The 218,393-nt window shown below is 50.1% G+C and overlaps 66 protein-coding genes and 2 non-coding genes across 68 annotated transcripts; 33 read left to right on the top strand and 35 right to left on the bottom strand.

Annotated features, from left to right (window-relative positions):
* Positions 1-20,100: 20,100 nt before the first annotated feature.
* On the bottom strand, positions 20,101-22,310 carry VC83_04513 (uncharacterized protein). The gene is made up of 2 exons (XM_024468144.1): positions 20,501-22,310; positions 20,101-20,434 (listed from the first exon to the last, which is right to left on the bottom strand). Exon 1 carries the CDS (start codon positions 22,284-22,286, stop codon positions 20,727-20,729), a length of 1,560 nt encoding a protein of 519 aa, XP_024322813.1. The 5' UTR covers positions 22,287-22,310; the 3' UTR covers positions 20,101-20,434; positions 20,501-20,726.
* A 262-nt stretch (positions 22,311-22,572) lies between these two features.
* Positions 22,573-23,133, top strand: VC83_04514 (uncharacterized protein; the record flags this gene model as incomplete). Its single annotated transcript, XM_024468145.1, has 1 exon — positions 22,573-23,133. The coding sequence occupies one exon, from the start codon at positions 22,573-22,575 to the stop codon at positions 23,131-23,133; it is 561 nt and encodes a 186-aa protein (XP_024322812.1).
* Positions 23,134-23,418: 285 nt separating this feature from the next.
* VC83_04515 (uncharacterized protein) lies at positions 23,419-26,065 on the top strand (the record flags this gene model as incomplete). The annotated part of the gene is made up of 2 exons (XM_024468146.1): positions 23,419-24,108; positions 24,222-26,065. The coding sequence occupies exons 1-2, from the start codon at positions 23,925-23,927 to the stop codon at positions 26,063-26,065; spliced, it is 2,028 nt and encodes a 675-aa protein (XP_024322811.1). The 5' UTR covers positions 23,419-23,924.
* Positions 26,066-27,687: 1,622 nt separating this feature from the next.
* Positions 27,688-29,611, bottom strand: VC83_04516 (uncharacterized protein; the record flags this gene model as incomplete). The annotated part of the gene is made up of 3 exons (XM_024468147.1): positions 27,688-27,777; positions 28,802-28,947; positions 29,392-29,611. 3 exons carry the CDS (start codon positions 29,609-29,611, stop codon positions 27,688-27,690), a joined length of 456 nt encoding a protein of 151 aa, XP_024322810.1.
* Positions 29,612-30,280: 669 nt separating this feature from the next.
* VC83_04517 (uncharacterized protein) lies at positions 30,281-32,144 on the bottom strand (the record flags this gene model as incomplete). The annotated part of the gene is made up of 2 exons (XM_024468148.1): positions 31,750-32,144; positions 30,281-31,701 (listed from the first exon to the last, which is right to left on the bottom strand). The coding sequence occupies exons 1-2, from the start codon at positions 31,886-31,888 to the stop codon at positions 30,281-30,283; spliced, it is 1,560 nt and encodes a 519-aa protein (XP_024322809.1). The 5' UTR covers positions 31,889-32,144.
* VC83_04518 (uncharacterized protein) lies at positions 32,145-34,287 on the top strand. The gene is made up of 3 exons (XM_024468149.1): positions 32,145-32,480; positions 32,559-32,642; positions 32,704-34,287. The coding sequence occupies exons 1-3, from the start codon at positions 32,460-32,462 to the stop codon at positions 34,195-34,197; spliced, it is 1,599 nt and encodes a 532-aa protein (XP_024322824.1). The 5' UTR covers positions 32,145-32,459; the 3' UTR covers positions 34,198-34,287.
* VPS74 (PtdIns4P sensor) lies at positions 34,277-36,197 on the bottom strand. The gene is made up of 4 exons (XM_024468150.1): positions 35,676-36,197; positions 35,369-35,615; positions 34,847-35,304; positions 34,277-34,782 (listed from the first exon to the last, which is right to left on the bottom strand). Exons 1-4 carry the CDS (start codon positions 35,940-35,942, stop codon positions 34,693-34,695), a joined length of 1,062 nt encoding a protein of 353 aa, XP_024322823.1. The 5' UTR covers positions 35,943-36,197; the 3' UTR covers positions 34,277-34,692.
* Positions 36,198-36,365: 168 nt separating this feature from the next.
* VC83_04520 (uncharacterized protein) lies at positions 36,366-37,449 on the bottom strand. The gene is made up of 6 exons (XM_024468151.1): positions 36,991-37,449; positions 36,912-36,929; positions 36,773-36,853; positions 36,672-36,720; positions 36,579-36,617; positions 36,366-36,525 (listed from the first exon to the last, which is right to left on the bottom strand). Exons 1-6 carry the CDS (start codon positions 37,201-37,203, stop codon positions 36,518-36,520), a joined length of 408 nt encoding a protein of 135 aa, XP_024322621.1. The 5' UTR covers positions 37,204-37,449; the 3' UTR covers positions 36,366-36,517.
* Positions 37,450-37,678: 229 nt separating this feature from the next.
* Positions 37,679-38,717, top strand: VC83_04521 (uncharacterized protein; the record flags this gene model as incomplete). Its single annotated transcript, XM_024468152.1, has 3 exons — positions 37,679-37,971; positions 38,059-38,179; positions 38,237-38,717. 3 exons carry the CDS (start codon positions 37,679-37,681, stop codon positions 38,510-38,512), a joined length of 690 nt encoding a protein of 229 aa, XP_024322622.1. The 3' UTR covers positions 38,513-38,717.
* A 196-nt stretch (positions 38,718-38,913) lies between these two features.
* On the bottom strand, positions 38,914-41,882 carry REB1 (RNA polymerase I enhancer binding protein). Its single transcript, XM_024468153.1, has one exon. The coding sequence runs from the start codon at positions 41,798-41,800 to the stop codon at positions 39,194-39,196; it is 2,607 nt and encodes an 868-aa protein (XP_024322619.1). The 5' UTR covers positions 41,801-41,882; the 3' UTR covers positions 38,914-39,193.
* An 8,963-nt stretch (positions 41,883-50,845) lies between these two features.
* Positions 50,846-53,711, top strand: VC83_04523 (uncharacterized protein). Its single transcript, XM_024468154.1, has one exon. It carries the CDS (start codon positions 51,851-51,853, stop codon positions 53,363-53,365), a length of 1,515 nt encoding a protein of 504 aa, XP_024322620.1. The 5' UTR covers positions 50,846-51,850; the 3' UTR covers positions 53,366-53,711.
* A 1,666-nt stretch (positions 53,712-55,377) lies between these two features.
* VC83_04524 (uncharacterized protein) lies at positions 55,378-56,047 on the bottom strand. The gene is made up of 2 exons (XM_024468155.1): positions 55,859-56,047; positions 55,378-55,777 (listed from the first exon to the last, which is right to left on the bottom strand). Exons 1-2 carry the CDS (start codon positions 55,976-55,978, stop codon positions 55,559-55,561), a joined length of 339 nt encoding a protein of 112 aa, XP_024322617.1. The 5' UTR covers positions 55,979-56,047; the 3' UTR covers positions 55,378-55,558.
* Positions 56,048-57,889: 1,842 nt separating this feature from the next.
* On the bottom strand, positions 57,890-59,920 carry VC83_04525 (uncharacterized protein). The gene is made up of 2 exons (XM_024468156.1): positions 58,930-59,920; positions 57,890-58,873 (listed from the first exon to the last, which is right to left on the bottom strand). The coding sequence occupies exons 1-2, from the start codon at positions 59,563-59,565 to the stop codon at positions 58,226-58,228; spliced, it is 1,284 nt and encodes a 427-aa protein (XP_024322618.1). The 5' UTR covers positions 59,566-59,920; the 3' UTR covers positions 57,890-58,225.
* Positions 59,921-60,312: 392 nt separating this feature from the next.
* Positions 60,313-62,172, bottom strand: RPN3 (26S proteasome non-ATPase regulatory subunit; the record flags this gene model as incomplete). The annotated part of the gene is made up of 3 exons (XM_024468157.1): positions 60,313-60,462; positions 60,513-61,831; positions 61,893-62,172. 3 exons carry the CDS (start codon positions 62,170-62,172, stop codon positions 60,313-60,315), a joined length of 1,749 nt encoding a protein of 582 aa, XP_024322615.1.
* Positions 62,173-62,972: 800 nt separating this feature from the next.
* On the top strand, positions 62,973-64,598 carry VC83_04527 (uncharacterized protein; the record flags this gene model as incomplete). The annotated part of the gene is made up of 1 exon (XM_024468158.1): positions 62,973-64,598. One exon carries the CDS (start codon positions 62,973-62,975, stop codon positions 64,596-64,598), a length of 1,626 nt encoding a protein of 541 aa, XP_024322616.1.
* A 530-nt stretch (positions 64,599-65,128) lies between these two features.
* On the bottom strand, positions 65,129-65,404 carry VC83_04528 (uncharacterized protein; the record flags this gene model as incomplete). The annotated part of the gene is made up of 1 exon (XM_024468159.1): positions 65,129-65,404. One exon carries the CDS (start codon positions 65,402-65,404, stop codon positions 65,129-65,131), a length of 276 nt encoding a protein of 91 aa, XP_024322613.1.
* Positions 65,405-65,547: 143 nt separating this feature from the next.
* On the bottom strand, positions 65,548-65,961 carry VC83_04529 (uncharacterized protein; the record flags this gene model as incomplete). Its single annotated transcript, XM_024468160.1, has 1 exon — positions 65,548-65,961. One exon carries the CDS (start codon positions 65,959-65,961, stop codon positions 65,548-65,550), a length of 414 nt encoding a protein of 137 aa, XP_024322614.1.
* A 1,854-nt stretch (positions 65,962-67,815) lies between these two features.
* VC83_04530 (uncharacterized protein) lies at positions 67,816-68,757 on the bottom strand (the record flags this gene model as incomplete). Its single annotated transcript, XM_024468161.1, has 1 exon — positions 67,816-68,757. The coding sequence occupies one exon, from the start codon at positions 68,755-68,757 to the stop codon at positions 67,816-67,818; it is 942 nt and encodes a 313-aa protein (XP_024322820.1).
* Positions 68,758-69,331: 574 nt separating this feature from the next.
* On the top strand, positions 69,332-71,958 carry RAD54 (DNA-dependent ATPase rad54; the record flags this gene model as incomplete). The annotated part of the gene is made up of 2 exons (XM_024468162.1): positions 69,332-69,339; positions 69,528-71,958. 2 exons carry the CDS (start codon positions 69,332-69,334, stop codon positions 71,956-71,958), a joined length of 2,439 nt encoding a protein of 812 aa, XP_024322819.1.
* A 204-nt stretch (positions 71,959-72,162) lies between these two features.
* Positions 72,163-75,924, top strand: VC83_04533 (uncharacterized protein). Its single transcript, XM_024468164.1, has 2 exons — positions 72,163-74,744; positions 74,798-75,924. Exons 1-2 carry the CDS (start codon positions 74,180-74,182, stop codon positions 75,820-75,822), a joined length of 1,590 nt encoding a protein of 529 aa, XP_024322821.1. The 5' UTR covers positions 72,163-74,179; the 3' UTR covers positions 75,823-75,924.
* VC83_04532 (uncharacterized protein) lies at positions 72,313-73,854 on the bottom strand (the record flags this gene model as incomplete). The annotated part of the gene is made up of 1 exon (XM_024468163.1): positions 72,313-73,854. One exon carries the CDS (start codon positions 73,852-73,854, stop codon positions 72,313-72,315), a length of 1,542 nt encoding a protein of 513 aa, XP_024322822.1.
* Positions 75,925-81,438, top strand: ATG26 (Sterol 3-beta-glucosyltransferase). The gene is made up of 5 exons (XM_024468165.1): positions 75,925-77,189; positions 77,240-77,337; positions 77,391-77,822; positions 77,876-80,635; positions 80,693-81,438. The coding sequence occupies exons 1-5, from the start codon at positions 76,472-76,474 to the stop codon at positions 81,002-81,004; spliced, it is 4,320 nt and encodes a 1,439-aa protein (XP_024322817.1). The 5' UTR covers positions 75,925-76,471; the 3' UTR covers positions 81,005-81,438.
* Positions 81,439-84,723, top strand: FCP1 (Carboxy-terminal domain (CTD) phosphatase). Its single transcript, XM_024468166.1, has 6 exons — positions 81,439-81,699; positions 81,825-83,517; positions 83,574-83,642; positions 83,739-83,789; positions 83,844-84,003; positions 84,093-84,723. The coding sequence occupies exons 2-6, from the start codon at positions 81,896-81,898 to the stop codon at positions 84,390-84,392; spliced, it is 2,202 nt and encodes a 733-aa protein (XP_024322816.1). The 5' UTR covers positions 81,439-81,699; positions 81,825-81,895; the 3' UTR covers positions 84,393-84,723.
* Positions 84,724-85,246: 523 nt separating this feature from the next.
* On the top strand, positions 85,247-85,319 carry VC83_04536 (the record flags this gene model as incomplete). The annotated part of the gene is made up of 1 exon: positions 85,247-85,319. It is a non-coding gene; the product is annotated as a tRNA-Ala (tRNA).
* A 191-nt stretch (positions 85,320-85,510) lies between these two features.
* On the top strand, positions 85,511-88,792 carry MSH2 (MutS-like protein). The gene is made up of 2 exons (XM_024468167.1): positions 85,511-85,675; positions 85,739-88,792. Exons 1-2 carry the CDS (start codon positions 85,652-85,654, stop codon positions 88,478-88,480), a joined length of 2,766 nt encoding a protein of 921 aa, XP_024322818.1. The 5' UTR covers positions 85,511-85,651; the 3' UTR covers positions 88,481-88,792.
* Positions 88,793-88,816: 24 nt separating this feature from the next.
* On the top strand, positions 88,817-91,133 carry VC83_04538 (uncharacterized protein). The gene has a single exon (XM_024468168.1). The coding sequence runs from the start codon at positions 88,875-88,877 to the stop codon at positions 91,125-91,127; it is 2,253 nt and encodes a 750-aa protein (XP_024322815.1). The 5' UTR covers positions 88,817-88,874; the 3' UTR covers positions 91,128-91,133.
* Positions 91,134-92,242, bottom strand: VC83_04539 (uncharacterized protein; the record flags this gene model as incomplete). Its single annotated transcript, XM_024468169.1, has 2 exons — positions 91,134-91,904; positions 91,986-92,242. 2 exons carry the CDS (start codon positions 92,240-92,242, stop codon positions 91,508-91,510), a joined length of 654 nt encoding a protein of 217 aa, XP_024322814.1. The 3' UTR covers positions 91,134-91,507.
* A 129-nt stretch (positions 92,243-92,371) lies between these two features.
* VC83_04540 (uncharacterized protein) lies at positions 92,372-93,306 on the top strand. The gene is made up of 2 exons (XM_024468170.1): positions 92,372-92,955; positions 93,058-93,306. Exons 1-2 carry the CDS (start codon positions 92,722-92,724, stop codon positions 93,199-93,201), a joined length of 378 nt encoding a protein of 125 aa, XP_024322609.1. The 5' UTR covers positions 92,372-92,721; the 3' UTR covers positions 93,202-93,306.
* VC83_04541 (uncharacterized protein) lies at positions 93,307-95,727 on the bottom strand. Its single transcript, XM_024468171.1, has 2 exons — positions 95,310-95,727; positions 93,307-95,263 (listed from the first exon to the last, which is right to left on the bottom strand). The coding sequence occupies exon 2, from the start codon at positions 95,085-95,087 to the stop codon at positions 93,612-93,614; it is 1,476 nt and encodes a 491-aa protein (XP_024322610.1). The 5' UTR covers positions 95,088-95,263; positions 95,310-95,727; the 3' UTR covers positions 93,307-93,611.
* A 59-nt stretch (positions 95,728-95,786) lies between these two features.
* EMG1 (18S rRNA pseudouridine methyltransferase) lies at positions 95,787-97,578 on the bottom strand. The gene is made up of 3 exons (XM_024468172.1): positions 97,357-97,578; positions 96,887-97,158; positions 95,787-96,838 (listed from the first exon to the last, which is right to left on the bottom strand). The coding sequence occupies exons 1-3, from the start codon at positions 97,391-97,393 to the stop codon at positions 96,362-96,364; spliced, it is 786 nt and encodes a 261-aa protein (XP_024322611.1). The 5' UTR covers positions 97,394-97,578; the 3' UTR covers positions 95,787-96,361.
* Positions 97,579-105,480: 7,902 nt separating this feature from the next.
* On the top strand, positions 105,481-105,795 carry VC83_04543 (uncharacterized protein; the record flags this gene model as incomplete). The annotated part of the gene is made up of 1 exon (XM_024468173.1): positions 105,481-105,795. One exon carries the CDS (start codon positions 105,481-105,483, stop codon positions 105,793-105,795), a length of 315 nt encoding a protein of 104 aa, XP_024322612.1.
* Positions 105,796-106,318: 523 nt separating this feature from the next.
* Positions 106,319-107,472, top strand: VC83_04544 (uncharacterized protein; the record flags this gene model as incomplete). Its single annotated transcript, XM_024468174.1, has 2 exons — positions 106,319-106,850; positions 106,901-107,472. The coding sequence occupies 2 exons, from the start codon at positions 106,319-106,321 to the stop codon at positions 107,470-107,472; spliced, it is 1,104 nt and encodes a 367-aa protein (XP_024322605.1).
* Positions 107,473-108,024: 552 nt separating this feature from the next.
* Positions 108,025-109,903, bottom strand: VC83_04545 (uncharacterized protein; the record flags this gene model as incomplete). Its single annotated transcript, XM_024468175.1, has 6 exons — positions 108,025-108,163; positions 108,227-108,628; positions 108,681-109,286; positions 109,341-109,566; positions 109,618-109,792; positions 109,847-109,903. 6 exons carry the CDS (start codon positions 109,901-109,903, stop codon positions 108,025-108,027), a joined length of 1,605 nt encoding a protein of 534 aa, XP_024322606.1.
* Positions 109,904-120,747: 10,844 nt separating this feature from the next.
* On the bottom strand, positions 120,748-122,238 carry VC83_04546 (uncharacterized protein; the record flags this gene model as incomplete). The annotated part of the gene is made up of 6 exons (XM_024468176.1): positions 120,748-120,850; positions 121,062-121,201; positions 121,253-121,350; positions 121,443-121,573; positions 121,623-121,671; positions 122,070-122,238. 6 exons carry the CDS (start codon positions 122,236-122,238, stop codon positions 120,748-120,750), a joined length of 690 nt encoding a protein of 229 aa, XP_024322607.1.
* A 2,749-nt stretch (positions 122,239-124,987) lies between these two features.
* VC83_04547 (uncharacterized protein) lies at positions 124,988-125,710 on the bottom strand (the record flags this gene model as incomplete). The annotated part of the gene is made up of 1 exon (XM_024468177.1): positions 124,988-125,710. One exon carries the CDS (start codon positions 125,708-125,710, stop codon positions 124,988-124,990), a length of 723 nt encoding a protein of 240 aa, XP_024322608.1.
* A 2,694-nt stretch (positions 125,711-128,404) lies between these two features.
* Positions 128,405-131,066, top strand: VC83_04548 (uncharacterized protein). Its single transcript, XM_024468178.1, has 3 exons — positions 128,405-128,718; positions 128,763-130,418; positions 130,465-131,066. Exons 1-3 carry the CDS (start codon positions 128,574-128,576, stop codon positions 131,037-131,039), a joined length of 2,376 nt encoding a protein of 791 aa, XP_024322603.1. The 5' UTR covers positions 128,405-128,573; the 3' UTR covers positions 131,040-131,066.
* A 485-nt stretch (positions 131,067-131,551) lies between these two features.
* Positions 131,552-131,943, bottom strand: VC83_04549 (uncharacterized protein; the record flags this gene model as incomplete). The annotated part of the gene is made up of 2 exons (XM_024468179.1): positions 131,552-131,644; positions 131,701-131,943. 2 exons carry the CDS (start codon positions 131,941-131,943, stop codon positions 131,552-131,554), a joined length of 336 nt encoding a protein of 111 aa, XP_024322604.1.
* A 1,886-nt stretch (positions 131,944-133,829) lies between these two features.
* On the top strand, positions 133,830-134,578 carry VC83_04550 (uncharacterized protein; the record flags this gene model as incomplete). The annotated part of the gene is made up of 2 exons (XM_024468180.1): positions 133,830-133,965; positions 134,016-134,578. The coding sequence occupies 2 exons, from the start codon at positions 133,830-133,832 to the stop codon at positions 134,576-134,578; spliced, it is 699 nt and encodes a 232-aa protein (XP_024322804.1).
* Positions 134,579-134,634: 56 nt separating this feature from the next.
* VC83_04551 (uncharacterized protein) lies at positions 134,635-137,107 on the top strand (the record flags this gene model as incomplete). The annotated part of the gene is made up of 7 exons (XM_024468181.1): positions 134,635-136,141; positions 136,195-136,253; positions 136,306-136,347; positions 136,397-136,400; positions 136,452-136,552; positions 136,599-136,896; positions 136,953-137,107. 7 exons carry the CDS (start codon positions 134,635-134,637, stop codon positions 137,105-137,107), a joined length of 2,166 nt encoding a protein of 721 aa, XP_024322803.1.
* Positions 137,108-137,133: 26 nt separating this feature from the next.
* VC83_04552 (uncharacterized protein) lies at positions 137,134-137,454 on the top strand (the record flags this gene model as incomplete). Its single annotated transcript, XM_024468182.1, has 1 exon — positions 137,134-137,454. The coding sequence occupies one exon, from the start codon at positions 137,134-137,136 to the stop codon at positions 137,452-137,454; it is 321 nt and encodes a 106-aa protein (XP_024322802.1).
* A 563-nt stretch (positions 137,455-138,017) lies between these two features.
* VC83_04553 (uncharacterized protein) lies at positions 138,018-139,198 on the bottom strand. The gene is made up of 6 exons (XM_024468183.1): positions 139,178-139,198; positions 138,987-139,129; positions 138,765-138,932; positions 138,453-138,702; positions 138,371-138,398; positions 138,018-138,317 (listed from the first exon to the last, which is right to left on the bottom strand). The coding sequence occupies exons 1-6, from the start codon at positions 139,193-139,195 to the stop codon at positions 138,151-138,153; spliced, it is 774 nt and encodes a 257-aa protein (XP_024322801.1). The 5' UTR covers positions 139,196-139,198; the 3' UTR covers positions 138,018-138,150.
* A 47-nt stretch (positions 139,199-139,245) lies between these two features.
* On the bottom strand, positions 139,246-139,642 carry VC83_04554 (uncharacterized protein; the record flags this gene model as incomplete). Its single annotated transcript, XM_024468184.1, has 2 exons — positions 139,246-139,390; positions 139,443-139,642. 2 exons carry the CDS (start codon positions 139,640-139,642, stop codon positions 139,246-139,248), a joined length of 345 nt encoding a protein of 114 aa, XP_024322808.1.
* A 34-nt stretch (positions 139,643-139,676) lies between these two features.
* Positions 139,677-140,061, bottom strand: VC83_04555 (uncharacterized protein; the record flags this gene model as incomplete). Its single annotated transcript, XM_024468185.1, has 2 exons — positions 139,677-139,679; positions 139,738-140,061. 2 exons carry the CDS (start codon positions 140,059-140,061, stop codon positions 139,677-139,679), a joined length of 327 nt encoding a protein of 108 aa, XP_024322807.1.
* A 2,912-nt stretch (positions 140,062-142,973) lies between these two features.
* VC83_04556 (uncharacterized protein) lies at positions 142,974-144,835 on the bottom strand (the record flags this gene model as incomplete). Its single annotated transcript, XM_024468186.1, has 5 exons — positions 142,974-143,225; positions 143,281-143,774; positions 143,823-144,558; positions 144,616-144,700; positions 144,756-144,835. 5 exons carry the CDS (start codon positions 144,833-144,835, stop codon positions 142,974-142,976), a joined length of 1,647 nt encoding a protein of 548 aa, XP_024322806.1.
* A 721-nt stretch (positions 144,836-145,556) lies between these two features.
* Positions 145,557-146,567, bottom strand: VC83_04557 (uncharacterized protein; the record flags this gene model as incomplete). The annotated part of the gene is made up of 3 exons (XM_024468187.1): positions 145,557-145,764; positions 145,837-146,221; positions 146,318-146,567. The coding sequence occupies 3 exons, from the start codon at positions 146,565-146,567 to the stop codon at positions 145,557-145,559; spliced, it is 843 nt and encodes a 280-aa protein (XP_024322805.1).
* A 256-nt stretch (positions 146,568-146,823) lies between these two features.
* On the bottom strand, positions 146,824-148,415 carry VC83_04558 (uncharacterized protein). Its single transcript, XM_024468188.1, has 2 exons — positions 148,363-148,415; positions 146,824-148,314 (listed from the first exon to the last, which is right to left on the bottom strand). The coding sequence occupies exons 1-2, from the start codon at positions 148,402-148,404 to the stop codon at positions 146,989-146,991; spliced, it is 1,368 nt and encodes a 455-aa protein (XP_024322800.1). The 5' UTR covers positions 148,405-148,415; the 3' UTR covers positions 146,824-146,988.
* Positions 148,416-149,164: 749 nt separating this feature from the next.
* On the bottom strand, positions 149,165-150,915 carry VC83_04559 (uncharacterized protein). The gene is made up of 2 exons (XM_024468189.1): positions 149,628-150,915; positions 149,165-149,573 (listed from the first exon to the last, which is right to left on the bottom strand). Exon 1 carries the CDS (start codon positions 150,377-150,379, stop codon positions 149,864-149,866), a length of 516 nt encoding a protein of 171 aa, XP_024322799.1. The 5' UTR covers positions 150,380-150,915; the 3' UTR covers positions 149,165-149,573; positions 149,628-149,863.
* Positions 150,916-152,637, top strand: VC83_04560 (uncharacterized protein). The gene is made up of 4 exons (XM_024468190.1): positions 150,916-151,328; positions 151,405-151,425; positions 151,607-151,886; positions 151,936-152,637. Exons 1-4 carry the CDS (start codon positions 151,232-151,234, stop codon positions 152,435-152,437), a joined length of 900 nt encoding a protein of 299 aa, XP_024322588.1. The 5' UTR covers positions 150,916-151,231; the 3' UTR covers positions 152,438-152,637.
* A 43-nt stretch (positions 152,638-152,680) lies between these two features.
* VC83_04561 lies at positions 152,681-152,820 on the top strand (the record flags this gene model as incomplete). Its single annotated transcript has 1 exon — positions 152,681-152,820. It is a non-coding gene; the product is annotated as a tRNA-Glu (tRNA).
* A 245-nt stretch (positions 152,821-153,065) lies between these two features.
* Positions 153,066-155,787, bottom strand: VC83_04562 (uncharacterized protein). The gene is made up of 3 exons (XM_024468191.1): positions 155,529-155,787; positions 155,422-155,478; positions 153,066-155,335 (listed from the first exon to the last, which is right to left on the bottom strand). Exons 1-3 carry the CDS (start codon positions 155,631-155,633, stop codon positions 153,314-153,316), a joined length of 2,184 nt encoding a protein of 727 aa, XP_024322586.1. The 5' UTR covers positions 155,634-155,787; the 3' UTR covers positions 153,066-153,313.
* Positions 155,788-155,876: 89 nt separating this feature from the next.
* Positions 155,877-159,495, top strand: ATG9 (autophagy protein atg9). The gene is made up of 3 exons (XM_024468192.1): positions 155,877-156,858; positions 156,912-157,632; positions 157,680-159,495. The coding sequence occupies exons 1-3, from the start codon at positions 156,143-156,145 to the stop codon at positions 159,039-159,041; spliced, it is 2,799 nt and encodes a 932-aa protein (XP_024322587.1). The 5' UTR covers positions 155,877-156,142; the 3' UTR covers positions 159,042-159,495.
* Positions 159,496-159,704: 209 nt separating this feature from the next.
* MRS3/4 (mitochondrial) lies at positions 159,705-162,113 on the top strand. Its single transcript, XM_024468193.1, has 8 exons — positions 159,705-160,058; positions 160,133-160,151; positions 160,206-160,256; positions 160,326-160,361; positions 160,439-160,544; positions 160,605-160,754; positions 160,826-161,297; positions 161,370-162,113. The coding sequence occupies exons 1-8, from the start codon at positions 160,018-160,020 to the stop codon at positions 161,404-161,406; spliced, it is 912 nt and encodes a 303-aa protein (XP_024322591.1). The 5' UTR covers positions 159,705-160,017; the 3' UTR covers positions 161,407-162,113.
* A 50-nt stretch (positions 162,114-162,163) lies between these two features.
* On the bottom strand, positions 162,164-167,020 carry VC83_04565 (uncharacterized protein; the record flags this gene model as incomplete). Its single annotated transcript, XM_024468194.1, has 4 exons — positions 166,674-167,020; positions 166,283-166,621; positions 165,404-166,229; positions 162,164-165,352 (listed from the first exon to the last, which is right to left on the bottom strand). The coding sequence occupies exons 1-4, from the start codon at positions 166,817-166,819 to the stop codon at positions 162,164-162,166; spliced, it is 4,500 nt and encodes a 1,499-aa protein (XP_024322592.1). The 5' UTR covers positions 166,820-167,020.
* Positions 167,021-167,173: 153 nt separating this feature from the next.
* Positions 167,174-172,080, top strand: VC83_04566 (uncharacterized protein). Its single transcript, XM_024468195.1, has 6 exons — positions 167,174-167,375; positions 167,452-167,501; positions 167,549-167,868; positions 167,919-169,814; positions 169,862-170,985; positions 171,059-172,080. Exons 1-6 carry the CDS (start codon positions 167,346-167,348, stop codon positions 171,299-171,301), a joined length of 3,663 nt encoding a protein of 1,220 aa, XP_024322589.1. The 5' UTR covers positions 167,174-167,345; the 3' UTR covers positions 171,302-172,080.
* Positions 172,081-173,371, top strand: VC83_04567 (uncharacterized protein). Its single transcript, XM_024468196.1, has 2 exons — positions 172,081-172,547; positions 172,640-173,371. Exons 1-2 carry the CDS (start codon positions 172,369-172,371, stop codon positions 173,010-173,012), a joined length of 552 nt encoding a protein of 183 aa, XP_024322590.1. The 5' UTR covers positions 172,081-172,368; the 3' UTR covers positions 173,013-173,371.
* Positions 173,372-173,654: 283 nt separating this feature from the next.
* VC83_04568 (uncharacterized protein) lies at positions 173,655-174,200 on the bottom strand (the record flags this gene model as incomplete). The annotated part of the gene is made up of 4 exons (XM_024468197.1): positions 173,655-173,657; positions 173,807-173,878; positions 173,929-173,979; positions 174,048-174,200. 4 exons carry the CDS (start codon positions 174,198-174,200, stop codon positions 173,655-173,657), a joined length of 279 nt encoding a protein of 92 aa, XP_024322593.1.
* A 69-nt stretch (positions 174,201-174,269) lies between these two features.
* Positions 174,270-175,101, bottom strand: VC83_04569 (uncharacterized protein). Its single transcript, XM_024468198.1, has 2 exons — positions 174,731-175,101; positions 174,270-174,655 (listed from the first exon to the last, which is right to left on the bottom strand). The coding sequence occupies exons 1-2, from the start codon at positions 174,861-174,863 to the stop codon at positions 174,525-174,527; spliced, it is 264 nt and encodes an 87-aa protein (XP_024322594.1). The 5' UTR covers positions 174,864-175,101; the 3' UTR covers positions 174,270-174,524.
* Positions 175,102-177,693: 2,592 nt separating this feature from the next.
* On the top strand, positions 177,694-177,999 carry VC83_04570 (uncharacterized protein; the record flags this gene model as incomplete). Its single annotated transcript, XM_024468199.1, has 1 exon — positions 177,694-177,999. The coding sequence occupies one exon, from the start codon at positions 177,694-177,696 to the stop codon at positions 177,997-177,999; it is 306 nt and encodes a 101-aa protein (XP_024322780.1).
* A 618-nt stretch (positions 178,000-178,617) lies between these two features.
* On the top strand, positions 178,618-179,912 carry VC83_04571 (uncharacterized protein). The gene is made up of 2 exons (XM_024468200.1): positions 178,618-179,297; positions 179,349-179,912. Exons 1-2 carry the CDS (start codon positions 178,765-178,767, stop codon positions 179,848-179,850), a joined length of 1,035 nt encoding a protein of 344 aa, XP_024322779.1. The 5' UTR covers positions 178,618-178,764; the 3' UTR covers positions 179,851-179,912.
* Positions 179,913-180,788, bottom strand: VC83_04572 (uncharacterized protein). The gene is made up of 2 exons (XM_024468201.1): positions 180,428-180,788; positions 179,913-180,372 (listed from the first exon to the last, which is right to left on the bottom strand). Exons 1-2 carry the CDS (start codon positions 180,744-180,746, stop codon positions 180,122-180,124), a joined length of 570 nt encoding a protein of 189 aa, XP_024322782.1. The 5' UTR covers positions 180,747-180,788; the 3' UTR covers positions 179,913-180,121.
* Positions 180,789-180,916: 128 nt separating this feature from the next.
* On the top strand, positions 180,917-187,876 carry POL2 (DNA polymerase epsilon catalytic subunit; the record flags this gene model as incomplete). Its single annotated transcript, XM_024468202.1, has 2 exons — positions 180,917-181,745; positions 181,804-187,876. Exons 1-2 carry the CDS (start codon positions 181,144-181,146, stop codon positions 187,874-187,876), a joined length of 6,675 nt encoding a protein of 2,224 aa, XP_024322781.1. The 5' UTR covers positions 180,917-181,143.
* A 361-nt stretch (positions 187,877-188,237) lies between these two features.
* On the top strand, positions 188,238-191,112 carry NMT1_2 (glycylpeptide N-tetradecanoyltransferase). The gene is made up of 5 exons (XM_024468203.1): positions 188,238-188,445; positions 188,672-188,722; positions 188,777-188,880; positions 188,930-188,997; positions 189,048-191,112. Exons 2-5 carry the CDS (start codon positions 188,688-188,690, stop codon positions 189,867-189,869), a joined length of 1,029 nt encoding a protein of 342 aa, XP_024322784.1. The 5' UTR covers positions 188,238-188,445; positions 188,672-188,687; the 3' UTR covers positions 189,870-191,112.
* VC83_04575 (uncharacterized protein) lies at positions 190,124-191,234 on the bottom strand (the record flags this gene model as incomplete). The annotated part of the gene is made up of 2 exons (XM_024468204.1): positions 190,124-191,047; positions 191,100-191,234. The coding sequence occupies 2 exons, from the start codon at positions 191,232-191,234 to the stop codon at positions 190,124-190,126; spliced, it is 1,059 nt and encodes a 352-aa protein (XP_024322783.1).
* Positions 191,235-192,168: 934 nt separating this feature from the next.
* VC83_04576 (uncharacterized protein) lies at positions 192,169-192,960 on the top strand (the record flags this gene model as incomplete). The annotated part of the gene is made up of 2 exons (XM_024468205.1): positions 192,169-192,275; positions 192,402-192,960. The coding sequence occupies 2 exons, from the start codon at positions 192,169-192,171 to the stop codon at positions 192,958-192,960; spliced, it is 666 nt and encodes a 221-aa protein (XP_024322786.1).
* A 141-nt stretch (positions 192,961-193,101) lies between these two features.
* VC83_04577 (uncharacterized protein) lies at positions 193,102-193,955 on the bottom strand. Its single transcript, XM_024468206.1, has 2 exons — positions 193,342-193,955; positions 193,102-193,275 (listed from the first exon to the last, which is right to left on the bottom strand). The coding sequence occupies exons 1-2, from the start codon at positions 193,520-193,522 to the stop codon at positions 193,109-193,111; spliced, it is 348 nt and encodes a 115-aa protein (XP_024322785.1). The 5' UTR covers positions 193,523-193,955; the 3' UTR covers positions 193,102-193,108.
* Positions 193,956-194,440: 485 nt separating this feature from the next.
* ORF1 lies at positions 194,441-199,387 on the bottom strand (the record flags this gene model as incomplete). The annotated part of the gene is made up of 1 exon (XM_024468207.1): positions 194,441-199,387. Exon 1 carries the CDS (start codon positions 199,007-199,009, stop codon positions 194,441-194,443), a length of 4,569 nt encoding a protein of 1,522 aa, XP_024322788.1. The 5' UTR covers positions 199,010-199,387.
* Positions 199,388-213,444: 14,057 nt separating this feature from the next.
* Positions 213,445-213,801, top strand: VC83_04579 (uncharacterized protein; the record flags this gene model as incomplete). The annotated part of the gene is made up of 1 exon (XM_024468208.1): positions 213,445-213,801. One exon carries the CDS (start codon positions 213,445-213,447, stop codon positions 213,799-213,801), a length of 357 nt encoding a protein of 118 aa, XP_024322787.1.
* Positions 213,802-214,761: 960 nt separating this feature from the next.
* On the top strand, positions 214,762-218,084 carry VC83_04580 (uncharacterized protein). The gene is made up of 4 exons (XM_024468209.1): positions 214,762-215,152; positions 215,214-215,451; positions 215,513-215,627; positions 215,675-218,084. Exons 1-4 carry the CDS (start codon positions 214,974-214,976, stop codon positions 217,765-217,767), a joined length of 2,625 nt encoding a protein of 874 aa, XP_024322576.1. The 5' UTR covers positions 214,762-214,973; the 3' UTR covers positions 217,768-218,084.
* Positions 218,085-218,393: the final 309 nt, after the last annotated feature.

Consider the following 218,393-nt stretch of genomic DNA (forward strand, 5'->3'; position numbering starts at 1 on the left):
GGAAACTGTTTCAAATGCGGGAAGCCCGGTCATTTCCAGGACAGGTGCCCGCTCAACCCCACAGTCAAAGAGATTGACCGCGAAGCCCCTGAACCCGAAGAGCAGTGGGAGGAGGCAGTCGAACTCCAATCGGATGCGTCCCTGGAGGAAAAACGACGAGGCCTAGGGAAAGGCTCCTTCCTAGTCTACGCAAATGTGATCTGCGAGATCTCGACCTACAAGAACTCTTGGGCGGAACCCAGTTCTTAGTCGACACGACGCTGAGTCTGAACGGACTCGGTGTGCAAACGAAGGCCTCTCGCAGACACAGGAGCAAACGGATACCTCGTCATCAACAAGCCCTTCGCGCTACGACTGGTCGAAGGCGCTTCAGAGCCCCATACGGAAACTGCCCTACTCTGTACCCATACGTGGTTTTCAGCGAAAAATCCAAAGTCACGTATCGGAGTATATTCGGTTGCACTTAACAGTCGAAGGACGCTTGAATATATAACTGCCCCTTTGTGCTCCTGGACCTCGGAGCGCAAGATGTGATAATTGGGAGGAAGCTTTTCAGCCGCTTCCGAATACTACTCGACCTGCAAAGAGCCGGCTAGTATGGCCAAAGGAGTACCCGCCTACTCCTAGCTGGGGCAAGGAGATCACCTTGCCCTACCACTCGCGCGAAACGTCCATTCGACATCCTTCTCACCAGTCGGATGCGAATCGTAGGGATGCCGCAATCCACCACGAAGACAGACGCCGCGCAGGCGGACGCTCGATGGAAATGAAATGATAATTTCGGACTCCGGAATGACCACCGACACTGCCCCGAGTACACCTCAGATCCCAGGGGTACCTTCTTTGCCACCGGCGAAGCCTGTACCAAGCTTCACGCCGGTGCACATCTGCGAGATCGGTGCAAACGCCTTCCACCACGAGATGATGCGAAGCGATGCGAGTTCTTCCAGACCAGCCTTTACGAGATCGATCAGATCATTCGGGGAAAAAAGAATCCGAAGAGGATGACGAGACGATATCACTCATCCAGGAGAAACTCCCGCCTGTGCACCGAAAGTACACCGACGTCTTCTCAAAATCGGAATCTGATAAATTACCACCACACCGGGTATACGATCATAAGATACAGCTAGAGGCGCCGTTACCAAACGCTTTCTCCCCGCTCTACCGGCAAGGCACCAAAGAGCTTAAGGCTACCAAGCAATACCTGCTGGAGAACCTGGAGAAAGGCTTCATCGTCAATAGCAATACCCCTTTGCGTCCCCTATACTCTTCGTTAAGAAAGCGGACGGCAAACTGAGGTTCTGCATTGATTACCGCAAGCTGAACGGACTCACCCGCAACGATCCGTAACCCTATACCGCGCATCGACGAACTACTTGGACGGGTGTCGAAGCCAAGATTTTCACGAAACTAGATATCCGACAAGCCTTCCATCGCATACGAATGCACCCTGACTCCGAAGAGTATACTACCTTTCGGACTCGATATGGATCTTATAAGTGCAAGGTGCTGCCGTTCGGACTGACCAACGGCCCCGCAACGTACCAGCGCTACATGAACGACGTCCTCATGCAATACTTGGACGACTTCTGTACGGCTTACCTCGACGACATTCTCATATACTCCGAGGACCCTACGGAACATATAGAGCACGTACACAAAGTCCTACAGCGCCTTCGTGAGGCAGGGCTACAAGCCGACCTCAAGAAGTGCGAGTTCAATGTTACCCGAACTAAGTACTGGGTTACATACTGACCACTTCCGGTGTCGAGGCGGACCCCGACAAGATCGAACCCCTTCGAAACTGGATTCGACCGACCACCGTTACCGGTGTGAAATCCTATCTAGGCTTCTGTGGGTTCTACCGCCAGTTCATACGCAATTTCGGGAAGATCGCGAAGCCCCTGACTACCATCACGAGCCCCTCGGAGCCGTTCCTATGGACTGAGGAATGTGAGAACGCCTTTGAAGAATTACGGCGGCAGCTACTAGCGGTGCAGGCACTACACCACTTCAACCCCGAATTGCCTACGAAGCTAGAGACCGACTCTTCAGACGGAGTCGTCGCCGGCGTGCTATCACAAGAGCACCCGGACCAGCTCTGGTACCCAGTGAGCTTCTACAGCCACGTCCTTACCGGCCATGAGATCAACTGGGAAATCCATGACAAGGAACTCTTCGCCATCGTGAAAGCGTTCGCGAAATGGAGACCTGAGTTGGCCTCTGTTACGCAGCGAGTCGAGGTGTATACGGACCACCGCTCGCTCGAATACTTCATGACGACGAAGGTTCTCACCGCGAAGCAGGTGCGATGGATGGAACTACTATCCGACTTCAACTTCCACATTACGTATACGGCAGGTAAGAATAACCTGAAGGCTGATATTCTGAGCCGAAGAGACCAAGACCTCGTAATGCAACAGAAAGTCAAGTTGGATAGTCGTGCGAGGGTGTTGCTTGGCCCTGCCCGCCTACACCCCCGTATCAGTGCCGAGTTGGCCGACAGTTATGTAGCATCGATCAATGCCATCGACCCCCCAAAGGCGCAGATGCCCTTCGATCTGATCGAGGCACTATGCGTAGACAACCGGAAGTCGTTCGCCGAGACACGCGCGAAACAACCCTTACCGGATGGGTACGCCCTAGCCGACCAACTCCTCCTGTACAAAGACCGCCTATGTGTGAACCGCCACACCGAGCTGTGTACGAAACTCATCCGAGAGGCGCATGACCAGGTGTCGACGGCGCACCCCAGCGGCCGGAAGACCTACCAGTTGCTTGCCCAGAAGTATCGCTGGGTCGGTATGGAAGCGGACTGCATACGGTATGTGCGTAACTGCGCGACATGCCGCCTTTCGCACACCAATGTCACAAAGCAACAGGGCTTTCTACACCCCCTACCGGTACCCGACTACCCTATGCAACACCTTACGATGGACTTCAAGGAGTTCCCAAGGGACAAGCACGGGTACGACAGCATCCTAGTGTTTATGGACCGCCTCGGGAAGAGTTCGGTGACCATACCGTGTTATAAGACTACAGATGCACGACAAATGGCGCAGCTGTTCATCGAATGGATATATCGATTCGGGCACACCCCGGTATCGATCGTCAGTGACCGCGGACCCCAATTCGTGTCATCCTTCTGGCACGAGTTCTGCCGGATCATCGGCGTCAAGATCAAGCTGTCGACAGCCTATCACAAGCAGACCGACGGGCAGACGGAAATCATGAATCGGTATATCGATCAGAGACTGAGGCCCTTCGTATCACATTACCAGGATAACTGGAGCGAGCTCATTCCCATCATGGATCGGGTGCAAATGACCCTTCCCCATGCCTCGATCGGAATGATCCCCTACCGACTCAAGTACGGAACTGATCTGCGCACCAGTTGGGACTGGGAAACCCCAAAAGCCACGACCCCTAGGGAAGTCATGAACCAGAAGGAAGCCAAAGCAGTAGCAAACCGCATGCACTCCGCATGGATTTACGCAAAGGAGAACATGGCCAAAGCACAAGAGGATATGTCTAAATACGCGAATCGACGCCGACGAGCCATTGACTGGGACGTAGGAGACAAGGTTTACCTATCGACCAAGAATCTGAAAAATCACCGCCCTAGCCGTAAGCTGGGGCAACAATGGGTCGGACCCTATACGGTACTGGAACAAATCGGACACGCCTTCCGACTAGACCTACCGAAGGGTTCCCAAATACACGATGTCTTCTCTCCAGACGTACTCATCAAGGCTCCGAATAACCCGCTGCCCGGTCAAGCAGCGCCTGAGCCAAGCAGCGAAGTCGTAGACGGCCTAGAGGAGTGGGAGGTCGAAAAGATCCTCGCCGTAAGGATCCGGCGAAAACAACTTCAATACCAGGTATCCTGGGTCGGATACGATCCGGACCCGGAATGGTACCCCGCCTCAAACTTTAAGAACTCCCCCTACAAAATCCGGGAGTTCCACGCGGAGTACCCAAACCTGCCAGGACCACCGCAGGACCTACCCGGCTGGATCACGGAATGGGAGACAGGCAAACCAAGCTACGATCACGAGAGGCACGGCAAAGCAGAGGAAAACAGCGTCGTTGCTACCTACGACACTAAACTAAACACCCTCTAAGCCAGGGCACCCTCAGAGCCGTAGCCCTTGCGGAAGCCACCCTTCCCAAACGTCTCACCGGCGTCGCAACAAGCGGCTACCACCATGAGAGACGAAGGGTCGAAGTGACCCCACGCGAAAGACCACGCCCGAGTTCCCTCCAGCACAGGGCCCGTTCACCCAATCGGGTTCTCCCCATTCCCCTCCTCCTCCTCCCCCCTCTTCCTCTTCCCGCCATTGCGGGGAGCCACCGCAACAGCCCCGGCCAACTTCCCCACCGCCTTCTCCACCTTCGCGACCGCAGTCGCCACGAAGCTCACCTCCTTCCCCACCTTGTCGGTGGTTTTATCCACCGTCCCCAGCAAGGAGACGGCGCGGGCCTGCCCCGCGAGGAGCTTCCCCGTATCCTCCTTCAACCCCTCCACCGCGGCGGCGAGGTCCTACCTAGGAGTCAGACCCAGAACAAGAACAACAGAAAGGGGAAAACTTACCTTGATGGCAGCGAGGGTGGCCAGCCCCTGAATGTACTGCGCCCCCTCAAAGGGGGAGCGCAGGGCCGGCATGGCGGCGCTGGAGAGGTCGGCCACGCGCGCGACCTCCTTGTAGGTCTTGAGGGTGGTGGCCGGGACGGGAGGGGTGGCCGCTTCGGCGGCGACGATGGCGGCATATTCCTCCTCGAGGAACCAGAGAATCTATCCCCCAGAAAGTCAGCACAGGAAACCAACCACCAGACCGAACAGCACCCGAGAACTCACCGGCACACATGGTGCCTTCTGCTTCACGCAGTAGGCGCACTTGGAGCTTTTCTCGCTCCAAACGCACTCGTGCTCCATGGGAGCATCGTCGGGTGTCCCAATACGGCGCACGCATCTCATACAGAGGACGCGGTACGCAGCCGGGAGGGCCCCGGGGGGCAGCAGGACGGGCATCTTCGCGAAAAGGTTTCCTACAAAACCGTCAGCCCCAAGCCCAGAAGTTATCACCTACGCGTCGGCGCGCAATCATCACCTACTCGGTCGTCTGGTTTGTTTTGTTTCCTATGAAACAATCAGATTAGTATACAGTATACGAACAAGAGGGGCTACTTACTGGATTCGGGAGGTGGGTTCGTAGGCGGTGTTGTTGTAAAAAGAAGCCTTCGAATCCTGGGTGGAATCGGTTGCTCCATAACAACCGCTTAGAACAATGAATTTCTGAGGAGTAGTAGCGCGCGCACAGTAACTAAGAAACTCGCGACGCGCAACACCACAACTGGATACTATACGGTGCCAACTCGGACCTCAACAATCCGCTTTTATTAGGAACAAAGCACGCTCCGCGATCCATCCCACGGACGCATTCAGCACCACGATCTTCGAACAAAGACTACCTAGACCATACCGACACTCGGCTACCATTCGGTCGGCACACGGAGCCACGCGCTTTGAGGACAAAGCACTCTCTCAAGGGGGGGGGTAATGTAAGGATGCCTCCTTACACGGGGTACCCTCGGACCCGTAAGACAACGCGGAATAGGCGACATAGTAGTATAGCAGCATAGATGTTCTAGGGTCAGGGTCGATTCGGGCGGCAGACGGGAGTGGATCTACCGGTACGCTAAGGCCTAGCCGAGTCGGACCCCATTTAGGTACATAAGGGGTAGGAAGCTATAAGCTCCCCTTTCATCTTTTTTGTATCCTTCGTAGTAGACCTATAGGATAGAATACAGCATCACCTCCGACTCGCACTCCCATATGCACCTACGGAGAGCCGTATTCCCTGTGTCCTTACAGGGGGGGGGGTAGTGTTACGATTACAGCTCACAGCTTGTTACAGTTATTACGGTTGTTATAGGTATATAGGGGATTATAGGTGCAGCCTTAGCCACCAAGGCTACAACCGCTAAGCAGACAACTGTATATTACAAGGAATAGTCTCACCTTCCTTCCTTCTTCTTCTTCCTCACTCTTTAGATTCAATCTAACTTACTTTACCCAGACTGGCACCATGACCTCCATGACCATCGTAACACATGGTAAATAATGTATCAATTAGCACTGATAAAAGCAGAGAACCAACACCTACGACAGGCAAATGAAGTGCTAAGCAAGTGTAGGAGAGCTAGAAAAACATGACTTTCCCATTCAAGTTCATCTTCTATAACGATTGGCAGGGTGGTTCATGGTGCTTGTAGTGGTGGGTGCTGTCATACTGACATTCGTTGCACTCAGTTTGCTATCAAACTCAAGAGCAAACTTAGAAATCTGATCCTCAAACCTACAAGTCACCATACATATCTTGGCTTATCACACCAACAACAAGAGCAATACTACTCAACGATTACTAAAAACTCTTCTACTACATCTGTTTATGCTACATACATCACGGCATATCATTTGGACACTCACTGAACAAGTTATTAAGAAAATCTCCTCCTTAAGGGGGTGGGCCAATACTACCACATGGCATATCTCTACCAAATAGAGGCCTAGGAACATGAACGATAGCTCCCAAAGCTTCTACAACCCTCTATGATTCATTGCACGTTATCGCTCCTTAGTTACCCACAAGATTGGTTAAGTTATGACATAATTTGTCTATAGGTACTCTGACCTTGGACCTCCTTTTCACTTCCTATAGGCTAGGAACCCAAGAGATGGTTCTATGGGATTCTCTTACATTCACTACATGATTAGCAAGCTAGTTGTGGGTCGCACTTGATTTCTAATACATTTACCAAGCCTGGTTAGTCATGGAAAGTCATCGAAAATGAGAGAACTACACTCCTTTGGCATAAATAGGATTGCCCTTTCCTTAAGAAAGGGCAAGCAGACAATACAGTAAATTGACTATCACATACTTCCACGTCTTTTCCAAGCTTCCAAGCATTGATCTTGTTATTCTTTGTTTCTGAAAAGTGAGTGAGGTGCTAACCTCTGACTTATCCCTGAGTTCTCAGACTCAACATTTGTTACAACTTATCTAAACCACTCCACTACATGATACACCTGATTGCTGCGTTGTGGAATAGTCTAAGCTACGACCCTTTGGCTCTGTTTCCTAAGACAGTGTGTTGTCTTAGTAAAATCATCCCTTCCCCTGGGTGGCTAGATTCTCACATCTGGTGCACCCACCATTACAATTTGAGGGCCACAATCAGGGCCCTCGTCGAGATATCTGTGTTCAGTGCCATCGTTTGAACTTAAAAGGCACTGTCGATTGTTAGTCAGTTCGTCGGTCCCAAGTGAGGGGAAGTTATGCATACCTTGGCATTCTTGGCAGGACAAAACTTTTAAATGCTACCTCCATATAAAATTGCGCACTTCCCAGACATACCTGCACCACCTTAATTCTGTGCCAGGAATCACGATGAGGAATCTGAATCATGTTTTCAGCCACACCCATGACTAAGCCCTAACCCTCTTTCATACTGAACCAACACATGATGCCCCACGCTCCCGTAGATTGCAGTTGAGCCTCAAGATCAAAATCTGAAGGTGAATTGAAGCTGTAGCCTGTACACTTTAATGCTTTATGCACATATACCGAAGGAATCATGCTGTGTCAGCTGAAGCTATTATGGAAGTACTGGCTCCTATTAAGCAATCAATAGACTTGGTGTTTGTTAAGGTACGGTAAATTTGATGACAGGTTTCCTACGTTCCTATTGTAGTTTTCACTTCTTACCAAAGTCCTATTGAAGGTCTTAAATTTTACTTGGTACTACATGTACGTTTACTCTCTTTATTCGGTGCTGTCAAATTACCATTCCATATATACAAACTCCGATTTTCAAACTCCTTCTTTCCTCTTCATCCTCTTTACAACTGTAAGTCGCCCCTCCTTAGGTGTAAGGACACAGGGCACCCAGCTCACAGTAATAGCATATGAGAGTGCGAGTCGGAGGCTAAACGGATGCTATCCTATAGGTCTACTACGAAGGATACAAAAAAGATGAAGGAGGAACCCTGTGAGTCGATTCCCTCAAGTACCCGAAAACCATCCGACTCGGTTAGCCCACCCAAATGATCACACGTGACCAGGGGGAACCCTGTGAGTCAATTCCTCAAGTACCCGAAGCCTGTCCGACTCGGTTAGCCCACCCAAATGATCACACGTGACCCCGCGGCTACCCAGAGTCTACTCCTTCGAATGAGAGACGAGAAGGCATCCTTACATTAGGCGCAACTCCTCCCCCTTACTTCGGTTGCCCCAAAGCTCTCCTTTCATTCGGAAGCATCAAAGCTTCTCTCCCCTTCAGTTGCACTGAAGCTCCTTCCTTCGTTCACGTTCTTCTCGTACCGAATCTTTTACTGATATTCACTTATAGCGAACACCCCTCCCAACCTTCTGTAATGCTGACTTCTAAACGATAGAAGACACAGAGGTTTCTTGCATAAGGTTGACTTGACAGAGGAGTCAGGGGATTAAACACAAAGGCTTTCCAAGTAACATGTTACAGTATTGTAAAGAATACTATATTGAGTTGAGCATGAAGCTCCTATCTAAAGAAAATACTATCTACTTATATAGTGGCATCGTGCCAAAGGGAACTGTAAGGAACTAGTTCCTACAGTCTTCACAGTTCCACCCTAAGTTCCGCCCTAGGGAACTGTAGGAACTGTAGGAACTGTAGGAACTGTAGAAGTTCCAACAGTTCTCACAGTTCCATCCTGCAGGGTGACGTGTGGTCCTGTAGCGTGACCTACTCGGCTAATAGCTCTGCCGATAGCTGTAACACCTTCATTCACACCGCAGCAATGTGGACGTTCACCTTCTTCAACAAGGTCAAAATGACTGGCTGGGATGCTAGGGCTGTCGTAAGTTTATATGAATCTTTTGGTGTTCAACTTCTTGTCGCAGCCAGTGGGAGTGCACATTGATGTGCTTCAGCTTTGTGACGAGCTTGGGCGATTCCTTGAGTAGGAGCCATACAGTTTGCAGGTAGTCGCATTGTAGGGTATATTCTTCGTGCAGTTCCAATTTTATCATGGAGAAGAATCGCTGCCACCAGTACAGTTATTTTGCGCAGTGAGAGAGTGCAAGGAGCTCAGCTTCTGTTGTTGAAGTTGACACAGTTTTCTGCTTTGTGCATCGCCAGTCAATGGCGCCGCTGAAGAGTGTAAACAGATAGCCTTCTGTGCTTCGTCTTGTTTCCTCACAATCTGCATATGAGACGTCACTTGAACATTGGAAGTGTAGTTCGTCAATGTTTGGTCCATATTGAAGTGCATAATTCTTCGTGCCTTGCAAATAGAGCAAGAGTCGGTCGGCTGCAGCATGGTGGTCTGGTCCGGGGTTGATGAGAAACTCTGCTACTTTTTGCATTGCGCAGGCTATGTCAGGTCTAGTCACGACTGCAGCATAGTTCACTAATCCAATCTTCCGTTGATAGAGATGAATCTATTGTTTTGTTGGTTGCCCATTATACAGGGTAAGTTAGACTGTGATCATTGGTCTCTGCGGCATCCTTGTTTGCATGACCTTGTAAGATGCAATAATCTTTTCAATATATGAATCTTGACACATCCACAGTTTGCGCTGAGTGCCGTCTCGCACAATTCTAATTCTGAGGAACCATTTTATTTCCCCTATTTCCCAGAACTCGTATGCCTCCATGAGTTTTGTGTGGAAGTCTATTGCTTCACGCTTATGTCTTGGGTGGCTGAGGATACAGATGTCGTCGATATAAAAGAAGACTATTATGGTTATCGGACATGAACAGACACTGTGCTTCAGGAACTTGTGTAAGACCTAGAGATGTTAACGTCTCTGAGAAGTCACGAAACCAAAGTAGTGGTGACTGTCGTAATCCGTAAAGGGCACGGTTGAGATTCCAGAACATCCCTTGTTCTTGATATCTGTCTGCACAGCGCACATACACTTCTTCGTCAATGCGACTATTTCTGAATGCATTGATCGCATCCATTTGATCAGTGTCGAGGTCGAAGTAGGCTGTGATTGCCATAAGTGCACGGAAAGTCTGCAATGCTAGTGTCACTGCATACGTTTCATCATGGATAGAGTATCGCTGCAGATCTCCTCTCACAACAAGTCGAGCCTTGTATTTTACAAGGTAGCCACTATCGTCAAACTTGTATGTAAATACCCACATAAGAGGTATTACAAATGAATATATTTGTTCATCTTGAACAGATGTGAAGGTACCCTGTTTTCGAAGGTCATTTATTTCCTTCTCAGCTGCTGTTTTGAAGCCGATCTGATGTGGGTGGCTTTCGAGCTGGTCCCAGTATTTTGGGGCTGTAGGCAATGCTGTGCGATGGACCCTTTGCTTGTTAAAGGTCGTACCAACTATTACACTTGTAAGGACACAGGGAATACGGCTCTCCGTAGGTGCATATGGGAGTGCGAGTCGGAGGTGATGCTGTATTCTATCCTATAGGTCTACTACGAAGGATACAAAAAAGATGAAAGGGGAGCTTATAGCTTCCTACCCCTTATGTACCTAAATGGGGTCCGACTCGGCTAGGCCTTAGCGTACCGGTAGATCCACTCCCGTCTGCCGCCCGAATCGACCCTGACCCTAGAACATCTATGCTGCTATACTACTATGTCGCCTATTCCGCGTTGTCTTACGGGTCCGAGGGTACCCCGTGTAAGGAGGCATCCTTACATTACCCCCCCCCTTGAGAGAGTGCTTTGTCCTCAAAGCGCGTGGCTCCGTGTGCCGACCGAATGGTAGCCGAGTGTCGGTATGGTCTAGGTAGTCTTTGTTCGAAGATCGTGGTGCTGAATGCGTCCGTGGGATGGATCGCGGAGCGTGCTTTGTTCCTAATAAAAGCGGATTGTTGAGGTCCGAGTTGGCACCGTATAGTATCCAGTTGTGGTGTTGCGCGTCGCGAGTTTCTTAGTTACTGTGCGCGCGCTACTACTCCTCAGAAATTCATTGTTCTAAGCGGTTGTTATGGAGCAACCGATTCCACCCAGGATTCGAAGGCTTCTTTTTACAACAACACCGCCTACGAACCCACCTCCCGAATCCAGTAAGTAGCCCCTCTTGTTCGTATACTGTATACTAATCTGATTGTTTCATAGGAAACAAAACAAACCAGACGACCGAGTAGGTGATGATTGCGCGCCGACGCGTAGGTGATAACTTCTGGGCTTGGGGCTGACGGTTTTGTAGGAAACCTTTTCGCGAAGATGCCCGTCCTGCTGCCCCCCGGGGCCCTCCCGGCTGCGTACCGCGTCCTCTGTATGAGATGCGTGCGCCGTATTGGGACACCCGACGATGCTCCCATGGAGCACGAGTGCGTTTGGAGCGAGAAAAGCTCCAAGTGCGCCTACTGCGTGAAGCAGAAGGCACCATGTGTGCCGGTGAGTTCTCGGGTGCTGTTCGGTCTGGTGGTTGGTTTCCTGTGCTGACTTTCTGGGGGATAGATTCTCTGGTTCCTCGAGGAGGAATATGCCGCCATCGTCGCCGCCGAAGCGGCCACCCCTCCCGTCCCGGCCACCACCCTCAAGACCTACAAGGAGGTCGCGCGCGTGGCCGACCTCTCCAGCGCCGCCATGCCGGCCCTGCGCTCCCCCTTTGAGGGGGCGCAGTACATTCAGGGGCTGGCCACCCTCGCTGCCATCAAGGTAAGTTTTCCCCTTTCTGTTGTTCTTGTTCTGGGTCTGACTCCTAGGTAGGACCTCGCCGCCGCGGTGGAGGGGTTGAAGGAGGATACGGGGAAGCTCCTCGCGGGGCAGGCCCGCGCCGTCTCCTTGCTGGGGACGGTGGATAAAACCACCGACAAGGTGGGGAAGGAGGTGAGCTTCGTGGCGACTGCGGTCGCGAAGGTGGAGAAGGCGGTGGGGAAGTTGGCCGGGGCTGTTGCGGTGGCTCCCCGCAATGGCGGGAAGAGGAAGAGGGGGGAGGAGGAGGAGGGGAATGGGGAGAACCCGATTGGGTGAACGGGCCCTGTGCTGGAGGGAACTCGGGCGTGGTCTTTCGCGTGGGGTCACTTCGACCCTTCGTCTCTCATGGTGGTAGCCGCTTGTTGCGACGCCGGTGAGACGTTTGGGAAGGGTGGCTTCCGCAAGGGCTACGGCTCTGAGGGTGCCCTGGCTTAGAGGGTGTTTAGTTTAGTGTCGTAGGTAGCAACGACGCTGTTTTCCTCTGCTTTGCCGTGCCTCTCGTGATCGTAGCTTGGTTTGCCTGTCTCCCATTCCGTGATCCAGCCGGGTAGGTCCTGCGGTGGTCCTGGCAGGTTTGGGTACTCCGCGTGGAACTCCCGGATTTTGTAGGGGGAGTTCTTAAAGTTTGAGGCGGGGTACCATTCCGGGTCCGGATCGTATCCGACCCAGGATACCTGGTATTGAAGTTGTTTTCGCCGGATCCTTACGGCGAGGATCTTTTCGACCTCCCACTCCTCTAGGCCGTCTACGACTTCGCTGCTTGGCTCAGGCGCTGCTTGACCGGGCAGCGGGTTATTCGGAGCCTTGATGAGTACGTCTGGAGAGAAGACATCGTGTATTTGGGAACCCTTCGGTAGGTCTAGTCGGAAGGCGTGTCCGATTTGTTCCAGTACCGTATAGGGTCCGACCCATTGTTGCCCCAGCTTACGGCTAGGGCGGTGATTTTTCAGATTCTTGGTCGATAGGTAAACCTTGTCTCCTACGTCCCAGTCAATGGCTCGTCGGCGTCGATTCGCGTATTTAGACATATCCTCTTGTGCTTTGGCCATGTTCTCCTTTGCGTAAATCCATGCGGAGTGCATGCGGTTTGCTACTGCTTTGGCTTCCTTCTGGTTCATGACTTCCCTAGGGGTCGTGGCTTTTGGGGTTTCCCAGTCCCAACTGGTGCGCAGATCAGTTCCGTACTTGAGTCGGTAGGGGGTCATTCCGATCGAGGCATGGGGAAGGGTCATTTGCACCCGATCCATGATGGGAATGAGCTCGCTCCAGTTATCCTGGTAATGTGATACGAAGGGCCTCAGTCTCTGATCGATATACCGATTCATGATTTCCGTCTGCCCGTCGGTCTGCTTGTGATAGGCTGTCGACAGCTTGATCTTGACGCCGATGATCCGGCAGAACTCGTGCCAGAAGGATGACACGAATTGGGGTCCGCGGTCACTGACGATCGATACCGGGGTGTGCCCGAATCGATATATCCATTCGATGAACAGCTGCGCCATTTGTCGTGCATCTGTAGTCTTATAACACGGTATGGTCACCGAACTCTTCCCGAGGCGGTCCATAAACACTAGGATGCTGTCGTACCCGTGCTTGTCCCTTGGGAACTCCTTGAAGTCCATCGTAAGGTGTTGCATAGGGTAGTCGGGTACCGGTAGGGGGTGTAGAAAGCCCTGTTGCTTTGTGACATTGGTGTGCGAAAGGCGGCATGTCGCGCAGTTACGCACATACCGTATGCAGTCCGCTTCCATACCGACCCAGCGATACTTCTGGGCAAGCAACTGGTAGGTCTTCCGGCCGCTGGGGTGCGCCGTCGACACCTGGTCATGCGCCTCTCGGATGAGTTTCGTACACAGCTCGGTGTGGCGGTTCACACATAGGCGGTCTTTGTACAGGAGGAGTTGGTCGGCTAGGGCGTACCCATCCGGTAAGGGTTGTTTCGCGCGTGTCTCGGCGAACGACTTCCGGTTGTCTACGCATAGTGCCTCGATCAGATCGAAGGGCATCTGCGCCTTTGGGGGGTCGATGGCATTGATCGATGCTACATAACTGTCGGCCAACTCGGCACTGATACGGGGGTGTAGGCGGGCAGGGCCAAGCAACACCCTCGCACGACTATCCAACTTGACTTTCTGTTGCATTACGAGGTCTTGGTCTCTTCGGCTCAGAATATCAGCCTTCAGGTTATTCTTACCTGCCGTATACGTAATGTGGAAGTTGAAGTCGGATAGTAGTTCCATCCATCGCACCTGCTTCGCGGTGAGAACCTTCGTCGTCATGAAGTATTCGAGCGAGCGGTGGTCCGTATACACCTCGACTCGCTGCGTAACAGAGGCTAACTCAGGTCTCCATTTCGCGAACACTTTCACGATGGCGAAGAGTTCCTTGTCATGGATTTCCCAGTTGATCTCATGGCCGGTAAGGACGTGGCTGTAGAAGCTCACTGGGTACCAGAGCTGGTCCGGGTGCTCTTGTGATAGCACGCCGGCGACGACTCCGTCTGAAGAGTCGGTCTCTAGCTTCGTAGGCAATTCGGGGTTGAAGTGGTGTAGTGCCTGCACCGCTAGTAGCTGCCGCCGTAATTCTTCAAAGGCGTTCTCACATTCCTCAGTCCATAGGAACGGCTCCGAGGGGCTCGTGATGGTAGTCAGGGGCTTCGCGATCTTCCCGAAATTGCGTATGAACTGGCGGTAGAACCCACAGAAGCCTAGATAGGATTTCACACCGGTAACGGTGGTCGGTCGAATCCAGTTTCGAAGGGGTTCGATCTTGTCGGGGTCCGCCTCGACACCGGAAGTGGTCAGTATGTAACCCAGGTACTTAGTTCGGGTAACATTGAACTCGCACTTCTTGAGGTCGGCTTGTAGCCCTGCCTCACGAAGGCGCTGTAGGACTTTGTGTACGTGCTCTATATGTTCCGTAGGGTCCTCGGAGTATATGAGAATGTCGTCGAGGTAAGCCGTACAGAAGTCGTCCAAGTATTGCATGAGGACGTCGTTCATGTAGCGCTGGTACGTTGCGGGGCCGTTGGTCAGTCCGAACGGCAGCACCTTGCACTTATAAGATCCATATCGAGTCCGAAAGGTAGTATACTCTTCGGAGTCAGGGTGCATTCGTATGCGATGGAAGGCTTGTCGGATATCTAGTTTCGTGAAAATCTTGGCTTTCGACACCCGTCCAAGTAGTTCGTCGATGCGCGGTATAGGGTACGGATCGTTGCGGGTGAGTCCGTTCAGCTTGCGGTAATCAATGCAGAACCTCAGTTTGCCGTCCGCTTTCTTAACGAAGAGTATAGGGGACGCAAAGGGGCTATTGCTATTGACGATGAAGCCTTTCTCCAGGTTCTCCAGCAGGTATTGCTTGGTAGCCTTAAGCTCTTTGGTGCCTTGCCGGTAGAGCGGGGAGAAAGCGTTTGGTAACGGCGCCTCTAGCTGTATCTTATGATCGTATACCCGGTGTGGTGGTAATTTATCAGATTCCGATTTTGAGAAGACGTCGGTGTACTTTCGGTGCACAGGCGGGAGTTTCTCCTGGATGAGTGATATCGTCTCGTCATCCTCTTCGGATTCTTTTTCCCGAATGATCTGATCGATCTCGTAAAGGCTGGTCTGGAAGAACTCGGCATCGCTTCGCATCATCTCGTGGTGGAAGGCGTTTGCACCGATCTCGCAGATGTGCACCGGCGTGAAGCTTGGTACAGGCTTCGCCGGTGGCAAGAAAGGTACCCCTGGGATCTGAGGTGTACTCGGGGCAGTGTCGGTGGTCATTCCGGAGTCCGAAATTATCACTTTCATTTCCATCGAGCGTCCGCCTGCGCGGCGTCTGTCTTCGTGGTGGATTGCGGCATCCCTACGATTCGCATCCGACTGGTGAGAAGGATGTCGAATGGACGTTTCGCGCGAGTGGTAGGGCAAGGTGATCTCCTTGCTCCAGCTAGGAGTAGGCGGGTACTCCTTTGGCCATACTAGCCGGCTCTTTGCAGAGTCGAGTAGTATTCGGAAGCGGCTGAAAAGCTTCCTCCCAATTATCACATCTTGCGCTCCGAGGTCCAGGAGCACAAAGGGGCAGTTATATATTCAGCGTCCTTCGACTGTTAAGTGCAACCGAATATACTCCGATACGTGACTTTGGATTTTTCGCTGAAAACCACGTATGGGTACAGAGTAGGGCAGTTTCCGTATGGGGCTCTGAAGCGCCTTCGACAGTCGTAGCGCGAAGGGCTTGTTGATGACGAGGTATCCGTTTGCTCCTGTGTCTGCGAGAGCCTTCGTTTGCACACCGAGTCCGTTCAGACTCAGCGTCGTGTCGACTAAGAACTGGGTTCCGCCCAAGAGTTCTTGTAGGTCGAGATCTCGCAGATCACATTTGCGTAGACCTAGGAAGGAGCCTTTCCCTAGGCCTCGTCGTTTTCCTCCAGGGACGCATCCGATTGGAGTTCGACTGCCTCCTCCCACTGCTCTTCGGGTTCAGGGGCTTCGCGGTCAATCTCTTTGACTGTGGGGTTGAGCGGGCACCTGTCCTGGAAATGACCGGGCTTCCCGCATTTGAAACAGTTTCCAGACGCAGCCGGCACGGCGGTCCGCACGCGACCTGTTATGTCCGGCTTGGGGGCGGTGGGTATGAAAGGAGTCCTCTGGAAGGAACCCAACGGACTTCTTGTCGTCTTCGGTGGTTGGGTCTTGGCGGCCTCCACAGGCGGGAACCTGGATGAGCCGAGGCGGGCCCGTCCTGGGAAGCTCGACTCGCCGCTCTTGGACTGGGAGCTCAACTCGCCGTTCCTGCGTCGCTCTTGGTCAAAGGCGGTTAAGGCTCGGACCATGGTGAGGTAATCGCCTTTCCATTGGTCCTTCACGACCGCCACGCGGCTGCGGAATTGCGGTGTGAGCTTGTTCCACATATACCGAAACCACTCCGATTGTGATACTTGTCCCGTAATCGCCGCACTTTGGAAGCGGGCTTTGAACTCGGGGAAGGTTTCGTGTAAGTGACCCTTTTCGCCCATCTGCATATCGTCGAATTCGTTCCGGGCCTGTTCGGTCTCATTACCCGTAAGGTAATATGATCCTAATAGGTCCATCATTTCGTCTGCGCTCTGGAAGCCATGCGTATCCGATAGGTATTGGGGTTCCAGATATTTCTTTGCCAGGCCGGTCGTAGTTCCCCATATCAACGCTCTTCTCGAGACGTCGGTAGGGTAGTGGTCCTCATTGACTACAAGTCGGTCCCGAATGGACGCGCTCCATTGCATAAAGGTATGTTCTATCCCATCGCTGAGCGGCGTAATCTTCTCAGAGATGGTGGATTTCTTGTAACGGTTCGGAGGGTCCACGGTGTACTGTCGGGGTAGACCCGGGATTGAAGGAGAGCGCGCATTGTCGACAGGTGGCAGTCGAACGGTGCCGGGCGTGTTTCGCATTGTCGGTGCAGGCTGTTCGTCTTCGTCGGCCTCAATGGTGCGCACTGGGGCGTCGGCAGCCGGTGGTGGCGTAGACGGTATTCGGGTCTGGCTAGCTACGAGGCTGGCTACCATCGCCTTGAGCTCCCGCATCTCGTTCTCGAGGTTCGCTATGCGATCCGGGGGGCTTTCGGATGGCCCTGCGGTCGTGCCCGCTGTGGCGGTTTGCCTAGTTGTCATTCGTAGCGGTTGACCGTCATTGTCGGGTGGTGGGTTTTGTGTCGTCTTGCGCGACATCTTGATTCGGGGGTGTATCGAGTCGCAGTCGATACGGAAGAGTTTGACTTCCGGTAGCTCGTAGCTATCAACACTCTTGTTCACAATTGCCTCTGTGCTTGAGGGGGTTCTTTAGGATCTCGTATCCTATTCGGCGCCAACGCGTCGGCGACTTTACCAGCTTGCTCTGCAGGATCAAACCCTGATCCACTGGCTGTCCGTGAGTTCTCTGGGGTCACGGCTATTTGGAGTCATCAGGTCTCTACTTCGAAATGTCACCGAGTCGCGGTCGGTGGTGTTTCGACAGTTCTCCTGAGTCGTTCCGGTTGTGGGATATTATTTAGGTACGGCCGTCCCCGGCAAGCGTGATCTTTTTTGTATAATGTAAGGACACAGGGAATACGGCTCTCCGTAGGTGCATATGGGAGTGCGAGTCGGAGGTGATGCTGTATTCTATCCTATAGGTCTACTACGAAGGATACAAAAAAGATGAAAGGGGAGCTTATAGCTTCCTACCCCTTATGTACCTAAATGGGGTCCGACTCGGCTAGGCCTTAGCGTACCGGTAGATCCACTCCCGTCTGCCGCCCGAATCGACCCCGACCCTAGAACATCTATGCTGCTATACTACTATGTCGCCTATTCCGCGTTGTCTTACGGGTCCGAGGGTACCCCGTGTAAGGAGGCATCCTTACAACACTTTCACCTGAGTTTGGATGTTGGATGGTGGTGGAATAGACATCGTGTCTTCGCACACTATGATCAGTTCGTTCTGGTCATTTCCGGAGTCCGTAAGTGAGTATTATCACCCCCTGAGAAATTATCTTGATGAGATTTTTCTCCACTATGTTTTGGCTCACCCTGCAGTGGCTCCACATCTTGGTTTGTAGTGACATCTGCAGGTTGATATGGCTGTTGCTCATCTTCATGATCATCGATGTACTGATTGTCCGACTCAGGCAGTTCGATGACTTCTACCGCTTGCTGGATTTCAGCTGGTGTTGCGACAGAAGTGTACAGTGGATCAAACATCTTATTTTCATTGAAAGTAACATCTCTTGTTACTATTACCTTTTTGAGTGTCGGTACCCAGATGCGAAAAATGTTTGTAGAGTTGTATCCTACCAAATAACCAATTTGTGCACTCTTCTTGAGTCTGTCCAATTTTGGGCGGTTTTGGATAGGGGCATATGCTCGACACCCGTAAATGTGAACATGCGACAACAGAGGCTTAACGTTCTCTGTTTGAATATTAGGGAGCTTTAATAATCGTCCATAAGGGGTTTCGTAGTTGAGCACTGCTGTGGTTAATCGATTGATGAGGTACCCAGCAGTTTTCAAACCTACAAGTCACTATACATATTTTGGCTTATCACACCAACAACAAGAGCAATACTACTCAATGATTGCGAACGTGATGTCTTTCCTTATAAGCTCTGTAAGTGGTTGAGCGACTTTGGAATTTCCCTTAATAAACCTTTAGTAGAAGTTTGTGAAACCTAAGAAGGCTTGTGCTTCTTTAGCCGTGGTTGGTGTTAGCCATTCCAGCACTGCTGTGACCTTTGCTTGGTCCATTTTGATGCCATGCTGTTACGGCTATCGGCAGAGCTATTAGCCGAGTAGGTCACGCTACAGGACCCCACTGTCATACTGACATTTGTTGCACTCAGTTTGCTATCAAACTCAAGAGCAATCTCCTCCTCAAACTTACAAGTCACTATACATATTTTGGCTTATCACACCAACAACAAGAGCAATACTACTCAACAATTGCTACAACCCTCTATGATTCATTACACGTCATTGCTCCTTAGTTACTGGGCCGATATTACCACATAGCATATCACTATAACCCTCTATGATTACATGACATCACATCTTAGTTACTGGGCTAATACTACACAGGACATATCTCTATCAACTAGAGGCCTAGGAACATGAACGATAGCTCCAAAAGCTTCTACAACCCTCTATGATTCATTACACGTCATTGCTCCTTAGTTACCCACAAGATTGGTTAAGTTATGACATAATTTGTCTATAGGGGTACTCTGACCTTGGACCTCCTTTCACTTCCTATAGGCTAGGAACCTAGGAGATGGTTCTATGGGATTCTCTTAAGTCGACTACAGTTACCAAGCCTGGTAAGTCATGGAAAGTCTTGGAAAATGAGAGAACTACACTCCTTTAGCATAAATAGGATTGCCCTTTCCTTAAGAAAGGGCAAGCAGACAATACAGCACATACTTCCACGTCTTTTCCAAGCTTCCAAGCATTGATCTTGTTACTCCTTGTTTCTGAAAAGCCAGCGAGGTGCTAACCTCTGACTTATCCCTGAGTTCTCAGACTCAACATTTGTTACAACTTGTCTAAACCACCCCACTACATCATACACTTGATTGCTGCGTTGTGGAATAGTCTAAGCTACAACCCTTTGGCTCTGTTTCCTAAGACAGTGTGTTGTCTTAGTAAAATCATCCCTTCCTTGGGTGGCTAGATTCTCACATCTGGTACATTAGCCATTCTATGGCAAGTTTGTCGTTGATATATCCAGTCCCTAAAAGTAGAATTCTCTCTGTCCTATGAAGATTCTCATGATACCAATTCTCCATATAAGTCTTTCCTTGAATAATAAGAACAGGTGGGATTGCATCTCCACTTGTAGAAACAGCTTTAACAACTGTAATTGAGATTCGGTTTTTAGGACTTGGTGTGTATAGCTCATGAACTCCAATTAGAACTAAAACTTGCTCTCTACCTAGAATCCCAATTCGAAATCCAGTCTTGGCTATATGACCAACACACACGAAGAACTACCACATCAGACAAAATGAAGGTGATCGATGCACACCCAGAGAATGGGTGCGCCACGCCATAGAGGACAACTGATTCACCCACCCACGCGCTCAGCCAGAAGCTAGTCCGGTTTATGAAGGACGGAGTTCTCACCTTCATATTTCCCACCATTGCAAAGGGGCCGCTCAGATTGCACAGTACTTGTGATGATTTGGAGCCTCTGACTTGGAGTGCTTTGGATCTACTAACAGCAATCTACTATTAGTGGGAGATTGGATTGATCGGAGGATCTAGCGGGACTACACACAGAATCAAGTGAGAGCACACCCCATAACGCGAGGGTGGGTGGAGACGGAGCGTAATGATACTGTGCAGCTGAACCATGGTACGTACGCAGATGCTCAGCCGGAAGGGTGGGGGAGTATCCCCACCTCTCGCCTCGCCATGCCACTGTCATCGGACGGTGTTTGTCGATGGGGTTGGGTTTAAATGTAGTAGATTCATCATATCTCATGGATGTGAGGGCGGATGGGTTAGATGGCGCCCATTACCTTTCCGCCGCCTAGGCGCCAGAGCCAGACGGCTTCGGTGGCGTAGGCTTTCACACTCCTATGCTTCTCTCCTCCCCCTCCCTCTCCCTCCCCAGCCATCCCCACCAACCCCCCCACCACCCCCCCTTCCTCCACACACCTCCACAACCCCATCGTAACCTCGCTTCCCGCGCCCCACTCCCCTTTCCCAAGCCTATACAGTATCCGTCCCATCACCATCGCCGCTAGCCCCCGCTGCTGGGGTACGGAACTGCGGAGTAAGCCGGAGAGTTCGGAGATCGTATACCCACCAGCCTCTGGAGCGTCTGCGTGGTGGTGTAACCCCCTATCTCCTGGCATCGCGCGGGATATCCTGGGTGGTAGCAACTGTCCCCTGAAATCAAACCGTAAACTTGAAGCAGGGATGGAAGTCTGGGAGGGGTGGTAGGTGGACTCCAAATCGGCCGGGGAGCCGGGGGTGGGTAAAGGGGCGAGCCATGCTAGAGATGCTGAGGAGGAGGGAAGGGAGGGGAAGTAGGCGGTGTGGAGGTCTTGGAGGAAGTTTGGGGATGAGGGGTCGAGATCGGGGAGGGTTGGGGGGCGGGGGAAGTGGAGGGTGTTTTCGATGGGTTCTGTTGAGTCGGTGGTTGTGCCTGTGGTATCTGCGGTGGTGTCGGTGGGTTGGTCGGAGGTGGTGGTGGTAGTGGAAGGGTGCCTATGTCCTCGTGGTTTACACTCCGACCCGGGCTGCAACCCGGGCATCTCCTTGGGTTCCGCCTCGTCGTTTTCGAGCCAGTGAACTGCTCTTGTGGGTTCCACCCTCCTCCCCTTCGGTTTGGCAATCCTCGTGGCTGTCGCTCTCTCCTTCCTTTCCTCCTCCGCCCCCGCTGCCGCAGGGGACGCATCATCTTCCGTAACTTCGACCACAGGCGGCTCGGGCGTCTCAACCCATGTATCCCCCCTCCCATCATCCATATTGGCCCTCTTCAGATAATCCTCCAACCCCACCTCCTTCTTCGCATCAACCCTGCTCCCACCCTTCGCACCCCCCCCCGTCAAATCGCCTTTCATGTTGTGAACCAGCGCCGCATCCGATACGGGTGCCGCCTTCTTCTTCTCGGCGCGGGACATGAGCATACGGACTAGGTTCGGGTCGAGCGCGGACAGCAACTCGTTGCGCTCCTGTTCAATGTCCTCGGGCGACATGGCAGCGATCCTTTTCTGGTTTTCCAAATCGATGTGCGTCCTCTCGTCCACGTCCTTGTCAAACACGCCCTCTCCAACCCTCCCCGTCCCCATTGCACCTCCATTCCGTGGCGGCGCTTGTGGTGTCAGCGCGGCCGCACGCCCTCTCGCAGTGTTCAGCCTACTCGCCCTCTTCCTATGCTCCGGGAAGCCCGTCGGCGTCTGCTTCAACACGGGCGCCGTGGGTGGTCTCGGGGCCGAGGGCGTGCGCTCGATGATATCTCGTATGAAGGGATCTGGAGTGGCGGAGGGTTGTGTGGTGGGGGGGTCTTCGTCGTCGGAGAGGTCGAGGATGAAGCGGTCGGTGCGGCGGGACATTGTTGTGGGGAGTGTATTGGGACGTTGTAGATGTGAAGAAGGCAGAGCGGTGGGAGGAAAGGGAAACGACGTAGTCAGCCACACACGCGACACGCCACACGCGACACGCCACACGCCACAGCACGGGATTTTTAAAGTTGTAAGACGTGCGTGGTGGCCAGGCTCCCGTTTCGACTAACGGAGATGGGTTAGAGGCGGAGGGAGGATCCGAGGGCTTGGGATGGACATTCGCATTAATCCATTCGATTAGTGGATATATCACGTGCGACGAGCACTCATCATCAGCATGATCATCATCATCAGCATCATCACCATCATCATCATCATCATCATCATCAGCATCATCAGCATCATCACCATCACCATCACCATCACCATCATCATCACCATCACCATCACCATCACCATCACCATCATCATCACCATCACCATCACCATCACCATCACCAGCCAGCCATATCACCAACTGTACTTCTTTTCTCCTCCTACTCCTCCTACTCCTCCCCCTCCTCTTCCCTCTCCCTCCCCTCCTCCCCCCTCCTCTTCCCTCTCCCTCTCCCTCCCCTCCCTCCTCCTCCTCCTCCCTCCTCCTCCTCCTCCCATCCAACCTAAACCCTTCTTGGTCATTTGTCCATTCTTCTTCGTCTACCACTCTACCCTCTCTACCCATCTCCACCTCTCTACCCATCTCCACTCCACCTCTCTACCCATCTCCACTCCCACCTCTCTTACCATTCCACCTCTCTACCACTCCACCTCTCTACCACTCCACGTCTCTACCATCCCCTTCTTCCCCCATCCTTCTCCCCATCCTTCTCCCCATCCTTCTCCCCTCTCCCACCTCTAATTAATCCCCTTCTCCCCCCTCGTCTCCCTCTTGTCTGTTTCAATCAATTCCTTTACCCATTCCCGCCTTCCCTCCCCCCAATTCCCTCCCCCCAATTCCCTCCCCCCAATTCCCTCCCCCCAATTCCCTCCCCCCAATTCATTCCCACTCCCGCCTTCCCTCCCCCCAATTCATTCCCACTCCCGCCTTCCCTCCCCCCAATTCATTCCCCCAATTCATTCATCCACTTCCCATCCACTTCCCATCCACTTCCCATCCACTTCCCATCCACTTCCCATCCACTTCCCATCCACTTCCCATCCACTTCCCTCCATAATCCATAAACCCTCCCCCCCCAACAACCGCATCAACTCCCTCCCTTCTTCCAACCCTCACCACAACTCTCCACCTTCATCCTCTTTTCCACCCCCAACCCCTCCCATCACCACCGCCTCATTCCATCAAAAAGTCCTTCATAATCCATCCAACACCCCCTTAAACCACCGTCCTTCAATCCCTTCAAGACGCCTCCATCCACTCATCCATCTAGACGACCCGATTACCCACCCACGCCCACCATATCTCGGCTTCGTCGCCGTTTCCCCAAAGCCTCGTCGCGGAGTTGAAGCTATTCATACATTTCGCCACACCCCAACAAACACATTGAACACATCGAACACATCTAACACAACAAACACATTCATTTCTTTCCCCTTTCCGCCTGCGCCCGTCTTTACAATTCAACGTCTTTCGTTTCTTCAAGTTCGTTATTTTGTCCCCACGGTATCCCATCTCCCCCAGACCGACCCAAAATGTCTGGTGTTGATGGTCCCGCCAACAACGGACCATCTCGTTACAGCTCGTCCCCCGAACTGTCGAGTCCGCCGTGCTCGCCCTCCGACCCCGGCTCACCTGCCGCTCGCCAACTACTGAGGGATCAACGCGATGCTCAGGATTCCACCATCGTCGGTTCTGCTGGTGTTGTCGACGAACGCCGTAAGTCACTTTTTCGCTTTTGTCGCATTACAATGCAAAACAATTTCAATTTACAATACGCTACAATGGTACAAGGTACAAAGAAAATAGCTAATTAATCTCCCACCCTACAGCATCACTACCTTCCGCTCCACCTGCCAGGAAGAAGCCAGGTCGCAAGCCAAAGCTTCCCGTCGTCGCCGATGGGGCCTCGGCAACTAGCACCGACACCAAACCCAAGCGCACGCGCAAGCCGCGAGAGGCCAAAGACCCCAACGCTGCACCCGTCCCGCGCAAGAAGAGAGTAACTGCCGGGACGACGACGACGACGACGACGACGACGACGACGACACATGATGCCGATGAGGATAATAACACCACCACCACCGCAGCCAAACCAGCACACGCTGCGACACGACAGTCCAGGCTGACCGACATGAACATGCGACCGGCCAACGAGCCGGGGTACAGCATCCTAAACGAGCCGTTCCAGCCGCAGCCGCACCAACAGCAGCAGTACAACGCCGCCGCCGCCGCCGCCTCCGCCGCCGCACCAGGACCCCAAAACGGCAAGTTTGAGGATATTCAAAAGGCCACGCCCGTCTCGTTCTTCAACGCCGCGCCACCACCACAACCTCAGCCGACGCAACCACCACAACACTCGCAGCCCGTTCGGTCAAGCGGTCAGAACTACGACCCGATCCGCTCAAACTACGACCCGGTGCGCGAGAACGTGCCAAGCCACCCATACCACGCCCAGGTGTCGCCCAAGCCCGCGCCGTCGAACCGCGCCAGCGCATCGCCATCGATTGCGAGTCTCGTGGACCCACCACACCAGTCCTCGACCTCGCCCTCCATGGCTGCGCAATCTTTCTTCCAGCATCAGATGAAGATGCACACCTCCGTCCCTCCGTCGCCGACGTCCATCCGCGTCGTCCCTTCACCAACCTTGAACGCTTCTACGGGCCCTTCGCCATCGTCTGGTGTGCAATCCGCCACCCGCTCCCGTCAGGAGGAGGCGAAACCATACGTCCGCGCCCCTGCGCCACCGCTATCATTCGCCGCAAACCCGGCGCAGATCACATCAATCTCCAAACCCCCTGCGTCGACCTCCACCGCCGCCGCCGCCGCTGCGCACCCCAAAGCTTCCAAACCCATCGACGCCACCCCTCCCCCCCTCCCGGGACAAGGCAACGGCTTCTTCAACGCCCCCAAAGACGGGACGGAGTCAAGGGCTCCGACGATCGTGCTGCACATCCCGCTGAATGGGGGGTCGAATAGGTATATCAATTTCACGCGTCTCGCGGAGGAGCGGTACGGGTGGGACGCCATGCACCCCCGCTTAGCGGCGCAGCGCGAGCGTCTTGCTCGTGTCGCGGCCGCGGGCGCGGCGCTGGAGAAGAGTGGGCATAAGGAGAGTGGTGATGAGATGTCCCTCGATATTTCCGATGCCGAAGGCGACAACTCTAACGTTGAGATGGGGGGGGTGAGCGATGGGCGCACCGGCACCGACGCTGGGAAGAAGGTTGTCAAGAAACGCAGGATGAAGGAGGATGATTATGATAAGGAGGATGATTTCGTGGATGATTCGGATTTGTTGTGGGAGGAGCAGGCGGCGGCGAGTGTGGATGGGTTTTTTGTGTACTCTGGCCCTCTTGTCCCCGAAGGCGAAAAGCCCGCCCTCGAGCGTGGCGAAGGCGGTAAACGCGCTCGCGGCTCGCGTGGACGTGGTGGCGCGAGGGTGGCTTCTGGGACACGTGGTGGACATGCTGCTGCGGCTGCGGGGGCGAGGGAAGGAGGGAAGGAGGGGAAGGAGACGAGGGGGGGGGGGGCGACGAGGAAACCGAGGGTTACGAAGGCGGATCGGGCGAGGAGGGATGCGGAGAAGGTTGAAAGGGAGAGGATGGGGGTGTTGGCTGCGAGGGGGGGTATGCCGGTGGGGGGGGGCATCATTTGGGGGGACTCCTATGATTTTTGAGACGGGGGCTGCGTAAGGGGTGTGGGGATGTGTGTTTTAGAGGGTGTTTTCTTTTGTTGCTGAAGGGGGCTTGGGGAACGGTGAGGTGGGATATGGGGTGCGAGGTGTCGGAGTATTTGCCCTTCCTCTTTATTTCTTCGTTGTTTGTTTTTTTTCTCGATGGGCGATGGGCGATGCGGGGTGCTGTGGGCTCGCTTTTTAAACTTCAACTTCACTAGAAGAGGGGAGGATACGATAGATATGGGGATTGGGGTGGGGATGGAGAGAAAGATGGCCAGCTGGGGAGATTAACCCGCTGGCTGTAGCTGTGTATATTAGCTAGCTGGATGGGGGGTAAAACTGTACATACATACATGCCATACGATAATAGACACGATGACTGTCCAACTCACCCCCTCTCACACCTGCTCCCTCTGCTTCCTCCTTGCTAACCCATCCCCATCACTCAAGAAACCACAAACCCGAAAACAGCGAGAGTGGCATCTAACCACCCAATCCCACCCCCCGGGGGGAAGGGGGGAGTTATACAGGGCCGGGGGGGCTCACGGTCAAGGGATTCTATGGTATGGTACAGTCCAAGAGTTAGGGTTGCAAATAGGGAGGTGGTATGTCTGCGTCGAGTCTCGTGAGAGGGGAGGGGGGTATCAGTCCTCACCTCACACTCCGTAAACATAACCTCTTATATTTTCCGTTGGCGACATAAAATAACAATGTCGTCATGCGCGATGACCCCACCGCATACATACCATCAAACAGATGGGGCTATTTCCAAGCTTCTTCTCATTAGGCGGGGAGTGTGTGCGTATCTGCACCGCACGCCATGCACCCCCATGCCTTTGAACACATGAAGCGAACAAGGGAGTACATTTTGAGAGCCCCAACGAACAGCACGAAGCACCTGCATGGCATATGAGTACCAAGAGGAGGCTTCTTTTTGGGGGGGGAGAAACACGGGTTCTTTCGGACTTTCTCAATTCGTGGACTCGTGGCGGGTAGAGGGGGGTGGTGAGAGGATGATATAGCGACGAAAAGCGCGGTGGTGGCGAGACCAGCAGCAGCAGCAGCAGCACGCACTAGCAGTCCAGAATGGAATCCAAAACCCAACCCTATCCAAAACCAAGGACACACCGCCGCCCCAAGAAAAGAAACTCCCCGCGATATAGTCCGGATTGAGGTGATGGTACGGGAGGGGGTGTGGATGACTTGGGGTCAACCGCGTTTTTATACAGGGTGGGGGAGAAGGGGTTGTGGGTTTGCGGGCGAAGGGGAGCAGGGGGTAGGTGGTATACACTAACACCCGCTTCTGCTGCGTAGATCCCGAGGAGCCACGGGGATGTTACATACATCTCCTGGCCTCCCTCGCTGCAAACGGGTATATCAACACCCCCTCCGCCGCCCCTCCCCCCATCTTCTCGGAAAAGCAAAACACACTCCATAGCGGCAAAGGCGCCCGTGGCGCTGTCGGGGAGCGGGGAGGCGAGCGGCTGCGTGGGAGGGTTGGGGGATGGATGTCGGCGTAGGTGGTGGTGGTGGCGGTGGTGGAGAAGCTACTGGGAGGATGGGTGAGGTGACAACAGCGCAGCGCGGTGACGAGGTGTGCGAGATGCGAACGGAAGATAATGTTACATCAACTTCCGCTCCCGCTCCAAAATTAAAACGGCAGCTCTAGCGAGACTTGGGGTTTTGTATTTCGAGTTCTTCTTGTCTGTGGCCTGAGATCCGGTTAACCTTTGTCAACCACTCTTGGTTAGGATTGGATGGGGGGGTATGGGGTAGCCGTCTGGGAGAGGGTGGGGAGGAAAATGGGGGGTGGGATTTGGAGATGGGGAGTACAGTATGTCCCCGGAGTCTAGTGGGGATATGATCTCCTCGCCTCCTTACCCTAACTAAAGTATATTGCGAGTAGTATCTGCGCGAGGGGGTTGTGGGTGAATGGCTGGGGATGGGTTGTAGATACCAGCAGTGAGAAAGAGAAGCGGTGGTGGGAGGGTGCGATGACAGTAGCACAGCGCGGTTCAAGATGAGGTCGAAGTGAGGGAGTGGCTGGGGCGATGGGGTTATTTGATATGCTTTGTTGAGACTTCTTCGATGACCGCATTTTTTTTTCGGTGGTCAATGAGTTGTTAATGGCTGTTTGATCTTCATCAACGGGAAGTTTATATATAGAGTTAGAGGGGATTGTGGATTACCAGTTAGGGCGGGGATGGTTTAATATTCAGTCAGATCTAATGCAACGAAGTTAATTCTCAGGAGTCTCCTCACCTCTTTTACATCTAATAGCGTATGATATAAACCCTACCCCGCCCCCCCCCCCATCTGCCAACTTCTGAGTTGCCGCTAACACACACTTAAACACGATCCATGAGGCGCTGTCTAGTGGGGAGGGGTGAACGGTAATTGCGTGGGAGGGGTTGTAACTTCTTTACTGTTCGTTTCGGAGTTGTCGATGGCGGGTTGATCTTCGAGTCAACTGCGGTTTTATATATAGAGTGAGGGGGGATTACGGGTTACCAGTTGAGGTGGGGATGGTATATAACCCCCACCCCCTTCACTCCCCCCTGTCTCAGCAAATGCAAGGAGACATATACAACTCCACATATTGCCGCGGTGTCTGTGGGGGGAGTTGTGGACTGGATGGGTTTGGATGGGGCGGATGGGGGACGGTGGTAGGAGTAGGCGGCGGCGGTGATGGGAGCAAGATGCTGACGAGATTTCAGAGACGGTGAGAGGACGGACGGTGGTGACAGCGGCAGCATCCCATTGCTTTGGTGCATCGAGATCTGCCAACGCCTTCGCATTCTCATCCCGCAGCGCCCCCGTCACCGCATCAAGATCCGCTGCCGTCTTCTCTTTCTCGCCCCGCAACTCCTCAATCACCCCCTCTGACTCGGGTTAACCTGCTATGACAACTCATCTCTCCCTTATGCCACGGACTTCAGCCATTAACCTGCCTCTAGAGACCATCGCGCTCGTCCTTTTTAGCATTAATATCGACGTTGAATCACTTCTTTTCAAGGTCATGTCAAGAAATATAGCCTCCAAACTCCATTATGCACGGCGACATATCGATATTATGAGCCTCTGTCTGTTCTTTGCAACTATTTGCCGACGCGTTCAAATTCTACAATTTCAAGCAGTATCAACTCATTAAAATGACGAACTCCGTACAGAAATACACCCCCCCCCGGCGCCCCTCGCTCGCTCACCTACCCACTATATAACCCACCCTTCCCTCCAAGCATAAGTGTCCTGCTCCTCGAACCCCTTGGCGTGGCTGCCCTTTCGCTCGAAGAACTCACATTGTATGTGTCCGGGCGACCTGTCACTATGATCCGGGCTTCCCTCCGCATTGAGCGCGGGGGTTGTGTGTGGGGTAGGTGGATGAGCGGTGGTGGGGTTAGGCGGTGGTGACGGGGTGATGGTGACAAGGTGACGGTGATAGCAGCGTGGCAGCAACAGCGGCGCTCGCAGCGGGGGGGTTGGAGATCCAGGATTATAGGTGGGTGGTATGGCACTGGAGGCTAGGACATGATTCGGCGTTAGCATGTCGGTATTCTGATACGAACTTGGTCCTATAGTTCACAAATTAGGGTGTGTTTTACATTCACATCTTCGAGTCAGATCCTTGGAGTGGGTGATAGAGAAGCTATCTTGAAAGTAGAAGGGGACGGATGAGAATGCCTCCGTATAAATTTACACACATAGTCACTGACAATTATTCCGATCACCTCCTTTCCACCCTCCGATTCTCTGATAAGTCAAACGTGCATCTTCACAGTTCAAACAGTTGGCAGGGTATTTTAATGGGAAGGGCATCAAAAAGATGCTGGTCTGCAAAGAGGACGTAGACCTAACTCTGCGACTTCTCCTTAATTATGCATTTGAGCCCGGGCGGTGACAGCAGCGCGGTGGCGGCAAAGATGAGACGACGACAGGGGCCAGTGGTAGCGGGGGGTATAACGGTAGTGAGAAGTCTACAGTACCGCTCTACACCACCAGCACAAACCATCCAGTCCAGTTGGTGATGTCTATTTGGCGAAATCCACGCCTGGGAGGTTTCCGTCCTACTTTGGCGCAATCCATGGAGGGAAATGACGGCTCAAACATCACTATAACGTGGTATGGAAGGAAGGAAATGCCTCTGTATTTCTCGCTGATATACATACAAATATCCACTATCCACCCCTCTCCCCCCAACCTCAATTCCCCTCCCCCTCACCACTCCCCCTCACCACTCCCCTTGTACCCCCATCCCTCATACCAAACCCCCATATTCCCCGCCACCACAAGATCCAACATCTTAATCCCCTCTCCAAACACAATCAGCTTCCCCAACTTCGCCCTACCCCCCGCCCTCCCACCGCCCGCCTTCTCCCTCCCCAGAGACAGATCTGCTCCACTGTCCCTATCTCCCCCATCCTCGTCTCCCATCCACGAACTCTCGTGAGCCAGACAATTCGACGGCGCGTGTAGTGGTGATGACGGTGCGGATTTCGGTCGAGTGCGTGACGCTGGTCGTGGTAGCGCCCCAGGTAGCGTTCCGGGGATCCTCCTTCCCATTTCCCCATGCCTGTCACCATGTCTATGTTTTGGCCTCGCAAGCCCAAATAGCGAGGTGGCAGGCGTGTTATACCGCAATTCACTAACCACCACACCCTCCACCGTCGGCTCGCCCTCCGCGTCTACGGCGGGGAGTTCGTGTGTGCACCTCAGCGCGCGACCTGATGGCGCGGTGGCGAAGATGCAGGTTGTTGACCAGGGGGAAGGGAAGGTGTAGGCTTGTGGTTCTTTGGGGTGTGGTAACGGGGTCTGGTCGGAGGAGTGGGTGGAGAAGGCGGAATGGCCTCGCCGGTGCCCACGACGTCGTACAGCCGTCACGGGTTTATCTGTGTTGATCTCCCGTCTGAATTCCCCGGGGGGGTTGCTGAAGGTGGTGTACCCCGGTGTAATGAGGGTGACTACCACCGAAGGGGTTGAGCGGGGAGATATCAGGAGGGAGCCGATGGTCCACTGTGCGCCGGTGGGGGGGTCGCGCCGGATGAGGCTTATGGTGTACGGCTCCGTTGCCTTGGGGTGCGTGGGTGAGTGGTTGATGGGTGAAGGTGGGTTGGTGGGGAAGAGGGTGTCTGCCCGGCCGCGAGCTTGGAATGTAGCTGCTGCTGTTGGCGTGGTTGCTTCTTGGTACGGCCGCGGCGGGAGGAGAGGCGCATTCTCCTCCCCCTCCGTGGCTGGGACGGTGGCTGGAGTGGCTAGCGCGAGAGGTCGTGGACCGAGAGGGCGGCGGGGCGGTGCCAATGGTGGGGGTTTGAGTGGGAGGGCGGATATCGGGTCGTTGAGTGGGCGGCGAGCTGGTTTGGGAGGGGGCGAGGAGGGCCGTGGCGGCTCGAGGGGGGTGACAGTTGGGATGGCAGCATGGGGTGGAGGTCGCGCTGCAAGATCGGTGGTGATGGGTGCGGAAGACGTGGGAAGGGGTTTCCGCGCGATATGCGGCGTAGGGGGGTGCACAGGGTGAGTGGAGAGGTCGACGACCAGGGCCGCGTCAGAGGGGACGTTGCGGTGGAGGTAGTACAGGCAGGAAGCGACGTCGAGCTCCTTGAGGTTCTTGAGGTCCGGTTTGAGGGGCGTGAGAATGACATCTAAGAGGGTGTTAGTAGGGGTTTATTGAAGAAGGGTAAGGGGGGTACCTTGACTGCCAGGGACACGTGTTATGTATAAGACCAGAGGGTCACGTTTTGGCTCTGAGGGGTTTCGGGGGTAGCGGGGTGGGTTGGAGGCGATTTGGAGGAGAGAGGAGAGAGACTGTGCCTCTACGGGCGAGTGCATCACGGAGGTTTGCTATATGAGCGTTTCTGTAGGTGTTTGGGTGAAAACAGCTCCAGTCGTCGTGCCAGTCGTCGCCGATTTTCGGTGCCGTTTTGTGATAAATAAATAAATAAACAAAACCGCTCTTAAAAAACGCCGTAATTTGTGATTGTAAAATCGAAAGCTTGTCGCTGGGTTAAAAGTGATATGCAAATGCAACAAAGGGAATAAAGAGAAGAAATATATTTTTTACAAAGTATGCCAAATCTAAAGTTGGACAATGTCGACACACAGCTTGAGGCGGATCCGACGATTACTAAACCAACCAACAGCAGGTTTTGGGGGGCCTGTTGTGTTATATGTGCCTTAAATATAAGGCCACAATATAGCGGAGTGAAATATTTTGGCGGGCGCACTAACGAAATTCGAGATCAGTTTAGTTTATTGGTGAAGAACGCTGCAGAGCGGACGGAAAACGGCATCACCCAACTGCAACCTTACTCGAAACTTTTGTTAATCGAGGAAGATCTTGCTGGGACCGACAATCCTTTCGATATTTGCCATTTCCAACAGCGATTTCACAGTTTTTGACATGGCAGATAGCTCATTGCAGGTGTGTACTCGCTTTTCCCCGCCTTTTTTTTCCAAACCAAAAAGTTTCGGGTTCTGATGAGATTGTGTCGCAATACAGGATCGCCTGCGTGACCACGCTAAAGCATTCGACGGGTTGCTCTCTCTGATTCCTGCAAAGTACTACTACGGGGAAGATAATAGCGTATGTGAAATTCTCCGCAAACTTTCTCGCAATCCGGACCTCGTCTAAGACCAAACCACAGGACCAATGGAAGAAGAAGAAGCAGACTAAGGAAGAAGCCGCCGCTGCCAGGCGCGCAAAGTTAGATCCGGATTCTGCAAAGAGCGCAAAGGACGTTATGGACGAGCGGGCCAAGAAGCGGAAGCTCGAACAACTCGAGGAGGAAGGCTCTGATATCGAAGGTGTCGAGAAAGAGTTGCCAAGGCAGGGTCTTAAACAGGGCGATGCCAAGAACAAGAAACAAAAAGTGCAGGACAAGGAAGATAAAAAGCCGAATGGCACAGCAAAGGCACCAGCAGACGATGCCGAGGCAGCGAAGCAGGCCAGGATAGAGGCGAAGAAGCTGAAGGTGCAGCTGAAGAAAGAGAAGGCCACCAAGAAGGCTGAGAAGCAAAAGGCGAAGAAAGCAAAGGTAGCTGAACAAAAAGTCGACCTCAGAGACGGTGATGCTGAGATAGACGTCGAAGGGATTGTAGCTGAGGACGAGGTCGCCGACGAGACTGTGGAGGGAGACGAGACTACCACAGGAGGAGATGAAATGCAAGATATCGAGATGGACGGAATCGCCGATGAAGTAGACGCAGAGAATGAGACCTCGCCACAACCCACCGTTTCGTCAACCTCCACCCCTCAATCACCAACCTTCGACACCACCGACAAGCCATCCACCAACTCCACCTCCACATCCACCTCCTCCGTCGTCCCCCCCACCAAAGCCCCCAAACACATCAAACTCCCCACCGACCCTGACCTCCTCAAAGCCCGCCTCGCCGCACGCATCGAAGCCCTCCGCGCGGCCCGCAAAGCCGACGGCCCCAACGGCGCCCCCGCCCGCAACAGACAAGAACTCATGGAGTCCCGCCGCAAGAAGGAAGAGCAACGGCGCGCACACAAGAAGGAGCTGCGCAACCAAGCCCGCGCTGGGGAAGATGCTCGCCGCGAGGAGGCTCTTGCCTCTGTGCGCGACTCCCCCGCTAGTGGCATCATGAGCCCAGCCATCCACACCGCCGAGGCGAACAACTTCTCGTTCGGCCGTGTGGCTTTCGCGGACGGCCAGCAGCTGACTGACGACCTGTCGTCGCTCCTCAGCGCACCGAAGAAGCGCGGACCTCAGGACCCGGCGACGGCACTGCAGGCGGCAGAGAACAAACGCCTCCGCCTCGCAGGGCTCGACGAGGGCAAGCGCGCCGACATCGAGGAGAAGGATATGTGGCTCGCGGCGAAGAGGCATGCACACGGCGAGAAAGTGCGCGATGACGGGAGTCTGCTCAAGAAGACGCTGAAGCGTAAGGAGAAGGCGAAGAAGAAGAGCGAGAAGGAGTGGGGCGAGAGGAAGGAGGGTGTTGCTAAGAGTCAGGCGATTAGGCAGAAGAAGAGGGAGGAGAATCTGCAGAAGAGGAAGGATTCAAAGGGTGTGAAGGGGAAGAAGGGTGGGAAGCCGGGGGCGAAGAAGGGTGGTGCGAAGCCGAAGTCGAGACCGGGGTTTGAGGGGAGCTTTAGCTCGAAGAAGAGGTGATATAGGTTTGTAAGTAGGTGATGGGATACCGGTAGGGATATTATGGAGTTTATGGGCATAGTGATGAATCAAGAAGTGTGAATCGTTAAATTATTTTTTATGATTGAGTGAATATGTGCAACAACGTGCAATAGTTAAAGGCTCTGACCTGGTCACTACAATGAACTGGTAAACCACATAAGGTCATCATAAAGTTGTCTAACGCCAGGTCGCAGAAAGCAACACTCAAGCTGGCTACCTAGGTATACACATCAAAAAAGGAAAATAGTACTCTTCTCCCTCCCAGTTGCGGGCAGGAGAAGCGGCACGCCCCTTCGCCCCATCCCCCGCTGCCTAATGCGTACCGAAACCTATAGTGTTTTTCTCCAAACTATTTCCGACACAACAAAAATCGCTGCGAGAGACAAGAAACTTTCCATTAGTCGTAGGACCGAGCTGAGGAGTGAGCGTGGGGGAGATATGTCTGGTACAAAAAAGGACAAATCGATCCGTCCTCTAGAGGAGCGAATCGAGCCTGGTGAAGACGCTGAGACACGCGGCGACGACCTCGAGCTGGAGCTCCTTATCTTTCCCTTCGTTGATTTCCTGCCAGGGGTTGTTAGAGGGACCCTTGAGAAGTTCAACATATCTCTGAGACAAAAAGACTTACATCCTGTACAACTTGGTTCAAGTTGGCTCCCACGCCTCCGTTTGTAGCTCCCGCGCGCTTTCCGAAGGGCCACTGGCTGTATTCCGCCAAGAGCTCGTCCACTTGCGCAAAGGCCCGTTCCCTGGCCTCGTGGCCAAGAGACGCCAAGGCGTTCTCGAGGACGTTGGCTGCGTAGGCGGCGCAGACCATGGAGATGGTGCGGATATTTCTGAACTCGAGGTTCTCTGGGAGCCATTGGCTCGCCGGTAGTACCACGGTTCGCTGTGTGAGGACGTTTCGGACGCGTCGCCTTATCTCTTCTTTCGGTCCGCCGTCGGCGACGGGGTGTGTGGCCATATCGAAGAGGAGGAAGTTCTTCTTCTCGGTTCGTAGGATTCCCTTGTCGACAAGTCCCTTTAGCAACCTCTCGCGGACTTGCTTCAGCTGGTAGCCGATCTTCATCAGATTCCAGGTTTCGCCTGCAGAAGCCTTTGTCTTAGCAAAAAATAGTTGTTGAGTGTTGGTGTTGCTGGTAGAACATACCGCTCATCAGGTCAATCCACGAGCTGACGCTCATCTTTTCGCTCGATTTCATCATCTTCAGCGCCTCGTCCAGCAAGACTTCTCCAGTAAGTGTATCGTCTATAACTTCGATAATCCGGTCTGCCAGAGGAAATCTTCTCCTCGAGGAGTCCTTCTGCATGCTCACACGACCTCTGAAAGCCAGCTCGATGACGATACACCCTCGAAGCGCATATGATATGTTATCGTTCCAGAAGGACAAATAGCCCTGTAACCCATCTTGTCAGTAGCAATTCGTCAGCCTGGTGCGCTCCCGGTATCGCATTACCTGCTTATCCTTGAGACCCAACAGGAGAACCTCTTCCATCATAGTCAGCTTCGGCTGCTTACTCCTCTCCGCGCTCTCATTCATGTCCCGCGGGTCAAACGCAATCTTGTGTCCATTCTCGCCGCTCTCGTACGACGTTTCTGGCTGATCCCTTGAGGATCCTGCTTTGGGCACCGGCGATGCAACGCGGCTCGAGCTGTTCTCATCGTTATCACCGCTTGCCGTGCCTCCGCCGCCGCCCCTCCGTCGCGTCAAACCGGATGACATTGTTGTGTGTGTTGGAGTGAAAATTATCGAGGAGTTGCGGTCGAGGAGGGCAGGGGCAGGAGGTGAGCTGCTGTCATATGCGGAAGTTGCCCGACTCTAGGTCCCGTACACGACGATGGTGGTGTTAAACCAGTCCAGATGGCAGTACTCGAGTATGTACGACTTGAATGACCAATGCTTGGGGTTGTAGAGATGGATTGAGCTCCAATGGCGAGGGCGGTGGGGGGGCGATAATATTCGGTGACCTTACAATGCAGGACCCTCCCTAGGTAACACTTCAAGAAAGGTTCATTGATACAGCCCATGTTCGCTTAACCACTCTCGGCGCCATTGACGGGCCAAAAAATATTCCCTGGTGATATTATTGTTTACAATCACGGAAGGAATCACATTATTGATAGCAGAGAGTACGGGTAGCAGTTTGAGCAGGATTTCTTCTAAAGAACAGTTTTACAAAGTATCATTCAACATGCTATTATGGGATGTCAAAAAATATACAGCGACGCGCCGTTAAGGCGCATCGGACACCCCTCCCCGTTTCCCAACATATATCCTCCACCAGTGCGATTCACCGATCAGTGAGCTGTAGTTCGAGTTAGTTGATGTATGAGTAGAGCATCGTGAAGTTTGACTAACCATCTGGCTGTGCAAGGATGTACTCAACGGCCTTGTCCACTATTCTGTTGTCAGTCCTGCATCGTAAATCGCGCTCTCTCTTCGTTCACATACCGCTGTGGATGGCATCCGCATCCTTGTCTGGGATCTCGATGCTGAACTCCTAGTTTCCGTTAATATCGGGCCAGCCTCGGGTTGAGTCAAAATTTGCCTACCTCCTCAATTGCCATCACAACCTCAACCGTGTCCAAGCTGTCCAAACCAAGATCGTTGTTGAAGTGGGAGGTAGCGGTGAGCTATATATATTGTGAGTTGATGCGCAGAAAAAAAAACGCGCTTGGATATCGAATGTACCATAGAAGGGTCGGTGACCTTTAAGAACTGGTTAGCAACGAACAACAACTCTACAGGGATAACCCCAAGGAGCACTCACTTTATCGAAGTTCTTTAACAGATCAACAATTCTTCCCTCAACCTCTGGCTTGGCGAGCCCGGCGGCAGCGGAGTAGCATCTCGCGGCGTTGACTACCGACGGGGCGTACTGGAAAGTTGGGATAGCCGACGCAGGACGGGTAATTGGGCCGGCTCTATGGACAGCTTGGCTGGCAGCACTGCGTGCGGATTTGAGGAGAACTGTGCGAAACATTTTGGAGGATGTAGATGCCGGAGATGGAGATCTTAAGTTGGTCAATGGTGTCGGCTCGGAATGTTCGACGAGCTTCAATGGGCTTTGTCACTACCATGCGCTAGCGGGAGATCACGTGTTAGTTTGATTCTCTCCTTTTAAGATTGAGGGTGAGGAAGCCTTCGTTAATTGTCTCTATAATAACTGTAGTTTTCATTAAATAAACACGAATTATTGCAGTTATAGTATATATGATCTATACCATTGAATATGAAATACGTCGAAATATCTTAATGTCTCGTTGATTTAAGGGTTAAGGGTAGACAGCCATAACATAAAACCACGTGACCCTTAACCCACCAACCAATTCAACCAATCAAACCACACCCGTTCTGGGATTAGACATCACCAGCATCCAACTTCGCGAATTTGACGAACCTCGAAGCACAGCTACACGTCCACGCCCCCATCCCTCCCCCCTCCCCCCGCAAGCACAATGGCATCCACAAAGCCGCTCACAATGCTTTGCCGGCCATCCGCGCAGCTCCTCCTCCGCACCTCGCGCACCTCTGCTGCCTCGCCCTGGATCCAAGCCGCCGCGGCCTTCTCAACCGCCCCAGCCCGCTACGCTACCCCCACCGGCCCTCCGCCGTCAAAATTCAGACTCGCGCGCCCAGAGCGATGGAATGAGAGCAAGACCTCAGCCCTTGACCAGGCGGGTCAGTTCTTCCTGCTCACTGAGATGGCGCGAGGCATGTATGTGGTGCTGGAGCAGTTTTTCAGACCGCCGTAAGTTCAACTCCCGAGGTTGCCATTGGGGACGCAGATGGGCATGAGGTGGATTGAGAGTGCGAATACTGATGGTTTTGGGTGCAGATATACGATTTACTACCCTTTCGAGAAGGGACCGATCTCGCCGAGGTTCCGTGGAGAACACGCCCTGAGACGTTACCCTAGTGGTGAGGAGAGATGTATTGCATGCAAGCTGTGCGAAGCTGTATGTACATCCATCCCATTTATAGCTATCTGAACTATACTGATTGACTTCCCCCAGATCTGCCCCGCCCAAGCCATCACCATCGAAGCCGAGGAGCGTGAGGATGGCTCCCGCCGGACGACCCGCTACGACATCGACATGACGAAGTGCATCTACTGCGGCTTCTGCCAGGAGTCGTGCCCCGTCGACGCCATTGTCGAGTCGCCGAACGCCGAGTATGCCACCGAGACGAGGGAGGAGCTGCTGTACAACAAGGAGAAGCTGTTGGCGAATGGAGATAAGTGGGAGACCGAGATGGCGGCTGCGGCACGGGCGGATGCACCTTACAGATAAACGGAAAAGAAAAAGAAGAAATTTGGAGCGAATTGGGTGCGGAGGAGGGAGATTGCTTGTATATAAATGGTGGCTGTTGAGGAAGGAATTACATATTGAATGTAGTAGAGTTTCATTTTGTTACTTGGTGAATGGCTTCGAATACTTTTATCTTACTTGGCGGCATTGAACGTGAAGACTGCCCAGTGTAGATGCTGCAGGCCCGTAACTGCTTAATTATTGGCTTTGTGAAATTAGCAGAGGTCATCATCCATGGTAGTCCATTCTGGATATCTTCGTTCGAAAGCGAGGTAGTAGGTTCAAAGTTAGCAAGCAATAGTCAAGCTACCACATCCACGTCTCATAGTCCGGTGATTTATCTTAAAGATCTTAGTTATCTTTACTGAATAATCTATCTCTGCCACTAACCCCCAACACCTGAACCCGAGTTTGGTTCTCTCCTTCCCCATACCGAATGAATCAACAAGAAGTGTTATAACCCCAGAGACGCCCACAAACGTACCATAGCACTCGATCGAAAAGTAAAACAAGACATGAAATCATACAGTCCACTCCAATACTCGTTTCTCACACCCAAAACCTCTGCCGTCGTACAATAATGGAAGACGAGACAGCCATGCGGGTATTTGGATTTATAGAGTGAGAGGCGGACAACGCAGTTGATACCGACTGCAATCCTGATCAGAGCAAAATCGAAACCCGTCTCGCAGGTATCTCCCCATCCAAATCCGAGTTATCAGAATCAGAATCCGAGTTCGAGTTCGAGTTCGAGTTCGCCTTCGCAGATTTCTGAGCCCCATTCGTCTTCGGCGCAGCCGGTTCCTCATAATCGCTCTCTGGCACCTCCGGCCCACCTGATGGAACAGCATTGCCAACCGAGTCCACGCTCTCAGACCTACGCGCCATGCGATCGCTGAGCTTTTTCGGCGAGCGGGTTGTGTTCGTCAGTTTCGGCAACTCCTGCCTTATCTGGTTTCCGGCGTCGTCGTCGGATTCTTCGTCGTCTTCTGGATTGATAGTTTCTGCGCTGGTAGGCTTACTCCTCGTCTTTCTAATCCCTGTAGTGTCCTTGAAAGATTTCTCGGTGGGGTCCTGGCCGTTTGCATTACCCAGCTTCTCCAAGAGTATCTCGACGATTTCTTGCAGGACATGGGAATTGGCATCAGGAACCGTGTCCTTGAGCTTCATATACGCCATCTTGGTGGCGCTAACAGCAAAGCGCTCTTGGAATTTCTCGTCGCCAACCTTCTTCCAATTGATCTTCCCCTCCCTTCCCACCCGCGACTCTTTAATACTGCGCAGAATGACCAACTTATCATCCAAGCCCATCTGCTGCGTCTCCTTGCGCGCGAGCTTCTCGCGCCACGGCGCACCCACTTTGAGCGGCGTGGTGTCAAACTTGTCCGGGTCCTCGCGCTCATGCATGCGCCTCCATTTCTGGCGACACTGCAGCCGACTCCTCGTGCGGCCCATCTTCTCGCTGACCTGCTGCCAATCCACGAGCTCGGTGTCATCCACTTCATCGTCGTCGGGATTAGACTCTATCACGCCTAGCTGCCTCATCTCCTGGAGGTGTGACACACAAGCTGCGACTGCGTCACGCAGTTTCTGCTCCTCGTAATCGTCCCAGTATACAGTAATCATGTTATCGCCGCAAATGAGGTAGTTCCTCCAGCGATCACGACAGTCCTCCGGGTGCCTATTGAGTCTTTGCCCAATCTGCGTCCAGCGATTCGGCATCTGCCTATGCGCCTCTCTAAGATACTCATCGTCCTCTGCTGACCACTTCCCGCGCGCCGTGAAATTGTGGAATTTTCGGCGACAGAACTTGATTAAAGACCAACGATCCCGGTTCGGGAATTCCTCGCAGACCATGTTGAACAGGTCGCGGCTCTCGTTCGCTTTGCCATGGATCAAGCGGTTCTGCTCTAGTTCGGCGATGTCGTTCATCTCACGGTACTTGAGTAGTTGGTTCTTGATCACAGCGAGATCGTCATCGGTCATCCTGGGGGCTGGTTTGCCATCAGCTGCAGCAGCTCGTGTCGGGGTTCGAGGTGCTGCCGCAGAGCTCGCAGGTGATTTTGCTGCAGCTTTTGTCTTCTGGCTCTTCGTCACCGGAGATTTGGCTTTGAGTGCCTTCTTAGATTTCTTAGAAGGCGTTTCCATAGGATCGTCGTCGACAGGGAGACGGCGTTTGCGTCTGCGAGTCGTGCTGGTTGGCTCTTCGCCTGCGGCATAAACGCCAATTTGCGGCACGTCTTTGTTGGCAACCTCCAGTATTTCTCGACTGTCTCCGGAATCGTTGGCAGGGCCTGCCGTCGCATTCTGAGGTTCTGTCGCATTCTCAGGTTCGGCTACGGCCAGGTCCATTGCATCTTCAACGGGGTTTGCAGGCGTATTCTGAGATTGAGTTGGATCAAGATCCATTTCCTCGATGGGGTGGATTTGCGAGCTCTTAGGCTTTGCAGAATTGACATCCGTTTGTTTCTCGAGATATTTTGATTCGGTTTCACCCGCAGTTGCCTCCTCCGCCTGTTTGCTTTGCCCATTTGCTATGTTGACATCATCGTTGGACTTTCCAGCTTTAGTGGCACTGGACGGCACATTAACTGCTGCCCAAGAGCTCGTAGGAGCTGGTTCAGGAAGATTGTCCTTCGCAAGGGACTCAGCATCAGCCGCTTTAGGGCCAGTGCCGCTACCACCACCGTCACCCCCAGCTGCAGCGGCGACCGCCTGCATACTGTTACGCTTGGCCTTTGACTTGTTTTTCTTCTTTTTCGCTGACGTAGAGCTTGATGGCGCAACCGCTGTCGGTTGTGAAGATTCGGGCACTCTCTCCACAGTATCTGAACGTGGCAGTAGAACCGACGCGGCTGAGCGCAATGGCGCAGACTGCGAAGTAGGTACCCCAAGACATTGTCGCGCAACTCCCTCGCTCATTCGATTCTTCTTCTTCCTCTGTTTCACGGACGATGTGAGATCGGTATCTTTCCCTTCGCTATTCCCCCCATTCCCGGCCTTGTTTTTCTTCTTCATCATTTTTTTGAGTTTCTTGTGGGCGCGTCGCGCGCTATCACTTCGATCCCCAGCGCCGTCCTCTGATATGCCATTGCTCATCTTCCGCTTTCGTTGCGCTGAACTATTGATCGTCTCCTCACGCGCCTCGCGACTCGGTGGAAGGGCGGGAAGAGGATAGTCGCCCCCAACCCCGCTGCGGGTGCTCGAATTGCCGTCCATGCTTGAAGAGTCCTCTTCTATTCTTTGGACCTGACTTGACTCCTGCCCCATATATGTTTGTGCTGTTGGCAGCGTGTGTGCAGACGCTGAGGTGAAGCTTGAGGCGCAAGTGGTGGTGGTGGTTGGAAAGCTCAGCTACTAAAACTGAAAGTTCGCGATAACAGGGTTTCAACATGGGGTGGGACCACTCATCCTGCTACTCGTGCGGCCCAAAAGTTTCCACAGGGTCTGTGTGTAATAAGTGGGGCGTGTAAGTACTTGGAGAAAATGCATGTACATACTCTACGTACTTGTACTGATCTACCCACGAAAGTTGTTCCCCCCATTGACTGCAATACACCGCTCCAACTTGTCCTTAAACGAAGCACATAATTGTGTAGATTTCCCATCCATTTTTTTCCCCCATTCTTCCTCAAGAAATACCCGTGCATGAGCTCTCTCAAACTTCCCTCCGTTTAATGGTGTATAGCCGTCAACCTGATCCTTGAGATAATCAAAGGCATTTTCAATAGGGTGCAAATCGGGAGAGTTTGGAGGCCAAAATTTCACTCTATAGATTCCCTCCTTCTTCATATAATCTTCCAATGATCGGTGAGCCTTCAAATGAAGACTTACATTATCATCCACAAACCATACTCGTTTTGTAGGATGTAAAGCCTTTACTTTTCGAAAGTAGGGGAAGAGAAGAGGAATAAGAACCATCTCTCGATATAGAAACCAATCAATCCCGCTGTAATGGTGGGTGCACCAGATGTGAGAATCTAGCCACCCAAGGAAGGGATGATTTTACTAAGACAACACACTGTCTTAGGAAACAGAGCCAAAGGGTCGTAGCTTAGACTATTCCACAACGCAGCAATCAGGTGTGTGATGTAGTGAAGTGGTTCAGACAAGTTGCAACAAATGTTGAGTCTGGGAACTCAGGGGTAAGTCAGAGGTTAACACCTCACTGACTTTTCAGAAACAAGGAGTAACAAGATGAATGCTTGGAAGCTTGGAAAAGACGTGGAAGTATGTGATAGTCGATTTACTGTATTGTCTGCTTGCCCTTTCTTAAGGAAAGGGCAATCCTATTTCTGCTAAAGGAATGTAGTTCTCTCATTTTCCAAGACTTTCCATGACTTACCAGGCTTGGTAACTGTAGTCGATGTAAGAGAATCCCATAGAACCATCTCTTAGGTTCGTAGCCTATAGGAAGTAAAAGGAGGTCCAAGGTCAGAGTACCCCTATAGACAAATTGTGTCATAGACAAATTATGTCATAGACAAATTATGTCATAGACAAATTATGTCATAACTTAACCAATCTTGTGGGTAACTAAAGAGCGATGACATGTAATGAATCATAGAGGTTCGTAGGAGCTTTTAGAGCTATCGTTCATGCTCCTAGGCCTCTAGTTGGTAGAGATATGTCATGTGGTAGTATGAGTGATGTCATGTAATGAATCATAGAGGGTTGTAGAGATATGCTATGTGGTAATATCGTCCCAGTAACTAAGGAGCGATGACGTGTAATGAATCATAGATGGTTGTAGCAATCGTTGAGTAGTATTGCTCTTGTTGTTGGTGTGATAAGCCAAAATATGTATAGTGACTTGTAGGTTTGAGGAGGAGATTTCCAAGTTTGCTCTTGAGTTTGATAGCAAACTGAGTGCAACGAATGTCAGTATGACATGATACCCCTCTTAAGGACGTTTGTTAGCTGTGTGCTTGCCCTTTAGCCAGGTGGCTTTCTTAGAAAGAAATTCTAGAATCAGCTTGGATGCATTTTTTAGATTTCTCTTAGGTTCCCAAGTGTTGTCACTTGTAGGATAGCCTTTCCACTTAACGAGGAAGTAGTCCTGACCTCTAAGTGTCTTTTTGTCAAGGATAGACTCTACTTCATATTCTGGTTGATCCAAAATCAGAACAGGAGGTGGAGGAGACTGAAGTGGTCTTAAGGAACTTTCTTGTGCCTTAGACAAGAGAGATGCATGGAAGACATTATGGATAGTCCAAGTAGGTGGTAATGCAAGCTCGAAAGCATTCTTGCCAATAGTCCTTGTGATCTTAAAGGGTCCAAGTCTTTTAGTATCAAGTTTGTCTGATGGTCTAGTAGTTGTGATATGTCTTCTAGACAAAAAGTCTTGATCACCAACTTTGAATTGTGGTGCAACCACCCCCCTGTTAAAGGCCTGAGCCTGCTCGTCTTGTGCATGCTGTATTTGGACCTTGAGATAGTCCTGGAGGCCCTTAAGGTAGATGGTTCTTTCAGTAGCAGAAGGGTTTTTGAGATTTTCAGGACAATTAAGTTCTGCCACTTCAAACCTAGGGTGATAACCATAGTTTGCATATAAAGGTGTCTCTTTTGTGGTGTTAGAGACCGTGTTGTTGTAAGCAAATTCTGCAAGATGGAGAAGATCTGCCCAGTTGTCTTGAGCATAGTTTGTATAAATTCTTAGATATTGTTCAAGTACAGAGTTGACTCTCTCTGTCTGGCCATCTGTTTGAGGGTGATAAGCTGTAGAAAAGCGTTGTTCCATGTTTAAGAGTTTAGAGAACTCCTTAAAAAGTTTGAAGTGAAAACTGCTCCCCTATCTGAGATCCAGTTTCCAGGAATTCCATGATATTTAAAGACCACCTTGAGGAATAGCCACGCAAGTTCAGAAGCTGTGATAGTCTCATTGCAAGGCTCAAAGTGTGCCATTTTTGTGAGCCTTTCTACCACCACAAGGATAGAGTCATAAGGGGTAGCACCCCCTTTTGGGATAGAAGGAGGCAACTTGACTATAAAGTCAATGGATATGGAGTCCCATGGGCGTTCTGGTATAGGTAGAGGCTGCAAGAGGCCATAGGGCTTTTGCCGTGTAGGTTTGTTCAAGTTGCAAGTAGTGCAAGAAGATATATAGTCTTGAAGAGTAGTCCTTAGACTAGGCCAGTAGAACTTTCTTGTTAGAAGTTCATAAGTTTTTGCAAAGCCAAAGTGCCCTGCAGCTGGAGCATCATGGAACTGCTGTAGGAGGTGTAGCTGTAATCGTTTATCCCTTGGGACATAGATATAGCTCTTGAATAAGAGAAGTCCTTGCTGATTTTTTGAGAAATTTTGTAGTCCAACTTTCTCAAGAGAGGAGCCTTTCTTCTGGAGGTATTCCAAAGTTCTTTTGGCAAAGGGATCGTGGTTGTAAGCATCTTTGAATGCTTTAAGAAGTGTTGCTGAGGGTGTATAGTCTTTAAAGGTCTCTGGTTTCTGAGAAGAGGTAATGGGGGCAACTTGGTTTTGAGGGGATAAGTTTCCCTCTAAGTCCTCTGTAGTGCGAGGGTTGCTTAAAGATGCTGCTATAAGCTTTGTAGAGTCTAGCAGGGCCTTTGTATTGCTTGTTTTAGCAGAATCTTGGTAGTCATGTCTTCTTGAGAGGAGATCTGCTCTTTGATTCTTGGCCCCTGAGACATGTTTTATAACAAAGTCAAAACCTCCTAGTTGTTCAGACCACCTTGCTTGTTTTCGATTGAGCTGTTTAGTGGTTGTAAAGGTCAAGAGATTTGAATGGTCACTGTAAATAGTGATAGGATAGTTTGTCCCTTCAAGGTAGCATCTCCAATGCTTTAGAGAACATACTATGGCAAGCAGTTCCTTGTCTGTAATGGGATAGTTTTGTTCGGCTGCTGATAGCTTTCTTGAGTAAAATGCCACAGGCTGTAGCTCTTCTTGTTTGTCTTTTGGAGCTTGGTATAAGATTCCAGAAATGGCAAAATCTGAGGCATCTGTCTCAAGAGTGGCAGGTTTCAAGGGGTTAAAGTGTAGTAACATTTTCCCTTCTTTGAATTCTCCTTTAAGAGCATCGAAAGCATCTTGCTGTGTCTTATCCCAGTGATACAAAGTGTCCTTGTGAAGTAATTGAGTAAGGGGTAAAGCCAAGGATGTATATCTTGGTATAAACCTCCTGTAATAGTTGGCAAACCCAAGGAAAGACTGAACCTCTTTAATGCTGGAAGGAATAGGCCACGTTTGTACTGCTTTTGTCTTTTCAGGATCCATCTGAATGCCTTCTGTTGAAATTCTATGTCCCAAGAAATCAACTTGAGACATATGGAAAAGACATTTCTCAAGTTTGCAAAAGAGTTGTGCTTGAGATAGCTTCTCTAAGACTTGTCTAACATGTAGAACATGCTCTTGAGTGTCTAAATAGTATATAAGAATGTCGTCTAAGTAGACAACAACAAAGATATCCAAGTAAGGTCTTAGAATATCATTCATGAGAGCTTGGAAAGAAGCAGGTGCATTGGCAAGCCCAAAAGGCATTACCTGGTATTCAAAATGACCATAGCGTGTTCTGAATGCTGTCTTCCACTCATCATCTTCCTTGATGCGTATCAGGTTATAAGCTCCCCTGAGATCTAACTTGGTAAAGATCTTTGCTGAAGATAGCCTATCCATGAGCTCAGGGATAAGGGGTAAAGCATATCTGTTTTTAACAGTGACTGCATTAAGGCCCCTATAATCAACACAGAGACGCAAGGAGCCATCTTTCTTCTTGACAAAGAGAATAGGAGCTCCTGCTGGTGAGGAAGAAGGTCTGATAAAGCCAGAACTAAGGTTCTCATCTAGGTATTCTCTGAGAGTTTTCAGCTCTAATTCAGATAGAGAGTAGATAGGGCCGTAGGGAGGCATTGAGCCTTCTGCGAGTGGTATCTCATGGTCATAAGGCTGGTGCTTTGGCAGAATTGATGCCTTTGCCTTGTCAAAAAGATGTTGGTAGTCTTGGTATGCTAAAGGCAAAATGACCTCCTGAGATGATTTCTCCAAATCTGAAGTAGCTGCTATCTCCAGGACAGGTTGGAAAGGTTTAACCCATATCAGAGATGATATATCGTCCATAGTTTGGTCAAAATCCTTGATCTGGGACAAGTCTGAGTCTTGGACCTGAATAGGGGTAACTGAGGCTTGAAGGGTTTTTTCAGTATTGAGCTCCGGATTTGAGCTAAACCCAAGCGATAAATGCTTCCAATTGATAGTTGGATCATGCCTTTGAAGCCATGGAAGACCTAGGATGACTGAGTACTTCATTGGTATAACATCTAAAGAGATGGTGTCTGAAAATGTTGATTTTCCTAGGGGAATCTCAAGTTTGAGTACTGGGGTGTTGCAGGTAATGGAACCTGAACTGATAGGAGTTCCATCAATGACTCGGAGCAACTCTGGAGTGCGTTTGGGAATTGTAGGTAACTGGTGTGTCAAGATGAGGTCTTGAGATATAAAGTTGCCTGTTGCCCCTGAGTCTATCATAGCCCTTGTAGATAACACCTGTTGTTTGAAATGGAGTTGAATAGGGATTAACAGGTGTGTGAAACTCTGAGAAAGCACCATCGACACATCTTTGTTGTCTAGGGGAGAAGTTGTAGTCTCAGTTGAAGTTGTGCCTGGTGGGGATTTTTCAAGTTTTTTAGGAATAGCAGCTGTGACTGTGTCTGAGGCTGCTATATGTTTTGAATCAGCACTCCCCCGTGCTGAATAGCACTCCTGAATTCTGTGCCCCCCTTTGCCACAGTATAAACAAAGGTTGTTGTCCATTCTGTGTTTTCTTTCTTGAGGAGTAAGTTTACCCCTTTTCAGTTTTTGAGGGCTTCTTGTAGGCTGAGGTGCTGGATTTGCTGTAGATCTCTTTATAGAGGCGTCTAAGTCCATAGGTTCAGGTGCTGAGTCCTTAGCAGTTGGTGTAGAGGTGTAATTGTTGAAATTTCTTGTTGGATGCCAGTCTTGGTTCTTCTCCTTTCTTCTTTCAAAAAGCCTATCATCAAGTCTGACAGCTTTCTCTATAAGCGTTTGAAGTGTTGTAGGGCGTTCTTCTTTGCTGAGTTCATTCTTAATAGAGCTCTTGAGCCCTTGGTAGTAAGTGAAGACTAAGGCTTCTTCATTCCAAGTCAAGTGAGAAGTGATTCTCCTAAATTCTGTTGTATACTGAGCAGCAGAGGTCTTTTGACATAGCTTCTGTAGCTCTCTTTCTGCTGTAGCAGTTTCGTTGATGTCTCCAAAGGTCCTGGTAAGTTCCTCTTGAAACTGGTCATAAGAGGTAATCAAAGGTGTAGTGGTATTTTGGTTGTTGCCACTAAGTCTTCTAAGATATGGCTCAAAGAAGTTGAATGCAGATCCACGGAGGTAGCTGGCAGCGAAATATATCTTCTGAATGTCTGAGGTGAACTGATGAGGCCTGAGGGTAAAGTAGATGTCCAGTTGCATAAGAAATCCCTTCAACTTCCTCCTGTCTCCATGGTATAAATCTGGTGTTTGCACTTTAGGAAGTGCACCTGGGGTACCCGACATAGCCAGAGGAGCTGTGGGAAGCTCTGTATGATGTGTCTGAGTTGAGGATTGTGTTGCTGAAGTGTTGGCTTGAAAGGTGTTTTCCAAATTCTCAAGTTTGTTTGCTATATTTTGTATAAAGGCAAACAGTTGTTGCATCTGCTGTTCAGCAGTAGTTGTAGGAGCTTGGTCGTCCTCCATTGTAGTATCGAAGTGCTGCTATAGAAATAGTTGAAGCTTGAAGCAGACAAGGTGTAATGGTGGGTGCACCAGATGTGAGAATCTAGCCACCCAGGGGAGGGATGAATTTACGAAGACAACACACTGTCTTAGAAAACAGAGCCAAAGGGTCGTAGCTTAGACTATTCCACAACGCAGCAATCAGGTGTGTGATGTAGTGAAGTGGTTCAGACAAGTTGCAACAAATGTTGAGTCTGGGAACTCAGGGGTAAGTCAGAGGTTAACACCTCACTGACTTTTCAGAAACAAGAAGTAACAAGATGAATGCTTGGAAGCTTGTAAAAGACGTGGAAGTATGTGATAGTCGATTTACTGTATTGTCTGCTTGCCCTTTCTTAAGGAAAGGGCAATCCTATTTATGCCAAAGGAGTGTAGTTCTCTCATTTTCGATGACTTTCCATGACTAACCAGGCTTGGTAAATGTATTAGAAATCAAGTGCGACCCACAACTAGCTTGCTAATCATGTAGTGAACGTAAGAGAATCCCATAGAACCATCTCTTGGGTTCCTAGCCTATAGGAAGTGAAAAGGAGGTCCAAGGTCAGAGTACCTATAGATAAATTATGTCATAACTTAACCAATCTTGTGGGTAACTAAGGAGCGATGACGTGTAATGAATCATAGAGGGTTGTAGAAGCTTCTAGAGCTATCGTTCATGTTCCTAGGCCTCTAGTTGGTAGAGATATGCCATGTGGTAGTATTGGCCCACCCCCTTAAGGAGGAGATTTTCTTAATAACTTGTTCAATGAGTGTCCAAATGATATGCCGTGATGTATGTAGCATAAACAGATGTAGTAGAAGAGTTTGCAGCAATCGTTGAGTAGTCTTGCTTCTGTTGTTGGTGTGATAAGCCAAGATATGTATGGTGACTTGTAGGTTTGAGGAGGAGATTTCTAAGTTTGCTCTTGAGTTTGATAGCAAACTGAGTGCAACGAATGTCAGTATGACAACTCTGACCTTGGACCTCCTTTTACTTCCTATAGGCTACGAACCTAAGAGATGGTTCTATGGGATTCTCTTACGTCGACTACAGTTACCAAGCCTGGTAAGTCATGGAAAGTCTTGGAAAATGAGAGAACTACATTCCTTTAGCATAAATAGGATTGCCCTTTCCTTAAGAAAGGGCAAGCAGACAATACAGTAAATCGACTATCACATACTTCCACGTCTTTTCCAAGCTTCCAAGCATTCATCTTGTTACTCCTTGTTTCTGAAAAGTCAGTGAGGTGTTAACCTCTGACTTACCCCTGAGTTCCCAGACTCAACATTTGTTGCAACTTGTCTGAACCACTTCACTACATCACACACCTGATTGCTGCGTTGTGGAATAGTCTAAGCTACGACCCTTTGGCTCTGTTTCCTAAGACAGTGTGTTGTCTTAGTAAAATCATCCCTTCCTTGGGTGGCTAGATTCTCACATCTGGTGCACCCATCATTACACCTTGCAGTATTTGTCAAATTCAGCGTTGATGTGACTCTCATGGCCATCTAGCACTAGCATCTGCCAAGCACCCTTTTGACGGGCCCTCGTATACTGATCAAAGTGCTTAAGCCATTCGAGGCTTGTATCATGGTCAGTCCAACCATTTTGGGTCATTTTGATGACCCAATTGGCTGGAATGTGGCTGCCGGAGTACCAGGCAGCGAGGTGGAATCGGCCTGCAACGCAGAGGAAAGGCGGCACTACATGGCCATCCGCGGCCATCCGCCGCAACGCTGCAAATGGCCGTAGCCCATTCTCGATTGCCAGGCTGAATAGCCTTAGGCCTACCAATTCGTTCCAAACGTGTAACGACCATTTGCGCGCGTATCATACCCATCATAAAGCCGGTCTCATCGAAGTTATAGAAATCGCAGTCTTGGATGCCGTACTTTGAGCGCATATTAGCGACTAGACAGAACCACGCGTTTAACACGTCAGGATCTTCTTGTAAGCCCCTCTGGTAGTCGTAGGCGCGAGAGAAACAAGTACGGAGCTCTGGTCGTCATGTAATGAAGCGGTCGGTCCAGTTCTTCCCAACGCGTAGCTTTGCGCGCTTACCTAGTAGAAGATCGGCCATATCTTGCACGTCGGCCCTCCGGGGTGAAAACCTTCTCAAATCCAGCTGTAGTACATATTGAACAATCGCCTCCTCTTCGCTTGAGGTCAGGGTTGGCTTGCCACTAGTCTTGTCAGCTTTGGGAGCTTTTCCAGCCATCCTGTCACTAAGCGTGCTTCTAGGGACGTCGAACTGCTTTGCAGCGCATCGGATGGTCAATCGCGGTGTTGTTTGAATCGCTTCAATCGCGAGGATAATTCGGGACTCAAGGGCAAGGACCTGCATTGTTGTTGCAGGAGAAAACGCGCTTTGAAGTTGGGGGGTGGTGGCTGGGAAAAGTGTCCGACATAGATCGGTTGGTAGGGACCCCGTCGGAGTGTCTTACGGTTGACATTGAATTTATTTGCAACCTAAGCAATTGTATATGTACTTGGTTGTTTTAAGAAGAACTGTTGGGCCTCATTAAGGCGAGCAGTCCTGCTAGGATCGTTATTTTGAGGCATTCTAGATACTACGTTATGAAGAATAAATACTATTATTTTCTCTATATACCAAAGTAGCGGTGTACTGTTGTCGCCACCTACGAGCGAAGCGAGTGGGTGGAACACCGAGTATGTACTCTTTTTTACGCGTCAAAGTGTCATAGCGTAACAAATAAATCCGACAAAATAAAGCTTAAAAACGATTGAAGGATTGGAGGATCGTACTTTCACATAAATCTACTCCGTTAATATAATTCTTGACTTCAAAGATCAACAGACTGCCTTGAATTTCTCAGAGACACTTGTCTCCGTGAAAGCACGTGGGGTTGTTAATTACGAGTAGATGGAGTACATTGGTGGGATCCAGCGCTGTTCCAATGTGTTGGCAGTGCCAAGTTCTCCAAACCGCGGGTGAACATTTAGCACCATAACGACTCCACAAAAGCTCATATTGCTCAGCCACAATACCCTTTTTCCATTACCCCTTACTAGAACCTCATTCTGGCATTGAATCGGTGTTTACGTGAACATGAAGAGCTTCTCCTAAGGTATTAGTATTACTCGCATCGGCAGGCGCAACCGCAATACCCGCGACCCAAGAGACGATGAACCCGGCTCCGTGGTGTTGGCGATCTATCAATCGCCAGACACCTTGCCTCTTACGGACCGGACGCCTAGGAGTACAGCGCCGTCTACCACAACTTGTTCTTGCTCCTGTATATACTCAGAGGAGATGGGAAACATCGAGTGGCCTCGGCGATAGCAATTCGGCTACAGAAGGTAGGATCCGCTTTCATTCATTCACTGCCGAGATGGCCAAGCTTCCTGGGGTAAACATAAGAGCCCGTGTATTGCATGTGTACTTAAATCACGAGAATTGGATATGAAAACCTTTGCTATACTGAATGCAGTGGCTCAATTGATGGTTTCGAGGCCTCAATTATCTAGAATGCTAACTTAATTAAGGAACCAAGCAACTTCATGACGCTCGTAGAGGCCCATCCAAACATGGACGGCGCCCACGACATGAGGACGATGAAGGCCCCCAATCGCTACTCTCTAAAATGATAGAAGCTGCCGCAACTGCGTTTGCAAGTATAGTCGTTCTTGGAGCCGGCTTTGCATTTGGAGGCTTCTGCTATCACAAGTTCTACAAATGGCACGTGCTGCGCAAGATGCGCAAGGCCTTCGAGCCGGGAGACCCAGCCCTGGTCCTGGCCGCTATGGGGAAGCAGATCCCCGAAGCGGAACCCCCAACCACGCAAGAGGAGCAGGAAAAGAGCGACAATGAGAATCATTGGATTCGTAGAGATGAGCAGGATAAGATCGATGCGATAATAAACGGAACCGAGAAAGGCCATTATCACCTCCTCATCGGCGAGAAGGGCACTGGGAAGACATCAATGCTACTTGATGCCATGCAAAAGATTGATGGGGAGGGTATTGCCATGCTCGACGCACATGGTGATCTCGAAATCTTCCGGATACGGCTTGGTAAGGCGCTTAACTTTGAATTCCACGAAGACTACATCGGATCCTACTTCTCGGAAAGGGGACCGCGAGAAAGTACAGCATTGCTAGATATTGAGCGCGCCTTTAACAAGCTGGATAAAGTTGCTCTGGACCGACGGATGAAAGTTGGCCGGCCAATCGTTCTTATCATCAACTCTATGCACCTTCTCAAGCATGACGCTGATGGGATGAACCTGCTTGAACTCCTACAACAGAGGGCAGAGCAATGGGCAGCTAGTAATCTTATCACCGTTATCTTCAACAGCGATGACTACTGGGTGTACGAGCGTCTCAAGCAGCTAGCCACACGCATGGAAGTGTCGACAGTCGGCGACCTCCCCAAGGACAAAGCCCTCAATGCCATCCGAATGTACCGCTCCAAGTACTTCTACGAAGACCCGGACGAGTCCATCCTCTCGCAAGTCTACGAAAAAATCGGCGGGCGCCTAACCTTCCTCAACAAAGTCGCCAAATCCGCCAACATGCTCAAGACCTGCGACGAAATCTCCGCCGTCGAAAAACAATGGTTCCTCAACCAATGCGGCCTCCTCGGCATGGAAATGGACGACGACGTCATGGACCAACAAAAATACGCCTCCGCAGCCATGGTCCTAGCCCAGGCCCTCGTCGACCAAGAATCCGACTCCGAGGGCCCTATCTACGACCCCGAGCACGGCCACAACCTGCCCGCGCTCCCGCTCCACAAGGCGCGCCAGGTCATGACGCGCGCGGATTTCATTAGGGAGTATGACCATATCAACGTCTTCACCATAACGTCGAGCGCGATGGTGCGCGCGGACTCGGTGCCCATGCAGCGCGCGTTTAGGGAAATTTGCGCCGAGCCGGGGTTCAGGGACTACCTCGATGCGACGCTCCAGCGGATTAATGATATTGAGAGTCTGGGTCGTACTAGGGAGCTGGTGGCGAAGGATTTGGTGTTGGGGGGGAAGTATGTTATTAGCCAGGAGAAGGGGGGGTTTGGGAAGGTGATTCAGTTGGTGATGCCGCCGGAGGAGGATGATGAGGAAGATAAGGAGGAGGGAAATGGGGGGAAGAATGATAGTTGATGAGCTTTGTATGAAGACCCTGAATGGGGTCTTTTGGGCCCTGGGTTGGGATAGTGTGGCACGACTCTATTTACTTAGATTTCCTTTTGTATTTTATAGCTTTGAGGCTTTGAGGCTTCAGCTAGTGTAGCATTTGTATATTTACTCTTCCTGTATTGTCTGAATTCATTATTCCTAATCTTTAAAAAATAGTCAAGCTAGGGAGGCAAAGCCTGCCGGAACAAGCAGAGCAAACCAGACCAGTTGCTCTGAACGCAATAGCTCCATAGCCAAGGATCTTTAGTCCTAGCCCGACATCCTTAATCATGCCCATGAGAAATGAGGAAAGCAAGGGCCCCCATCCAAGAACGAGAAAGACGAGAACCATAATATGCGCCTTCGGCCTGATGTTTCTTCTAAACATCTGGTTTCGATCCAGCTGTGCTACCAGCCTATTCCACCATAGATAGGATCTTAGTGCAATGAGAATTACTGCAACAATTGTCCCAAGCAATACAAGAACACCGAAAAAGTCATAAAGCAGATAATGGAGATCCGAGAATATTGTTTGCATGCTGAGCACCCCACAGCAAGAGATGGAGGTCAAAATATGCCTGCTAAAATGCTTAGCAAGCGGACACTCACTCTGAGCCTCGTGCATGCCTCGAGAGAGTTCGAACAGCCTCAGGTGATCTTCTAGCCTTGTTGACAGCGTAGTTATCGTCCTTTTTATGTCTGTACATGTCGATTGGAGCTCTACGGCGAGGCATTGGAAATCGCGATAGTTAGCGGCATCGATAAGTAGTATTTTCAGCAATTCGACCAAGGTATCAACCGCTCCGGCCAATTCGGTGGCTCCTTCCTTCACCTCCTCGTAGAAGCAGATATCTCTTGTGATCTCAGCCAACATGGGAATCGTTAGCGTTGCTCTGCGTGGGTCTGAAAGAGCTTCCTTTTTCCTTGCATAGTTGGCTTGGAGACTGTACAACTAAGTCGTTATATTCTTCGAGTAGGGCGTGACTATAACGGAGGAGGAGCAATTGCTTTAATCCTGAAACCGATGTTTTTTGAGGTGCCGTTGATCGAATAGTAAGTCTAATTCCTGTATCATCGACGTGATATCAATGTAGGCTAATCATTAGTGACCGTGGATGTTATATCAGAGGAATATACTCACAAATAATCCGTCCATCTTCTGTTGAAACGAATACATCTTAGCGTTCGTCAAATGGTTCCGGCGGCAATCGATATAGAATCAATATAAGGATGTTTAGGTTCGCCTATAGTTTCTTCTTTTAAGGTCGGCTCAAGTGAAAGTCTATAAGAGTGTGTTTCGCATTTGAGTTGTTTGGAGGATAAGCCCCACTGAGATATCATTGCAGGGGAGCCAGCGAAAGGAGTCGTTTCAATAAACGGGTTTCTTTTATGACCATCAAAAGTTTCCATAAAGTGTACACAGATAGTATGCATTTCTTGTGATCTTTACTGGCTTCGGTAGCTTTTATAAGAATTTTCGTAGACTCTCCAGGGGACAATGGAATGTCCAGAACCTCAAAGAAGCTTTGTCTCGGCATCAGAGTGGTTTCCAAGAATTGGTAGTATCATAAAGCTTAGATGGCTCGCTCGATAGAGAAATCGTTTCAAGGGCAGTAGTTATCACACTTATCATCGACGAGGCGACGGATGAGGCATCCATGGTAGGAAGGAAGACCTAGGTTTTGGGTGGCTTCTCATATACTTTGGCGGGAAGTCAAAATCACATTAGCGATGGAGAGTAGACGCGAAAATCCACGCAAAAGTAGAATATAGTATAGTCGCTTGCACGGCTGAAGTATAGATGACCGTGGAAGTCATTCCTGCGGAAGTATGGGACTATGAGCAGAGAAAGATGAGCCTCCAGTCGTGGCACAGTTATACAGTACAACATAGGGTGATTGGTCTCGCTAGGCGCCACGAAAGGAGGCATGTGGCGTTAAATATTTCAAGACGAAAGCCGCACCCATCTAAATGAGCTTGAGCTATAGAAAATACATCGTCCGGTATTGATTCTCCATAAATAGATGTCAGTAATAAAAACCAGAAACTATTAAATTCCAAATACAAAGGGCTGATACACCACCAAAGCTAAAATACACCACCAAATCTAAAATACACATCCCCCCCCAACCTCACTGAACATCAGCTCGCTCAACCACAGACACCGAGACGTCCACCTCATATCAGCCTAAACATGTTCTCTTTCACCCCCCTCTTCATCGCCACCGCCTTCCCATTCTCATACTCCAACCCCGCCGCCCCGCCCTCCCCACTGATCTCCTCCAGCTTAAGCTTCAGCTCCTCATCGAGCTCCGCGATTGTCTTGGCCCTGACATTGACCTTGACTGGCTCTGCTGGTGTTTCTGGAGTCGAGCTCTTAGCCGGCTGGGTTGGTTCCTGTGGGGAAATTAATACCATGCTTGGAAGAATATGGGGAACGCGGGGCTGGGGGGGAGGGGATGTGATGGATGTCGTTACCGTTGATTCCTTGGCAGGTTGTGCAGGTGATGTGGTGCTAGAAAAGAAATAGTAGCGCACGGCGTTGGTGGAGGAGGGTAGTCTCAGAGAAGAAGGTGCGTGCGTTAAAGCTCTCTTCATTGCAAGACTGGATATATGTGTATTGATTGGAGTTGTTGAGTTGCGGTAGATGGGAGTTTGAAGAGGTTGGGAGGCAGATACTCGTAGCGTTATTGATAGATGGTTGATAACAAAATGATAGTCCCGCCTAAAGTGGACCTCAATTGCGGCCCGAGTGCTTCATACAAAATCCAAAGCTCGACTCTCCTATGAGCTGCTCCTATTCAAACTCATCTCATGCATGTATCATCTATCCCACTACTGTCTCAGTTCCCAATACTTTCTCAGTTCCCACTACTGTCTCAGTTCCCACTACTGTCTCAGTTCCACTACTGTCTCAGTGTATAAACTCAATAGTATACAAAGAATAAAACGGCAAGCATTACGAACTTAATGAGCCTTGGCCCATCCCGCCACCGGCGCGGGCTCGATCGAGATGGGGTAGTAGAAGAGCTCCGTTAGATCAACCCCCGCTTTGGTCTCTTAGAGTCGTAGCAGGTTAACTTCCCAGTAAGCCTTCTGCGCCGTGGTGCGGTCCATCCGAGCATCCGCATAGTTGATATACATGCCCCAGTCAGACGGCGCATATCAGTAGTGGTATTCGACAGCCACCCGTCCAGAAACTCAAATCCAAGATCATCCCGCGAGGCGCATGTTCAACTCGGCCGGCATAGGGCTTTCAGCCCAACTACCGTGGAATAAGAGCACCGCACAGGCAGGCCTAGAAGCCTTGGAGTCCTATGCAAAAAATGAAAACCAGGTAACGTTCGCCGGAGCTTCAAACGTCCTGAATTGGTACGACGCAGCGATGCCGAAGTTTGAACCTGCCCCTAGCATGGCCCAGAAAATATCTGGGTGCTGGCTTTCAGAGCACTCGACGACAGTGGTATTTGCGAGATCCCCGTTATACCTATCACCCAGTCCAAAGCTAGCCCATGGGTGTTGGATGCCATCCCGAAGCCACCGTGCAGGACGTGGCCTGACACTCCCATTCTTTGAAAGATTAGCATAAGTTATTGCTCGCAGTTAGACGTCACTCACCCAGGACATGTTCCATGTGAGATAGCCCGATTCTGCAAAAAAGCTCCGTGGCTAAATGACCCAGCCTCGCCCCTGGCTCAACGATAGCGATGTTTGTCTCTGTGTCGAGAGTGATATTACACATTTGGTCAAGCTGGGTCACGAGATGCCCGTCTTCTCCCCCTAGGCCCAGCGAGGCATATGAATGACCGCCTGCCTTCGGGGTCACTTTGACACCGTTCTCTGCGCCGCAAGAGATGGCTGATTGGATGTGCTCTGTTGTTGTCGGCACCGCTATGGCAGCTGGTGTATACTCCAATCGCTCATTGAAAGGTGAGGCATAGACTTCCCAATCCTCCGCGTCAGACTCTTAGAACGGAACCTTTGCTGTTTCGAGGCAGTCCTTAATGCTGTCGTGTTTCTTTCTGTGCCCCCCTGTGCAACCCCAATTGCAAAACCAAGACACACCAGGGCTAATGAACGAATAGTATTAAAAGCCTAGCAATTATTGTATACGTTTAAGCTAGACTGACATCGCCTTGTCAGCCTTCGGAGCCGTAGCCACGTCTTCACTTTGCATAGAAGGCCCTGTAACGGCTGGAAGGGCTGGAAGGGTGTTAGGGCAGCTAAGAGATGAGAACGAAAGTTGAAGTAAGCATGCCTACTTATGACCAAAGGCAACGGATACCATGCCGTTTAGGGATGCCCTGCCATAAGCGGATACTCGCATACGGCGGTCCGTTATAGATAGATCTTGATGCGATTAATGCGGTCACATAGATCTGTGTGGGGGATTACTTGGCGGCACTTGTGTACGGCACTGAAGCATATGGATATCGCTGTTGCGGCTAGGAGGGGGAGAGGAGATGTGCAGACGCGGCGGACACGGGGTTGACGCGGGGAGTTGGATGTACAACAGGCTGTGGTATATTCAATTCTTTGGTATCTCTCTATTTACAAATAGCTGTTATCCAATGCTATGTGTGTGGGTTTTATGTGCCTCACATAAGGGTTGAGTAGTCCGATACTGCCCAGCACTTCCAAGACTGCTCCTAAGACTGCGGGAGTCTACACTTATATTCCAGCCTCGGAATACCTGAAGCCTCGATTTGTTTAGAGGTCCCTCCCGCAACCAGTCTCGAACCGAGTTCCTCCATCGTCTGGCGTCTGGCTATGATGAGCCAACTCGTAGGCAAGACGGCCAGTGCCATGATCACTGTCATATCGTATCCATAATCGTCCTCTCTTTCAATCCCCCATATCCTCATCCGTACTTCTTTCCCTACACCCATACCCCGCCACAAACCCATCCGGGTCAATTATCGGCCCCAAACCCGTCTTACTAGCCGCCATCCACCCCCTGAGCTGCTGCTTGTCGATCTTGACTCTCTGCACGTCTCCCTTCCCCTTCCCAGCCGCAACGGCGATGTTCATATGCTTCAGCGCCGTCAGGCAATCCTCCACACAAATCCACGTGCCCGTGCTAATCTCATCCAGGCTCACCACCTTGGTTTTCTTCTTCTCCATGTCCCCGACGTCCAGAAGGTAGCGCGCCACTTCGCCGCTCCAGTATTTAATGTAACTCATCTTCCCCAGGTCAGAGATGGGTTTCTCTGGGCCGCCAATGATCTTCTCGCGTCGCGAGATCTCGTATGATACAGCGATCAGGAGGGACCCCAGACCTTTGTGCTGCCAGGGCGGGAACACGAGGATGCAGGCGAGATTGTTGTTATCCCACGACATATTTTCCTTGCTGAAGAAGCCAATAACTTGCTCTTCGTCTGTCGTCGGGTTCGTGTGGACGAGGAGTAGGTAGATGAAGCCGGCGACATCGAAGAAGACGGACTTGTTATCGAGGAATAGCTTCGCAAATAGGCACAGGTTTTGGCAATACAGCTATAGTTCAAAGTCAGCTCAATTATCTCCAAAACAGCCGTATCAGGAGCACTCACGGAATCAACTTCCCCATCCACCTCCCAGACGCTCCACCCACTATTGCCATGACTGTATATCTTCCTCCCCGGTACCATTGGCGCCGCACCCCCTCTTCTCCTCTCGCACGCCTTCCCATGTCCAACCCAACCCATCAACTCCTTGCTATACTTGAAGCAATGCTTACACACATAAAGCCGCTCCAGCATCTCCTTCTCCTCCACCACCTCCCTCCCCACTATCTCCTTAACATGCCGGCTTGGATACCACGCCCTGAACAGTATATCGCCCAACACCACATTATCCACATTCCTCTCCAACGTCGGCGCAGCCGCAGCCGAGGGCTTCGACGTCGACGAGCTCAGCGACGGCGTGATCGACACCGCGCGCCTAGCTGTCGCAGTCGGCATAGCCCTAGACTTTCTGCTTCTCCTCGCTGGCTTCGGCTTTATCGGTGACGGGGCCGAGGCAGACGATGACGCATAGGTAAGCTGCTCTTTACGCTTCTCTCTCACGGGTTTCGCAGGTTTCGCAGGCTCCGTTGTCGCATTTTGCGCCCCCGCCGTTCCCGTGGTTGCATTCGCTGCCGTCGCACTGTAGGTGGTTCTTGGTGCGCGCGGCGCAGTGGTGCCGCGTTTACGTTTTATCGGCGCCATATTTGTGGGCCAGGGTGGTAAGGAATCGTGCTACATAAGATGAGATTTGGGGTTCTTGTGAGCGACGATGTCGCGGTAGTGGAGCGGTGGGTTATGGGGGGAGTCATTTATTTGGGAGGGCAGTTAGGTATTCTTTCTTGCTCTGGGGAAGTCGCTGCGCGATTGAGGGACTGTTTGGACCCTGAAAGGTAATGGGCAGTCGCGTACATGTTGGTGTTTGGTGAGGTAAGTTACACTTTGTTTCCGGCGGGCAAGGCCGTCATGTGAGGGTTCAGCCATGTTTGTTTTGAACGAAAGCAGTTCACATGTCATTGATATCAGTTAGCACAGAATAATTCAGAATGAGATACTTTGATGTCAGATTATGAATCTTCAAACTGAAGCTTCGTGCCTATCGACTTTACTCAATACTACTTTTAAACACTTTCTCACAGGGCTGCGTGTAAGGCTATGTAGATCTGTGATGAAGCAAAATACAATGATTATCGAAGGGAATGCTCTAAATCCATTACTACACTCCTTCGCGCCAAACACGACGCGTATGCATGAAACTAAAAGTGCCGGTTGGGAGTGACGTCTCTATAACTATCCTCGATCACCCCTCCTATCCGGCCGGATTGAAAAGCAAGACAATACAGGTTGATGAAGTGTAATTATCCTCGTCCTCGCCGTGCGCGTTGTTCCCGAAAACCGTTCGACCCATCGTACATCCATCGCCTTTCCCTTCCCCGCCGAAAATAAACCATCTTACATGCCCTCAAACTCACCACCCAGATCGTCCTCGTCCAAATCCCCGTCTTGGATCTCCTTCACCATCTCGCGCTCGCGCTCGCGCTCGCGTGCTTCTTGTGCGTTCTTCAGCTCGAGCCTGTGCTGGTTCATTGGGAAGCGCATTGCCTATGATTGTCAGTAAATAGTCCTCAATATTAATGGGAAAATAACCGTACCTTGATGCTCTCATCATGAAGGGCAAGACACGCACGAATACGGTCATGGAAAGCCTCCCCAGGTTCCCTTGTTGCGTAGACATCGCTAATCTCCTTGCTCTTCATGAAACCTCTCTCACGATCCAGTGTAGCTTCTATAACACCATCCCTAATGGCCTTGGCAACGATGTACTCGGCCGACTCCTCGCTTCCCAAATGAAGGCGAATGCAGATGTCGCGGAGAGAAATGCGGGAGTATGACAGAGACATCATGCGAATTCCTGTCTTGATAACATTCTGTCTGAGTCTAAGAATCAATGTATATGTGCCGTCACGTCGGAAAGTATCGCTATGTTGCTTGATCGAAGTCTCGAAATCAACGAGGTTGCCAACACGGACGGCTTGTACGAGTAATAAGTATGGAGCAAGGGCCCTCTCGAGGCTTGCCATGCTGAAAGTAGCTCTCTCTGGGATATCTCCCATGAGTAATTCCACGACAAGAAGGAGCTTTGTCGCGGTTTGGGTGAAGCCAGCTGCGCTTGGACTCGAGGGGGCCTTGCGAGTTGCAGCAGTCAGGTGCTCGTGTGCCTCAGTATAACGGAGCTGAATTGCGCGAATTCGTCCCAGATAGTATAGATATCTCGCAACCTGGTTATTCGACGCGTTTTCGGGGAATTTCGTGTGGGATACCAAGAGATCGGCTTGAGTGATGTGCGACGTTGAAAGGTAGTTGCGGAGCAGAAGAACGATGACCGTAGCTTGTGTATCGATATCCTTTCTGAGAACAGCAGTTCGAAGAGCTGCAAGAAGCGCTGGGCGGAGAGATACAACTGGCGAGTTCGGTGACGGTGGTAGCGGCTGCAGCTGTTCAGCAAACAGCGAGAAGTAGAAGTAAGCCCGAGCAGCTAACGAGTCCAGTGTGCGACGGTTGAGAGTGTGTATTTGCTTGGCCAGTTGAGAAGAGAATTTCGCTCCCTTCTCGTTCTCCTTCTGGTCTGCAAACAGGACTTGGACCAGAATACCCAGGAACACATCGATCTCTGGGATGATCTCCTTGGCCTCTTTCTTCGATCCATTCTTCGCAGTCGCCTTGACGTCACCATCAACATCCATATCGGATGCTGTCTGCCTACTAAACGTAGCATTCCCCTTGTTCAAAGCAGCCAGCAAGTTCTTTGCTACAGAGCTTGATGCAGGGTATGTCTCCGTTATGACTTGTGCCAGGACATCGGCGCTCAGGTGTTTGCGGATTGTAGAAATTGATCGCAGAGCTCTCAGGGTGAAACGAGCATCGAATAATGCCACAGCCTTCTCTAATAACACAAAGTCGTTCTTGATATCTGTTGATGAGGCTCATGGTTAGCTTCAAGGCTGGGTCCATCGTACAAACGCTTCACTTACTCGAAATGGTCAGAGCTATCGGATCCACCCCGGCCTCCACTTCACTTGCTGCTGTCTCTTCATCCATTGCCACGTCTCCCTCATCATCTGGTGGTGGTGGCGCCGATAGCTTTGAAGCTTTCGATGGAGGCACAACGACCGTCATCTCGTCGTCGCCTTGGGTCACTTTCTTGCCCTTGCCACCCTTCTTCGATGCTGGAGCATCGTCTTTCATCTCGATATCCTGTGTTCCATTCTCGACTGGATCATTGCCGTTTGTGTGAGGGGTTTTGCTGGGCATGTCGTCGTTGTCGTCAGGGGTGTGTCGAGCACGTTGACGTTGGATTTCGGTCGCGTCTCGCGAGAGAGCTCGTCGTTTGTGTGTTGTTAAGAGAACTCCAGATGTGAATTAGATTACAAACCGGAAGGCTTGTCCTTTGCCGTGTTTGTTTATGTTCTGTGGTCGTTGGTTGGTCGGGTTCAGATGGGATTCAGCAAGACAGTCTTCCGTTGATGCTTGAGGTAATCGCAGGCAAGGTAGCTTCGTAGCCTTTGAGTTAGGCGGCTCCGACCAGAAGCGAGAGAGATGGACGACCAGGCTGCTGACGTGACGACAAGTCACAAGGTTCCCCAACAACCAAATGTCGAGAGAGTTCTCGACTACCAGAAAGCGCAACACAACTCAATTATCACGAGAAATTGTATTACAAAGTAAACAATAAAATGTCGTTGTTAGATAATCTGCAATGTATCAATCTGGCTAGATTGATAATCACGGGATTCACTTATGAAAGTGAGTGAGTGGCAAAAGAACTTCGGAGTCACCATCCGCCAAATCGGCGGAGTCAGCGGCAGTGGAGCCTCATAACCCCCGCCTGTCGACAACCGCAGCTCTCCAGCGTTAACCAACATTACATTCTTCACATTTCAACACATACATTTCCTGAAATCTACTTGTAAAATGTCAGAAACCGACAGTCGGTCACTACAACAAAGGTATGCTTGCCGGAACCTTCTATCGCCCGCCACCAAATACTTACTGGATGCAAGTCCCCCTCTCGCAAACCAACACTCCTCGCCATAGAACAAACAAGATCTCTTATGTCTCCTCATCCTGGAGTGCCCATAGCTTCTTGGGACTTCGGTCCCTGTATCGAACTGCTAGTGCAGGGCGTGAAGTCCGACAACACTAAATCACCACGGCTGAACAATGCCTCCTCGACAAACATACCTGCCAGAAACCAAGATGTCGCCACCACCAGAAGTACTCCAAGTCTAGGGAATTTCGATGCCATTTTCAAGCACTTAGGCACCGAGCCTATCGACATACCCATCAAAGCAAACTATCCATCATCTTCAGACGAAACATCTGAAGATGTAGGCTCATACTCCACTACGGCCTCCACACCGCCGGACGAAGAACCTGAATATTTTGACTTGTGCATGACACCTAGGGCGGTCAGGGCGAATGAAGATATTCAAAATTACAAAACAAAACTGGAGTTGAATAATACTCCACAAAATAAACCGAAGAAAGTCACCTTGCCCAACGGAGCCAAGCAACTGCCAAACAATCCCCTGTCAACGACCGAACTTTATCGTCAGCTCAAGGTCACCCGAACATTGGACTCGACCGTTCCACTCCCAAGTTTCGGATGGGTGCCGGATGACCTGCCTACTACGCCGGTACGGAGAAGCGAGCGCATATTTAACAAAGCCAAGAAGTCCTCAGCTGTAGTTGATGTCCATGCGACATTAACGCATTTTTCAACAGCACGAGCTGCTGGAATCAGCACGCATAAGTCAGTCGGCCGTCGCCAGAGTTTACCTGCAGATACTCCGCGTATTCTGCTGGATCCTAAAGTGATAAGACCTCTGCTATATGCGTCTCATGATACGAAGAAGCTTAGAATTGCTGAAAAGCTCATGCTAAGATTCGGAAAAATATCGAGTACGATTGAGGGCGACCTTATCCGTGCTATAGACCATGTTGGTGGCAATGAACGTCCAGATGGCATCCATGTGTTCGTTGATAGCTCTAACATTGCCATCGGATTTGCAGAGGCGCTCAAAAGGGCACGGGGAATGGACAAAAATGAATTTACGAAATTACCACCACTGGCATACCATTCGCTGGCCTTGATCATGGAACGTGGTCGAGGTGTCGCGAAACGGGTTCTGGTGGGATCCAGTCGAGATAACGTGCGATTGGATTACATGTACGAAGCAGCCCAGTGCGGCTATGAAGTTTCAGCGCTCGAGCGCGTGGAAAAGTTTAAGGGGGCGAAAGAGTCGGATATTGAAAAATATAAGCGGCTCGGAGGAGCCAATGGCAACAACACGTCTTCCGGTAGTGGCGGCGAGGCACCTCTCAACGCCTTTAAAACGGTTACTGAGCAAGGCGTGGACGAGATTCTTCATATGAAAATGCTGGAAAGCATGGTTGATACGGAGTACCCCTCCACAATGGTCGTCGCCACCGGAGACGCCGCTGTCGCGGAGTACTCCTCTGGCTTTCTCAGGAACGTCGAAAGGGCTCTTGAGCGGGGATGGAAGGTTGAGCTCGTCGCTTGGAAGCTTAGTATGAGCTACGCCTACCGCGATAAAGCATTTGCGAAGAAATGGGCCAAGCAGTTCACGATAGTGGAACTGGACGACTTCCAAGAGGAGTTGTTGGGCATCTATACGAAAGGCCCCCGCACTTTTGACGCGTCGAATTTTGTGTAGCTCGGGGCTCCTGTGTCATATTTTTTACAACACACAGCGAGCGATCTGCTGCAGTTTTTTGACCCACTCATCAACTGCTGTAATATGCGCGGATGGGTTGTTGGATTATACTGTATGATATAGCGGATTATGACATTGGCTGGGACCTGGCATTAGAGCATTGATGATTGTTTTTTGGGGGGGGGTTACCTTCACAGCGTCTGATTGTTTTTGGAAGGATTTATCTTCACAGCGTCTGATACATGTTGGATGTATCATATGATTGGCAAACGGAAAGATTGGGTGGTGCAATAATAGTACTATATAAAAATCTATGACACTTTGCCCCAAAAAGCGCTCCAATATTTTGTGACTGATACATTTTTTAATGATTGTGATTTCAAGACGGAAAGCCTGATATATTTTTGGACGCTATTGCAGGCAGAGGCTAATTAAGAGCAGCTAGATCGTATAAAACACTAACTTATAATATTGAGCCTAAACTCTCTAACATTTATTTTCAAACATCTCTATTATTCTCTTTACTCCTTTTACTCTTCTAAGGCGTTGGGGCCGAAAGAAGGTGTTGTCACAGAGAAGGCGGTATGCACGCCGGCTAAAGCTGCCTTGAGGGAAGCCTGGTCATTAACGTCGCCTTGGACGACTTCGACTTTCTCCTTGAGCTTGGTGGCTTTCTCTGAGTTGACATCGCGGGTGATTGCACGGATCTTGTATTTTTGGGAGAACTCTGGGTCGTTCAAGACGAAGTCGACAACAGAACCGCCTTGCTGGCCAGTAGCACCGAGGATTGCAAGAATATTAGACATGTTGTATGGTGTTTGAGAGTAGAAATATCGGGTGTTGGATTTATAACTTGAGTTGTTTGCTGGAATCACTGGAATCGAGCTGGCGGAAGACTTGAGCGTAGGTTTTTACGTTCTGAGTGTCTTCGCCTCCGTAGACACACTGCTCAAGTCTTGCAATAAGGGAGAACAGTGTGTTTCCCCCCTGTGGCTTTATCAGCGAGGGTGTCCCATGTCTCTTTTGCGTTGGTGATGCCTTCTACAAGTGTCGTTGGCGCATAGTTTAGTGTCGATTTGATGCCGCCGCATGCCATTTGGTTTCTTGCCCTCCATGATCGGTATGCTATATCATATTCTTTTGTAGCTTTTGCGGGGGCTGTTAGGGATTGATTTGGATCCGGCTTCTCTAGCTCAGTCTCATACCCGTCAACGAGGTCCCAGAGTCTTTCGATTTGGAGGGCATTGATCATTCTCTTCGACCAGTCCTTGTAGTTGTCGTCACCATCCAGCATGCAGTCCTTTTGGATAGGCACAAAGCTGGCGCTATTCTCTGTAGCAGGGTGTGTGTGATAGCTTGACATCGTCGATGTCGGTGGTGTTGCAATTGGTTCAAGTTCTAGACTGATAGTATGGTCTGATTCTTGGGATTTTGCGTCGGTTTTCTGTGTTATGGGGTCTCTTACACCGATTAACCTAGAAGTGATAATTGCGTTCGGCTTCCTTGACGTCTGGCTTCTTGTGTTGGCTCCGGCTGGTAATAGGCGGTTCTCACTTTCTTCCTCCGAGGATGAGGATGAAGATTCTGTGATACCACCACCGGCTTCTTGACTCTTTGCCTTTTGTGTCTGTAGTTTTGCTCAAACGATTCACTGATAGCTCCCACTGTAGCTTCTCGTATACTGCGGGACTCGATCATCTTTGACTTTGCGAGCCATAGGATTAAGCGCTTGCGACTAGACAAAGATATTATCTGCCATAAATGATGTCACTTTCAATGCGTCGAAACTAACAAACATCACTTAGAGGGTTGCTATGCATCATTCCGTGAAAGAGGCTCGTATGCAACCTGGCCCTAGGGGCAAATTTGTGAACGAGAAGAGGGCAGTAGAGGTAGAAGCACCGGAGCCAGCTAACCATGTCCCGTTTCGATGAAGCCGCAGTCATGATCTAAGACACAGCATGCAGCCTTTTGGAAGGCCCGAGGCAGATTTCAGAAATCAACCAACCATCTCCCGTTTCCATGAAGCTGCTGTTATAAATCGGAGCCACAGGATACGGCCTTTGGAGAGGCCACAGGCAGATTTCGGAATCGACCATTTCACGTACTCTTTGGCCGCTTCACTGGCCGCCACAAATGGAGAAGTGTGGGCCTTGAGGGGAGTGCAGGTAAAAGCAGCGATGGCCTAAGAGAGGGAACAGGGAAGCGGAAGCCTGGCAACGAGGGACGGTTTTGGTGGTGGTCTTGGCGCGAAAGCGATGGCAGCTCAAGGAGAACTGGGCATCCCGTCCGCTCTGCCATACATATCATAGTATCTGCTCTAATTCTAATAGAAATGTCCTTCAAGGTCTAATTTAACAAGCTATATAAACTGATATTGCAGCCATCAACCTATTCTGTGATGACACCAGGCTCTCGACGCTGACATCACCAAGTCCCGTCCTCCCACACATTGCCTCATACACTCAGCGTCGCCACCAACGCCAGCCCAGCAACCAACACACCCCCCACCGACAAGCTCCTCGCCGGCGCCACACTGAAAACGCAGACAAACTATCACTTGAAGAGGATCGAATACCACCCGAACCACCTCAACCCCTCCTGTCTACGCCAAGTCTGCAACAGGCACCTCGCGAGGTACCATCAGAAGCAGAGGCAGAATCGGATGAAATTCAAATTGACTGGCCAGTTCGCGTTGAAAACTTCTTGCGAGATTGTCTTATACCATCGCTCTACCTATTATTTCTATCTGAGTCGCTTCTGGAATTATATACGTGTTTGGGATCGGGACTCGGCCATTTAAGGAGTGTTCTTAACTGCCTATGACCCCATATATCTGAGTTATGGGTGCCATGGGCGTCATACGATAATTAATGCAAGTACTCAACCTTTTTCTTTTTTCTTTTATATATTCGCATGAAAACTAATAATCTTTGGTGTTTGAAGCAGCTGCAAATTTCATTTCGAAACTACTGAACCTTCCGAGAAGCGTTAATTCTTTTAACTTTTATTTTAGGCGCGGAAAAAATATCAGGAGAACAATTTGTTTAGTTATTTTGGTCAACGACGAATCTTGGGCGGCGAAGGTGGCTGCAAATGGAAACTGGCGTTCCGCACTGTGTGGAAGTTGAGGACAAACAATAAATAAGATATCTCAAAATTCACGTCCGTATTCTAAACTTGAAATTGAACACGTTTCATATCTCATCTATATATTCTATATGGTATATACACCTTCCTGCGAGCCATTAAATGTTTGAGTAGGAGATAGCTCCTTCATAATCTGTTCATAGACCGCCCACTGTGCGGCATTAACGATAAAAGCTCGCACACTGCAGACGCCCAACCCACGGAAGAACACAGCTGCGCCCTCCTCTCTATAAATCCGTCTAGCCATCTCTATAGCGCCTATCCGACCTTGCTTCACCACGGCCACTCTCGCTGCACCAAGCAGCGGCGACCTCTCAGTGGCAGAAAGCGTTTGCGTCTGCACCCTCGTCTTGATAACATCTAGAGGAAAAACACTAGCCCAGGTCACGACGCCTGCAATTCCTCCACATAGGAGCGATTTTGCCGCCTCAGCTCGAGGCGAGCTATCCTCTCCCATTTGTACTGCTAATATCCTCTTACCAAGCTCATACGACCAAAAATAGAACCCATATCCAATGCTGTCCCGTAGCGCCGTCACTGTCCCGCCATAATACAAACCCTTAATGCCTTCGGACCTGATGACCGAGCGAGCCAGCGCGAAAGAGGATATGGGAGTATTCGATACCTGTGCGCGGCACTTGATAAGCTCCGTGGGCGAGCTAACCACCCAAGATGCCAGTCCGCCTACTGCGCCGGCGATAAATGTGGTATATAGATTTGTAGCCGGGCCCGGGGATTCGGGGTTGTAGCCGGGACTTAGAAAGGCGGTGGTACGGTTGTATGTCATGAACAACAGCGCATTGAGAGCTCCATATCCGAGAATTGGAGCGGTGGCACCGCGGATCAAGGAGGAGGTGCTGTTGAATTGTGACGCGTATGTCGAGGGATGCGCGGCTGTGATGGCGGCTTGAGGGGAGGATTGAAGGCGGACTTTGATGAGATCTAGTGGGTTGCCAATAAGGATCCCGACGGCGCCGGAGATGTACCCGGCCCAGAAGTCGGCGGACATCGCGTGCTTTAGTTAAAGCCCTTTATATTGATCGAGCTAATCGCCGACGGGACTCCGTTTATGCTTGGCCCATATAATCCTTTGGCCTCCATGTGTGGTTCCTGGCGACCGAATTCGGCGTGAGACGGGCTTGTCGGTGGACTCGGTTTGGTTGCTTCGCAGTGGGCACACAAGCCTGCCAGGTGCCTCTGAATTAGCAATATTTGGACCCAAACACTGACGCCTTTGTCGCCTCTATCTTGGCATGTTATTGCGCTCACCGTGCGATCGTCATGATGTGGCGGGGTATTTCTCTCGGCATATCCGCCGTCGCCCCTCATGGGCAGCGGACTGCTGATTGGATAAGATGGACATATTAGTGGAGCTGTTTTTTAGGGTTCTGATAAAGAGGTGCAATTTACAAAAAAATCAAATTTGAGGGTTTTAAGAATCGAAACAAATGCCAGAGGTGGTATTCCAAAGACAAGTGCTTTAAATGACGCTACCCCCCTGCATGTGTCTGTTGTCAGTGTGATGTTTTCACGGATGCACAGACTCAAAAGGTAGTCAGGAACTGTCATCACGTGATGTCGCGATGACATTGTGATAAGCAAGTCGCGTAACTATGGTCAGTCTGATTTGTAATAACAGCAATCAACGACGCGTCGAGTACCGCAACTACGATTGAACTCGACAACCATCTTCAAGGCACATACAGCTTTGAAGCATTCTGAAGAGCAATGTAAGTGACATTATTCGGTCAGCTAGCCACGTCATCTAATAAGTCACAGGACGATTCAGTCTACAGCCACGAGCGATGACAAAGAAAACGCGTCAACACCAAAAAGTGCAGCTCCTAAGCGGCTCTATGGTGGAACACCACAGTCTGTAGATAGGCTTATTCGCCCATTTAAATGCCCCGGCTCGGCCGTTGCAACTCGAGTTTGCGAGAAACCAACGCGAAAGCGACGAAAGGTTGACTATGGAGGAGCAGATGGCGAGAAGGAGGATGGAGAGAAGCCGTGGACAAACGAGGACCGCCTTGCGCTGGCAAATAGGGACGTCAACAAATTCCCAGTCTTCCAGGTCAAAGATAAGAAGACGATGTTTAGGCAGCGTTTCGCGGTCCCATTGATCAATAAAGATGTTGGCGGCTATAATCCTAATCGACCGCCTCCGACGCTGGGACTAAGGCAAGGAGCTGTCTTTGTTGCAAAGCCGCTCCACGACCCGGCCGGAGAGTTTGCGATTGTGCTATACGACCCTACTATTGACGATGTACCGAAAACGATAGAAGACGCCAAGAAAATCGAGAGCAGCCAAGAAGTGGTAAAAGTGGACGAGCCCATCATTCACAAGAGTCTGGCAGATATTCTGGGTATCAAGAAGAAAGTCGAAGGAGAAAGACCGAAAGTGCCAGTGGTCATAGATCCAAGGCTCGCCAAGGTTCTTCGACCCCATCAAATCGAGGGTGTCAAGTTTATGTACAAGTGCGTCACAGGCATGATCGACGATAGGGCAAATGGCTGCATTATGGCCGACGAAATGGGACTTGGGAAAACACTACAGTGTATCACGTTGATGTGGACGTTACTGAAACAGTCAACAGATGCTGGAAAGCCGACGATACAAAAAGTCATCATTGCTTGCCCCTCGAGTTTGGTTCAAAATTGGGCCAACGAGTTGGTGAAATGGCTTGGAAAAGGCGCGATTGTGCCGTTCGCTATTGATGGCAAGGCGAGCAAGGAAGAGCTCACTCAACAGTTAAGACAGTGGGCTATTGCCAGCGGTCGGGCGGTGACAAGGCCTGTCATCATTGTTTCCTACGAGACACTCCGTCTTAATGTCGACGAGCTCAAGAACACACAGATAGGTCTTATGCTGTGCGACGAAGGTCACCGACTGAAGAACGGAGACAGCCAGACATTCACTGCGCTCAACAACCTAAACGTTTCAAGGCGAGTAATTCTGTCCGGGACACCTATTCAGAACGACTTGTCAGAATACTTCTCGCTGGTCAGCTTCGCGAACCCAGACTTGCTCGGCACCCGCCTCGAGTTTAGGAAGAAATACGAGCTTCCTATCTTGAAGGGACGAGATGCCGCAGGTACTGACAAAGACCGCGAGAGGGGTGACGATTGCCTTCGCGAACTGCTGGGTGTTGTCAACAAATTCATCATTCGCCGGACGAACGATATTTTGTCGAAGTACCTGCCAGTTAAGTATGAGCATGTTGTCTTCTGTGGCCTTGCGCCATTCCAACTAGACCTCTACAACTATTTCATCACGAGTCCCGAAATCAAGGCTCTTCTCAGGGGCAAAGGAAGCCAGCCTTTGAAGGCTATTGGCATGCTCAAAAAGCTTTGCAACCACCCTGACCTTCTCAACCTCTCCGACGACCTTCCGGGATGTGAACAATACTTCCCTGAAGACTATGTTCCAAAGGACGCCAGGGGCCGTGACCGAGATGTTAAGCCCTGGTACTCAGGGAAAATGCAAGTCCTCGACCGTATGCTGGCGCGCATCCGACAAGATACGAACGACAAGATCGTCCTCATCAGTAACTACACCCAAACCCTCGACATATTCGACAAGCTATGCCGTTCCCGCGGCTACGGCTCCCTCCGTCTCGACGGCACAATGAACGTATCCAAGCGCCAAAAGCTAGTCGACAAATTCAACGACCCCGACGGCCCCGAGTTCGTCTTCCTCCTTAGCTCCAAAGCCGGTGGCTGCGGCCTCAACCTCATCGGCGCTAACCGCCTCGTCCTCTTCGACCCCGACTGGAACCCCGCTGCCGATCAGCAGGCACTAGCAAGAGTCTGGCGTGACGGACAGAAGAAGGACTGTTTCGTGTACCGCTTTATCGCCACAGGCACCATCGAGGAGAAGATCTTCCAGCGCCAGAGCCACAAGCAGTCGTTATCATCGTGTGTTGTCGACTCGGCGGAGGATGTAGAGAGGCATTTCACGCTTGATAGTCTGAGGGAGTTGTTCCAGTACCATGGCAAGACGACGAGTGATACGCATGACACGTTTAAGTGTAAGCGGTGTAAGCCGGATGGGAAGCAGTTTTTGAAGGCCCCGGCGATGCTGTATGGTGATACGAGTACGTGGAATCATTTTGTGAATGCGGGGATTGAGAAGATTCAGGATTTGCTGCTGAGGCAGGAGTTTGGGGAGAAGGATGTTAGTGCGGTGTTTCAGTATATCTCGCATTAGAATGTGTGTGTACTTGGTTTTTTGGGATGTTGTTGGAAGAGCAGGAATTGTCATTAGCGGGGGTTTGGGAGGCGTTTGAAAGGGGCGGCGTATACTTTAGATAAGAGGGGGTCTGATTGACTTAATGCAAATGATAATAATGAAATATAACACCACATGGATATATCAAGCAAACGAAGCAATAAGCCGTAGAGTAAAATGTGTCTCCATTATAACTTCCGTAGAACGTGTTATCAATTATATAGGGTATCCTAAAGCTTCTACGGATGGTGTTACAGTATGTTACAATAATATGTTCTTACAGGGCCCAACAGGGCATCATAGCTGCCACAGCAATTCAAACCGACCAGGCCTCTATTCCTCTCTCTCAAGCGTATCCCTAATCCTAATCTGCCACGACTTGAACCGCCCCGGCGCAAACTCATTCATCGTCCACAGCAAATGAATCGGTGTCCTCTGCGCCTTCTGTTCCCTCGAAAACAAATACCTAGCCTGCATCTGCTGGATATCAGTGACAACATCCAGCGTCTCCTCATCAAGCTCTAACCCGGACTCCTCCATCTCCTCAAGCAGTCTGATGACACCGCTAAAGTCGTCGTACTGGAACCAATAGATCCGTAGCAGCTCATTGTATAATGCCGTCGTTCCACCGAGAACGTGGGAGACGAGACCTAGAGATTTGATTCGGGGTAGCACGTTACATGCTAGAGGCGAATGTTTCGCGAACGAGTGGTGCAGGAGACGTAATCCGTAGAGAAGGTATGAGGCGTACAACGGGAAATAGAGATTTATATCCAGTGGCTCGGGCGCTGGCGTCACACCCGTCAATTTCCCTGCCGCTGTCTCTACCGCCTTCTTGGAAGATTTGCCACCCTTCTTCTTAGGACGCGGCGCTGCTGGGGCCTTCCTTTCCTCGAGCCCGAGCCGTGGAATGAGACTGAAGACCTCCTTTTCCATGATCGCCCAAAGAGCTATATCCGTTGGCGCAGCGCGCATTGCGGCTTCTACTCTTTCTTGCTCCTGTTGTCGGAACTCCTTGTACTTGTCGACCGGTTTTTCTTGAGGGCGTTCGCTTGTCCGAGACGGCTTTCCTTCCAAGCCAAGCGCTCGTGCGGCAACGGCTCGGAGGGCTATGGGGTACTGCTTCAATGTATCGAGGTTCTTCTCGCGGGGCTGGCTTGTGAAGAGGGTGTTTTGTGGAAGGCGTACAGCTTCTTCCATGATCGAGTGGAGTTTCTCTCTTGCATTCTCTTTGTTGACCTCAGACAGGTCGACCAGCGATTGTTCCTGAGGTCTGGTACTCTGCGAACGAGCGTAGATGTCGGAAAAGATGCGCTGGAAGGTGTCTCGTTCTTCTAGTGTTATCGTAGACTCTCCCGGCCTCCTTGATGACGGGATAGTGAAGTCGGGTTCGCCCTCGTATTCCGAGAACATGTCTTCTTCTTCTGCGAATGGGTCGTAGAACGTGGCCATGTCGAACTGGATATCATCGGCCTCAGACACTGGATCGGTTGTCACTTTATCCGTTGATCGACCAAACGATGGCGAGTCCCATGGAAGATCCTCCTCTTCCTCTACTTTGTTGGACTTGCGGTCTACAATGTATCTCCTAATCAGAGGTCTGTCTTCTGATATGGGAGCCTGCGTGTTCGAAGGCGTGGCCGTGTCAGGGTCCTCTTTATCGCTCCAGAGGGTCCTGCTGACCCTTATACAAGAGCTAGCGTAGCTATGGAATAACTGGGATCGACTTGGGCGACAAAGCATCAGCCTTAGTGCTGGTTGTCGCATTGGCTTCCTGCTGCTGCACAGTGTCCTGGTCTGGTACAGAAACGGCATTGAAGAAGTCGCCGCTGAATGAATAGCCCTTGCGCCTTGGGAGGATATGTTGGAGGCCATCGATCGTTTTGATCGGCCCAGCAGCGAGGATGCTGCTCGAGGACACCGCTAGTTATTTCATCAACGTCTGAGGTGTACTTTGAGAATTCGAGTGGCCGCGTCTGGACTGATGAATTTGGGACAACTTTTTTTGGAGCCTCTTGTACGGAGGTCCGACGTCACTTAATTTACCAATAGCGCAGTCACGTTCCTACGCGACGCGGCGCGCCGCGCCAAAGTCATCTACATTGCGCCTGAACCCGCGCCATATCCATCGATGCGCGCGCCGCTTCGTGAGACGACATAATTTGTACAAATATTCGAATTAGAGACCATTGTTGCCATCATGGTTAAAAGGGAATCCGAAGATTTTACCGCCACCACGGCCAAAATGGAACCCAAATATTCCAAAATGAGCGCCTTTGAGCGCAAGAGACTCGAGAATATCGCGGCGAATCAAGCCATAATGAAGGATTTGAGCATAACAGCGAAGAAGATCATACCAAAGACAGCAGCCCCCAAGCCACCTCGATCGAAAACACCAAGGAAACGAGAACCGCCTGTGAAAAGAGAGGCTACAAGGCCAACGAGAACCAGTTCGCGGATTGCTGGGTTGGAGGCCGACGGCGAGGGAGCGAAGAGGAAATTCGAAGAGGAATTCCAATCCGCACAGGATGACGCCAAAGCGAAGAAGATGAGGGTAGCGGGAGACCTCAATTTAAGTGATATTGCGGTGGAGGGCAAGAAATGGACTAATGACGACAATTTCCTGACTTCAATCATGAGAGGGGCACAGCCATATGAGAGGACGTTTGACGATAGTGATATCAAAACTACTACGGATCAGGAGCTAAAATCTCTAAGAGAGAAAATGAGTGGGCTTGAGTTATACAAGACCTGGGAGCCAAATGGTGAGAACGGCTCGCTTTACCTTCATACCCCGCAAGTGCTGACAGTAATTCAGATATTAAAATCACACCGGAGCGCATATACTCCATGGGTTTTCATCCCACCCATGACAAGCCGCTTATATTTGCGGGAGATAAGATTGGAAACCTTGGACTATTCGATGCATCCCAGAAAGGAGAGGTGGATGATGATGGCGATCAAGTTGAAGGGCCGGTGATAACAGCATTCAAGCTTCATGCGCGAACGATAACATCACTCCTATTTCCTCCGAATCACACGGAGCTATATTCCGGTTCCTACGACTCCTCCATTCGGAAACTTGATCTTCAGAAGCAAGTTGCCGTCGAGGTTTATGCGCCACCATCGATGGACGATGACGAAGCAATTTCTGCTATCGACATGAATTCTAACGACCCTAACTTGATTTACTTCTCGAGACTGGACGGAGCGTTTGGAAGACATGATATGAGAACCCAGAAAGATACCGAAATATGGTACGTATCCGAGAAGAAGGTTGGCGGGTTCTCGTTACATCCGCTTCACCCCCATCTCGTGGCAACTGCCTCCCTGGATAGGACGCTAAAGATCTGGGATCTACGGAAATCTACTGGGAAAGGCGAAACTAGACAGCCCGGGCTCCTGGGCGAACATACCTCACGCCTGTCGGTATCCCATGCAGCATGGTCGTCCTCTGGCCATGTGGCAACAAGCTCATACGACGATACAATCAAAATCCACTCCTGTACAAAAGCAAAAACGTGGGGAGTCGGGCACACAATCTCGGAGGAAGATATGGAACCATCGGCCGTGATTAGACACAACAACCAGACTGGGCGATGGGTCACGATTCTGAAAGCGCAGTGGCAACAAAGGCCTGATGATGGGATCGCAAAGTTTGTCATTGGCAACATGAATCGGTTTGTCGACATATACACGAGTGAGGGAGAGCAGCTGGCGCAACTCGGTGGTGATGGGATTTCTGCTGTCCCTGCTGCAGCCGAGTTCCATCCGACTAGGAACTGGGTCGCGGGAGGAACTGCAAGTGGTAAACTATGCTTGTGGATTTGTGAACTGCCGTGATTGGGTTAAGTTAGGGTTAAGTTAGGGTTATGATAGCGTTATGGGGCACTAGATGTGGCTGGCTTTTGTCGTCTCTGTTCAAAGGACGCATAAATAGGGTCTTGTTGTCATCATTGAATATTAATCTCGGAATCATTCTGCTTTTGTATCCCGTACAGCTTGTTCGTACAGCTTGTTCGATTTCGTCAAATCGGAGTTTATCGCTGGGGACGGCTGGGATGGGATGTGCCTGGCCCGTTCCAACCCCTAAAATGAATGAGTGACGTCTTAGGCGTGGGGCGTGGGAAACTCCGTTAGTGGCGCTGTCCAATATACCGAGTAGTAACCCGTTTTCATCTCCGTACTTACTCTATTCTCTTGACTGGATCTTGAGAACCTCGGACCTTTTAACTGCCTTTAAACCATTGTGTTATTCGATCGCCGTTGACTTTAAGCTTCAGTTGGTCTAGGCTCATTGTTCAGAGAGTCATACTTGGCAAGCATATGTGATCTTCGTTTCCCTCGTTAGATAGACGACAACCTGAGGGGCTTATCGCAATCGGAACCAGTTCGCTGACCCAAATATTCACAACCACCCGCGCGGCCCCGTCGCCACAGACAAAACCCACGCCATCTTTGTCTGGGAGTACCAGATAAGCGTGCAAGAATCATGATACGATCCCGCGAAGATGTCAAGAAGCGGGTAGGCCGGAAGTTGACCAAGAAGAGGAGGGAAGACCGCCGGGTCACTATGGAGATCCCCAAGCGCTTTGAGGATGGCGATGACGCAGAAGAGGACTGCACGGCTCCCAAGGGACAGAACGGATTGATTAATCAGTCTGTATTTGGGATGATCGCAGCTGCACGTTCCCAAGCCGACTTCCATGCAAGATTCGACGGCCAGGATAGCGATGATGAGGAGGACGAGACGACGGAACCGGAAGACGCCTCAAGACCGTCGGAGGCTTCTTCCGGCCCTGCCACGACCAAAGCTCCTACAGATGAGCGTATATCACGACATAGATTTCATAGACGCAAGCTTTCCGATAATAAGCTTCTACGATCCTTATCGCAACTCGGCATCAAGAACAGAAACAAACATGCACAGCTATCGACAGCTTCAAGCGATCCGGTCACGCCGGAAAAGACCAAGGACACTGAAAGACATCATATAACACGGTCGCCTTTTAAAGGCCCTCCTATAATGAGCCAGATGCTCGAAGCAAAGGCAGAGGCGGTGCAGCGGGCAAGCTTCGATTCGAGGCGATCAGACTATATATCAGGGCAGTCGGACGATGGTGCAGATGGCGCAGAAGGTTCACCGAGCGACCTGGCGATACGGTTGATGGAGATTTTCGAGTTCGAGAGCCCCGAACTGGTTATTGATGGTAACTATCACGCCTTACTTTTTTAGATATATGCAGCTAATACGTCGTAGAATATCCTTGCTGGCTTATGAAGAGCGTACTGCTCCAAGGGTACATGTATCTTACCGAAAAGCACATCTGCTTCTACGCATATCTCCCTAAGAAATCGGTATGAAAAGCTCCCTACTAGTACTCTGATACGGTTCACTAAAAGCATGATAGAACGAGATAGTTAAATCAGGATATCTAAGCAAACGTGGACTCAAGAACCCAAAGTATAACCGCTACTGGTTCAACCTGCAAGGCGATGTGCTGTCATACTATACGGATCCTTCTGACAAGTACTTCCCATCCGGCAATATCGATCTCAGATATGGTATATCTGCAAGCGTTGTAGACAAAGAGAAACCCTTTTTCGAAGTTATAACCAACCACCGGAGGTATCAATTCCACGCCGACAGTATACCGAGCGCGAAGGAATGGGTGAAGGCACTTCAGAAGATTATGTTCCGTTCTCATAATGATGGAGATAGCGTCAAAATTTCATTGCCGATTGAGAATGTGATCGACGTGGAAGACAGCCCGGTGATTGACTTCGCGGAAACCTGCAAGATTCGAGTAATCGACAATGATGAAACATACGCTATTGATGAGGTACGTTCACGCCCCCTAGGCTATAAGAAGACCATATACTGACTTTGGGCTAGTACTTCTTCTCGTTTTTCAGCTTTGGAAAGCAAGCATTGATCATTCTTCGCACTCTTGTGTCGGATTCGGCAGCAAAGCAAATACCAGAAGGCCTGTTGGTACAGCCACGAGGAAACTCCGGCAGTAACAGCCCTAAGGCAGGTTCATCTAGGCCTAGCCTTGCGATTTCGACAAGAGAGACCAAACCGTTTCTAAACCATGGCAAGGCAACTTCTTCAGGGCTCGAAGAGAGCGTTAAGGCAACACTAACAGCTCTTATCTCGTCCCCTCTTCACGTACATAGTCCGAGAGCTAGCGGCGACTTTTCTAGAGCAAGCTTTGACATCAACCAGAGAAGTACTAGCCAGACTAGAGCTTCGAGACGCAGTATGGATGTTAGCAGATTTAACTTGGACGGGCAAGGTAGAAATGGGAGTCCCAGCAACGACAGACGAAGCTTCAGTAGGGATCGGTTACCCGAGAAGAAGAATTCTGAGAAGCAAGATTCGTCCGACTCATATGTTCATTCGATGGAAGAGTCCTCGGCCGCTGCTCAATCAGCTAGCGAGGATGTCGAAGGGTCTGCTAGTCAGATACTGAGGGGCAGCGAAGGATTCTTCCAACCTACTATCCATCGCTCTGCATCTACACCAAGGCGCCGAGATGATACTCAATTGCCTGGGGGTCCGCTGCTACCACAGACACCTATGCTACTACCACACGCAGCAACGATTGACGCATATGAACTGCCAAAGCTAACTCAGGCTGATAATGCGTCTTCACCTTCTTTACAGACCTTAGCTAAAGCTGGTGCATACCCGCTGCAGAGGGCAGCTGGCTTTGCTAACTACCTCAACCGCCATTCAAAACGCATGAGCACCCTTCTTGCAACGGAGTCTATGGGATATGTTGAGAAGGTCTCGGGGATGTGGAAAGGTGGGAAGAAGCATTACGACGAGCCACTAGGCCACGGGCTAGAGGATGACACAGACGATGAAGGTGGCCAATCTGATGGAGCTGAACATCGCTTCCAAGCCCATTTTGCCCTTCCAGCTGGCGAAAAGTTGCAGGCGGCATATTTTGGCTACTTTCACAGAGTACTACCTCTCTATGGCAAGATCTACATTAGCAATCGCTCGTTTTGCTTTAGAAGCCTTTTACCTGGCTCTCGCACAAAGCTGATTCTGCCACTCAAAGACATTGAAAATGTAGACAAAGAGAAGGGCTTCCGCTTTGGCTATTCTGGGCTAGTTGTCGTTGTTAAGGGGCACGAGGAACTCTTCTTTGAGTTCGGACAACCCGACGCAAGAGATGATTGCTGTGTCACTTTACTTCAGAACCTCGAAACGATTCGCTACCTTAAGGAATCGGGCTTGCTGACGCAAGAGGAAGAGGAAAGTGCAGCATGGGCGGTTGCGGAGAATAAGGCTTTGCAAGAAGCTCGTCAAGAATCACGGCAGCATAGCCATGACCTCGAATTGCCAACTACTGTGGAAGGCGCCTCAACTGAGACGGCCCCTATAATGTTCGACGACCCCAGAGCGTCGATATTAAACTTTAAGCCCACGGAGTCGCTTCGCATTACTTGTTTAACAATTGGCTCGCGCGGAGATGTTCAGCCATACATAGCGCTATGCAAGGGATTTATAGCGGAAGGACATAGGCCAAAGATCGCGACACATGTTGAATTCAAGGATTGGATCGAGGGCCATGGCATCGAGTTCGCTCCCGTCGGAGGCGACCCGGCTGAGCTTATGCGCATTTGCGTTGAGAATGGCATGTTCACATACTCATTCTTGAAAGAAGCGTCAACGAATTTCCGCGGTTGGATCGATGACCTACTTTCTTCGTCTTGGGCGGCTTGCCAGAATTCAGATGTCCTCATCGAGAGCCCCAGCGCCATGGCTGGCATACATATCGCCGAAGCGTTAGGAATTCCATACTTCCGCGCCTTTACGATGCCCTGGACAAGAACGCGCGCCTATCCCCATGCCTTTGCCGTGCCAGAGCACAAGATGGGCGGAGCGTATAACTACATCACCTACGTCATGTTCGATAATGTCTTCTGGAAAGCCATTGCGGGCCAGATTAATAGGTGGCGTAAGAAGGAGCTTAGTCTCCCTCGCACCACCCTGGAGAAGATGCAGCCCAATAAGGTGCCATTCCTGTACAACTTCAGTCCCTCGGTCGTCGTGCCACCGCTCGATTACAGTGACTGGATCAGGGTGACGGGGTACTGGTTCCTCGACGAAGGCGCCGGTTATAAGCCACCTAAGGAGATCTCCGATTTCATCGCTAAGGCTAGGGCTGATGGGAAGAAGCTCGTCTATATTGGGTTCGGTTCTATCGTTGTATCAGACTCGGCTGCTCTCACGAAAACGGTAGTCAATTCAGTGCTAAAGGCCGATGTTCGCTGCATCCTATCCAAAGGATGGTCCGACAGACTCGACAAGATCGGCGCAACCGAGCCTGAAGTCCTCCCAGAGGAAATCCTGCAAATCAAGTCTGCACCCCACGACTGGCTGTTCACGCAGGTTGATGCTGTAACCCATCACGGTGGTTCTGGAACCACTGGAGCGAGTCTTAGAGCTGGCAAGCCTACGATTATTAAGCCCTTCTTTGGAGACCAGTTTTTCTATGGCGGGCGAGTGGAGGACCTTGGTGTTGGGATTTACCTTCGGAAGCTCAATGTGAGCGTCTTCGCGCGCGCGCTGTGGGAAGCTACGCATAGTGAAAGGATAATTGCCAAGGCGAATCTGCTGGGAGAGCAGATCAGAAGCGTGAGTTTCCTTTCCATCTTTAATCACTTGAATATGTAGACACTAATAAACTTATAGGAGGATGGCGTGGATACGGCGATACAATGCATATACCGCGACATGGAATACGCCACTGGTCTCATTAAGCGGAAGTCCGGCAGCCACGAAGGGTTAGCTGAAGATATCGAGGAGAGCTGGACGTTCATAGGCGACGACAACGACCCGGAACTCATGAGCCGCATTCACGCATGGGATCCGCGTGTGGTACTTGCACACTCGAGGGACTTCACGGAATCACAGCCAAAGGATGCGGCCAAGCCAAAGTCTCTGGTTCCGACGCCAACGTGTGAGACTCCGCTGCCTGCTGAACAGGAGGCGGGAAGCAAGTGATTTGGTGCAGGGGTAGGATTGGACGTATATTACTAATATTGTGACGAGGCGCTGTTGGTGATGGGGGAGCGTTTTTACGATTGGTATGGACGGTGTTATCGAGTGCTGGCCTTGATGATAGATTGGCATGGTGGAGTGTAGGTGGTTAGTAAATCCGTAGCCCTATGAGCATATACAAGACACTCCTTATATATAGGTTTCTATTCCTTTGTATAGCCTCATATGGCCTCAAATAAGCTCCAAGAACGATGGTCGCGGCTGTGCAAGGAGCAAGGGATCGGTTGTTGCCTTAGGACGTCTATGCATCCCACCCCAACAATCCAACCAATCACTCCACCCGACTCCTTCGCCCGCAACGGAGGCAAATGGCATAAAAGGTTGCTAAGGCCCCCCGACCTTCGAAAAGCACCTTTCAGAAGTACGGAAGCGGCCGCACGAGCATGGTATCTGCCTGAGCAACCACTACCACCATTTTAATTCACAGACGACCCACAGAGTGACGTGCATCTGTCTCTTCTATGAATTCCTAGCTTTGCACAACAAAGAAATGCAAAGGGACAAGGACAAGGACAAGACTGCCATTGTTATTGATTGGTTACTTTGAGGCTATTGGGCATGGTTGGACTAATGGCCATTTGTTGAAGTTGCGCTTCATATACGATCGAGAGACCCTATCTCACGGCAAGACATTACAAGTGAGTTATCGCCCTCCATTGTCGCGAAGCTTTCTAGAACTTCTGGAAGACGAAGACTTCGATGCATACCTGCGCGAATCGCCACTGAGGCCGAAGTGTGCACTGCTAACCACGCGCCCTCTCAGATTAGGCCCCCCCATCGAAACATATCCCACATGCTTTCGCCGACAGCTCCAAGCCAACGGAGGAAACAAATATGGGAAAACCGCTCAACCTAGGGAAGAAACTGAAGTACCCCATCACTGTCAACAAGCTTCTCAAATCCCCCGGCGACTCGTTCGCCAAGGGCGACGCCATCTTCGAGTACAGCTTCAAATGGAAGAAGGAAGTCGGAGACGCGTTTGGTGACAAATGGGAGGAGGAGATTACGACGATTGTCAGCTTCGCCAGCACGGCGGATGGGAAGCTGTTGCGATGGCAGATCAGACCGGGTATGGTCATCAATAATGACCAGTCCTGCGCTGAGATCGATGAGACCTGCTCGCATGCCGTTCAATACGCGGGTCTCTGCGCGCTGTGCGGGAAGGATATGAACGAGACCTCGTGGGCTACGGACACTGTCGACGCGCAGCGGGCGCAGATCAACATGATACACGACCAGACGCTGCTGTCGGTGAGCCAGGACGAAGCATCGCGGGCGGAAGAGCAGTTACAGCGGCGACTGTTGAAGAACCGGAAGCTGTCGCTCGTGGTTGATTTGGACCAGACGATTATCCACGCCTGTATCGAGCCGACGATTGGCGAATGGCAGCGCGACCCGACATCCCCGAACTACGAAGCTGTTAAGGATGTCAAGTCGTTCCAGCTCCATGATGACGGCCCCCGTGGTCTGGCGTCGGGATGCTGGTATTATATCAAGATGCGCCCGGGTCTAGCGCACTTCCTGACCACCATTGCCGAGAAATACGAGTTACACGTTTATACGATGGGAACGCGGGCATATGCGCAGGAAATCGCAAAGATTGTTGACCCTGAGCATAAGCTCTTCGGTGATCGAATCATCAGCAGAGACGAGAATGGGAGCTTGACGGCAAAGACTCTTTCAAGACTGTTCCCGGTGGACACGAAGATGGTGGTGATTATAGATGACCGAGCGGACGTATGGCCGCGGAATCGATCGAATCTTATCAAGGTTGTCCCATACGACTTCTTTATCGGCATCGGAGACATCAACTCGAGCTTCCTGCCTAAAAGGGAGGAAACCCCAAAGGTCGCCCCGGCGCCGCCACCGGTCGCACCAATGCCCGACACGGAGGAACCTACAGAAGGTACAATTGCTGAAGAAGGCACTGCTGAGGGCGAGGTCCAGGTTAAGCGCGACGTGCTGAAATCGAAAGCGACATCCACCGACACCACCGAAAGCATGAGCGCTCTGGAAGAACTTGTCGCTATGGGAGGCGGGGATGACCCGACCGTCCGTGAGATCCAAGCCCAGGAGCAGGCACAGTTTCTGGAGAAGCAACTCAAGGAACGGCCACTACTTCACATGCAGCAGCAGCTCGACAAAGAAGATAACGCTGAGGTCGAAGTGGCTGCGAATGGAACTGCCGAGGAATCGGAACATACTGATGATTCGGCGTATAATCACCATCGACACCATCTACTAAAGGACGATGATAACGAGCTTGCGTATCTCAAAAACCATCTTCTTGGCCTGCATAGGATGTTCTATGAGCAGTACGATAAAGCGCTGATTAACGCCAAAGGAGACCGCGTGGCTCATCTTCGGCCTGGAGCGACAAAGAAGGTCCAGATGAAAGACGAAGCCGCTGACCTCCAAATCGTCCCTGACATCGGGGAAGTAATGCCGCAAATCAAGTAAGTTATATCTTGCCAACGCTACCTTTATGAAACTTATACTTACAATTCCAAAGGTCGGACAGTCTGCGCGGCACAAGCATAGTGCTGTCTGGCCTAGTGCCGTTGGGTGTTGATGTATTGAGGTATTTACACAAATTTATTAAAAGATTTAAGGAGGATTTGGCGTTGGCGTTTGATATTATTAAGTACAAGTACATGGCTAAACAGTTGAAACGCAGGTCCGAAATAGCGATACAGTCGATGAGCTTTGGAGCACAGATCCACACAAAGTAAGTATATGAAAACCTTGGATTTGAAGATACGGTTTGCTAATGATCATGTAGGATATCGCGTAAAGTTACACACCTTGTTGTTGCTGCGAATCGCACTCGGACGCAGAAAGTTCGCCAGGCTACAAGCTATCCTCACATCAAGATTGTGAATCAGCAATGGCTAGTCGACTCGATGAGTAGGTGGGAGAGGGTCGACGAGACACCGTACTTGGTATGTAGACTCTGCCCAGTCCAGAATGAACCCTTTGTTTCCAAAACGCCACATTTGTTACGCCTCAAAGATAAGACTAATAAACACAGATAAACATCCATTGCGAAGATAAATCTACCCAGCCAGAACTCTTCTCCAACGGCCGAAGCCTCGACGACAGCGACGACTCCGGTGCAGAAGGCCATTCTAGCCACGACGCCGACATGCCCGATGATTTCGAAGGCGGCCAATCCCCCATAGAAGGCCTCAAAGACGTCGACTGGAGCGGCGTCGACGCTGAACTCGAAGAATTCATGGCAAGCGGCAGCGAGAGTGACAGCGAAAGCGTCGCGAGCAGTACGTTCCTCCCCCCCTTCTCCCCCCAACCCACCGTCAAAGCCACTCCCTAACTTTACCCCTGCAGATACAAGCGACCGCAGCCAACAAAGCACCATCAGCATCCGCCGCAAACGCAAGCTCGCCGCCAGCAGAGACGGCGAAGAAACAGACGAAGAGAGCAACATATCCAAAAAGCAGCGTCTAGCACGAAACCGCACAACCGGGCTCAAGACCGTCAAAACGCCCAACTCGGCGTCGGGGTCGAGCCTGCCGACGCCGGAGAAGACGGCTGCGGAGGATGGGGATGAAGCGCATCAGACGGACACGCAGGATGAGGAGTTTGATAATGATCTTGAGGCGGAGATGATGGCGGAGTTTGAGAAGGGGGGTTGGGATAGTGGGGAGGAGGGGGATGATGGGGATGATGGGGATGATGGGGATGGCGGGGGTGGTGGGGGAGGTGGGGGTGGGGGCGGGGGCGGCTAGATGGGAGGGATTCATGATATGGTCTGTCTTTCTTGTTTTAGCGTGGCTTGAGCATGTACTGGGTGGGCGGTGGTGCATTTGGAGGCGTTATTGGGAGGGGTTGCGAGTCTGGCGCACTGTGTAGGGTATATCTGTCTGGGAGGTGGGGTTTGAGTATGCACGATCGGTGGTTGGTGAGAGGGAGTTCTAGATACCTTGGCCACTCAATATGCAATGAAATGATCACTCTGGACGGAAATGCTAAGCTCTTCTTATTACTCGTGCTGCCTAAAACTCTGACTATACATGACACCAATGACCACAGTAACTATGATTGAAATAAATACTCGATTATTGACGTCTATTATTGTCATAGTTACTCAAGAAACGACTAAAAAAAGAGAAATCCCATCAGCCTCGATTGTTAATGCCAATCCCCAGCGCAGAGATAAACACACAAAGGGGATATGGTTTAGTGGTATAACGCTTCTTTAGCATAGAAGAGGTCCGGCGTTCGATTCGCCGTTTCTCCAGTGTTTGATTGCTTAGGCATTTATTTTTTATTCTTTGATTCTAGCTGTGGATACGCGATCTAATATGGATAGGGGGAATATTTCCCTTTTTCCTCGCAGCGCCCCCTCTTTGGAGCTTCACGTGACATTTTTGCTTAATTGAAGGCGGTGGCAGAATCGCGTAGATTCGCGCATCGCGTCCACCGCATTTGGGGCGTCGTTAGACTGGTAATTGTTGGCCAAGTGCTCCTGACCTGACCCGCACTTGATTTTGAACGAAACAACGAAGGCTTGTCGTATGAGCCATTTTAAAACTCGGAAAGAATTAATTCATTTTTGCCGTTGCAGCAATTATGTCGAATCGCCCTGAGTTAAAGGTTAGCTCACTCACTTCTTAACCCAGTTAAACCAGCCCATTGCTAACATCCCCCCTCCCCCAGGTTGACGACGAGCAAGGCTTCATCAAGTTCTTCAAATCCCTCCCCACCGAAGACAGCGAGACGATCCGCATCTTCAACCGCGGCGACTACTACACCGCCCACGGCGAAGATGCCTCCTTCATCGCCCGCACCGTCTACAAGACGACCTCCGTCCTCCGCCAGCTCGGCCGCAACGACCACACCGGCCTCCCCTCCGTCACCATGACCGTCACCGTCTTCCGAAACTTCCTGCGCGAGGCGCTGTTTCGCCTCGGGAAGAGGATAGAGGTCTGGGAGAGCACGGGTCGCATGCAGTGGAAGGTCGGCAAGCAGGCGTCGCCGGGGAACCTCCAGGATATTGAGGATGAGCTGGGGGGGCAGATCGATGCTGCGCCTATCATGCTGGCTGTTAAGGTGTCGGCCAAGGCTTCTGAGACGCGGAATGTGGGTGTTTGCTTTGCTGATGCCAGTGTGCGGGAGTTGGGTGTCAGCGAGTTTCTCGATAACGACCTGTACTCGAATCTTGAGTCGCTCCTCATCCAGCTGGGTGTCAAGGAGTGTTTGATTCAAGTCGATAAGTCGAATAAGGATATTGAGATTTCGAAACTAAAGGCAATTATTGATAGCTGTGGGATTGCTGTCTCGGAACGCCCAATTACGGATTTCGGAACGAAAGATATCGAGCAAGACCTGGCACGCATTCTGAGGGACGAGGCCGCATCGGGGGCCTTACCACAAACGGATCTGAAGCTCGCTATGGGCTCTGCTGCGGCGTTAATCAAATACCTTGGTATCTTACACGACCCGTCAAATTTTGGCCAGTATCAGCTCTATCAACACGACCTAGCACAATTCATGAAGCTGGACTCCCCAGCCCTGAAAGCACTGAATCTTATGCCTGGCCCGAGAGATGGCTCGAAGACAATGAGTCTATTTGGGCTACTGAACCACTGCAAAACTGCAGTTGGCACTAGGCTTCTGGCGCAGTGGCTAAAACAGCCGCTTATGAGCAAGGATGAGATCGAGAAGAGACAAATGCTGGTGGAAAGTTTTGTCGAGGATACGGAACTACGACAGACGATGCAGGAAGAACATCTCCGTTCGATACCCGACTTGTATAGGCTAGCGAAGCGGTTCCAGAAGAAAATGGCGAACCTGGAGGACGTTGTAAGAGCATACCAAGTTGTTATTAGGCTACCCGGCTTCATCGGGACTTTGGAGGGAGTTATGGACGACAAGTACAAGGATATCCTTGACGACGCATATACTGTTAAGATCAGAGAGTATTCGGAGAGCCTCTCCAGGTTACAGGAGATGGTCGAAACGACGGTGGACTTAGATGCCATGGATCGCCATGAGTTCATCATCAAGCCAGAATTCGACGACAGCCTTCGCATCATTCGAAAGAATCTTGATAAGCTGAAGTATGATATGGAAAAAGAGTCTCAAAGTGTATCAGATGATCTCGATCAGGAACTCGACAAGAAGCTATTTTTGGAAAACCACAGGACACACGGCTGGTGCCTGCGGTTGACAAGGACAGAGGCAGCTTGTATCCGCAACAAAAAGCGGTACTTGGAATGCTCGACGCAGAAGAACGGCGTCTACTTCACAACGAACGCGCTGCAGAGTATGCGCCGGGAGCATGATCAGCTTTCAGAGAATTATAACCGCACTCAAAGTAGCTTGGTCAATGAGGTTGTTAGCGTTGCTACATCATACTGTCCTGTTATTGAGCTGTTGGCTGGCGTTCTCGCCCACTTAGATGTGATTGTCAGCTTCGCTCACGTTTCCGTACATGCTCCTACGGCCTACACCAAGCCCAAGATGCACGAACGGGGAACCGGCGATACCATACTTAAAGAGGCTCGCCATCCATGTATGGAGATGCAAGATGACATCCAGTTCATAACAAACGATGTCTCCCTGATCCGCAAGAAATCCGAATTTTTGATCATCACCGGTCCCAATATGGGCGGTAAGTCGACCTATATTCGCCAGGTCGGCGTTATCGCACTGATGGCCCAAATCGGCTGCTTTGTTCCCTGCACAACAGCAGAATTGACCATTTTCGACTGCATTCTTGCCCGTGTCGGTGCTAGCGATTCTCAGCTCAAGGGCGTGTCAACCTTCATGGCCGAGATGTTGGAGACTGCCAATATCCTAAAGTCTGCAACATCCGAATCACTCATAATAATAGACGAGCTCGGCCGCGGAACAAGCACATATGATGGATTTGGCCTCGCTTGGGCTATTTCAGAGCACATCGTCAAGGAAATAGCCGCCTTCAGCATGTTTGCGACTCACTTCCACGAGTTAACGGCACTTGCAGACGAGTTTCCACAGGTCTCTAACCTTCACGTCGTTGCTCATATTGGTGACGGCCCGCAATCGGATGGCAAAGGTGACAAGAGAGAAGTAACCCTTCTTTACAAGGTAGAAGACGGAGTCTGCGACCAAAGTTTTGGTATCCATGTCGCGAAGCTCGTTCGATTCCCGGAGAAGGTCGTGAATATGGCGAAGCGGAAGGCGGACGAATTAGAAGACTTTACTGGCAAGCATGAAAATGACGCGGTGAAGGTTAAGAGGGAGGACGTGGAAGATGGAAGTGTTATGCTGAAAGGGCTTCTGAAGACTTGGAAGAGCCAGTGCGAGAGTGAAGGCCTGCAGGGAGATGATATGGTGGCGAGGATGAAGGAATTGGTTATGGCGGATAAGAAGCTGCTCGACAGCCCATTCTTCCAGAGTGTGAAGGCTCTATGAGTATGAGGGACAAGGTGTTTGGAGTTGTGAAATATAGCTGAGTGGGGGGATATATCATATGATCATGCTGGTTTAAGGACAGCCAGACAACTTAATCCAGTAACTTGACTCATGCGAATAGACAAATAATGAAATTTGTTTTGGGACCGATTGATCCGAGAGGAGGGAACGATTGAGAACATTATCGGTGAACAATACCGGTTGCTCCTTCTAGTTGAGTATGAAGACTTGCAAGTCGTGAGAACCAAACCAGGAAAAAGGCTAGTAATATTTTGATTTGTTTTTCGAATCGATCTCCATTCTACCTTCAACTAAATATTCGTTATCATTTACCCTATAACTTCCATGGGAGCTTCTCTCTTCACCTTGGTGGTTAGTCATTGGATATTGCAGAATGAGTCGACATCGTGAGAATGAAAGCAGAATATTCGTCGCAAACAGCCCGAAAGGAGCAGATAGCCCAGGCACCCCAAGGCTACCGCCATTGTCTAATCCTGGCGACGACACGATAGCAAGGAGTAGAAAGCAGGAATCACCACGAAGCACACAAACCTCAGACCAGGACTCTCCAATCTACATCTCCCCAAAGAAAGCGCGGCGACGACAACGCCAGTCATTATCTGCAATCAGTAATACGTCTATAATAGCCAATGACGACGCTGAGATATCGTCCAGAGTTGCAAATAGGCTCAATCGAGAGAAGCTCGCATGGGAAACCATAAATTCTGAGATTTTAGAATGGCAAACTGTCTGCCGAACTGGTCGGCCAAGCTGGTGGTCTCCGGCATCAAGATGGACACGCCAACGAAGGGCTCGATCGGGAACGAGTAGAGATGTGGCTGACATGGGGACAGCTGATTTTGGTGATAACTGGTCTACCCCAACCCAACTCTTTGAACAGCAAAAACACATAAAAAGCACTTCAAACACCCAAGAACAGGCGTTTATTACAGCGGTCCAGCTTTTGAGCGTCAGCTTTACGTTACCAGTAGAGCAATTCGAGAATTATAATAACTCAACAAACTTGTACTTCGCCACAGCTTCCGATGGCGTGCCAGACGCTCGGCTTATCAGCTCCCTCCGGATGCACACAGACTATCGATGGTCCCCAGCCTTCGGTCATGAAGCAAGAAGCACCTCGCCTGAATATCTCCACAAAGCAACACACGGTGGAGAACAGTCTCTGGCAGGCCTTGGAGATGCGCCAGTATCTCTTAATCTAAGCTACTCAAGAAGAAGCCGAAGATCGAAGAGAAAGAGAAAACGACACCAGATACGATATGTCACGCCTGCTGATAGGTCAGGGCAAGAGCACGTCGAGAAGCTCGATAGTCACAGGTCCACCCAGGCTCTGGAACGCTCTGCTTTAGATTCAGTGGAAGGGATATTCAGCGACTCTACACGGCAGACGAAGTCTCGCCTCCTGCCAGGGCGCAAAGCTCGTAGCTGCCCTGTGAGCCCTACGCTGAATACTGAGTCAGTAGGTTCTCGAGCAACTCGACTACATCACCTTCCTACCCAAATCGAGAGACATGAACCCCCTATGGGGACTCCACAAGCCCGTTGGCAGCTGGAGTCTAGTCGTTATACCTTGGAGCCTGCAATTCGATCAGAACCGCACCCTGTATTCATTCAGCCTATCAAAGAACTGGTTGTGAAGAGCTGGCAAACTTTCCGCAAGAAGCTTGATAATACTCTTAGCCGTGGTCGTCCCAATCCAGGAGGCACTTCTGCACCATTCAAGAATGAACAAATGTCCTTGTCATGGCCAGCTTTGGTTGGCCCATCAGCAAGTTCCTGGGCAGTCCAACGGCGACGAAATGCTAGAGAGAGGCATGATATATACAGCAGCAGCGTGGAAAGCAGCCCAAGGTATAATTCACTGACATCTGGAACAACAAGCGACGCTTCAAGCCCAGTACGTACGGACTCGGCGGCCACGATTCCCCTATCCAGGGGGTCTTCCTCCCTGGCAGAAGTGGTTAATACTACCAAGGCGAAAGACCCTCCCGCGAGCTCAAACCACTCGCTGCCGTCTTTCATCTCGAATAGCACCTCCGATGCTGACTCTGAAAGCTCTAACCCTCGACCCATCCCTCGAAGCCCTGCTGGATTCTTTATAGGCAAGTCAGGAGGGAGCGGTCCAAACCATACTATGCCTTCGTTTGTTCCCCTTCGTGGAAGTAAGCGTCGAGGTAGGCGGCCAAGCATGTTGTCTGAAGTAGCTACGCCTTATGGGGATATAGCCCTGACTGAAGCGGAACAGCTTATGATGGAGGGCGGTGGAAACGAGGTGATATTAGGCGTTGGAGACCTGAAATCCGGCTCAAGTGGAGAGTTTCCGGCTGAGAGGATGTACGAGGTTGGCCCTGAGTCTCATAGACTTGAAAAGTGCCGTTCATTAGACGCGTTGACGAGGAGGGATTTGTTCTCCACTGATGATTCTCAGAATATGCCTGGCCGTGCAGAAGGGCATGAAGTGGATATGGGCAAGAGCAGGTTACAGAGGATTAGTTCGGCTGGGACAACTGTTATTACCCCAAGTGACGACAGTGTAGAAGTTGGGAGATCGCCGGCTGGACCACCCTTCAGAATATGGGATGAAGGGGACCGGAAAGGAAAAAGGAGGGCCAGGAGCTTTCTCTGACAAGGGGTAGCCTGGATTTCTAACTAGCCCCAAGAGACATCAAACTATTGAGGTGCCAACATGAAGAGTAACGTGAATGCTTTGCAAAAATATCAGTTCGGTCAACGGGAGAATTTACACCAGTGAAATATATGCAACTATGGCATTTGGAAAATATGTGTTGTACAGATATTGCATCGCAAAAATCCGAGCAATTCGTTTAATTAGAATCATGAGGGTATCCGTATGGCCTAGCCAATATCCCAGTCCCGACCACCCCAGGCTTGTCCGCCTTGTAGTCCCCCAAACGCCATGAAACCGTCCCATGTCTAGTTCGCCCATACTCCGTACAGTACAGTAGATAATAACAACAACACCAGCAGAACCCCCGCTAGAAGTCCTCACGCCTCCTGTCTCTCAGTCTTTATCGGAACCATCTCATATCCCCCCGCCTCATCACGGCCTCTTCCCCTCCTCCCACCCCCAGAGAACCCAGATTCCTCATCCCCTATCGATTCCGACGGGCCAGCGCCCGCGCCAGCGCTCGCGGATCCGTTGTCGGTGGGCGACGCAGCGGAGCCACCGAAGATTATAGGGCGTAGCTCGCGGCGCTGACACGCCCAGGTGCTGAGGACGACCATGAATACTGCGCTGCAGATTTGGAGGGCCCACCAGAGCCAGTTTCGCGGGAGGCCGTGTGAGTAGAGGGAGACGAGGATGAGGTGAACGATGTGGAGGGTGATGACGAAGTCGAGGACGAGTTTGGAGCGCTGGATTATGAAGAGGATCGCGATAACACTGTTTTCGTTAGCGTATACCCTTACACCCTCTGCTCATCGCGCCCTGCAAATAGAAAGTTGGCGCTGTGTCGCTACTCACATAAAAAATGCATTCACCATCCACACCATCCCCAGCAGCCACCCCTGCGTCGTATCCCCCCTCAGCGCCGTCCACCCTAATATATCATCCAACAACCTAAACGGCGTCCCCATCACGAGCGTCGTAAAAAGAATCATCACCACCGCGCTGACATAGTACAGCGCCTGCAGCGCCAGGATCTGCGTCAAGATGCGCAGCGGCGGGAGCTCCGTCAGGGCGCCGGGGCGCGGAGGGCGCCGTCGCCGTGGGAGAGGCATGCGTGCGTGTGCAGATGTGCGACGCTTTGTGGAGGTAAGGGCTACCTTGGTAGCATTTGCGGAGTGTGTGGTTCAGTAGCTGGACGAGTGTGGCGGTTTGGTGGTGTTTGTAGGGGCTGGTGATGAGGGTTTCATGAGGTGGCATAGGCTTCTTTCTCTAAAGTTTAGGGTAGGGGACGTGGATGACAAGGGTAGGTCGACTAGCGGCGGAAGCACGTGAGTGGTGTCGATGATGATGTTGGAGAGACTAAATTGTTGATTGGGAAGTTGGATTTGGAAGACGATTGCTCTGGAACGGATCACTCTACAGACAAGTCATTGAGCAGCGAAAGTCATACACATAATCATTCGACCGGATCACCCCGCTATACCGTCAAGTTGCACCAAAATCACCTGCAGACAGGGAACCGAAAAGTCCGGCCTCAGCGACACAGCTAGCTACCCTAACGACCAGCTCCTCCTCTCCAAACACATACACCATGGGTTTATTCTCCAGCTCCGCAGACAAGCTGCCCGCCCCCAAAATCTCGACCGACGGCACACCAATCGCGCCCGACCGGTCCGCGCGCGCGAAGTGCTGGGAGGCGAGGGACGCATACTTCCAGTGCCTGGATAAAAACACCATTATCGACAGCTTGACGAATAAGGATGCCGCGGAGAAGGCGTGTGGTGCGGAGAATAAGGGGTTTGAGAAGAATTGCGCGAGTAGCTGGGTGAGTTCTAGCCCTGGGCTTTACGTTTGGGGGAGGAGCAAGCTGGGAGGGAAAGTGGAGACGGATGCGGTGTGATAACTTTATGGCTAATATATGCGATAGGTTACATATTTCAAGAAGCGAAGAGTGATGGAATACCAGCGTGACCAGCAAATGAAGAAGCTCCGGGCAGAAGGCGCGCAGGAAATCCCAGCAGGAGCCGTCCCACCAGGAATCGGCTCGATACCAACTGCGGGACCCAGGTGAATAACCCTACAGCGAAAGGAGAAGTCGTGAGAATTTAAGATAAAATGTATGATATGTAAAAATACGGTCAACAGCAAGGCAGAAGGGGGCACATTGCACGAATATAACGAGTTAGAAATATTAGTCTTTTAGACAAATCTACTCCTATAACAAACACAACCACCAAAGCTCAAAAGCCACACCGCACCACCTCTCGTCAAACAAAAGAAAAAAATGCCAATGGAGAATCGGAAATGTTGAAGTAGATTCGAATTCGCATCCCTTGTTATTATCACGCAAACGCCCATCCCATCCCACCCCACTCCCGTCGTGAGATCGTGAGTCCCGTCCGTCCCCTCCTGATATGTGCTGTTCTGTCGTCCAAAAGTCCTGTCAAAAAAATCTGCTGTCCCTGCCTATATCCCCGAGGATCAATACACGTTCCGCCTACTGTAGTGGCTCCTCATCCCAATATTACTAATACTATCACTTGGCGCCACGCTCCCCGCCACGCTCTCTGGCAGCGGCACTCTGCGCGCCTGCTCACTCGGCGCCATATTCCCCACCGCGCTCTCCGGGAGCGGGACTCGTCGCGCCCGCTCGCTGACCGTCGTGCTCTTGCGGTCACTCTTCATGCTCACCACCGTCTGGCCTCCGTGGCGCTCCGTTCTGGCTTTCGAGCTCGTGCGCGCAGGCTTGATAGTCGAATCGCTCTTCCTGCTCGCGTGACTGCGTCCGGATTCAGAGTGCCTCCCAGCCTCAGAATGCCCGGACGCACTAACAACCGCAACAGGCTTCCCATGCCCAACGCCCCTCTCGCTATAACGCGACTGTTTCGCCGTCGATGCATGGCTAGGCGCGGGCGCTTGACTCCTTCCGCCATCGTACGCGGAGTAACTCATACTCCTTCTCTCATCCACCGGCTGGAGCACGCCCTCTCTCCCACCCCCACGCCCGGTGCCAGCAGCGCTCGCAACATTATAGCGAAGCACATACCGCTGTCCCCCCAGGCTCCTCTCACTCCCCACCCTCGACCCACCCACCGACGGCCCCTTGGAGCGCGCTACCTCCATAACGGGCGCCTGCTGCGGAACCTGCGGAGCGGGGGCCGAGAAGTACGTCACGAGCTGTGGGCGCGGTTGCTCTGGCTCCTCGCTGCGAACCATTGCGTAGGCCACCGCGGCGCCAGCTGCAGCGCCGAGGATGGTGCCGATGATAGCCTGTGCGGAGAGGCCTTCTCCAATACGCTCGGGGAGGGCGGCGGAGACTTCATTGTACATTGCTGTCATCGTTGCGCTTCTGAGGAGAGCAGGGCGGGAGTCTGGCTCTGGTGAGGGGGCCACCTGGGATGGGGCAGGCTCCTGCTGCGCGGGCTGTGCTAGGACCATGGCGCGCTGGGGGCTTCCGACGCGGCTTTGAGTGGGGGGGTGGGAGGAGATGGAGCGGGCGACGTCGCGCTGCCAGTCTAGGACTCTGCGGGCCTCCTTGGCGGTGGATGCGGTGGTGATAGTAGTCGGTGCCGCGTGAACGGAGCCGCGGCGGAGCGGGCTGCGAGCGTAGCAGACTTCGAGCATGTTGCCGTCGTGGTCCGTTGTTTTTGCGACGGCGGTGTCGGCGGAGTGCTGGATGAGATTTGTGGAGTGGAGGGTGTTTGATTCGAGGGCGAGGGCGTGGAAGTTGGCGACCTGGGTGAAGTTGGATGCGGTGAGGGTGAGGGTTGAGGGGCGGGGGGAGTGGGATTCGGTGAGGGTGAAGAGGATTTCGGAGGGTTGGGCGGGGATGCCGAAGTGGAGGGAGTGAGGGGAGGAGGGGGAGGCGCAGAGGAAGTGGATGCCGAGGGGTTGAGTGACGGCGGCGTAGAAGGAGGAGGAGGAGGGGAGGTGGGAGACTTCAATGGTGGGAATCATTGATGCGGTGAGGGGTTTTTGTGCTTGAGAGAGATGTAAAGAGGGAATGATGAAGGTAGAGAAGCGCAAGTGAGAGAAGGTAGAGAAGCGCAAGTGAGAGAAGGTTATGCTCTGCAAGACAGAAGGGAAAAGGTACCATTATATGGCTATATGCACGATGAGACGAGGCGGCAGATGTGAGGCCACTGAGCTTCACATGAGCCACCAAACGAGGTGGCTCATGTGAAGCTCAGTGGCAGCCACTCACCTTGCAATTTGACTCGAAGCTGCAGAAGCAGCGCAGCACGCATGAGTCTAGGATAATCCGCACTGGAGCAAATTCATGTACGGTAAGGCCTTCTCCTTTCTGTACATTTCTGCCGTTGGAAACATAGGCCATTTTCATTGTACAGCTGGAATCGTGCCACGTCTCGGTGGGGTAGCAACGTTTGGTCGGAAGCATGATGTTGCATATCCCCGGTCGCCTCGACAAAGTCATTGGGTGCCAGTTGACGGCACAGGCGACACGGCACCGAATGAAAAGGAGAAGGCTACGAAATCAGTAGGAAAATGGGGCTCTGGATCAGCAACGGGAATCCAATTATAGCTAAAGTATAGTTAGAATATAGCTAGAGCGCTACTTTGTAAATGGCGAATTAACTGAAGCATTTGGCAATTCATATATGGGGCATCAATGGGTCGATAATGGGTCGTGCATGATGGGCATGAATATCTTGCTTATTTGCCGTTGGCGCGGAGTAAGTCCGACGTCTCTACGGGCTATTTAGCTATGTAGTTGGACAGTGAGTCGAGGGCACCAGCATACCAGCATACCAAAACTGGGTACAGGTGCGCTGGGTGCCCACGAAATAGTGGTGTTGCTGCCCAAAGCGAAAGCTAATATTAGGTTTCATGCTCGGTATTCTCGTCATATCGACGGACAGCAACGCGATACTTATCGCAACAATCCAGAACAGTGGAAGCACTTGAAGCATTTGACAAAGGAAATTGTGGACCGTGTTGAAGTAGCCCACAAAAGACGACTAAAGCGTCCTGGATCTGTTGTTGAACGCCCGATGTTTTGGTTGTAAAAACAAAGACTGAGCACACAGATAACCCAAGCTCGATAACCACCCAAACTAGCGTGATGTTATGATCAGGCCGTCCGAAGTGATCCTCGCTTTCACCTTATATCAACCAATGCCCTTGCTGTGACATGCTCGCACTCCGTGACTGAATTGTATCTTGTCCCTAGTGAGGACATCTTCTGCCGGCGTCGGCGCTCTGAAGGTCTCCTAGATGATGTTCCAGGCATCTTCTGCAGCGTGGCAAAACTTGGAGCATGCCACACTAGCGGAGAGACTGAAGTTGCTGATGGAGATCTTCTCGTCCACAAACTCGTCGGCGAAATTGTCGGATCCTTTCGCCATGGCGCCGACGAACACGCAGATGCTCTCGTCTGGCTTCAGCGTCTCCATATACTCCCTAACCTTGACAACAGGCGCATCGAAGCTGAGAGTGATCTTCCTGCAGTTCGGAGGGAGGTGATCCGAAATCGGGTTCTTGATAACCTTGAGCAGCTTCTCTTGGGAGTTTGTAGAGCGAATAGACAAGCGATGCAATAGCTGGACCATAAGTCCAGCAAAGCGCTTGAATGTACGTGGGATTCGGACTGTCGGGCTGACTTCGATGAGGACACCCTTCGCAGTAGCGATATATATTTGCAGCAGACCAGCCTTGTTGACGGGCGAATCGAGTAGAGTGAGCAAGCACTGCAGACGTTAGTCTCTGCCCCGATAAGATGGCTAGATCGCGCAAACCTGATGTGTAATATCTGGTCGGGCATCGCTAATATCGCGGTTCATCTTGCGCATGACGCCAATGTGCTCGTCGCTGTTCAGCAGCGAGTACTTCTCATCGCGGCTGGGCATGCCTGGCCTCGCTGGCGCACCGTGCGAGGCCTTGTAGGTTTCGAGACTAGCATTTGAGAGCACGACGATCAGGCGCTGGGTGCTCTTGTCAGTCGCGGGAATCGGGACATGCTGCTCAGCGGTGAGTCGTGGCAGCGATGGTGGCGGGAGTGACTGGGTTCCTGCCATGGTAGTGTCTGTTAGATCGGATGCTGCCATGGTGTTGAACAGTGGAGTGTTTGGAGGAAATGTTCAACATTGAAGTTTGATGGAGGAGGGGGTGGGGGCGGGGGTGGGGGTGGATGTGTTGGTTGAGCGGAGAAATATCGAAAAAGGTTTTGCAAAAGTCAGTGTTAGATGGATGGGATGATGCTACTCACTCGGCCGCTTAACGTTTCTCTCTTCTGGGGAAGACATTGTGACTTTTGGGTGGGGGGGGGTTTCGAGATAAAATTTGTGATAGGTCAATCCAGAAGAATTAACAACAAAAATGGATCAAATCTGGAGAGAAATGATCACAGCGGGGTAATTAGGAGATAGATAAGGTAGATGAAGAGATAATTGTGGCGAAATATGTGAAGTCGGGGATAGTTTGATGGAAGAGTATGAAGAGATGAAGGAGAGATTGATGGGGGGAATTTGTGTCAACCTCTTTTATTTTCAGTGTGCGACCGACGTCGGCGAATTTACTTGCTCAGGCGACAACACGTGCCTCTGAATATCTTCGAGTACTGTTGAGGGAAAGAGAATTGCTTTTCCCAGTGCAATCGTCGGGCTCCCCAATTGGCGCTTGGCGTGAGCAGATTGCCTCAGAACTCCGACGCATTGGGTTTCAGGCCCAAACCCTTCTGTTACTCAGGGCGTTTGGGTAGGCCCTCCGAATGACATAAATAATACATAGGCTCCGTTGGTAGTGTAGTAATTCAATTCAATTTAATCAGTTTGTTCTATATACTGTAGTCTACTGTCAAGTTTTCCTGCCCGTTGCGCAAAAGCCCGAAGGTCCGTCCGGTCACCAAATACACTGCACGATTTGCGCGCGGTCGCAATATTTCGGTGCTTCCACCAACAGGTTATGAGCCCGGCGACGCTCAGAAAGCTTCATATTTGAACCAAGGAATTGATTCCGAAGTCTCACATCGAAAAAGTGAGAGTCTGAGCTACTCGCCGGCAGTACTCAGTCGAAAGAAGCCCGCAAAGTAAACCATCGATTTGGCCGCGGCGGTTCAACACTACAAGCCGGAAAAGTGATAACGGCTCACAAAAAATGGAGTCCGAACAAATCGAAAGGTCCCGGATCCAGAAACTGTCTGGTCCGAACTATCGGAATTGGGCCCTTCAGATCCAGATCGAGCTCATTATCACATGACATATCTCTATCAACTAGAGGCCTAGGAACATGAACGATAGCCCCAAAAGCTTCTACAACCATCTATTATTCATTACACGTCATCGCTCCTTAGTTACCCACAAGATTGGTTAAGTTATGACATAATTTGTCTATAGGGGTACTCTGACCTTGGACCTCCCTTTACTTCCTATAGGCTACGAACCTAAGAGATGGTTCTATGGGATTCTCTTACGTCGACTACAGTTACCAAGCCTGGTAAGTCATGGAAAGTCTTGGAAAATGAGAGAACTACACTCCTTTAGCATAAATAGGATTTCCCTTTCCTTAAGAAAGGGCAAGCAGACAATACAGTAAATCGACTATCACATACTTCCACGTCTTTTCCAAGCTTCCCATTGATCTTGTTGCTCCTTGTTTCTGAAAAGTCAGTGAGGTGCTAACCTCTGACTTATCCCTGAGTTCTCAGACTCAACATTTGTTACAACTTGTCTAAACCACTCTACTACATCATACACCTGATTGCTGCATTGTGGAATAGTCTAAGCTACGACCCTTTGGCTCTTTTTCCTAAGACAGTGTGTTGTCTTAGGAAAATCATCCCTTCCTTGGGTGGCTAGATTCTCACATCTGGTGCACCCACCATTACATTAAGTAGGAGATTTTCTTAATAACTTGTTCAATGAGTGTCCAAATGATATGCCGTGATGTATGTAGCATAAACAGATGTAGTAGAAGAGTTTGCAGCAATCGTTGAGTAGTATTGCTCTTGTTGTTGGTGTGACAAGCCAAAATATGTATAGTGACTTGTAGGTTTGAGGAGGAGATTTCTAAGTTTGCTCTTGAGTTTGATAGCAAACTGAGTGCAACGAATGTCAGTATGACAACTAGCTAGGTGTTGCATTTTCCGCCGGGTGTTCGATGGTTCATGTAGTAGACGAGATAGTTAGAGATCCATTCTGAGGCTGGTCCTCGAAAGAGTGCCACAGCCCATAGGACCTGTTCCACTTCTTTGTTGAAGTGTTTGGTGTTAAACGCCATCCATAGCTCCGTCTGGATGATGAAGCTCTTAAGCTTCTTGCGATCCCCATGAAAGGTGTCTGGGAATGCAATCTTCAATTTGTCCGAAGGGTGAGCCTGTGGGGCTTCGATGGTAGGTTCAGTAGCAACCTTCCCCTTCAATCCAATGTTTAATCCAGTATCGTCTCCAGCCATGTTGCTTTGTGTGTAAGCCGGTACCTCGTAGAAGTGGTGCTCAAAGTGTAACACTGACTTCTAAACGATAGAAGACACAGAGGTTTCTTGCGTAAGGTTGACTTGACAGAGGAGGCAGGGGATTAGACACAAAGGCTTTCCAAGTAACACGTTACAGTATTGTAAAGAATACTATATTGAGTTGAGCATGAAGCTCCTATCTAAGGAAATACTATCTACTTATATAGTGGCGTCGTGCCTCATGGGTAATCTGGATAGTTGGCGGATAGCTAGATATTCAGGATAGTTCATGGATAGCTCAACTATCCAATATCCACTAGTTTCTGCAACTATCCATTAGCCCTGTCAGACGGCAGCCTACCCCGCTTGCCCCCTGTGACTCACACGTCACGTTACTAGGCCCTGGCCCTGTAACCATGACGTCATGTTACTGTAGCCGTAACACTCAGCCTACAAGAAGCCCTCAAAAACTGAAAAGGGGTAAACTTACTCCTCAAGAAAGAAAGCACAGAATGAACAACAACCTTTGTTTATACTGTGGCAAAGGGGGACACAGAATTCAGGAGGTGCTGATTCAAAACATATAGCAGCCTCAGACACAGTCACAGCTGCTATTCCTGAAAAACTTGAAAAATCCCCACCAGGCACAACTTCAACTGAGACTACAACTGTAACGATGTACGGTTACGCTTGCGCTACATCCCACTGAGCCAAAAAGACTACAGTATTCCGGCTCGCCCGGAATACGCGTAACACGCTTTATATACCACATGTACTGTAACGGCGGCACCCGTTACAATTACCCCCTTTAGTCTGTGACGTCCCGGCACGGATGTAGAGGCTTCTAGCGTATCATCTCATACTTGCTTCTAGGCCCGTTACTACTCAGGATGCTAAGGTATGTATATAATAGCTTAAGCCCCCAAGGACGCCCCCTTGTCAGCCAGGTAAGGAATTACACTGATTGCTCACTTAGCCCACCCAACTAGCGAGCCAATCAAAACCCATTGACCAATGAGCTGGAATACTCTTGTAACGATGTATAGTTATGCTCGCGCTACATCCCACTGAGCCAAAAAAGACTACAGTATCCCGGCTCGCCCGGAATACGCGTAACACGCTTTATATACCACATGTACTGTAACGGCAGCTGTCATACTGACATTCGTTGCACTCAGTTTGCTATCAAACTCAAGAGCAAACTTAGAAATCTCCTCCTCAAACCTACAAGTCACCATACATATCTTGGCTTATCACACCAACAACAGAAGCAATACTACTCAACGATTGCTGCAAACTCTTCTACTACATCTGTTTATGCTACATACATCACGGCATATCATTTGGACACTCATTGAACAAGTTATTAAGAAAATCTCCTCCTTAAGGGGGTGGGCCAATACTACCACATGGCATATCTCTACCAACTAGAGGCCTAGGAACATGAACGATAGCTCTAGAAGCTTCTACAACCCTCTATGATTCATTACACGTCATCGCTCCTTAGTTACCCACAAGATTGGTTAAGTTATGACATAATTCGTCTATAGGTACTCTGACCTTGGACCTCCTTTTCACTTCCTATAGGCTAGGAACCCAAGAGATGGTTCTATGGGATTCTCTTACGTTCACTACATGATTAGCAAGCTAGTTGTGGGTCGCACTTGATTTCTAATACATTTACCAAGCCTGGTTAGTCATGGAAAGTCATGGAAAATGAGAGAACTACACTCCTTTGGCATAAATGGATTGCCCTTTCCTTAAGAAAGGGCAAGCAGGCAATACAGTAAATCGACTAGCACATACTTCTATGTCTTTTCCAAGCTTCCAAGCATTGATCTTGTTATTCTCTGTTTTTGAAAAGTCAGTGAGGTGCTAACCTCTGACTTACCCCTGAGTTCTCAGACTCAACATTTGTTGCAACTTGTCTAAACCACTTCACCACATCATACACCTGATTGCTGCGTTGTAGAATAGTCTAAGCTACAACCCTTTGGCTCTGTTTCCTAAGACAGTGTGTTGTCTTAGTAAATTCATCCCTTCCTTGGGTGGCTGGATTCTCATATCTGGTGCACCCACCATTACAGCAGCACCCGTTACAACAACTTCTCCCCTAGACAACAAAGATGTGTCGATGGTGCTTTCTCAGAGTTTCACACACCTGTTAATCCCTATTCAACTCCATTTCAAACAACAGGTGTTATCTACAAGGGTTATGATAGACTCAGGGGCAACAGGCAACTTTATATCTCAAGACCTCATCTTGACACACCAGTTACCTACAATTCCCAAATGCACTCCAGAGTTGCTCCGAGTCATTGATGGAACTCCTATCAGTTCAGGTTCCATTACCTGCAACACCCCAGTACTCAAACTTGAGATTCCCCTAGGAAAATCAACATTTTCAGACACCATCTCTTTAGATGTTATACCAATGAAGTACCCAGTCATCCTAGGTCTTCCATGGCTTCAAAGGCATGATCCAACTATCAATTGGAAGCATTTATCGCTTGGGTTTAGCTCAAATCCTGAGCTCAATACTGAAAAAACCCTTCAAGCCTCAGTTACCCCTATTCAGGTCCAAGACTCAAACTTGTCCCAGATCAAGGATTTTGACCAAACTATGGACGATATATCATCTCTGATATGGGTTAAACCTTTCCAACCTGTCCTGGAGATAGCAGCTACTTCAGATTTGGAGAAATCATCTCAGGAGGTCATTTTGCCTTTAGCATACCAAGACTACCAACATCTTTTTGACAAGGCAAAGGCATCAATTCTGCCAAAGCACCAGCCTTATGACCATGAGATACCACTCGCAGAAGGCTCAATGACTCCCTACTGCCCTATCTACTCTCTATCTGAATTAGAGCTGAAAACTCTCAGAGAATACCTAGATGATAACCTTAGTTCTGGCTTTATCAGACCTTCTTCCTCACCAGCAGGAGCTCCCATTCTTTTTGTCAAAAAGAAAGATGGTTCCTTGCATCCCTGTGTTGATTATAGGGGCCTTAATGCAGTCACTGTTAAAAACAGATATGCTTTACCCCTTATCCCTGAGCTCATAGATAGGCTCTATTAACTTAGGGCAATGTAGGTTTCGGATTTTGAGTATTCGTTGGTGTAGTGTGCTAGCAATGACCTTTAGTAAATATGACTTGATCATTTACCATATTAAGTGTAACTCCATGTTGCTTCATCCAAGCCTTCCTAAGAATGATGGAATGTTTCCCAAGAGTGGTGATGAATAGAGGGCATAGACTTTTGAGGTGGTCTTGGACCTATAGGCAAGGGTATATAGCATGAGTGATGGGAGGGGCTGCTGTTCCATCAAAGCCTTGAATAGGGTGTGGCTTTAAAAGCTCTACTAGTGATATGCCTTCTATCTCACAAATTCGTTCTGCGTCAACAGCATTCACAAAGTTTCCTCTAGTAGCTCTAGTATCAATAAGAGCTTGTGCTTTGATTTTCGATTTTCCTATCATACAAGTAATTATAAATGGAGTATCTAGATCTAATGCTAAAGCTTAAGGAAGAAGTTGCAATTCTTGCTGTTGTAACACCTTTAGGGATGTCTTGTCTAAAGGTTATTCGTTTCCCGAAAGGGGTTCATTATCTGTGCTCACTTTGTGGACTCAAGCTTGCTTAGTAGGGCATTCAAAAGCTCAATATCCTGTCTGCTAGCAAACGAAGCAACGGCCTTCCTACATTAGGTTGTGGTGGGGTGCTCGGTATAGCTTTGACTGCCTAGAGTTAACAAGCTGATTTGAGCTGACAGAAGATGTGTAAGGACACAGGGCACCCAGCTCACAGTAATAGCATATGAGAGTGCGAGTCGGAGGCTAAACGGATGCTATCCTATAGGTCTACTACGAAGGATACAAAAAAGATGAGGGGGGAACCCCATGAGTCGATTCCCTCAAGTACCCAAAAACCATCCGACTCGGTTCCGACTTGGTTAGCCCACCCAAATGATCACATGTGACCCCGCAGCTACCCAGAGTCTACTCCTTAGAATGAGAGACGAGAAGGCATCCTTACAAGATGGCTGTTTTGCTCTGCTTTAAGAATCCTGTGGCTTAGGAGCTTGCTGAACAATGCGAGGGACAGCTTGAGCCTCTTGAGCTTGAAGCTGTTAGATATTATAGTGTACAGTGAGATCAAAAAAGGTTAGAAGGTTGGTTGGGGGTGGTAGTAGTGTTGGTGGTTAGGGCGGGGGGGCTAGAAAGGTTGTTAGATATTAAGGAAGGATGGAGGTCTTCTAGCTAGAAGTCTCAATATCTATCGTACGGAGTTGCCGGGTAGTCGCCTAATTGATGGAAGGACTTGGAGGTTTTCATTTACCATTTCTACATATTCACTTTGGATATTCCCAAGTCTTTTCACATAGTAATAGCATGGGGATCCTAGGGGGGTGTTTGTAATGGTGGGTGCACCAGATGTGAGAATCTAGCCACCCAAGGAAGGGATGAATTTACTAAGACAACACACTGTCTTAGGAAAAAGAGCCAAAGGGTCGTAGCTTAGACTATTCCACAACGCAGCAATCAGGTGTGTGATGTAGTGAAGTGATTCAGACAAGTTGCAACAAATGTTGAGTCTGGGAACTCAGGGGTAAGTCAGAGGTTAACACCTCACTGACTTTTCAGAAACAAGGAGTAACAAGATCAATGCTTGGAAGCTTGGAAAAGACGTGGAAGTATGTGATAGTCAATTTACTGTATTGTCTGCTTGCCCTTTCTTAAGGAAAGGGCAATCCTATTTCTGCTAAAGGAATGTAGTTCTCTCATTTTCCAAGACTTTCCATGACTTACCAGGCTTGGTAACTGTAGTCGACGTAAGAGAATCCCATAGAACCATCTCTTAGGTTCGTAGCCTATAGGAAGTAAAAGGAGGTCCAAGGTCAGAGTACCCCTATAGACAAATTATGTCATAGACAAATTATGTCACAGACAAATTATGTCATAACTTAACCAATCTTGTGGGTAACTAAAGAGCGATGACATGTAATGAATCATAGAGGTTCGTAGGAGCTTTTAGAGCTATCGTTCATGCTCCTAGGCCTCTAGTTGGTAGAGATATGTCATGTGGTAGTATGAGTGATGTCATGTAATGAATCATAGAGGGTTGTAGAGATATGCTATGTGGTAATATCGGCCCAGTAACTAAGGAGCGATGACGTGTAATGAATCATAGATGGTTGTAGCAATCGTTGAGTAGTATTGCTCTTGTTGTTGGTGTGACAAGCCAAAATATGTATAGTGACTTGTAGGTTTGAGGAGGAGATTTCCAAGTTTGCTCTTGAGTTTGATAGCAAACTGAGTGCAACGAATGTCAGTATGACAGTGTTGTACCATGGTACTCTGGTCACATGATCTCACCGTGACTTCACCACCCGAAAATTCAGATTAGATCTCAAAGCTAGGCAAAAACAGCGAAAAATCCACCACTCCTGTTGAACTAGCAAAAGTGAATCAATCCACTTCTGCTGTAGTTCTTATAGTCGGCTATATTATAACAGAATTTTCGGGTAGTGAAGTCACGGTGAGATCATGTGACCAGAGTACCATAGTACAACATCGAGTCAATCGAGCGGGTGTCGGCGGGCGGTGAGTAGACTTTGTAGACAGGACCCTGAGTTCTGCACAGTGGTGTATGCGGGGTGGAGGTATACAGTACATACACACTCTCGCTCACCCTTTATTTCTTCTCTCTATTTATTTTATCCTCTCCATTTATTCTCACGGCATCAAAACACAACAACTTCATCCTTCAAGAATCGCCGACACATTGCGACCAGTTATGGCCACCACAACCAAACATCGACAGGTATAACTTATATGTACAGCAGTCAAACACTCCTGCTGAAGCAAATGTAGAACAGCCACTGTTTCAAATTTGCCCAGTTGTGGATGCCCCATCACAATGACTGCCGGCGCGTATGCCCTCGCAACCGCCGTGGCCCAAGCCTGACATGCCAATGTTCCACTACAATCAGACTATGGAAGGATCGAGAAAGCCCATCGCAGGGAGAGCTTACTGCCTGCCTTTAAGAGCTAGACACGGCAATTGTGACAGGTTTGATATTCTTCAATGTGGGGTTTTTGGCGTTACGAATGTCATGCTGTTTGAGCTTGGCACCATTTTTCTCTTACAACTGCTGTTTGGCATGGGACAATGCGCAATAATCGGAAACTCCATCTCGAATCCCGCCTCCCTTCTTACAAATGGCAACAGCCAGACCAGGCATCTGTGATAGGCTCTTTTACGAAGTTCTAGGGAAGTTCTAGGAAGTTTCCAATAAACTTTCCTGAAGATCTCGTCTCGGCTTGTCTGATGTCCATATCCCTCATCTTCACCTCACAGAATCGCCGCCAGGCATTACATCTCCTGTCTCATATACTCAACGGGGTCTCCACATCCACTTCACGGACGATACAATGCTCGTTGCAAACCATGGCCTCGTCTGTCATCTGTTGCTCCCTTCTAGTCGATGCCAAGCTTCCTACAAAAAGTACTCTGCATCCAAATTATCCCATCTCTTTTTGTTACCTTCATCACCGTCTTAAAATCTCTCTTTCACCTTCCCAAACGTGCATATTCGTGCGGTTTTATTTCTCTTCTTCAATCTATAATTGCCGGTCAATCAGATCACACGTCGAACGTGTCTTTCTTTTTCTTACATCTAATTCCTTGACGGATAACAACGCTCATTACATCCAACCTCACCAGCCTCTCGACTCCTACCATCTTATAATTCTGGTCAAGAAGCCGCTACAATGCTCTACAAGTTTGTTATTGCCGTCGCATTGGCGGCGAGCTCTGCCGTTGCGCAGAACAATAACCAGAATAAGGGGTTTCAGAACGCCAACAATAATGGAGGCAACAAAGGCAACAACAACGCCTTCAACAACGCCTTCAACAACGCCAACAACAACGCCAACAACAATGCCAACAACAACGCCAACAATAACGCCAACAACAACGCCAACAACAACGCCAACAAAAACGCCAACAAAAACGCCAACAACAACGCCAACAACAACGCAGCTGATGGCCTCTCACTGCTAGGGAATGCCTTTCAGGAGGGGTCTGCAGGTGGCTCTGCCAACAACGCCAACAATAATGCAGCTGGTGGCCTCACACTGCTAGCCAATGCCGTTCAGAAGGGGTCTGCACAAGATGGCTCTGCCAACATCGCAGCCGGCCAGGCTAAGTCGATTACTTCGGATAACAACTTCATAAACTTCTGCTCGGGGAAGACCCTGACAGATGGCCTACAAGTTCAAGGAGGTTCTTGTAACGGAGTTGGTGCGTATATTACTCAAAAGGTCCCTATCAAATTTTCTAACACAAGACAGTCATGGGAGACATCCCCTCCAAAAGCAACATGGTCTCCTCCATAATCACGTTCCCAACACAGGGCGGCAACAACATCCAGGCCGACACCACCTTCGACATCGAAGTCCAAATGGCAAACATCGTAGCCGGAACCTTCACCAACGCCGATACCACCTACTACTCCGCCCCCCAGCAGCTCAAAGGCGGCAAGGTCGTCGGCCACACCCACATCACCGTCCAGGATCTCGGTAACACCCTGAACCCCAACACCCCCCCGGACGCCACGCAGTTCGCCTTCTTCAAGGGGATCAACGATGCTGGTGATGGCAATGGCGGGCTCTCGGCGACTGTTACGGGAGGACTTCCTGCGGGGAATTACCGTGTTTGCACTATGGCTTCCTCGTCGAACCATCAGCTTGTTCTCATGCCTGTTGCGCAGCGTGGTGCGTCTGATGATTGCACGAAGTTTACCGTTGGAGCTGCAAATAACAATAACGGTGGTAACAACAACAATAACAACAACGCCCAGAACGGACGGGGTGGACAGGGAAGGCAAGGTGGCAGGGTCAACCGCCGCACATTTGTTGTATAAATGGGATTTCCAAGAGAGAGAGGTGCAGGTTCACGTTGTCTTTTAAAGTCCGTAGAGCGGATGTGAGAGAAAAACACAAGTAATATTGCAGTTGCACGCAGGCTTGGATCTGGAATATATATATTTTTTTTACTTTTTCTGTGGTTGTTGGTCTTGTCTAGTATTATGCTGTGTGATGTGTGTGATTTTATCACATTTTGGTAGCATCCGGATCTGGATTAAATGCCTGCGCGCGTGTGCTAATAGATTTGGCTTGATTTTTTGGGAGATGAAAAATTATTTATATACCTTTTGCTACTTGCTGCTTCTTCGTGTTTGACTTCTTGCACTTTGAAGAAAAAACCGACCAGAAACGGTTCTGGTAATAATTATTACTCTTAAAAAAAAACGCGTAGACCGAAATAAACCTATATTCATCATAGCTCTCTAGGCCCATTACCAGGATAAAAATAAAATAAAAAAGTAATAAAAAAGTCTATACCATGCATGACCCAAAATACCCCCCAAACTCCTTCGCTATATATATACGCCCAAATCAAAAACAATCTCGTCTCAAAATATCCCATGCTGGTCTGGCACACGTGGCACGCCGTAGTCAGTGGTATTATAATCCTCATTGATATGATCATCCAGCCCATCCTCTGTAGCGATAACCTCGAGTATATCCTTCGTAATCGGACCGGAGTACATGCTATATCGCCCATCAGTTAGCCAACAATTCTAGAACACAAAGGGAAAAGGGTGGGAGACTCACTTCCTCGCACCCGCCCACCACCACCCCCAAGCAAACAACGCAATCGCCGCCCCCACCACACTCGCATAATTCATATTCTCCGCCGTCACCGGCCTAATCGTCGGGAACAGCAACACCACACTAATAAAGACGACCCACGTCACCGCAATCCCATTCAGCGGCTTGCGCATCCACCCAAGCACGTATGGGCCGGGGCGGAAATCGATTTGGGAACTGTAGATGTTGCGAGCGAGGATGACGGCGACGTAGGAGAGGTCTAAAGCCGGGGCCGTGATGTTGAAGATTGCGACGATGGTCTCGGTGCTGCCGATGCCGATGCAGTTTAGCACGATGGCGAAGGCGACGACGAGCCAGACGGCGTTGATGGGGGTGTTGGTGCGGGGGTTGACGGTGGACCAGAAGCTGGGGGTGGGGTCAGCGGGGGGCGCGGTAAATGAGAGAGAGAGGGACGTACGTGGAGAAGGGGAGGGCGTTGTCGCGGGCAAAGGCGAACGCCATGCGTGTATCTGCCAACATAGCCGAGCAGCCTGTGAAGAACTGGACGAGGATGACAAAGAACCACATTGCCGTACCCCCCGTTTTGCCGCCAGCGTTGAGGAAGATCTGGGCAGCGGGCATCCCGGTGGGAGAGTTAATTATGGCGTTGAGATCGGTGGTGCAGAAGCAGAGGGTGACTGTGATCATCCACCCGACCAATCCCGATATAGTGACAGCCCATCGAATAGCCTGGGGTCCTCGGATAGCGGCGTCATGCGTTTCCTCGGACATATGAGTCGTCCCGTCGTAGTCGGTCATGACCCATGCGACGGACAAGAAACTCAGAAAAAAGGAGAAGGGGGTTCCCCATCCGGAGCCATCGGTGAAGTGCCCGAAAACCCAGCTTGCGGGTTGGAGGTTGGGTGTTAGGACAAGGAGGGCGATGCAGATCGAGATGGATGCGATGACGTTGATGGGTGCGAACCAGAGGATGATTTTGTGCAGGTTTCGCGTGCTGAGGGAGCAGATTATGCCGGTGATGACGAGGATGGCCATGGAGAGTAGGACAGTTTGGAGGGCGGAGCTGGTGGATGTTAGTAGTGGGTGAGACGGGGTGGGGAGTGGGAGGTGGAATTACGGTGAGAATGCATATGCCTCTCCATCGAAGTGAGAGTTCATGCTAACCGCCGCGAGGATCTGTTGGGCGACAGTATACGCCACACTAGCAACTCCAGCCGTTTGGCCCAGGAAATTACACCATCCGATAACCCACGACCAGAGCGCCGAGTGCTTCGGCGGAATCACGTTCTTGGTGACGAAATACATCCCCCCCGCCGTGGGGTACGCAGAGACCAGCTCCGCAACTACGACAATGAGTCAGTCTGTGTCTGCCAGAACTGTATTGGGGAACATACCAGACATAGAAATGCACTGAGCCATCAAGGACCCAAACGCCCAAGCCCACACCGCCGCAGCCGGTCCGCCGAGACTCAGCGGGCTACCAAAAGTCGCAGGGACCGAGCCCAGGACTCCCAGCACCGATATGGCATAGGAGAGCGTGGAGTACTTCGTGAAGTGGCGGGTGAATTTCTATCATATCGTCAGGACTCCGTGCCCGTGGCTTCCTGCTGGGGACAATCCCACCTGCTCGTAGCCAATCTGAGCTAGCAGCCGCTCATCATCATCATGCATAGTCGCCATTGGGTGGGCGGTCCGTTCTACAACCTTGCCCGAGGCGGTGGCTGGCTGTTCTTGGGACGGAGAGACGCTGGGGCGTTTTTCGTCTGAGGATGGCATTGTCAGAGGATGGAAGGGGGAGGGTGAGAATAAAAATTGCCAGTAGGCTAGAATCTCGCAATAGGAGAAATCCACGAGGGGACCAAGGGAGAGGAAACCGGGGGGGGGGAGATCAGGTCCATGTATATATGGACGGCGAGGGAAAGTAAAATAATGTGAAGGAGCCACACACCTTCTCTCGTGCAACCGCTGATCGTACCCCGCCGTTGGATTGGCCTGTTCCAACTCGCACCCGTAACAACGGTAGCCCACGCGGGAGGGACGGGATTCAAGCTTCTTCCTGGTCGATGACGATGATAGTACCCTTGGGGGGGTTCCACAGTCTAGTCTGCCTGACGTTGGGAGGAGGTGGATGGTGGACGGACAACACCGGATATAGGAAGCAAGGGGCCTTTCTTTTTGATTTTGGGGCTAATGAGAAGCCGCTAGTAGAGTAGTTTGTTCGTGCTTTGGTGTACAATCTATGCACCCTTGTTTTGTACACGGGCTAGAGGAGAGTAGAGGACTGGAGTATCATTTCCCCGACCGTCCATCAGCCTGCACGTAAGACGAATTAAGTCCATCCCCTTCCCAACTTCCATCTCAGCTTCCAAGATCAACGAGACCAGACCCGGCGTTATGGCGTGGAATCATGAAAGCAGGGCGCGCAGGTTTAGTGGGAATCCACGGCGGACTGAACCAAACTGATTGGAGGCGGGCCAGCGGGACAGTCCGTCGTGTCACAGTTCTCGAAGCACCATCTGCAGCGGTGATACGCTGAACCACAGGCTCCATATTGCATATTGGGGTCCGTCCGAGCCATGCCACTCTCGAGCTACATGTTGTAATTGCAAGTAACTTCCACGGCGAGATAATCGCACAGTTCGTCAAATTGTGGTGAAACGCCCAGCCATGCCGGATTTGAGGTAGCTGGTACAGAAATCTGGGTGCCCGGCCGCCAACACAGTTGGTGGAGAACGGGCATCGAAATTTGGTGATAATTTGATCATATGACCTTCTCATACGCCCCTGAACAATCGCTGATGGGTTGCTGTTTTTGTTTTACCCAATCGCAAAATGGGTGAGTATGTGGCGGTGAAGAAAAGCTTGGAAAAGCATTCTGATAACGGGAAAGAACGTGTGTTGGGGGAAACGGATATCCCCGTAGATTACGTTGGCTTTTACGCCCAAGATAACAGGTTCTCTCCGGGGGATTGTCCAGCTCCCTGGTTGGCTCACGAGTCAAGCAGTGGCACCAGGCTATTGTGAGCCACTGACTTGGGCTCAGCTGAGCCCAGGAAGCTCAGCTCGTCAGGGTTTTGGGGGTTTCCCCCAGGGCTACAAATGGCGTACGTAGGCCCGTAGATTAGGTAATAATTCAATTATATTATACTATTTTACTGTACTCTACTGTGAAGCTTCTGCTTCGTTGCCCGAAGAGACTGATTACGGTTGTCGGAGATTGCCACACAAATTCGTGTGTAGTTCCCCGTATCCCGCAATTACCTCCAACAGGTTATGAGCCCGGAGTTGCTCAGAAGCTTCGTTTATTGAACCAAGAATTGATTCCGAAGTCTCAAATCGAAAAAGTGAGAGTCTGAGCTACTTCTCGGAAACGCTCAGCCAAAAGAAGCCTGCGTAGGAAGCCACCAGTTTGGCTGTAGCGACCTGGTGTTATAAGCCTAGAAAAGTGATAACTCTACCGAACATGGAGATCGCTAAGCGCCCTAGGATCACGAAGGTATCGGGTCCAAACTTCCGGAACTAGAGCAAGCAGCTCCGACTTATCCTCAAGGATCGGAGAGTCTAGAGCACCATCGATCTAGAATACAAGCTAGACGACGATGTTGAACCCCCCTACAAAAGACGAGTCGAAGGAGCTTGCTCAAGCCCGAGAGACCAGACGATTGCTCAAAGAAACGTCTAGGCTTACACCATTATACGGAAAACTGCGTACGGAGTATCGTCGACAAGATTATCAAATTTGAGACGGCAAGAGAGATGAAGGATTACCTCTACAAAATATACGCCTAGGACGGAGTTCAGCAACTTGTCGCAAAGAAGGAAGCTTTCAACAGCTACTCGCCCTTAGCGACGGCGTCGGTAAGCGACGTAGCCACCGCCCTTGACAGGACGAGATCGCACAGATCAATCTAGATGAACGGCCATTAGATCTATCAAAAGCCACCCGCCTTACCAAGATTATAGTAAGTCGTGGTGGGAAATACAATATCGCAGCCGCCTTCAAGGCGGCAAAGGTCTCGGATTACGACGATATAATCGAACACCACTAATATCAAAGAACAGATTAAGGAGTCCAAAGCGATCACTGAATCTGCTTAACAAGCCTCTATAGATACCGGAAATACAAGAGGAGGTAGACGGGGCAGGGGTGGCAGCAGGGGTAGCGGACCTACACAAAATGATACCTATATGTGTTACCATTACGGCAAGACTGGCCATCTTTAGAGGGATTGCTACTTGAAGAAGAGAGGTGATCCAAAGACAGCTAGACCATTAACAGGACCGCTTGCTATTCTAGGTGGTGGACAGGGGTTATCACCCCTACCTAAGGAAGTAAACGTCGCTAGTGTCATGATCGCTCCTACAACAGAGACGTCTTAGGTTGCCATTGACTAAGGCGGAGTCGATTCAAACTAGGTCAGCAAGGCAAAGGATTAGGGCGACTCCTAGATTATGGATTTAGGCTGCTCTTGCTATATGACATTCACAAGGAAGGCGTTCGTTAACAATAAGCCCTTAGGTATGCCAATCGCCATGAGATTAGCTAACAGGACAGAGATCTAAGCTGTTGCTAAAGGTACTTGTCATGGTGGGTGCATGTAATGATGTACAGTTACGCTCGCGCTACATCCCACTGAGCCAAAAAGACTACAGTATTCCGGCTCGCCCGGAATACGCGTAACACGCTTTATATACCACATGTACTGTAACGGCAGCACCCGTTAACGTAAGTCGTGGTGTAACACAATGGGTGTCATAACGCAACTGATAACCGAGGACTACCAACTTGTAACTTGAATAACTCAACAATGGTGCATAGGAAAAGCATAGCGATGGCGGATTTAGAGTCTCGTATTACTCAGGCGATAACTGGCATTCAAAATGGTGAATATAAAAGCTTGTATAAGGCTGCCCAGGACTTGGGGTTGACCCGGAGCACATTGACGTGACGTGTCAATGGGGGGTTATCTTGCCGTCAAGCCCGCCAACAACAGCAGAAACTCTCATATGCTCAGGAAAACGTACTTCTCAAGTGGATCAAAGACTTAACAATTAGTGGGTACTCTCCCGGGAATAGCTTATTAAAAGAAATAGAAGAGGAACTGCGTACAAAACGAACATACAATTTGGACAATGCGACACCCGACGTGCTTGAACTCCAACCACATGATACGCTTGGTGAGGACTGGGTTCCCCGATTCATTATACGACACTCACATCTCAAAGTTGCTATTGGACATTGAATTGAGTCCGTACGAATGGACGGGGCAACAAAACCAGTGCTTGACGCGTGGTTTGACGCATATCAGAAAGTGGTTCAAGAACACGGAATTGTCCAAAAAGACATATATAACATGGACGAGTCTGGATTTTCGATTGGGACAATGGAGTCAACGCGTATAATACTCGATTCATCACTTCGTACAAAGCACCAGGCTCATTGTGGCTGTCAAGAATGGGTTTCGATGGTGGACTGTATTTGCACAGATGGAACAATTCTACCACCGCTCGGGATATTCAAAGGGTCGAACGTCTTACAGAACTGGATACCGAATAGCGTACTCATACAAAGGGTTGGACAAGTAACGTTCACGGTTTAGAGTGGTTAAACCGATAACCCGAGCAAAAGCAGGCAGACAACACCGACTTCTTATTTGTGATGGCCACGATTCACATATAAGCGGTAGCTTTATAGCACACTGTCTTCAAAATCGAATTGCGCTTCTTATTCTACCGCCTCATACATCACACTTGCTGCAGCCGCTTGATGTTGCGATTTTTGGCCCTCTCAAAAAAAAGGCTGACAGCTGTTATGATGGTCACAGAGGTCAAGAAGCCAGTCTGGAGAATAATAGGCTAGATTGAATCTAAAGAGAGAAGAAGAAGAAGAAGGAAGGAAGGTGAGGCTATTCCTCGTAATATACAGTTGTCCGCTTAGCGGTTGTAGCCTTGGTGGCTAAGGCTGCACCCGTAACAACCGTAACAACCATAACAACCGTAACAACCATAAGCTATAATCGTAACACTACCCCCCCCCTTACTAAGATTGATCTCCTGATCAAGAGTAAGATCATTGTGGCTTCTGTGGGTATTTTCAGTGGAAAGCTTGTGTGAGTTCAGGTGCATTGTTGAAGTTTGTAGCGGGATACCAAGTGTTGTCTGGTGGGTGGTTCTTCCATGCTGCCATATAGAACAGCTTCTTCCGTAGGAATTTAGAATCTAGGATTTCTTCAACTTCCCATTCAAGTTCATCTTCTATAACGATTGGCAGGGGTGGTTCATGGTGCTGGCCTTGTAAAGCATCATCTGAGTCAAGTCGTAAGAGGTTGCTGTGAAAGACAGGATGTATCTTCATGCTTGGTGGTAGCTCTAATCGATATGCCACTTGCCCAATTCGTTCGAGAATCTTATACGGACCAACTTGCTTGTGATCAAGTTTCTTCGATGGCCTCTGAGTCCTGATATTTCGTGTAGATAGCCATACTTGATCTCCAACCTGATATCTTGGTGCAGCTTTCCTGCGTTGATTTGCGAATGTCTCCATGCGAGTTTGCGAGAGTGCGATTTGGTCTTGCAGAAACTCCCAAATATCTTTCATGCTTTGTATCATATCCTTGTGTTCCTGTGGCGCTATTTGGAACTCGCTGTTCTTAATATCAAAACTCATTCTTGGCTCGAAGCCCTTATTTGCAAAGAATGGGCTGATTTTTGTAGAGTCTGAAGGTAGAGCATTTGCTGCAAATTCTGCCATGCAAAGATATTCGACCCAGTTGTCTTGGAGATAGTTAACATGAGCTCGTAAATATCATTCAAGTTCTGCATTGAACCTCTCAGTTTGCCCATCCGTTTCTGGGTGGAAGGCAGTAGACAATTTTGTTATAACTTTCCAAACTTTGCAGAGGATTTTCCACACTGCAGCCACGAACTGGGGGCCTCTGTCTGAGATGATCGAATTTGGTAAACCATGGTGTTTCCATACATGTCGAAGGAGTAGCTGTGCTGTTGCTTCTGCAGTTGTGCCTTCTTGGCCTGCAAAGCATGGGATAAAATGGCGTTCTTTTGTAAGTCGGCATGCTACGACAAGGATAGCATTGTTTCCTTCACACAATGGTGTAATGGTGGGTGCACCAGATGTGAGAATCTAGCCACCCAAGGAAGGGATGATTTTACTAAGACAACACACTGTCTTAGAAAAAGAGCCAAAGGGTTGTAGCTTAGACTATTCCACAATGCAGCAATCAGGTGTGTGATGTAGTGAAGTGGTTCATAAGTTGCAACAAATGTTGAGTCTGGGAACTCAGGGGTAAGTCAGAAGTTAACACCTCACTGACTTTTCAGAAACAAGGAGTAACAAGATCAATGCTTGGAAGCTTGGAAAAGATGTGGAAGTATGTGATAGTCAATTTACTGTATTGTCTGCTTGCCCTTTCTTAAGGAAAGGGCAATCCTATTTATGCTAAAGGAGTGTAGTTCTCTCATTTTCCAAGACTTTCCATGACTAACCAGGCTTGGTAACTGTAGTCGATGTAAGAGAATCCCATAGAACCATCTCATAGGTTCCTAGCCTATAGGAATTGAAAGGAGGTCCAAGGTCAGAGTACCTCTATAGACAGATTATGTCATAACTTAACCAATCTTGTGGGTAACTAAGGAGTGATGACGTGTAATGAATCATAGACGGTTGTAGAAGCTTTTGGAGCTATCATTCATGTTTCTAGGCCTCTAGTTGATAGAGATATGTCATGTGTGTAAGGACACAGGGCACCCAGCTCACAGTAATAGCATATGAGAGTGCGAGTCAGAGACTAAACGGATGCTATCCTATAGGTCTACTATGAAGGATACAAAAAAGATGAAGGGGGAACCCCGTTGAGTCTGTTTCCTTAAGTACCCGAAACGGGCCCGACTCGGTTATCCCAACCCTAGCCCTGATCCTTCCACCGCAACAGGTCAGCATCGACCCTGAACCCTACACCCTTACCGTCCCCCACTATAGTGTAACTCGCTATGTGCTCCTCTACTGGTTCGAAACCACACCGAGTCGGATTTCATGCTTGTAGTGACCATAACAGTTCTGAGACAGGTTCTTTGAGTATCTAGGTAAGGAGGCATCCTTACAATGTGTAGTATTAGCCCAGTAACTAAGGAGTGATGTCATGTAATGAATCATGCACGGGTATTTCTTGAGGAAAAATGGGGGAAAAAAATGGATGGGAAATCTACACAATTATGTGCTTCGTTTAAGGACAAGTTGGAGCGGTGTATTGCAGTCGATGGGGGGAACAACTTTCGTGGGTAGATCAGTACAAGTACGTAGAGTATGTACATGCATTTTCTCCAAGTACTTACATGCCCCACTTATTACACACAGACCCTGTGGAAACTTTTGGGCCGCACGAGTAACTAGTAGATCCTTGACCTCCTGTATCTGTGCTTCGAGGTGGTCCATTCGACTCGGGATGTCTTCGGATGGCCCAGCGGTCGTAGCTGCAGCAGTGGTTTGTCTGGTAGTCATTCTGGGCAGTTCGTTGTCTTGGGGTATGTTTGATGTCGGCTTTTTCGACATATTGCCTCGGGTGTGTATCGGTACCGATACGAAAGAGCTTGACTTCCGGTAGCTCGTAGCTATCAACGCTCTTGTCCACAATTTCCTCTGTGCTATGAGGGGGTTCTTAAGGATCTCGTATCCTATTTGGCGCCAACGCGTCGGCGACTTTACCAGCTTGTTCTGAAGAATCAAACCCTGATCCACTGGCTGTCCGTGAGATGTCTGGAATCACGGCTATTTGAAGTCGTCAGGTCTCTCCTACGAAACATCACTGAGTCGCAGTCGATGGTGTAACGGTAGTTCTCCTGAGTCATTCCGGTGTGGGATATTATTTAAGTACGGCCGTCCCCAGCAGGCGAGAACTTTTTTGTATAATGTAAGGACACAGGGCACCCAGCTCACAGTAATAGCATATGAGAGTGCGAGTCTGAGGCTAAACGGATGCTATCCTATAGGTCTACTACGAAGGATACAAAAAAGATGATGGGGAACCCCGTCAGTCGATTTTCTCAAGTATCAGAAACCCATCCGACTCGGTTCTGACTCGGTTAGGCCACCCAAATGATCACACGTGACCCCGTGGCTACCCGGAGTCTACTCCCTAGAATGAGAGACGAGAAGGCATCCTTACACTCGCTGGGTAGCCAAAGGCTTCGAGCAATTAAAAGGGGTGGACTACGATCAAACCTTTGCCTCAGTAGCTAAAAGCACGGCGATCCGGATCCTGATGGCACTCACAGCATATTATGATTGGGATATTGAGCAAATGGATGCAGTCACAGCGTTCCTGAACAGTCACCTCGAAGAAACTGTTTGGATCCAAATGCCAGTTGGATATGAGAATGGCTCCCGTGCCTGCCGCCTCAAAAAGGGACTCTACGGTTTAAAACAGGCCGTGAGACTATGGGCTAGAAACGTTAGGAAGCTGCTCTTAGAGCTTGGATATTACCCATTGCCAGAAGATGACTGCATATATCGGCATCCAAAAAAGGGGGTATTCGTCGCCACCCACGTCGACGATTTTCTCATAATGGGACCTGACAGCGATGCGATTCAAGAGCTAAAGGATCAATTATCTAGCCGCTTCACAATGAAGGATTTAGGCCCATGCCAGACCTTCTTAGGCATCAAAATATCGAGGGATCGAGAGAATCGATCAATCCATTTGAGCCAGAAGAGCTATATCCAAAAGATCCTTAGAGTCTTCAGCATGGAAGCCGCTACTGAAAAGGATACCCCTACCGAAGCTGTGTCAGCCAGCTTCATGATCCTCCGGATCCTGGATCTTCCGATTCTAAAGCTTCAATTCTGAAGCTCCAGGGAACGAACCGAAACCAGGAGGGTTTTAGGATCCGAACCACGAATAGACACACCCGTAACAGTATATATAGTACTTAGAATAGCTTCAATTATAAAAACATGCATTATAAAATTATCACTTCGGGCCCTACTGCTTCGTGACTGTATTTTCGGCTTATATTCTCTACCTACTGCCCTACGGATATTGTCCAACAATATCAACTCTCGTTTTGTCTAGGGCCGCTTGAAAAGTAGAGTCGTCAATGATGGCAGGTATCCCGTGTTGCTCATCAAGGCAACCTTTTGCCGCAAAGGTTTCCTTTAGCTGCTTAATAATGTTGTCATCTTCGCTGCACGAATTGGGTATGGGAACATCAGGTGATCAAATCGAACTCGAGCAGTCCCTCTCAATTTTGCCCCCTTCTCACCAGATATCCTTCGCTCGAAGGCTTCTAAAACTTCAGGGCCTGAAGTGCCCATAGTAAGAGAATGAATTCTTGGTTTTTGTCTTTGTACTTGGGTGTTTTGATACTTGTCAATTCCTACTCACGAAAATCTCAAATTCATCGACAGCTGAGCTAGGTAACAGAGGATATAATTGCAGGCCATCGTATAGCTGCACATTTCGGACCACAACATGCGACGGATGGTAATTCATTCCATCGTGCCGTGCCATCTTCAAACCACTCTGATGGTAAAGTGGGTCATTTTACCACCCTGAGTGGTGGTGGACCACTCCACCTCGGGACCATCTCACCAGGAGGGTGGACTACACCTCAAGACCATCTACACCTCAAGACCATCTACACCTCAAGACCATCTACACCAAGACCATCTACACCTCAAGACCATCTACACCTCAAGACCATCTACACCTCAAGACCATCTACACCTCAAGACCATCCGCCACAACAGATGGTACCTACTGACAACCACCTTCGTACATTCCGAGGTCATAATAGCAACTGCTATATCTACGATTGACATCCGCGTCCGTAGAAACGATTACAGATAAATCGACATGTCACGTAAAAAGGGATCACGTGATACCCGCTGGCCAGTGCTGAACCATGCCGAAGACAAGACGATATCCACTGATGTACTTGGAAAACCACCATCAAATGCACAGTCTTTCCGGGGAGTTTTGATGTCATAAAGTTGCAAAGTCTGGGTTCGCTGGAGGTTCCGCACGCAGAACGAGAGAAGACAGATGCTTCGAAATATATCCCTCCAAAATTACCACTTAAAGCGACCACCTTAGTAGGCTGCGCACTACTCGCTCAATACTCGGCTCACTCGCTCAGTGGGTTACTCAGCTGGGTGAGTAGCTGAACCTTTTACTCGACTCGGTGAGTGAGGTCAATACTCAGTTACTCTGTAAAAACCCGGTGAGTACTCGGCTATCACGTGTAAGATTTATGCATCATGTGAACAGTCCCTCATACGATTAATACTGTTTTATGGTTAAGTTAAAGTATTACATCTATTAGCATCACTCTCGCCATCTCTAGTAAGCTGTGAGAACGAATCATGTATATTCCTCTATCTAAGTACCATGATTATCAGAAGATTATTAGAACGCTATTATCTATTATATATGCTTAAGAACATCCCTCCACCTTGCTTGATGAGGCCGGCCAGACCTACTAATACCTAAAGTATTTATAGGGTCTTGATGAGGATCCTCGACTGAGCGGAACGAGCTATGAGTCAAGATAACTGTGTATAGAACTTGTTCATAAAATGTCTCTTGTGTGAGAATATGATCTTATTATAGGTATTAACCTACATAATTCTGGTAATAATCTGGTAATCCTTACTTGTTGAGGTTGCATTTGATTGATTCGCATTTGATAGAGACTATCCTTCCCATCTGTGACTTCTTTTTGCAAATGTCTGATGCAAGATGTGTTGCCATAGACTTTGGGCCAGCAGACTTGATTGCAGGATGCGTAAGGGCCTTCGAACAATAAGTACAAATAACACATGGTTCTCCAGAAAGCCGGTCTGCTCCTTGGTGATAACTTCTCCAGTATTGAGAACTCCAGTTGGTTGAATCCCATGCAATCTTCATAAGGAGTTTTGTAGTATGATCTGAGTGTTGTTCATACCATCGTGATAGCTTCCACCACTCAATGAATATATCGTGTGTATCCTTAGTCCATTTGACGAATTGGTTTAACTTGCCAATATATTCAAGGCCTGCAGGGACTTTGTAAGGATGCCTGTCCCTCAGTGATGGAAAGGATCTGAGTCGGGCAGGTTACGGTCACATGATAAGAGTTAAGGCAGGTTAGCTGAGTCGGACCCGTTTCGGGTACTTAAGGAGATTGACCCAACGGGGGTTCCTCTCTTCATCTTTTTTGTATCCTTCGTAGTAGACCTATAGGATAGCATCCGTTTAGCCTCTGACTCGCACTCTCATATGCTATTACTGTGAGCTGGGTGCCCTGTGTCCTTACAGACTTGATTTAATGAGGATAGTTGTTGAGAAGACGGAAAAGAGTCTGAGAATACTGTCAGAATCAAACAACTCTGAGTATTGAGATGGCATTTGGCAAATTGCTCGATTATCAGAAGGTTACCAGAAGTCTGGCTACGATGAAGTACTTAAATACCTGGTTTTCCAACGCGAAAGGTACTCCAGCGCTATAACTTTAGCAACTCAAGTTCTCCTCTACTCTAGCTCCAGGAACAACATATCCTGTGCAGCTGATACCTTAGCCCACTTTTCCTTATCAAACTTCTTAGAGTAGACAAGTAAGAACGCCTCTTTGAAGCTAGAACTATGAGTGGATATTTGCAACCATCCATTGTCGACAAGATTGTAAGACTTTGGGTACCACTGCACAGGTCCTGGTAATTAGGCCCACTTTCCAAACTGCCTGCTCGTACAAACAGAAATATTTATGTGGTGGGATAACCTCGTGAAAAGTGCTATAATAAACAATTAGTATTGCCAGAAGATTGCTAGGATGATCAGAGACGTACCCTTCCTCTACATCAATCCACGGCATATACTCAAAGAGACGCTCAGGCTTCTTTCTCAGCTTTCCAGCCTTTCTCGTATATGAGTGGATACAGCTATCCCAGAAATGTTGCCACTTGCGGAAATTGGACTCTTCATGGGCCTATCAACTATTAGTATCACCAGAAGATTACCAGATTATGAGGTAGCATACATCAATGTGCGCTTGAGTTAAGAGAGCCTGGGTGCTAGTGATCTCTTCATCGGAAAGCTCATCTGGTAGAACAGCCTCGTCATTTAAAATATCTCGCGCTGTAACATAAGCTCCAACTCCAAATCGTCTTCAACCTCAGTATCCTCCCATTCGCTGTTATGATTGTCATCGATTGGAATACTTGAGATACCCTCAAATGCAGCAAGCTCAGACAGAAGTTGTTTGGGCGGAGTAGATGGTGGGGCTTGTGGAGAAGAAGAGGCGCTAATATTCTTGACTTTCTGATTCGCAATGCAAGATGCATGGGTACCCTTCTCAGTCCTGTTTATAGTTAGATTGAGGCTACCAGAGATTACCAGAAGGAACTTACCGAACACAAATACGCTCAACCTTCAATTCATTCTGTAGACGTGTCTTGTCTTCAGTAGAGGCAGCGATATACTTTGTGTAATGACACAGGGCACCCAGCTCACAGTAATAGCATATGAGAGTGCGAGTTGGAGGCTAAAAGGATGCTATCCTATAGGTCTACTACGAAGGATACAAAAAAGATGAAGGGGGAACCCCGTTAAGTTTGTTTCCTTAAGTACCCGAAACGGGCCCGACTCGGTTATCCCAACCCTAGCCCTGAACCTTCCACCGCAACAGGTCCGCATCGACCCTGAACCCTACACCCTTACTGTCCCCCACTATAGTGTAACTCGCTATGTGCTCCTCTACTGGTCCGAAACCACACCGAGTCGGATTTCATGCTTGTGGTGACCGTAACAGCTCTGAGGCGGGTTCTTCGAGTATCTAGGTAAGGAGGCATCCTTACACTTTGCAGACTTATATAACTTCTTTAAGTAGTAGCTCAGATCAGCATGGTCAGCCTTGAGTGCTAAGTGAACAGCCTTCTCATCTTCAGTAAGGTTGGAGACGCAGTTGCGAGCTTTGATAGTATTCGCATTAGTGGAGAGTTCTTCATGTGCCTTGAGTTTCGCCATACTAACTAAACACGTGATTAGCAGAGATCTCCAGAAGTTCTGGCTATAGAATCAAGATAATAAACTTAGTTGAAGTCCTAGTGAAGAGGTAAAGGCTCAAAAGGGAAGAAGAATGTGTAGATCGGAGAGTAACCAAGGAAGGTGGTTCTAAGGTCGTGGTTATTTTAAAGTTGCAAACAAAAATATTTGTGAAGGAATATTCACCTACAAAGAATTACTGTTCCAAAAACAACACCACAATGCGCACCTTCATATAAAACACATACCTTTCAACCTCTACCTCTTTACTATACTCTTCTTCTGCAATATTCTTTCTACAAACTCACTGTAAGTACACATATCTTTTGATCTACTTCTTTATCTTGTGTTTACTTTACTAACTCACCTTGATATTAGCAAATGACTCGTACCAAGCAAACTGCTAGGAGATCAACTGGCGGCATAGCACCAAGGATGCCACTTGGATTACGGGCTGGCTCTGGGCTTGGCGGAAAGGGACAGGAAAAGGCTGTGGGCACAGCAAGAAAAGCTCCAGTTTGCTCATCTCAAGCTAGCAACAATCATGCTCAGAAGGCCACGCGCTGCACAAAGTCTAGTAAGAGGATTACCAGAGGATTACCAGAGGATTACCAGAACTCTCTAATAAACATATAGGCACCAAGGCTCTCCGCGATATCAGAAGACAGCAACTTGATACTAGCTCCCATTCCAGCGTCTTGTTAGGGAAATCACAGAAGACTTCAAGTCCAATCTTCGCTTCCAGCAATCTGCTATCCTAGCTCTTTAGGAAGCTGCTGAATGCTTCCTCATTCGAGAATTTGAGAGTATGATGTTTAAACATAGTGACAGGGACATACTAACAGTTATAGTGACAAACCTCCTCGCTATTCATGCGAAGAGAGTGACAATTCAGGCAAAGGGTATGATATTGGTTCGGCGTTTGCAGGATATGATGTTTAAGCTGTGGGCTTAATCGATGGAAATGTCTCTCACCCAGGAATGAAGGTCAGATGAGTTCTGGCAACCATCTGGTAACCTGGTACCTAAAGGCCAAAGGTTATAGTGTGGAATAGGACATCAACAATATGGGAATGGAGTTGGAGTTATGGCGTCTTGATCAATGAAGTCGCACCCCGTTTTTAACATAAGTAATGGCTAATCAAACACGTGATATAACTGAGTTGCCAAGACCCATACTAGGTACTCAGCAAGTGAGTAATCCTCATTCAACAATACTCGGGACATGAGCGAGTAACTCAGCTGGGTGAGTAAAAATTCTACTACTCGACTCGTGAGTACCCAGTGCGCAGCCTACACCTTAGGCTCAGAGACACAGACGAAAGGTCCCAAGAAGCGAACATCCATAAACCACTGGCCGAAGACCCTTGGAATACATATAAGAGTCTCCGCACTCTGGACAGAGGGGGAATTGTTACAGCGGCATGTACACGAAAAGCTCCTGTTCAGATGGTTGTGATTAAGGAATTGCGATCGGTTCTTCGCACTACTGAGCTCAAATGGACTTTTCACCACAATTTGGTAGCTTTTCTAGAAGTGTATCAGTTTGCGGAGAAAACGCTCGCAGCCATGGAATATACAGTCGCCACATTGCAGCAGGTCATGGCAGTCGCGTTGCCACTGGAAGAGATTCACATCTCGGCCGTATGCTGTCAGGTAATGTTGCATCTCGATTGTTGATCATCTGCTAAACGTCATAGCTATTTGAGGGGATCCGGCATTTGTCAAAGAATGGGGTGGTACACAACAATCTCAACGCCTCCAAGGTATTGTTTACTCCAGACGGTTGTGTTAAAATAGGTATGCCAGCAGTGCCAGCCTTGCGATAAGGACTAACTATGTAGCATTTTTGGACGATTATCAAGCCTCGGCATCAACCCGCGCCCGTCCATTAGGCATCATTGCAATATATATGATGCAACAAGGAATACCTACAGGGCCAGGGCAACGCGCTCATTCTCGGACATCCAGAGCTGTGGTCAGCGGAAGCTGCAAACTTCTTGTCGGTGGCATCTTGGGGAAGCCTACAAGACCTAAAGAACGTAAGATACTCAGGGTCCGTCAGTGGCCTATGCTAAATTATCCATAAGAACAAATTTCTAACATGTTCATCACCGACGGTTATGATCCCACATGTAGAGTGTGCCCGGTGGGGAACAGTCGAGTGGTATATAGGGGAGAAAGCGGACGGGAGTCAATCCCAACTGACACAAGATACACCTGTGAGACAGGGTCCGACTTGTCTTTTTCGTGAAAGATACAACTTTGCCTTCACATCAAAGTACGATAGCAGAGTATATGAGTTGATTATGTTAAAATCTAGATAACAATTTGAAGGCAATAGCAAGCAAAACAAAACATAACTCGATGTCAACCACCTTGCAATTATGCGAGACAGGGTCCGACTTGTCTTTTTCGTGAAAGATACAACTTTGCCTTCACATCAAAGTACGATCTGCTTTACCTCTGTCGGTGATACTGTAAATTACCATGGCCAGACAAGCTTTGCAGTTTTTATCAAGTCTGAGCGAAACATAAAGAAGAGATTGAAATCATTATCGGATTGAGAACCTGTACGGCTTATTAGTCTTTAGTGTAAGAGAACTGTCCATGCTAACTTACCGCAAGAAGTCCATGCCATTTCTGCAGCGCGAATATTGTGGCCGATGATTCAGGAACGAGACGAGAAAATTCTCAAGCAAAAGCGACGTTTTCTTCTTCTGACCACTCCTCAGACAAGACATGACCACGCCAGATAGGGGTATGTTCTTCTGCGAATATTGTAGTGCACGAAAGCAGAGCGTGATATTCCTCTGGTAGGTGGGAAAGTATAAAAAAAGCCACAGTTGGCATCAGGTATTCCAGAGAGTAGTCGCTTAATCTGCTGCAAGGGAGCCACCTTGATCCCGTTGAGTGTCCTCTTGTCATTTTCAATGGTTATAAAATCAATTCCAGGCAAAGTTCCCTCGCTCGCATGACGTGGTTGTTCTTCTAACATATACCTAGCAGCAAGCTTCCACATGTCAGATTCTCTATCATCGTCAATGAAAAGATAGCCCGCTTGCATAGTTGACAAAGAGCTGGCAACAAGCTTCCACATGACAACTGCGTCCTTGTCATTCTCAGACTCTTCGGCCGCTGGCATAGTCGGCAAAGAGCTGGCGGCACAATCCAATTTGCCAACTTCGGCTTTCCCTCGCTCGGGCGTTGAGTTGATCGAATCTGGTTGGGACGGGTGCGAATCGAGACGGGTAGGAGTGCCTTGTGAGATCGGACTCTGATCGACGTTATCACGCCATTCTTCACATCTTAACTTTGCACACTCTTGGCATTTTCCATCCTGAGGCATCTGCTGCCCACACGTCGTACATATCCTGCAGTCATTGCATCTGCCCATGTGGAATATTCTCATTCCACAAGATGTGCATCGCTCGGATATCAATATTTCTTTCATAACCCGTCGACCCTCCCTTATACACTTCTCCGTCGCTCTCTCCACTTCATGAATCTCCTCAACATACGGTTTACTTACACATTGGGGTTATGGGGTTTCTACCCAGAACAGTTTGACTGGAAGCTCTTTAAAATGGGAAGGCTGTTAGTTGCCCTTGATGTTACTGGATATCATGATATGAATTGTGGACTTTGGAATTGCATCATCCTCTATGTGCTTGCCAATACTGCAACACCATGTAGCATTTCTATACTACACGCTGGAAGAACACCGTTGTGTCCTTACTCGTCGCACCAGGTCCCCACTTCCAGAGCCGAAAGCCACTGGCAACATCATAAATCGGGTCCAGACAGCGAGTTGGTTACGAATCTCGCCAGCACCAGAAGCAAAGGCTGGACATGTTGCCAATGTGGCGAACGAGGAAATCGGCTCGAAGCATGTGTCGGGCCACCAGGGGGGGGTTTGGTCAGTGCGCTCATGGAGTTTGTTCCGCCGCCTGTCGGTATTCCTAGTAAGGCCACCCTTTGACCTTCAGGTCATTTCAATAAGGAAGAAATCTTCTAACTCTTTGCAAGGCTATTTCGAATACTTGGTGGTGGAGTAATGTCCGTCGCGGTGGGCTGCAGTTCGGTGGAGAGATTTGGTGTGGATATCCGTTGCGATGCGAGCGATGTGGATACAGGCCGTAGGTTATTTCAGCACGTGCTCTGACGAAACTTGAAATGCATTACCGAATCTTCCACAACAAAGAAGGTAAGCTGCCATGCACAGCTGTCAGCATGGAACAACGAGCACAAAATTAAGCAATGATATGGACTAAATTATGCCATAAGGTTGCGGAAAGATGGTGGTGTGTCGTGAGTTTGAACGTCATTCCTTGTTTAAATCACGTGAGTCTCATAAATGTAGTCACTTTAGTCGGCGGAACGTTTATCTGTCCGGGTTGCAACTCGCAACTCGGACGTACAACAGAAAATATGTTAATGGGCTATCGAAATGCATCGAGAAGGACATAACTATGACAGCTTCTGAGAAACGTCAGTGGATAGAAGGGAAAGGTAAAGGCAAGCGCCTATTTTCCCCAGAATTAGGTGGCTCATACGAGGTGTTTAACGTGAGGCCACTACCGGAGGAGATAGCGATATACTGCACGCAGGATGTAAGATTCATGCCAAAGCTGTGGAAACACTACTTCAACAAGCCTGCTTGGGCAAGGAAAGTGGAGGTTGCGACAAAGAACCGAGTCTTGTTTTCGATTCAAGCAAGTCCGCAAGATCTCTATGTTTACCGTACCCCTATATTCGTTATAATCATACAAAGTGAGTGCAGGATGAGCAAACATACTTTCATGAACTCTCTTCCAATCTCAAGACAAATACGAGGTATTTCGAATTCTGTAAATTTATCGCGCTTCACTATGACCCCCAACTTTCCCGGTATTAAATCAGCAGCCTGCAGGGCTAACTCCGCAGGAATCGCATTTTGAATAATTGCGTAGCCAGTGACGTTTGCCATCGTGTGTGGAATAGAGGTTCTGCTGTTTTGAGGGTGGGGTCGTGTACTGTCTATTCCCGCAATCCTGTAGTAGGGTTACGAAAGCTGGCCAAGGCTGCTTCAGAGGAGATGTGCCAGTCCTTGATCCTGATGCCGGTAGACACTTTGAGAAGTAGAGATCTTGCGGAGTTGATAAAAGCGTAGGGGACAACGCCTGTGAAGTACATTCTGTTTACAGTTCGTGCGCTAAATGGGTAATGATTTTGGCCCGCACTTCTTTTGAAGCCTAACCAAAAGCGTCGCGGTTATCCGGTATCGCGTCTGTCACATGAGGCGCCAGCCCAACGTTATCATGCCTAAATCCTTTATCCAAGTATTCATTCATTTATATTATTTCCCCCCCCAGGTTCTGGATGTCGCTTTCCTAATCAGGCAGACAAACACACTACATAATAAATTAATGGCTTCCCATTAGTCGCACGTTGAGCTGGAGAGGTTGCAAACACGGCATCCACAAATATGAAAGTTCCAGCCTAAACAAAATTGGCGCCCGACGTGACCGTCCAGTACTCTATCACGTGCTAATGGCTCCATATACTATCCTCGGAAGATGTTGCAAGAAAGCAACAAAGGCAGAGCCGAAGATAAGACACTATCATACAGTTCTAGTTGGTGTAGAGTAGCTCAAAAGCTTCGTAGGTATAGTTAGTAGTGGGCCAGCACGAGTCTGTGGCGGTGCCGTTATTAAATCACGATTATTTTGGTCGAGGTACACTCATCATGTGTATTCATGCCCGGAGGGAGCCGCTAATATGTGAGCTAGGGAAGTATGCGGAGGTCGTTGACAATGTGTCCGACATGAACGGTATCTTCGAGGGACAAGGCAATTCGTGCGGACGACAAGGAAGATAGTCTGCGGTTCGCAAACATACATGGGTCGGTGAATGAGTGCAACAACTGATCTTCATATAGCTCTTACGAAGCAAGGGGTTGAATCAATGGCCGTTATAATAACAGGTATGGAGCATGCTTTTGATGCCTAACGCCGAGGAGGGGGGAATGGTAGATGGGATCTTGAGCGATTCATTCGTGTAGTCCTGCCTACCCTCAGCCTCGCCTGCAGCCTTGTGCCATCCAAATGGTGTGCTTATCTGTGGCTGAGTGACGCTCCACAACAGAGCCTCAAATCCCGTCGCGGTCACGGTCCACTACTTCGATTCTCCAACAGTCAGCACCCCCAACCGTGTCAAGGCCACATTGGCATCTGAAATCTTTCAGTCTTTCCCTACGACCTGCTAAATGGAGTCAACTTTAATTCCGCATACTCCCCAGCTTTCGTCGTTATCAGAGCGCTCAACGCCCTCCTGCCATGGCCAACCTCTCCAGATCGGAGGTAATCAGGAGCAAACCAATAGCGGACGGGTTGAATGTGTTTCGCCATTCATTCGACTCTCTGTGTAAGGGTCTTGGGTTATCTACTTCGGTGGAGGGGTTGCAGCACATTGGTCATGAAGGTATGTACAGTGTACTGCATAGTTTCTTTCTCTGACGGACGTAGGTCTTCAAGGTCTAGCACTTGATCTGGCATCCGCCTTGCTGGTCCTTCCTGCCTCTCGTATACTGCGCTCGAACAATGGGAACAAAAATTTCTTCGACGATCTTTTAAGACTTAATTTGGCAGTCAATAGCGACGACTTCGACATCGAACGAGTGACACCACTCTTGAAAGCGGTAATCAATAATGAATCCGACGACATCATCTGGGACAAAGCTTACGCTGCTGTAACGGAGTTCACACCCCCTCCTCGACCACTGCCGTTCCTGAATCAAACCCCTTGGTCCAACGCTACAAGCAGCATTGTCAACTCTTCGGAGCACAGGAAATATGTAGATGACGTGCTGAAGGACGAGTTGGGGTCGTCGCTCTACATTGGGGTGCCTGGGTTCTACGACGCGTTCTTTGGAGACGTGGAAGAGCTGGACGCTATATCCCAGGCTGTCTTTGCACAATGTCAGGAGGGAGGGGAACCCATTTTTAGCGATGGAGGCGGCTGGCGTGACTGGCCCAACGAAGCAAAAGAGCCAGAAGTCTTGAAATGGTTTGCAGAGAAGATCGATCAGTTTTTGGACTTCGCAACGGACCACAGAAATGTTCCACGAAGACTTTTAGCGCAACCCAACCAACCTTTGGAAGGTTCGACAGCAGAGCGCAAGCTGGACGTTGGCTTCGTTAATAGCGTAGACGCTGAGGATAATTCTAAATGTCACTGGTCCCAGATAATGGTCATAGGTGAGCTCAAAAGCAATCCGGGTAGTGATACGCTCTCGAAGACATGGCGCGACCTGGCAAGATATGCGAGAGAGGTCTTCTTCGCTCAGGACACTCGCCGCTTCGTACTAGGCTTCACGCTCTGCGGGTCTGTCATGAGACTCTGGGAATTCGACCGGCTAGGCGGAATCGCCTCCTCTCCTTTCGACATCAACCAGGACGGATTACAATTCGTGTCGGTGGTACTAGGATATCTCCGGATGAACAAGACACAGCTGGGTTTTGACCCCACCATACTGGAGGCAGACGGAGAAAGGTACATCGAGATCATGCGCCACGGGCGCAAAGAGCGTCTTGTGATTGACGAGATGATGAAACGGGCAGGATGCGTTGCCGGCCGAGCGACAACCTGCTGGAAGGCACATCTTGCGGACGATGATACAAGAGCGCCTCTAGTGATAAAAGACTCGTGGCAGTATCCGGAACGAGATGAGGAAGGGGAACTGTTACGGGAAGCAACAGATAAGGAAGTGGTCAATGTTGCGAGGCATTATTGCCATGAGACGGTACACGTGGCTGGCGAGCGTGACGACGTCCGAGGCAATGTACGGAGGAATTTGGATATTTCAAAAGCAACTAACTACTTCGTCCAACGGAAAAAGGCAGAAGGCTCGATGTTGCCTCCCAAACCGTCTGGCATGGATTCCAGCCGAAGGGGCCGATCAACCGCTGATACTATCAACCGAAAGAGGTCATCTAGTTCACTCAACGCGCCCCTACCACCAAAGAAGCGCACTTGGTCCAGCTCCCCAACAAAAAAGGAGCAAACTCCTTCGACACATAACCGAATCCGCCGTCGCGTCATCGTCCGCGACTACGGCACACCTATATACAAGGCAAGCTCGTGTGTCGCCATGGTTGCTGCGTTGGAGGGTTGCATTGAAGGTAGGAGATTTGCAGAGGTAAACAGTACATCGGCTGACCAAAGTAGGATACGAGTCTCTACACGGCCGGGCTAGCATGCTCCAGCGCGACGTGTCGATTGGAAACCTTATGATGAATGAGGATGTCGATAACCCTTCCTGGCCCTCATTCCTTATCGATCTCGACCTTGCAATTAGATCGGAGCGTGAGCAGCCTTCCGGAGCTCGAAGCAAGACCGGCACGAGGGCATTCATGGCCATTGGGGTACTCCTTGGTGAGAAACATTCGTTCATGCACGATCTAGAATCGTTCTTCTGGGTACTCTTGTGGATTTGCATTCACTATAATGGGCCGGCTGAGAAACCGACAGTTGTCCATAGATTTGACAAATGGAACTTTTCAGAGACAGAAGAGTTGGCTGAGTCCAAGAAAGGGGCAGTGGTCCATGAAGGAGATTTTAAGAGGATGGTGGAGGAGAACATTAGGCCATACTACAAGTCACTTCAGCCTTGGCTGAATCGATTACGAAAGGTGGTATTTCCAAACGGCGGGAGATGGGAAAAGGAAGATAGAGGCCTATATTCTCGGATGAAGGAGGTTCTCCGTGAAGCACAGAGGGACTTGAATGTAGCAGCAGAATAGGTACCACAATATATAAGTGCTCTCTTGAATATTGTTTCTGTGCATGATGCGCTATGTTTCACGATACACAACGTTGGCTAGAGATACCTCAACTTCTGCTGATGTACTTGGAGGATCAAACCTTCTGGGCCAGCAGTCAAATGAAAATGGTGTCAAAAGAGCCTTGATGGGCAGTGGGTCTGTTTTTAAACTCAATCTATTTTTGGAGTTCGTACCCCTGTCGCGGCCCTGTTCGCTTGCGGGAGCAAGGACAGTGCGCACCTTCCCCATATAAGCACAGTGGTCACCTCTTCTCTGATTCCTTTCTGCATTCTTTCGGCTCTGGCTTTTGCTGCTGCCTCTTTCTGCTGCAGGGCGATCTGCTGATTGACGGCTCTTTTGCGCTTTGCAAGTTCAATGTCTTCACCCATCTTGGCGAAGTTAATGTCTTTCCGTCGCTCTGCTGACCTTTGTTGCTCTATTACAGATTCAATGTTCTTCTTTTCCTCAGCCGACAGGCTCTCTAGTGGATCTCACTCACGCATCGTTTCTGATAGATCTGAAGGCGATGCAATAGCTTGCGAGTCGCTATCCACGTCCCAGAAATTGCGGAATAAACGGTCCAACTGAGGGAGAAATTAGTTACATTGATAACATATATAGGGGAAGAGATTGGACTTACGGAGCTACCGTACGCTTCCTCAAGGTATTCGTTTCCTAATCGCCGCAAAGTTTCTAGGACGTCTAATGTACTCCTTGCGTAGCGTCTTATAGTTGATGCACTAACTTCTTCGCGATGGACGGCCGCATTTCGAAGCTGACGAAGCTCATGAAGCTCTTCGCGAAATCTTTCCAGCTCTTTCCCGCATATACCAGCTTTCTTAAGATAACTCTTGTGATGGAAGCAATAGTACCCTTTGATCATTTCAGAGAGGCGAGTAAGCTCTGCCGCTTCATAGCATGGCCAGTGGCATCCAACGATAATTTGCGGAGCGTTTACTCGACAAAAGTTGAATAAGAAAAACTCTAGATTATGTTGCCATCGACATAGGAGTCGATATGAATTGAGGAATCTACTAGTCAGTGTTTTGAATCCTTACATGACTGAAGAATCTTACTTTTCGGATGCTTCCTTTGCAGCGTCAGCCTTGGTATCTTGAACAAGCGGCGAAGATATCGAGGAAGGATGTCAATCAAAGCTTTTCAATGTGGTAGTACACGTCAATGTCAATCAAATTGTATAAGCGTTACAGAAACTATTTGTTATTAAAGAGTTTTCATGGTAGAATAGCTTTATGCTATCAAATTAGAGGATTTTATACTTCCTGGGGGACGATCTACTTTGTCTGAACCACCTGATTGAAGCTTTGCACAGTCGCATTATGACGACGTCATGGTGATGCACTCAAGATATCTGTAAATTACGTCATCCAAGTCTCCAAAGGAGCGGATCAGATGTTGAGGAGGATACTTTTGATACTTACATCACTTGATTGATATTAGCGACGAATGAAAGGGATATTTACTGTCGCAGCTCAATCTCGCACCCTTCTATGAGTGGAATTACAGGTAAGTCCGAGCTTCGAGGGTTTGCCATCATAGTGTCTGTGGTGGATCAATGGGTGGTCCCGCCACCAGGGTCCGCGATAAGATGCGGGGTCGAGGCTATCAACAGGGGCTGGCCGCCTTTATTCTGCCTTCTCAAGCCTCCTTCCAGATCCCCCCCGCCGAATGGGAAATCAACCACAGATGGTTATGATGGGTAGTGCACTTACGTCTTCCGGTCGTTTAACATCACCATCAACAATAATAATCTCAGTAACCGGAATATCGAAGATAGGGCGATATTGGCATTGATAGCTAGAACCTAGACAAGATATGATGCAAATCCGCCTAGATATAGCGACCATATCAACAATTACCACGAAGCCATAATCATATCAGGCACATGCGTCTTCTATCATTAAGTGAGAGGAGAGTGACATGGACGCACGAGTTGGAAGCACCAAGCATAATATTCAAATTGCACTTGACAGTTCTAATACCCTCCTGTAGCCCCTCTAAATTGATTTGTTCTTTCCGCCAGGCGTTGGCGCCAACGAGGGGAATCTTTGTTTTCCGAAAGATGGTGGCCAGTCGGTTAATAATGCTTTTGAGCTCGATCAATTTGGTCCTTGCCTGATTCAAGAGATGTGGAATGGTCGACTGGTTGCCATCCGGCAGGCAGGCCCGGTCCTCGACGAGTGATGCCAGTTGGTAGAGGACAAGCTCGAGATCAGCGACCTCGTTGTTCAGCGCATGGAGTCGCCCAGGCAAGCTTCGACAGAGCGACCGCAATTCGGCAAAGGCGGCACATGTTTGGGCAGCAAGAGTCGCTATGGCTATGGCGCCGGCGGTAATGGAGAGTGGATCCATCAAAGATTGCAAAGCTATAAGGGTCTCGCCGGCCTTTATGTACTATTCGACGGATCTAAACTATAAAAGGCGCAAAAAGCAACGCAATAACAGAAAGAATGGTAAGGGCCGTACCCAACCCATGGGGATGGGATGCCTCTCCAGCTTCGCCTGTATTTGTGATGTGATGAGCCTAACTGAATGGTCTCGCGGAGGTGGCACAATGCGCCACCAATCAAATCGTCAGCATTAGCGCCGGGACGTTCGCTCCATGAAACGCCAACGACGGATCGCCCCGCACCGTGATCCCGAACCCGCTGAGGCACCCACCCGCAAGCTTTTCCTACCCATAGCCGTCTCAAGACATATAGCCACATCTACATTGCACCAATTTATTTCTTAGCCCATGAAGCCGCGATGAAATTTAGTCAGAATTTCCACCTATTTCAGGTACCAGAATGGGAATCGTTCTACATTAACTACGACCTCTTAAAGAGGCTATTGAATGCAACGGCTAAAAAAGATCTCTTGAAGATACCACGCAACTTTACAGGTCTGTTAAATGTCCAGCTGCCTGCGACACAAATTTTAACGACCCTTTAGAGCTTTATGCATGTCTCGGCTCCAATATAGATTTGCTGAATACATTTCGCAGCCGTAAATACGAGTTCTTGCATCGGAAGGAGGCGGAGCTTCGCAAAAGATATGGCATTGAACTCTATCTTTCTACCATCCCGGCTTTAGATGAGGTTGACGACCACGAGCTTCAAGTCCTTTACGAAGCTTTCACTGAGCTTCGCCAAGAACTAACGAAGTTACGGTGGTATGATAGAGTGAATCAAGATGCCATCCACAGGATATATGCCAAGCTGGAGAAGTTCGGCAAGACGATTGGGCCATCTCACTACGACCACAAGTCTACATGGATTGGCTTGCAGCTCGGTTGGGAAACACAGAGTCTGAAGGATGTCGAAAGATTGAACAATTTGGTCAGTGATATCAGTCGGGCGCAGTCCACAGTGCAATCTGGCTCGTCACTTAGGTCTCTATGCCTAAAGAACGTTTGCGATTCGCATGCTCTGGCGTACCCGAGTACTGAATACCACGCGATAGAGACAATGAACCCTCTATCTTGGCCAGATTGCTGGATCGAAAGAACTTGGTGAATGATTCTCCAAGTTCGGGCCTGGAGGCACTTCTCTCTGGTCTATTGGAGTTCTCGATGACGTGTCAGTCTAGAGGATGTACTGACATTTTGTTGTCAGCGAACTTGTCCAACGTAGGCGATGTCATCGATCACAGTTTTTTAAATCACCTCATTGCCGTTAGTGGTCGAAGCAGTATGCCAGCACATCGTGGCGACTCGAAGTGCCGTACCCAAGGACCCGCAGATCACAGCGATACCGAGAATGGGGTCAGTCGGCTTTTCCAGGCGCTTGGGCAGCTTGGACCCAGCCAAAGAAGCGTCTTACAAATAACCGATACTTTTGGGCGTCTTCCTCTTCATTATGCTGCGCGATACGGCTTGACAGCAATCTGTCAGTCGATATTGGATTCTCTGCATGACCTCAAACAGGGTTCTTCTGCTGTTAGAGAAGCCGTTTTATCAAAAGACTCTGAAGGATACACACCGCTATACTCCGGAGTAAGCCGCAACCACTCCGCAGTCACGAGACTTTTTCTGGAGACCCTTGAGATGGGCTATCAAACTAATGATCAAGCTAAAGATGAGCATCTGAGAAGTGTGCTGAGTGACCTCCTACTTCTTGCCCTTAGATCGCGTTATGACGACATAGTCCATCTTCTCATATCCAGCCATATCAACATCAACCATCAATCCAGCCGTGGAGAGACAGCCCTTTGTGTTGCAGCTAAAATAGGACGTGAAGATTACGTCAATACAATCCTTAAGGCTTCGCCTAATCAAGATGTCATCGATATTTTTGAAACAGTAAACGGCTGGACTCCATTGTTTGTTGCCTGTGCAAGGGGCCATCTGGAGATCGTGGAGCTTCTATTGAATGCTGGCGCGAGCCAGACGATACTTGATCATAGGGGGTGGACAGAAAAACAACATGCCGCATTTAGAGGCCACCTAGCTGCGGCTTCTATTCTCGAAGATTATTTTACGGGAGAATCGTCTGGTGGTACTGCTAGCAAGTTCTTTAACATCGCAATAGGTGCTAACAACAAACTTTGGGATGGCTACAGTCACATCATCGTCAACCTTGGCACTATGCAAGAAGGAAAGCAAGTAACGGCAGTTGATTTGAGTTGCTGCTCTTCGGAGTTTAGCCTGAGTTTAGAAGCAGATACTAGATTCTCGATCGAAGTCTCAATACATGGAGGAAGCGGATCAAGTGGTCTCGTCCAACTACCCATATTAGACGATATGGTTAATGACCCTTTTATATTCCGTACCAAGAACCTCAGCAAGGCGCAGCTCGTGTTCAGCATATTCTGTGCAACTCCTGTCGAGGGAAAGAAAGGTATCCTTGTTGGTAGTGGCACGGCTCTTTTGGAAAGTGACAAAAACCAATTCTTTGGAGTGCAGCGTGAAAGTCTAATTAGAGAGCTCAGCGTTCCCATTCTCGAGAGAGAGACATTGAAATTCATGGGTACCGTAACATTTACGTTTGTTATAGCAAAACCCTTCATACACTTGGATACTCCTTCGGTTGTTTATCCATTCAAAGACGAAGGTCAAATACAACTAGTTGGACATAGAGGTACGTTTTCTACCTACCCACTCTGTTGTTTACATATGCTGATCTAGGAAAAGGACTTGGTCAGAACACCACTAGCCGCAAACATCTTCAGCTTGGTGAAAATACGATAGAGGTAGATGTCACGCTTTGCAGTCAAATTCGTGAGACTAATGCGTGAGTTATAGTCTTTTCTCTCCGCTGCAAGGCTGGGTGCGTCACTTGTTGAGGTAGGCTCTTGATACTAGGGCAACGTGGACGGCTGTTGACATCGTGCAGTTCGGTAATGAGTCACTTGCAGAGAGCTTGTTTTTTTAATACTGAATATGACTAGACGTGCAACTGACCCGGGACCTCGTCCCTGTCATCTACCACGACTTTTCTTTGAGCGAGTCAGGGACTGATATTCCCATCCACGACCTGAACTTTCAGCAGGTCCGTGTCTTCCAAGCGACTCTGACATAAATTCTTACTTTCTTAGTTCATGTACGCCAGCAATGTCCAATCACCGAGAGGCAATCCCATCTCTGTACTTGGAGGACCGATCCTGCAAACGGCGCGGGGCCAAACTGGTCGAGGCAAACCTCGTTCGAGGTCGTTGACAAGCGATCGAGAAAGGGGGGTCGATGACGTCCAGGACAGGATGAAGCACACAGTCGACTTTATGAAGAAGGGATTCAAACCGAATACTCGGGGCGATTTCATCCAGGACTCCTTCGCCACTCTAGAAGAGTTGCTCATCGAAATGCCGGAGACTATAGGTTTCAACATTGAGATAAGTACGTTCTAACAAGGGCTACCGGATCTGAAAATAGGCCTGACACTTAGCAACTAGAATACCCCAGAATCCACGAAGCGGTAGAAGCCGGTGTAGCACCTGTGGCCATCGATCTCAATACCTTCATTGATACTTCGACAAGATCTACCGTTTCGGCGGCAACCGGACAATTATCCTCTCGTCCTTCACCCCAGAGGTTTGCATCCTCTTAGCTCTCAAGCAGCGAGCATACCACGTCATGCTAATCACCAATGCCGGGAAGCAACCCGTGACAGACAAGGAGCTGCGAGGCGGCAGTCTGCAAGTCGCGGTCCGCTTTGCAAAGCAATGGAACCTGGCCGGCGTCGTCTTTGCGGCCGACACGCTACTGCTATGCCCGCGACTCGTCAAGTACGTGCAGAACTTGGGACTGATATGCGCGTCGTATGGCCTCGAGAACAATATTCCCGAGAATGCCAAGATGCAGGCAGCAGCTGGCCTTGATATGATCATGGCTGACAGAGTCGGGTTGGTCGCGAAAAGCTTGGGGCTGCATCCGTATGATAAGGTTGGCCTCTAAGCATTCTCTCCACGTACCTTCTTCCCCAGTTACCATAGGTAGACCAAATTAGACGATGAGCATGGTTAGCACGAAACTCGTCAAACTCATGAATGTCGTACAGCTTCTCTTAATAAATAATAAGCTTCGCAATTCAACGCCCCGTTCGCGCCTATGCGCTTGCCTCCTAATCTCTTAGAGCAACAATTGCCTTGTTGAACGCCTGAAATATCCCGTCATACATTATACCGTTGTCACGGAACACTGTAAATTGCCCGTCCCTAATTGGAATGGAATGAGCACGTTTCACAGCTCACGAGCAAATTGCTTCTGGTCTTCGAATTGTGGTGCGAATTCAGCAACGAGGCCCTCAAACCCGTTTTTATCCATGTCGTTAGCTCATAACCGGAATATCGAGCATATGTTGCTATACTTACCACTTCATTTGTGCAGTCGATGAGCGAAATAGACGACAATTTCGCAACTGCTGCATGACACGTGCTAGGTCGATCTCGCCTTGGGCCGGACGGTTCTGCTGCATCAGACTGCGTCTGCATGGGGTTTAATGGCCAGGATCAAATCCACTGGGGTATCGAGAAGGCCGTAGTCGATGAAATGTAGACACATAATATCACCTCCCAAAACGAAACGCATAAAAATCAAGAACGTATTTCGAACAAAAGACAGCTTCCTCTATGGCGTGGGCGCATAGGTCTACTACCGTAACACCCCCCTCCGCTTCAACCGCATAATAACTCCAGTCTGCCGTACGTGCTGACGACAAGTCACTTCCCACTCCTCCCTGGACGCAGCCCATTCCATATCAAACACGCGCACGATCTGACCCACCGTTTTCGTAAGCGCCATCATCGCAACATGTTTCCCTGCGCATGTTAGATTCCACGATCGACAGATAGAAAATGGAGACTAGACTTACCTACACATCCCCTCGTACCCTGCCCAAACTACGTAGCATAAGTGACGGCACAATCGCATGGAGAGCAGAGGGAGGTACTCACAGCCAACGTACTCCGATCCATCACCCTGACCTGCTTTTCATCTGCATCCAGCCATCGCTCTGGGCGGTAAGATTCAGCGTCATCCCCAAATACTTGCTTATCCCGCTGCGTCGCCCACCCACTAATCCCAACAACAGTGCCTTCAGGTATGAAATGGCCGCTTAGTATAGCCCCGCCTTTGGGCACGACTCGGTCGAAGGGCGTGCCGACGATGGGGTACATGCGTAGTGCTTCTTTGATGCAGGCTTGTCTGCTCGGCGTTAGTTGCGGATGAGGCTGCGGGCTATGAGATCTGCAAATGGAGGAGCTTACAGGTAGGGTAGTTTCTGACCTTCGGTAAACGACAGGGTTTCAGAGAGCAGACCTTTGGCATCCGCGTCTTGGAGCTCTATCACGAGTTTCGCATAGGTGTAGGGCGTCTTAACGAGGTAGTAGAAGCAGGCGCGGAGACTAGCGGAGTTGGTATTCACGGCGCCGACGCTGTTGCCGCAGGTTAGCTCCTGAAGTGAGGTGTATGCCACTGTAGCTACTTACAAAAAAATGAGGATGTTGTTGATGAGCTCCCGGTCTGTCATAGTCTGGGGGTTCTTGAGCTGCTTCTGCCGCAGGTACTCAAGGAAATCGCCGCGTAGGTCTGTCGACTTCTCGTCGTACTTGTCTATAGCTACACGCGCAGCCTATACCATTTAGTAGTTGACATGTATAGTTCTAAGGGGGCTACATACTTCTGTAATCAACCGCATCGGGTTCGCATTTGAGATGCTGTCTAAGAACTGGACTAGGCGTGGATTGCCTAGGAGGTATTTGTGGAGCCAACGAGTGTCCCGTAACTCATAAAGGACCAAGACGATTCGATTACGCCGTTAATGTCCTTCGCTTGTTCCATGAATCCAAAGAGCTCCTGAAACGCAAGGAGACCTGTGAGATCAAATGAATACCTAAGGGAAACAACTTAGCAATTATTAGGTACAGGACAACTAGGATACTAACCAGCTACACCACGACCCAAAGTCAATAGCTAAGCCAGCGCACTTGTCCATCTCAGCTACAAAAAGGGGCATGCATTTATCAAACAGTGGCTCTAGCTGCAGCATTGACGATAGCGAGTATTTGAACGCAACGGCCGACTTTAGGGCCTTATGGAGGATAGGGTCCCGGGTGGTGAACATAACTCTCCAGCGATTTGCCATATATCAAATCGGTGGAGAGTTAAATGGCGCCAAATCACTAGACTGCGCCTCGTCAGAACTCCACTACTAAATGGACAGCTAGTCGAGTAACTCACCTTCAGATACAAGTGCCCCGACAGATAGATCTCCGGAATCATCGCCGCGTCCCCAATAGACACGCTATTCGGCCCCGTCCTGACGATCGGCCCATACCTCTTGTGGATATTCTGGTAGACGACATGCCCGTCCCCCTTAATATGGACCCAAACCTTCCACAGAAGCGTGAAACGGGCCAGCACAGGGCCAGGAAGCTCGCGCAACCCGGGCCGGAAATAAGAGACCACGAAGCTGGAGAGAAAGGAGGTGATAAGGAACACGAAGGCAACAAGAGCAAGTTGGCCGGCTGTGGCGCTGTGGTTCTCTTGGATAGTAAACATCATTGTGATAAACAGAAGCTGGGGACATAAATTGAGATTCTAAAAGCAAAGAGCGGAACACTTATATATCCCCAACCAGCAGCAACGCCCTACCTCACGGCCAGAACTCTAACCTCATATGACAGACCCCATAGTTTGGGATAGTACGATAAATCGCATCCGCAGAAGAGGGAGATGGGTTCGTCCCAAGCTTGTGTGGCCAGCACCAGCGGATTAAATTGTGGGTCCGAACATCCATTTATCCACTATGCCACCCCAGGTGCCACCCGATGGTCTCGATGGTCACCACCCGATGGTCTCAATGGTGCCTCACCAGCAACGGAAGCCTCAACGACGCTGCACAGCGTATCCCATGCTGTCCTTATGTCCTGTATAAGTGGGTGCTCGGGGTCAACAATGTCAAAAGCTAACAGTTCTTCAAAGGATCCCATATCAAGAAGTGTTAAGTAATTAGCAAGATCCTGTGGAAGATCATCTTCGCAAGCGGAGAATCTGGTTTCCATTTCAAGTAGATGGGATTGCACAGAAGCTCATTGCAACAGAACTAGCAACAAGCCAACGGATGCAGAAGGTGATGGGAGATTTTCAAAATAGAAGACTGGATTCATCGGAAGATACCAACGGTGGGGGGATCCTGGCAGTCTCCCACGGGATCACCTAGAGAAAGTATCGGTCAAAACCTACAGTGGGGGTGCTACACGTTCCACGCCCTCGCGGCGTCAGTGGGCTGCGATTCCTTGGGACCGCATTGCGATTGGCAGTTCACAGGCATGCAGTTCAATCATGGGAAGCAGGAATATGTGGAGGTGGTCACTCAGCTCGTGTCGACATCTAGCTGCCCAGGGCTGGAGGATTGCAAACTCACGGATGTAGTGCTACTAGATGATTTCACGCATTTGCAGGCGCTGAAGGTTAATGTGACGGTTGCCGGAGAGCCGAAGAATTGGTGGATGGATGATTTGAAAATGGAGTGGGCGGATGGGAGTTGTGATGCTGGGTTGTGTCGCTCTATGCATCGTTGAGCAACCATGATGCTGCGATGTATTTCAGATGTTGAGATGTTTGTGGGTGGCTATGGGCGACTTGTATGATTACGAATTTGCGGCTTGTATGTTATATGGCTAGATCGATGGATGAGAGATGGGTTTGCTTTGCTTGCTTTACTATCTGTACGCCATGGGTTATCTCCGGCTGTCTATGGTATTAAGGTGGAAGGTTAAGTTACAGGGTTATAGTTCTTATACCTGAGGCTATGATTTGAAAGACACGGCACTGTGTCGTATAATCAATCAGACTAAAGTTCTATGCAATAAAAAAATGCTTCGCATTATCCTGGCTACCTGATAAATGACCATTTGCTTCAGGAGTCATCAGCTTTTCCATACGATGGGGAGGTTACAATACGACAAAGTGTTCTAGGGATATGGGGATTTTTTCCTCTTCGAGGTGAATCACTCATGAACAGCTTGAAAGTATACTCCCACCTTGAGAAACATTCCACAGATGCCGAATTCCACGGAGACGCGCGCCCCAAATAACGCGAGCAACGATTCGTCCTCCATCACATAACCCCGACAAGCCCTCCAGAAGTGTGGACTCAGCCCTATATAATCCCCAATACTTGCTATTAAAAGGAATCGATGCAGCTTGCACGCCTGTCCACATGGAGGTCAAGGGTTCGCACACACAATGCGTGCATCCCCCCGATCGTGCATGCTGTAAGCCCTGCAGCTTTCTTGTGCGACCATCCAACATACATGCACGCACCCAGATAAGACATCGTCGACGGCCAGGCAGGGCCTTTGCAAGCCACGATTTTGAAGGGCAAGCTGAACGCGCGGGGTGAAGAGTGCGTTCCGTTTTCCCCGGCGGAATTTCTTCGGGACGGCCAACGGATTTTGGAGGGGAGGAGTTGTTTCGGGCCGGGTGGAGCGGGATGGCTCAGCTGGGAGGATGGAGAGTTGGAATTTACCTGTGGACAGCGGCTCCCGACGGCCCTGTGGCGCCCATTTCAATAGAGGCCTCGACTCTTGCAACGTAATCGGGACAACCCCCAACCACCTAGCGCCGAATAGTCCGTAGGTCGTGTTCTTGGAGCTGGCCGCCTACCACGACTATCTATTGGTATAGAGAAGCTGAGGCAAGTATTCTAGCCACCAGCGACTGGCTGGAATACCATTTCATATTGCTAACAATAGCTATACAAACTAATCAAATTTGTTGTGTCTCTTTCCAGTTGCACTCGCTAGGATATGTGCTGAGATGGTAAACTTCGCCTTATCCAAGTATGTTACGGTATTGCCCATGTTCGGTGTTCGTTTTTCTACAGCCTGTAACAGGTTTGCATGAAACCGATCCGACAGCACAATTTTGACTGTTGCATATTCCCCACAGGCACTCAGAGGCTATAGCCAAAATGTCCTTTTCCTCTCTGCTAATTGCCCCGTCGGAGAGGTGAATAACAAGCGGGCTGCTCAAATCCTATAAAGCCCTCCCAAATCCCATCGTGCTACGTTCCCTTCAAACACCAAAGACTACCTATATAACAGACCAAGTCCAACTGCTCAGCTTGATCCTGCCTCAAGATCACTCTTTGTAACGCTGTGGCCGCCATCACAGTACAATCGCTATCAAAATAAGAGTGCCCAAATACGGAACCTCGCCAAGGAATATTTTGGTCGCAAGCGCTGCATTAGTGTGTGGAGTGTTACAACCCTTGTCGACGTGATAAACTGTAGTTAATGTTGAATTGCTGGTTATGTGACGCGCCAGAGACCAACAAGACGACTCTGAGAAGCCTGTCGGATCTCCACAGCCCGATTTGTCAACCTCCTTCGCCTGCTCCAACCCTCTCTCCCAACCTGATCGGCATGCTAGATTAGATCCGATAGGGCGAGACGAAGTATACGACCTGTTTATAGTTTGATCTCACCGGTGGCGCCGTACTCGTCGATCGGGGGGGAGTTGTGGGTGCGTGTGACGTTGGTGTTGCTCTGTGTGACGAATTCGAGGAGCAGCGGCGCGGATGCGGGAGTGTAGGGGTCTTTGGGGGGAGGGGCGACGACGAAGCCTTGAGAGAAGTAGAAGTGGTGGTAGGGGCTGGGAATGGGTTGGGTTTGGACATCGTTGGAGTTTGCTGCACCGGCGGGGTGGGGGATGTCATCAAACTGGGGCAGAGGGTTAGAGTGTTATATCTGTGTAGGTTGAGATAGGGAAACTTACAGTAAGCCTGAAGATACCTTGCTCGCCGCATGATGGAACAACGGCAACAAGAGGACAAGTGGATGTGGCAGTGGTAGAGTCAGCCGGGACAGGTATAGGTTTTCTCATCCGAGCTTCTCTCGGTTCAGGAATGTAAGTTGAGAAAAAATGTCCAGATGTGTACATGGTGGCCTTTGAAAGATCCGCGGGAAAGGTGACTGTGGTGATAAATGGAAGCTTTAAGGTGACTGTTGCAGCTTCGTCAAGAGGCACCAGAGGCGCATGAGTACCAGCAGGCCAGGCCATATACGTGGTAGAGTCAGCCGGGGCAGTTGTAGGTTTTTTCAACCGAGCTTCTCCCGGTCCAGGAATGTAAATTGAGAAAGATCGTCCGGAAGTGTATACGGTGGATTTTGAAAAATCCACAGGAACAGTGACTGTGGTGATAAATGGAAGGCCTACGGTGATTTTTGTAACATCATCAATAAGAGGTACAAAGAGAATTGCGCCAAGTGCTGCAGGAGTCAGATAGGCATTTTATGCTTTGGGAATAGAATACATACCGTCCTTGCGTTCGAGCGGTTTACTCTCGTCATTGGCAAAACCTTTCATAGCTGCCAGGGTGGTGAGTTGTGGCGGAGATTGTGCGCGAATCGTAACATTAGTTAAAATACCAACTGTTTGAGTGGGGGTAGTTTCGGTGCCATCTGAGAAAAGACTCGCCGACACTGGATCGTGAGAGATTGGAGCAACAGTGTGGTAAAGGGAATCGTCTGAACTAATTTCTGGCTCAATAGACTTCACAGGGTATACTGTAACAGTTTCAACTACGACATCATCGCCGCCAGAACTAGATTGTGCTTCGGTGGAATTAACCACCACCTCGGCCGTGGTCACTCCCGTTCCAGTGGGGGCCGTGAGATATTGAGAGGTGGTGTTAACCGTCATTGGGTCCTTTGTCGCTGCCGTTACAGTAGGTGCTGTGAGATATTGGGATGCGGTGTTGACCATCAATGGGGCCTTGGACCCATCCGATCCAGTAGGGACTGCGAGGTTTTGAGATGTAGTGTTAACCGTCTCGGGGATTGTAGGGCCTCCTGGGAGATTATGCTCTTCCTTCTCAGTTGGGGAAGGACCATCGTGTAGGAAACGGACAGACGTGAACTCCCAGATATCAATATCAGAGCTCGGAACCCCGGAAATGTCGATAGTAACAGTGACAGTTTTGAATCCAGTATGAGTTCTTGTGACTGTGGTAGTCAGTCCATCAGAAACGGCTTCAATATGCTGAGTCTCGTCCTTATGAAGGTTAGCAAGAGCTATATCATCTATAGGCATTGAAAGGGTTGTTGTTACCAAGTGGTGGGCAACGCCAAAGGTTTTAACTGTCACGTAGACCGCGATGATGCTGCAAAGCTTGCTAGGGTGCCCATCTTGAAGACTTGAGAACTATTAGCACGCCAATATCGTTCATTAAAAGTAGATCGACCACTTACAGGGCAGCTGCGGCAGCTGGAGCAGCAGAGGAGATGCCACAAAGGGCAAGGACTAATCCAAGATACACCAGGAGGTGCATCTCGAAAGAGTTGGTACAAAGTAGAGATGGAAGAAGTATCAAATCAACGGATCAGAATATAGAAGGATAAGGACCGTGAGGGGACGTATGTCCTTCAAATGAGTGTGATGAAAGAGGGTGAGAAAGAAAGGTGTTGTTGTGAAGTGGAGGAAGTGAAGTTGTGGTAGTTGACGGGAAACCGTGGGCAGAGGGTTGACACGTCTGTCAACCCCCCAAGCGGCCAATTGTAGAAGGAACGAGGAAAAAAAAACACTTGAATTTCACTCAGTTGGGATGACCGTAACTTCCTATATATCTTATACATCTTATCAACAAGGCCACTCATGAAAATTAATCTCCAATGGCTGTATAAAACCATTAATGGATGACTGAACTTTGGTATAAACTCGTACAAACATTTCTGTGTTATTATAGATCAACTGGTCTGCTCAGAACTTTGTGCCAACTCCATAGTCACCTTATAAATCTTGAGTCAGGCGGCAGGATCATTCTAGAATAATAAAACATGCGAGATAGTAGATAGGACTTCAAACCACAGACGTGTCGCAGTTGACATGTTCCTGTGAACAAACATGGTTTCTGTAGAGCATAACGAGAAACAACTTTGCCTCCCTCTTTCATCTCATAATGGCTAAAAATAGCATTTCACGTAGACCAAAAAAAGACGTGGAAATCCAACTCAACAATAGTAAATATTAATCATAAATAATTTTTATGAGCATTATACCTGATCTTCCGTATCCGTATACTCTGGCGGAAACTCATCATTGACTTCTGCTCCTCCCACGACTGACTCAGCAGCCAACAACCGCCGCTGCCTTGCCTCTTCCAAATCCGCAACCCACAGCGCTGAGCCAGCAGCAGATGTAAGCAAGAAGAACATTGACAACACTGGGACAAGCTGCAGCAGTAGCGCAATGGTCCCAAACCTGAGTCCAAGAGTTAGTATAGAATTCATCGCCTTCCCCACGTCACACTGATACTAGTTTAGTGCAACATACCAAGTATAGCCCCATCGCCGACTTTCCACCTCTTTATTCCGCTCCTTCCTCCCCAACCCCCTCAACTTAAAATACCTCCAATGCTGCAATGGCCCGGCCCTCCTCCCCGTAAGAATCAAGAACAGCGGCACGCCCGCGAAGGGAATAAAATTCAGCGGGAGGAACAGCACAAATTCCGCAATCTGACGGAAGCTGAATGGGCCATACACTGCCTTCTCTGTCGGTGGGCCGAGGGCCTTGACGGAGTTTGACGCGGCGGGAAAAATGGTGCGAGAGGGTGAGAGCAGGGCTTCTTGGTGCTGGGAGAGGAGGGTCGCGTCAAAGACATCCACAAGTGTTTCGTCGACGAAGAAAGCTTCGAAGAGGAGGGCGACGATGACGGCGCCTGTTCATAGTCAGCTTCCGCGCTTGATCTTTTTGGGGCGATTTTCTAAAAGGGCGGCTGGTGCCTAGATCTCGAAATGTAAAAGCGCCGACTCACCTTCTCCCAAAACCAAAAACGCAGCACTCACAAACGCCGCAGGGCCATGAAATATAGCCAACAGCGCCGCCTGTGGCAGGAAAGCAAGCATAAACAAGAGGGTATACACCAGTAAACTCAGGAACAGCATGGGTATCAGACGCGTCTTGAAGAGGCTCCAGAACGGAGGGTGGGCGATGAAGAACCAGACACCCCATATGGGGTAGAGCGCCGGGTAGAGCGCCTTGCCCAGCGGCGTTAGGTACCGCATTTTGTGGTGATGTTTGGGACGGTGAGAGATAAGGTCGGTGAGGTCACAGTAGATGACGACGTCCGCGCTGGTGGAAAATATGTTTTTCCGGTGGGTGAAAATTCAACAGACCACCATATAAGGGTGTATCAGATGGTAGATCGAGAATGCAGATGCCTTACGAAATATAATTATTTAAGGTGATGTCTACAGTTAATGCAATGTTATTTGAAAAGAGGAAATTAAAGCTTTGTATATGTTTTTTTTGGTCATAATAGCCTGTTCTAATCTATGTGTAATCTATGTGTATCAAAAAGTCTAAATTGGCCTAAGGCCCTATCTACGAATAATGTACAAAAGGACGCTGGAACCGGCCAATATTTCTAGCATTAATATATATATAAGAAATCAATGGCCGGCCCGAGAGAAAAAGGTATCGGTGTCACTGGATACCACCCTCCCACTCTTCCTGCTCAATCCATTCATTCCATTTATCTGGCGCAATCCCTGGAGTTCCGGTGGCACTCGTGCTTGCAGTTACAGTCGCATCACTCTTCAATCTGGTTGGAACTCCCGATATGACATCAAGGCCCCTTTTCACGGCAGCTGATTCTAGCTGGGCGGGTGCAATGCCACCCCCGACAGTTGAGTCGAGTCCGCCGACATGAGTCTTCGTGGCTAAATCCAGCTTTCTCGCGGGTGTTCCGGCGTAGGAAGTATCCAAGCTGCTGTCAAAAGAATCAGGCGCATTGAGCGCCTCATTGCCAGCCATAAGCATGCCCATAAGGGGATCGTTTGGAAATCCAAGATTCGCATCGAAAAGGCCGTCATCCTGTGGTGTCGCAGTTGCAAACGGGTTGAACTCGCTATCTGCAGCCTGGATGTTGACCTGCGGCATGTATGTTTTGTCGCATGGTGCCCCTGCAGAGATAGAACTATCCGTGCCGTTGAAATCATTAGGCCCAGGCCGTTTAGAGAGCTGCGATTGTTGCTCGAACGATCGAGAAACTTTCACCTCGGGTTGCTCGATAGATTGCAAGGCAGGCGACTCTGATTTTATTTCGACTGGCATAGACTTGCCACGACTTGGCTTCGAAGTATCCGGACTTGGCGGCTTAACTGTTGCTGATTGCTGGAGTTTCATCGCAGACTCGGCTTGACACTGGTTGCGATACTGGCGTCGATTGTGGAGGTTCTGCGTAACTTGTGGCTGTGGATCAAAATTTTGAAACTGATGTTGCGGCAAATATGCTGGAGGCTGAGGTATGGTGATTGGCATTGTCGGCATGATATTGGGCATAGCATACGGCGGCGGGTGGCCATCGCCCATCATTTGCGCCCGATAACCCATCTGCGCATTCATCATACTGGCGACGTTCGGATAAAAACTGGGAACCTGGCTTGCTTGATGCGCTGCCTGTGCAGCTGCCTGTGTGGCATATGAGTCTCGCAGGGCCCCTTCAAGAGCTGACCGCATTTGAATGTGGTTCGTGAGGTAATCTGACAACTGATGGCGGCTGAAATCGGTAGACTGGCTATGGAGGGCGCTGAGGCACCGATAATGGTGTGGGAGATCGTCTTCCTCCTCCTCATACATCTCTTCGTTTATTACATCTTCCTCAGAGACTCGTAATGATCTGCCGGTCCGTCGCTTGTGTATTTCTGATGCGCGCCTGGCTGATTCTACACGTGCTTCTAATGAGCGGTCACTCCTCCTTGAAGCGGCGATGTAGGCCCGCTCCTGGTTCTCCTCGTGTGTACGTTCGGTCTGAAGCAGTTAGTGACTCTGTTGGATGGAGTGATATGAGACAACTACCTTGATTGCCTTAGCAGGCGGGATGCATCTCAGAGGAGGCATCGTAATAAGCAAATACAATTGAATATAATTGAATTGAACAGAATTGAACAATTTTAAACCTGGCCACTGCAGAGTAGAGGAACTGAACGCAAAAAAAAGTTGGTTTCGGCAGAATCAGATGTATTAAGAAATAATTGGAAGCTGGACACAAGCTTAGGGAGGGACACGACCGTGGCGATCGTGATGGTTTGCAATGCTGTTTAAAGCGGCCTAATTGTTGAATAAGGCCAGCGATACTGACGCGATAGTGAAGTTATGAAACAAAACGGAGGTAAGGCCCGAAGCCCTACCTCTTGTTGCTCTACTGATCCATGGGCCAAATGGATTTTGCGATGGTTGTTCGACGTCAAATCGAGCTGTGCATGACGTTACCCCGGATTCATAGACCACAACAAGAGGCTATCAGAGCTCGACCCCTGGGATTTTAGTCAAAAATATAAATCATCTCTAGTAGCGCATCATTAGTAGGCTATGCTCCTGCTCTCTCTTCATCTAATATCCAACGAGATTCCTTATTCTGTGGAGACATTACTTCAACGACTTCAACGACTTCAACGTGCTGGTGGTGTTGTCCTAGGCCGACTGAGAGCTCTCGATTTGGTGCTGAGGGAGGAGCGACCAAGCCCGGGAAGGCCTTCCGCGCCGCCTGTAGCCGCCACTTGATGTCACTTTTTCTGGGTTGTGCCCCGCAAACCATATATCAACTTGGTCTGATAAAGCTTCAGTCGAGAATGGCCGCTATAAAGTTACAAAATTCACCGCCATAGCGAGCATTAGTAAAGCACTAAAGCTTGAGTCCAGTGATAAATTCCTCGGACTTCAACCCCCGCTCAGTGCTTTCTCCTGAGAATGAGTTCGTCGTTGCTCATAATTAGTCAGGAGCAACATGCAATTCAACTCTCCTATCCTCGCATCACCCCACTTCCCGGACCTTGCTCCGCCCTTGATACTTCCCCGAAGTCGCATGCCAGTTCAACCTTATCTGAAAATAAGCATAGGCCATGAGATTGAGCACTTGAATACAGATGAACACCTTCCATTAGTGTTGCAAAGTCTGAGGCATGGCTAAGACGTGTTGTGTTCATACTGTTTTGTATTACGCTGGCTGTGCTGCATTCTAATTCATATATCGAAACCCCCATCGGGCAAAAAGAATATTCCCAGCATATCTGGCGGTAGTACCGTCAGCGCGGAATTAAAACAGCTCGGCTTTCGGCACTTACCACCATTTCCGCGATATCGTTTCTGGTGCACCTGGTGCAGTCGTTTGGCGATGCTTGTCATTCTAACCATAGACTCATAACGACGTCGTCAAAAACTTTATTTGACTGTTTTACCGATTTTTGGATGTCCTATCCAATCCGAAGTTCGCTGGAACATAGAGAGCTTCAATCATCTGATCTTCTTGGGTGGACAAATCCGTAGCTCTCTTCACCCATCATGCGACCAGCGTTGCTCTCTAACCCGCGTAATCGGGCAAGTCATGATCGCGCTCCATGTACTTTGGTAATTGTTCCTCGGTCTCGTCGGGCGTGTAAGAAGATGAGGCCATGTTCCCAGCGGCTACGGAATGCCGTCCATCGTTCTGCTCTGTATCGTTCGACGAGTCACCTGGCACGCCCGTAGGTTGTTCTGGCGGCGGTATGCGAGGTGTGCTTGGCGAGGATAGTGCTTGCAGTTGATACCCCATTTGAGATGGGCGGAATTGGCTTTGCGTGCTTGGACTTCCCATGGTAGGCCCTCTAGCGGGCGACTCTGCGCGCTCTAGGATAGCGGATGTAGCTTCCTGATCGCGTTTGCGTTGTCGAAAGGCCCGAATAGCCCAAGCATTGATGCAGATGAAGAAAGTTAAGCTGACGCATAGTATCCATACGACAACCATTATGTTTGAGGCTTCGCGAAGCGGATGACTGGTATAACGGGTGTCCGCGGCAACAGCGTTTGTCGCTTTGATTGTTGTGCTGGTACCATACATATTGGTGAGAGGCAGCGTGATGGAATGTATGAGAAGAGAGATATTATCGTCGTTTATGTGATAGGCAGAGCTAAACACAGTGCGGAAGGCACGAACTAGGGTAAAGGATATGGAAATATATAGGAATGGACGAGATACATGGATCAATAATATAGGAAAGAACGAATGAGTTGGGAAAGAACGACAGGTGATATGGATAAAAATTAGGAAGGAACGGGGGGCAACATGGACAGAGATAGGAAGTACGAGAGGCAGAGTATAAACAATAAGAAACTATTCTCGTGACACCTAGCTTTCCTCTATTTGTGGTGTATTCCACGGTACATGACATTGAGGCCACTGAACGAAGTGCCTTTTAAGGGTGAATCTTTGCACTTATCTAGGAGGACAATACAATTCGGCGAGAGGTCAAACTCTATATCGAAATGACGAAGTCCTTGACAATAAATGCAGAAGAAACGTTTGCTACACATCGTATTGCAAACAAATACTGTCGTATTATTGTCGCATTGATGTCTCGGTCGGGAAGCCCACGATCCGCAATATAGGATTTGTACGAGAGATATGGGCGTTTAGAGCGCTAATCCAGGTCAATGCAGCCGCCGGCCCCTGTTCCCCGGATATTTCGTCATAATTGCCGACGCCGCATCGGACCTCGTCAAAACTTTATTTCTATCGTAGCGGGGTGTACATTCTCAACGCCATTCTCTCGCCGACTCGCTCAATTATCCTTCCTTCGCTCTCGGATCCATAGTAATAGCTCAATTGCTTTGCCCCTCCTGATATTCCCGTTGGCTCTAAGCTATTGGAGGATCGGCAATCGCAAAGAGTCCCCTCGGCTATATAGGCGCCATGGCGTCGACGACAAAGGCGCCGGAGAAGCGCAAGGAGAAGCCAAGCGCTCTCCGTTCGGTGATAGCTGGGGCGAGTGCTGGTGCCGTCGAAATTTGTAAGTGCAGCCTTCTTAGAAACAGAGCCTGAAGGTGGGCTGTTTTTTAGAGCATGGGCTAATAATGCGACTGTAGCTATCACCTACCCTGCAGAATGTATGTTGGGACCCTTCTGAGCGACAGCGAAGCTATGGCATATAACTGAAAATGCTGCTGGTTGATTCTCTGGAGCATCCTCAAAGAGCACGATGCCGCCCCAGGAGAAATTACGCCGCATAGCTTCGTGGGCCGGATGCGCTCTTGATACCAGAGGACGGAAATATTGACAGGAAGATAGTTGCCAAAACCCGAACACAACTCAACCAACGGTTATCCGGCGCCGATAAGCTCCCATGGCCAAAATTCGGCCCAGCATGGTACGCCGGCTGCACAACGCTGATTATCGGCAACTCCTTGAAGGCTGGAGTCCGGTTCGTGGCATTCGACCAGTTTAAGTCCATGCTGCAAGATGAGAATGGACACATCTCCGGCCCTCGCACCGTCATTGCCGGCTTTGGAGCCGGTGTGACTGAGTCTTTGCTTGCCGTAACCCCATTTGAGAGTATTAAGACCACACTGTAAGCCGGTTTCTCCCTTGGACCCCATGCCGCGTGCTGACACTCCTAGGATCGACGATCGCAAAGCCGCAAAGCCCCGCCTGCGCGGTTTCCTCCACGCCGTTCCCATAATCGCACGAGAGCGTGGCCTTCACGGCTTCTTCCAAGGTTTCGTACCAACGACGGCACGCCAGGCCGCCAACTCGGCGACGCGATTCGGGTCGTATAACTTCTTCAAGCAAATCGCAGAGTCATACGTGGCGCCTGGCGAGAAGCTGGGTGCGGCGAGCACGTTTGGTATTGGTGGTCTCGCAGGCCTGATCACGGTGTATGTGACGCAGCCTGTGGACACAATCAAGACGCGCATGCAGAGTATTGAGGCGAAGCAACTGTATAAGAACAGCTGGGACTGTGGGAGTCAGCTTGTGCGGAATGAGGGTGTGTTGACGCTGTGGTCAGGAGCGTTGCCGAGGTTGGTGAGACTGATGCTTAGTGGCGGTATTGTGTTTACTATGTACGAGAAGAGCATTGAGTTGATGGATAGGGTGGATCCTGATAAGAGATACATTTGAGTGATGGAATAGATAGAGTAGGGGCTTCGTTTTTTTGTATGTCATACCGCCGCTAGACGATGTCAAAGCATCGAATGTAAATTGGGATAATAGATACTATGAGGGCTGAACTACGCCGTCGTCGGGCACTACGACCGGCCCATGCCCTTCGGGGCTTTTTATGTTGTGCAGCTACTTGTGCATTACCCCTATGCAGGACGTCCGGTCTATATAGCGCTTAATACGAGTACGTTTTAATTCAAAGGGCTCGATGGTCTAGTGGTAAGATGCCCGTCTCTCAATTATCGACCGGTTTTGGATACATCCAAACTCGCCTTCGGCAAGCCCCCGAGTTTGAGGTTGAGAACCGACAGGAGACTCCAGTTCGAATCTGGGTCTGGCCATGTTTTTGACTCTTTGATTTTTTGATTTTTTTGGCCTTTTTTGAAGAGGGAGGTTGCCCGTTCGAGTCGTCGATGAGGCTTTGTTGATCGAGCCTTTGTGTGGCGGCTGTGAGGCTTCTCACTTTCGTCACACGCAACCACAGCCACGGAGTTTGAACAATGGCCACCATTGTTGGCATTCTACACATCTAGGGCTTCTATTATTTGAACAGTTGTTTATACACATATATCACAATAATTTATAACTTGTTTAATCGTGTATATATTCCTCTCTATAGTAAAGGTAGGTAGGCGTCCACCAAGAACAATCTTGGCGGTGGAACTTACAACCCGCCCACGATTCTAATAACCACTCGCCTAACTTAATACCTGAAGCAGTCCCCACGCCGGATCATTCAGACTGCGGCCGAGGATACCACCGAGTCTTTCCCCTAGGTATTCTCATTTCGTAACTACATGACATAAATCGTGTACAATCAACATGCTCAGAGCTTCAGTCACTGTCTTCATCGTCTTCATCATCATCGCTATCCTCCTCCTCCGCTTCCTCCAGCCACGCAATGAAGCCACCTGCCATCGTCCGGACACGTACCATGTTCTCGGTCTCGCTGCTCTTAGGGTCCTTCCACCATGCCTCGAAGCCCTCCTCTTCGATGACTTCTAGGCCGTAAAGCTCCTTGCAGAGACTGAACAGGACAGCCTCTCCCTTGTCGCGGTTGCAGAGGTCCTTTTGAAAGCTCGTAAGGAGATCAGCCTGGTCTCCGACACGCTTGTCCCTACCCAGGGCAACATCAGACAGGAACGCCGTGGCGCCTTCCTGTGCAAGTGTCTGCTTGACAGCCTTGAGCGGCTCAGCACCACCCTCGATGAGCTGCACAATGCGCTTGATGAAACCGACTGCAATGGCACGGTGCATGTGGTGGTCAGTGGCGTTATTACTGAGACGGAGCGAAGTGAATTCTACACGGGTGTTGTGGAAGTCGCCACTCTCGCTCAGAGTCTTGAACACATCTGCAACAGCGTCCTTGTGGAAGTTCTGACCGCTTGACTCGTCTCCCGAGGCCTCGTCATCAGATACTGCACTTGCGAAACTTGAGTGCCTGGAGCGTGCCTCGGCTTCATCCTCGTCAGAGCCTGCATCGGATCCGATCTGCGAATAGGAGTCTTCGGCAATGTTGAGGTGTGCAGTGCTGTAGATAAGGGTGCTGAGAAGATCACGGCAGACATCCTTTCCATCCTCCTCGCCATCTTCGTAGGCATAGCCATCGCCTCCCTCACCGACGATAGCGGTATCTGCTGGCACTCGTGCAAGAGGCTCGCCATCAACGTCTTCGCGCTTGCGCTTTGCTCTAGTTATACGCTCGCCGGCCTTGACTGTAGTGTTGCTGCCAATTCGAACAGAATATGAAATGAGTGCTCCTTCGAGAATGGCTGCAGATTTACCAATCGCAGCTTCACTGGCGATAATGGACTTCTGGATGTGCGCACCATCCTCTACAACAACATCATCCCAGATATAGGAGTCCTCGATGACAACATTCTTGCCGATCTGACACCTACGGCCAATTATTGAGTTGCTGATAACTGTGCCGTCGCCGATACTGGTTGCTCTCCCAATAACGGTCTTCTTGCCGACCTTGCAGCTGCGGGCGAGAATAACACCATCTTCCTTGATTATACCACCAGCACCACGGTTGTACTTTTGATCAATGACCCAGTTGTTGTCAGGAATCATTGGGAACGTCCATCGCCCGAGTATGTCCTTGCTGACGCAGTCATACATTTGGAGGGTGCTAGCTCTCGCAGCGTAATGCTTGTCGACGATTTCAATATGGATAGTCTTTCCATTGAGTTCGTAATCCTTTAGGATATTGTGAAGGAATTGGGATCGCGGCTTCTCCGCGTCGAACGACTCTGACCAAAGAGCCAAGACGTCTGGGGTGCAGATATCGATTCCCGTGTCAATCAAATCGCCACGCATCTCAAACTCAGGCTCCTCCAGCACCTCGACTGGCAGGTCAATGTATTTCCTCTCGTCGAATGGAGTCATCTCATCATAGTGAAGAATGCGAACTTTGCGTAGGTTGTTGACAAATACTGGAACAACCGCTTTAGGCTTCGCCCGATGTTGCCCAGGCCCGCCGTATCTTGTGACAACAGTCATGATTGCGTTCTTATCGTCGGTCCTTCTCGTTCGGTGCTTCTGGAGTATGGGGCCGATAGGTAAGTTCGAGACAACGTCCGCGTAGGTTAAGAGGAAGTCGCCGGTAATAATTCCGCGGCTATCGATCATCCTCATGGCATCTCCGTATGAAGTGGACTGAGAGTGAATGAACTCCAGACTTGAGAATGGCGAGGCGAAGGAGGTCGCAGGATTCCATTTTGAAGCCAGCAAGTATGCTTCCACTTCAAATGTATGCGCCGTGCAGTAAATAATGACCTCTCTGATCCCGTTGAAAGACAGAAATTCCAGGGTATAATCAATCATTGGCGTATTACCGATTGGAAGAAGACACTGTTTTCACATTAGCCAATGCAATATTATACCAAATGGAAGATCGCCGCGCATCTAGGTCTGAATGTCGCATGGGCAAAACTCACTCTTGGTCGCTCCAGTGAGAATGGGAGGAAGCGCGTCTCGAAAGAGTCCGTCAAAACCTGGCGCAAGTTAGTATTTGACACATTAATAGCTGATAAATATTGCATACCACTGCCTGGAACGTCTCCTCGCGCTCATCAGCCTTCTTCGCCTTCAGCGCCATCTTCTTGCCCTTGGCCGCCGGTTTTGTGTTGTTCTTCTGTTGCCCCGCCATGGCTACTGATTTCTTGTTCTCCTTGGGGCGCTGGAAATCCGATTAGCGCCGCGCCGAGAAAACGCGTCCAAGTAATAAGGGCCTATAAGCTTCCAGTCGTCATAAACTCGTGGCTGCGCCGCATATACAACGGCTTGAAATACAAAGAGAGACGTCGACCGCATATAAATTTCCCGATTGTTACTCACCCAGAATAGTTCATCGGAAAAACTCTTTCTCCGAGCCGATGAACGGCCGTCGCTTGGCAGCGGATCCATCCCCAGATATCCTACCAGGTAACCTTGTGACTGGTAGCTTGATGATCACGATGCACACAGAAGTTCACAGCAACAGATACTGCAAAACTGCCTTGAAGTTGCTTTGAGATGACATAAATAGCTGGGGGGTTGTCTGATATGTGTTATCTCTTTGAGAAGTAATGTTAGCTGGCGTCAATACCAGGTCCTTCTCTGGGCAAAATCGCGCTAGCAATAACATACCCCGCTACAATCAACAGGTCTTTCAGCAGTATGGCTTCACACATATTATCGCGGTTTCTACCGTCTAACAATATGGCACCGTCGATTTATGAGGACCTAAGGGCTGACGTCCATGGCATGTCGGACCCCGGAGATATCGAAGAGCGAGCTGCCATGGCCATAGATGAGGAGAACCTGTCGACCCGATACCAAGACTACGAGCTACATGAAGACCTCTTCGACGGTCATGAAAGCCGGATGACAACAGAAAGCACGGCATTTCTTGCACAGCAAGTAAAAAAGAAACCACACAAAAGCCCCGGCAGGGATCGGAGGTCGAAGGGTGGCGCCAAAGCCAAATGGCTGTCGCGCTCACCGAGGATGCTGGACGACGATGGCGACGATGACGTTCCAGCTTCGTTACTGATCGAAGAAGAAGAGGAGGGTGGAGGACCAAGTCATCCAGCGGCCCAACAACACTCCCCGCGACCAGCGAAGGTTGCGCCTATAACGGGCACTACAACACAAAACGCCCAAGCTCGATGGGCTGCAGTACAAGAGCAGCAACGGCTACACGATGACATAGGGACAACTCGGCTAAGAGCTGCTGTTCCCAAACCCGGGATTTTCTCTGCGAGTCGAAAAGAGAGAGCGATGTGGATGTGGATAAATGTTACAAACTTGGACCGGTTTATGGGAGAGATTTATGCATATTACCGTGGGGCTGGCATATGGCCAATATGTCTGGACAGGCTGCTCAACCTTCTGTAAGATGGTTCGCACTCCCTCTTTTGGTGGAAAATTGCTAACCTAAGTCTAGGCGGATTGTCTTCGTGGCGACGTTTACAACCTTCCTCACCCAGTGTGTAGATTACAGCAAGATAAGGCATAGCACATCCATGTCACAAATTGTTGTACCGCAGTGCACGAAAAACATGTCCGGGATGCCAAACTTTGCGATATGGCTGTTGGTATTATATCTCATATACCAATCCATATTAGATATTGTCGACATCTCCCGCTTGAGGCGGATGCAGGATTTCTATCTGTACCTGTTGGAAATCCCCGAGAGCGACATGCAGACGATATCGTGGCAGGAGATAGTGGCGAGGCTGATGAACCTGCGCGATTCAAATCCGATCCTAGCAGATAAGGTTTCGCCAGCACTGCGTCACTTTATGGGCTCCCAGTCTAAGCAACGCTTGGATGCCCATGATATTGCCAATAGGTTGATGAGAAAAGAGAACTACCTTATTGCGTTGTTCAACAAGGAGATCCTCGACTTGACTCTTCCTATCCCGTTTTTCAGGAACCGTCAGTTGTTTTCGAGGACTATTCAGTGGAATTTGAACTTCTGTATCCTCGATTTCATATTTACCCCTGAAGGCCAGATTCAGCAACTGGTGCTGAAGGATAGCAAGAGACGGCAACTAAGCGACGCCCTTCGCAGCCGGTTTCTGTTCGCGGGATTGATGAACATTATCTGTGCGCCTGTTATTGTGTTATATACACTCATTGTGTATTTCTTCCAGTATTTTAATGTAAGTATTTCGTCTGCCTTGGATTTCATTTGCTTACAAGACTACAGGAATACCACAAGAATCCGGCGGCACTTGGGTCGCGGCAATATACTCCTCTAGCTGAGTGGAAGTTTAGGGAGTTCAACGAACTGCCTCACCTATTCGACAACCGTGTAAATATGTCATACCCGTTTGCTTCGCGCTATGTGGAACAGTTCCCAAAGATCATGACGGTGCAGATAGCAAGATTTGTTGCATTCGTAGCCGGTGGAATAGTCTCCATCCTCGCCCTCGCCTCCATCATCGACCCAGAACTCTTCCTCGGTTTCGAAATCACCCCCGACCGAACAGTCCTCTTCTACCTCGGCGTAATGGGCACTCTCTGGGCCGTCGCCCACGGCGCCGTCCCCCCCGACAACCAAGTCTTCGACCCCGAATACGCCCTCCGCAACGTGATCGACTACACGCACTACATGCCGAAGCAATGGAAAGATCGCCTCCACACCGACGAAGTCAAGCGCGAGTTCGCGGAGCTGTACCAGATGAAAATCGTCATCTTCCTCGAGGAAGTCCTGAGTATCATCTTCACCCCTTTGGTGCTCTGGTTCACCCTCCCCAAATGCAGCGATCGCATCATCGACTTCTTCCGCGAGTTCACGGTTCACGTCGATGGTCTCGGATACGTCTGCTCCTTCGCCGTGTTCGACTTCAAGAAAGGCGTTGGCGGCAGCGCTGTCCCACCAGGAGCTAGGAACGCTGCCGAGGGACTGAGAGATGAATATTACTCCACCAAGCACGGCAAGATGGCTGCTTCCTACTACGGCTTCCTGGATAACTACGCTACGAACCCCAAGACTGGAATCCCAGGCCACGTGCCCCCGGGAATAAAACACCAATTCCACCCCCCTCCGTCCTTCCCAGGACTCATGTCCCCATCTCTCACAGCGGATATGCAGACTTCCCGCCTCGGCCAACAGCAACATAAGTCCCGCTCCGCGGCCGCAGGTCTAATACCCAGCCGCACCCCACGCTTCCCATCCACTCCTGCAGCCGGGCATGCATCGCCTATGCCTTCCATGCTACTGGACCCCCATCACCAGCCCTCAACCACTGGCTTCGGCGGCGGCGGGGGGGGGAAGAGCTTCCACGGCGGCCCGTCGAGTAGATGGAGGGGTCAGCAGCCGAGGAGTATTATTGAGCAGCCCCTTGAGGATGGAGAGGAGGGTGAGGCGCCGCCGGTGCCGTCGTTGCCGAATGAGAGTAGTGGGCTGGATGCGTCGGTGTGGGAGACTTCGCCGGCGAGGAGTGGGATTGGGGCTGGGGAGGTGGAGGATGGGGATGGAGGTAAGGGGGTGGGAGGAGGGGTTTTGGGGTTGTTGTATCAGTTTCAGAAGGCGCAGACGGATACGAGGCCTGGTGTTAATATTTAGGGGGAGGGGATTGTGTTTAGGGCGGGTTTTGGGGAGGTTGGGTCTACAGCGTTGTTAGGGGGGGTTGCGTTCATAGCGATTAAGAAGCGTGGGTGGTTGGTTGTGTTTATAGGGGGAGGGTGTTTGTTTTGGGAGTGCTGGTGTGGAGTAGAAGGGCATACACACGGAACATTCTCGGGGATGGATCGAGGATACCGGGTACTTCGGGGCTGAGGCGTATATTGCTATTGTGGAGCATCAAACCTACCCCCTTTATCGGCGGGGTTGAATGAATCGCCTCTTCGAAGATTGCCACATCACCTCGTCTTTTGATTGCGTGGACTCTCACCCTCGCATTATGCGATGCCGGGAGAGCGTGAGATGAGATGGGAGATTAGAGGCTGGGAGAGGGATTTGAGGGTTGAGTGAGTGACTGGAGGTGGAATATGGGAATATGAGGGTTATAGACTTCCTCCGTCTTTTAATTTTAACCAAGTTAAGTCAAGTTATATGACCTGCTGACATAAGCCACCACCAATGTTCCTCCTCGGCCCATCATTTCTCCCCACCCCTGTTGTTTCCCTCGTCCCTTTCCGCTTTGGTCGTTAGCGTGTAGTGAACCCAACCGAACCCATCTGCCGTGGCTGCAAAACAACAACCGTGGTAGTTCTACACTTGCTTGCTCTGCAATAATTTTAGCTCCGTGGAATTGGGTGAAGCCAACAAACATTACGGATAATCCGCCCTTTCGTCATTGAAGATAATATAAACAAAACGAACGCTTTTAAACCTCCGTCAAAGAGACAGCTCACTACTACATCTTCTGTCGAACTAGCTCACCCAGCGTCATCCCGACACACTTCTCATCGCTCCCCAAAAAGGGACGGAGAGAGGCCACCGACCTGTATTCCCCCCCCCCCCCCCCGGGGAGACCGTCAAATCAGGAACACTGGCGCTGCAACCAGAGGCTTACGGCGGTCCAGCGACCGCTGTAGGTATGGCTCAGAGCGCGAGCGATGTTCCGCTCGAGGAATATGAGTGAGTCGCCCTGTCCCCCCGTCCCCCCGTCGCCCCCAGCTGTCGGCAATTGGCTTACATGTGTGTTTGTTTAGTTATGAGGGATTACCTCCGGTATGAATCGATGTATACAATTGGAGAGGAGGATGGAGGGCTAATGCGATGCAGAATTTCAGCTTGTTGCAGAATATGACGGCTGGTGCGGTGGCGGGGATTGCGGTATGTTTTTTACCCTTCTGTGTCGACGGTTGTTTTTTGGGAGGCGCAGAAGACTGATTACAGACACAGGAACACACAGTCATGTACCCCATCGACTCGATCAAGGTATGTTGTATTCCGCCGCGCACCGAGATTTCCTCCATCTGTCCCCCGAGGGCCTTGGCTAACTGGCACCAAAACAGACGCGCACACAGATCCTCGGCACCATGCAGCAGCCACGCACGGTGTATAACATGAAATGGGCTATCGGGCTATGGAGAGGAATGTCCAGTGTTGTGGTAGGAGCAGGTCAGTTCTTATCCTTAATCTTGTCTGGCCGTGACGGTTTCTGACGTGTATGCGATTTAGGTCCCGCACATGCGATTTACTTCGCGACTTATGAGGCTGTTAAGCATCTTATGGGCGGTAACCAGGCGGGACTCCACCACCCCCTCGCAGCTGCTACCAGCGGCGCCTGTGCCACCATCGCCAGCGACGCGCTCATGAACCCCTTCGATGGTAACCCTCACCTCCCCCAAAACCGCCCTCCTCCCTACCCACGCACCCGCCTTTCTAACACACCCCCCCAGTTATCAAACAACGCATGCAAATCCACGGCTCCAAGAAGCTCTTCCGCACCATGCCTGACTGCGCGCGCTACGTCTTCCGCGCCGAAGGCCTGCGCGCCTTCTACGTCTCCTACCCCACCACGCTCTCCATGACCGTCCCCTTCACGGCCCTCCAATTCCTGGCCTACGAATCGATATCCACCTCCATGAACCCGACCAAGGCCTACGACCCCGTCACGCACTGCGCTGCGGGTGCGGTGGCGGGAGGGTTTGCGGCGGCGCTGACGACGCCAATGGATGTGGTCAAGACGATGTTGCAGACGAGGGGGTCGGCGAGCGATGCGGCGCTGAGGAATGTTAATGGGTTTGTGGAGGGGTGTAAGTTGTTGCATCAGAGGGAGGGGTATAGGGGTTTTTTCAAGGGGGTGAAGCCCAGGGTTATTACGACGATGCCGAGTACGGCTATTTGTTGGTCGGGGTATGAGGCTTGCAAGTATGTTTTTCCTCTCTACTTTTTGTTTCTCCGCCTTTATCTTTATTGATACCGGTTTACTAACGTCCACAGGGCTTACTTCATCCGCCGCAACAACTCAATCCTATAAACCAACCCATCCATCCACCCTCATCTCATTCGTCCGCTCTCGCGCATACATCGTTATCTGACCACCACCACCAGCATTCGCCAAGCGACATCGGAAGTCCCCCAAACCCCGACCGAACTACGTCTTTTCCCATGCATGCGTGTGTAACGGATCACCCAACCACGTACCCCTGCCACCCCCGGTCTTGGCGACGCGACACATTCATCAGATAACGACCCGGCGGCTTCGGAGATAGATGGATCCACGGAGTCGTTGCGGAGATACATACGGCTTTTTGCGACCACCGGTGATTGTCGATACGAAAAAAAAACTGTACATTCTGTCATATTTCTACTTTAATTATTTCCGTTTTATGGAGCGCGCGTACGCACACGCGCTCGCGCTAGGTTCTTGTCTCTTTTTTCGGCCAGGTCGACTGGGCGGCTGGCCTACACTTTATGCGTGGTTCTGCATGTATAGACAGCCTTCCTTGGGACGGCGAGATGCGAAGGGGCTATTTGCTTTTTTGGCTCAAAAGAAGAGGAGGGGGAGGGCGTTTTTTTCGAATTTTCAGGGACGACGACGCTAGATTGGACTGTGTGTAGTGTGTATAAATATGATAGGCTATCGGATTCGGATTCATAGCGTGGGGGGAGGGGAAAGGCTGATTCTTATCTATTGATGATTGTGCGGGTGATGTGTGATGGGATGTGAGAAGTTGATGTAGTGATCTCTGCTTGTTCTATCTATGCTTCGTATCTATACTCCCCCTCTCCGCCTATAGCTCATCCTTCACCCCCTTCGTTGCCTCCGCCTCCATAGTCCTACTCTTCGTATTCTTCACCACCTCCTCCACCAGGGTCCTACTCTTCTCATTCCTCCCCCCCAACTCCTCCCCCAACTCCTCCCCCACCTTCCCCTCCCTCGCAGCCTTAAACACCCCCGCAATCTCATCATCATAAACCCCCCACTCCGGCACCTGCCTCCTCGCCCTATCCAACTTCGGCTCCTTCGTCATCGGATTATTACAAAGATCAATCGTCTTTGCCCCCCCGAGACTCTCATCACTACACCACGTCTCGCACCACAACCACTCCTGCGGCAGACTGTATATCGGGAGGTGCGCTTGCATATGATTCGGCAGATCTTGGTCCAGGTTCGCTAGACTCGCGGGGTCGGCACTGAGTTGGTGGTACTGCTGCCGTAATCGGTCGCCGGCGGCGATCTCGCGGAAGCGGCGCAGGTCGACGACGTAGAGGGCTGAGATGTGGTAGGGGAGACCGCGGAGGAAGGATTTCCAGTACCCCTGTTTCCAGAATCTGAAGCCTTCCATCTCGGCGCGGGAGTCGCACATGGGGGTGAACCCGTACGGTGCGCCTTGGAGGTCGATATCAACGAGCTCCCGCATATCGGTACGCACGATCTGGTCTGCGTCGACGAAGATCACCTTATCAAGTGATAAGGGGAACAGGACGTCAAGAAATAGAATCTTGTAACCCCAGATCTCGCGCTGTTTCTCGGACTGGGAGCGCAGCCAGTGGGGCCACTTGTAAGTCACCATCTCGTAGTCGAAGTTGTAGGCCGCGGCCAGGGAGGGGATGGATTGCTTGAAGGAGGGGGAGAGGAATTGTTCGATGAACCAGAATTTCACGGTGTGGTTGGTGTGCTTCATCACGCTGACCATCATGATGTTGAGCATGCGCTCGTAGAGGTGCCCGCTGGCGACGGAGAAGATGTTGATTTCTGCTTGCGGCGTGGTTTGCACGGCGGTGGACTTCTTGCCGAGGCCGAGGATGTTTTGGGCGAGTTTGCGGCCCTTGCTGAGTATGTCGTCTTTGAGGTCTGTTGTGGGCTCGAGGACGTCTTCGGTTTCCTGGCCGGGGTTGCGGGATAATTGCGGGAAGAGGGTGAGGCCTTGGAAGCTGATGAGGGAGATTTCAGTTGTTTCGTCGGGTTTCGTGGCATCGCGTAATGATGCTCCGAGCGTGTCGATGCTGTAAATCTTGGAACTGGGACCCTCTTGTAGGTTTATCTTATAGAAGCCTGGGTTCGCCTTGAATTGGAAGTATCCAAGGTTGGCCATGATGATTGTATCAGCAAAATGGGCATCAGCTGCAGTTCCCAAGAGAAGCTGGGCCCCTCTTGGAGCCTGTCCGGTCTCCTTATCCGACGAGTGCCCTTCGATTAAGATATGCTGTAGCTCATAGACAGCATTGACATCGCCGTTAACGGAACTCAACTTAATGTTATCCAAATCGGTAACTGATTGCTTCGGTGCTACAAGCCATGGAGCTGGCACATCCATGCCTACCGTTAACAGAGCTTCCTGAGGTACGCTCGCAAACTGTGCCTTGATGTCCTTTAAACTACCATCGGCGTTAAACAGCGGCTTTGACTCCAGGACATAACGGTAAAAGCGCTTGATTGGGATCTCCATAAGTATATCCTTGGGGTTGAGGAACAGTTTCAAATACACTCCATTCAGCTCTGACAGGACTTTCAAGATAGGGATCCAGCGCTGTGATTCCTGGCTCGCTGGGTCCAGGGCGACTTGGATATGAATGGAAGCAGTAGACTCGTCGCCGATTTCAATAGCTGTATACTCGGATTTCCACGCCTTGAAGGAATCGATTCTCAAAGTCGATGCTTGCTCGAAAATTCCTTCTGGGACATTGGAAATGAATGACAATGTCACAAGTGATGTGAGCTTAGAGCTCGCCAGCGGGTCGCTGATTGCTTCGGAGATTCCGAGAGCTTTAACAGCCGCCAAAACAGGTCTGATTCGTTTGGTTCGCTCAAAGCCGAGGAGCTGCTCTAGTTCACTGACCGCCATCTCGATCTCACTCAGAATTGGGCCGACCAATCGTCCATTCAACAAAAGCCCCTGTTGGCCAGGCCTTAGTCCCAACGACCCCAAAAAGCCTTCTATCGCGGACCATTTTTCTGACATCTGGGTTGTAATCTGCCGTTCTTCATCGCCAGCGGTTATGGACACAGTTTCGACAAGTCTATCCAAATCACCGTCAGATTTCAGTGGTTGGAACAATCTTGCCGTCATATACTCGTATACGCTCAATATTCCTGCTGGAGTCTCTGAACTGGGGACAATAACGAGCTCAACTGATGGGTTCCTCTTGGTAAACTCAGCAGCCGCTGTTAAAAGATGTTTACCTTGCGTGCTCTTCACGTCAGCTATCAGAATCATTTGTGCCCAGTCATCCTGCACTGCAGATGGGTCGTTTTTCACAACAGGAAGCCCGTCCAAAGCCTCGGCATGGTCAGAGTAAATGGCGTTGACGTCAAACAGTTGAAGATCTTTGTCGTTCTCTGGCATGAGGAAGGGGTTTCGGCCAGAAGCGGCATCGTGCAGGTACAGCATAGGAGGCCAGTGATCATCAGTTACGGTATTTTCGAAAACTGCGCGCTGCATAAGTCGGAGATCCATCTGAACACGCTGGCTCATCCCTTGCATCCAGTTCTCATCGCGCGGCACAGCAGCTCCATTCACAAACACCGAAGGTACTTTTTCATTTGCTCCAAGTCTGAAGTTCCATTGTTTCGAATGTGCGATTGACCCGTTGGCCTCGTTTGCGTCTAGAACCTCTTCCAGTGATTTGGCTACTTTGTAGCCCAGGAGTTTACGCTCCTCGATTGCAGCTTCAAAATTGGCATTTCTCGACGATTTGGTTCCCTTCGAGGCAAAATATCCGTTAAGGTAGGCCACCATAGTTGACAAGCCATAACTGTCTAGTAGGTAATAAACAATCATGGCTTGTTCGAGCGCAGCGTTGGAATTTGTGAGCGGCACCAGACCGAATCGTAACGGCAATGCCCTTTTAACAAATCCCGATAACTGCGTGACGACGAGTTCTACATCCTCAATATTTGACAAATCGACGGGGAAAACTAGATTGAACAGGTCTTTCCGTACCTGAGGCAACTGCCCCGGATATCCTCCTTGTAAAAGCTGCAAAGCCATCAGTGAACGCTATAGTTACTGGTTGGAATTCTCACATACCGTTCTAACAGTTGCCGGCCAACCGTCATAGCGCTTGTCCTTTTCAATGTTGTTTAGCCATATGATAACATCTCCGTCACCATCGTCTCTCCAATCAAATCTCGCGGGTTCATCGTCAGCCTTCGTGAATGCGATATCCTTGTGAGACAGGAGGCTGATCGTTTGCGACCCAGTCAACCCGAGCTGAGAAAACTTATTCAGGAGCTTCCTTTCCTTCCGCAGTATGTCAAGCATGCTGAAGGAATCCATTTGCCTCGTCGGTACCTGCAAACCATTGATCCAAACAACATTCGCACCGGCTGGCACTAGCTGACCGCGGTTATAAAGATGTTCCTCAGCAAAATCAGATGATACGTTATGGGCAGCAATGGCTGATGAATATCTCGGGAAGTCTTGAGAAAGTCGAGTCAACACCTCGAACGGGTTTTCACTTTGCATAATAAAACTCGATGCTTTTAGCCCAAGAGATGCCAGTTCAGATGCTGAAAGAGGCTTCAAGTCCGCAAGCTCTTCATCTTCAAGAACAACTTCCATCTTTATCGACTCTTCTTGCACTTGAGCTTCAGCTTCTCTATCATCAATGACTATGTAGTCTGTGCGCTTTAGAGCCAATTCGACACCATATCCACCGATGACAAGAGGTTTGGATTCCTTAGCATTTGGCTTCTTGTGGCGAATGCGGTATGATATCTCTTGATTCTGTGCTTTTTGGATTAATTTTTTGTGGAATTGGTTAAACTCCGAAGACGTAATGTCAGCGTAAAGAATGGACGGTGGCGCAGACAGATTCCCAGTGATTCTATCAAATTGCAGTTGTTCAGTTCCTCTGATTTATGTTAGTGATAATTGCATAAGACCTCAAAATGATAAATGTCTCACCTTCGACCATTGTAGCCATGTGCCCCGTCTAGTGCGGGAGAGCAATGCTTCTTGCCCCCAAAGAGAACCCATACGGGGCATGAGGAATCGTCCCCTGACGGCTCAATAGCTGTGTCATAAAATTGGTACTGGGCTTCAATTCTTGGGGCAGAAGTCCGCAGGGAAAGCGCAAGACTATATGAGGCGAGTCCCTCTGAATCGAGATGTCCATCATCTCGGAGCACCTTCACGAAGGAGTTGTACTGTTCAAGGTCTGTTCTCGCATCTTTAAAGTATCCTTCTGCGATTCGGTCTAGTAATGGGAAGTATGAGGTTGAATTTTCGTCTCCGGCAGTTTCACTGTGGCAATTTAGTAATGGTTATTGACCAATACTGGCATTGATAGACTCACAGCAACTCGAGAAGATATGGCGCAGAGGTGAATGAAGTTGCCAACGCAACGTTTATAGTCGGGCTCGCCGAGACTTTAATAGACTGCAGACAAGAAAACGCGAGAGCGTTGCCAGTCAGGCTCCATATGTTCCCAAACTGAACCATTTTGGTCTAATTTAGGTTCCTCGCAGTCCAGGCCAAGGAAAGATGAAGACGGATTGGGTTCCAAGAAAGCTTCCATATAACGGGTTTTCCTTCAAGAAAGAGATGACACAGTAAACATTCCACAGCGATACATAGCCTACAGCGTGGACATTCGAAAGCTACAAAATATACGGCATAACCGCCTCCAGAGTACAAATAGATAACTAACAAGGTTGACGAGGCTGATACAAAATTCTGGACACGGTTGAGAGCTATCAAAAGCGGTTAGCGTGCATGTGTTTGGGCCTGAGGTTTCCACGGGAAAGCCACCTTGTTGCGCTTTGGGGGGACCACACAATAATCTCCAGATACTGTAGCTGCACTCGCACATTCAGTAGCAACTTTCTTTTTCTCCACCCTTCGATCTTATATTTATTTCTCCAATCTGGGCAGAAAAGGAGGCTCAGAAACGGCTTGTGTTTGCCGCCCCGACCCCCCCCCCCTTTGATGCTCGAAGCTTGAGCTTCACCCATCCCGCCTTTTGACCATGGTGGCCTCCCCAAATATGCTCACCAAGGTTCGCACGCACAGAATAATGCATTGAGCATTTGCGTTTATGTATTCATGAGCAAGCTAACATATGCTTTGTACAGTTCGAATCAAAGTCGTCCAGGGCGAAGGGCATTGCATTCCATCCCAAACGGTTGGTTGCCTTCATAGCCAGTCGCAAACTATACTGATGCATTGCAGGCCATGGATTCTTGTTTCTTTGCACTCTTCGACAATTCAGCTATGGGATTATCGTATGGGCACATTAATAGACCGCTTCGAAGAACATGACGGGCCAGTTCGTGGCATCGACTTCCACCCGACCCAACCCCTCTTCGTCTCAGGTGGGGACGACTATAAAATCAAAGTCTGGTCGTTACAAACAAGGCGCTGCCTATTCACCCTCAATGGACACTTGGATTATGTTCGCACAGTCTTCTTCCATCATGAGTTGCCCTGGATTATCTCGGCGTCTGATGATCAGACAATTCGTATCTGGAATTGGCAAAACAGGTCGTTAAGTAAGTACACCGTATTCTGTCAATGAATACCAACTGACGTCGGCCTCTAGTATGCACAATGACTGGCCATAACCATTACGCAATGTGCGCTCAGTTCCATCCCAAGGATGACCTCGTTGTTTCGGCCTCCCTCGATCAGTCAGTCCGAGTGTGGGATATTTCGGGTCTCCGCAAGAAGCACTCTGCCCCAATATCGAATGTATACGAAGACCAGATGGCCCGCCAAAATGCCAACCAGGCAGATATGTTCGGAAACACGGATGCTGTCGTCAAATTTGTGCTTGAGGGGCACGATAGGGGTGTCAACTGGGTCGCCTTCCATCCTACGCTGCCACTGATTGTTTCGGCTGGTGACGATAGACTGGTCAAGCTGTGGCGCATGAGCGAGACCAAGGCTTGGGAGGTCGACACATGCCGCGGCCATTTCCAGAACGCGTCTGGCTGCCTCTTCCACCCGCACCAAGACCTCATCCTTTCTGTTGGCGAAGATAAAACGATTAGAGTATGGGATTTGAACAAAAGGACGTCTGTGCAGTCGTTCAGGCGCGAAAATGATAGATTTTGGGTTATTGCTGCGCATCCGGAGATAAACCTGTTTGCGGCTGGCCACGACAATGGAGTTATGGTTTTCAAGCTGGAGCGCGAGCGCCCTGCCTCTGCAGTCTATCAAAACAACCTTTTCTTCATTACCAAGGAAAAGCAGGTCCGTTCTTACGACCTTACGAAAAATATCGAGAGCCCGAATTTGGAGACAATCAAGAAGCTTGGGAGCGCTTGGATTCCCCCTCGTACATTATCTTACAACCCAGCTGAGCGATCTGTCCTTGTGGCATCCCCTGCTGAGGGTGGAACCTATGAACTGATTGTTCTTCCAAGGGATGGTGGTATCCCTGACGAGAAGCTCAAGAAGCGTGGCCCTGGTAACTCTGCCGTCTTTGTGGCTCGTAACCGTTTTGCCGTTTTCAACCAGGCGGCACAGCAGATCGATATCAAGGACCTTTCCAACTCTACAACTAAGACGATCAAGCCTCCGGCGGGTACTTCTGATATTGTTTTCGGCGGAACTGGCAACCTGCTACTGATTACGCCAACGGCTGTGCACTTATACGACATTCAACAGAAGAAGAATGTGGCGGAGCTGGCAATTAGCGGAGTCAAATATGTTGTCTGGTCCAACGATGGAGCGTATGCTGCTCTGTTGAGCAAGCACAACGTTACTATTGTTACGAAGACATTGGAACAAGTCAGCACACTCCACGAGACAATCAGGATTAAGAGCGCCACATGGGACGATGCCGGCGTGCTGCTATATTCTACTCTTAACCACATCAAGTATACCCTGTTGAATGGCGACAACGGCATTGTGAGGACTTTGGATCAAACAGTGTATCTTGTTCGCGTCAAGGCACGCACCGTATACTGCTTAGATAGAAATGGAAGGCCCAAGGTTCTCAACATCGATCCCACCGAATACAGATTCAAGCTGGCCTTGGTTAAGCGCAACTATGAGGAGATGTTGCAAATTATCAAGAACTCTAGTCTTGTTGGTCAAAGCATCATCTCGTATCTGCAAAAGAAGGGCTACCCGGAAATTGCACTTCAGTTCGTTCAAGATCCCCAGACACGTTTCGAGCTGGCTATCGAATGTGGCGATCTTGATGTTGCTGTTGAGATGGCAAAGCAGCTTGATAAGCCTAACCTTTGGACACGCCTAGGCACCGAAGCTCTTGCCCATGGAAACCATCAAATTGTCGAGATGACATATCAGAAGCTTCGCCAGTTCGATAAGCTTTCGTTCCTCTACCTTGCTACAGGTGACGACGCGAAGCTAGCACGTATGGCAAAGATTGCAGAGCACCGTGGTGACTTCACCGCCCGCTTCCAGAACGCTTTGTACCTTGGTGATGTCAACGACAGGATCCAAATCTTCAAGGAGATTGACTTATGTAAGATATCAGTATACCCCTCATTGGACCTAAGCTAACCATACCAGACCCGCTGGCATACATGACCGCTAAGGCTCATGACCTGACCGAAGAATGTGAGAGCATCCTCGAGGCAACTGGATTGACCGAAGACCAAATCACGCTCCCCGCAATTGGCGTCCCGCTCTCTACCCCCAGACCGGTGGTGTCGACATACAAGGCCAACTGGCCAACCAAGGCCACTTCGCAATCATTCTTCGAGAAGGCGCTTCTGGGACAGGTTGAGGGTCTCTCATTAGAAGATGAGCCTGCCGCTACAACGAACGGATTCGGATTTGAAGATGGCCAAGATGAAGGTGTTGCGAAAGAGAACGGCAACCTGATCGACGCTGATGATGAAGACGACGCTGCTGGCTGGGATATGGGCGATGACATCGTTCCAGAGGCCGAGAGTGATTTCGTCAACATCGAAAGCGCAGATATCGGCGTTGCTAGCAGCGAAGCCGAGTTATGGGCTCGGAACTCTCCGCTTGCTGCGGACCACGTGGCTGGCGGTTCGTTCGAGAGTGCTATGCAGCTCCTCAACAGACAAGTTGGTGCGGTGAACTTCGCCCCTCTAAAGCCCCGCTTCATGTCGATCTTTGAAGCTTCGAGAACATACGTCCCCGCATTTCCAGGCCAGCCACCGCTTGTCAACTACGTCAGGAGGACTCTGGATGAGACAAACCCTCAGAGCGTTCTGCCGTTCATTCCAGATGACCTGGAGTCTATCGCGGCTAATTTCCTGCAAAAGGGATACGATTCTGTCCGCACCAACAAGCTCGAGGATGGAGCAGTTATCTTCAAGCAGATGCTTCACGCGCTGCTTGTCAACGTTGTGCCTACTCCATCTGAGGTGAACGAGGCCAAGAAGCTCATCACTTCGGCGTCCGAGTACAGCGTTGCGATTGCTATCGAGCTGAGCCGCCGCAACCTCGGCACCAACGACAAGGTGGCCAAGTCGCCAGAGAAGTTAAAGAAGAGCCTCGAGCTCTCCGCATACTTCACCATCCCCAAGCTAGAAGTTCCCCACAGACAGCTTGCCCTGATGAGCGCGATGAAGCTGGCCTACACCAACAAGAACTTGAGTTCCGCATTAAGCTTTGCCAACCGTATACTAGCCAACGGCGGTGGAGCAAAGGTCTTGGAACAGGTAAGGCTACCCCCCGCCGCTACCCTGCAATCCCCCAATAATACCTAATACTAACTATTTCTCTCTTCAACAGGCCAAGAAGATCAAAGCCTCATGCGAGCGCAGCCCCAACGACGCGCATGAAATCGAATTCGACCAGTTCGCCGAGTTTGACATCTGTGCCGCCTCCCACACGCCCATCTACAGCGGCAGCGCCTTCGAGACCTGCGCCTTCGACGGCAGCAAGTACCAGTCCAAGTACAAGGGCACGGTGTGCGCAGTGTGCGAGGTGTGCGAGGTGGGGAAGAGTGGGAGCGGGCTGAAGCTTATCGCGTAGATGTGTTGTTGTTTGTGTGGTGACTTCCCCAGCGCGTAAATAGGCAAGCCCGGAACGGAGAGGAGGGGAGAGGTGGATGAGAGAGGACTCGGAGTTCGGGTAAAAGTAGATAGCTGAAACTTTTGTGGAGGTACTACTAGCATTAGTTGTTGTTTTTGAGATTTTAATGTTTGATGAAATATCTAGAGCTGGTTCTGTTCTGTCCGGGGGTGTGATTTAAGGCGCTGCTGATGCGAGATGGCTCTCATCAGCAGCATTTATTGCCCGGCTTCTTCTACAACGGTCACGATTACAGTTATAGTCGTCTCTAACGTAACTATAGTCGTCAACAAAATCATCGCAGACGTCAGGTCCCCTCAAACGGTCCCTCCCGCACAGCAAGTAAGTTACGTGTCCGCCGTCCCTGAAGACGAGAGCGTACCTGTCGCCAACCCACCACCAAAGGGCAGCGACAGGGATGCCACAGCCCCCCCTCCAAACCGCCATGTCGTCACAATCAACTCCGCTCCTCACCTCATCGCAATACCGCTCGCTCGCTCATTACCAAATTCGAAATTCATCAGACCCAGATCCGTTCGTTTTACTATTACACCATCACACTGTCCCAACGAAACTATAAATCGAATCAATCGCGTGGACGCACGACTCGAATTCGCCCCGTCAGTCAGGAGACGAAGGCGCGTAGGCCGGCCCAACCGACGTGGCACGCTTCGCGCCAGGAACGGGGACGGATAGGGGACGGATAGCGCGACACGAACGGGGAAGGGCGAGAGGACGTGTCGCTGTGGGTGTTGCTCCACGACTGCGCTGCGGTGAGTGCTGGTGTACAGTCAGTCGGTGCTGTACTGTGCTGTAGCTGCCTGAGTGAAGGAAGAGGGCCTGGCGGAGGGGTTTATAACGCGCGTGGTACCCTGGTGTCTTGGGAGGAAAATTAACAACGACACGAATTGAATCGACAGATGAACAGAGCGCATCTCGCCATCGAGAGGAGAACTCATTTATCACAACTACGAAGCCTATATATGAGAAGAAAGGAATAAGGAAACCAAAGCAGAGAAGCAGGCGCAATGGCAAGCACCACCATCTCCGACATCACCGCAGTGCGCCTCGTGCGCCGCAAGTACCGCTGGCCCGCCGCGCAGCTCAATTTCTGGCTCTTCATCGTGCTCGTCTCCTCCAGCAGCGTGCTGGGGATCTTTGCGAGTTTCAGCTCTGTGCAGTCGCAGCTTGGTGTTGGGACACCTTGGTACGTTGTTGCCTTTCTCACTTCATCATTATTTGCTCCTGGGCAACCTTGACCCTTTAGACTAGACTGAATTGCGCTAACACACAATCTAGGTACTTCACCTACAACATCACCATCGGCGCCCTCGGCCTCTCCTTCTTCATCCTCTTATTGTATCTCATCAACGCGCGCGCCCTCCTCCCTGGCATCGTAATCCTCGGCTCCTTCATCCTCTTCGTGCTCTGGATCGTCGGGCTGATCGTCATAAGCCTCGAACTCTGGGGCCCCCAAGGCGATGTGAACGGCAACTGCGCATTGTATGTCGGAGGGCAGGAGAGTAGGGGACAGGGACAGGAGACGCTGGCGTGGTTGATGCAGGATACGATTTGTCAGTGTTGGAAGGCGGGGTGGGCGTTCTTGTTGGTGGGGACGGCGTTTTGGTTTTGGATGATGGTTATGAGTTATCAGGTTTATAAGGATGATTAGGGTGTGGATGGGAGAGGTGGGGTTGAGAGGGGGGGGTGTTGTGGAGGATGACGGTTGAAAAGGGACGAGGGAGGCGGATGGACGGGTCATTTCATGCATTTCGAAGCGCGGGGAATATGGAGCTGGGATGGAGGGTGTATATCGGAACGACTTGGGTCTGGCTGTGTGGGTGGGGAAAGGCGCATGGGTTGCTAGGTGTTGGGTTGGGATATGATATCTGTACGGGTTAGGAAAGGAGGGATATAGAAAACTCTCCCGGCTGGGTATTGATATAGTTTAAACCCAAGGCATCTGGGTATGGCAGGTGGGCTTTTGTCAAACGGTACTTGATTAATTTTCTCACATATCCGTAGACGAACGAAATTAAAAATGATTTATCATTGCCTCGCATGTTGAAGGAGTGAGAGTAGCATAATTGTGAGGAGCAGCTAGAGTAGTGATAGCAGGCCCCCTTTGGTAGCGCTTGCGGCCAACAAATCCCCATTTCCCGGCACCGGTGCTGTGGCCCAATAAACCGCATCTCTAACTCCCATAACTTACCTGAGAGTCTCACTACCCCAAGGCTGGCCGGTCTGACGATAGCAACTTCGCGAATCCACCCAGTCCAGCTCAGGTCGTTGTCGGTCACTAGCTTGACTTGAACTACTATCATCAGAAACGCCTCAACCACCCCGCTCGCATTCCTCAGGTTGGTGAACCCCGCCCAGCCCGAATAATTCATAGCATTGCCCAACGAAAGAAAATCCGTGTCAAAAACCGTTAAATAGTCCGATCCTGTATGATGGAGCGCGTACCTCATGCCGCTTTGGACCAAAGGTCCCATTCCCGTATGCACACTTGGCGCTCATTTGGTAGGCGATCCCTTGCTTATCGAATATCAGCCATGGTCAACGTGAATGAACATTTTAATTTTTACCTCGATCCACACATGTCCATGGCGCTTGTAGGCTTCATCCTCGGGAACAATCTTGCCATTAACAAAAAACGTTCTCGCAGTTCCATCTATCAACCCCCATCCTCGTACGACTTTATCACGGTGGCGATATTTGCTTGTTGCCCAGCTAGCTGATACGAATCATTTTTCTCATCGAGGTATTGGCGCAGCTGCTTGATGCGATTCTCAGGCACAAATGGGTCTGGAAACGGAACGGCGGGCGCGAACTTGATATTCGGTGGGATAGGCTCCATTCTTGATAAGGTGGGCTTGACGTGAATGTGGCAATGAAGTTGAAATTTGGAAGTTGTCTCGGCGGGCGGGTGGGCGGGCGTGATGTGCACATGGCTGGAGTTGCACTAACTTATCCCGAAATGGAGACTACCATTACAGAATCAACCTTCCCCGATGGCTTCATGCACATCTCAAAATTTATTATAACTGCAAAAGTGATTGTCATAGCTAACATCACATCAAAACCAAAACCCAAGACCCATGGATCATCCTCCCATAACACGCATATCCATATCCATATCCATTTCCATCCCTACCAGGACATCCCTCCTCCCATCAGTCCTCTAGTTGGAGTACTTAGGATCAACCTTGTTTCCCGTCGCCTTCTCGTACGCGCCACGGATGCCATCGGTGATCTTCTCGCTCTGGTCAGCGGAGAAGGTGTGGCCGGTCTGCTTGGAGATGGCAGCGAAAGCTATTATATTTGTTAGTTCTCTGCATCTCCTTCAACTCATAGTATCGCTGGGAAGGGAACGGGGGAATGACATACCCTTGTCTCCGTAATCCTGTTGTTGTCTAGCAGCATCTCCGGCAGCGGCACCTCCAGCAGCGGGGGCAGAACCACCAGCAGCGGCGTTTTTGTTGCCCTGGAGCTCAGTGGCGGCCTTCTTGAGGAAATCCATTAGTGGCGTTGGGGGGGTTGTGTTGAGGGGTTTTCGGTGTTGTGAGAGTGTAATGAATGAATACGTTGCAACAGGAGAGAGAGAGAAGAGAAGGAAGGGTATGGAGAGGGAGGGGGGGAGGTTATATACACACAAGCTTGTGACTAGGGGACTAGAGGACTAGAGATGGATGGAGGGGCACGGCGTCAACTCGGTAAGTTAACATGATACCTAACCTAGGTACCTAGCTAGGTTAGGTATCACAACGAGTTTATATGGGGAACCTAGGTAGGTTCCCCATATAAACTCGTTGGGCCCTGATTGATTGCGTCACGCCGTCAAATTGCGACCATAAGTACCTACACATAGTAATTTATATGTAAAGATACCTAAATAAGCTATTCTACGAAATTATCACTTCCTTGCTCCCACTTGCTCCCACTTGCTCCCACTTGCTCCCACTTGCTCCCACTTGCTCCCACTTGCTCCCACTTGCTCCCACTTGCTCCCACTTGCTCCCACGCTCGCTCTGGGCCCGGTTTAAGGCCTCGCGGGCTACTAAAGCCCTCCGGAACCCGGTTTTTCTAGTGCTGTAGCCCCTCTTCTACCTCCTGGAAAGTTGAGCGTTTTGGGTGGAAACCAGGATTAGTAGGGTAATCGTCGGTTTTCGCCGCTCCCTAGCGGTCGGGGAAAGCAAGATGCACCGGCAAGCAAGATGCACCCTTGTAGATTAGCGAACCGCCTAATTTGTACTGTACCTATATCCTGAACTATGCTCTTACCTTTGTGAATGTATCAAAATGCCCAACGAAACTTCCCTCGAATATAAGGAGGCTGTAGCTAAGGCTATAGCCTTTTAAACAATACAATCCTGACGAGACAGCTGCTGTTGCAGCTCGAATATACAGCGTTAACGAGAACACTGTCAAATCCACCTTGCGACGTACAAACAACCACGACAATAAGCCTTTAAAGTCTCATGGAGGCCACAATAAGATCCTTTCCGAAGCCCAGAGCTGTGCGAAACACAAGTACATCGACGATATGTACCATAGTGGCTTCAGAGCCACTCGGCCGATGGTGTTTGCCGCAATTAAGCTGCTTTTGGCTGCTCAGGGACGGCCACCACCATCTGAACGATGGTTCCGAGGATGGGTTACTAACAACAAGGACATCTTCAAGTCGATGAAGACAAAGCCTCTTGAACGAAGCCGAGTATCGGCACAGATGTCGACGACGTTAAGAACTGGTTTGAGGGGTACAAGAGGTTTATTGGAGATTATAATATAAGGAGGGAGGACATTTGGAACTTCGACGAAGCAGGATTTCAAATAGGAGTGACTTGTGGAGAGGAGATTTTAGTTCCTATATATGTAAAGGAAGTATGTATCTCATCAATTAGTATAGCCATTATATACCACTGCCTCAAATAATCGACGATCTGTGACACTTGTTGAAACTGTCTCTGCGAACGGAAAGACAATTCCACCTGTTTGTAATAATACAAGGAGTAATTAATGCATATGACGAATTGGTATCCAACATTAGAAGACGATGTAAAAGTATTTACTTCAGATACAGGATATATCAACTCTTAAGCTTGCATTACAGTATCTCGACCAGTTGGTTAAACATACAGACTCAGGGCCTAACAAGCCTCCAAAGTGTCTATTAATGGACCAACACGGTAGTCATATGGACCCTGCCTTCATTATTAAGGCAACGGACAATAACATCTACCCATTCCCGTTTCCTGGACACCTTACCCATATACTACAGCCTCTTGATGTTGGTGTTTTCCAGCCTTATAAGCACTGGCATCGAAAGGCTGTCCAACATGCGAATCGAAGCCTCGATATCGAATACACAATACCCTCTTTCCTCCGAGACCTTGCTAGGATTCGAGAGCTTACCTTTAAGCCAGGAACAATCATGGGGTCGTTTAGGAAATCAGGGATGTGGCCAATCAACTGCGATATAGCCCTTGAGAAGATGAAAAAGTATCAACCTCTAGAGGTTGATACTGTCCCTGATTGTAACGCTGACTTCTAAACGATAGAAGACACAGAGGTTCTCTTGCGTAAAGGTTTACTTATCAGAGGAGGCAGGGGATCAGACACAAAGGCTTCAAGTAACACGTTACTAGTATATAACAAATACTGTATTGAGTTGAGCACGAAGCTCCTATCTAAGGAAATACTATCTACTTATATAGTGGCGTCGTGCCTAGTGGACTCTTGGGAACTCACTCGAGTCCTCGGAGTCCTGGACTCTTAGGACTCTTCTCATCATCCTGCGAGTCCATCACGTGCCTAGTGGACTCCTGGGAACTCACTCGAGTCCTCGGAGTCCTGGACTCTTAGGACTCTTCTCATCATCCTGCGAGTCCGTCACGTGATACTTTCGGAACTACTATTCCCCGCTGCCCCTCCAGGTACCAGGGCCGGTCTCATGCGACCTCCCTCCTTCCTGTCCTGTAGTTGGCCAGCCTTCTTGTTCCGTCGTAACACTGATGTCCTACCTCCACAGACGCCAAGGCAATTCAAACATGCTGAATACGGAATGGAGGAGTGGACAAGGAAGTTAACAACAAGAACGATATATGGAGTAGCCCTACAACAAAGGAGAAATTTAACTCCTTTGCGAGGTACGTCAACTCTCCTCGCTGGAGGTGAGCTGGTTACTCTCCAGAATCAACACCTTGAGACGAGGATCAGGAACTCGAACAAAGCAAGAACTACGAAGCCGACAGACACTCCAAAAAGGAGGCGCTCTCACAGGAAAGGAAGCTCGAGAGAAGGTTAGGAAAAGAGACGTAGAGAAGAAGGAAGGTGAGAAAAGGAGGAGGAAGATGCTGATAATACGAAAGAAGAACAGGATTAAAAATGCCTTAAAGACACGTGGTATTGCCGCAAGGAAACAGGAAAAGGAGAGGAAAGTAAGGCTCCAGGAATTAGAGGCACAGATTGGTATACCGATACCTTTAGAGCTCCGTGAGGCTGTTCCTGACCCACAAAAGCTCACAACGCAGGACGAACTTGACGAACAATTGAGGACTACATTGATACAATTGCCTGAGTTCTCTGGTGTTGAATACGCTATGGAGGACTACGAAGAGTTCAATATAGAGGAACAGAAGGAGAGAGGAGGAAGATAAGGAGGAGGACAATACAGAGAGTGACTTAGAGGTAACTAATCCACAGATTTGACAGGACGTACAGTGCGACTTTACCTTAGGGCAGGATTTTGTAAGGTTCTTTGAAAGTGACGACGAGAATGAATTACAGATAATTATGTAAATAGTTTCATTTTATAGTAAGTTATCTATTACAATATCAACTATAGTACAAATTAGGTGGTCGCTAATCTACAAGGGTGCATCTTGCTTGCCGGTGCATCTTGCTTTCCCCGACCGCTAGGGAGTGGCGAAAACCGACGATTAGTAGGCGTAGGCGTAGGCTATGAGTAGGTCCGTAGCTTCGTGAGGGCTGTATTACAGCTTATAGGCCAAATACCAGCTTTCTAGAAAGCTGGTATTATAGTAGACTCCTTAAAAGTCTGCTCTCGAATTGGCCGTTTTAGCAATATGATATTATTTTATTATTCCTTACTGTATAGCGTGCAAACTGTGGCATAGTTTCCGGAAACACGTGAGCCGGAGTAGCTTCGCCGTAGCGTCATCAGCCTGATTCGGGGGTGTGCGGGGTCGTTGTACTCAGCCTGATTTGGAGACGGAGCTATGGTGGGGGGATCGCTATTTACATACAGATTTCCAGCACTTCTGACGTGCTTACCTGCATTGCCCATACAACACCAGTTCATTCCTCACTGAAGTCCTGTAACTCTCTGATTGTTTGCTCAAACCTTGTCAACTTCGTTCAAAAATAATAAGTTGTTGGGTTGTTTTATCACAATCGTAGCCATGGCATCCCCCGCAGCCTTTGAATTCCTAGCCCTCGGGGCAATTATTCAGACATTCCACGTCGGAAAGACCAACATTGTCCAGGGCTTCCCAACCGCCGAGCTTTACCAAAAGCACAATGGCCCATTCTTTGGCGAAACCATTGGCCGCGTTGCCAACAGGATCAAGGGCGCGAAACTTGACTCTCTGAACGGGAAATCATACGCCTTGGCCGCGAACAACGGACCAAACAGCCTTCATGGTGGCGATATCGGATGGGGAAAGCGTGAGTGGGCAGGACCTACTCCCGTTGGACAAAGGGAGATTCCAGAACTGGAAGGCGGAAAGCTCACAGGAGGAGAGAGTGTCAAGTTTACACTTGAGAGCCACGACGGCGAGGAGGGCTTCCCAGGTGACTTGGAGGTTTCGGTAATCTACACAGCAGGCACGCAACTTACTCCTGATGGAAAGGAAGTCAATGTCCTGGCTATGGAGTACCAGGCTGAGCTTGTTGGTGGCGCCGATGAGACTGTCATTAACATGACAAACCACTCGTAAGCTCTGATAATCGGTGTTGCAAAAACAAGGACCAACATAATTCTCAGATACTTTAACCTCTCCGGAGAGCCAACCATCGCAGGCACCGACGTCGAGCTTAGCACCAAGCTATACTTGCCGGTTGATGAGCACGGAATCCCAACTGGCGGCCCACAAGTGTACGATGCGGCCGATCTCAGCAAGGCTACCCTGGGGGTTATCGAGCCTGATGTCGACGATTGCTTTGTCTTCGACATACCACCGAACTCAATCCCGATAGATACAAGGGAGCAAGCCCTGAGGAAACTGGTCACAGCATACCACCCAAGGACTAAGATCCATCTGGAGGTGCTCTCGACTGAACCTGCCTTCCAGTTTTACACTGGAAAATACATCGATGTCCCTTCGGTTGAAGGGCTTCCCGCTAGAGGCGCGAGAAGCGGTTTCTGCGTCGAGCCCAGCCGGTTCGTTAACGCTATCAATGTTGATGAGTGGAAGGGACAGGTCCTGTTGAAGAAGGGAGAAGTGTACGGAAGCCGGACGGTGTACCGCGGATGGAGCGATGAGTAGATTAGTAACCGGCGGTCTAACAAGACTTCGCCGTTTCGTGTCATACAATGCCAGAGCTGGAATTTCTGAGTTTCTAAGAACTGCATCTTGTGAAAACCCAACTCAATGAAATGTGACTACCATTGCCGTTGATGCCACAGACCAAACCAAATAGCTTTTGCTTATGACGTCTAGTTGGTTCTCCCAACACTAAGATCGTGTATACATGTCCCTCCAACCCCATATAGATATTGTACACTTACTATATACATTTGTCTCCCCAGGACTCCAATCACCAAAATTTCCAATTGCTCCTCTTCCTTGCCTCAACAGCCGCATCTTCCTCCTCTTTCCTCCTCCTCCTCTCTTTTCGCTTCTGCTCCGCCTCAGCTTCTTTCTGGGCCTTTTTGCGGTCAATAATCTCCACCGCCCTCTTCATGTTAATCTTCTCCAGCCGCCTCTTCTGGAGACAGAACTCGTATGAGCCAATCCCCACCAAACAGAAGGTCCCAGCTGCCCAATTACATGCTCTAACAATCGGCGCTGTTTCTTGTCAGTATGGCCAGTAGACTGGGTTATTTCTGGCTTCAAAACGTACTGCCAAATAGCATCCTTGTCCCACCAATTGCAAATGCGCTGCCGATGCTGGTGAGGAGGCTCTCTCGTACGCATGGATATGTATGTATGTTTTTGAAATCCTCCACTTTAACCGTCTTCGCAGCGTCCGTCAGGCTCACGTTCTGCGGTCTTCTGCCAGCCGAATTTTGCCCATAGCCTTGCGGAAGTCCGTTTGCCGTCGATGTGCCGTCGAAGACCTCGTAGATCTTGGGTTTGTCGACATGGTCCGAGGGGGCAGTCGCGCCCGGCGGCGGATCCGCAGGGTGTGATTGCCGTTTGGCTCCTTTGTCGTCGGCCATTGTGCTGGTCGTGGGGGAATGATGAAGCTCCCACGCACCTATGATGTGGATTGAGGTACATATTGCTTTATTTGGCTTAGCTCGTTATACTTTATTTGTGCACGGACCCCACTCGTAGGGCGCGTAAAGTGATTTCCACGACGCGTCGCGCGTACGCATATACTGAGAAACCCAATTTGGCTGTTGGAGGGACCGTTGTAGACGATAGCACTTAACCATTCGTTTTGTCAATTGTTGCCCGTCTGAGCAGTAATCTTCTCTACGGCGACAAATGGTTACTTTTGTGGTGCCGCATTTCCTTTTTATTCTTCCACCTGCATTTTATACCCTGGCGTCTACAACATAATCCCCCCAATTGGACGGGTCTTCAACAGCTCGACAGAGCAAGAACGAGAAAATGGCGGGCACTCGCCGGCCACAGAATGGCCACCGCCGCGGCGGAAAACAAGCATACTATGGCAGTCGTACGAAAACATTCGCAGCGTCAAGTCGAAATGAAGCAACCTCTGCAGACGAAAAGCGCGAAGCTACTAAGCTGGCGAACGCTGTCGACGAGGCAATGGAGTTCGCACGATACGAGAGCGGAAGAAAAAAGACGGGCTGGCTTGTAAATCTCCAGGCCACGGAAATAGAAGACGAGAACAACCCAGGCGGCCGGTCTGCGCTCGATTTATACTTCCTTGAGGACGATGGTGGCACCTTCAAGGCGGCCGTGGAGTTTGAGCCGTACTTTCTGGTCGCGGTGAAGAGGGGCTATGAGCCAGAAGCCGAGGAGTGGTTAAAGCGGGTAGCTGGAGGAGGATGTGTGAAGAGTGTGCGACGGGTCGAGAAGGAGGACCTGCAGATGCCGAACCATCTCCTTGGCTACAGGAGGACGTTTCTTGAGCTTCGGTTTGTAAATCAGGAGGACCTCTTGAGGGCGAGGAGGGATGTGATTCCCATCGCAGAGAAGAATAAGAAGCAGATGAATGCTATGGATACATATGCGGAGGTCGCCAGGTTAGTAAACCTTGATTGAGGGGAAGAGCCAGGCGTAACGGATGCTAATGAGACACAGCGCGAATGCGGGCTTTGACCTTTTTGACGACGACTCACGAGGTAACGATAAACAACTTAATACGACGATTGTGGATACGAGCGATTTCATTGTTGACATTAGAGAATATGATGTACCATATCATGTGCGGGTCCTGATCGATTTAGATATCCGAGTCGGGAAGTGGTATGAAGTGGAAGCAAAGCATGGGCATACGTCGATAAGATGCATCACAGAGAGGTTGCAGCGAGCAGACCCAGTCATCATGGCCTACGATATTGAGACGACAAAATTACCCCTAAAATTTCCAGATGCCTCGATCGATCAGATTATGATGATTTCATATATGATTGATGGCCAGGGCTTTCTTATCACGAATCGAGAGATTGTTTCCGAGGATATTGACGATTTCGAATATACTCCTAAACCGGAATACCAAGGGCCTTTCATGATCTTCAACGAGCCGGATGAGAAGTCGCTAATAGAACGATTTTTCCTACACATTAAAGAGGCAAGGCCAACAGTGATAGCGACATACAACGGAGATTTCTTCGATTGGCCCTTCGTCGACGCCAGGGCCAGTGTCAACGGCATTGATATGTACCAGGAAATTGGCTGGAAGAAGGATAGCGAGGATCAGTACCAATGCAACTACAGTGTGCACATGGATTGTTTCCACTGGGTCAACCGCGACAGTTACTTGCCGCAGGGAAGCCGAGGCTTGAAAGCCGTGACGGTTGCAAAGCTTGGGTACGATCCAGACGAGCTCGACCCGGAACTGATGCTCCAGTATGCGAGCGAAAGGCCGCAAACGTTGTCAGAATATTCCGTCTCCGATGCGGTGGCGACGTATTATCTGTACATGAAATACGTGCATCCCTTCATATTCTCACTATGTACTATTATTCCTTTAGGACCAGACGCGGTCCTCAGAAAGGGAACTGGTACTCTATGCGAAATGCTTCTGATGGTAGAAGCATATCAAAAAGATATCGTCCTTCCGAATAAACACGTATCTCCGAAAGAGTCTTTCTGGGATGGCCATCTTCTCGAGTCTGAGACTTACGTTGGAGGACACGTCGAGAGTATAGAGGCAGGTGTTTTTAGGGCGGATATTCCAGTCAATTTTGCTGTCGACACAACGGCCATCGATGAGCTCTTGGCAGACCTTGATGCTGCTCTTAAATTCAGTATCACTGTCGAGGAGAAGAAGAACCTAGACGATATTACCAACTACGACGAAATCAAGCAGCAAATCACTGACCGCCTGATAAGCTTAAAGGCGACAGCAAACCGAAGCGAACGACCCCTTATTTACCATTTGGATGTGGCCGCTATGTATCCCAATATCATGACGACCAATCGGCTACAGCCCGATTCTATGATCAGCGAGTCAGATTGCGCAGCATGCGACTTCAATCGCCCAGGTAAGACCTGTGATAGGAGAATGCCATGGGCATGGCGTGGAGAATATCTACCCGCCAAACGCAATGAGTATAATATGATCCGGCACTCACTCGAAAACGAGAAATTCCCTGGGAAATGGCCAAACAGCCCCGCGCGTACGTTCGAGGAATTACCAGCTGATGAACAATCTGCCTTGATAAGGAAGCGGTTGCAGATATACAGTCAAAAGATCTATCACAAAATCCATGATTCGACGACAATTGAGAGAGAAGCGATTATCTGTCAGCGTGAGAATCCATTCTATATCAATACCGTCAGAGATTTCAGAGATCGTCGGTACGAATATAAGGGCCAACACAAAGTTTGGAAGGGGAAAACGGATGCACTAAAATCTTCAGGAGCATCTCAAGCGGACATTGACAATGGCAACAAGATGATTATTTTGTTCGACTCGCTGCAGTTAGCCCACAAGGTCATTCTAAACTCTTTCTATGGATATGTCATGAGAAAAGGTTCTCGCTGGTATTCTATGGAAATGGCCGGCGTTACTTGTTTGACTGGTGCCCACATCATTCAGATGGCACGTCAGCTGGTTGAGAGGATTGGCCGACCCCTAGAACTCGACACGGATGGTATCTGGTGCATGCTTCCCGCCACATTCCCGGAGAACTACGGATTTAACATGAAGAATGGGAAGAAGTTCACTATTTCTTACCCCTGTGTCATGTTGAACCATCTTGTTCACGACAAGTTTACCAACCACCAATACCAGACTCTAAAAGATCCTGCAACCTTCAGATACGAGACACACAGCGACAACACTATCTTCTTTGAAGTCGATGGTCCATATAAGGCCATGGTGTTGCCGACATCCAAAGAGGAAGACAAGAACTTGAAGAAGCGTTATGCTGTATTCAATGACGATGGAAGTCTCGCAGAGCTGAAGGGATTCGAAGTCAAGCGAAGAGGGGAGCTGAAACTGATCAAGATCTTCCAGCAGCAAATCTTCAAGTTCTTCTTGGAGGGGACAACACTCGTCGAGACTTATGCTGCAGTGGCAAAGGTCGCCAATAGGTGGCTCGATGTTCTGCACTCGAAGGGTGAAACACTTGCAGATGAGGAGCTCATTGACCTTATTTGCGAAAACAGGAGTATGTCAAAGACGCTGGCAGAATACGGTACGCAGAAGTCGACGTCTATCACAACAGCAAAGCGTCTAGCGGACTTCCTTGGAGAGCAGATGATTAAGGATAAGGGGTTGAACTGCAAATATATTATTTGTGCCAGACCAAAGTCTGCTCCTGTTACTGAGCGCGCTATTCCCGTCGCTATATTTTCTGCAGAAGCGTCAGTCAAACGCTACTACCTAAGGAAATGGCTCAAGGAAGACCCCGAGAACATGGATCCTAGAGCACTACTGGACTGGAACTATTATCTTGACCGTCTCGGGTCTGTTATCCAGAAACTCATTACTATTCCCGCCGCCCTTCAGAAAGTCCGCAATCCTGTCCCGAGAGTGGCTCATCCGGAGTGGCTTCAACGCCGTATCAACACCAAGGACGACAAGATGAAGCAGAAGAAGATGACTGATCTGTTTTCCAAGAAACCACTGGAAGATATTACAAACCTGAAAGACCAGACTCTCGGCGATCTGGAAGATTTTGGAACCCAAATACTGAAGCCGAAAACCATAACTAGCTTGGTTATGTCGTCTCAGCCAAAGCCACAAAAACGAAAGTCGCCCGAACCTGCAGTTCCAGTATCAGTCGACCCTTTCGCCGCCTTGCCAAAGACTATGCCTGATCCGACACAAGACTATATTGGCTTCTTAAAGTACCAAAAGCAGAAGTGGAAGATCCAAAAGCAGTCGAGGATCCGTCGTCGACATCTCTTCGGCGAGACGCGAGCCGCCACCTCTAGTGATATTGGAGCTACCTTCCGAGTCCAAGCCGAGCTTGTTTATAGGAGCACCTGGCAGGTACTGCAGCTCAGTGGCACTGAAAGCCCGGGTACGGTACTGGCACATGTGTTGATCGATAACAAGGTCCACACCATCAAAGTGAAAGTACCACGTAGCCTGTTTCTGAATATGAAAGGGAAGGATTTGCCCGATGTGGATATTGAGGGATGCTCGGCCCAGAAGGTGTCTCACACGCTCCCGAATGGACATCCTTCAGTGCATCTATTCAAGCTCACAATGTCGGAGGATGTGTACGTCAATGGAGCCCGAAAGCTTGCGCTACTCTTCAACCACCCAAGTGTCGAAGGAGTTTATGAGAAACAAGTGCCGCTGGATGTCCGCGCTTTGCTGCAACTCGGCACCCTGTGCACGTTTGACGATACTCAATCTGGTGTCCTTGGTAAGGGTCTTGAGCATGGGTTTGACTTGTCATCATTGAAGCAATCCGCGGCGAAGAACCCCTATCTCACAGACTCTCCCATGGCATACCTTTACCTGTACCATATCGTGGCAGGAGAACGTCAAATCTTTGCCATATTTTCGAGTGCAAGGGACCAAGCACACATCGTTATCCTTCAGAACTCAAGAGAGAGTCAAGAGCTTCCGAATATCGCCAAAATATACACAGACGCCCTGGCCAAACGGTTTTCCGAGGCAGAAGGCAAGTCGTGGCAGGATTGCTTTGATTACCAAGATAAGATACAGTTCACCACCAAGGTCGTATCCACAAAGCGCAAGGCACTTCTTGAAGTGGGCGATTTGGTGAAGAAGATCAAGAGCGATGAAACAAAACCTCTCATTCTCGTGATTCAATCTCCACAGAAACGTATGCTTCTCCACGACATGCCAGTACTTGCCGACTTCCCAGTGTTAACGCTTCCGCACGACAAAAAGGACATCTCATTCCCACCTCTTGGGTGGCAAGCATTTATTGCAAAGCGCATCATCAACAACTACCTCAATCTTGGCTCGTGGATCTCCGAACTCACGAACCTGGCGAGATACGGCGATGTGCCGCTTTGCAATTTGGAGCGTGACGATCCAAGATTCTTGATCGATATCGCTTATGCGAGGAGGCTAGAGAAGAATAATGTTGTGCTTTGGTGGTCAAGTGGTCCAAGACCTGATCATGCGGGTTATGAGAAGGACGATGTGCTTGGGCCGCTGGAGACGGTTCAAATGCCCACCGTCAACAACCCAGGCACATACTCTTCTGTTTGCATTGAGATTGATGTCCGAAACCTGGCGATCAATACTATATTGACCTCATCTCTGATCAATGACCTGGAGGGTTCTATGGATTCAGTAACCTTCAATCCTGCTGCTCCTCAAGATGACGCACCTACTGACGGAGCGAATGCTCTGTATTCTGACAATGCGTTCGCCGGAGCAGGTGTGGCGGTGCTGCGGGAGATGGTGAAGGCTTGGTGGACAGAGGCATGCAAGGGTAGCCCAATGGCTGATATGATGGTCCTTCATCTACTGCGCTGGGTTGAGAGCCCCAACTCTTTCATGTACGACCGCTCTCTACACTACTACGTGCAGATGATGTCGCGCAAGGCCTTCCAACAACTCATGGCCGACTTCCGCCGCGTCGGGTCTCACGTCGTCTTTGCTGATGCCAACCGTCTGCTGTTGCAAACTACTAAAGCTGAGGTCGGAAACGCGTACGCATACAGTCAGTATATCCTCAAATCGATCAAATCGAAGCCCCTATTCCACTTTTTGGAATTGGAGATTAAGGAATACTGGGACTACTTGGTTTGGTACGACGAGTTCAACTACGGTGGGAAAGGATGCGAGGAGGTCGTCGAAGCTGAGAACCAGACTTTGGAGTGCATCATGCACTGGCAGCTGGCGAAGTTCTTGCCTGAGCCTATGCAGCCTATCTTCAACGACTGGGTTATTCAGTTCATCGAGCTGATGCACGGACTGAAGAGGCCACAGTTCGAAGACCCCAACGCTACACCCCGGCCTACTCTCCTCCCCGTCCGCGCGCTCGGTGAAGACAAGGCAGACAAGGCGGTACTGGGAAAAACCTTCGAGAGGCCCCTAAAGCGACAAATTGCGCAGCTCATCCGCCGGCAGAAGGACGAGATGCTCCACCCGGAGCTCGTCATGGACTACCGCTTCCCGTCGCTCCCAGGGTCCCATCTCACCTTTACCAACCCGGCCTTGCAGCTTGTCAAGTCCTTGATGCAGGTTCTCTCGCTCGACAAGAACATCATGTTAGAAGCGCGGCTCCTACGCAAGGAGCTCCTCATGCTCTTCGAGGTGCGCGAATTTAGCTCTGAGGCGACATTCGTTAACCCCTCATCGTCGCTACGTTTCCAGCAGGTCATCTGCGACACCTGCACGATGGCGCGGGATCTCGATTTCTGCCGGGACGCGGATCTAGTACCTGACGAGGGCGCGGCGGGCGAGTTCCGACCCTGGAAGTGCGGGTACTGCGGGACGGAGTATGAGCGGATTGTACTTGAGCAGCGGATGATTGCGGACGTGGAGGCGCTTGTGACTCAGTGGGCGACGCAGGACCTGAAGTGTGTCAAGTGTAGCGGGGTGAGGATTAATGATTTTATGGAGCACTGCTCGTGCAGTGGTGAATGGGTGGGAGAGATGAAGCGCGCGGATGTAGAGAAGAAGCTGGCTATATATGAGAAGGTGGGCAAGTTTTACGAGCTGAAGATGCTGAAAACTGTGTTGGAGGGGGTACTTGGGGGGTTATAGAGGGGGATGGGAAGGTGGGAAGGAGGGGTCAAGTATTCCGGATAATGGGATTAAAGGCGTTTTGGGGGATGGATATGATATGAATGGAACAGGAGCTCTGCATGGGCATTACATGAGCGCTTTGCTGCGGGGCTTGGATATAGGCAGTGAATGGACAAATCTCAATAACATGCTTACTGCGCTTTTAACAGGAACGAATAGAAGTTCCTGCACAAGAACTGATGTCTGTGGATGTGATTGGTAGCATTGTATGTTTTGCGGATTTTTATATTATTTGAGGCCATCGCCTAATCTTCTAACTTAACTAAAGCCATGCAATTATGTAAACCCCCACTCACCCCACCAATGTCCCAACACCCCGCTCGGATCCGCGCTCATAGCTATCTGTTGTACGTATATATGCGTCACCGCCCTATTTCTTCCTCTCCTCCCTTCTTTCTTCTTTTCATCAAACAAAAATTCGATTCCCCGTCAATTTACAACTTACATACACCAAACATACGCATATTTCGACGGTATGGCATTGGATATGGCTGAGCCTCATGCATTGGAGATGTCGTCGGATCAAGGTAATGTACAGTAAAAGCATGACGGGTGTCCAGGCCCTCAATTGTCTCTTCCAGCTCAGCTCTGGAGGTTGTGGTCTCACGACCCTCCCTTCATCGCGAGTCAGAGCTGGAAGAGGTAGTTGATGACCTGGTTCTGAGATTATACCGTATGAACTTGATCTAGACAATTCTAGCGCATAAGGACATGCTTCCCCCTCCCCTGTAGTCACAAACTCATGAAGTGTAGCAAACGAGCTCTCAAGATGTCTACCGATAAGATTACCTTCTTGATGAACTGGTAATTGGAGACAAGTCTTGGTTGATTGGGGGATGTAGGCTGATTTTAGGTTAGGCACGCGACGCCATACCATGCTCCGGTCTACCTGGCCCAGAAGAAAGGATACTTTGCCGACGAGGGTATCAAGGTTGCTCTGTTGGAGCCGAATGATCCATCTGGTAGGAAGCTCTTTCGGTAGGCATGAGGCGTGAGACTAACTGGCGCCAGATGTCACCGAGATCATCGGAAGTGGAAAAGTTGATATGGGATTCAAGGCCATGATCCACACTCTTGCTGTAAGTCTACGCAGAATCTACCAACCTTCCACCACCTGACACATCTCCAGGCCAAAGCCCGTGACTTCCCCGTCACCTCTATCGGCTCTCTCCTCGACGAGCCCTTCACCGGCGTCGTCTACCTCAAGGACAGCGGCATCACCACCGACTTCACCTCTCTCAAGGGCAAACGCATCGGCTACGTCGGCGAGTTCGGCAAGATCCAAATCGACGAGCTTACCCGCCACTACGGCATGACGCCCGACGAATACACCGCCGTGCGCTGCGGCATGAACGTCTCCAAGGCCATCATCGAGGGCACCATCGACGCCGGTATCGGACTTGAGAACGTCCAGATGGTCGAGCTCGAGGAGTGGCTCGCATCACAGGGCCGCGCCCGCGACGACGTCCAGATGCTTCGCATTGACGAGCTCGCCGAGCTGGGATGCTGCTGCTTCTGCTCTATCTTGTACATCGCCAACGATGCCTTCATCGCTGCGAACAAGGACAAGGTCGCTGCGTTCATGCGGGCCGTCAAGCGCGCGACTGACGATGTCATTTCCAGCCCCGCTGAGGCGTACAAGGAGTATATCGACGTCAAGCCGCAGATGGCTGACCCGGTTAACCGCAAGATCTACGAGCGATCGTACGCGTACTTCTCGCAGGATCTCAAGAATGTGGAGCGTGACTGGAAGAAGGTGACTGCGTACGGAAAGAGACTGGGTGTTTTGCAGGAGACCTTTGTGCCGAACTACACCAACGAGTTCCTGACCTGGAACTTGGAGGGCGACTCGGCCGACCCTACTGGCGACCAGAAGCGCATGGTCGACTTGCAGAAGGAGGTCGCTTGCTGTGGTGGTTTCCGCAGACTGAATGTTCAGGTTAAGGCTTGATTGATCGCATTTGGGATCTTATTTTCGTCTTGGCTGTAAAGCTAGATGAGCCACTCATTTCGATTACTAGTTTATAAACCCTATATAACGCACTTGGTAGGAGTAGATCTTATGAATGGATTGTCTACTTCTACAATGTATGGTGCAGCTCACACTTGATACTAACCCTGCGGCCAAAAGACTGCAAATGAAGTCACTGTAAATCCATCATCATTCAAATTATCCCCTCTAACGTAATTAGCTAGGCCCTTATATCAAGGTTCCCATGAGCTCAATGCCTTTTCTTGAATGTCCCAAATTGGCCTAGCCAACTCTACGAACTTGCTGCCGAATTGGTCTAGCACAAGTCGAACATGATCCTCCTTATCTGTACTATCTCGACTTCCCGTTCCATTTTCGCCACCGAATGTTGCATCCCACCAGGTCTGTTTCCACTCCTTAACCGCTAGCTTCGCAGCATCCGAATGGGGTTGGACACCACTTGCGACAAGGTAAAACGATGATCTCTTCGCATGCTTCTTCGCAGGCTTAAATACCTGGACTGAAGAGAAGCTGTTAAAGCGATAGATGGTCTCCAAGGTGTCCCATGCCTCTATCCTATGTAGCAAGACAACAATTGTCCCACCAGACCGAATGCGCTGGAGTGCTAAAATCAACTGCGAAACGGTCAAGCGACGTGCTTCGTGATTCTCTCGATATTCAGGGCGCTCATGCGTCCGAAGTACCTGGCCGTCACAAAATATCAATTGGAACGTCTGACCCCAGAACGGCCTCTCGTCGCCAAAGCTGGTGCGATCAGGGTGCGTGAGGGGTATCATCTCCACGCCATACTCCTTCGCCAACATCGTAACGTCGAGGAAGAGCATGGTCGAGCTAGAGCGCGGTAGGAGCACCTTGTGGCCGCCCTGCTGTAATGGAAGACTAATTCCAAAGGCAGTTGCGTTGGGATTGTACCTTAATGCACTGGCTGTATAGCCACCTGGCGCCATGCAGATATCTAAAATATCCATATTTCCTTCAGGGTTGGACTGTGGACTAAGGCAACGGGTACAGCTCTGCATCTCATCTCCAATTTCTTGCATCATCTTATAGAACCTATAAGTCTCTTTATTCTTTGCACCATCGGCCACGCGGCGTTGTCGTGCAAAATAATCGTCTCCGCGAACGTTCTCCCACCCCTGTTTTATTATTTAGTCTTACTTGCTTAGCAAAAATTAATTAGAGGCTTACCTTTTCCCTTGCTATAGCAAGTCTTCTAAAGGCAGGTTCATTTTGTATAAAGAACTCCTTTAGAATAGAGTTAGGATGCAGTCCTAATGTTTTAGCCTCGCCTAAGTCAACTATAGACTGCGCTTGGGTGGACATAGTTGCTTGCGGTTGAATTCCTATGAGTATTGCAGTTAAATTAACAACAGCGTGGCGGGAGTTGCTACTTAATGACAGATATGTCAAGGCTGTGAGGGCTGTGCAAATGGTGCCTTATTTTATGAGTTCTACGGACTCACAACTGGCTCTAGGGGAGGAGAGCCGATTGGCCAAATATGTCGTAGACCAACATCAAATCGATGCTCGTCGGTCGCCATAACGCTGGGAGCAAGACCTATAGGAACGAACCTTCGACCGGGTTGCCGTTATCGAACATTAGCCACATAATATTGTTCCTAACTAAGCATCGCGCATGCTACCATATGAGCGGCTCGCAGTACTATTGCCAGCCTCGTAGTTCTCAGCCTATGATAAAATAACACGTCGAAAGAGGAAAACGTGCTTGAAGTAGGAGCCTATAGCCTGTGCATGGTGGACGAGGAGAGCACTTGGCCGACCGACTATCATGGCCACTTCACTTCGGGCCATCCCTTGTGCAAGAATCGGCTTGTAGTCAACGAGGCCACCGAACATAGTCAAGACTAGCTAGCAGGTTGATAAAATACCTCGATACCTCGGCGTTTAACCATTTCTTAGGCGTGAATTTATTAATAAGATGAATAGAAATGCACGATCAGAGAGTCTAGGAAGCAGCTAAAATGCCAATTACAAAGATGAATTGCCTCATGATATAAACGTTCGAATGATGGTCGGCAAACATCAACTAGAATGGCACAACATATCATCCGCATGGTCATATTATTTTTACACCTAGAAATAAGAGCTTAAATATGAGCTCCTCTCTTAGGTTTAGTAGGCTTAAAGAGGCGTACGCCGCCCTCTGTCATTAACTATTAGGTACCGTACAGTATATGGTCACAAGCGACCTTTTTCTGTGAGTTGAGACAGTGCAATTATTTATACGTGACTTTACATGATATATTCCCAATGGGACGGGCATAAAATCACCCAAGTTGCCATAAATTCGATAAATTCGGGCCCCGCTACCCCGCCATCAAAGTGCGGGGTGCGGGGTCCAGGGTGAGTGTCAGCCCACCACCATCCTCAAATACCCCATCCCCCCACCACAAAAAACCACCACCACGAAAACCGCCATCGAAGCCCTCGGCTGCACCGTCATAATCCTCACCTGCGACCTCTCCTCAGCCTCCTCCGTCGCCTCTCTCACCCCCTCATCCTCTCCTCTCACGACCCCTCCATCCTCCTCAACTGCGCCGGCATCCAGCGCCGCCACCCCTCCGCCTCCTTCCCCGACTCCGACTGGGACTTAGTCCTCCAAACCAACCTCTCCACCGTCTTCACCCTCTGCCGCGATATCGGGGCACATATGCTTACCCGCCCTGGTCCGCATAGGGGGAATATCATTAACATCGCCTCACTACTCAGTTTTCAAGGCGGGTTGACGGTGCCGGCGTACGCGGCGGCGAAGGGGGGGGTGGCGCAGTTGACGAAGGCGCTGAGCAATGAGTGGGCGGGCAAGGGGGTCAATGTCAATGCGGTGGCGCCGGGGTATATCGCGACGGAGATGAATGATGCGTTGATTGCGGATGCGGATCGGGCGGCGAGTATTTTGGCGAGGATACCGGCGGGGAGGTGGGGGAGGCCGGAGGATTTTGGGGGGGTGGTGGTTTGGCTTGCGGGCGGGGGGAGTGCGTATGTTACGGGGGAGATTGTTACTGTTGATGGGGGGTGGATGGGGAGGTGATGGGGTTGGTTGGGACGAGGTAGTTGGGTACGGTTGGGAGAGTGGTATTGTGATTTAGGATATGTTTTGTTTAGATTCCTCGAGCTTCAGATTATTAGGACATTACAATATCATTTCTTACACCCCCTTCCTTCTCTACAACTTCCCCTTAACCTTCCCCCTCCGCCTCCCTCACCTTCCCCTTCGCCTCCCCAATCGCCTCGTTAATCTTCCCCTTCACCTCGCCCTCCTCATTATACAGGTCCTCTTCGAATTCCCTCTTCGCTTGATGTCCCTTCAGCCCCGTCGCCTGTTTGGTCTTTTCCGCTACCGTTTCTGGGAGCGGGGGGTTAGTTTTCGTTTAAAGGACTTGTGAGAGGGGAGGGGGAGTGATGGGCTTACCTCCAACTTTAATCCCCCCAACAAGCTTATCGCTCACCTTCCTATCAACCGTCTTCAACGCATCCTTCGCCGCATCAACCGGCCCCTTCTGTCTCATCGCCGAGACCGTAAAAGCCCTCGTCACAACCGGCGTGCGCACGATCTGGCGAATCGGCTGGGCGGAGCGTGCTAGAAACGACATTTTGCTTTATATGTATAGGTGGATTGGTAGGTAGGTGGATTGGGGTGTGTGTCACAGCTGATGTGGGAAGTCTAGAGCTGCTGTAGTGTGGTGATGAAGATTGATGGGATTTTGATGGATTGATTTGATGGCGGGTTTGAATTGTGAAGAGAGTAGTGGCGTTAGAGAGAAGATCAAGTCTTATATACGACACCAGCTACAGAGAAACAGGGAGTCCTGTTGTTGGGGGGGAGCTTGGAAAAATGACATGATGTCATGGATTTGATAAACTGGGGGATGATCGATACTCCAATCGTTTTGTTTAAATTCCTTGTGGGACCAATTGAACTGCATACAGATAACATAATTGTTATACCCGGTTAGGAATTGTTTAGTTATTTTAATTGGTATTTCTGTAATGCTTCTGTTGGGGTGTAGTTGACTTTTGTGTTCGTCGTCGAGAGATGAGAGAGATGCCATACCTAAGCTCGGTCGGTGGTGAAATATCACAGCTGCGTCATGGCCTACATCGAGATTCCTGCTGTTAGCGCACCTCATTTACCATTGCAGGATCCCGAAACTACGTAGCCCTGCCCACCTCACGTCACCTCATTGCACATCACGAAACTTCACATAAAGACAATAGACACAGCACACATAATCTCATCTCGTCAAAGCATACCATGAATTCTCCCCCCCCCACCCAAAAAAAAGTAGGCAGGTAGATCATACTCATACAACCCCATCCATCGCCCAGCGCTTTCCGTAGAACGTACATACAAAGGCGCCTGCTTCAATCCCCCTTTAAATATAATCCCCCCCCCCAAAACAAAAACACGTAAACACCACCACCCGCTTCCCACTCCAAGAAAAAGCACACACACCCCCCCCAGCACGGCGTAATGAAAAACATAAGCTGCTATATCACCACCCCACAACTTACTCCCCACCCCCTACCCCCGCCTCAGCAAGCATCCTAACCCTCCCCCTCTCCACCTCCGCTTTCAACTCCTCATTCCGTCTCTCCGCCTCCTCCAACCTCTTCCTCGCCTCGCTGCGATCCAATAACCTCGCCTCGCGTTCGGCCTTCAACCTTCTTTCCAGCTCCTTTAGGCGAAATACCCACCACTCCAAGTCCTCCCCCCCTTCTGGTGCCCCCGCTCTAGATCCACTGCCTCTGGTAGAGCCAGCTGAACTACCCGCGCGCTCAGGCACCTCCGCCGCCGCAGCGTTCGCATAATTAGCAGCAGCGGTAGCTTGGTGGCGGGTTAACGCCTTCGTCCTCGGTCCCGTCGGTATACTCGGCGCCGGACTGCCCGGTTCAATGACCTCGTAGACCCCCTTTCTCGGAGTCGCGGATCTAAGCGCTTGGATATCAACGCGGAGGAGACGATTCATATCCTGGAGCCTCACGATCTCCGCCCTCTGATCGGTAGAGGAATTCATGCTCGCTGACCTGACGAGGCCTTCTAGGCGATCCAGTTTCTTCGTCCGTGCTTCGAGGGTATTTTCCAGTGACGAGAAGTCCCTCGCCAAATCCCGCTCAATAGTCCTTACCCTCGTCTTGAAGCCCGCAATAAGTGCCTCAATCTTTTTCGTAGAAGCAAGGAGGTTTTTAGCAAAGCCAGGTAGCATAGTCGATACGGCTTCGAGGGACGGTAAGGCGCGGCCATTGATAAGACTATTCCCATGCGCCCAATCCGAGCCACAGATCGTCGACAACCGATTCCACATCGTCAACAACAAGTTATTCCTTTCGTTAAGCTGGTCCTTGAATGTATTCTCCAAATGGCTCAATTTCTTCCTATCCGCCTGCAACGCCGCCTCCAGCTGCGCCACGCGCGTCTCCTGTTGCCCGACGGTGCGGGTGGTATGGTTATGCGTCTTCAAGAACGTCTCGTGCTGGTGTTTCGAGTTCCGGTGCGCTTGCCGCTCTTTATCTAGCATCTCAGCCAATATCCCGTATTCGAGGCCGTGGGACTCCAGAAGTGTGTCCCGCTCGCGGATGATTCGGTCTTTCTCCAGGATCGACGTCTTTGTAGTGTCGAGCTCGCGGGTAGTGTTGTCGAGTTGTTTCTGGAGGTCGCCGATGCCTTTGAGGAAGGTGGAGCGCGTGCCGTTGAGGTCACCGAGGGTTTCGCGGAGGTTGTTCTCCAGCTCGAGTAACCTCTCCTTCCACTCCGTAGCCTCGACCTCGCGACTAGATAAGTTCTTACGCAGGCGTCTTGCGTCATCCTTAGCATTCGACGCCTCGCGATTAAGCTCATTAATATACCTCTGCACCTCCTGCTTCTCCTTCCCCGCCACCACCTCCCTCTGATGCCTCTCACTCGCCAAGCGTTGCTCCAGCTCCCTAACCCTCTCCCTCTCATCCCTCACCGCCCCCTCCGCATTCTTCAGCGCCGACTCCAGATCCCCAATCTTGATCTTATCCCCATCCTGCTCCTCCCTTAGGAACGCAATCTCCCCCTGGCTCGACTCCTGCTGCACCGTCAGGCGGTTAATCTTGTTATTCGCCTCAACAATCGCCTTCTCCATCCCATTCAGCTCGCGATTCGCATCCTCCAGCTCCCGCTCCAGCTCCTGGATCCGCCGGGTCTTAAGATCGTGATCATCCTCCAGCCGCACCAGCGCCTCGCTCATCCCACGCATCTCTGCCTGCAGCGCATTGAAGTTCTCCGCCTGGTTCGCCAGCTCAACCTGCAGCCCCTCCATCTCCACAGCCCGCTTTTCCGCGTCGGCTTCGAGCGCATCGATCTCCTCTTGCGCTTCCTTGCGCAGATTCTCAAACTCAATCTCTACCTCCTCCTGTCCCTTGAGCGCCTCATCGCGATCAGCCTGCATGGTCTGCAGGTCGCTCTCGGCGACTTGCAACTCGTGCTGTAGCTCCGCCGCCAGCGCCTCAGCCTCGCGCTTCGATTCAATCGCCGTCTCGAAATCCTCCATGCAGCTGTCCAGCTCCTTGTGCAGCTCCTGGTTGTCGAGTTGCAGACCGTTCAACTTATCCCGCAGCTCCGCATTCTTGTTCTCCAGGTCCTCGCGCTCCGCATCTGGAATTATGGCAGTGACGCGCGTCAGCTCGCTACCGCGCGACTGCGGTCTCTCCCGAGTGCGCGAAGCAGAGCGGTCGAGGATGCTGTCGCCGGCGATCGAGCCGCCTCTGCGGTGGCCGAGCTTGAGGTCCTCAATCTCCTGGTATAGACGCTCCTTCTCGCGGTTCCGAGACGTCAGCATTGAGGTCTGCGCGCCGACTTCCCGACGGAGCTCGGCGTTCTCGTGACGCAGCAGGTCGCTCTCGCGACGGAGATCATCGACAAGGGTGCTAGCTGCGCTGAACGCGCCACCACGGTCATCGACTCGCTCCGACATCCCCGAGCGCGGTCGCGTCGGAGACCCCTGTCGCTTCTTGGTGATATGGTAGATATTAGTAGTGTGATTCAACCCCGCTCCTCCACCCGAAACCACACTCTCGCTCCTGAGTCTGAAGATCTCGTCGCGGAGCTTGCGGTTATCCTCGTCGGCTTCCTCGCGCCGCGCGGTCTCCTGCTCGAGAAGGTCTTTCCACACGTCCATCTCCTCCCTTGCATCCATGTCCTCGCCTCGCTTCTCGCCCATGGACCGCACGGTCTCGGCGAGCTTGCGCTTCTCGGACTCGCGGGAGAGGCTCTCGGTACGCATCTTCTCGATTTCGACTTCGTATTCCTCCATCCGTTCTCGCAGGTAGATTAGTTCCTGTTCGCGCTCTTGTGCACCTTCTTGGTCGAACCACTGGGGTTGGCTTTCGGATGATGCGCCGGAGCGAGCAGTTCCTGGTCGCGGCGAGCCGTCTTTACTCTTCTCGAGCTCTTTGACTTTGCGCCGTAATGCCTTGTTATCTCTCTGCATATTCGCGAGGACCGTTTTCATCTCGACATTCTCAGAAATCATCTCCTTAACGCCTTCTTCAGATAACTTGTCCAGCCTATCACTGAGGAACATGACCTTCAGCTTCAAATCAAAGTTCTCCTTCGAGAGCCGCTCAATAGTGCTACTCTGCTCCTTGAGCGTCATATTCTTTCCATGACGTTCCGTGCTAGGCCCTGGAAGCTTACCCGGTGAGACACCCGATTTATTCCTGTATTCTTTGGCGACGGATTCCGGAACATGCACGTTACGAACATGCCTCGCGATGACCGTGTCTGTGGGCGCAGCCAGCGAGTGGCTCGTCGCGCGCGGTGTCGCTGGCGCATTTGCGTAGTCGTCGGCGGTTTGACTACTATCCGCTCGCGACCGGTTCCTCTCCTCTTCCTCCAATGTCCCGAGAACGGGCTTCAATTCGGCCGAATCATCGATGCCAGATGCCATGCTGCCTAGACTGATACTTCGCGATAGCATGTAGCTGCTGTGTCGAGACGCGCCATACGCTGGCACAGCGCCACCAGACAACATAGCGTAGTCCGTCCCGTAGGTCATATCACTATTCTCCTCTGCATCAGTATTCGCGACAGACGACGATACAGACGATCTCTGGCTCGCATTTCGACTCCTTAGGAACTTCGGCCGTCTCCCTGACCTGCGCCTATTAACCAGCGCCGCGCCAGGGGTACTCCCAGCGTCCGCAGCATTAAGACTCTGATTCGATGTCTGATGCCGTATCGTAGACCGCTCATCCGACGAGTCCCCCTTAGTCCCCTGCAAAGATTCCGGCTCAAATATCCTCGGCGTGCCCTGCCGACTCAGTCCTTCCCCATTTCCGTTCTCACTCTGCGGCGGGCTCGGAGCATCCGACGTAACATGTCCTTCAATATCATATCCCATACTCACCATCGAAATCGCTCTCGACACCGTCCTCGCCGCCGCCGCAGCAGTCGGCGACGACATAGTCTCCAGCGACGACGTCGTATTCCCATTATCCACCAGCGAATCCCCCAACATCGACCCCTGCACATGCGGCGTCTCCCTCTCTGACATTGGCGTAAACGACTTCTGCCTCCCCTCGTCCCGCGCCGCACCCTTCGTCGGCGTCCTGATCCCCGGTATTCGGTCCGCAAGTGCGACCGGCTCGCGCGCCCCGTCGAATAAATACGTATCGTCGGCGCCCGGGTTGGCGGACTGGCCTATGGGGCTCGGCCCGGGGAGGAAGCTGCTCTCCACGTCGTTTAGGTGCCGGCGCATCTCGCTCTCGTCCATGGTATCGGGGTAGCCGTCGCTGTGCTCCTCGCGGCTTAGGTCCTCGGACATCATGCTGCTCTCCCCCGGCGGCAGGGCGGGGAGGTTGCCTAGCGAGGGGAAGCGTTTGGCGGTTTTGTTATTGTTGGTGGTAGTGTTATCGTCGAAAGCCTGCTGGTGCTCGTCCATACTTGAGTCGGCGAAGCTAGTCGGTTTGGCAGGCGCCACGTTCTCGTCGTCGTTGGTGGCCATAGTGAACCCCTCTACGTTCTTCTTGCGCGAGCCCTTGCGCGAGCCCTTGCGCGAGAGGGTGATGCGCGCTTCGGCGGGCGGGGGCGATGAGTCTTCGGTCGCGGTCATGGTGTTGCGGGCATTACGCGTCGCGGTGATGAGGGGTGTGAGGGCGAGTAGGAGGTTCGCGGCATGAGCGACTCGGTGCGTGGTGGTGGTGAGTTTTATGTGTGGGCTCAGACACACGCTGCTGTTTGACCTGCGTCGTGCAGGACCGGGATGTGGATGTGCGCTGCAGCGGGTGTGTAGGTGATGAGGTTATGGATTGTTGTTGAAGAGGTACAGAATCGGTGAGACAGTGTTCTGAGGTTAGTATTGTTATGGCGCGCGGGTTCATGTCATGGTTCGTGGGGGAAAATGAAGCTCGAGGTTGTTGTGGTGCATGGCGACTGGGATCAGGGGACTCCATCACGTGATCCACCCATCCTCCCGCCAGATCCGAGATCCATCGGCCGCACCAGCCAACCAGTTAGAAGTGTTAGAAGGTTAGGAGGACATGACATTGATGTTCATTATTGGGAGAGGTGGGGGAATACTAGCTAGCTACCAGCCATCATCGATAACTGTTACCGATAACGGGAATTATGGCCCATAATACTGACAGAAGCGCTACCACATAAGCAGGTAGGTTCTACAGGCTGACAGAAGCTATAGCGCTTCTGTCAGCCTGTAGAACCTACCTGCCGAGTAGTCTCACTTACCACCTCCATACTAACTTGAGCCTCAACCTCAGTACTCTAAAGGATATCCTCTCCCTCTTGTATAGACTACCCCATTGCATTATACGCCTCTTACACTTCCTTTCTCTCTTCTTTTTCTGTTTATTTGCCGCTTGTATAGCCTTAACTTCTGCCTTAAGTAGAACAGCAGAATGCATCATAACTTGCGCTCCTTTAACAAGGCAGCTAATAGCATCATTGGTTAAGGTAGGAGAGGTATTCTAATGTCATACGACACAGTCTAAGATAATCTAGGTTATGTAGGATCTTAAGGGATTAAGGAGACTTATAAAGGCTTATGATAATAGTATGATCTAGTATAGGATCCATTTAGCATAACTTATATAAGTTAAGCATGAAGCTCCTATCTAAGAACTAACTATATAAGTAGATAGTTAGTTCTTAGACAGGAGCTTCATGCTTAACTTAATATAGTATTCTTTATATAATAAAGCCACTTCTCGGGGTCAGAGCTGCTGGATTTGGCAGGGCGCGGTTTCGGCTTTACGCACCCTTTACCTCCACGCTAAAGCCAAATGCACGTGATCACACATCGAATCACAGCCCCATATCGGTTACCCTTTAGACGGTTCCTGGTTCCTGGTCCCTGTGGTCTGCTTTCTGTTTCTCTCTTTTTTGCTCACCCCAAGGTACTGTTACGATGGTCATTGTAAGGACACAGGGAATACAGCTCTCCGTAGGTGCATATGGGAGTGCGAGTCGGAGGTGATGCTGTATTCTATCCTATAGGTCTACTACGAAGGATACAAAAAAGATGAAAGGGGAGCTTATAGCTTCCTACCCCTTATGTACCTAAATGGGGTCCGACTCGGCTAGGCCTTAGCGTACCGGTAGATCCACTCCCGTCTGCCGCCCGAATCGACCCCGACCCTAGAACATCTATGCTGCTATACTACTATGTCGCCTATTCCGCGTTGTCTTACGGGTCCGAGGGTACCCCGTGTAAGGAGGCATCCTTACATTACCCCCCCCCTTGAGAGAGTGCTTTGTCCTCAAAGCGCGTGGCTCCGTGTGCCGACCGAATGGTAGCCGAGTGTCGGTATGGTCTAGGTAGTCTTTGTTCGAAGATCGTGGTGCTGAATGCGTCCGTGGGATGGATCGCGGAGCGTGCTTTGTTCCTAATAAAAGCGGATTGTTGAGGTCCGAGTTGGCACCGTATAGTATCCAGTTGTGGTGTTGCGCGTCGCGAGTTTCTTAGTTACTGTGCGCGCGCTACTACTCCTCAGAAATTCATTGTTCTAAGCGGTTGTTATGGAGCAACCGATTCCACCCAGGATTCGAAGGCTTCTTTTTACAACAACACCGCCTACGAACCCACCTCCCGAATCCAGTAAGTAGCCCCTCTTGTTCGTATACTGTATACTAATCTGATTGTTTCATAGGAAACAAAACAAACCAGACGACCGAGTAGGTGATGATTGCGCGCCGACGCGTAGGTGATAACTTCTGGGCTTGGGGCTGACGGTTTTGTAGGAAACCTTTTCGCGAAGATGCCCGTCCTGCTGCCCCCCGGGGCCCTCCCGGCTGCGTACCGCGTCCTCTGTATGAGATGCGTGCGCCATATTGGGACACCCGACGATGCTCCCATGGAGCACGAGTGCGTTTGGAGCGAGAAAAGCTCCAAGTGCGCCTACTGCGTGAAGCAGAAGGCACCATGTGTGCCGGTGAGTTCTCGGGTGCTGTTCGGTCTGGTGGTTGGTTTCCTGTGCTGACTTTCTGGGGGATAGATTCTCTGGTTCCTCGAGGAGGAATATGCCGCCATCGTCGCCGCCGAAGCGGCCACCCCTCCCGTCCCGGCCACCACCCTCAAGACCTACAAGGAGGTCGCGCGCGTGGCCGACCTCTCCAGCGCCGCCATGCCGGCCCTGCGCTACCCCTTTGAGGGGGCGCAGTACATTCAGGGGCTGGCCACCCTCGCTGCCATCAAGGTAAGTTTTCCCCTTTCTGTTGTTCTTGTTCTGGGTCTGACTCCTAGGTAGGACCTCGCCGCCGCGGTGGAGGGGTTGAAGGAGGATACGGGGAAGCTCCTCGCGGGGCAGGCCCGCGCCGTCTCCTTGCTGGGGACGGTGGATAAAACCACCGACAAGGTGGGGAAGGAGGTGAGCTTCGTGGCGACTGCGGTCGCGAAGGTGGAGAAGGCGGTGGGGAAGTTGGCCGGGGCTGTTGCGGTGGCTCCCCGCAATGGCGGGAAGAGGAAGAGGGGGGAGGAGGAGGAGGGGAATGGGGAGAACCCGATTGGGTGAACAGGCCCTGTGCCGGAGGGAACTCGGGCGTGGTCTTTCGCGTGGGGTCACTTCGACCCTTCGTCTCTCATGGTGGTAGCCGCTTGTTGCGACGCCGGTGAGACGTTTGGGAAGGGTGGCTTCCGCAAGGGCTACGGCTCTGAGGGTGCCCTGGCTTAGAGGGTGTTTAGTTTAGTGTCGTAGGTAGCAACGACGCTGTTTTCCTCTGCTTTGCCGTGCCTCTCGTGATCGTAGCTTGGTTTGCCTGTCTCCCATTCCGTGATCCAGCCGGGTAGGTCCTGCGGTGGTCCTGGCAGGTTTGGGTACTCCGCGTGGAACTCCCGGATTTTGTAGGGGGAGTTCTTAAAGTTTGAGGCGGGGTACCATTCCGGGTCCGGATCGTATCCGACCCAGGATACCTGGTATTGAAGTTGTTTTCGCCGGATCCTTACGGCGAGGATCTTTTCGACCTCCCACTCCTCTAGGCCGTCTACGACTTCGCTGCTTGGCTCAGGCGCTGCTTGACCGGGCAGCGGGTTATTCGGAGCCTTGATGAGTACGTCTGGAGAGAAGACATCGTGTATTTGGGAACCCTTCGGTAGGTCTAGTTGGAAGGCGTGTCCGATTTGTTCCAGTACCGTATAGGGTCCGACCCATTGTTGCCCCAGCTTACGGCTAGGGCGGTGATTTTTCAGATTCTTGGTCGATAGGTAAACCTTGTCTCCTACGTCCCAGTCAATGGCTCGTCGGCGTCGATTCGCGTATTTAGACATATCCTCTTGTGCTTTGGCCATGTTCTCCTTTGCGTAAATCCATGCGGAGTGCATGCGGTTTGCTACTGCTTTGGCTTCCTTCTGGTTCATGACTTCCCTAGGGGTCGTGGCTTTCGGGGTTTCCCAGTCCCAACTGGTGCGCGGATCAGTTCCGTACTTGAGTCGGTAGGGGGTCATTCCGATCGAGGCATGGGGAAGGGTCATTTGCACCCGATCCATGATGGGAATGAGCTCGCTCCAGTTATCCTGGTAATGTGATACGAAGGGCCTCAGTCTCTGATCGATATACCGATTCATGATTTCCGTCTGCCCGTCGGTCTGCTTGTGATAGGCTGTCGACAGCTTGATCTTGACGCCGATGATCCGGCAGAACTCGTGCCAGAAGGATGACACGAATTGGGGTCCGCGGTCACTGACGATCGATACCGGGGTGTGCCCGAATCGATATATCCATTCGATGAACAGCTGCGCCATTTGTCGTGCATCTGTAGTCTTATAACACGGTATGGTCACCGAACTCTTCCCGAGGCAGTCCATAAACACTAGGATGCTGTCGTACCCGTGCTTGTCCCTTGGGAACTCCTTGAAGTCCATCGTAAGGTGTTGCATAGGGTAGTCGGGTACCGGTAGGGGGTGTAGAAAGCCCTGTTGCTTTGTGACATTGGTGTGCGAAAGGCGGCATGTCGCGCAGTTACGCACATACCGTATGCAGTCCGCTTCCATACCGACCCAGCGATACTTCTGGGCAAGCAACTGGTAGGTCTTCCGGCCGCTGGGGTGCGCCGTCGACACCTGGTCATGCGCCTCTCGGATGAGTTTCGTACACAGCTCGGTGTGGCGGTTCACACATAGGCGGTCTTTGTACAGGAGGAGTTGGTCGGCTAGGGCGTACCCATCCGGTAAGGGTTGTTTCGCGCGTGTCTCGGCGAACGACTTCCGGTTGTCTACGCATAGTGCCTCGATCAGATCGAAGGGCATCTGCGCCTTTGGGGGGTCGATGGCATTGATCGATGCTACATAACTGTCGGCCAACTCGGCACTGATACGGGGGTGTAGGCGGGCAGGGCCAAGCAACACCCTCGCACGACTATCCAACTTGACTTTCTGTTGCATTACGAGGTCTTGGTCTCTTCGGCTCAGAATATCAGCCTTCAGGTTATTCTTACCTGCCGTATACGTAATGTGGAAGTTGAAGTCGGATAGTAGTTCCATCCATCGCACCTGCTTCGCGGTGAGAACCTTCGTCGTCATGAAGTATTCGAGCGAGCGGTGGTCCGTATACACCTCGACTCGCTGCGTAACAGAGGCCAACTCAGGTCTCCATTTCGCGAACGCTTTCACGATGGCGAAGAGTTCCTTGTCATGGATTTCCCAGTTGATCTCATGGCCGGTAAGGACGTGGCTGTAGAAGCTCACTGGGTACCAGAGCTGGTCCGGGTGCTCTTGTGATAGCACGCCGGCGACGACTCCGTCTGAAGAGTCGGTCTCTAGCTTCGTAGGCAATTCGGGGTTGAAGTGGTGTAGTGCCTGCACCGCTAGTAGCTGCTGCCGTAATTCTTCAAAGGCGTTCTCACATTCCTCAGTCCATAGGAACGGCTCCGAGGGGCTCGTGATGGTAGTCAGGGGCTTCGCGATCTTCCCGAAATTGCGTATGAACTGGCGGTAGAACCCACAGAAGCCTAGATAGGATTTCACACTGGTAACGGTGGTCGGTCGAATCCAGTTTCGAAGGGGTTCGATCTTGTCGGGGTCCGCCTCGACACCGGAAGTGGTCAGTATGTAACCCAGGTACTTAGTTCGGGTAACATTGAACTCGCACTTCTTGAGGTCGGCTTGTAGCCCTGCCTCACGAAGGCGCTGTAGGACTTTGTGTACGTGCTCTATATGTTCCGTAGGGTCCTCGGAGTATATGAGAATGTCGTCGAGGTAAGCCGTACAGAAGTCGTCCAAGTATTGCATGAGGACGTCGTTCATGTAGCGCTGGTACGTTGCGGGGCCGTTGGTCAGTCCGAACGGCAGCACCTTGCACTTATAAGATCCATATCGAGTCCGAAAGGTAGTATACTCTTCGGAGTCAGGGTGCATTCGTATGCGATGGAAGGCTTGTCGGATATCTAGTTTCGTGAAAATCTTGGCTTTCGACACCCGTCCAAGTAGTTCGTCGATGCGCGGTATAGGGTACGGATCGTTGCGGGTGAGTCCGTTCAGCTTGCGGTAATCAATGCAGAACCTCAGTTTGCCGTCCGCTTTCTTAACGAAGAGTATAGGGGACGCAAAGGGGCTATTGCTATTGACGATGAAGCCTTTCTCCAGGTTCTCCAGCAGGTATTGCTTGGTAGCCTTAAGCTCTTTGGTGCCTTGCCGGTAGAGCGGGGAGAAAGCGTTTGGTAACGGCGCCTCTAGCTGTATCTTATGATCGTATACCCGGTGTGGTGGTAATTTATCAGATTCCGATTTTGAGAAGACGTCGGTGTACTTTCGGTGCACAGGCGGGAGTTTCTCCTGGATGAGTGATATCGTCTCGTCATCCTCTTCGGATTCTTTTTCCCGAATGATCTGATCGATCTCGTAAAGGCTGGTCTGGAAGAACTCGGCATCGCTTCGCATCATCTCGTGGTGGAAGGCGTTTGCACCGATCTCGCAGATGTGCACCGGCGTGTAGCTTGGTACAGGCTTCGCCGGTGGCAAGAAAGGTACCCCTGGGATCTGAGGTGTACTCGGGGCAGTGTCGGTGGTCATTCCGGAGTCCGAAATTATCACTTTCATTTCCATCGAGCGTCCGCCTGCGCGGCGTCTGTCTTCGTGGTGGATTGCGGCATCCCTACGATTCGCATCCGACTGGTGAGAAGGATGTCGAATGGACGTTTCGCGCGAGTGGTAGGGCAAGGTGATCTCCTTGCTCCAGCTAGGAGTAGGCGGGTACTCCTTTGGCCATACTAGCCGGCTCTTTGCAGAGTCGAGTAGTATTCGGAAGCGGCTGAAAAGCTTCCTCCCAATTATCACATCTTGCGCTCCGAGGTCCAGGAGCACAAAGGGGCAGTTATATATTCGGCGTCCTTCGACTGTTAAGTGCAACCGAATATACTCCGATACGTGACTTTGGATTTTTCGCTGAAAACCACGTATGGGTACAGAGTAGGGCAGTTTCCGTATGGGGCTCTGAAGCGCCTTCGACAGTCGTAGCGCGAAGGGCTTGTTGATGACGAGGTATCCGTTTGCTCCTGTGTCTGCGAGAGCCTTCGTTTGCACACCGAGTCCGTTCAGACTCAGCGTCGTGTCGACTAAGAACTGGGTTCCGCCCAAGAGTTCTTGTAGGTCGAGATCTCGCAGATCACATTTGCGTAGACCTAGGAAGGAGCCTTTCCCTAGGCCTCGTCGTTTTCCTCCAGGGACGCATCCGATTGGAGTTCGACTGCCTCCTCCCACTGCTCTTCGGGTTCAGGGGCTTCGCGGTCAATCTCTTTGACTGTGGGGTTGAGCGGGCACCTGTCCTGGAAATGACCGGGCTTCCCGCATTTGAAACAGTTTCCAGACGCAGCCGGCACGGCGGTCCGCACGCGACCTGTTATGTCCGGCTTGGGGGCGGTGGGTATGAAAGGAGTCCTCTGGAAGGAACCCAACGGACTTCTTGTCGTCTTCGGTGGTTGGGTCTTGGCGGCCTCCACAGGCGGGAACCTGGATGAGCCGAGGCGGGCCCGTCCTGGGAAGCTCGACTCGCCGCTCTTGGACTGGGAGCTCAACTCGCCGTTCCTGCGTCGCTCTTGGTCGAAGGCGGTTAAGGCTCGGACCATGGTGAGGTAATCGCCTTTCCATTGGTCCTTCACGACCGCCACGCGGCTGCGGAATTGCGGTATGAGCTTGTTCCACATATACCGAAACCACTCCGATTGTGATACTTGTCCCGTAATCGCCGCACTTTGGAAGCGGGCTTTGAACTCGGGGAAGGTTTCGTGTAAGTGACCCTTTTCGCCCATCTGCATATCGTCGAATTCGTTCCGGGCCTGTTCGGTCTCATTACCCGTAAGGTAATATGATCCTAATAGGTCCATCATTTCGTCTGCGCTCTGGAAGCCATGCGTATCCGATAGGTATTGGGGTTCCAGATATTTCTTTGCCAGGCCGGTCGTAGTTCCCCATATCAACGCTCTTCTCGAGACGTCGGTAGGGTAGTGGTCCTCATTGACTACAAGTCAGTCCCGAATGGACGCGCTCCATTGCATAAAGGTATGTTCTATCCCATCGCTGAGCGGCGTAATCTTCTCAGAGATGGTGGATTTCTTGTAACGGTTCGGAGGGTCCACGGTGTACTGTCGGGGTAGACCCGGGATTGAAGGAGAGCGCGCATTGTCGACAGGGGCAGTCGAACGGTGCCGGGCGTGTTTCGCATTGTCGGTGCAGGCTGTTCGTCTTCGTCGGCCTCAATGGTGCGCACTGGGGCGTCGGCAGCCGGTGGTGGCGTAGACGGTATTCGGGTCTGGCTAGCTACGAGGCTGGCTACCATCGCCTTGAGCTCCCGCATCTCGTTCTCGAGGTTCGCTATGCGATCCGGGGGGCTTTCGGATGGCCCTGCGGTCGTGCCCGCTGTGGCGGTTTGCCTAGTTGTCATTCGTAGCGGTTGACCGTCATTGTCGGGTGGTGGGTTTTGTGTCGTCTTGCGCGACATCTTGATTCGGGGGTGTATCGAGTCGCAGTCGATACGGAAGAGTTTGACTTCCGGTAGCTCGTAGCTATCAACACTCTTGTTCACAATTGCCTCTGTGCTTGAGGGGGTTCTTTAGGATCTCGTATCCTATTCGGCGCCAACGCGTCGGCGACTTTACCAGCTTGCTCTGCAGGATCAAACCCTGATCCACTGGCTGTCCGTGAGTTCTCTGGGGTCACGGCTATTTGGAGTCATCAGGTCTCTACTTCGAAATGTCACCGAGTCGCGGTCGGTGGTGTTTCGACAGTTCTCCTGAGTCGTTCCGGTTGTGGGATATTATTTAGGTACGGCCGTCCCCGGCAAGCGTGATCTTTTTTGTATAATGTAAGGACACAGGGAATACAGCTCTCCGTAGGTGCATATGGGAGTGCGAGTCGGAGGTGATGCTGTATTCTATCCTATAGGTCTACTACGAAGGATACAAAAAAGATGAAAGGGGAGCTTATAGCTTCCTACCCCTTATGTACCTAAATGGGGTCCGACTCGGCTAGGCCTTAGCGTACCGGTAGATCCACTCCCGTCTGCCGCCCGAATCGACCCCGACCCTAGAACATCTATGCTGCTATACTACTATGTCGCCTATTCCGCGTTGTCTTACGGGTCCGAGGGTACCCCGTGTAAGGAGGCATCCTTACAGTCATAGAGGTCATGATGCCAGTCCAGGAAAAGTAATCTAGATTGAATCTAAAGAGAGAAGAAGAAGAAGAAGGAAGGAAGGTGAGGCTATTCCCCATAACATACAGTTGTCTGCTTAGCGGTTGTAACCTTGTGGCTAAGGCTACACCCGTAATCCCCATAACAACTGTAATAACGTAACGTATGGGGTAGTCGGACATATGGGGTAGTCGGACAAAAAGTTTATTCTACTCTAGTTGACCGAGTCCTACGTGCCACACACTCCTCCAATTCCAATTCTGGGTCGCTTGAATCATTCTCTACCTCTTCCTCTTCAACTTCCTCGTCTACTTCTTCAATTGGCCGTTTGCGTGGCCTTCCACGTGGTCTTTTCTCAGTTGACTTCAACTCTGCCTCCCGGACAATTTTCAACACTTCCTCGGTACTGAATACAAATTCGCCTTGCAACTTAATTCTCTTGCCCGTAGTTCTTTTCTTTCGTGTCTCAAGTATCTCTTTGTACTCTTTTACCTCCTTCCGAAGGATGCTGAGTTCAGCATTCTGACTTTCAACCAGCCTAGTCATTCTCTTGGCATAGCGTCGAGTTGGTGAAGCAGGAGAGTCACAAGTTGCCATACTTGAATTAAATACTAAATTTGCATGCCTTAGTTCAGTTCCATCTGGAGGAGAACTTCGGAGTATTGAGAGATCCAGAGTAGTGATATTGGTTGAGTTTTGAGGAGTGCGAGGTGGTTCGGTTGGTGGAAGTGGAAGGTTAGCCAGAACTCTTTCTGGGAGAAAGGGTATTAAACCTGCTGCCCTCCACCCACTTCTAATGTTTTGAGGTATAAGACCCTTCTCTCGAATACACCGGAAGATTTCAACCCAGTGGGAGCGCTGGATTCGCTTTATTCCTGCTCGAGTATACCGATCTACTTCCTGAGCATGAAATCGCTTAAGAGGTCCATACACCCCAACATCAAGTGGTTGGAGTAGATGAGAGCAATGAGGCGGTAGAATAAGAAGGTCGATGTCATTCTCAATGCACAGTGCAATCATATCACCAGTAATGTGACTAGAATGGCCATCCATAATCAACATTCGCGGGTGATTTCCAGACTTTTTGTGTGACTCAGGCTCAAATACCTTCCGCAACCACTCAAATCCATGACTGTTTGAAGTCCAGCCACTATTACTTGTTGAGAAGTGCCAGTTTGTAGGGGTGTCCTTTGGAATCCAACTTGAATTGGTATTCTTAGCCTTGAATATAATCATAGGTGGTAAAGCACCACCGTCTGCATCAATGCATTCAAGTACAGTTATCCACTCCTGCTTCCCAGCTGTGACCTTCCAATTGGATTTCAAGGTAGAATCAACAATTATTCGCGTGGATTGAGTCTCTCCAACTGCAAAACCTGTCTCATCCATATTATAGATGTTGCATGGCTTGTACTTTCGCTCTTCAATTCGTGCTTTAAACGCGTCAAACCAAGCTGAAATCTTTATAGGAGTGGCTTCTTTATGTCATGCAGACTCTAGTTGTCTTGAGTAGACCCCTTTAAAGTTTGGATGTCGTTTTAAGAATCTATAGATCCATTCATGGCCTATGGGGGTAGGATTGGTCCGAAGAGTGGTTTGAGAAGACGTGATTTGGACGCGTCGTACGCGAATTTCTTCAGCCATTTCCTTGATCAACATAGGAGTTGCAGGAAAACCCGTGGCAGTGAGACGTGTAATCCATCGTGCTAGTGTATTTTCTTCTGCATTTGAGAGAGCTTGTTCAATTTCGTGAGCTACAGCACGCTGTAACGCTGACTTCTAAACGATAGAAGGCACAGAGGTTCTCTTGCGTAGTTTACTTATCAGAGGAGGCAGGGGATCAGACACAAAGGCTTCAAGTAACACGTTACTAGTATATAACAAATACTGTATTGAGTTGAGCACGAAGCTCCTATCTAAGGAAATACTATCTACTTATATAGTGGCGTCGTGCCTAGTGGACTCCTGGGAACTCACTCGAGTCCTCAGAGTCCTGGACTCTTAGGATTCTTCTCATCATCCTGCGAGTCCGTCACGTGCCTAGTGGACTCCTGGGAACTCACTCGAGTCCTCGGAGTCCTGGACTCTTAGGACTCTTCTCATCATCCTGCGAGTCCGTCATGTGATACTTTCAGAACTACTATCCCCCGCTGCCCCTCCAGGTACCAGGGCCGGTCTCATGCGACCTCCCTCCTTCCTGTCCTGTAGTTGGCCAGCCTTCTTGTTCCGTCGTAACACACGCGTTTTCTTCCCAGACATCCTATCAGCAAGAGTTGACTTAGGAACTTCGAAGTGGTCTGCAGCAAGTCTAATTGATTTGAATTCCTTCAATTGGAGCGCAATGACAGCCTCTTGGATATTGTCTTCAATCTGAGCACGACTGTATGGTTGTGGGATGTTCATGGTGGAAGGTATGAAGGTTCTGAGTTGGTAGTCGGGCATTTTTGTCCGACTACCCCGTATGTCCGACTACCCCATACGTTACGTTAACCGTAATAACCGTAATAACCGTAACAACTGTAACAAGCTGTGACAAGCTGTGAGCTGTAATCGTAACACTACCCCTGTAATGGTGGGTGCACCAGATGTGAGAATCTAGCCACCCAAGGAAGGGATGATTTTACTAAGACAACACACTGTCTTAGGAAAAAGAGCCAAAGGGTCGTAGCTTAGACTATTCCACAACGCAGCAATCAGGTGTGTGATGTAGTGAAGTGGTTCAGACAAGTTGCAACAAATGTTGAGTCTGGGAACTCAGGGGTAAGTCAGAGGTTAACACCTCACTGACTTTTCAGAAACAAGGAGTAACAAGATGAATGCTTGGAAGCTTGCAAAAGACGTGGAAGTATGTGATAGTCGATTTACTGTATTGTCTGCTTGCCCTTTCTTAAGGAAAGGGCAATCCTATTTATGCTAAAGGAATGTAGTTCTCTCATTTTCCAAAACTTTCCATGACTTACCAGGCTTGGTAACTGTAGTCGACATAAGAGAATCCCATAGAACCATCTCTTAGGTTCGTAGCCTATAGGAAGTAAAAGGAGGTCCAAGGTCAGAGTACCCCTATAGACAAATTATGTCATAGACAAATTATGTCATAGACAAATTATGTTATAACTTAACCAATCTTGTGGGTAACTAAAGAGCGATGACATGTAATGAATCATAGAGGTTCGTAGGAGCTTTTAGAGCTATCGTTCATGCTCCTAGGCCTCTAGTTGGTAGAGATATGTCATGTGGTAGTATGAGTGATGTCATGTAATGAATCATAGAGGGTTGTAGAGATATGCTATGTGGTCATATCGGCCCAGTAACTAAGGAGCGATGACGTGTAATGAATCATAGAGGGTTGTAGCAATCGTTGAGTAGTATTGCTCTTGTTGTTGGTGTGACAAGCCAAAATATGTATAGTGACTTGTAGGTTTGAGGAGGAGATTTCTAAGTTTGCTCTTGAGTTTGATAGCAAACTGAGTGCAACGAATGTCAGTATGACATGGTAGGTCGATCCTCTAAGATATACTCACCATTGCTCAAAAGCAACGACAATAGCTATCAGCTCCTTGTCGTGGATGTCATAGTTGAGCTCCACAGGTGACAGTTTTCTAGAGTAATATGCAACTGGCTTAAGCTTCTCCTCTTTGTCTGGCTGACTTAGACAGGCTCCAATCGCAAAGTCAGAGGAGTCCGTTTCGAGGACAATCCTCTTTGCAGGGTCGAATGTGACTAGGATAGGTGCTTCTGTGAACTTCGTCTTAAGTTCCTGAAAAGCAGCCTCTGCCTTGCTTGTCCATTCGAACGTAAGGTCTTTCCTTGTAAGCTCTGTGAGTGGTTGAGCTACCTTGGAATATCCCATAATAAACCTCCGGTAGAAGTTGGCAAAGCCTAAGAAGGCTTGTACTTCTTTGACCATGGTTGGTGTTGGCCATTCCAACACTGCCATGACCTTTGCTTGGTCCATTTTGATGCCATGCGTTCCGACAATGTAGCCTAAGAATTCTACTTGATCCTTGTGGAATTCACATTTTTCTGGCTTGAGGAGTAACCAATGCTCCTTTAACTTCTGTAATACCTTCCGAACATGACCAATGTGTTCCGTTGGGTCTCCTGAGGAGACTAAGATATCTTCTAGGTAGTCATCGGAATCCGTAACGACAACTTCCCGTCCTCGCGCAGATCAGTTCTGCGTTTACAATGTCGGTGGTGAGGGAGAGACTGAGCGCCGAGTGACTGCACTGACAATCGAATACAAAGCTCCTCATAAGTTGACCTTAGGGCATATTTATAAAGGTCTTGCCGAGATGAACCTGGACGAGGTTGTGGAAGTAAGCAAGAATGAAAGTGTGGCAATTCGCTGTCGTCGTTTGGTGGCCGCTGTGATCACGCCAGGCTTCTCATATATGGTGAAGGCTGGGGTGGAATATGGCGAGATCTACACTGGTGAAGCAACGATATTCTTGCGCATTCCTGACGATCCCTCGACCGTGTACTACTGTCTATCTGTTCCAAAGGGAGATGTTGGGGCGTCCACTAGCTGGGACGAGCGTGGAAACGAGCTTAATCGATTGCATATGACCGCGGTTGGTCAGGCTGTAGCGTTTACTCTTCGCGCGCTTAAAACGCCTCCACGTAGTGCACAATGGATAAGGAAAGCTCTGCTGCAGCTCAAGACATGGAATGTCGTCGTTAAGGAGGTCGAGGATGCCGTCGCCGATGATGAAGTTCCATCTTCGGAGTATCGCCCTTCACCAAGGGTCACTCAGGATATTATACAGTCACCGATCCAGTTCCGACCTCGCAGGAAGAACATATACGTGGGAAGTTGTGCTTCGGTAACGTCTTCTTTCAGCAGCGATGATGACAACCATCATGCCGACACACCAAGTCGTCCTCAACCACCTCCAAAAAGCGGAAACCCTATTACTTCCCCTAACCCACCATCACAATCTACCAAACGTGGTGGGACCGAAGGTGGTGGGAAAAAGGGGGCTTCTAGCGAGACCCATCGGCAAAAGAACTTAGGTCGATTTTGTACGCCAAACTGCCTAATGGGTATGGTAGATGGGGGAGAACTCGATTGGCGGTGTCCGAATGTCAAGGAACATGGAAAAAGCCGTCATCAACTCAACCGTAATACATTCATGCGACATATCCGCGAGTTGTTGCGCAATCAGCTTGACTATTGTGTGGCAATGAACGTTCATGGAGCTCGAGGAGCTTTTTTCAAGGTCGAGTTACCTGGATTTGGGTACACCGTTGCTACGAAAGGCACCGGGATTGAGTGTGTTAAAGATCTGATGCACGAATCGACAATTTACCGTCGTCTCCTTCCTGTTCAGGGGAAGTGCGTACCTGTGCACCTAGGAGAGACGAAAGTGGACAGTATATATACTACGCAGGAGCCGTTCGTATTGTCTATATGATGTTTCTAAGCTTTGGAGGATTAAAATTACGATCGCCAATCTCACAAACTCTCGCTGACGACGCCATCTCCGGTCTGCATGCCATACATCAGTTGGGAGTATTGGAGGGTGATCCAGCAGCTCGGAACATTCTCGTCCACCCGGATCGGCCAGGAATTACCTGGATTGACTTTGAACGAGCCGAGTTCGTACACCCACGAGCGGTACTCGGAACTCTATCTCCAAATCGGAAACGAAAGCTTGGCTGGTCTCACGAAGAAGGGAAGTGTGAGAATGGAAAGAGCAGCAAGAAGATATCTGCATCAGAGATAGGTCAAGCTAAGACGGAGCTGGCGAGATTGGTGGTGAAGTAGGGAGTAGTCATTTCTACAGATGCCGACCTCATTCAGCCCGGAACGCTTATCAGGAGCCGAAGAAGTCTGATAGCAGGATGAACTCTCTGGAAGTCGTCACTGATGAGCCTCGTCACCGACATTTCCGTACGAGACAGTGCCAACTCAGCTTACGTTGAATGTTGCACATGTCCTGGATCGCGACATCAGTGACCACTCTCTCGATCCGTGTCTCGGAATGGTTTTGCAGCACGAATCCAGGCACTTTCATCCACCCAAGGCAATTACCTCAGCCACATCGACGTGTTTTGCATCGGAGAAACTGGACGGGTAGGGATGGTCGCCAGAATCTGGGGTACATAGCTTCGCTCCACAATAAGGTCCCATTTCGTTTCTATATGCAGGCCATTCTAGGAATCTGCGGTCTAGCCATGTTCTAGCTCGCCTCCTCGACAACAAAGCTATAGGCATGTTATGCTGAGGATTTGGTACTATCATCATTGCGGTGTTGTGATATTGGCAACTGTTTGTCGATGAGGTCGCAGCTTGGTGGAGAAATTGACATTGGGAGCTGGGTTATTCCGATTCAAACAGTTATCCTTAGTACGCTGATCCCTTATGGATCAAGCACCCACTTTTGCACGTCAACTACAAAGCAAAATGAACTCTGTTTGTTATGATTCCTGTTTTTTTATAGGGGCCACCCGATCAGTGTCTGCTTGTTTCGCTCAGACATTTTGACCCGTATCCCGTATCCCGTGTATAGTGATGTGTCGTGTGTCTGGATCGGATGAGTTGGCCGCCTACGAAACTCTGGCAGAAATGCTGTGTAATAGTGGCCATTTTATTGGGCGATTTTATATTCCTATGTCACTGATGAGTGCGCCGTCTTTCATGTGTAACGAGAGATGCGTCGCTGTAATACTTGCGTTGACTGTGGAAGGAGCAGATGTCGTTTGTACTCAAAATACTGTTGCCTGAGGCTATCAAGGCGGCGGGATATACTAAAATCCGCCAACTCATTGCTCATCTTCCCATCTTGAGCGCCATAACCAGCTTTTCGAGCAGTCGAGTAACACACCAGGTGGCTCTTTTTGTTCGTTAGTGATGGCAAAGCTCCTTTTATCGCATTCAGCGCGCAATACTTCATAGGAGCCAGCCGTATCTACATTTTGAATCTCTCCGAGCCGCTGATGGATCGTCTCCAGTTGCGACCGGTCGAGACGAGCTCGGTCAAGGCCAGGGCCTTGGAAGATGCTCAGCAGATGCAACTGAGTGTCGATGAGTCTGCTAAGAAGGCTGGAAAAGCCCCGCCAAAGTATGTTCTGACTGAGCTCATCGGCAAAGGTAGCTTTGGTCGTGTGTATAAAGGGTGAGTGGTATATCTCCTACCCCAATGCCTCGTACAGCAATTAATCCTCTGTATATCACAGCAAAGATACAACCACTGCAACAATTGTCGCTGTGAAGATCATTGACCTAGATGAGAGCGATACCGTCAATCCTCGCAGTGCAGACTCATACAGCGAATTCTTGAAAGAGATCGGTGCCCTAAAACTGTTGAGCGAGAACAAAGCGCGGAACATCAATCATATCATTGATTCATTGTTGGTTGACCAGACCATGTGGATGGTAACGGAGTATTGTGGAGGTGGAAGTGTTGCGACGCTAGTAGGTGCTCCATGTTTGCCCTGCGAACCTACGTTTATATTCGGAACTGATCAAATCACAGATGAAGCCTACACCGAGGGGCCTACAAGAGAAATGGATCGTGCCAATACTTCGAGAAGTTGCGGAAGCTCTCGGATGGGTCCATCGGGCAGGTATCATTCATAGGGACGTCAAATGTACGCATTCATGGCAAACGCTTCGTCTACTATACTGATTGTCTCAGGCGCAAATGTTCTTGTTACGGAAGAAGGAGGCGTACAACTCTGTGACTTTGGCGTTGCAGGTATTGTTGAGACTGCAGCAGATAAGAGATCGACGTTTATAGGAACCCCACATTGGATGGCGCCCGAATTATTTGTTTCAACGCGAAGCTATGGCAAAGAGGTAGACATTTGGGCGTTCGGATCTATGGTGTACGAGATGGCCACGGGACTTCCTCCAAACGCTGCCAACGGTATCTCATACGAAAATTTAGGGAATCGTTTGAAGACTAGTATCCCAAGACTTGAAGATGGAGACTACTCGACACAACTGCGAAACCTGGTTGCCATTTGCCTTGAGGAGCTTCCAGATTCTCGTCCAACGATAGGCCAGATTCAACAGCACCCTTACATACACGGCACCGGCTTGAAGTATCCTACTTCCACACTTTCACAACTAGTTCGAGCATTTAGGTTGTGGGAACAACACGGCGGCAGTAGAAAGTCTCTTTTTATGCTCGGTGGCGCTCCAGGATCGTCAGAAATTTTATCGCCCCAAGCTGATAACGAATGGAATTTTAGTACTACTGTTGCGTTCGATCAAGAGGTTTCGAGAGAATCTATCTCTCAAGATATTTATGAGGCATATAATATGCAAGTGGAGCTTGATGCCAGTCTTACCCAAGACACTACTCGTCCAAGTCAGCGTCAGAAAGGCTCTAGACGTCGCCCTCCCCCCGAAGTTTTCGACTTACAGGACGTCATAAATGTTTATGGCAGTTCTGTTGATCTCAGCACTGAGTTCGCAGAAAAGACTTCTAAACCCTCCCGCCAGCAACAAGCAAGAGAACGTGGCAGACGCCGCCCACCGCCAGAGTCATTGAACCCAATCAAGGCGCCCCTTGAAAAACTGTTCGATCCTAATACAATCTCCAACTACGAGGATAACTCAAGGATACATTATGGGCGAGATTTTGTAATGCCAGTCTCTGACCTTCCACTGAGAGAAAGGGACGACACGGCTCAGATATCTATCAGAGACACGATGATCGATTTGGGCGGGCATGACATTGAAACTGGGCTATCGAATTTCCCAGATCTTACCATCCGACCTGACCGAGAAATTCACGCCAGTGATACTGATGTCACCGATGACATCGAATACAGCTACGACGATAATACTATGCACGGGTTTGGAAGACCACTGTTATCAGATTCAGCTGACAACCCGAACCGTCGCACCCGAGATTGGAAATTTCCATCCGCTCCAGCAGCCTCCTCAGACGTGGAAACAAGCCGCTTTCCAAACACCGCAGCTCCAGCCCGCCCCCCTGTCACGCTTGGATCCGGTGGTCGTCCGAAACTAGTGCACCACCCCACAGAACCGCTCGGCGTCGGATTTAACAACTTTATGGCGTCTGCACCCACTTCCCCGAGACAATCCATTCGAGAGTCTCTGATAGACCTTGATTTCGGTCTTCCGGATTCTGCACCGGAGTACGTTCCAGACTACGCTCCAGACTACGCTCCAGAACCATCTAGACCATCTACCGCTGATTCTACAACAAGCAACGAATTTGTTTCAGGCAATCCTTTCGATTTGGAACGCCATGCGTCGACTAGTTTCCGCAATGCACCAAGAGAGCCTTCCCTTTATCTTCCAGGAGATTCGGGCTTTGCAGGCCATTTCCGTGCCCGAAGTAATCTGCAAGATGTGGCAGATATATCCGACTTCTCAGGCTCAGATGCCGGGCAATATGGCCCACGAAACGGCCACGAATATGGCCAGAGATCCCAACAGATGTTCGACTACTCTGACGCGGATTATTCACAGTCTTCGATGATGGAAAAGCCTTTCAACCCGCCCCAATCAGCTCCATCCTGGAATACATCTCAGGGCGTAGTTTACGGCATGGATCGATTTCCATCGCTGCCAATTCCGCCTTCTATGGGGGCACTAGCAGGAACATCATCATGCGAAGAGATGGCGGGCGAGCTCCAACGTCTTCTTGGCGGCCTGACCACACAGCTGGAGGCTTACCGAGATGTTGCCGAATCTCTCCCTCCAGGCCAAAACGCACCCAGTCAGCGCGAAAAACCCACTCGGATGGAATGAGATGCGCGCTGCATGGTTGTTTTATATGGATTTTCAAAGAGACCCAAGTACGATGTTACCAAACCGATACCACGGATGAATTGTAATTTTTTGTCAGCATTGAAGGGAACTTCTACGAAACGAAATCGGCACTTTATGTACGTTGGGTCGATAATGAGTGTATACATGAACCAAGTGGGTTTAAGGCGGCTATAATCTTTGTTGATTGATTAAGGCCTGCCTTTGGTTTTTGTCTCATAAGACTTGACTTGAAAACTTGAGCGGTTCAATAGATAGCGACTCCACACCCGAGTCCAATGAAACTTTTATTTTACCTTAATTGCCTTTGTACTGAATATACCACTGTTTGTGAAGTTGCACCCCTCCGGGCTCCACTCGAGAAGGTTTTTGATCCAAATACAATATCAAACTACGACGATAATAGTCGGAATCATTATGGCCGCTCAACGCAGCAACCAGTCTCTGACTTGCCACTGCGCGACAATATGGCCCATACGATTATCAGAGACACAACGGTCAACCTCGGTATCCATCATGACTCAGGGAATAAGCTTTCTCCTGACTTACGGAGGTGTTGTTCATAAGTTTTGTGAGTGGGTCGGGCTAGGGCCCCCTGCGTAGGCTGG

Source organism: Pseudogymnoascus destructans (assembly GCF_001641265.1).
Source record: "Pseudogymnoascus destructans isolate 20631-21 unplaced genomic scaffold scaffold_15, whole genome shotgun sequence".
In the NCBI taxonomy this organism is placed as follows: Eukaryota; Fungi; Ascomycota; class Leotiomycetes; order Thelebolales; family Thelebolaceae; genus Pseudogymnoascus; species Pseudogymnoascus destructans.

Excerpts from the sequence above, each read along its gene's own strand:
- VC83_04513 (XM_024468144.1), bottom strand. The coding sequence starts at position 22,286 with ATGTCCCGCCGCACCGACCGCTTCATCCTCGACCTCTCCGACGACGAA.
- VC83_04518 (XM_024468149.1), top strand. The coding sequence starts at position 32,460 with ATGGCAGATAGCTCATTGCAG. Across the intron at positions 32,481-32,558 it reads TGGCAGATAGCTCATTGCAG|GATCGCCTGCGTGACCACGC; the intron begins GTGTGTACTCGC and ends GTCGCAATACAG. Across the intron at positions 32,643-32,703 it reads ACTACGGGGAAGATAATAGC|GACCAATGGAAGAAGAAGAA; the intron begins GTATGTGAAATT and ends ACCAAACCACAG.
- VPS74 (XM_024468150.1), bottom strand. The coding sequence starts at position 35,942 with ATGTCATCCGGTTTGACGCGACGGAGGGGCGGCGGCGGAGGCACGGCA. Across the intron at positions 35,616-35,675 it reads TGGGTCTCAAGGATAAGCAG|GGCTATTTGTCCTTCTGGAA; the intron begins GTAATGCGATAC and ends GATGGGTTACAG. Across the intron at positions 35,305-35,368 it reads GTGGATTGACCTGATGAGCG|GCGAAACCTGGAATCTGATG; the intron begins GTATGTTCTACC and ends AGGCTTCTGCAG.
- VC83_04520 (XM_024468151.1), bottom strand. The coding sequence starts at position 37,203 with ATGTTTCGCACAGTTCTCCTCAAATCCGCACGCAGTGCTGCCAGCCAA. Across the intron at positions 36,721-36,772 it reads TTGTGATGGCAATTGAGGAG|GAGTTCAGCATCGAGATCCC; the intron begins GTAGGCAAATTT and ends AACGGAAACTAG. Across the intron at positions 36,618-36,671 it reads TGCGGATGCCATCCACAGCG|TGGACAAGGCCGTTGAGTAC; the intron begins GTATGTGAACGA and ends ACAACAGAATAG.
- REB1 (XM_024468153.1), bottom strand. The coding sequence starts at position 41,800 with ATGGGGCAGGAGTCAAGTCAGGTCCAAAGAATAGAAGAGGACTCTTCA.
- VC83_04523 (XM_024468154.1), top strand. The coding sequence starts at position 51,851 with ATGATAGAAGCTGCCGCAACTGCGTTTGCAAGTATAGTCGTTCTTGGA.
- VC83_04524 (XM_024468155.1), bottom strand. The coding sequence starts at position 55,978 with ATGAAGAGAGCTTTAACGCACGCACCTTCTTCTCTGAGACTACCCTCC. Across the intron at positions 55,778-55,858 it reads AACCTGCCAAGGAATCAACG|GAACCAACCCAGCCGGCTAA; the intron begins GTAACGACATCC and ends ATTTCCCCACAG.
- VC83_04525 (XM_024468156.1), bottom strand. The coding sequence starts at position 59,565 with ATGGCGCCGATAAAACGTAAACGCGGCACCACTGCGCCGCGCGCACCA. Across the intron at positions 58,874-58,929 it reads TGGATGGGGAAGTTGATTCC|CTGTATTGCCAAAACCTGTG; the intron begins GTGAGTGCTCCT and ends TTTGAACTATAG.
- VC83_04533 (XM_024468164.1), top strand. The coding sequence starts at position 74,180 with ATGGTTAAAAGGGAATCCGAAGATTTTACCGCCACCACGGCCAAAATG. Across the intron at positions 74,745-74,797 it reads CAAGACCTGGGAGCCAAATG|ATATTAAAATCACACCGGAG; the intron begins GTGAGAACGGCT and ends ACAGTAATTCAG.
- ATG26 (XM_024468165.1), top strand. The coding sequence starts at position 76,472 with ATGATACGATCCCGCGAAGATGTCAAGAAGCGGGTAGGCCGGAAGTTG. Across the intron at positions 77,190-77,239 it reads CCCCGAACTGGTTATTGATG|AATATCCTTGCTGGCTTATG; the intron begins GTAACTATCACG and ends AATACGTCGTAG. Across the intron at positions 80,636-80,692 it reads TGGGAGAGCAGATCAGAAGC|GAGGATGGCGTGGATACGGC; the intron begins GTGAGTTTCCTT and ends ATAAACTTATAG.
- FCP1 (XM_024468166.1), top strand. The coding sequence starts at position 81,896 with ATGGGAAAACCGCTCAACCTAGGGAAGAAACTGAAGTACCCCATCACT. Across the intron at positions 83,790-83,843 it reads GGAGCACAGATCCACACAAA|GATATCGCGTAAAGTTACAC; the intron begins GTAAGTATATGA and ends ATGATCATGTAG. Across the intron at positions 84,004-84,092 it reads TCGACGAGACACCGTACTTG|ATAAACATCCATTGCGAAGA; the intron begins GTATGTAGACTC and ends TAATAAACACAG.
- MSH2 (XM_024468167.1), top strand. The coding sequence starts at position 85,652 with ATGTCGAATCGCCCTGAGTTAAAG. Across the intron at positions 85,676-85,738 it reads CGAATCGCCCTGAGTTAAAG|GTTGACGACGAGCAAGGCTT; the intron begins GTTAGCTCACTC and ends CCCCTCCCCCAG.
- VC83_04538 (XM_024468168.1), top strand. The coding sequence starts at position 88,875 with ATGAGTCGACATCGTGAGAATGAAAGCAGAATATTCGTCGCAAACAGC.
- VC83_04540 (XM_024468170.1), top strand. The coding sequence starts at position 92,722 with ATGGGTTTATTCTCCAGCTCCGCAGACAAGCTGCCCGCCCCCAAAATC. Across the intron at positions 92,956-93,057 it reads AGAATTGCGCGAGTAGCTGG|GTTACATATTTCAAGAAGCG; the intron begins GTGAGTTCTAGC and ends TATATGCGATAG.
- VC83_04541 (XM_024468171.1), bottom strand. The coding sequence starts at position 95,087 with ATGATTCCCACCATTGAAGTCTCCCACCTCCCCTCCTCCTCCTCCTTC.
- EMG1 (XM_024468172.1), bottom strand. The coding sequence starts at position 97,393 with ATGTCTTCCCCAGAAGAGAGAAACGTTAAGCGGCCGA. Across the intron at positions 97,159-97,356 it reads GAGAAACGTTAAGCGGCCGA|GAACCCAGTCACTCCCGCCA; the intron begins GTGAGTAGCATC and ends CTACCATGGCAG. Across the intron at positions 96,839-96,886 it reads GACCAGATATTACACATCAG|TGCTTGCTCACTCTACTCGA; the intron begins GTTTGCGCGATC and ends TAACGTCTGCAG.
- VC83_04548 (XM_024468178.1), top strand. The coding sequence starts at position 128,574 with ATGGCCAACCTCTCCAGATCGGAGGTAATCAGGAGCAAACCAATAGCG. Across the intron at positions 128,719-128,762 it reads GCAGCACATTGGTCATGAAG|GTCTTCAAGGTCTAGCACTT; the intron begins GTATGTACAGTG and ends TGACGGACGTAG. Across the intron at positions 130,419-130,464 it reads GTTGGAGGGTTGCATTGAAG|GATACGAGTCTCTACACGGC; the intron begins GTAGGAGATTTG and ends TGACCAAAGTAG.
- VC83_04553 (XM_024468183.1), bottom strand. Across the intron at positions 138,933-138,986 it reads AACAACATCCTCATTTTTTT|CGTCGGCGCCGTGAATACCA; the intron begins GTAAGTAGCTAC and ends CTGCGGCAACAG. Across the intron at positions 138,318-138,370 it reads GGGTACGAGGGGATGTGTAG|GGAAACATGTTGCGATGATG; the intron begins GTAAGTCTAGTC and ends TAACATGCGCAG.
- VC83_04558 (XM_024468188.1), bottom strand. The coding sequence starts at position 148,404 with ATGCCTCCTCTGAGATGCATCCCGCCTGCTAAGGCAATCAAG. Across the intron at positions 148,315-148,362 it reads CGCCTGCTAAGGCAATCAAG|ACCGAACGTACACACGAGGA; the intron begins GTAGTTGTCTCA and ends TAACTGCTTCAG.
- VC83_04559 (XM_024468189.1), bottom strand. The coding sequence starts at position 150,379 with ATGTATGGTACCAGCACAACAATCAAAGCGACAAACGCTGTTGCCGCG.
- VC83_04560 (XM_024468190.1), top strand. The coding sequence starts at position 151,232 with ATGGCGTCGACGACAAAGGCGCCGGAGAAGCGCAAGGAGAAGCCAAGC. Across the intron at positions 151,329-151,404 it reads TGCTGGTGCCGTCGAAATTT|CTATCACCTACCCTGCAGAA; the intron begins GTAAGTGCAGCC and ends ATGCGACTGTAG. Across the intron at positions 151,426-151,606 it reads TATCACCTACCCTGCAGAAT|TTGCCAAAACCCGAACACAA; the intron begins GTATGTTGGGAC and ends ACAGGAAGATAG.
- VC83_04562 (XM_024468191.1), bottom strand. The coding sequence starts at position 155,633 with ATGGCGGGGCAACAGAAGAACAACACAAAACCGGCGGCCAAGGGCAAG. Across the intron at positions 155,479-155,528 it reads AGGAGACGTTCCAGGCAGTG|GTTTTGACGGACTCTTTCGA; the intron begins GTATGCAATATT and ends AACTTGCGCCAG. Across the intron at positions 155,336-155,421 it reads TCTCACTGGAGCGACCAAGA|TGTCTTCTTCCAATCGGTAA; the intron begins GTGAGTTTTGCC and ends ATGTGAAAACAG.
- ATG9 (XM_024468192.1), top strand. The coding sequence starts at position 156,143 with ATGGCTTCACACATATTATCGCGGTTTCTACCGTCTAACAATATGGCA. Across the intron at positions 156,859-156,911 it reads GACAGGCTGCTCAACCTTCT|GCGGATTGTCTTCGTGGCGA; the intron begins GTAAGATGGTTC and ends ACCTAAGTCTAG. Across the intron at positions 157,633-157,679 it reads ATTTCTTCCAGTATTTTAAT|GAATACCACAAGAATCCGGC; the intron begins GTAAGTATTTCG and ends ACAAGACTACAG.
- MRS3/4 (XM_024468193.1), top strand. The coding sequence starts at position 160,018 with ATGGCTCAGAGCGCGAGCGATGTTCCGCTCGAGGAATATGA. Across the intron at positions 160,257-160,325 it reads GTGCGGTGGCGGGGATTGCG|GAACACACAGTCATGTACCC; the intron begins GTATGTTTTTTA and ends TTACAGACACAG. Across the intron at positions 160,545-160,604 it reads CAGTGTTGTGGTAGGAGCAG|GTCCCGCACATGCGATTTAC; the intron begins GTCAGTTCTTAT and ends TATGCGATTTAG.
- VC83_04566 (XM_024468195.1), top strand. The coding sequence starts at position 167,346 with ATGGTGGCCTCCCCAAATATGCTCACCAAG. Across the intron at positions 167,502-167,548 it reads ATTGCATTCCATCCCAAACG|GCCATGGATTCTTGTTTCTT; the intron begins GTTGGTTGCCTT and ends GATGCATTGCAG. Across the intron at positions 170,986-171,058 it reads GAGCAAAGGTCTTGGAACAG|GCCAAGAAGATCAAAGCCTC; the intron begins GTAAGGCTACCC and ends TCTCTTCAACAG.
- VC83_04567 (XM_024468196.1), top strand. The coding sequence starts at position 172,369 with ATGGCAAGCACCACCATCTCCGACATCACCGCAGTGCGCCTCGTGCGC. Across the intron at positions 172,548-172,639 it reads CTTGGTGTTGGGACACCTTG|GTACTTCACCTACAACATCA; the intron begins GTACGTTGTTGC and ends CACACAATCTAG.
- VC83_04569 (XM_024468198.1), bottom strand. The coding sequence starts at position 174,863 with ATGGATTTCCTCAAGAAGGCCGCCACTGAGCTCCAGGGCAACAAAAAC. Across the intron at positions 174,656-174,730 it reads ACAGGATTACGGAGACAAGG|CTTTCGCTGCCATCTCCAAG; the intron begins GTATGTCATTCC and ends CAAATATAATAG.
- VC83_04571 (XM_024468200.1), top strand. The coding sequence starts at position 178,765 with ATGGCATCCCCCGCAGCCTTTGAATTCCTAGCCCTCGGGGCAATTATT. Across the intron at positions 179,298-179,348 it reads ATTAACATGACAAACCACTC|ATACTTTAACCTCTCCGGAG; the intron begins GTAAGCTCTGAT and ends CATAATTCTCAG.
- VC83_04572 (XM_024468201.1), bottom strand. The coding sequence starts at position 180,746 with ATGGCCGACGACAAAGGAGCCAAACGGCAATCACACCCTGCGGATCCG. Across the intron at positions 180,373-180,427 it reads GACAAGGATGCTATTTGGCA|CGCCGATTGTTAGAGCATGT; the intron begins GTACGTTTTGAA and ends GACAAGAAACAG.
- NMT1_2 (XM_024468203.1), top strand. The coding sequence starts at position 188,688 with ATGTCTACCGATAAGATTACCTTCTTGATGAACTG. Across the intron at positions 188,881-188,929 it reads GGAGCCGAATGATCCATCTG|ATGTCACCGAGATCATCGGA; the intron begins GTAGGAAGCTCT and ends AACTGGCGCCAG. Across the intron at positions 188,998-189,047 it reads CCATGATCCACACTCTTGCT|GCCAAAGCCCGTGACTTCCC; the intron begins GTAAGTCTACGC and ends ACACATCTCCAG.
- VC83_04577 (XM_024468206.1), bottom strand. The coding sequence starts at position 193,522 with ATGTCGTTTCTAGCACGCTCCGCCCAGCCGATTCGCCAGATCGTGCGC. Across the intron at positions 193,276-193,341 it reads TGGGGGGATTAAAGTTGGAG|AAACGGTAGCGGAAAAGACC; the intron begins GTAAGCCCATCA and ends CCCCGCTCCCAG.
- VC83_04580 (XM_024468209.1), top strand. The coding sequence starts at position 214,974 with ATGGATCGTCTCCAGTTGCGACCGGTCGAGACGAGCTCGGTCAAGGCC. Across the intron at positions 215,153-215,213 it reads TTTGGTCGTGTGTATAAAGG|CAAAGATACAACCACTGCAA; the intron begins GTGAGTGGTATA and ends TGTATATCACAG. Across the intron at positions 215,628-215,674 it reads CATTCATAGGGACGTCAAAT|GCGCAAATGTTCTTGTTACG; the intron begins GTACGCATTCAT and ends TGATTGTCTCAG.